Below are 266978 nucleotides of genomic sequence, written 5' to 3' on the forward strand. Positions count from 1 at the left end.
ACTTCCCACAGAAGGCAAAACTATTACACGACACAACCCTTACAAGGCAAGGTTTCAGGCAGTAGGCAAATATATATGCCTTAAAATACCCCACCACCCATTAGGGTCCCTGATGGAATAACAATGGTTCTGTTTCTTCTAAACTGAAAGAAAAATTCCACAACAGATCAGAGACAATAACAAATCTTCTGATATTCACTGCACAAATATGTACTTGGAATATTTATACTCCTTCAGCCTTTAAGGTGGTTCTCTGAAGTTTCTTTACTTTTCACTTCTCATCAGACTCAGAATTGTTCTGTAAGAACTGCACATGGAGAAATACTTTTGCAAGGCTTTTTGAACCTGCCTGTTCCTCAGACTGAAGATGAGTGGGTTAGGCAGAAGACATACCATTGTGTTGAGAATAGCTACCCCTTTGCTGATGTCAACCCCACCCTTGTGTATAGGTTTATCATAAAAATGCAACTCCTGTAAGACATGAAGACGATGATAAGGTGACATGCACAAGTGGAAAAGGCTTTCTGCCACCCTGAAGCAAATGAAATGTGCAATATAGTGGAAATTATATTGGCATAAGACAGGACTGTGATAATGAGAGTGCTTGGGAGAGAAAAAACAGCTATTGGGAAATTAACAAGATCTAGAACGGTGATTCTGTGAAGGAAAGTTTTAGCAAAGGTGCACTGTCACAGAAGAAATGGTTAACGTTTTGTTTACAAAAGGGTAACTGGAAGAAAACAATTGATGGGCCAATTAGAAGTGCAAAACTCAGCCCCATGAACCAAGCACTAATAAGCAACAAAGCCCATTGTTCATTATGGTGGCGTAAGACAAGGGGTAGCAGATGGTCACATACCTGTCAAATGACATTGCTGCCAAGGGAAGAACCTCTGTCATGCCAAAGATGAAATATAAAAAAAATTGAACAAAGCAACCAATCATAGAAATTGTTTTTTCTCCTGATGCTATGTTGAACAAGACCTTAGGAGTAACAGAGGAAGCGAAACCCATTTCCAAGAGTGAAAAGTTCCAAATAAAGTAATACATGGGCACATGGAGCCCACGGTCCATGATGCTGATGGTGACAATCACTAAGTTTCCAATTATAATTGAGATGTAGATGATGAGGAGAACCACAAACATAAAGATCTGCAACTTCCTGCCAGCTGTGAAACCCACAAGGATGAAATGTTTGACCATGGTTTGGTTTTCCATCGCAACATTTACTTATGTCTCCTGTGCTGTGAAAAACTGTGGGGGAGAGGGAGGAGTCAATGCTGTATTTTACATTTAAATGTATATGAAATATGAATCATCAGAGAATTGAAAGGGAAATGACATGAAGGCATACTATCAATGAACTAATTAATACTTTTCTTTTTGATCGGTACTAGCTTTTTGTTTATTCCCAATTTCAAAAGATGGAAAATTATACAGCTGCTGTAGTTCATAATACCACTGTACAGCTAAATCCAATCTTCAGAAAGAACGCTAGGAGGACTAAAATATGATTGCAAAAGAAAAACATGTCACTGAAGTCAGTTTTTACTAATCTCTTCCAATTTCTTTCCAATATAAGACAATCATGACGAAGTTTAAGGGACAAGAAGAGATCCTATTTTTGTTGAGGCTTCTAAACTCCATGATGTATTTGAAACTACATGTGTTGCAAGAAAATCAATCCACTTTCCTAGGAGTCTGTTTTCAAAAATTTTCACATGAATAGTGAGTTAGTTACCTTTATAACAAGATGAAAGTCAGGGTTTAAGTCTAAGATGTTTCATACTCGTGCCGTTCTAATGCACTAGTTAAGGTTGAGCTCTGTCTCTCTTCTCCAGGTATATTCTGTGGGAACTAAGAACTGGTGGTTAGCAAAATGTAAACTGACCTTGAGGTTAGAAGAATGATTGTGGGAAACTGAGGCAACCTTCGGAACACCGTGTTGGAGCGTCAGAAAGAGCAGGAACACCGGCTGCAGAATGCATGGTGAGCGTGTGAGCAGTAAACAGATAAAACCTGAAGGTCAGCAGGATGGAGAAGTAAAAACAAACCCATGTAAACTGTTGGGAATAAATTGGGAGCTGGCAGACAGTGCAGCGGCACCTGCTCTCGGCAATGTCCCCCCTTCAACAAACTGGTGTGAGTTTGTCTTTCTTCTGCGCGTCGCCCTGATCCCGGCCGGACCGAGACTGACAGATTCTCCAACACCAAATGACTAAAGCTTTTAAGTAACTGACAAAGAATAAGGGGGGGTGAAGATATCTACCCTGTGACAGCACAGTCTGGTAAATGTAAACACCACCACTGGATTAGCGTGTTAAATTCTCTACTGTTCTTTCTAGACTGTGATTACTGTCCATGTATTCATGCATGAGGATGAACAGCAGTCTTTCTAAAAGCATGGTTTCATTCTCTGGTGAATAGGAACATAGAAAAATTTGAGTTAGCAGACTGGTTCCCTTTCTTCAGAAACCAATACATGTGGGACCTTGTTACTCAGTGCTAGTTCACAGGCGCTAGCTAGCTAAATTCTGACTAGTTTTACTAACACCAATCTGAACCTCTTGATAGCAGCTAAATAAATATGTTATATGTTTTATTATCATCATTCTTGCAATATAATTCCTCATTAATTATTTAAAAGAGAAATAGGTGGTTTTGAGTTAAAGATGATAAAGAATAAAAATGAAAAAAAATATTGGAAAAGGAGGGAGGAGAAGACTTCTTGCAACAAACTTTACTGATAATGGTGACTCACTTTATCACATTGACTGAGTGAACAACAAACAGTGTGGAGCTTGCTCCCCAGATTGATCTCTTATCAAACTTAGTCACACTGTAAAAAATCTTTTCAGGCAACCATAGCTCTTTCAAATATCCAGGAACTCTTTCCTCCTCTGTTCTGTCCTCTGTAAAATATCTTTACAATCTTCACCATCTGTATTTTAATTGTTCTTCTCCCTGTTAAACCAGTTCCACAGAACATCATAAAAGTCAATACCAGACAATCCTAGTATTGCCCATTAAGTCTGTTCAGTGAAAGCAGTTGCCTGAGTCTTCAGAAACTCTGGTTTCTTCACTGCAAATCACAGGAGCAGATTACATTAGTGACACCATCTCTTATTACCTTCTAACAGGAAGACTTCCAGGACACCAGAAATCTGTCTCCATGTAGCAGTTCACAGGTAACGGAGCCCCTCCAGGTGGCAGCTCAGCCCAGATAGCTCAGACAGCTGCATTAAGAAGTTGCACCATTCTCAGGAGGTGCTGATTGACTGTACATATTGATTGTACAGTAGCTTACATCTAACATACAGAATTCTGCAAACAAGCCAAATCACTTTCCTGGATTACACAGGCAGTTCTGTGGAGCCTGATTAGGCACAAGTGGCAATGCAACTCATTCTTCAGCCCGGCTGAGATACACACAACTCAAGGCCTCTGGGCTCATTTCTACCTTTGGATACCAACAAACAGCAGGACTGGAGTGGCTGCTGTATTCATACATGTCTCACCTACTGCCCTTGGTGCACAGCGACAGGGAGCTGTGGCATTAGACCCATGTGTACTTCTGTCATGAGGCCTCCTCTAAAAGAAAGGTTAGGCATTGGTTCCCCAGAAACTCCAGGTGAGATGGTGGCTATATGATGCAAATTCAAACGAGTTGCACACTGATCTGGTTAGTCCCTTGAGCCCAGGTCTATGACATCAAAGACAGATTTTTTTCATATGGAATGAGGGCAAAGGAAAAACTTTTGGTTTTAGGCTGGAGACAAAAGTTTCTTCTTAAAAGAATTCATAAAGGAGTTAGGTCCCTGTGGCCCAGATCTACAAAAACATTAGAAATCTGCAACCCTCTGATTTCAAATGCCTTTGTTAATCTGGATCACTAAACTGTTGGCATATTGAGACCAACCAACCACTCTTTGTACTTCTCTATTCAAAGAAAAAGTTTGTTTGTCGCCATATATTTAGACTGTGAGTGTTTTGTGCAGTCAATTAAAAATGGGTTTGTTCTACATATATGCAGTGCCAAGCCCAATGAAACAGTAACTCCAAAGTTACTATTGATCATTAGTAATACACTATTACAGTATACTATTATTGTAGAGATGGACAGTTTACCATGAATCATTTACTTTTATGAAAGCAAACTCCCACATTTACAAGTGGACAATTTTTGCATCCAATTGCAGTTACACTGGAGTACGTGTCCAACTGATTGAAACTTTTATTTGTCTAAATTTCTAACTAGTCACAGATAAATAGCAATAATAATAATCTTGTAGATTTTTTTCCTGTTTTACAAGAAACAAACCAAAGCAAATATTGCTGTTCCACAAGTATATTTGAAGTTTCAAGAATTCCCCTTACATGAGAACAACATCAGGACCTCAAAAATAATAAAACAGAGTTACCAGGCCCACCTTCAGAGAGCTAGATGCCCAATGTTTACTGAACTCCTGTAAAGAGGTGCAAATCCTTTCCTGCCTAGTTGGAAACAATATCTTACAGCTGATTGCCATTCCATTCAAATAAACATTTGGGCTTTTGTATTGTTCTCAAACTTTCCTGCAAGAATCTTCCTACATTGTGTAAATTGGTAAACATTCAGAGAGATGGGAGGAGCGGAGAGACGAGTGTAATCTAGTGTAAACTTTCCTGAGATGCAGAACAGCAAGGCTCATGCTATCTCTCATCACACATGAATGCCACAATGATTGCTCAGTTAGTTATTCTATGGTATGTACTAAGTCTACAATTCTTTCTGGGTGGGCCCTTCATTGTTCCGAAACCACGATGCTCCTTCGGCGTGACTTGTGCGGCAAGGTCCTAAATGACAGCTAGTTTCAGCCACCAACAATACAGTTATCCTTCATAGTTAAAGGAGAGCGTGATCCACAGATGTCTTCTACTGCATAGAGGTGTAAGGCCTAGACTGATCCCTATTGATTTCTGGCAAAGTTAGAGAGAAACGTTACTGGACCTTGTAAAAAAGCACTTTGGTGCTGTAGTACTTAGCACTGCAGCATGCATATGTATCATTGTCTGAAACTGAAGTTCACCATGCTGATATGTTGCCCTTTATGTTGAGTATAAACCACATAAACCTACAATGCATGGTACATATGCACACTGAGGGGGTAAGGTCTAATGAAGCACAACACAGCTAACAGAAATCCTATAGAAATTTTCATTGAATGTAGATGTTGACAGCATTCCAGAGCTTTCCTCACTTCTGTACTTTATTGATCCTGAATGCCATGAAATGGCCTGTTAAATCCATTACTTCAATTTTAATGTGTCCACCTGGGGAGCACAAGACAAACCCTGTACTTTTTGTTTTACCATGGTCACTTGGGATGCTTTCTCTGGCATGTTCATAGATGGGTCTATGGGGTATTGTTAGCTGAAAGCACTAAGTTGGTTTCTCCAGCTCCTCCTCCTTTTGTTTCAAGGAATAAAAGTAAAGCCATTACCTACTGTTCTTAATAAATGCATTAATGATGCTTAAAGAGAGACTCCACCTCTTTCCTTCCTCCATACCATACTTTTATTCCACCTATTCATTCACCCATCGAGTAAGTCCTTTGCTTTGACTCCTCTGTTCTAGATTACAAGGAAATCATTAGACATATCCATCATTCCAGTGTTATTTGAAAACCACTAGACAGTCATAATAGCAGTCGCTATCCTAAATGAAATGAAGTATTCAACCAGCTGAGTTCTATTCTCTCTGCAAAACAGGCTAGAAGAAATTGCTCCAAAGGTATGTACAAGATTTGATTACAAAACTTTTTTCCTTGGGGTAATTTTTTTTCTTTCCTGGCTTCTCCCATCTCATCTCTCTTCTCAAAAGTAGAAGCTTACAGGTTGGACTCATCTGACTACATGGAGGTACCTGACATACACTCATCACTCCCAAATCTTAAAATATTCAGATAGAGGCAGTAGAGACCAGGGTGTAATTTATCTTTGCCTGGTCAACAAAAATACATTATGTAAACCACTTCTAGGACACTAATTTGTAGGCTTACAATTTGTGTAGTCTGTATTTACTGTAAAGAGAGGCAGAGGAAACTACATTGGATGTGAAGAATGTCTTCTCACGTGATGTTTCTCTGTATGAACACAGAGTTGTTTCTCAGAACTGTACATTTTTCACATACAGTTGATTCTGGCAGTTGTTTCTCTGTCATCATGTATGCTTATTATCACAAATGTGAGTCTACCTAAACAGCTACAGGAAAGGCAGTGGCAGCACAATGATCATTTCTTAATTCAGACGATAACCATTAAGGTTACCATAAAGATTGTAAACCTCTATTATTTGCACTCCTGGAACTCTGTTCTTTCTTGGTATTTTACTTGCCTGCTCCAGTGTCCATTCAAGCAGCATTTGTCAGGCACTGCGTACACAGTAATGGAGATGGTAAAGCATTCTGGGGGAGATTTGTGTATGCAAACTGGATTTGGGTAGTTTATGTACTGAAAAAATGGATGAGTAACAGTAGACTGGCTGACTAAGGAATAGCTGTCCAGAAAATGATGTGGGAGTCCTAGTAGACAGTAAGTTGATCAAGAGTCAGCACTGTGCTCTTGCATTGATGAAGGCTGGCAGCCCACCAGGCTGCATTAGCAAGAGTGTATCTAGTGGGTAAATGGAAATTGTTGTTCCCCTCTAACTGACAGTAGTGAGGACAGAAATGGGAAAACAATGTTTGATTTGCCCTCATGCTGCCCAATACAAGATTAATGTGGAGGAAATTGGAGGAACATCAGAAGAAACCACCAGAAAGTTATGGTGCTGAAAGACTGAGTATATAAGGAGAGAGACAGCGAGGCAATCTGACAAAATTGCAGCATGGGAAACTCTAACTGGATAGGAGGAAAATAAATTCCTCTGAGCATTGTTAAGACTGGACCAGGAACCCACAGAAGTTGTGGGATCTCCATCCTTTGACATGGTCACAAATTTAGTAGGCAAGACCCTAAATAATGTGATCTAATTTTGAAGTTATCCCTAATCACAGCAACAAGCAGGACAAGACCTCCAAAAGTTCCTTCCACACTAAGTTATGACAGTTTTTAGATTCCAGGTACAAGCTTCTACCCTGTATTAATGAGACAGTGCAAATCATCCTGTCAATAAAATCTACATTTAGGAGACATTCTGTGTTAGAAGCCCCCCCTCCCAGAGTTCAATTAATGATACCTACCAGGAATAAGAATTTGCATTGAAATACATTTTTCTGTTTGATTATTAAGACCCTCCTGCCAGGCTGAAGTCACAGACATCTGCCAAGCTGATGTTTAACCAGAGCTCCGTGGTGACTGAGTTCATACTTCTGGGTTTTCCCATGGTCTGGGAACTGGATGTCCTCTTCTTCATCGTGTTTCTCATAATCTATGTATTGACAGTCTCTGGGAATGTGACCATCATCTCAGTCACACTGGCTGATCGTCGACTCCACAGCCCCATGTATATCTTCCTTTGTAATCTCTCTTTCCTGGATATCATGGTGACAACAGCCATTGTCCCAAAAATGATGCAAGATTTCATCTCTTTGGAAAAGACTGTCTCTGTGCCTGCATGCATCTCACAATGTTATTTCTACTTTTTTTTTTTGGCACTACCGAAGTCATTCTCTTGGCTGTCATGTCACTTGATCGCTATGTCGCCATCTGCATCCCACTCAGATACTCCACCATCATGAGCACCCAGATGTCCTTCCAACTAGGGTTGGCATCTTGGGCTGGGGGCTTCTTCTCTGTCCTCTCTCCCATGATCATTATCTCCTGGCTCCCCTTCTGTGGGCCAAATGTTATTGATCACGTTTTTTGTGATATTGAGCCATTGATCAAGTTCTCTTGTGGAGATACCCATCTCCTGGAAGTGCTGAAGTTTGTATTGTCTACTGTGGTGCTCCTGTGCTCTCTGCTATGTACCATTCTATCATATCTGTACATCATCATCACTATTCTCCATATCCCTTCATCCTCTGGCTGGAAGAAGGCCTTCTCCACTTGTGCCTCCCACATCACCGTGGCTTCCATATTCTATGGCAGTGCCATCTTCATGTACATAGTGCCAAACAAAGAGTTTTCCTTCTCCCTCAAGAAGGCAGTCACCCTGCAGACGGCTGTTTTCTCTCATTTGCTTAATCCTTTCATCTACACCTTGAGAAACCAGCAGGTCAGGGATGCTCTGAAGGACACTGTCTCCCACATCCTAAGTAGTACAAAAGCTTTCAGAGTGAACTGTAAATTGAGTGAACAATAAGGGCATCCTCAAGCTCTCGACATTCCTGACTTTGTACATAAACTGCAGCTCATCTCAGACAGGCTCTGTAAGGAAGTTTGCAAGAAGCAGTATTCTTGTGTGCGTGATTTCTCTCCACATGTTCCATTCTTATAGTAAATTCCTTCCAGTGAATAAATAAATGTTTAAACTCAGATATTGTGCATGTTTCACACAGGATACTTTGTACATGCCAAAGACATAGTAAAATATTAGATCTGTTCAATTAAATTAGAACTGTTTAGTAGTATAAATGATTCTGCTATTAAAAAATATATTCATATGAGAGTCCTTGAAGACTTTTTTTACCTAGAAACAATCAAGTGGTAAAGTTTAGCGTTATTAAAATACAAAATTCCAAACCCAGTCTTCAGTAACTTCTTTCAGTGAGAAACTCATTATACCAGCTGTTTTCAATGTCCATGGATAAACAATGGTATGTTTTTTAAAAGACAAAGGACACAAAAGACTGATTATTTGCACATGTAGTGCTAGTGGTATAAAAGTACCTCAGAACTGAAAATACTATTCAAATGCAATCTAAGAAGAGGGACTGACAAAAATATGCAAGAAGTGACCCATCAGCACCTTATCTCCACACTGAGACTTGTAGTCATACTCCTTGCTCCCCTTTTCAAGTGCCAAAAAGAGCAGGCAACAAAGTTGATGTTCATATGCTATACACCACTGCTGGGATGAAGAGACATCCTCACCAGGGGATAGCTGCCTACACAGATCAGCAATTTAGAAATCTGGCATTTCACATTGTCTATAAACTGTTCTCAAGGCATGTAACAGTTAATTATTCTGCATTATAGAAAGGCTGGTCATATCTTTTTAAAACTCCAGGAGAGCAGATGGGTCCTTACAAGAAATAGAGAGAAGCAGGAGAGATGAAGGACAAGAAGAAAGATAAATAACTCTAAATAACTCTAAGTATTCAAAGAAGGTAGAAACAAGCCAAGTCACAGGGACACAAGGAATGTCTCTATTCACTCAATATATGAGACACCATAACTCGCAGAATTAAGAGAAAATTTGGTTTCAGTTAAAACTCTGCATCTTGTAGATCCAAATTAAAAAGACATATATATAAAAATAAAATGTCAGCTTTACTGACTACCTCTACACTGATTATGTTCCTTCTCTGATACAAATTTTATGACAATTAGTATACAAAATAAGAAACATAGAGGTTAATATCTCACTTTTGCCTAATAACCACTAAGGAGGGCACCTCAAATATTGCTGCAATAAGGAGAGGACTAGAAAGAAATCAAGGCAAATAATTGGTTGAATTGATCACCGAGGGCTAAAATGTCTCATACTTGGAGAGCTGGGTGGAAAGTAGACCTATATTGCTTGAGAGAATTTAACAGGCACCAATGCTGGCTATCCAAAATGATACATATATCTTCAGAAAAACAGATATGTGACCATCTGTAGGCCACCACACCACATAAGCCCAACAAACACGGAAGCATGCGCTCTGCTTATCTTGTCTTGGCCAGGGCACTTCCTCCTTACCTTTGGCCCAGGGACTGTACTTTTCCAGATGTCCTGCTGCAGCCCAAATGCCATAAACTTTTTCTAGCCATTAACCAATGATGAGAACTTGCTATTATTCAGACTTCCCTGCAGGGACACAGAGCTCCTGAACTACCTGAGTTTCTTGACACATGTGGTTTTTATTCTTCTGGATACACTCACCCTCACTTTTGTGGTTTACATTAACATCATCATTACTGTAACATATTCAGCTTCAGGAAAGGCAAAACACCTTCTGCATCTGCACTTCTTAGCTCACTGTGATCTCCATATCCTGTGATAGCTACCTCTTCATGTGACCTAAACCCGCCCACAGCAGAAGAGCACCTCAGCAAAGCAGTCTCTGTTTACAGCTTTGGTTTTTATCTCCTGTTCAACCATTTCATCTACAGCATTAAGGACAGGCTAAGAATACCCAGACGTTACTGGATGGAACAGAGGGAAAATGTCTGCTTAAAGAAGCACTTGACCCAGAGCTGAACCTTATACAGGGAAGTAAAAGTTCAGAGATTAGAATCTTTTTTATATGTTTGTTATAACCTTAAATGACCATGTTAAAGCCTTTTCATCCCCCTTTCTCCCAAGACTCCCCCTTCTTCTCATTAATCGCTCTGATAAGAAGACTGTCTGTTTCCTTATTCCAAGTGCTTCAACACCAAACCTCTTGAAGGACTGGAAACATGATAGGAGTGAGCAGGAACACCAGCAGGAGCTAACTCCACCACTTGTGCAGCCTGTGCTACCAGTCATCACAAGCACAGGCACCAGCCATGTGCCATCTCCTGCTCTATCAGCTGCTCAGGCTCCACCGACCTCACAAGCACCTGCACAAGCCATGGGCCTGCTCCTGCCCTGTCACTTAGCCACAAGCGATGTCACAAGCACTGACTCAAGTCACTGTCTATGTTTTAGTTTAGTTATTACTTTGGATTATTTTCTTTGGTTTTCTGTACCATGAACTGCAAACTGTAGTTTTTAAAGAAAGTATTTCCTAGCAGTCTGGCTCCTGTTTCATCACCTCTTGTTATGACAGGAATGTAATAATAAAGTTTGTTGAAAATAAATTTACTGCTGATCTAAATACATAAAGTCCAAAAGTGCTGCTGATCCAAATACAAATAAAGTTGCTATTGTAACTGAAAACTAGATGCAAGTGCTGACATTTGTCCTCTGCAATAAGAAGTTATATTCAAAGAAAAATAAGAGATATCAGAAGTGACTAAGCATGACCAAGTCCATTGAACAGGAAATGTAAAGACAATAAACAGGCTTTAAAGCAGAAAGTTGTATGTTACCAGTTCAAAGGGATCGGTGTCTTGTTGGGGCAACCATAAATCTGTCTTCTAACCCAACTGTATTTAAAGATCCAGAAAGGTAGAAAACCACAAAAACATTAAAAACCCATACAAGCCACACACTGTGCCAACTTGTATATACGTTACAGCACTGTGATATCATACTGCTGTGATCACCCCCAAAACTCCTTCCTAGTGGTGGGTTAGGAGCAGACATTGGGCCTTACACTTGCATGGCCCAAGTGCTGTTCCTTGTTTTCTGTGGTACCCCAAAAAAAAGCTCTTTTCCACAATTCAGTTTCTTAATCTACTAACCAACATTACTAGGGCAAAAACTATATCGGAATTAAAGGATCATCAGGTAATTTGCCTGAAGGCAATTTGGCTGCAGGTGTTGGTAGCTGGAAAAATTCGTTATGAAGGTTCCAATAAACCAAACTGGCCACATATAGTTAGTTTCTTCATTAGACCCTAGACAAGGAACAAGCAATGAAGTTAGTCAAAGTTAACGACATAGAGAGGGCAGGGCACTTCCTTTGCAGGGTCTCTTGCCAGGGGGTGAAACTGGGCAAACCTAACATAGCAGTTTTGATTATTTTGATCTTTTAATGATTGAGGTTATGCTCTTTTTCTAAAAATAAGAGGGTCTCAACACTTCATGACCTTGCAGGTTTCCTCGAAGAGCTCTGGGAACAGACAGAGATTGAACAAGGCTCAGTGCCGGGTCCTGCACTTGGGTCACAACAACCCCATGCAACTCTACAGGCTTGGGGCGGAGTGGCTGGACACCTGCCAGTCAGAGAGGGACCTGGGGGTGTTGATTGACAGCCGCCTGAACATGAGCCAGCAGTGTGCCCAGGTGGCCAAGAAGGCCAATGGCATCCTGGCTTGTATCAGCAATAGCGTGGCCAGCAGGGACAGGGAAGGGATCTTACCCCTGTGCTTGGCACTGGTGAGGCTACACCTCGATGAGTGGGTTCAGTTTTGGGCCCCTCACTCCAAAAAGGCCATTGAATGACTCGAGCGTGTCCAGAGAAGGGCAACGGAGCTGGTGCAGGGTCTGGAGCACAGGTCTGATGGGGAGCGGCTGAGGGAACTGGGGGGGTTTAGTCTGGAGAAGAGGAGGCTGAAGGGAGACCTCATGGCCCTCTACAACTCCCTGACAGGAGGGTGCAGAGAGGGGGGATGAGTCTCTTGAGCCAAGGAACAAGCACCAGGACAAGAGGGAATGGCCTCAAGCTGTGCCAGGGCAGGGTCAGACTGGCTCTTAGGAAGTATTTCTTTCCCGAAGGGGTTGGGCGTTGGAATGGGCTGCCCAGGGAGGTGGTGGAGTCCCCATCCCTGGGGGTGTTCAAGAGGCGGGTTGACATAGCGCTTAGGGATATGGTGTAGTTGGGAACTGTCAGTGCCAGGTTAACGGTTGGACTAGATGATCTTCAAGGTCCTTTCCAACCTAGATGATTCTGTGAAAACTGCCTGGTGTAAAAGGACCTGGGGGTGTTGGTCGACAACTGGCTGAATGTGAGCCAGCAGCGTGCCCAGGTGGCCAAGAAGGCAAATAGCACCCTAGCTTGCATCAGAAATAGTGTGGCCTGCAGCACAAAGGAAGTGATAATCCCTTTGTACTCAGCACGGGTGAGGCTATACCTTGAATACTGTGTTCAGTTTTGTGCCCTTCCTACAAGGAAGACACTGAGGTGCTGGAGCGTGTCCAAAGAAGGACAACGACGATGATGAAGGGTCTAGAGAACAAGTCTTAGGAGGAGCAGCTGAGGGAACTGGAGTTGCTCAGTGTGGAGAAAAGGAGGCTGAGGGGAGACCTTATTGCTCTCTACAACTACCGGAAAGGAGGTTGTACCCAGTTGGGTGTTGGTCTCTTTTCCCAAGTAACAAGTGATAGGAGAAAAGGAAATGGCCTCAAGTTGCATCAGTGGAGGTTAGATTGGATATTAGGAAAAATTTCTTCACCAACAGGGTTGTCAAAGCATTGGAACAGGCTGCCCAGGGAAGTGGTTGAGTCACCATCCCTGTAGGCATTTAAAAGATGTGTAGACATGGCACTTAGGGACATGGTTTAGTGGTGGACTTGGCAGTGTATTATGGTTGGACTTGATGATTTTAAGGGTCTTTTCCAGCTTAAAGGATTCTATGCCTCTGCTTTACCTTCATCCCTATTGTCAAGTGACAGTATTCAACAAGTATCAGTCCAATATTTTCTTTAGACCTCCTTTTGCTATTGATGTACTTACAGCTCTTCTTGTCAGATACGACACTGGCCAGTTTCAACTCTAATTGAGATTTGGCCTCTTGTGTGTTCTCCCTGCATATATGAATCATAGCTCTGTAATCTTCCTGTGAAGCCTGACCTTGCTTCCAGAGACTGTACAATTTCTTTTCCCTGTTCAGTCATTACCTGTGACAGTGACTGGTAAGTGATCTCCCTGTCTTTAACTCAATCCATGAGCTTTATCGTCTTATTTTGTCCTCCTGTCCTGTTGAGGAGGGGCAGTGAGAGAGCTGCTTGGTAGGCATCTGGCAGCCGGACAAGGTTAACCCATCACAGGTGTACATGGCAAGATTTCGGTAACAAGGCCTGCAGGTGTGGCCTCTGTGAGAACAGACAAGGGGCTGCTCCGTGCCAGACACAGCCACTTCCAGCCAGCTCCAAAATGGACCCATCACAGGCCAAAGCTGAGCCCATGAGTGAAGCTGGTGGCACCTCTGGGAAAACACCTTTAAGAAAGGGCAGAAACTGCCAGCTAGCTAGAGAAGGAGGGAACAAAAAAAAAGTGAGAAACAACAGAGGGAACATCAAGATCAGAGAAGGAGGAGGAAATGATTCGTGGTGGAGCAGATATCTACTGCAACCTGTGGAGAACCCACGCCAGAGCAGATGAAAAGTGTGAGAGGAAAGGAGAAGCAGAGGGAAATCACTGTGTATTGACCATAACCCTCCCCACCCGCCCTGCACTGCCTGAGGCAGCAGTAGAGGAGTTCGGAATGAATGAATAAAATTGAACACGGAAAAGGGGGAAGTAAAAGTGTTGGTTTAGTGTTTGACTTTGTTTCTCACAAACTAGAACTATTTTAATTTGCAATAAATTAAATTAATTTTCCCAAATCCAACCTGTTTAACTCCCAGCAACAATTGGTAAACCATCTCTCTGTCTTTAGCTCAACTGACAAGATTTCTTGTTTCTGTTTTTCCTGGTTTCTGCCTCTGCTCTGTCCCACTATGGGGGGGAAGGGGTGAGTGAGCAGCTGAGTGGGAATTTGGTTGGTTGGTTTTTAGCCAAGGCTAACCCACCACAGCAAGGGGGAAAAATACACAGGCAAAGCTGAGTCTAGGTACCGGAGGACTAGAAGATCCTTTCTGTGTTGGCATATTTTGGTTGCTAACAGAAGAAGGAATGACATAACATATAAAAAGCATAAACCCTTTGAAATCAGCATCTTTAATTCAGTTACACAATGATGATGTTGCATCTGGGAAACAATTCAGTCACTTGGATGGGTTACTCCAGCATTCACAGCTGCCTTAGGGAGCTACAAAATGCCTTCAGCATGCTCTCCTTTAAGGCCTGTTTGACTTGATTGTTCCTGAGTGAGTAGATGTATGGGTTAAGCATCTGAGTCACCACAGAGAAAAAGAAAGAAAGAACTTTGTCAGAGTCCCGCCCACCTCGCTGTGCTGGGCGGATATACCTGTAAATACATGTGCTGTAAAATATCATCACCACCATGAGGTGAGCAGAGCAAGTGGAAAATGCCTTCTTCCTACCTGTGGAAGATGGTATATGCAAGATGGTGATAATAATGCAGCCATAAGAAACAGCAGTTATCATTAAGGTACCAGGTATGATGATAATTAGTATGATAAGCATCAGTCCTTCGATGAAGCCTGTGTCTGTGCAGGACAACTGCAACAACAGGGAAGTATCACAGTAAAAGTGGTTCATGACATTGGGACCACAGAATGGCAACTGGACAATCATAAATGTGGGAGGAAACATCAGGAGGAAACTCACTGTCCAGCAAGCCAGGACCAGCTGTCGGCAAAATCTGTTGTTCATAATTGTTGTGTAATGCAAAGGGCGGCAAATGGCAACATACCGATCAAAGGACATTGTTGCCACATGGAAAAATGTGCAGGTACCCAAGTAAAAGAAAAGCAGCATCTGAAGGAAACAGCCCGGCACGGAAATCATCTTCCTCTCTGTCAGAAGGCTGTAGAGGGTGCTGGGAATGAATGTGGAGGTGAAAGTGATTTCCAAAAGGGCAAAATTTCTGAGAAAGTAGTACATCGGGGTCTGAAGGAAATGATTCACAGAAGTGATGCTGATGACGGTAATATTTCCAAGCAGGATCAAGAAGTAGGCAATCACAAGAAACAGAAAGAGGATGATCTCCAAATGGCGGCTGTCAGTCAGCCCCAAGAGCACAAATTCCACTACAGTTGTGTGGTTCATTGAGGCTTCATTGCTAGCAGAAAAAGAAAAAAGGGCCCATTTTGAGAACTGCTGGAAAACAACAGAGTACAAGTCAATTTGGCTTTGCTAACATTAAAGGACAATACCAGTAATGAACCCCTTGTAAAAGACTGGAACAGCCACAGTAACCACGTATCAACAATCTTATTCACATAAATGGAGACTCAAGCTCCATTTGTAACATCAGGTCCTTCCTCACAGAATCACAGAATCATCGCAGTCGGAAAAGACCTTGAAGATCCTCCAGTCCAACCATGAACCTCACCCTGACCGTTCCCAACTCCACCAGATCCCTCAGCGCTGGGTCAACCCGACTCTTCAACCCCTCCAGGGATGGGGACTCCCCCCCTGCCCTGGGCAGCCCATTCCAACACCCAACAACCCCTTCTGCAAAGAAATCCTTCCTAAGAGCCAGTCTGACCCTGCCCTGGCGCAGCTTGAGGCCATTCCCTCTTGTCCTGGCGCTTGTTCCTTGGCTCAAGAGACTCATCCCCCCTCTCTGCACCCTCCTTTCAGGGAGTTGGAGAGGGCTATGAGGTCTCCCCTCAGCCTCCTCTTCTCCAGACTAAACACCCCCAGTTCCCTCAGCCGCTCCCCATCAGACCTGTGCTCCAGACCCTGCACCAGCTCCGTTGCCCTTCTCTGGACACGCTCGAGTCATTCAATGGCCTTTTTGGAGTGAGGGGCCCAAAACTGAACCCACTCATCGAGGTGAGATGGGTTGCTGTACAGTAGGAATCAATGCATCAAACCCAGCCCAAGCAAACCCCACCCTGCACATCTTCAGGGCACCTCTGCTCTCTCCGCCCAACATTTATCCATTCTCTTCACCAGGTGGTTTCACTCCCACCCCAGCCTGCCCGAAGGAGCAAGGCGAGCAGTCCAGTTAAAATGATTCATACTTCCCTCTCAGTACAGCTGAGAGGTGCACACACAGAAACTGTTATAGACCCTCGGACAAATGAATCTCTGAACAGTCTGACAACATTCATCCTCCATCAAATATAGCAAAAAGCCAAATACACGCAGTCAGTACTTTGACTAAGTGCCCAAAGACCTACTAGTTGAAATTAATTCAAAAGCAGTACGGCAGAGGAATGCGATCACACTGTAGACTGACTGCAGCAGGTTGGACTAGTTGATGGATACATTAGAATTGCAAAAGAGAAACTGCAGTTAAAAGGAGAGAAAAAGAAAAGGACGGAGAGAGGGAGAAACTTTACAGAAGAAAGGCCAGGGAGAAATATAGCAATGCTACAAAGAGAAAGATGGCTGGTTACCACTGAGAGAAGGCAAAATGCACAGGGAAATGAACGGATGCTACATAAGCAGGAATATAAGAGGGGGAAGGGGGAAAAGTATGGGGAAATTTTCTGTTTATTTTTCATTTACCCTCAGCCCTACAGCTCCAGTGGATCAACTCTGATGCTGATGGTCATTCTTTCTTCTTCAGAGCACCTGTCTCCAAGTAGCCCTTCACCTTCCAACATCCTACCCCAAGCTCAGACACACATTGTCCAGTGCACTGTGTCTGCTGCACTACTTACTGTACGACACTACTACAACAGTCACCACTGTGGTTGCCACTACCTTGTGGAAGTGAAGTGGAACCTGAAAACTCCAGCTGATGCTCTTCAATCACATTCTTGGCTTGCAGGCTTGCAGGTCCCATCTATGGGGTTTCAACAGCATTCTTCCTCCTCCTTCTCCCAGACACCAGCCCTCCTTGCCCTAAAAAGAGACATACATCTCGTTTTGCATTAAGATCTCCCAGGTTTTATCTATTGTGTCTGGATCTCTGAATCTGGTTTCAGACATTTCTGAATGACTGAAATAAACACCAACACAATGAGTTTCCAGGGAAATCAAGCACATCTTAGCTCATAGCTCACACCAAACTTGCCACTCAGTTTTCCTTCTTAAAACGCTCCTTAAAAAAAGCTCAACAAAAGGGTAGATACAAGTAGGATGTTACAACCCTTCTTATTACACTATTTCCATCAAATCTTTCCCCTTTAGTGCCCTTTTTCCAGTAAAACATAGGGTTTTATTAGCATCATCTCATGGCTGTTTCTCAAAAAATACCAAAACAAAACAACTCCCTTCTCACAAAACATATACAATATAGAACATATTTTTAATTCCAGGTATTATCTGGAAGCTGAGAGCGGTCCCTTAAAACAAGAAACTCCCTCAGTAACAACTAAAAGCTTTTACTTTAGTCTGAAGACTAAAAGTTCAGTTTTCCAAGCCACTGCCCCTTTTATCTTCCCCTGTCTTTGAAAAATCACTCCCAAACTCTAAGATAGGGTACAAATAGTTACCAGTATATCCATAACAATCCAGGATGCTTCAAAAAAGGATTCTGAGTCTGATGTTTCTCCTTCATTTAGTTTGACATTTGATTTTTCTCAAATAAATTTCCTCTCTTTCAATCCCTTTTTATAATAGTGGTAGCATATTACATTCTTGTACTTCCTCACTGAGTCAAACCTCAGGGACCAATTAAGTATTGAAATCTGCCAAACACCTTCTGGGAAAACATTTGTGAAAGTTTGAAGAACAGCAAGTATATAATCAAACCATAGAGAAAATGAGATTGGAAAGGACCTCTGGAGGTCGAATCCCTTGTAAGGCTAACTTCACAGCTGGACAATTTTGCTCATAACCTTTTCTAGGTAAGTGTGGATATCTCCAAGCATGAGGATTCCACAACTTCCCTGGGCACCACCTGCTGCTTCACCATTTTCATTGTGAAGAGTTATTTCTTGTGTCCAGTGGAAATGTACTTGTTTAAGCCATGATCCATACCTCTTGTCCGTTCACTGTGCACTTCTGAGAAGTCTGGCTCTGACTTCTCCGTAAATCCCCTTCAATGGACACTACAGCTAGATCTCTCCTCTCAGCTTTGTCTTCTCCCTCTGCTTCTCTTCATGTGTCATGAGCCCCAGTTCTCTGAACAATTTTCTCATTCTCCATTGGACTCAAACCATTTTGATGACATCTTTGTTGATTTTTACTGGAGCTATACTGTACATAGTTCCCCAGATGCAGTCTCACAAGTGCCAAGCAACAAAAAATTCGCCCCTATCCTGAACGGCTGCCTAAACTCTGGCGAACATAGCCCAGCATGCAGTGAGCCGCCACTGTCAGAGACACACCGCTGACGTGTTCAGCGTGACATCCACCAGGAGCCCACAGGTCTGTCTGCAGAGCTGCTCCACAGCCAGCCAGCTTCCAGCCTACACCTATGGAGGGCGTTATCCAATCCCACGTGCAGGACAACTGAAGGGATCCCTCTCCAGCTCACTTACTATATGAACTAAGTAGTAGCTAGCTCTCTAGCTACTGTGGTTACTACCAGGAGCTAAGTTCAAAGTGCCAACATCAGACAGGAACCAGAGTATTAAACCACTCCTTGGCGCCACGTGTCTTTGTTTATTCACTACTAGGAGTAAAGTGACTAACATGGACTCCTAAAGCAGAAATTTAAAGCCAGTGGAGAAAACACACCCTTGTAAACCAAGTCAGTTTCTAAGTCCGTGAGAAGGAGTATCCCAGATCCTTTCTTAAATTAGGATTCACTCATCTCAGTCAGCCCGTTTTGTAGCTGTAGAGAGGAGGAAAGGACAAACAGACATTACTGCAGATCTCAGTTCTGTAGGAGTCAAAACTCTACTTGACTGTTAATGTTTTCCCTCTTCCTGATGGAGGCAATTCACAGCTTGGGTTGAAATTCTTCACCACATACAAAGAAGAAATAAACAAAATTACCATTAACCATTTAGTACAGGAGGAAAGAGGGGAACTCCGAGCTATAGCCCATCTGTTTATCTGTAACATTTTTCTCTACTTGGATGATGATCCTAGAGCTAGTAATAAATCATCAGCATAGGAAGTTTGGCAATGCAGACGTTCTGATTTAAGAGTGGGAACCATCCATGATGTAGTGATATATCCTTCCAGCAGGTTCAGGTATTGTTCTGCCACTTCTTAATCCATGGTCTGTACCAGTGCTCATCACACTCAGCTCATTTGCACTGTCCTGTCTGTCATGGCTCATTACACTCTGTTACTCAGCTCTTGATTGAGGTAAAGTTGTGCTACTCCCACTCTGTTCTACCCCTTTGCCTTATCGTCATCTGACAAATGCATGCAATGCAGTGTTGGGTTTGTGTGTTTGTGGTGGGGTTTTGGTAGCAGGGAAGGGCTACAGCCCCTTCTGGAAGCTCCCCCAGCTCCAAGTCAGACCCGTCTCTGGCCAAGGCCAAGCCAATTAGTGACGGTGACTGCACCTCTGTGATAACGTATTTAAGAAGGGAAACCTGGGAGGAGGAGTTGGAGTTGCGAGGAGGACACCTATGCAAACACCAGGGTCAGTGGAAGAGGAGGAGGATAAACAGAGGGAGGTGTGCTGGAGCGGAGCCCCCGCTGCAGCCCGTGGGGAGAGGGCAGGCTGTGCCCTGCACCCATGGAGGGCACCGGGGGAGCAGATGCCACCTGCCACCTGCAGCCCAGGGAGGACCCCATGCCGGAGCAGGGGCTGTGCCTGGAGAAGGCCGGGACTCTGTGGGAAGCCCCAACTGTTGTAGTCCACAGCTGCGAGGATCGCAACACGTGTGAGGGACCCACGTTGGAGCAGTTGGGAAGAGCTGCAGTCTGTGGGAGGGACTGACATGGGAGGAGTTCATGGAGGACTGTCTGCCGAGAGAGAGACCCCGCACCAGAGCAAGGGAGGAATGGGAGGAGTCCTTCCCCTGAGGAGGAAGGAGCGGCAGAGACAACAGGTGATGAACTGACCCCAACCCCCATCCCCTGCCCCCCTGAACCACTGCAGGGGAGGAGGAGGAGTAACTGGGAGCAAAGCTGGGCCTGGGAAGAAGGGAGGGGGTGGGGGATGGTGTTTTTAAGATGTGTTTGTATTTCTCACTGTCCTACTCTGATTGGAAAATTAATTGGTGGTGATGTTCAAATTAAATTGATGTTTTGGTTTTTTTTCTTCTGCAATCACGTATGTCTTTTGCCCATGACTATAATGGGTGAATCATCCATCCCTGTTCTTGTCTCAATCCCTGAGACTTTTGTTGTATTTTCTCTTCCCCATCCCTGAGGGAGAAGGAGTGAGCAAGTGGCTGCGTGGTGCTCAGTCGCCCTCTGGGCTCAGACCACATCAATATAGATCCAATTATACTTTAACTTGCATTACACATCATTAGTGACAAATAGCTTAAGTTTTCACAGGTGTATACACTTAGTACACAAAAAACATGGTAAGAACTAGTATGGTGCAAGCTAATCAATGGCCATCAGGACCTAGTAATCTTAACCCTTATGAAAGCAACTTTCTTTATTCACATTGTACTAACTGCAAAGTTGTTTTCTGTTTCTTCTATGCGGACACCAGCTGGGGAGTTTCAATATGTAATTCAAACTTTATAGGTATTTCCCACTTCTTGCAGTTACATCTTCCGCTGGTGTTGTGGCTCACTGAGCGTGCAGCAGTCATATCACAGATGCCCAGCATCCATCAGCCTAAGGCACACTGGAACGACGAACTCTGGAAGGGCCATGCTGTTGTGACAACTGCTCTTACTTCTTGCTTTTGGCTTTTGGGGTACTAACAGCTTGGCACCAACATGGAGCCTTTCCACCTCATGTTCTCTGTGTCTACAGTGTCTGCATACAAGTGTTCCCCCCATATCTCTATTAGTGGCGCTTTTACAGACAAACATCAGCACAAGTTGTCAATCCAGTCAGTCCCCAGAGACAACATGGTATACTTTTCGAGCAGTTTTAGGTATTGTTCTTCTGTCACTTGTTCATTGGTGGCCTCTGCGAAGGCTTATTTACATTGTCCTGCTGACCATGTCTCACTACACTCAGCTATTCAACTTGTGATCAAGGCAAGGGGGTGATACTCATGGGACATACACCCAACTACACCCACAGTGGGGTGACTGTCACCCCATCCAGAATTCTGAAACGACACAGACTACCAGCACAATCAAGTGTCTGTTGTAGTTCCCTGCAGAGGGAGACCTTTTTGAGTTGTGCATATTTCCTCACCCTCCCAGCATGGAGGACAAGAAAAGTTACAGTGGCAAAAATGCAGTAAGGGAAACACATTGATATTAGCAGGAGGACAGAGAGGTGTAAGGCTAGCATAACTCCAAGAGAAAATGGACTTAAGAAAATAAAACAGAATGACCCTACAGCTGATACTAACTTACAGTAGAGAGATGGGAGCAACTATACCTTCGACTGTAAACCATGGCACTTTCATGTGCTGCCTCTACAATCCAGATTTCCCCCAGAGTTTAGTGCAACACTGAACAGTGTCTCTACCAGACCTGCAACTTGCACTTTGCCTGGTGTCACAGATAACCAGGACACAACTGAGATCAGGTCAAGACAGAGAGCAGCAGTGACAGACTCTGCTGATGTGAACTCTGCCCAAATGGGGCAGTTACAGAGTTTATACACCTTTGGGTTATACGACTTATTCTTCAACAAGCCATGTCAGATAAGCAGGACATGGTAAATGACAACAGAGAGTGGATTACTTCAGATAAGGAATGTCTAGACAGTCCATCCTTTCACAAACAATTAATTCCTCCAACAGTTGGGTCATGCTGGCTTGGTGAAGCTATCAAGTCACACTGCAGATACCTCTTAACTAGAGAAGTCTGCAAACCTCCGCCTATGAGGTGTTAGCTGTTTTACTTCTACACTGGGGAAAGGATCAGCCCAAGTAAAATGTTTCACATGTTTTCAAATTAGCGTGGCTGCAGCAGATGAGATGGATTTTGGATAGCACTGGGTTAGCAAAAGCCTAAGAACTTTCACTTGTCAGTCCAAAAAGAAATCTCATACAACAAATAAACCTTAAGCATTCATCCCAGGTTTTTAGGTGGAGTAATGGCCATTGCTTTCTTCTCAAAGGCCATATGAACAGAATTCATTGTGGGGTGGTTTGGTTTTTTTTTTTTTTCAGCTGCCAGATTGGTTGACTCAGTCATGAGGAATTAAAAGTATATTAGATATTAAGTCTCAAGTTGGTTCTAGACAGAGAAGAACAATACAGGACAGAGGCAAAGACCAAGGAGATGTTTAAAGGAAGCAAAAGGAAGTGGTGCTACAGAAAAATGGGCAGACAATCTGTGTGGGAGTTGTGAGGGTGTTAGAAATGTAGAAAATGGGAATACCTGACTACAACCTCCTTGTAGGGTGTTTTTAAAATCATAATTTGTAGAATCATTAGATGAGCATAAATTACAGAGTTTGAGAGACCTCTGGAGATCTCTGGTTCAATTCCTACCCAAAGTGGGCCCAAACTGCAGCAGCTTCTCAAGGCCTTGTCCAGTTCAGTTCCCAAAATCTACAGGATATTCAAGAACTTTTCAGGGTCCCTGTTCCAGTATTTAACTACATCGTGAAAAATCTTTTCTGAATATCTTATAAATTTCTCATGTTGTGTCCATCGGTTCTCACCCTACCTCTGTGCACCTGCAAGAAGAACCCAGTTCCGCCTTTTATATGCCCCACCAAAAGGTAGCTGAATGTCACAGTAAGATCCCACCTGAGCCTTCTCTTCTCGAGACAGAACAAATCCGGTTGTCTCAGCACCATGTCTTGTGCTCCAGCCTCTACCTCTCCAGACTTGCTCCAGTATACCAAAGTCTACCATGTCCTGGGGAGTCCCAGACTAGACCCAGGACTGCAGGAGGGGTTTCACAAGTGTTGAACAGAGGGGAAGAATCACCTTCCTTGACCTGCTACTGATGTTATTTTTAAGAGAGCCCAGAACTTTACTGACTCATGTTCACTTGCTCACTGTAACTCCAGGCCTCTTTCTGCAAAGCTGCTTTCCAGCCAATCAGCCCCAAGACTCCTGTTCCGTGAGGTTATGCCACATTAGGATCAGGACTTTGCTCTAAACTTCATTGAAGTGGGTGGTGTTTCTTCTGATACATTACTTGGCCTGTCAAGGTCAGTCTCAATAGCAGTCTTGCCCTACTGATCGGCCGATTCCTCCTTCCAACTTGGCATCGTCCACAAACTAGCTGAGAGTGAACTGTCGCATCATCCAGGCTGTTAAAAAGATAGTGTTGATCCTTGAAGGATTCCACTAATAACCATCAGCCAGTTGGACTTTGCAGTATTGATCATGATCATCACCTTTTGAACTTGGAGGTCCACCACTTTATAATCACATCTCCATTCCACAGCTCACCAGTATTTTATGTCCAGCCTAGCTCTGAGGTAGCAATTGTTATCTCCCTTCCCAAACATTGTTCTTCAGGGCCATGGAGAGAACATCAAATGCAGGCATTCTCTGATGAAAGGAGGTGACTTCCAGCCTGTCTTTTTTCACTCACCAGCATGGCAAGTTCCCACAGGTCCCAGCCATCCTGAGCACCACCAACATTTTTGGAGTGCCCCAAGACTGCAGCCACCATCTTCACCCAGGACATGGTGTCATAGAGCTGTCTGGGTTTGGCAAGGTGAAGAGGAAACCCTACAGTTTCTGATGTTTCTCCGTAGATGTGAATATGCAGAGGACCTCTGCAGGAGCAGCAGTTGCTAGAATTTGGGGGAAGAAGCAAGGGACATGGCTGTGGAACCCATTCCCACACACGCCTTTGTTCCTGTGCTGGAGAAGAGGGGGACACAGGCAAATGATTATTCTCGGAGATACAACAAAAATGGACAATGACCATGAGAAAAAGTTCCCAGTCCCCTTATGGGCACTGCAGAGAAACCCTAGGGGAATATGCATGCTCAGATCCAAATTTCCTCCTCAGCTGGTGAGACTTTAACACATCAGGATACCAGAGGCTGTAGAAGGAGGACAGGTAACCTCCCAGACTGGGTCCTAGCACAATCATGCTGTTCATCCTGTCTCCTAGCCACGGAAACTGAGCTCAGAAATGCAGAAGATCTCTTCTACAGGACGAGGGTCCTTCAGGAGGCACTGGAGGCATGATCAGAGGATGGGACACCTGTAAATACCCCAGCTCAGCCCTACCACTTACAGACACGGACCTCAAAGGGGAAACTCTACACAAGTTGAAACCAAAGGAGGGACTGCGCACACACTTGCTCTGTCCAAGCCCCAGACAGGTACATTCCCTACGACGTAAATGCAAGTGGTGTTTCTTGGGGCTGTTTCTATCCCAAGCACAGGTGACGAGAGCACGAGGAGCGCACACAAGTTATGAGGGAGAAGGTCTCCAAAGATTCAGGCTACAGGACTGATGCCGTGATGTATTAAAAATCACACACAAAACATCACTTCTGCCAGACGGCCGGTGACAGGACAATGCCCCCCCTTCCTTTCAGAGCCTGTTCCGGAGTATCTGCTGTCCGCACCCAGAACGTCCCTGGTTTGGGAGATACAGGAAGGCTGGAATGATTTAAACAGAGGGAAGACTTGGGTAGAAAAGGAAAATCTCTGCTTCTGGTCTCTTGAAAAGTCTCCCCCCCCCCCCAAAAAAAAAAAAAAAAAAAAAACAACTAAAAGAAGCAGAGTCATTTTGCCCTCACTTCACGCTCACTGTCATGAGAGTTTTTAATCAAAAGCAAGAAAAACAACGGTTTGCCGTTAGCGCTGAGAAGGGGCCACAAAACTCAGGCTTCCGTCCCCCTCGGTGAAGAATCTGGAGTCTCCCTTGAGACACACGGGCCCGCCCGCACCCCCAGCCCCGCCCCGCCACTCAGCGGCGGCCACCCCAGCCCGCGGCCTGTCCCCGCCGGAATCAGCAGCGCTGCTTGTCCCCACACGGGCCCTTTGCGGGCGGCCCCGCGCCGGGCCCTGCCGCCCGCAGCCAGCGCTGCCCCGGCCCGCCCACGCTGTGCCCGCGGGGCGCGGTGAAACTCCGGGCCGGGGCCGCAGCCAACGCCGCGAGCACCGCCCCGGGCAGAGACCCCGCGCTGCGGCCGCGGCCACGCCTGTCCCGCGGGGGCCCCAGGCGGGAGCGCGGCGGGGTACGGGGACAGAGGCGCGGCCTCAAGGAGCCGCTCTCTAATCAGCCTAGCAACAGCGGCCGCCTGCCTTTCATTGGCTTTTGGAAGGTGCCGGCTCTCTAATCTGCCTAGCAACAGCGGTTGCCTGCCTTTCATTGGTTTTTGGAAGGCGCCGTCTCTCTAATCTGCCTAGCAACAGCGGCCGCCTGCCTTTCATTGGCTTTTGGAAGGTGCCGGCTCTCTAATCTGCCTAGCAACAGCGGCCGCCTGCCTTTCATTGGCTTTTGGAAGGCGCGGGCTCTCTAATCTGCCTAGCAACAGCCGCTTCTTGGCTCTTATTGGCTCTTGGAAAGCTTCGGGGGCGCAGACTCAATAAAGACTTTGGCGCGTGTCTGACAAGGCGTTCCGCCCCCACGACCCGTCCGCTCGCGTATGCGTATAGCGGCCGGCGGCGCCCCCCGATTCCGCCCTTTCGCGGACAGAGACCTGCGCCTGCGCAGTATCCGCTGCCCCGCGGTGCCCCGGAAGCGCTCGCTCGGCCCCGCGGTGCCCCGGAAGCGCTCGCTCGTCCCGGCCGCTTCCGGCCACCTCAGCCGGGCCGCGGGGACCATGTCGGGCGCGGCGGGCTCCGGCGCGGGGGCCGCGGGCTCGGTGGGCTCGGTGGTGCGGCGCTTCCTGGTGGAGTACGGCAGCGGCACGCCGAGCCGCCTCAAGGTGCTGGACGCCTACCTGCTGTACGTGCTGCTCACCGGGGCGCTGCAGTTCGGCTACTGCCTGGGCGTCGGCACCTTCCCTTTCAACTCCTTCCTCAGCGGCTTCATCTCCGCCGTCGGCAGCTTCATCCTCGGCGGTTAGTGCCCCGCCGCGGCTCCGCGCGGTTTTCCCTGGAATCCCCTTCGCAGCCGCGCACGCAGCGTAGCAAAGGCTGAGCCTCCCCTGGCGGCCCCCGGACATCCGAAAGTTGCCGTAGAAGTGCTCAGATCTCTTGTAGGAACCGCAGGATTCCCTCAGCAACCACAGGCGCTCCCCAACGGCCCAAGGGAGTCACCCCCAGCAGCTCTCAAACCTACCCCGGCAGCCAGGGAGTCCCCGTAGCATCATCCCACACCCCCGCTCTTCTCCCACAACTCCCGGTTCTGCTCCCAGAAACACCCCGGTGCGCAGCCCAGCCTGCCCTGCAGGATGCTCCACAGTGGCTGTGAACCTGCGGGGGTCCTGCCCGTGACCACCATAGAGCCTGGCTCCTTGTCAGCCCCAGGGTGTCCTTGCTTCTCTGGCTGGTATCGGTGTTCTTTAGCAGCCATGCCGGGGTGAAATCCAAACTGTAGCAATGACTGCTTCAGGCTGTTGCTCTCCCATAATACCCCCCAAAACCACCTTGTTCTTGTGCGTCCCTCCCCAACACACCTATGTGCTCTGCAGAACATAGAAACGTCCCCATTTCTATGCAAGTCACATTCTGTTATAAGCCTGTTCCCCTTAGGACTCACTTGGCTACCCCGACAGCGTAGTGCTGTGGAAGAGCTGATTGCATAAAAGTCCTGTGCAAATCACCTGCCAGCGCCCTGCTCATCTTCTAATAAAGACAGAGTTACCTTTTCTTATGGTACCCTGGTGGAACAGTGACCCAGACGGGTGGACTGCTTCCCACCAAGACTTCTTTTTGTGATCACTAATGTCTCATTCTTTCTCTGCCATGCAGTTTGCCTCCGGATCCAAATCAACCCCCAGAACAAAGGCGAGTTCCAAGGCATCTCACCGGAGCGGGCATTTGCCGATTTCCTTTTTGCCAACACCATCCTCCATCTTGTCGTCATCAATTTTGTTGGCTGAGCTTTAGAAGAGACTGTGAGGTACTGATCTGTGGGGTCACAAAAGGGGCAGTCAAAGCTCCTATGAATTCAGTACTTTTGTAGAGTTGGGAGAGAACTAGGAAGAGTGAATTCAGGAGTCCTAGCTCCCAGCTTCGTCTTGGCCGAGTGCAGTTAAGCTGTTGTCCTCTAGGTTGATACAGGGTTAGGATTTACGGCTTCCTGGTTTTGTGCATGTATTTTTTGGTTTTTATAATTTAAAAGGCACTTCAACTAGGAGTGTTACAGACACCTACCCATGTTTCTCTCTTTATGAGAGAAATACCTCTTTCTTCTTTGCAAGAGGGGCTTTGGGAGCTGGAACGCCTGGGCTCTGTTTGTGAGGCTGGTCCTCGTTGGAGGCTGTGGTATGGCAGATGGCCAAGTCTGGAGTTTCTCAGCAGCTGAGAGGAGGGAGTTTGGGACTGGGAGAGTTTCGTGCTGAAAAGTGGAGGACGTGCCCTGTTGTTGCTGTTGCAGGGGGACAGAAGATCATTGGAGCTTTCGGGGTATTTCCTCTCCCTTTGCAGAAACATTGCTAATGTTGCCTTCCTCTCTTTCTAGGTCTTGAGTTGCTCTCGAGCTGTGATGCCAAAGCCTGGCATTGGGAAGTGCTCTTCCCCAGCAGACTCTTACTTACTTCCTTGGTGGAGGAAGGGAATGCAGGACTCAAGATTTTTCACCACAGACAGTTCTATGGAGGGGTCTGCTGCCTCATTACAGTTACTGTAATCCTTTCCATCAATAAAATCCTTTATAATACTGCAGTCTTTTCCCTGAGCTGCTTCTGACACCCAAGTTCCCGCTCAGGCATGACTCCCTGTTTTACCACCCTCCCTCACTACCAGCAGGCTGTTTTTCCATGCCCCAGTTTCAGAGAGAAGCAGGAAGCAAGTCATGGAAACTGAGTTGTCATCCACCCTTTTCATCTTCCTGTTTCCTGCCTCTTTATCTCATGGAGAGTGTATCGCCAGCGTGCCCCCGGGCTTCAAAGCTGGGGAAGGTTTGGGTTAGGCTGTGGTTAGTGGTCGTGAACAGAAGGAAGCAGAGGGTGTCCTCCAGCACATCCCCAGGTGTACCCGGCTTCCCGCAGGCCCTCCTGTATCCCTCAGAGGCATGTGGGGCACAGCTGGATGTCCCAGCTGGTCTTAAGGCTCCCTAAGGCCTGGTAGTGTTAGCAGTTCAGTCTGGTGTGCTGATAAACCCAAGAATGCTGGAAGGGGCTGCAGTGCTGTGTCAGTGCCTCGGGCAGAGCTGCAGTTGAGCTGTTCTGGGTCCGTGGAGGAGGACACCCCTCAGACTTAACCTCACTGACAATCCTCCCCCCTCTAAAGCGCTGTGAAATGCTTAAACTCAATAACTTTGGCCCTTGGCCATTGCCTCCTCAAGCCCAAGCTAACCTCCTGCACTGAGGCCAAATGGTTCTTTGTCCTGGTGGAAAATCAGAGCCCTGTGGTAATCCAACTATGGGCACAGGTTGAGATATTAAGCCCAGCTAGCCCCTCCACACCTGTGGCTGCAGAAATTACGTGGGTTACCTTCAGGCACGAGGCTCCATCCTTGTCCTGATCCTGCTTCACACTTGTCTGGTTTATTCTGCAGATGAAACACTGAATGGGTGAAACGTGGGTTGAGGATACGTGACACAGAAATGCTTGTTTGCTGGTGCTCAGGAGATAAAACATGGGGTCTGGTAGCTTCAACCTCAGCACTGCATTATGGCTTCTGTTTACCACCTTTGTCTTTTTAGCATTTCCAGCTGTGCTGCAGCCATTAAACCCCTAAAAGTGTGAAACCTGGGGCTCCTAAGTCGCCTCACATAGCCTCTGAAGAGCGAGGTATGAGGGAGCAGGGGTTTTACTGTCTCAAAGGATGCTGCCTGGGTCTGTGGTAGGAACAGAGAATTCCTACCAGCTCTGATGCTACCACCCCCTCCAGCCCCGGGCATTGACTGGGTTTGTTTAAAATGGTACCAGGTTCGTCCTGCTGGAGGCAGAGGACTCGGCAGCATGCAGGGGTGGGAAATGAGCCACCGAGCTCTTCTTGCCCATAAGAAGGGCCCTCTCTGAGCCGGGCCCGTGGCTCAGCCAGCACGTTCACAGGAGGAGGAACAGCTCAGGGTCTCCCCTTTGCCGCTGCAGCTGCTGCTGTTTGCAAGCTGCGGGTGCCCCACTGCGGGTCTCTGTGACTCGGTCTCCCCCCGGTTTGGCTTTAGGGAGAACTCCAGGCTGGGACCCTCCTGTGGCCGCTTCTGAGAACTGCATGGGAGCCTGTGGAAAAGCAAGAGCCGTAGCTTTTCTATGGGGTTTCTTTTTTTTTTTTTTTTTTTTTCCCCCTGATTTTTACTGGCTTGCAATGCCTCTAGTTGCCATAAACTCAGCACTAGAATTCAGGTCCTATTGGAGTTAATCCCACATCTGAATAAGCTTCAACAAGTCTGTAGACAAGTTCTGCTCCTTATAAGGACCATGCTTGGGTCCCTGTTCACACCGTAGAAGGGGGCAAGAAGAGAGGTTGTGTTGTGTACAGGGTCATGTTTAATGAGAGATGACATATGCCGGGCAGGGTGTTTTCTCCAACAAACCCCTAGAAAAGATGCAAATTCATCTCCTCCCCATAGGTAGGTGTTAGGGGGCAGGAGCTGGCATAGGGGTGAGGGTGCTAGAACTGGACCATGGCAACATCTCCTTCCCTGCTGATGTGAGAGAACTCTCTGGCTTGCCCCGTCTTCCTCCCTTCTCTTTGGGTCAGGAGAAGTAGGATTTTTCTGCACAGATTCACTACCCGTGTAGCAGGGTGCAGAGGGCTATCAGCAAACTCAGAAATCTAACACGCTTCTAAGATTTCTCCCAGCCACCCATCACACTGTACAATGTATTTTCTCTCCTCCTTCCCCCTGCTCACACTGCATAGCTCAATCTTTCCTGCTGCACACAAAACAACTCCCCCCCCCCCCCAGACCCAAGAGGTGAGGAGGGGGCAGGAAGGGAGGGTGCCTTAACCTCATTCAACTTTGGCTTGTGGTCTAACGGCTGCTGTGCTTTTTCCACATGCTTCTCCTCCTCCCTGCCACGTGCCACACCAGCCCTGCTCCCCCCACCCCCTGTTTTGCACTCCACTTTCCAGAGGAAGCGGTTTCTGTGGTAGGGCGTAGAGGAGCATCAAAAGGTGACCCAGATCTCAACTGTGACGTCATGGAACTGGTGGTGCCGTCCTCTTCCTGCCCCACCTGGGCCGTGAGACCCCTTCCACATCCTGTCTTACTGTGTTGTTTCCTGCCTTTGCTTTGCACTGTGGTTTTTCTTTCTCGAAATAAACAAGAAAGTGCAAAGTGGTGATGGGGGGGCACATTGTGGTGGTGGGAGATTGAAAGCCTGATATCTTGAACTAGACCTAGAAATTTTTGCGGTGCTAAGAGTCACTTTAGTGAAAACATTTAACTTTATCTGTACACTCAGCCCCTCACTCAGCAAATCTTATCACTGGGGTCATTTAACCTGGAAGAGAAAAGACTGAGATGTGGAAACAGAGACAGCACACTGTCCTTCCTCCTTGACCATACAGCTAGGAGGGGGGTGAAGTGCAACACAAAAAAATTAAAAATTATATTAATTTTTAAAAGTCATACTAAAGGTAAATGAGCATGCAAACTTTTCTTCCAGTCCCTGAGGGTTTCTTGGGTGAGATTAATCAGCTGGAAATCTGTGAAATGCAATGACTTGCTTTGTAATTCAAATATGGGTTTAGGCAGCTTCATCAAGCTGTTTCCCTGTGACACCTCGTACGTCATCATGAGCAAAATGTAAGTGTCAAGAGCTGCCTGGAATCTAGCATTTAAAGAGCCATGGGCTCTTACGGCTGGAGAGAAATGAGAGTGACTGTTGTATCATGGGAGAGACAGGACAATGAGTCCCTGAACATCTGTACTATAAAATAATCAGGGTAACACACCCAGAAAGTTTAAAGTTGTTCCTTGGCAGAAAGAGCCACTAACTGTCACCCTGTGACAGGCCACTTGCTAAATGGTCAGGTGGCAGCACCATGGCAGGAGAGCGGGGAGACACTGTTGTGTCGCTGCTCAGCGCTGTGGGGTCAGATCCTCTGCAGGGATGCTGGCATGGTCTTCACGCAGGGACCCTCTCCCACATGCAGCACCGGGGCTTTTGGCTAAAAGCATCTCAAACATGAGCCTTTCCAAAATCCGAGTTCCTTGCAATGGCTGTGAATCCAGCAGGGTGGGAAACATCCCGAGAGGGGGAATCACCCCCACCAGCCTGTCGAGGCTTTCCCTGCCACCCAGTTTGGGCAGTAGTGTGAGGTAGAAGCAAAGTATAAGATTTGCAGGGAGAGTGTGTTTCTTTCTGAGCACCCTTCTCATTTCTCCCTCCAGAGGAGTCTCTAGTGCTCCAGAAGACGGAGAAATTGATGTCACAAAAGGAGAAAATTTCCAGTCTTGCCAGTGACAGACGGAACCTGGAGACACAGGCCAGGTGGTTGGTGTCATTAATTGAAAGCAGGTACCTTGTTCTCCAGTGACACTTGGGAGTGGGGGGCATTTAGACGTAGGACACTTCAGGTCCTGTGTTCCCCATAGCAGTAGACATCTGCCTTCAGGAACCTGGACCGCTTACTAGTCCTCCCACTGTGAGCAGGGCATATTTTACTGTCGTCTTCACGTAGCACAGAGTCTACTCTTGGAGGAGGGGTGCTCCCCTCCATTGCCCTCCCTCCAAGCCAGCCGTGCTATTCTCACCCAGACACAGCAAGGATGTCCTGGATTCTATTCCCCCCACCACTGTGGATCCAGCCAGTTATTGCAAACAGCTCATGGTGGCCAAGTCAGGCTGAGGAGGAGAGTCTGGATGCCCCTTCCCTCCTTCACCCCAAAGGCCAGGCTCATTTCTAGAGATGAGCTCATCTGAAGGGTAAAACAAGTTCCTCAAACTACAGATACAAAGGACAAACAAGTTTCTTACTTTTGATAAGAATTGTTTAATAGCAGCCAAAGACCCAAAGAAATGCCGAGATATCAGTGTGGTTGCCAGTACAATTCAAGAATTAGCAGCGTGCAAAGTTCACATGCATGCACTGTTTCTAAGGAGTGCACACACGGACAGGCAAATATTTCAGTGTAGTTTTATGCAGTGATTATAAAAAGAAATTGGGAAATCCAAGGTTGTTTTAGAACTAAACAAAAAGAACAAAAGTAGTTTGTATTTTTGGTAAATGCAAAGCCAAATCTTAAGCAGGTTTAAATTCAGAAAATGTTAAGGCCAGATAGACTTTAAAAAAATAATAAACATTCTTTTGTCCTGTGATAATGAAGTGAGAATTTTACTGAATTCAGGACTTCTGGGAGCCCTAGTAGCATATCTTTTAGGGAAAAAAAAAAAAAAAAAGATACCTTACTCTGATCTAGCAAAAGATAGCGGAACATGATGCATAGCACCCTGAATAAATCTCTCTGGTTTTCAGAATGTTTAATTTGCAACTGAAATGGTGTCTGTGGGGGTGCACTTTAAGGTGTGCATACTTGAAAGCTACCAAAGTATGAAAAATTCACATTCAAGTGCTATCTAGCTTGCAGTTTGCAACAAACAACACTGCCCCAAGCAGAAATTGTGTGTCATTTTAACACAAGTAATAGCGATGTTTGGCAATTTATAGTTACAGCAAACTATGCTTCATGCAAAAAGAGGCATTGTCGTGTTAAATGGATCAGGCATCTGGGGGAGCAGAATGCTGAAAATGTTAAGCTTATTTTTGAGTGGCTTTGTAACAACGCAAATAAAGCAATTTAGGCTATAACAGCTGGTGTGATACACAGAAACAAGTGATATCCCTTGCGACAGGAATGCCTGTGTTCCCTCTTGCACATGATGCTCTGGTAAAGATTCCTCAGCGGACTTTTTTGGAACTTCAAGACCACACCATCTGGTTACTTTAATTCCTGTAGCAAAAATAAAGTTATGTTAAATCATTATTTGGGATACAGTCGCAGCTACACAATTGTAGACCTGAAGTGTCTACGGCTTAGAAAGAAGAGAAAGAGACTCTTGGCCAAAACTAGTGTATGAGGTCTGAGGTCTTAAAGTCAATAAGCATCAAACTTTTCCAGCTGGAGACTGGTCAGAGGATGAATCTGATGGATAAATGCAGATAAGGAAAGGGAGGGATGTAAATAGAAGGGAGGGATGTCTAGAAAGAAGAAAAAAGTTAAATTTGCACATGGATAAGTAAAAGTAAGTAGACTTGAGGGGTGGGCGAAACAGTAATATGGCCAAAGGAGTGGAAGGATTTTACTGTTGGTAGACAAAAGGTGTGTGGACAGACCGCATAAGCAGTTATTACAGAGAGAGGCACATTCATAGCTAATGAGCTGATGCAGATGGGTTCTGTCAGAGGCCTTCCCACCCTCCCATGCATACTCACTTTTTTTTCCACATCAGCATTGTCATCAGCACATTAAAAATGATTCCTTTCATTAAAATTATTTTCAGGCCCAGCTGTGATAAAGACAGCATGTTCAGGTTTTCATCTGTAAAAGTAACAGAGAAGGAAAGTCACAAGAGCACTGAGACATCCGTGCTTCCAGACACTTAATGGAGCCGTTCCACTTCGTGTGACTGAGTCAGCTAGTAGGGCAGTAACGAGACAGTGAGCAAGGCTGTCTCACTGAGAGGCTTTCACTTCTTCCAGCTGGTGTTTCAAGGACTGTGTTTTCCTTCAATAACCACTTAATTATCCCGTATGCAAGTCTGCCAACCACCTAGCTGTTTTTAAATACGTGTTATGAACCCAGGATGCTGGAGGCATCCCTTCTTCCTCTCCCTAATTTTTTTTAAGATGGGCAGGAGGAAAACAAGTTAAATTTTATTGAAAGAACACAAAGTCTATTTGAATTTTCTATTAATCTTAAGTTACAAAGCCATTTTCATTTGAAATACATTGATCTATATTGGTGAAGCAGGGACCCTGTCATCAAAACCTTATGTTTATCTTTGAAAACCTCTCTCTGAAATGACTGATCAAATCAGCCCAGTTTACTGGTAAGTGTTTTTCTGAAGTGGTGTTTTGGAAACATTTGGCTAACTGGTTTCTTTTCAGCAAGGTTTCATGTTTGCGAAAGTACAGCTATTGTGCAACAGGGCAAGCGCAGAGGCAGGCTCAGCTCCTTTGAACCAGCAGGAGCAGCGATTGCCTGGGCTCCAGCACTGGCTGGTGTACTCCCACAGCCACGAGCCAAAGCAAAGCTTGCTCAGATGCACTGTATCTTCAGTGCAACCCTGCAGCTGAGCACACACTGCAGAAACCACTTGCTTATCTTTCGGTTTATTAGGTGTTTGTGCACCCAAAAATAAAAACAACTCTTTTGAAGTCTGCAATGCAGACAGACATCCAGTAAGGCTGACTCATACCAGTACCTTCAATCACTATGTGGTGGGGAGTAGTTGTTTGGATAGTCCTAGCAAGAGCATGTAGGCACTGGCTACACTGGTCACACAGAATTACCAGCTCAGATCTGGAAGGCTACCTTAACCCAGTGACTTCCAGCCTTGATGTTTAAAGCCTGTGGGGCCCTTTTGGAAATTTCCAGTCTGAGCTTTTTGCTCCAACAGGAATTCTGCAAACATGGAACATTAGCAAAAGCTTGGAAAGACATTTTCTTTAATCACGGCAAGCTTTACCCCTAAAATGCTGTGTACACACCTGTCTTGAAGTGTAGAGACATGCCTGTAACACAGATAGTGCTGGCACCTGCAGACAGTAACAATAAATTTAATTAATAACAGAAGTGTACTTCTTCAGAAGTTCATAAAGATATCTCTACTTGGAAGGGCTGGATTAGAGTTTCTGGCCAGTAAAACCTCCCATAAACACTCACTTCTGATATTTTCAGGGCAAGTTAATCAATCTAATTAAACTTTAGTATCCCATTGGACAAAGGAATTTCAAGCTTTATATCCCCCCCCCCCCCCCCCCCCCGGGTGATTTTAAGATCTCTCTGCTATGATTGTACCTGTCTACTGACCCTTAATCTTGTTTCCACCAAGGGGAAGGCAAAAGAATTATAGAATCATAGAATGCCTTGGGTTGGAAGGGACCTTAAAGATCATCTAGTCCCAAACCCCCTGCCACAGGCAGGGACACCTTCCACTAGCCCAGGTTGCCCAAAGCCCCGTCCAACCTGGCTTTGAACCCTTCCAGGGAGGGGGCAGCCACAGCTTCTCTGGGCAACCTGTGCCAGGGCCTCACCACCCTCACAGGGAAGAATTTCTTCCTTAGATCTAACCTAAATCTACCCTTTTTCAGTTTAAGGCCATTACCCCTGGTCCTATACCTACATGCCCTTGTAAAAAGTCCCTCCCCCCTTTCCTGCAGCCCCTTTCAGTCCTGGAAGGCTGCTGTAAGGTCTCCCTGGAGCCATCTCTTCTCCAGCTGAACCCCCCCAACTCTCTCAGCCTGTCCTCATAAGGGAGGTGCTCCAATCCCCTGGTCATCTTTGGGGTCCTCCTCTGGACCCGCTTGAGCAGGTCTATGTCCTTCTTATATTGGGAAAACAGAGTCAACAAGCCAACATTCCTCTGGAGTGAGGGAGCGTAATTCAGTTGCTTGCAGGGCTGGGAGATGTGAACAAGTCCTGCACATACCAATAGCACAGACACTAGAGTACCTCTAGCCCTGAACACACATCCAAAAATGCCATTACCACTTTCAGGATCCTCGCTCTCCAGTTTTCCAAAGCCCTCATGATCGGCACCACACTGCAGTTCATCTTTCTTGGCCCAGTAGGTTGACAGGTAGCTAGATTCCTGTTTGTTCTCAGATGTTGCCACCTCCACAATAGCACTTGTCTCCTTCTCAGGCGAGTTAAGAGTGAGCTTTTTAGGGGAGTAATCTGTGATCAGGCACATTTCCAAATCCTCATCATCTTTAGAGATCAGCCTGTAGACCGAAGGAGATGGAGTAACATCTGAAAACGGAAAGAGGAAGACATTAGATGAGAGTACACAGTCATAGTTCCTTCAATCTTAACATACAGATTCGTAAGTATGGAGGTTTTTCCATTTATGTTGACTTATGTTGTGTGGGAGACACAGAGAGTGGCCAGGCAGGATCCCTAGAGCATCTCCAATGATACTCATGTGGGCATCCACACCCTAGATATCCATATCCAGCCTAGACATTTCTCTCCATGACAACTCATTCAACTCTGCTCTGCAGCCTGGGCTTCCTTTTGGATCTTGGCCTGGGTGCATTCAGGAATGTGTATAACAGGCAGAGGAGAGAGCACTTGCTTCTTGCTTCACTGCTAGAGACGTCTTGTGTCTGGAGAGAACTGAGCAGCCCAGGGGCATTCTGCCTTTTCTGCAAATCCACCACTGACATCCAAAATCCCAGCTCCTCCACCTGTCCTGAGGGACAGTGGATAAACTACCAAGTCTTGAGGGTGTCCACATTTACAACCAGCCCTGCTAATTGTGTTCCTACAGGAGAAAGCTGGGAAAGCCACTGCGAAGTAGGAACACATGGTTGCATTCAGGGAAAGAAAGATGAAACAAATGTTTTGTTATGTTCCATCACCTGACAGTACAGTGCAAGATATTTTTACTAAATTTTACCCTGCAAACGAGGGGTTTGGAGAACTAAAGGCTGCAGATATAAGACACCTGGGTTTATTTCTGTTTTCTTGCTTCAAATTCTGCTAGCAAGTCAGTTAGAATAGGATTTTCCACTCATATCAAAACACTACCTGTGGTTAAACTCTTTTTTGCACATTTAACTTTGTAAACTTGTACTCTAAGCATATATTTCATCTTGTACTGCTCTTGAAGTCTGAATCTTTGAGAAGGTGCTTTCCTAAATCTTTGTTCATGCGTAATAGTGAAATGTTATGGGCACTGCAGTACTGTAATGATGAACAGTTGAAATATCATTACAGACATACTGTAGCCAAGATGCAGATTTGTGGCTCTCAGCAGCCCTCTGGCTGAATTTTCCATTGAACTTCACAATCACAGGTTTGAACCAGAGCTTCAGTTCACATTTATAACCTGACAAAGTGTTATCATGTAGGATTGAGAGTTTAGATTGATATTTGCTTCATCCCTGTTCACACACCACACTGATAAATATTGTAGAAGTACTAAAGACAGCTTAGCTCCCAGATGAAGAAGTTTTAATTTCTTCCCTTGAGGGAAGTTTGGACTAAACCTTGGTTTTTAGAAACTGTCTCAAAATCTTATGCAAGTGCAGACCCTAGTTGAATCACTGAGATAATCTATTCAATTCAGCACCTTAGAGAAATAATCATATTTCTTTATTAATACGATCTCAGAAAAAAAATAATCCACAAAGCCTAACGATTCATTCTCTGTCCCTTCTCCCGAATTGCAGTTCATCTATCTCTGGCTTTGAAAAACCTGATGAGACTTTCTTTTTCCCAGCTACACAGAATGTGGTCTAATACACGTTCTGACTCCCTCCACCCCACTCCCCACCTCCCATACTCCCAGTTATTGTTTTGGAAATAGATTTCAGTGATCATTTGTTAGGGAGAGGAAGACAGGAGCGGGTAAAAAGCTTGATGGTAGATCCCTGCATAAAATACAGATGAACCAGCATACATTATTGTCATGCATACAGAAGAGAAGAGGCGGAATTGATCAAGCTGTTCTGCTTCTCTCTCATAATGAATACCATGCTTTCTGAAGAGCTACATATCCACCTCTCACCAAATTAGGGTGTTTTTCTCCTTTTCAATCTGTGCTTTTATCTTGAGCAGATAAAAAAATAAGGTCTGTTTTTTGCAGGCAGCTTCAGCAGCACCTGTTTTGCAGAACACTTATTTCTCATTCTTGCTCAGAGTGCCTGCTGACTTTGTTCTGGTATAGAGTCTTTTTCCGATAAGTTCCTTTACGTATTTGCACACTGCTGTGAAAGTTTGCAGATAGTCTGGGTAAATATCAGCTATTATAACCACAGCACTGTGACCTATGTTTCCTGTTATTCTGTCTTAATGAGTTGGTGGATGTGTTGGAGGTGCTGTATTGATATTTATGACCTGTATTTGCAGGAAAGATTGAGAAATAAATGATGATACTCTGAGCTGTCCATCCTGCCAAATTTCATCTTTACTGAAGGATACCCTACAGGTGAAAGAACAGGAGCTGCTGGAATGCTATTCCCGACCAGCCTACCGAGAAAGCCAACGCCAGAGGCTGGTTTCAGGGAGAGAGCAGTAGAAGCCTGTTCCAACATCAGACCGAGACCTATGCCTTTTTTTCCAAACAAGCTGCCGTAGAAATCCTGAACTGGTTTAACACACAGCTTGTATTAGACAGTTACCTCATTCTCCATTCCCTCCAAAGCAAAGTCTCTGAATCTCTGGTCAGACTGGAATTGGTGTGAGAGAGGTTTTTGATCCTCTTGCCATTCCTCAGACTGAGAAATTATATTCCACAACTAGAGTCAACCTGGAGCTATTGCCAGACTCAGAGGAAATATATACCCCCTCACACCCTCACACAGGCTAATCTTGACCCCAGAGGAGCAACTCCAGTGACTTAACAAGCACTTTACTGATGTTTGCTGGCTGTCCTGCAGTGGAAGTTCCAAAAGGTCTATCAGAGGCCCTTTGTGAAATCTGCCAGCCCTGCATGGATGCTAGGATGTCTACAGCAGGACTAGGTGTCCACATTTAGTACCTGAACCCTTCTCTAGGCTTCCAGTGTCTGGAGGCACTCAGATAAAAGACGACAGGTCCTAGTCCAGCATCAGCCAAGTCATCCAAAGTACAAAGACTCTGTGCAAAGATTCAGTATTTTCAAATGTGAACATGCTGCTTCACTCACAGGGTTCAGGCATAATTCTGGTCTCCATCCCAAAAATATGTTTGTCGTTGCCTCTGTAGTTACACCAAAACCATCCAAGACCTTTCTCACAAACCTTTAAAGGGGAAGATTTCTAGCTGAACCAAAACTAAAGCTGAATTAATAGAGGAAGACACCCAGTATGTCAGGAGAAATCAGTGTTCAATGGACTAAATAGTTCTCTAGTACAAAATCTAGATAAATCCTGCGTTTATAGCATGTGTTCACATTAAGGAAAAGATGAGACAAAGATTTCTTAAATTTCATATTGGGAAGGAATACCCTACTTGTGTTCATGTATAGATTTATTCATGCATCACCTAAACTGTGGGAGAGATTTACTGTGATCTCCCCAGCTGCTCCTTTCGACAATGTTAAGGAAAGTTTTTTGGGGTCAGAAGAAGAAATTCTGCTTATCAAATCCACTCTTTAAAGCTCACAGGTGAATGAGATGGCTTAACCTGTCTGTGTAACAATTGTCTAGAAACAAAAGACTTGAACTGGCTGCTCGTGAACTCTCTGAGAACCTCAGTCATTTTCACAAAATACTTTTGCATGTTTTTTCTTCCAAAATCAGAGTGGGTTTAATTGCCAGAACAAGTTTTCAATTTTATATGCCAGAGATATAGTTTCTAGGAAAAAAAAAAAAAAAAAGAATCATGGAATGGTTTGGGTTGGAAGGGACCTTTAAAGGTCATCTAGTCCAACCCTCAATTCAAGTAATTTCAACCCAAAAAAGATAAACTTTCTGAATTAGAGAATAACTATTCATGTAGTGCCAGCCAAATAAATCACATTTGTTTAATGAGTAAGAAAAATATTTGAAAGAATCCACCTAAAATCCCTTTCTAAAAACAAGTGGAAGATCATTTTATGTTGATATCAAAAAGTCAGAAGAACTTTTGATCTTACACTTGTGGAATTGCCTCAGAGGTAGATCTCTATTTCACACCAAAATGATATCCTTTCCCGATCAGTCTATTTAGTGGGTACATTTAATTAGATAACTTATATGGGATCATAGCCTTGTGCCATTTCCAAAAATTACTCCCCTAGCTCCAGTATCCCATGCACCCCAGTTTGAATCATTGTAAATAACTGTAGTCTAAGTCACCTGGGAAATGTCTTCACAATATGGTGTGAAACCAAGACATGAACCCAGAGGTATCTCTGATTTTTTTCCCCTCAATTTAAGGCAAAACACTATTACTGTCTGACAGGATTCTGAAGTTAATGTTAATGATATGCCAATATCGTTAATCTAAGACATTGATGATGCTGTCTCATTTCCCACTATTCCCAGTCTCCCTGCTCCATCGTCACAAGCACCCTGTTGAGAAACAATCCTGGATTCATTTTCTTTCAGCCTTCACTCCTCCCTCCACTCCTCATCTAGAGTTTATGTTCATTATCCATGAAGGTAGACCTGTTCAGAAACACTAACCCGTGGACACTGCTCCTGCCTTCATACCTTCATAGCCTGTCCTTCTCCAAATCTTACTCACCAGGGTTGATTTTAAATCTAGTCTCTATTCCAAACACAAATTTACTGTATCTTTCAGTTTCCCACTCAACAAGAAGCCTTTGCAATGAATACCTGCCTACCAGCTACATATTCCAATGGCTCCTCATCCAAAACCTGTGGGAAAGCTGTCTACCAGAGGGTGACACACAAAGATATTTGAAATTTCATTCCATCTTCTCAGGTTTCTAAAGCATTTAAAAATATAACTGAGGAGAGGAAAGAGAGTTACCATGCATCACAACGAGTTTGGTTCCCCTTCCAAATACAGTTTTTCTTGATCCTGACTGCTCACACTGTAACATCGGGCTTTACAACTATGGAAGGGGACTTCTGCATTTTAAAACCAAAAAATCATGACATATTCTCTTAGGCTAAGAGTTAGAAAATCCAATGTCTAAGCCATTAGTCAGAATAACCTCCAGATATTATTTTAAAGATGAAAAAATCAAGTCGGAAAACTTTAATAGCCAGGAACTGCATAAAACTGCTAAACTTTTTATGTAGCTTTCAGCCATGTGTGAACAGCTTGCATCATTCTACGTGTGACTACACCATGCCATGACTATTAAACCTGTGTGAACATTACCATCTTCTCTAGCTGTTCTTTCCTGCAGAGGGTCACTGCCATACCAGAGCCAAGCACTCCTTAGATTCCAAGACAGCATCTCTATTGCAACTATTTTTGTCAAGGGAAGATGAAAAGAAGTCGGAACATGCTTCCACGTAAGTCCTAGTCCATCTACCCAATGAACAAATGATTTACCAATCCTGGGGTTAATATGAAACAGAAAGCTCAAACTTACTTGGGGTAACAAGAAGTTGAGTCCCAGTTCCAAATGTAAGTTTCACATATCCCTGATTGGCACATTGTTGTCAACCTCTACAAAAATGTAGACAGGTTTTTCCCACACATAGTAACAACCAGGTCAACAGACATTTCAGAGCAGAGAATAACTTAAGGGAGTAATGATGAAACACATTGATTTAAGTCACCATCAAAGTACCGAAGAAATCTACTAGAAAATTATCAGGATCAGAAACAAGGAGATAAAATTTAAAAATGTTAATTCATTGACTGGTTGCAATCAGCTTTCAGGACAATACTAGGAACAATCTGTTTTTCCATCTGTAATATCACCTAAAATTCCTGTTCACTGTGCCATGTAGTTAGAGCCACTGCCTTTCAGTCCAAGTTTTCTCCAGAAGGTTTCACCTTTTAGTACCCACCTGGCTTGATCACCACCAAGGTTCCTTTAGCTAGTGTCAGCTTGTATCCTTCTCCACCCCCATAATTCACATGACCCAGGAAACCTTTACAAGAACTCCTTTGACCTTGATTACAGTTATCTCCTTATGGGTTTCAGTGCCACATTGTGACCCTGTCTAGATCTCAGAACTTCACAGGCAGTTGCAAAGGCAATCTGAGCCTTCTAACTCTATTACTTCAGGATTCATATACTCTCACTTACACATGCGGTAGCAGGAGTAGGCATTAAGCACGGCCTTGTAGCTGCAACAGCCCAGCAAATCTGGATTCAAGTCCCAGTTGCAAACAGAATCCACTTGCAATATTTGTGGATAATACAGTATCTGTACATCAGACAAACAAGGTAAAAGGCAGTCCAATTCCCATTCCAACACTAATATGAAAAATGTTTTAAGTATGCTCTTCCTTGGTGGGATTCTGCTACAAGCTAAGACCCAGACCAACCTGACCTTGAATGTTCCCAGGGATGGGGCACCTACCACCTCTCTTGGAAACCTGTTTCAGTGTCTCACTACCTTCACTGAAACAATTTCTTATTTACATCTAGTCTGACTCTGCCCTCTTTTAATTTAAAATCATTACTGCTTGTCCTATCGCTACAGGCTCTCCTAAAAAGTCTGTCCCCATCTTTCTTATAAGCCCCCTTTAAATACTGAAAGGCCACAATAAGATCTTCCCACAGCTTTCTCCAGGCTAAACAACCCCAACTCTCTCAGCTTTTCCTCACAGGAGAGGTGTTCCATCCATCTGATCATTTTTGTGGCCCTCCTCTGGACCTACTCCAACAAATCCATGTCTTTTCCTGCTCTGAGGACTCCAGAGCTGGACACAGCACTGGAGGTGGGGTCTCAGCAGAGCAGAATAGAAGGGCAGAATCACCTCCCTCAACCTGCTGGCCACGCTTCTTTTGATGCAGCCCAGGATACGGTTGGCTTTCTGGGCTGCAAGTGCACATTGCTGGCTCATGTCCAGCAATACAGATGTTATAGCCATTCTTGCATTTCAGTGCACTTTCATGTGACTTATATCATCCATGACTTTGATTAAGGCCAATGGAAGTGGCATGGATTTACCCTTAGGAGAGAACAAATCCACATGGCTACTTGACAGAAGAGCAGAACCAGGCCTTGTCTCAGCTTATCACAGGAATGCAATTGATGGAAGAGCACTGAAAGCACATGCCTGCCTGCAGCTGCCTCAAGGAAGACTGCTTGGACAGCTGCTGTGGAATGAATTTCACTGCTTAAGGTGAGACCTCAGGCTACTGTGCCTTTGACAGCTACCATTTCCCAGATCTTGGTGTGCATCCACAGCAGGCTTGCAAATTAGACAAAAAATCAGAATAAATGTACCTGGTGAAACCAGAAGTCTTGTCCCAGATCCAAATGTGAGTTTGTAACTACTTCCATAGTCACACAATAGCACAGGCCTCTACAATATCCAGAGTGGTATTGAATGAAACCTTCAACAATTAAATACTCCACCAAAAGAAATCCCATTTACCTCTATGATTAGACAGATCCATCTACCTAGGGCTTTTCTACCTGCTGACTTTCTTTTCATGTGGTGTTTTGCGTCTTTCAAACTTGCAAATGTTCCTTAATATTCCCCTCCATCATATTTATTCTGTTGCTTCCAGAAAGTCACCTGCATCACAAGTTCTATTCATTATCTCATTCCTCATTTATTTAGTCTGCCAGTCAGATTCCTCTCTCAAAAATTAGTTACTTCACAGCTCACCCAGTGATGGATGGCACAGTACAAACTCCATCATCCCACCCTCTTGGATTTGCCATCTGAATTAGTCAAGCATAATTCCAGAGCAAATTTGCCATTTAGCTTTTAAGTAGAAAACAAACGTTTTGGTCTGCAGTTTCTTTGTGGCAGGGAGACTATTGCTTAGTGTGCCATTAAACACTGAGTTTTCAGTGCGCGTTTGGGAAGCTCTTAGGTTCTGCAGCATGATCAGAGCGAGATCTGGAGCAGTTGCATACAGACTTGACCATAATGGTAAATTTGGGGACATGAAATGAACTCAGGCAAAGCCTTGATTTATAGCTCCTTTAGCTTGCTGATAGCTCCATATAAACGTGAGATTTTTATTTTTCTCAGGTAATTTTGAACAGGGTCAGGAGGGTCATTTGAAATATGAGGAAATTCCTCAGAGGTTTTCAGAATGAATAGTTTCTTTGTATTACTGTGTTTTTTAACTTTCAGAACAAAGTTATTTTGAAATTATCTTAACAATCACTACCAATTTAAGAAACGGAAACATTACTTTTCAAGAGTAATCCCAAAGCATTTAGACAGCAAATGCTCTTAAAAGTATTGTTAAGAAATTTGGAAAAATTGATACATTTGCAAAAAAATATTGGTGTCTCAGCATCTGTTTTACTTTCTTTCCCTTTTCCAAAGAGTTTCAGACAAGAGAAGAAATATGGGATTTCTGAGGGATTTTTTTTTCAGCCACTTGTGGCAGCAACTGTCAAAGCACATTTTTTTTAATGCTTTTTTGTTCAGAGAAAATTATTTCCTGGTCAGGGAACATTTCCATTGTCCCACAACAGCCATTCAGTAATGAACTTTGCTTCTTGACCTCTTTCCCCTCTATCTGGGTATCTATTGCACCCCCAGATTTAAGACTTCTCACACTGTTCTCCAATGGTTTCAGAGCTTCACTTCTAATGTTCTCCAAGCTCACATGAATGTTGAAGGCTAAGGTAATTCCACAGTACGCAGCACTAGTTGGCTGTGATTACAAATTTGATATTTTCAAGGATAAGCTTGCTTCCTGAACTTCCAGTATTTATATAATGCTTCACAATATGGCGGAAACCCAACCCCTATCATTACATTTTTATTGAGGATCTCCAACCAAGGACCCAATGTACACTTGTATTTTGCATCCACAAAAAATTATGAATCTTAGAATTCACATATTAGAAAAGTCCTTTGTACCTGCTACAGCTTTCTGAGACTGGTCTCACCACTCTGCATTTTGCTGGCCCGTGCTGGCTTTCAGCATGTCCCTTTGCTTCTCCTCTACACGCGGATTTTTCATTTAGGAGCCCACTTCCTGTTGGCTTTCCAAGAAAAATCATCTTGCATGTGTAAAACTTCGGCTATGGCTAGTTCATCATGAGGAATAGGGAGGGGAAAATACACGTGCAGCCATGGAAATCTCTTATACCAGTTGCAAATTTATAGTCCTATTGCTAACGTGTTGTGGAGTGATGAAATAGGAACAATAAGGTGCAAAGTGAAAGAAGTACTTCCAAGAGGGATCACATCTGAGAATTCAGACATACCTGGAGAAACCGTGAGTTTGGTTCCAGCTCCAAATGTAAGTTGGCCATAACCCCCAGTATTACACTGTGACACTGTGCTTTGCAAAATGGTGTGCTGGTACGCACACATGCTGGATTACGACTTGAGGACATGACAGTGCAAGATTCTGATTGGAATAATCTGACCAATGTTATTGGCCATTTCCTCAGCACATGTAGTGAAATAAATAATTCCTTCAGCCACAGTCCTATGCCTGCTTAATCACTGAACAACTCAATGTCCCAAATCTCAGAAATCTTACTTGGCTTTACCACGAGCCTGGTTCCGTGTCCAAAGGTAACTTGGTAGGTATTCGTAGACACAGTGTTGTTTGCCATAGCAAAAACCTACCCTATCCACCCCAGCCCACCCGAATAACGTTCCTCAAGGAAATCCCCCAATCTCCCGCATACACGCTTGCAATGATTATATCTTACCTCCGTGTCCGTTGCTTCTCCGCCCCCACACCACAGTCTCATTAATACCACAAGGAAGAGCCACAAGGCAATTCCCTTTCCACCTCCACCCGTGACAAATCCAAACCGGCACCACTCACTAAAGACCATTAGACTTTTTTTCACATCTCTGTTCTTGTATTTCATTTACTTGCTTTCACTGTTCTCTTGCTTCCTTTCCCTGGGATGGATGCATTTGCTGTTGCTTCAATAGAAAGCCTAACACTTCTGTCCTGGGAATACTCAAACCACCCCAAATTGCTCCACAAAGCCACTACACTGTTATTTTTGAAGCTAGAGTACACTATGGTCTATTTTGAGTCCACCTTGACTCAGAGAAGAGACAGCTCACCTGGGGCAACGAGAAGTTTGGTTCCACTCCCCCATGTGAGTTTTCCCCATCCTCCAGTACTAACACCGTGAGGAAGATCTTTACAAAATGGGCCTCTTTGTTCAGCCACCTCGGCGGGTGTTGGAGGCCTTGGATACATTCAGTCATGGATCTGCCTCTGAGAGAAGCTGTAAATACCCACACAGATTTCCACAGACCTCCTCTAGCCTCTCTTTGACAAATGCCCTTTTCCACATTTCTAGTTATTCCACAGGGCAGTAACTAGATTTGATTACAGTCACCTCAGGTATCAGAGAGAGGAAGAACCTACTCCTCAGTTAGGTGGGAACACTTTATGTAGCTTGTGTTGTTGTGTCCAAAATATGGTGCCTACCATTAGCCACTGCAGGTGCTTTCGCAGCCCAAGGCTCTTCCCACTAATCCTCCTTTCCTTCCTCACTGTCTGATAGTTGGCTGCTGAAGAGCATTCAGTGATTTCATCACAGCATGATGATTACCCTGTTGTGAACAAGGGCTGAGACAAACTGAATCCCAGGTAGAAAGCCAAGAAAATATGTTTCTGCTGGGTCACTGACCACCTCAATAGTGCTCAGATGCATTTTCCAAACTTCCCTTTATAAGGAAGTTTCTCTCAGTACAAAATGGAATAACCCCTATTCCTCAGATGCCGCCTTCACCATTTTCCCACACAATGGCCTAAAGACTTACTGGAGTTTTACTGACCGATTTGTTCCTTTACCAGAGATGAACTTATTCACTGACCCACAATTCACACTGTGATGGAGAACTTACTAAAAAAAAAAATAAAAATCTTTGCTTTCCAAGCCAAAATATAAAGCTCGTTCTCCATCTCCAAGACAAAGACAATTTTGTCCCGGGTTTTCCTAAGTAAATGCAAATGCCTCCTAACACTGGTATTCTGAAGAAAAATACAGGGTGGGGGTGCAATCCACTAACCTTCTCAAACCTGGCCAGTTTTCACTGGCACCAGCTGAGTGAACGCTCCATTCACAGCAAATTTTCATGTTTAGGTGCTACTGATTAAAGACTACAGAGAATTTTCTGTTTTCCCCTCACCTTAGGTAGGATTGATAATGTCAGCTTTAATAAAGGTCTTCTGCAGCAAACCCGTGAGAATCTACCTTAGCCCGGAGAGTCACACACCCACTTAGTTTGTAAGGGATGTCCCTGGAGATGTTCAAAATCCAACTGGACAAAGTCCTGAGCAACTTGTTTGATTTGACACTGCTTTGGGCAAGCGGTTTGGACGACGTGATCTCTAAACATAGAAAAATCAAAGAATCTCACGTTGCTGGCTATGAGCATGTATAGGGGTGGTTATGCATGTTCGGGACTGTACTTGTTGAACTCTGCAAATGCACCCTTGGTAATGAAGCTGCTCAAAATTCTCATTAGAAAAAAAATGAGTCTATTGACTTTACAGTTAAACTTGGCGTGATGGGTCCTGCAGAGACGTTTGCAGACATGACCCCAAAGCCTTGTTGTGCTGCAGCGGCAAAAAGGGATGGGAATAACAACATACACATGGCTGAAGGTCAGAGTACCTGATCAAGTCCACCTTCCTATCGATCCAGATTTCCCTCTACAGGTGGGGTTGTTTTTTTTTTTTTTTTACAATGCAAAAAGTATTACAGAATTTGAATTGTTACTATGCATTTTGACTAGCCAAAGCTTTCCTTGCCAAGTCACAACACAGCCTTAGGACATAATGGTCAGGTGAGATGGCAACATGCAGACATTACCCCACACACTTTTGACAAAGGACACAGAGGAAAGCTGCACACTCACTGGGTTGGACGGACAGTCTGGTCCCGGAGCCAAAAGTCACCTTGCCAGAGCCAAAGCCACACAGCATTTCCTTCCATAACAAAAAGCCCAGCAAGCCATTTCAGAAGCAGCACCTCTCCCCAAGCCATTGCCCAGCCATGCCGAGGCTTGCAGCGGCAGCAGAAGGGTGACAGTGCTGCCCACTGCAACACAAACCCCAGTGGGATGCAGTGGCATAGGACAGCCTCCCCACGGGGCAGCTGGAATATCTGGGAGTAGGCGTGTGGCCACTTTGTCCATCCCAGACAAACTGAAATCACGAAGGACCAAGCTGGCACAATCCTTTAAAGCAAAGTCCCTCACTAGCTGATCTCACCCATGAGTGACCAAACACCCAGCCATGCTGCTGCTCTCAACCACCCCACCAAAGGCCTCACAGAAAACAGAAAACATAGGAGCAGCGTTGGACTTACGTGGCCTAACAGTGAGTCTCGTTCCAGAGGCAAAGACAGTTTTATACGAACCAGCTCCACTGGTCACACAGCATTTCCTCTCTCAACAAAAACCTTCCCCACCCCTTGGCAAAGCTGGGCATCCACAGCCCAACTAGACATGGCTGAATGTCACTAGGAGTCAGCTACATCGTGAGGTGAAGACCCCCCACGAACTGTCTGGAGGGTCAAGAGCACCAATTGACCTGTGGGTACAAACCCTGTTTTGATAGAATGATGCTTCTGCCCTGGGACACACGAGTGGGGATTTCATGCAAGTTCACCATCTCAGAGACTCCTCTTCATCATCTGCCTTAAATGAAATAGTGCCTATGTTCTCCTTCCCCTATGAAAAGTGACCTAGATAGAACAGGTACATCTACAAGGCACTCCTGTGGGCACTCAAGGATTTTTGACAAAGGACAGAGGAAAGCTGCACACTCACTGGGTTGGATGGAGAGTCTGGTACCAGAGCCAAAGGTCAGCTTGTTGAAGCCAGAGCCATAATCCCACAGCATTTCCTTCCATGACAAAAAGCCCAGCAAGCCATGGCAGAAGTGACACCTCTCCACAAGGTTTTTCCCAGCCATGCCAAGGCTAGGAGAGGGGCAGCAGAAGAGCAACATGAGGCAGGAGGATCCCAGGGCAGGAGGGGAGGTTGACTGTCCGTCTGTGTGGGATGAGGCCAGGGCTGGGGACAGAACAATGGGACACCCCTCAAACCTTCTCCACCTCCTCCTGTCCCCACAGTGCCTCCAGGGTCTCCCTTGGATTGCTGTTTGAATGCAAAATCTCCACCAAGGTGAGAGCAAACCAGTCTGCTGGAGCATGTTCCCTGGAGCTCAGAGAGATTTAAGAGTATCAGGCACTTGTGCCTTGGTCAGCAAGTACTTAGTGGCCATCACAAGGAGCCTTGTCCCACGCCCAAAGGTGCCTTTGTGATAAGCACCTTTGCTCACACACTGCTTCCCACTGCAACACAAACCCCACTGGGATACAGTGACATCGGAGAGCCAAAGGACCATCGGAACAGCGTTGTTATGGATGGCACCAGTTCTCCAAAGTTCTCTGGACTGTCAGTTCTCTCTGACACACACATCCATCTCTGCTCAGGGTGAAGGGAGGAACAGGAACAGGCATGTAAAGAAGCTTTGACACCGTAACAGACCACACAGGAGCACAAGGCAATGGGACATGCAGGAAAACCAAGTCCAAGAGACACCTGGAGAGTTGCAGGTGTCCCAAAACTGCAGTTCTCAAAATTGTTCCCCTCAAAACAACTAAGAGTGAGACAAAAATGAAGCAATTCCATTTTCCAGGACAAACTCCTGCTTACCTGGTATGACCGAAAGCACCGTTCCCTTTCCAAAACTGACTTTGCCTGCAACACTCACACTCTGACACATTTCATTACAAAAATGTCCCTGTCAGCCCTGGAAATGACCTTGTGCAAAAAGCTATTGCAAAGCTCTCTGATGCATCACGTTCAAAGAGCTGCTACACAGAACATGTTCTGTGTTCACACAGAACAATCTGTTCCTGAATCTATTTTCAGGTAAAGTTGCTCATCCAAGTGGGAGTTTTTGTGCATGTCCACTATGTCAGAGACTCCCCTGATGGCTTACATTCTCTGCCTTAAATGAAATTGTGCCCATGTTCTCCTTCCAATCTGTAATGTGGCTCAGATATAAGAACTATTTGCCCGCAAGGCAGCTGGGACATCTGGGAGCAGGTGTGTGGCCACTTTGTCCATCCCAGGCAAACTGAGAGCACGAAGGGTCATTTTGGACCAAGCTGGCACGATCACCATTGCACCTATGGGTGCAAACCCCATTTGTGAGGACTGCTGCTTCTTCCGTGAGCCAAAGCCTCTCCTGCAGGAGAGCAGGCTGCAGGTAACCCCACAGCTGAAGAGATGCAATCCCAAGAAGAGAGGTGTTGGAAAATCTGCTGCCCACTGGGTCAGGAGGAAACCTGATGTGATCAGATAGAGGTAAAGCGATCAGGGAGGTGGAAAGGGAGGACTGGGATAACAGAGCACAAGAAATACCCCCAGCTGGGCAGCAGTTGTACTCACTGGGCTTCACAACCAGACGTGTCCCACTCCCCAGTGTCAGTTTGTAGTTCCCTGTGTTCACACAGTCCTTCACACCCCAGCAAAAACCATCAGCTCTCATGCCAGTTACTCTGCCACTAGTCCTTGGGAGATCAGCTCCCTCCCATCAACACCAGGCTTTTGAAGCCAGGAATTACTCTAGCCTTGGCAAGGAGGGATCTGCAAGAGAACAAGCAACACCTGGGTTCCCACCCTGTGTCCTATGGAGAAGCGTGTCACTTCTGGACACCTGTTCCCTGGTCACCCAAACAACCTGAGCTGTTGCCAGCACCAAGGATGTTCTGTTTGTGTCCCCTGAGCTGGAGAGTTTTCTGGACATCTGCCAACCTGGACTTGAACTAAACTTCGGGTTACTTCAGCTGCTAAGCTGAAGGAATAAATTCACGGCCTTGTTGAATCTGCTACCAGAGAAATCAGAACGATAGCTCCACAGGTTGAACCAGTCTCCCTCCATTGTAGTTTTGCTAGTTCATGACCACAGATTTCTGATCACAACTCTCCTTCCAGCCATAGATCAGCATGAAAAGGACCCTTCTACACACCAGGCACACCTTCAAAATATTTGTCTTGGTTCTGTCTGCTATCTCTTTCTCCGCGCCTCCCCCCCGCCTCTCTCTCTCTGACACACACAGACGCATGCACAAACACACACATGCACACACGCATGCACGCCATCCCTGTGCAAATCAGTTTCCATTACAGCTCAGCAGGATTTATCAGAGTAGGGGATGTGACTTTCCTATCTTTACTCCTTGAGGCTGGGTTTATACCTACCAGGATGCACAGTCAGTTGTGTCCCGCTTCCAAAGGCAACTTTCTGGTTGTATGCTGAAGTCACACTGTGACACATCCACTTACAAAAACCACACACATCTCTACCACATACGCCTCTGTTCCTGCTCATTGATGGACTATCAGTAGCCAGGAGCATTGTATTCACTAAATAGCAGAAGTCCTCCAACCTTTCTAAGCACAACATCATCTTTCAGCAGTGATCGCTCACTTGTGTGGGGATTTTATGGAAGTTTACCACTTCAGAGACTCCTCTGATGGCTTACGCTGTCTACATTAAATGAAACTATGCAAATGAACCCTTTAGTATTGAAGCTGCTTAAGGTCCTCATTAGAAGAAAAATTACTCTGTTGATTTTTCAGTTATACCTGGCACAACAGGTCCTGCAAAGCCATTTGCAGGTGTGATACCTGCCCCAAAACCTTATTGTGCTGGAATGGCAAAAAGGGAGGGGAACAACAACATGAACATGGTCTAGGGTCAGATGAAGTCCAACTGCCAGCTGGCCCGGTTTTCCATCTACAGGTGGGGTTTTTTTCCACTATATGCCAGATGGGCAGACAATCCAAGAACAATTACAGTAATTTCAATCAGTACTATGCATTTCAACTAGCCAAGTCCTTCTATTACCAAGTCATGGTGCTAAAAGCCCCTCTGCCGTTCAAATCTATATCCACAATAAATGAGGCAAATACATATGTTTCTTACTCGGTGTCACAAGAAGCTTTGTCCCTTTTCCAAGGAAGACTTTATACGCAGCGTTCACACAGTGAGAAACAAGGCAACAAAAACCATCCTTGAAGCCATCACTTACACATCCACAAATAGAGGTTGTCCAATCACTGAAAGTTTAACAAAAAATACATCTCTTTCTTCATGGAAAGATGGGGCTATAGGAACTTAAATACCTAAACCAGCTTCCACTCTTCCATGGGATGCTCTGCAGCCTGAGATTTTCAAAGGAAGCTAAGAGAAGTAAGGCAATGTTTCAAACCTATCTACAAGTCTTTACACCACAACACCACTCTCATGTAATAATGACCTAAAGTCATTAAAGGATTAAAAAGAAAAGAAAAAAAAAAAAAAAAAGGGAGGTGGGGGGTGAGTAAATTACCCAGCTTTTAAAGCACAGAAACTACGTTCAGTTTCCTCTAGGCTTGCCCAATCATGGGCATACGTTTAAAGCATAAAGCACACGTATGCTACTTCTGAGATTTCATCCCATTTTAAATGTCTTTAGCTAACATCATCTTTTGTTTGAATCTCCAAGTCTAAACTTCTGGTCCTTGATGCTTTCAATTTACTGCTGCATATCATGTAAAAAATTATGCCCATTTTTTCAATACAGTTAAGATATTTTATCAAATCAGCTGTTTGTTTCATGGATTGATATGTGGACCTACCTCCTCCTTACTCCCTCCTATCCTTCCCCACTCCATGTTTGAATAATTTATCTGTTTCTGCATCTGTAAATTTATGTTGATCACCAACAAAATTCAGCAATAATTTGACAACTTTCTTTGGACTTCTTTTTACACAGACATTTTGATTTTTCCCAACTGGATGGGTCACACGCAATGTGAGTGCGATCCAGGATAAACTGAAACTGAAGCTACTTAATTCATTGCCAAAGTATACTGTTTCCTGGTCATTTCAGACTCATACAGGGTCCAATTAAAGGTTTGTGTCTACTTACTAGACCAACTTTCAGTTTAGCTCCACTTACAAAGAACATGTTGGCACCAGAACCTCGTACGTCATGCAGTGACTGGCCATGTCACCAAAATGTCCTATTTGAATAACCTGGGAGATCTTACACAAAATACGGGCAAAATAATACATTTAAGGACAGGGAGATTGCTGGCTTTTACAAGTATAGGCTAGATTAGGATAGTGAAAACTCATACTGGCCTTTTAAAATCTGGGCTTTATTTCTACTTTCCCCTACTCAAAAGAAAACAGACCCTTGACTTTTCTCCAGGTTGATCAGTAGGAGACCTCCTGAAAACAGAAACTAAAAGTACATTGACAAGAAAGCATGAAAAGGATGTTGATACACACCCAAATTTTACAGGACTGTTGGGTTTACCAGAACACGTTTGGATATAAGAAGAGTATAGGCTAAGCTTAAAGATGGAACTCACGGTCATACATTTTACATATCATGACAAAGAACATTTCATATACCAAGCAGAAACTATCTGCATCCCTATACTTCAATTAATTAGCGCATTTTGTCCTTCAGGTTCATTCATGACCCTCTTCCCCAAAGACAGCATTGTGTACTTACAGGGTAGAACTGACAACCTTGTTCCAGTCCCAAAGAGAACCTTTTGTCCAGCATCATACACCCAGTGCAACAAACCCTGTCAAAAACTCACTAAGCACAGATGCAGTCGTCCCCTCTACAACTCCTGAGATTCATCCACAGAGAGGGAGGAAAGACTCCCCTCAATCCTTGACCATTTGGGATCTGGTTAAATGTATTTTGCCCCTGAAATGCTCCTACTTGCACCCTGAGACCTAAGCATGATGCCTCATCTACCTTCAGCTCTGACCTACACTAGTACCATGAACATCTCTCAGAAAAAGTGCACTCATGCAGTCAAACAGCCAGATCATCTGGAGACTCAGGATACCTACACACCGAAGGGCTTGGCTACCAGCTTTGTTTAGGTGCCTTACAGGCTCCTGGAGTGTTGTGGTGGAGTTGAGGCCCTTCGACATTTCCAAACACTTCAGCATTCTCAGTCATGTTGGTCCACAGAAGTGAGTGCCCAGCTCAGGACTGCAGATGTTGACTACCAGTCACGCTCATCTTAAATATGCCATGCCACTCATCAGGTCTCACAGTTAAAATGGTCCCCTGCCAAACATCTCCTTCCCTACACCAGCATCTGCACAGGGATCTAGGAGGCAGCAAAGCTAGCAGCCCTTCCTCCCTTTCCCAGTAACTCGCTGGACTCTGGGACAGCAGCCACCGTGTTGGTGACCCTGGAATGTGAGGGGTCAGTACTGGTAAGGCGTTTATCCAGAGAGATGGGCAGCAGTGGCTGCAGCAAGGCCTGCAGAAGTGGCACCAAGGATACTAAGGAAGACACATTGTCTCCAAAGAAATGGAGTGCTTTTGAGCCTTTGGAAAATGATGTTTAAAATATTTAGGCATCTAAAACACCAGAGGTATCAAGAGAAGGAAAAGAATTGCAGATTGCAACCATTGAATTTGAATGCAAGAAGCCTATTCACTACTTAACAGAAGGCAGATAGTGAAGAATTTTTGAGAAGTTGCAGATGTAGGCACCTAGCTATCCCAGACCCATTTTGAGTATGTCAACCCATAGCATCACTGCAGCTTCCACAGATGCTTAAACAGAGACAAAAGGAGGTTTGTAAATTGGTCTGGATTGTCATTGCCTGCAGCACACCACCGCATCTAAGTGTAGAATGGAGGGAGAATCCCTCATTTAGATTAATCTAGGCACTGTAAAATATGTCAGAGGAAGCCAAAGCAAGGGGACACACCTAAGACAACACCTTGGGGGTTCTGGAGAATTTCATCATTCAGTTCCCAAGCTTTTCACTACTAAACAATAAGGGAAAAGAGAAAAATTAATCCATTCCGATTTCCAGTGCAATTGGCTACCTACGGACTCCAACTGAAAGCACAGTTCCCTCTCGAAAAGTGGCTTCCTCTGCACCATGCACATTCTGACACACTTAATTACAAAAATGTCCCTGTCAGCCCTGGAAATGACCTTGTGCAAAAAACTATTGCAAAGCTCTCTGATGTCTCAGGCTCAAAGACAGAGCTGCCACACAGAACATGGGGAAATCTGTTCCGGAAGCTAATTACAGGTAAAGTTGCTCATCCAAGTGGGAGATTTTGTGCATGTCCACTATGTCAGAGACTCCCCTGATGACTTACATTCTCTGCCTTAAATGAAATCGTGCCCATGTTCTCCTTCCCATCTGTAATGTGGCTCAGATACAGCAAGTATGTCTAAGAGGGGATTATGGTGGATGTTCAAGGACTTTGGGCAAAGGAGACACAGGAAATCTACACACTCACTGGGTTGGATGGACAGTCTGGTCCCTGAGCCAGGTCTTTGGTCTCTGCTGCTACCAAAGAAAGCAGAGTGAAAAGCCCCACGACTTGAACCAGTCTCCCTCTGTTTTGATTATGCTAGCTCAGACTACAAAACTGTTCCACCAAGTGGAGCAGGAAAAGGCTTTAAAACTTACTTGGATTTATTCTTAGGCGCGTTCCACCTCCAAAGGTAACTTGGTTGACATAATTAGTCACACAGTGTTTCCCTTCACAACAAAAACTCTGGGGCACACTGAAAGCCAGGTAACACAGAGCTACTTACTGGGTTTCACAGAAAGTCTGCTTCCATGCCCAAAGGTGAGCTTGCCAAGACCTGCCCCTGCAGATTGCCACAGACACAGCCAGCTTTACAACAACCCCACAGCTGGCAGAAAAGAAACACCGTCACCTGCAGAAGAGGCTGACTGTTGTCTTTCCTGGTGGAGTATGGGAAAAATGGTGAAAAACAAGGGAAACCACTAATTCCTGAGCTACAACAGCACCCTTCCCTGCACAGCAAGCTAAGACACAGCTGCTCTTCCTCCAACAGTTCGCTTGCCCACAAAGGTCGCGGTGCTGCCTTTGAGCCCCTTCAGGAGCGGCCAGCACTGCTCAGGACATGTCTGTTGAGACATAAGCATTTCTCTCTCTCTCACACAGCACTTACACACCTTTGTAAAGAGCTTTCTGCCCTGCCCAAAGACAAACCTTCTGCCCTGCCCTGCCTCCTGCCACAGCAGCTGTCAGCTTTTCCATTCCCAGAGAGAGAGCACAGGGTTGTGGGTGCTTACAGGGAAGCTTCCCAAAATTTGCAGCCTGACGTTATTGCCTTGGCCATTTCCGCATTGCCCTGCAGGTCTAAAATGTAGCTTTGTCTGTACTCACAAGGCTTCACACTTAGCTCTCTCCCAGCTCTAAAGTTGTACCTGTTCCCACCGGCACTCAGAGCAACAAACACCATTCCGCAAACGCTCTCATCTCCCCATAGCAAGGAAGCCGTTAGTGTGGCTGACAAAGACGTGCCCAGAAAGGCACAGGAGACACTTTTCCAAAACTCATGCAAGGCTTTCTCAGAGCCTGTGATGGGAGAGAAGGCACTTCAGGCGTGCAAAGGTAAACCAAAAGGACTAATATAAAACCACCCCGAGTACAAGAGAGGATTGTGTCAGACTACTGTCAAACTGCACACTCACTGGGTTGGACGGACAGTCTGGTCCCGGAGCCAAAGGTCACCTTGTCATAGCCGGAGCCAATATCACACAGCATTTCCTTCCATGACAAAAAGCCCAGCAAGCCACTTCAGAAGCAGCACCTCTCCCCAAGCCTTTGCCCTGCCATGCCAAGGATAAGGAAACACAAATCCTCCGTGTCCTTCAGCTGCACCTCTGGCTTCTCTTTTTGGCCTTAGGCTGGCTAAAAGTGCAGATGCAGCAAGAAGAGGGAACATAAAGTGGAGAAGCAGGAGAAGAAAACGTACTTGGCAGAACATGTAGCTTCGTCCCTGACCCAAACTGGAGTTTTCGTGTGTTGCCGTTCACACAGTGCTACATATTCTAACAAGAACCACAAGGCTCAGCATGCTCTGTTATCCCTCTTCTCTGTTTTTGCAAGGGGAGGGACGAGCCCCTTGGACAGGAGATGCCACTTGCCTTGGGAAGTGCAACACAGAGGGTAGGGTAAGACAAAAACTCAAGTGTGAATAACAGTCATTCACTGGCACCAGACCTTTTTGGACCTAAGTGCTAAAATGCCTTGGTGTTCGTTTGCTGTGCAAAAGAAATAAAGCCCGAAAAATATCAAATATCAAAACCTGAATTCAGGCCATCTGTGCATTCACAGAAGTTTGCATCCAAGCTAGTAAATGGAAAAACTGCAACAACAACAGCCACAAAACCCGCACCACAAAACCCCCACCAGCAAACTGCATTCACACAACAATGGGTATCAGGGCACAGTGCATCAAAACCTCACTCACTGGCTACTGTCAGGGCCAGAGTCCTTCATTTAAGACGACCCTGAAGAGTTGTAAGTTAAACAGAGAATGATATCATAGTTAATTCATTAGCTAGTGAGCAAGCAAAATCCAAGCACCATTGTCACCTCTCTGTCGTTCTTCCTACAAAACCAGGACTGCGATTCAGTTTGCTCTCTGTCCCAAAGAGAAAAGGAGATCTAAGTTCTGAGAAAGCAGAGGTAACATCTAAGACTCCTTTCACTCTCTTCCAATGGGAAAAAAAAATGTTCTGGCAGTCTTCGAAGAGACTTTTACTTTTCTTTGCTATTTTTTCTTCTTTTTGAAAGAAGAAAATTTCTTCTTCACAATTTTATGCCAGATGAAGGGCAGAAATAGACTACAGATTTTTCTGTCAGTATTTTCAAACCTGAGGGTACCTAAGCTATAGTTAGGCATTTACCTAACTTGCAAAGTTCACATAGCTGGAGAAATAAGAAGGATAGTTCCGACCACCAACAGGAGTTTTTTAAAGCTTCTGGAAGGAAAACCACCACACAGAGCTTGCTTAGACAATGTTGGAAGGGTGAAACCACTCACAGTGGGAGAATGCATAACATGCACCCACAGAAGTTGCCAGTTTTTAAGTGTTCTCTCACCGGAAAGCTGCACAGCTTGTGGAGTTTGCATCGTTGCTCTGCACACCACCTCTCCTGTTCTACAGTATCCAGCAGATACTCTAGTAACCAAGAGATCAGTGTTCCTATTTTATGGCAGGAGGCTGCTTCTGAACTGCCTTTTGCTACGCTCTTAGCAAACATTAACCTTGGGTTTGGTGGACTGAATTTTTCCACTGAAAAACTAGCATTCACATCCTAGAAAGTCCTTTGTACCTGCTACAGCTTTCTGAGACTGGTCTCACCACTCTGCATTTTGCTGGCCCGTGCTGGCTTTCAGCATGTCCCTTTGCTTCTCCTCTACACGCGGATTTTTCATTTAGGAGCCCACTTCCTGTTGGCTTTCCAAGAAAAATCATCTTGCATGTGTAAAACTTCGGCTATGGCTAGTTCATCATGAGGAATAGGGAGGGGAAAATACACGTGCAGCCATGGAAATCTCTTATACCGGTTGCAAATTTATAGTCCTATTGCTAACGTGTTGTGGAGTGATGAAATAGGAACAATAAGGTGCAAAGTGAAAGAAGTACTTCCAAGAGGGATCACATCTGAGAATTCAGACATACCTGGAGAAACCGTGAGTTTGGTTCCAGCTCCAAATGTAAGTTGGCCATAACCCCCAGTATTACACTGTGACACTGTGCTTTGCAAAATGGTGTGCTGGTACGCACACATGCTGGATTACGACTTGAGAACATGACAGTGCAAGATTCTGATTGGAATAATCTGACCAATGTTATTGGCCATTTCCTCAGCACATGTAGTGAAATAAATAATTCCTTCAGCCACAGTCCTATGCCTGCTTAATCACTGAACAACTCAATGTCCCAAATCTCAGAAATCTTACTTGGCTTTACCACGAGCCTGGTTCCGTGTCCAAAGGTAACTTGGTAGGTATTCGTAGACACAGTGTTGTTTGCCATAGCAAAAACCTACCCTATCCACCCCAGCCCACCCGAATAACGTTCCTCAAGGAAATCCCCCAATCTCCCGCATACACGCTTGCAATGATTATATCTTACCTCCGTGTCCGTTGCTTCTCCGCCCCCACACCACAGTCTCATTAATACCACAAGGAAGAGCCACAAGGCAATTCCCTTTCCACCTCCACCCGTGACAAATCCAAACCGGCACCACTCACTAAAGACCATTAGACTTTTTTTCACATCTCTGTTCTTGTATTTCACTTACTTGCTTTCACTGTTCTCTTGCTTCCTTTCCCTGGGATGGATGCATTTGCTGTTGCTTCAATAGAAAGCCTAACACTTCTGTCCTGGGAATACTCAAACCACCCCAAATTGCTCCACAAAGCCACTACACTGTTATTTTTGAATCTAGAGTACACTATGGTCTATTTTGGGTCCACCTTGACTCAGAGAAGAGACAGCTCACCTGGGGCAACGAGAAGTTTGGTTCCACTCCCCCATGTGAGTTTTCCCCATCCTCCAGTACTAACACCGTGAGGAAGATCTTTACAAAATGGGCCTCTTTGTTCAGCCACCTCGGCGGGTGTTGGAGGCCTTGGATACATTCAGTCATGGATCTGCCTCTGAGAGAAGCTGTAAATACCCACACAGATTTCCACAGACCTCCGCTAGCCTCTCTTTGACAAATGCCCTTTTCCACATTTCTAGTTATTCCACAGGGCAGTAACTAGATTTGATTACAGTCACCTCAGGTATCAGAGAGAGGAAGAACCTACTCCTCAGTTAGGTGGGAACACTTTATGTAGCTTGTGTTGTTGTGTCCAAAATATGGTGCCTACCATTAGCCACTGCAGGTGCTTTCGCAGCCCAAGGCTCTTCCCACTAATGCTCCTTTCCTTCCTCACTGTCTGATAGTTGGCTGCTGAAGAGCATTCAGTGATTTCATCACAGCATGATGATTACCCTGTTGTGAACAAGGGCTGAGACAAACTGAATCCCAGGTCAAAAGCCAAGAAAACATGTTTCTGCTGGGTCACTGACCACCTCAATAGTGCTCAGATGCATTTTCCAAACTTCCCTTTATAAGGAAGTTTCTCTCAGTACAAAATGGAATAACCCCTATTCCTCAGATGCCGCCTTCACCATTTTCCCACACAATGGCCTAAAGACTTACTGGAGTTTTACTGACCGATTTGTTCCTTTACCAGAGATGAACTTATTCACTGACCCACAATTCACACTGTGATGGAGAACTTACTAAGAAAAAAATAAAAATCTTTGCTTTCCAAGCCAAAATATAAAGCTCGTTCTCCATCTCCAAGACAAAGACAATTTTGTCCCGGGTTTTCCTAAGTAAATGCAAATGCCTCCTAACACTGGTATTCTGAAGAAAAATACAGGGTGGGGGTGCAATCCACTAACCTTCTCAAACCTGGCCAGTTTTCACTGGCACCAGCTGAGTGAACGCTCCATTCACAGCAAATTTTCATGTTTAGGTGCTACTGATTAAAGACTACAGAGAATTTTCTGTTTTCCCCTCACCTTAGGTAGGATTGATAATGTCAGCTTTAATAAAGGTCTTCTGCAGCAAACCCGTGAGAATCTACCTTAGCCCGGAGAGTCACACACCCACTTAGTTTGTAAGGGATGTCCCTGGAGATGTTCAAAATCCAACTGGACAAAGTCCTGAGCAACTTGTTTGAGTTGACACTGCTTTGGGCAAGGGGTGTGGACAAGGAGATCTCCAAACATGGAAAAATCAAAGAATCTCACGTTGCTGGCTATGAGCATGTATAGGGGTGGTTATGCATGTTCGGGACTGTACTTGTTGAACTCTGCAAATGCACCCTTGGTAATGAAGCTGCTCAAAATTCTCATTAGGAAAAAAATGAGTCTATTGACTTTACAGTTAAACTTGGCGTGATGGGTCCTGCAGAGACGTTTGCAGACATGACCCCAAAGCCTTGTTGTGCTGCAACGGCAAAAAGGGATGGGAATAACAACATACACATGGCTGAAGGTCAGAGTACCTGATCAAGTCCACCTTCCTATCGATCCAGATTTCCCTCTACAGGTGGGGTTTTCTATAACACAAACACTATTACAGAATTTCAATCGTTACTATGCATTTCAACTAGCCAATTATTTCCTCATCAAGTCACAGCACAGCCTTAGGACATAATCATTAGGAGACACCGCAAGAAACACTTTTGACAAAGGGCACAGAGGAATGCTGCACACTCACTGGGTTGGACGGACAGTCTGGTCCCGGAGCCAAAGGTCACCTTGTTGGAGCCAAAATCACACAGCATTTCCTTCCATAACAAAAAGCCCAGCAAGCCAATTCAGAAGCAGCACCTCTCCCCAAGCCATTGCCCAGCCATGCCGAGGCTTGCAGCGGCAGCAGAAGGGTGACAGTGCTGCCCACTGCAACACAAACCCCAGTGGGATGCAGTGGCATAGGACAGCCTCCCCACGGGGCAGCTGGAATATCTGGGAGCAGGCGTGTGGCCACTTTGTCCATCCCAGCCAAACTGAGAGCACGAAGAACCAAGATGGCACAATCCTTTAAAGCAAAGTCCCTCACTAGCTGTGCTCACCCATGAGTGACCAAACACCCAGCCATGCTACTGCTCTCAACCACCCCACCAAAGGCCTCACAGAAAACAGAAAACATAGGAGCAGTGTTGGACTTACGTGGCCTAACAGTGAGTCTCGTTCCAGAGCCAAAGTTAAGGTTATACGAACCAGCTCCCATGGTCACACAGCATTTCCTCTCTCAACAAAAACCTTCCCCACCCCTTGGCAAAGCTGGGCATCCACAGCCCAACTAGACATGGCTGAATGTCACTAGGAGTCAGCTACATCCTGAAGTGAAGACCCCCCACGATCTGTCTGGGGGATCAAGAGCACCAATTGACCTGTGGGTACAAACCCTGTTTTGAGGGACTGCTGCTTCTGCCCTGGGACACACGAGTGGGGATTTCATGCAAGTTCACCATCTCAGAGACTCCTCTTCATCGTCTGCCTTAAATGAAATAGTGCCTATGTTCTCTCTCCCCTATGAAAAGCGACCTAGATAGAACAGGTACATCTACAAGGCACTCCTGTGGGCACTCAAGGACTTTTGACAAAGGACAGAGGAAAGCTGCACACTCACTGGGTTGGATGGAGAGTCTGGTCCCAGAGCCAAAGATCAGCTTGTTGAAGCCAGAGCCATAATCCCACAGCATTTCCTTCCATGACAAAAAGCCCAGCAAGCCATGGCAGAAGTGACACCTCTCCACAAGGTTTTTCCCAGCCATGCCAAGGCTAGGAGAGGGGCAGCAGAAGAGCAACATGAGGCAGGAGGATCCCAGGGCAGGAGGGGAGGTTGACTGTCCGTCTGTGTGGGATGAGGCCAGGGCTGGGAACAGAACAATGGGACACCCCTCAAACCTTCTCCACCTCCTCCTGTCCCCACAGTGCCTCCAGGGTCTCCCTTGGATTGCTGTTTGAATGCAAAATCTCCACCAAGGTGAGAGCAAACCAGTCTGCTGGAGCATGTTCCCTGGAGCTCAGAGAGATTTAAGAGCATCAGGCACTTGTGCCTTGGTCAGCAAGTACTTAGTGGCCATCACAAGGAGCCTTGTCCCACGCCCAAAGGTGCCTTTGTGATAAGCACCTTTGCTCACACACTGCTTCCCACTGCAACACAAACCCCACTGGGATACAGTGACATCGGAGAGCCAAAGGACCATGGGAACAGCGTTGTTATGGATGGCACCAGTTCTCCAAAGTTCTCTGGACTGTCAGTTCTCTCTGACACACACATCCGTCTCTGCTCAGGGTGAAGGGAGGAACAGGAACAGGCATGTAAAGAAGCTTTGACACCGTAACAGACCACACAGGAGCACAAGGCAATGGGACATGCAGGAAAACCAAGTCCAAGAGACACCTGGAGAGTTGCAGGTGTCCCAAAACTGCAGTTCTCAAAATTGTTCCCCTCAAAACAACTAAGAGTGAGACAAAAATGAAGCAATTCCATTTTCCAGGACAAACTCCTGCTTACCTGGTATGACCGAAAGCACCGTTCCCTTTCCAAAAGTGACTTTGCCTGCAACACTCACACTCTGACACATTTCATTACAAAAATGTCCCTGTCAGCCCTGGAAATGACCTTGTGCAAAAAGCTATTGCAAAGCTCTCTGATGCATCACGTTCAAAGAGCTGCTACACAGAACATGTTCTGTGTTCACACAGAACAATCTGTTCCTGAATCTATTTTCAGGTAAAGTTGCTCATCCAAGTGGGAGTTTTTGTGCATGTCCACTATGTCAGAGACTCCCCTGATGGCTTACATTCTCTGCCTTAAATGAAATTGTGCCCATGTTCTCCTTCCCATCTGTAATGTGGCTCAGATATAAGAACTATTTGCCCGCAAGGCAGCTGGGACATCTGGGAGCAGGTGTGTGGCCACTTTGTCCATCCCAGGCAAACTGAGAGCACGAAGGGTCATTTTGGACCAAGCTGGCACGATCACCATTGCACCTATGGGTGCAAACCCCATTTGTGAGGACTGCTGCTTCTTCCATGAGCCAAAGCCTCTCCTGCAGGAGAGCAGGCTGCAGGTAACCCCACAGCTGAAGGGATGCAATCCCAAGAAGAGAGGTGTTGGAAAATCTGCTGCCCACTGGGTCAGGAGGAAACCTGATGTGATCAGATAGAGGTAAAGCGATCAGGGAGGTGGAAAGGGAGGACTGGGATAACAGAGCACAAGAAATACCCCCAGCTGGGCAGCAGTTGTACTCACTGGGCTTCACAACCAGACGTGTCCCACTCCCCAGTGTCAGTTTGTAGTTCCCTGTGTTCACACAGTCCTTCACACCCCAGCAAAAACCATCAGCTCTCATGCCAGTTACTCTGCCACTAGTCCTTGGGAGATCAGTTCCCTCCCATCAACACCAGGCTTTTGAAGCCAGGAATTACTCTAGCCTTGGCAAGGAGGGATCTGCAAGAGAACAAGCAACACCTGGGTTCCCACCCTGTGTCCTATGGAGAAGTGTGTCACTTCTGGACACCTGTTCCCTGGTCACCCAAACAACCTGAGCTGTTGCCAGCACCAAGGATGTTCTGTTTGTGTCCCCTGAGCTGGAGAGTTTTCTGGACATCTGCCAACCTGGACTTGAACTAAACTTCGGGTTACTTCAGCTGCTAAGCTGAAGGAATAAATTCACGGCCTTGTTGAATCTGCTACCAGAGAAATCAGAACGATAGCTCCACAGGTTGAACCAGTCTCCCTCCATTGTAGTTTTGCTAGTTCATGACCACAGATTTCTGATCACAACTCTCCTTCCAGCCATAGATCAGCATGAAAAGGACCCTTCTACACACCAGGCACACCTTCAAAATATTTGTCTTGGTTCTGTCTGCTATCTCTTTCTCCGCGCCTCCCCCCCGCCTCTCTCTCTCTGACACACACAGACGCATGCACAAACACACACATGCACACACGCATGCACGCCATCCCTGTGCAAATCAGTTTCCATTACAGCTCAGCAGGATTTATCAGAGTAGGGGATGTGACTTTCCTATCTTTACTCCTTGAGGCTGGGTTTATACCTACCAGGATGCACAGTCAGTTGTGTCCCGCTTCCAAAGGCAACTTTCTGGTTGTATGCTGAAGTCACACTGTGACACATCCACTTACAAAAACCACACACATCTCTACCACATACGCCTCTGTTCCTGCTCATTGATGGACTATCAGTAGCCAGGAGCATTGTATTCACTAAATAGCAGAAGTCCTCCAACCTTTCTAAGCACAACATCATCTTTCAGCAGTGATCGCTCACTTGTGTGGGGATTTTATGGAAGTTTACCACTTCAGAGACTCCTCTGATGGCTTACGCTGTCTACATTAAATGAAACTATGCAAATGAACCCTTTAGTATTGAAGCTGCTTAAGGTCCTCATTAGAAGAAAAATTACTCTGTTGATTTTTCAGTTATACCTGGCACAACAGGTCCTGCAAAGCCATTTGCAGGTGTGATACCTGCCCCAAAACCTTATTGTGCTGGAATGGCAAAAAGGCAGGGGAACAACAACATGAACATGGTCTAGGGTCAGATGAAGTCCAACTGCCAGCTGGCCCGGTTTTCCATCTACAGGTGGGGTTTTTTTCCACTATATGCCAGATGGGCAGACAATCCAAGAACAATTACAGTAATTTCAATCAGTACTATGCATTTCAACTAGCCAAGTCCTTCTATTACCAAGTCATGGTGCTAAAAGCCCCTCTGCCGTTCAAATCTATATCCACAATAAATGAGGCAAATACATATGTTTCTTACTCGGTGTCACAAGAAGCTTTGTCCCTTTTCCAAGGAAGACTTTATACGCAGCGTTCACACAGTGAGAAACAAGGCAACAAAAACCATCCTTGAAGCCATCACTTACACATCCACAAATAGAGGTTGTCCAATCACTGAAAGTTTAACAAAAAATACATCTCTTTCTTCATGGAAAGATGGGGCTATAGGAACTTAAATACCTAAACCAGCTTCCACTCTTCCATGGGATGCTCTGCAGCCTGAGATTTTCAAAGGAAGCTAAGAGAAGTAAGGCAATGTTTCAAACCTATCTACAAGTCTTTACACCACAACACCACTCTCATGTAATAATGACCTAAAGTCATTAAAGGATTAAAAAGAAAAGAAAAAAAAAAAAAAAAGGGAGGTGGGGGGTGAGTAAATTACCCAGCTTTTAAAGCACAGAAACTACGTTCAGTTTCCTCTAGGCTTGCCCAATCATGGGCATACGTTTAAAGCATAAAGCACACGTATGCTACTTCTGAGATTTCATCCCATTTTAAATGTCTTTAGCTAACATCATCTTTTGTTTGAATCTCCAAGTCTAAACTTCTGGTCCTTGATGCTTTCAATTTACTGCTGCATATCATGTAAAAAATTATGCCCATTTTTTCAATACAGTTAAGATATTTTATCAAATCAGCTGTTTGTTTCATGGATTGATATGTGGACCTACCTCCTCCTTACTCCCTCCTATCCTTCCCCACTCCATGTTTGAATAATTTATCTGTTTCTGCATCTGTAAATTTATGTTGATCACCAACAAAATTCAGCAATAATTTGACAACTTTCTTTGGACTTCTTTTTACACAGACATTTTGATTTTTCCCAACTGGATGGGTCACACGCAATGTGAGTGCGATCCAGGATAAACTGAAACTGAAGCTACTTAATTCATTGCCAAAGTATACTGTTTCCTGGTCATTTCAGACTCATACAGGGTCCAATTAAAGGTTTGTGTCTACTTACTAGACCAACTTTCAGTTTAGCTCCACTTACAAAGAACATGTTGGCACCAGAACCTCGTACGTCATGCAGTGACTGGCCATGTCACCAAAATGTCCTATTTGAATAACCTGGGAGATCTTACACAAAATACGGGCAAAATAATACATTTAAGGACAGGGAGATTGCTGGCTTTTACAAGTATAGGCTAGATTAGGATAGTGAAAACTCATACTGGCCTTTTAAAATCTGGGCTTTATTTCTACTTTCCCCTACTCAAAAGAAAACAGACCCTTGACTTTTCTCCAGGTTGATCAGTAGGAGACCTCCTGAAAACAGAAACTAAAAGTACATTGACAAGAAAGCATGAAAAGGATGTTGATACACACCCAAATTTTACAGGACTGTTGGGTTTACCAGAACACGTTTGGATATAAGAAGAGTATAGGCTAAGCTTAAAGATGGAACTCACGGTCATACATTTTACATATCATGACAAAGAACATTTCATATACCAAGCAGAAACTATCTGCATCCCTATACTTCAATTAATTAGCGCATTTTGTCCTTCAGGTTCATTCATGACCCTCTTCCCCAAAGACAGCATTGTGTACTTACAGGGTAGAACTGACAACCTTGTTCCAGTCCCAAAGAGAACCTTTTGTCCAGCATCATACACCCAGTGCAACAAACCCTGTCAAAAACTCACTAAGCACAGATGCAGTCGTCCCCTCTACAACTCCTGAGATTCATCCACAGAGAGGGAGGAAAGACTCCCCTCAATCCTTGACCATTTGGGATCTGGTTAAATGTATTTTGCCCCTGAAATGCTCCTACTTGCACCCTGAGACCTAAGCATGATGCCTCATCTACCTTCAGCTCTGACCTACACTAGTACCATGAACATCTCTCAGAAAAAGTGCACTCATGCAGTCAAACAGCCAGATCATCTGGAGACTCAGGATACCTACACACCGAAGGGCTTGGCTACCAGCTTTGTTTAGGTGCCTTACAGGCTCCTGGAGTGTTGTGGTGGAGTTGAGGCCCTTCGACATTTCCAAACACTTCAGCATTCTCAGTCATGTTGGTCCACAGAAGTGAGTGCCCAGCTCAGGACTGCAGATGTTGACTACCAGTCACGCTCATCTTAAATATGCCATGCCACTCATCAGGTCTCACAGTTAAAATGGTCCCCTGCCAAACATCTCCTTCCCTACACCAGCATCTGCACAGGGATCTAGGAGGCAGCAAAGCTAGCAGCCCTTCCTCCCTTTCCCAGTAACTCGCTGGACTCTGGGACAGCAGCCACCGTGTTGGTGACCCTGGAATGTGAGGGGTCAGTACTGGTAAGGCGTTTATCCAGAGAGATGGGCAGCAGTGGCTGCAGCAAGGCCTGCAGAAGTGGCACCAAGGATACTAAGGAAGACACATTGTCTCCAAAGAAATGGAGTGCTTTTGAGCCTTTGGAAAATGATGTTTAAAATATTTAGGCATCTAAAACACCAGAGGTATCAAGAGAAGGAAAAGAATTGCAGATTGCAACCATTGAATTTGAATGCAAGAAGCCTATTCACTACTTAACAGAAGGCAGATAGTGAAGAATTTTTGAGAAGCTGCAGATGTAGGCACCTAGCTATCCCAGACCCATTTTGAGTATGTCAACCCATAGCATCACTGCAGCTTCCACAGATGCTTAAACAGAGACAAAAGGAGGTTTGTAAATTGGTCTGGATTGTCATTGCCTGCAGCACACCACCGCATCTAAGTGTAGAATGGAGGGAGAATCCCTCATTTAGATTAATCTAGGCACTGTAAAATATGTCAGAGGAAGCCAAAGCAAGGGGACACACCTAAGACAACACCTTGGGGGTTCTGGAGAATTTCATCATTCAGTTCCCAAGCTTTTCACTACTAAACAATAAGGGAAAAGAGAAAAATTAATCCATTCCGATTTCCAGTGCAATTGGCTACCTACGGACTCCAACTGAAAGCACAGTTCCCTCTCGAAAAGTGGCTTCCTCTGCACCATGCACATTCTGACACACTTAATTACAAAAATGTCCCTGTCAGCCCTGGAAATGACCTTGTGCAAAAAACTATTGCAAAGCTCTCTGATGTCTCAGGCTCAAAGACAGAGCTGCCACACAGAACATGGGGAAATCTGTTCCGGAAGCTAATTACAGGTAAAGTTGCTCATCCAAGTGGGAGATTTTGTGCATGTCCACTATGTCAGAGACTCCCCTGATGACTTACATTCTCTGCCTTAAATGAAATCGTGCCCATGTTCTCCTTCCCATCTGTAATGTGGCTCAGATACAGCAAGTATGTCTAAGAGGGGATTATGGTGGATGTTCAAGGACTTTGGGCAAAGGAGACACAGGAAATCTACACACTCACTGGGTTGGATGGACAGTCTGGTCCCTGAGCCAGGTCTTTGGTCTCTGCTGCTACCAAAGAAAGCAGAGTGAAAAGCCCCACGACTTGAACCAGTCTCCCTCTGTTTTGATTATGCTAGCTCAGACTACAAAACTGTTCCACCAAGTGGAGCAGGAAAAGGCTTTAAAACTTACTTGGATTTATTCTTAGGCGCGTTCCACCTCCAAAGGTAACTTGGTTGACATAATTAGTCACACAGTGTTTCCCTTCACAACAAAAACTCTGGGGCACACTGAAAGCCAGGTAACACAGAGCTACTTACTGGGTTTCACAGAAAGTCTGCTTCCATGCCCAAAGGTGAGCTTGCCAAGACCTGCCCCTGCAGATTGCCAGAGACACAGCCAGCTTTACAACAACCCCACAGCTGGCAGAAAAGAAACACCGTCACCTGCAGAAGAGGCTGACTGTTGTCTTTCCTGGTGGAGTATGGGAAAAATGGTGAAAAACAAGGGAAACCACTAATTCCTGAGCTACAACAGCACCCTTCCCTGCACAGCAAGCTAAGACACAGCTGCTCTTCCTCCAACAGTTCGCTTGCCCACAAAGGTCGCGGTGCTGCCTTTGAGCCCCTTCAGGAGCGGCCAGCACTGCTCAGGACATGTCTGTTGAGACATAAGCATTTCTCTCTCTCTCACACAGCACTTACACACCTTTGTAAAGAGCTTTCTGCCCTGCCCAAAGACAAACCTTCTGCCCTGCCCTGCCTCCTGCCACAGCAGCTGTCAGCTTTTCCATTCCCAGAGAGAGAGCACAGGGTTGTGGGTGCTTACAGGGAAGCTTCCCAAAATTTGCAGCCTGACGTTATTGCCTTGGCCATTTCCGCATTGCCCTGCAGGTCTAAAATGTAGCTTTGTCTGTACTCACAAGGCTTCACACTTAGCTCTGTCCCAGCTCTAAAGTTGTACCTGTTCCCACCGGCACTCAGAGCAACAAACACCATTCCGCAAACGCTCTCATCTCCCCATAGCAAGGAAGCCGTTAGTGTGGCTGACAAAGACGTGCCCAGAAAGGCACAGGAGACACTTTTCCAAAACTCATGCAAGGCTTTCTCAGAGCCTGTGATGGGAGAGAAGGCACTTCAGGTGTGCAAAGGTAAACCAAAAGGACTAATATAAAACCACCCCGAGTACAAGAGAGGATTGTGTCAGACTACTGTCAAACTGCACACTCACTGGGTTGGATGGACAGTCTGGTCCCGGAGCCAAAGGTCACCTTGTCATAGCCGGAGCCAATATCACACAGCATTTCCTTCCATGACAAAAAGCCCAGCAAGCCACTTCAGAAGCAGCACCTCTCCCCAAGCCTTTGCCCTGCCATGCCAAGGATAAGGAAACACAAATCCTCCGTGTCCTTCAGCTGCACCTCTGGCTTCTCTTTTTGGCCTTAGGCTGGCTAAAAGTGCAGATGCAGCAAGAAGAGGGAACATAAAGTGGAGAAGCAGGAGAAGAAAACGTACTTGGCAGAACATGTAGCTTCGTCCCTGACCCAAACTGGAGTTTTCGTGTGTTGCCGTTCACACAGTGCTACATATTCTAACAAGAACCGCAAGGCTCAGCATGCTCTGTTATCCCTCTTCTCTGTTTTTGCAAGGGGAGGGACGAGCCCCTTGGACAGGAGATGCCACTTGCCTTGGGAAGTGCAACACAGAGGGTAGGGTAAGACAAAAACTCAAGTGTGAATAACAGTCATTCACTGGCACCAGACCTTTTTGGACCTAAGTGCTAAAATGCCTTGGTGTTCGTTTGCTGTGCAAAAGAAATAAAGCCCGAAAAATATCAAATATCAAAACCTGAATTCAGGCCATCTGTGCATTCACAGAAGTTTGCATCCAAGCTAGTAAATGGAAAAACTGCAACAACAACAGCCACAAAACCCGCACCACAAAACCCCCACCAGCAAACTGCATTCACACAACAATGGGTATCAGGGCACAGTGCATCAAAACCTCACTCACTGGCTACTGTCAGGGCCAGAGTCCTTCATTTAAGACGACCCTGAAGAGTTGTAAGTTAAACAGAGAATGATATCATAGTTAATTCATTAGCTAGTGAGCAAGCAAAATCCAAGCACCATTGTCACCTCTCTGTCGTTCTTCCTACAAAACCAGGACTGCGATTCAGTTTGCTCTCTGTCCCAAAGAGAAAAGGAGATCTAAGTTCTGAGAAAGCAGAGGTAACATCTAAGACTCCTTTCACTCTCTTCCAATGGGAAAAAAAAATGTTCTGGCAGTCTTCGAAGAGACTTTTACTTTTCTTTGCTATTTTTTCTTCTTTTTGAAAGAAGAAAATTTCTTCTTCACAATTTTATGCCAGATGAAGGGCAGAAATAGACTACAGATTTTTCTGTCAGTATTTTCAAACCTGAGGGTACCTAAGCTATAGTTAGGCATTTACCTAACTTGCAAAGTTCACATAGCTGGAGAAATAAGAAGGATAGTTCCGACCACCAACAGGAGTTTTTTAAAGCTTCTGGAAGGAAAACCACCACACAGAGCTTGCTTAGACAATGTTGGAAGGGTGAAACCACTCACAGTGGGAGAATGCATAACATGCACCCACAGAAGTTGCCAGTTTTTAAGTGTTCTCTCACCGGAAAGCTGCACAGCTTGTGGAGTTTGCATCGTTGCTCTGCACACCACCTCTCCTGTTCTACAGTATCCAGCAGATACTCTAGTAACCAAGAGATCAGTGTTCCTATTTTATGGCAGGAGGCTGCTTCTGAACTGCCTTTTGCTACGCTCTTAGCAAACATTAACCTTGGGTTTGGTGGACTGAATTTTTCCACTGAAAAACTAGCATTCACATCCTAGAAAGTCCTTTGTACCTGCTACAGCTTTCTGAGACTGGTCTCACCACTCTGCATTTTGCTGGCCCGTGCTGGCTTTCAGCATGTCCCTTTGCTTCTCCTCTACACGCGGATTTTTCATTTAGGAGCCCACTTCCTGTTGGCTTTCCAAGAAAAATCATCTTGCATGTGTAAAACTTCGGCTATGGCTAGTTCATCATGAGGAATAGGGAGGGGAAAATACACGTGCAGCCATGGAAATCTCTTATACCAGTTGCAAATTTATAGTCCTATTGCTAACGTGTTGTGGAGTGATGAAATAGGAACAATAAGGTGCAAAGTGAAAGAAGTACTTCCAAGAGGGATCACATCTGAGAATTCAGACATACCTGGAGAAACCGTGAGTTTGGTTCCAGCTCCAAATGTAAGTTGGCCATAACCCCCAGTATTACACTGTGACACTGTGCTTTGCAAAATGGTGTGCTGGTACGCACACATGCTGGATTACGACTTGAGAACATGACAGTGCAAGATTCTGATTGGAATAATCTGACCAATGTTATTGGCCATTTCCTCAGCACATGTAGTGAAATAAATAATTCCTTCAGCCACAGTCCTATGCCTGCTTAATCACTGAACAACTCAATGTCCCAAATCTCAGAAATCTTACTTGGCTTTACCACGAGCCTGGTTCCGTGTCCAAAGGTAACTTGGTAGGTATTCGTAGACACAGTGTTGTTTGCCATAGCAAAAACCTACCCTATCCACCCCAGCCCACCCGAATAACGTTCCTCAAGGAAATCCCCCAATCTCCCACATACACGCTTGCAATGATTATATCTTACCTCCGTGTCCGTTGCTTCTCCGCCCCCACACCACAGTCTCATTAATACCACAAGGAAGAGCCACAAGGCAATTCCCTTTCCACCTCCACCCGTGACAAATCCAAACCGGCACCACTCACTAAAGACCATTAGACTTTTTTTCACATCTCTGTTCTTGTATTTCATTTACTTGCTTTCACTGTTCTCTTGCTTCCTTTCCCTGGGATGGATGCATTTGCTGTTGCTTCAATAGAAAGCCTAACACTTCTGTCCTGGGAATACTCAAACCACCCCAAATTGCTCCACAAAGCCACTACACTGTTATTTTTGAATCTAGAGTACACTATGGTCTATTTTGGGTCCACCTTGACTCAGAGAAGAGACAGCTCACCTGGGGCAACGAGAAGTTTGGTTCCACTCCCCCATGTGAGTTTTCCCCATCCTCCAGTACTAACACCGTGAGGAAGATCTTTACAAAATGGGCCTCTTTGTTCAGCCACCTCGGCGGGTGTTGGAGGCCTTGGATACATTCAGTCATGGATCTGCCTCTGAGAGAAGCTGTAAATACCCACACAGATTTCCACAGACCTCCGCTAGCCTCTCTTTGACAAATGCCCTTTTCCACATTTCTAGTTATTCCACAGGGCAGTAACTAGATTTGATTACAGTCACCTCAGGTATCAGAGAGAGGAAGAACCTACTCCTCAGTTAGGTGGGAACACTTTATGTAGCTTGTGTTGTTGTGTCCAAAATATGGTGCCTACCATTAGCCACTGCAGGTGCTTTCGCAGCCCAAGGCTCTTCCCACTAATGCTCCTTTCCTTCCTCACTGTCTGATAGTTGGCTGCTGAAGAGCATTCAGTGATTTCATCACAGCATGATGATTACCCTGTTGTGAACAAGGGCTGAGACAAACTGAATCCCAGGTAGAAAGCCAAGAAAATATGTTTCTGCTGGGTCACTGACCACCTCAATAGTGCTCAGATGCATTTTCAAAACTTCCCCTTATAAGGAAGTTTCTCTCAGTACAAAATGGAATAACCCCTATTCCTCAGATGCCGCCTTCACCATTTTCCCACACAATGGCCTAAAGACTTACTGGAGTTTTACTGACCGATTTGTTCCTTTACCAGAGATGAACTTATTCACTGACCCACAATTCACACTGTGATGGAGAACTTACTAAAAAAAAAATAAAAATCTTTGCTTTCCAAGCCAAAATATAAAGCTCGTTCTCCATCTCCAAGACAAAGACAACTTTGTCCCGGGTTTTCCTAAGTAAATGCAAATGCCTCCTAACACTGGTATTCTGAAGAAAAATACAGGGTGGGGGTGCAATCCACTAACCTTCTCAAACCTGGCCAGTTTTCACTGGCACCAGCTGAGTGAACGCTCCATTCACAGCAAATTTTCATGTTTAGGTGCTACTGATTAAAGACTACAGAGAATTTTCTGTTTTCCCCTCACCTTAGGTAGGATTGATAATGTCAGCTTTAATAAAGGTCTTCTGCAGCAAACCCGTGAGAATCTACCTTAGCCCGGAGAGTCACACACCCACTTAGTTTGTAAGGGATGTCCCTGGAGATGTTCAAAATCCAACTGGACAAAGTCCTGAGCAACTTGTTTGAGTTGACACTGCTTTGGGCAAGGGGTGTGGACAAGGAGATCTCCAAACATGGAAAAATCAAAGAATCTCACGTTGCTGGCTATGAGCATGTATAGGGGTGGTTATGCATGTTCGGGACTGTACTTGTTGAACTCTGCAAATGCACCCTTGGTAATGAAGCTGCTCAAAATTCTCATTAGGAAAAAAATGAGTCTATTGACTTTACAGTTAAACTTGGCGTGATGGGTCCTGCAGAGACGTTTGCAGACATGACCCCAAAGCCTTGTTGTGCTGCAACGGCAAAAAGGGATGGGAATAACAACATACACATGGCTGAAGGTCAGAGTACCTGATCAAGTCCACCTTCCTATCGATCCAGATTTCCCTCTACAGGTGGGGTTTTCTATAACACAAACACTATTACAGAATTTCAATCGTTACTATGCATTTCAACTAGCCAATTATTTCCTCATCAAGTCACAGCACAGCCTTAGGACATAATCATTAGGAGACACCGCAAGAAACACTTTTGACAAAGGGCACAGAGGAATGCTGCACACTCACTGGGTTGGACGGACAGTCTGGTCCCGGAGCCAAAGGTCACCTTGTTGGAGCCAAAATCACACAGCATTTCCTTCCATAACAAAAAGCCCAGCAAGCCAATTCAGAAGCAGCACCTCTCCCCAAGCCATTGCCCAGCCATGCCGAGGCTTGCAGCGGCAGCAGAAGGGTGACAGTGCTGCCCACTGCAACACAAACCCCAGTGGGATGCAGTGGCATAGGACAGCCTCCCCACGGGGCAGCTGGAATATCTGGGAGCAGGCGTGTGCCCACTTTGTCCATCCCAGCCAAACTGAGAGCACGAAGAACCAAGATGGCACAATCCTTTAAAGCAAAGTCCCTCACTAGCTGTGCTCACCCATGAGTGACCAAACACCCAGCCATGCTACTGCTCTCAACCACCCCACCAAAGGCCTCACAGAAAACAGAAAACATAGGAGCAGTGTTGGACTTACGTGGCCTAACAGTGAGTCTCGTTCCAGAGCCAAAGTTAAGGTTATACGAACCAGCTCCCATGGTCACACAGCATTTCCTCTCTCAACAAAAACCTTCCCCACCCCTTGGCAAAGCTGGGCATCCACAGCCCAACTAGACATGGCTGAATGTCACTAGGAGTCAGCTACATCCTGAAGTGAAGACCCCCCACGATCTGTCTGGGGGATCAAGAGCACCAATTGACCTGTGGGTACAAACCCTGTTTTGAGGGACTGCTGCTTCTGCCCTGGGACACACGAGTGGGGATTTCATGCAAGTTCACCATCTCAGAGACTCCTCTTCATCGTCTGCCTTAAATGAAATAGTGCCTATGTTCTCTCTCCCCTATGAAAAGCGACCTAGATAGAACAGGTACATCTACAAGGCACTCCTGTGGGCACTCAAGGACTTTTGACAAAGGACAGAGGAAAGCTGCACACTCACTGGGTTGGATGGAGAGTCTGGTCCCAGAGCCAAAGATCAGCTTGTTGAAGCCAGAGCCATAATCCCACAGCATTTCCTTCCATGACAAAAAGCCCAGCAAGCCATGGCAGAAGTGACACCTCTCCACAAGGTTTTTCCCAGCCATGCCAAGGCTAGGAGAGGGGCAGCAGAAGAGCGACATGAGGCAGGAGGATCCCAGGGCAGGAGGGGAGGTTGACTGTCTATCTGTGTGGGATGAGGCCAGGGCTGGGGACAGAACAATGGGACACCCCTCAAACCTCCTCCACCTCCTCCTGTCCCCACAGTGCCTCCAGGGTCTCCCTTGGATTGCTGTTTGAATGCAAAATCTCCACCAAGGTGAGAGCAAACCAGTCTGCTGGAGCATGTTCCCTGGAGCTCAGAGAGATTTAAGAGCATCAGGCACTTGTGCCTTGGTCAGCAAGTACTTAGTGGCCATCACAAGGAGCCTTGTCCCACGCCCAAAGGTGCCTTTGTGATAAGCACCTTTGCTCACACACTGCTTCCCACAGCAACACAAACCCCACTTGGATACAGTGACATCGGAGAGCCAAAGGACCATGGGAACAGCGTTGTTATGGATGGCACCAGTTCTCCAAAGTTCTCTGGACTGTCAGTTCTCTCTGACACACACATCCATCTCTGCTCAGGGTGAAGGGAGGAACAGGAACAGGCATGTAAAGAAGCTTTGACACCGTAACAGACCACACAGGAGCACAAGGCAATGGGACATGCAGGAAAACCAAGTCCAAGAGACACCTGGAGAGTTGCAGGTGTCCCAAAACTGCAGTTCTCAAAATTGTTCCCCTCAAAACAACTAAGAGTGAGACAAAAAAGAAACAATTCCATTTTCCAGGACAAGCTCCTGCTTACCTGGTATGACCGAAAGCACCGTTCCCTTTCCAAAAGTGACTTTGTCTGCAACACTCACACTGTGACCCATTTCATTACAAAAATGTCTCTGTCAGCCCTGCACATGATCTCAGACAGAAAGCACCAGCATCCAGCCTCAGCAAAGCTCCCTGACACAACAGGCTCGAGTCCAGTGTCATTCCCTGGAACAAGGAAAAACTATTCCCCGGCTCACTTGCACGTTTCAGAAAAGTGTTTCCCTTTGCCTTTCCTACTTTTCAAGACCCACGAGTGACAACTCCTACCCATGGTAGCACTTGCCCAGAACCAGGGAGACCAAGCATCTGAAAAACCTCTTTATGTACAGGGAACCCACGGAATCCATCAGGTTTGGGTGTCTGTGGGTTTCAAAGGCTGCTGTGAGGCAACTGGTCAGTGACCACTGAAGTGTACACACCTCAATGCTGTATGAGCAACTGTTTAAAGACAGAATAACCGGAACCTTGACATGGAGGTGTCTGGAAGAAGACAAGGAACACCTGTGTTTCACTGTTTAGTTCCTAACCTTTTCACAGCTAAGAGAGAAGTAGGAGGGAAAAATGAATCCATTCCAGTTTCCAGTGCACTTGGCTACCTACGGGCTCCAACTGAAAGCACAGTTCACTTTCCAAATGTGGCTTCCTCTGCACCATGCACATTCTGACACATTTCATTACAAAAATGTCCCTGTCAGCCCTAGAAATGACCTTGTGCAAAAAGCTATTGCAAAGCCCTCTGATGCCTCAGGGTCAAAGACAGAGCTGCCACACAGAACATGGGGAAATCTGTTTCTGAATCTATTTTCAGGTAAAGTTGCTCATCCAAGTGGGAGTTTTTGTGCATGTCCACTATGTCAGAGACTCCCCTGATGGCTTACATTCTCTGCCTTAAATGAAATTGTGCCCATGTTCTCCTTCCCATCTGTAATGTGGCTCAGATATAAGAAGTATTTGCCCGCAAGGCAGCTGGGACATCTGGGAGCAGGCGTGTGGCCACTTTGTCCCTCCCAGGCAAACTGAGAGCACGAAGGGTCATTTTGGACCAAGCTGGCACGATCACCATTGCACCTACGGGTACAAACCCCATTTGTGAGGACTGCCGCTTCTTCCCTGAGCCAAAGCCTCTCCTGCAGGACAGCAGGCTGCAGGTAACCCCACAGCTGAAGAGATGCAATCCCAAGAAGAGAGGTGTTGGAAAATCTGCTGCCCACTGGGTCAGGAGCAAGCCTGATGTGATCAGATAGAGGTAAAGTGATCAGGGAGGTGGAAAGGGAGGACTGGGATAACAGAGGACAAGAAATAGCCCCAGCTGGGCAGCAGTTGTACTCACTGGGCTTCACAACCAGACGTGTCCCACTCCCCAGTGTCAGTTTGTAGTTCCCTGTGTTCACACAGTCCTTCACACCCCAGCAAAAACCATCAGCTCTCATGCCAGTTATTCTGCCACTAGTCCTTGGGAGATCAGCTCCCTCCCATCAACACCAGGCTTTTGAAGCCAGGAATTACTCTAGCCTTGGCAAGGAGGGATCTGCAAGAGAACAAGCAACACCTGGGTTCCCACCCTGTGTCCTATGGAGAAGTGTGTCACTTCTGGACACCTGTTCCCTGGTCACCCAAACAACCTGAGCTGTTGCCAGCACCAAGGACATTCTGTTTGTGTCCCCTGAGCTGGAGAGTTTTCTGGACATCTGCCAACCTGGACTTGAACTAAACTTCGGGTTACTTCATCTAGAACCCATTGATTGAATCAAACGTGCTGTCTAAATTTAGAGCAGCAGAACACCTGGCTCTGCCCTATGAATAGCAGGAAAGCCATCACCCACTTCAGCTGCAACAGTTACAGCCTGTGCACTTTCTACTCTTACCACCACAGTAATGCAACATGACTTGGGAATCTCATTTAGAGGAGGGATGACAAATGATATTCTTGTGCAAACAAGAGCATTATTAATTCAGCCGTTCTTCAGCAGAGCAAAGGAGAACCCCTCAGGGCTGTGCTAGGCAGAGCCATCAGCAATGCACCCCAATTTTCACAAGCACGCATGGCCATGGTCCAAAATGTTTATCTCTGAGCAAGACGGTTCAGGACCCTGGTCTGCTTATGTGAAAGGTGGGGAGCTGGAGCTGACAGGAGTAAACAGAAGAGGGAAATTCACAGCCTTGTTGAATCAAGGTCTCTGCTGCTACCAGAGAAAGCAAAGAGAAAAGCCCCACGAGTTGAACCAGTCTCCCTCCATTTCAATTATGAAAGGAAAAGGTTTTAAAACTTACTGGGATTTATTCTTAGGTGTGTTCCACCGCCAAAGATCACTTGGTTGCCATAATTAGTCACACAGTATTTGCCTTCACAACAAAAACCCTGTGAGTCACGTGTGCCCTGCACTAGCTCACTCCTTCCAAAGCTGTGTGTTGCTGGCTGGGCACATCTTTTACAACAGTCGCAGGCCATACCTTTCAGCTCTGGGAGAGATCGACCACTGAGTGCATCCTTGTGCCATGTAGAGAAAAGATGCAGCATTATGATCAGAACTCCTCTCTCAGCCCTAAGAGCTGAGATCTTCCCCTGGGCCCCCCTGCACACTCTGTACATATCCAAAATGTCTTTCTTGGTTCTGGATGCTATCTTTCTCTCTCTGACACACACACACTCCCTCCATCCCTGTGCAGACCAGTTTCCAACAGAGCTCAGTGGACTTTTTTCCAAGTAAGGGATGAAACTTTCCTATCCTTACTCCTTCAGGCCTGGTTTCTACCTACAAGGTTTCACCTTCAGTTATGTCCTGCTCCCAAAGGAAAATTTCCATGTGGATGCTAAAATCACACAGTGACACATGCACTAAGAAAAAAACACACACAACTGTTATGCCAGAACACAGTACGAGATTGCCCATAGAGATGGAGAGAAACCAAGATGCTCCTTTGGGCACACTGCAAACCAGATAACACAGAGCTACTTACTGGGTTTCACAGAAAGTCTGCTTCCATGCCCAAAAGTGAACTTGCCAAGACCTGCCCCTGCAGACTGCCACAGACACAGCCAGCTTTACAACAACCCCACAGCTGGCAGAAAAGAAACACCGTCACCTGCAGAAGAGGCTGACTGTTGTCTTTCCTGGTGGAGTATGGGAAAAATGGTGAAAAACAAGGGAAACCACTAATTCCTGAGCTACAACAGCACCCTTCCCTGCACAGCAAGCTAAGACACAGCTGCTCTTCCTCCAACAGTTCGCTTGCCCACAAAGGTCACGGTGCTGCCTTTGAGCCCCTTCAGGAGCGGCCAGCACTGCTCAGGACATGTCTGTTGAGACATAAGCATTTCTCTCTCTCTCACACAGCACTTACACACCTTTGTAAAGAGCTTTCTGCCCTGCCCAAAGACAAACCTTCTGCCCTGCCCTGCCTCCTGCCACAGCAGCTGTCAGCTTTTCCATTCCCAGAGAGAGAGCACAGGGTTGTGGGTGCTTACAGGGAAGCTTCCCAAAATTTGCAGCCTGACATTATTGCCTTGGCCATTTCTGCATTGCCCTGCAGGTCTAAAATGTAGCTTTGTCTGTACTCACAAGGCTTCACACTTAGCTCTCTCCCAGCTCTAAAGTTGTACCTGTTCCCACCAGCACTCAGAGCAACAAACACCATTCTGCAAACGCTCTCATCTCCCCATAGCAAGGAAGCCATTAGTGTGGCTGACAAGTGCTTTCCCAGTAAAGGCACAAGAGACACTTTTCCAAAACTCATGCAGACCTCAAGTTGAGATTTACTCTGTCCAACCACAACCTCATTGAAGACTACACCCAAGGCATTCTCAGAGCCTGTGGTGGGAGAGAAGGCACTTCAGGCGTGCAAAGGCAAAACAAAAGGATTAATATAAAACCACCCCGAATGCAAGAGAGGCGTGTGTAGGACTACTGGCAAGCTGCTCACTCACTGGGTTGGATGGACAGTCTGGTCCCGGAGCCAAAGGTCAGCTTGTCATAGCTGGAGCCAATATCACACAGCATTTCCTTCCATAACAAAAAGCCCAGCAAGCCATTTCAGAAGCAGCACCTCTCCCCAAGCCTTTGCTCAGCCTTGCAAGGCTTGAAGTGGCAGCAGAAGGGTGACAGTGCTGCCCACTGCAGCACAAACCCCAGTGCGATGCAGTGGCATAGGACAGCCTCCCCACGGGGCAGCTGGGACATCTGGGAGCAGGCGTGTGCCCACTTTGTCCATCCCAGCCAAACTGAGAGCATGAAGGACCAAGATGGCACAATCCTTTAAAGCAAAGTCCCTCACTAGCGGTGCTCACCCATGAGTGACCAAACACCCAGCCGTGCTACTGCTCTGAACCACCCCACCAAAGGCCTCACAGAAAACAGAAAACATAGGAGCAGTGTTGGACTTACGTGGCCTAACAGTGAGTCTCATTCCAGAGCCAAAGAGAAGTTTATACAAAGCAGCTCCCGTGGTCACACAGCATTTCCTCTCTCAACAAAAACCTTCCCCACCCCTTGGCAAAGCTGGGCATCCACAGCCCAACTAGACATGGCTGAATGTCACTAGGAGTCAGCTACATCCTGAAGCGAAGACTCCCCATGACCTGTCTGGGGGATCAAGAGCACCAATTGACCTGTGGGTACAAACCCTGTTTTGAGGGACTGCTGCTTCTGCCCTGAGCCAAAGCCTTTCTAGGAGGAGAGCAGGCGGCAGGTAACTCCACAGCTGCAGATCCAGAAGCCCAGGAAGAGAGATGCTGGAAAGCTCACTGGGCAGCTTTGCCCTACATGGAAGGAGACTATAAGAAGGTGACGACACTTACTAGGCAAAACTGAAGTCATCCTTTTGCCGAGTGTGGGCAGTGTGATTTTCAGCTCAACAAGAACACAAGTTTGGATGTGGGCATCCTTAGAGAGAAAGGGAATCCATGCTCGCATGGCACATCTGTCCCCAAGCAAATGGGTTGAGGACCCCACACTGCTTATCTGGAAGGAAGTAGATTTCTAACAGAGTTAAACAATTTACTGAGTTGAATAATTTAGGGCATACTTAGTAGGCCTTTCTTCAACTCATAAAATACATCACTAGTACGATTTTTTGTGTGTCTTTTTTTTTTTTTTTTTATAAAATATAGAACAGAAAAAAGTTTAAAACTTACTTGATTTAGCTTCTCTCCACTTCCAAAGGTGGATTTGTTTCCATAGCCATTCACACAGTACTTGTCTTCAAAAAACCCCCTTTTTTTTCTCCTCCAGTAGCTTATTAGTTCCTGCTTGGCATTTCTTTTAACTTAGTCAACCCAAGTAAATTCCTTGGTAACTTTAACTTAGATTTCCTTCAAAGATTTTCCTAGCTGTTGGTCTGTTTCAATTTTGACAGAGATGATCACTGACTGCAAGATTTGTCTTTCATTCATGAGAAGAAATGCTACAAGGATTAACAGCAAAATTCCTCTTTCAGCATTAGATCTACATTAAAAGCAGAGATCTTTTCCTGGACCTTCCTGCACATAGTGTAAATCTTCAAAATACCTTTCTTGATTCCCCAAACAACACTCTGCTTGTTCAAATCTCTTTCCAAGACAGCCCAGGTTTTTTTGCCGAGGATTGAAAAACTGGATGAAAACCTGTCTGTAGCCAGAAGCAGGAGAAACAGAGCAAAAGGTAAGACAGTTTTCCCAGCAGAAACAAGAACCACAACTTTTGAAAATGAATGGGGACAAGGTTCTGGGCAATGGAAATAAAAGGGCAGTGAATGTCCCTGCAGGTCTAGGAGATTTCTGGGAACATGTAGCAGTGAAGAAAAGGAGTATTTGTGTAGGACTCCTCTCTCCAGGTGTAGAAAGTGATTTGCTTATTCTTTTTGGAGAAAAAGAAACATCCATCATACAGTCCATTGGGATGGATGCTTCTCTCTGTCCTCTCATGAGGACAATTGATATCAAAAAAGGCTGCCCAGAAAAATGTTATTACAGCCATTGCTCTAGAACCTGCATTAAACTAATTTTGAACATTCACAAATGTTATAGCTCTCAGTGACACGTACAGGAGAGTCCAGTCCTCCAAACAGGCATTTAGCTTTATAATGATTTTTTTTTCATTGACGCAAGGTCAACCTTGAGCTTCAATTGCCCAGGAAAGAACAACGGAATTTTAATGGCTGTTTCACAGAAAGGGGAATTAGGCTTTCCTATCTTCACTCCTTCAGGGTTTCTACCTACCTGGTTTCACCATCAGTTGTGTACCACTTCCAAAGGTGACTTTCCAGTCATATGCTGAATTCGCACAATGACACACCCATTAACAAAAAACACACACAACTTTTGGTCCAGACAAGTATATGCATGTTTCAGAAGAGATCAAGGGGAAATAGGTACCATCCTTGTCACATACCTTTGACTCCAAATTAGTACATCTTTTTAGTTGCATGACTCTGATCTTTCTATACAAATGCAGATAAAAACAATTCTGAAATTCATGAAGCAGAAAATCAAGCCCATTACCCTGTTAGCATAACACAGTTGAAGCTACTTGAACAGTTTTTAAGTAGAACAATTTTTTGCTGTAGTTAGGACAGGAGAATCTCAGCCTGATATTTATAATGCAAAACAACTCTTTGTTTTAAGATGTACCTGATTTCATAAATAGTTTTGTGCCTCTCCCAAAGGTGAGTTTCCATGAAGACTCAGTTGTCCCACAGTAATAAGCCTCTATACAAAAATTGTAAAGGGAGAAGCTTCTGCCTTTAAAAGCCAGAACACACTGTTAGACATATCGAAGCTTGATGAAATTTCCACCATTTTTTTTAAACAACTAACATAATTGTTTCTAAAACTTCTCATGGTCTAAAGGAAGAGTTTAGACAGATCAGCCAGCTAGTCAATCTCAGAAGCTAAGCAAAGGACCAGATCCGTAAGAGAAAAAAGCCAAGAAAGAATAAACAGAAGGAAACTCCCAGAGAAAACCAATTTAAGGTCCTAATTTTTCTTGTTTATTCAGTTGGCAATGAACCCAGTAAGGGATCCAAACCTAAGTCCCAGAAACCAGTTTCATCTAATCTTTTGAGCAAACAAAGGTTATTCATGAACACTAATCTCAGATATATTCCCCTGTAGGGTTCATCCTGACTAATGTGGTGCTTGCACAACACAGAGGTCATTCATTTATTTTAGCAGAACAATAGCAATTCCTGACCTGTTCCACTCATATCAACATGACACAGAAGTTAAAAGTGAATTGTTTAGAATGTGCTCTTCTTCCCCTTCCCCTCTTTCTTTCATATTTTAAAGAAGCTCTTCCCTCTGTATTTTAAGGAAGGTCTGACAAGAGACCTAGAGTACTCTGTCTTTCCTAATCATACTGGTGAACAGATACCTACTGGGCTTTATCAGGAGCCTGGTTCCTCTTCCGAAGATGACTCTGGCTGCATTTCCTGAATACACACTGTCAAAAGCTCCCTTACAAAAAACCACATGTTTTTCTGCGCATTTCAGATTCTATGAGAGGAGGCTCTAGTCATCAAAATAAAATTATACATGTAAAATGCCTGTTAGATATCCCCACAAAATGAAGGCTGGGTTGTCTCTTCTTTATCTCCTATTAGGTTTCATGTCAATACTTTTTACAGGTCAAGAAAGATGAAGTGCCTGAACATGGGGTGCTTTGGCATAGCCAGAAATAAATTAAGACCCTTTCTACAGAAATCATACAATTAACATTTTCAAAGCTGTGCCTTGGTAAAGAGACAGAAACATTACCAGAACCACTTCATTCCCCAGTCCTGAACAGTTCTGCAGAGGAAGATGTAACTGAGCAGTGAGAATGTCTGGCTAGGACATCTAGTCCAGTATTTGACAGGAACAGAACTTCTGCAGGCTCTTTTATCTCTGTTAATGCATATTAAATCACTTTCTTTTATAGAGCAGAGACTTCCTAATTCTCTGAAAAAACATCTTCTTCTCTCTCTGTTTCTTGCTCATGCAATTCCACACGTGATTAGCCCATGAGGTGATCTTCAAAAGGGATAGATGTGAAAAGCACAAGGAAAATGCATTCTTTTATACTGTTGACAATGGCTCTTTCTACCGAGGAATACCATGAAGCTCAAACAGCTTGAGAAATGAGACAGTTCTGTAGTCTGGGGAAAGATTTGTCAGCTCTCTGCCACTCCCCAGGATGATTTACACTGTTTTAATTTTGCTGGGAATCTAGTCCTTGTTTCCTTTGTGTGAGTAGAAACTTTCCACTGTAATTACTGTAAGAAGGACTCCTCTCATAACAGCTACTCTCCATAAGCTATTACTACCAGACCTTACAAAGAACCCCAGACTTTTTCTTGCTGCTGCCTTTACAATGAATGTTCCAGCCACACAATCATTTCAGCCCTAGAAGCAGTAGATATGGAAGGAGATTCCTTTCCCATGATCATTAAGTACTACCAATTCCAAGCATCAGGTTCCCCAATACTTCTCAAGATACTTTTTTTCAGATCATGCACTTACTTGGTTTAACACTGAGCCTTGTTCCTTTGCCAAACTGCAACTTGTTATAACTGTTTCCTGAATTCACACATCATTTAATTCCTTTGCAAAAACTTCCTGCTCTGCAATTGGACACAAAACAGGGAAACGCCTGATCTGTGATGACTTCTGGACAGGAATGAACTAAGATGGTCCCATCCCAGACTTAACCCAACAAAGAAAATCTAGGCATATATTTGAAACCTCATTAAAACCTTTCCATTGTGTAAGCTACTTGGACCGGAAAATTCTTGCACCCTAAATACAAACCTTTGTTCTTTCTTCCTCACTAAGAGTTTGGATCTTATCTGCAGACTAAAATATAAGGGAGAGAGAGAAAGAGAATTTCCCCTTGAAGTCAAATAATTAATCAAACTCCTAATTAATTTCTGTGGTGGATATGCACATTTCAGCTATTCATTGCATAGACTGTGTGGCCCCACATATATTTGAGTGGATGACTTGTTTCTGTACGGTTTTTAGAAATGCAGTAAAGGAGACTTCATGAATGCAACCCCACATAGTTCTCCATTTTGCACCTCATCAGGGCATAAATCATTCACTGTGTTTTGAATAGGATCTTCATCAAATCGAGTCTGTAGCTGAATTAACGTACACATTGAGGTGCCCACTTACTAACAAACCTTGGGTTTCCTCCTATGATTTTCTACATACCACTTTTCATTGCCAGCATTCCCTCTCACCCCCAGTATTTTCTGCACTTTGAAAAAGAGAAATGCTTGTCACAGAATTCATCAGAATGACAATTTCTCACCTACGAATCTAAGGCAAAATCTGACAGAAATATAATTCTGATCACAAATCAAGAATCAGGACTTACTAAGATTGTTTAGTCTGACCCCTACATAACACAGACGGGATAACTGAGTGCAAGATTCCCGCAGTATTTGAAATTGTCACAACAGAAGCAGCATGACACTCTACGTGTTGGCACTATGGACCAATAACTTGAGCTGGGTACATTTCCAAAATAGCTTTGGAATTTCAGGTATATTTCACTTTAATTCAGAGCAAGTGAAACTGGCGCTTCAAACTGAATTTTCACGTCCTTCAGTAAACTTGGTCACTTACTGATCACTTACTAATCTATGCCCCCCGGCCTTTGACCACCTTCTAGAAGAATACCATAGGAATTTTTATGTCTTATGTGAAGACATACACTCATTAGAATAAACTGCTTAATACCACTGGGTATTTGTCTTATGATTTACATTCAGTTTTCAATTTCTCTCCCCCACCACTTTACCTTCAAAGCCAGATAGATCTCCATATCTTCAAGAGTGTGAAGAGAAACAGGTAAAAAGTTGAGTGTTGTTAACTAGACTACACTTACTTGGTGTCACAACTAACTGTGTCTCCTGTTCAAATATCCACTTTCTCCCTCCTACAGTTGCACTGCCTGAGAGTCTTCTACAAAAATCCACTCTGAAGTTTGAACTTAAGTATTTCTTGGCTAAAAGCATCCTGGTGAGTCCCAGGACCTGACTATAAAGAAAAAGTTGTGCCTTTCATAATGCAAAATGGAAAAAACCCAGTCATATATAGATAAATATTTTATGGGAAATGCTGTCTGGACTGTTTTCCTTCCTTTCCTCCTCAGAGATTTTCTTTAAACTAAAACTGCAACCTGGAAATTTCTTTCTCATTAACAAAAGTTTGTTCTGAGTTCTTTCTAGTAAGTGAAAAGAAAGTTCATTTTACTTTGCTGGTTTCCATTTCTGCGGGCTATCTTTCTCTCAACAGCAGCACAAATGACCATTTTATCATGGGTTTTCAATAGACAATGAAGTCAATCAACTTCAGTAGAACAAGATAACATTTTAAGTAGCTCGAATATCTAAGTCTAAAAGGGAGGACCATTAAACTTCCAATTACTTCTTTATTGCTTAACTTTCAATGACAATGCAGCAGTTTTGAACTTGCATTGCTGAAGTCTCAAAAATTAGAAAAATTAGTAGCTACTTGTCTCATAGCCCCTGAAAAAGCCAATGCACTTTATCAGATATTAGCTTGGAAATGAAAACCTGGCTCTGAAGGGCTTGAATACAAACTCCTTTATAAAAGTACCTCACTGGAATTGCAAGGGCAGGAAAGAATTTAAAAGAAACTTGAAGTTAGCCTGTCTGATTTATACTGCTGCACACTTCTAAGATGAACATGAATTCATCATTCAAGTTGAATCCCTGGGAGAAGATATCTATGACCAAAGCACAAGAACATTTCTGCATCCGGCTCTGCTGAGGACACAGGAGTCGCGCTGACTGGACTGTCACTGGATTGGGATGTGCTGAAACACTATGATCTGAGATAAGTATTTTTACTGGAAGACTTACTTGGAAGCACGAACAGGGGAGTTCCTCCACCAAAAGTGATCTTTCCATAACCATCAGTCACACTGTGACAAGGCGCTTTATGTAAACTACTACAGGAAGAATTTAACAGACTTCCAATCACTGAATGATAAACATTGCCTTTCCAAAATCTTTAGAAGCCAGTATAAAGCAAAATGTCTTGCTGTGTTGATGACTGTATCCACAGAAATTTACCTTTGTTAGTTAAAATTTTGCTAAACCAAACCTTATCACAAATGGCCTCAGTTAATACTTTACTGTCCACATCTGTATATATTTTGGGTCTGTAAGAGCAGACAAGTTTTACATTTCCCTGTTTTTTCTATGTAAGATATTTCAGATGAAGCATGAATACAAAAAGAGGGCAGTATTTAGCATTGCAACATTTCTCTGCAACCATTATTGTGCCAACATATTAATTTTAAAAGAATTAAAAAGATTTGCCTGAATCATTCCACACCACTGCCCTTGTAACACAGTATATTTGGGAAGGCCATATGTTGGCATAAGAAAGATAAATATTGAAAGGTTTTTCAGTCTTATGGATATTTGCCAGAACAAACTTTCCTAAACCTTCAAACAACTTAAATGCTTTTAAAAAAAGCACATGAATGTGTAATTAGTAAAATTGGGTTGATATGAGAAGCTGAACCTTGGGAACAGAAGTTAGGTTGTTAGTCTTTATGTATTAAATTCTTCACTTGTCACTTACTTGGTATTACAACAATTTTTGTTCCTTGTCCAAATGTTAATTTCTCAACGTTTCCTGTATTCACACAGCCAGCAAGTGCTTTACAAAAACTACCCAGAGAAATATATTTGTCTTCTTAATTCCTCATTTCCGGGAAGAGAAGTTAACTAAATGCAATTGTGAATGTTAAATGATGATATCCATATTTTATTACTGAATGAGATTTGTGGCTCAACTAAAGACATTACCCTCAACCTGTTACATATAATTGTATGTGTCCCTTTCTTTTATTTCCTCTTTAAACTGGAAACTGATTTCTTTCACCAAGGAGTAATTATCACTCCATCTTATCTACACATCTACTTTCAACCATGAAAACATTTACAAGGCAATTCTTCACTAGGAAGAAATACCTGGTTTTATCACCAGTTTATTTCCATTCCTGAAGGTGAATTACCAGTTGCAGGGAGAACTCAGTATACGCAGTAACTTTAATGAACTTACTATTGCACATCTGTGGCCCACATCTGTATGCACGTAATCCTCAGAAACAGGCACTTGCTTTCTAAAGCCTTTCACATTTCTTTTAGGCTTACATGGCTTTACTTTTAAGTGCATTCCTATTCCACATGTAAGCTCTTGATTGCCACCTCCAAAGTTACATCACAGCAGAGCTTTACAAAATCCTGGCATGGAGAGTTTTGATCCATGACAGACTTTTCCCCCACTTATTAAATAATCTTTCAATTTCTAACTGTAAAACTCATAAAAGCCTTCATTTGAAAAGTCTTTAAAAAAAGAACTTAACCTTTACATGTTGCAAAGAAACTGACACTCTGAACTACATGTTCAAGGAAATTCGACGTCTTGAGACAGACCAGAAACATTTCCTACACATGTGAGTTATCTAAACTTAGTACAGATGTCCTAGTGTCCCTCTATAATCGGTAGAAAAGCACAGACATTTTTCAAGCACACTTCTTATCTTGAAGATGTTAACTCTAAAAAACCACCTCAAAAACCAGTGATGAAAATAAAAGCAAAATCACCTTGGGCTAGCAGACTGATCTTGAATGCTTTGTATTAAACAGAGTAAACCTGGGCTCACAAATCCAACAATTTCAAGATGAACATTCACTTATTCTTTATCAGAAAGGTGACACATCCACCAACTGTGGAAACACAGGTAGTTGGAAAGTTTCTCATTAAGGGAAGAAATTATCTTTAAATCCCTAAACGTCAAAGCTCATCACAGCATCATCAAGCTCAGTTTTTGAGATCTTTATTTCTGGCACTTACTTGGATGAACAGCCAGCCTTGTCCCCTTTCCAAAAGTCAGCTTTTCATAGGCACCTATGGAGTTTCACTGTGACAAAGAGCTTTACCAAAAATGGTGGCAGTAGCTTTTGACTTTTTGATGTGTATACATAGATTTCCTGGGGTGTTGAAGAAACCCTAGTAAAAATTCTCATGACAATTTGCTGCTGTGAATCCCACTCCTGTGAGAGCCTCTCTCACCAGCGCAGCTCACATCTATCGCAGAGGAGATTGCAGTTGCATCATTCTATGATAACAGCAACTGCAGAAGTCAGAATAATTAATTGTAGCCATGAAGATGGATAAGAAAATGCAAGACAGGAGTGGAAATTTTTCTGTATTGCTTCGACCACCTCAGTTAGTGATTATCTTATCCCAGCTTATACCAACTTGCAACATTGAAACATCTCACATCAAAACTATCTAAACTTCATATCCAATAGAGTCTAAACACAATAGTGATATTTCTTCACTTTGGGTTTTTTTTTCAAATGCCTCCCATCCCCCAAACAGCACAAAAATTATAACCAAGCCTTAAGGATTTATTCCTCTGTAAGATATGAATTTGTCTCTGCTCTCACATTTCAAGTTTCAGGAGAAAAAAAAAGCAAACCACAAACGCTTCCATAATCTTCCTTTACAAATAAAACTATAGACAGACACTCTACAGAGCAACTCAGACCCACTTTCTGCCTCTATTTACATTCCAGTATATGAACAGAGATTCCTAGAAACTGGCATTGCAGCCCCAAAATTCAATACTATCTCTTCTTGTCTGCACATGTCTAGCTACAAATCAGTAAGCCTGAAAACTTAATGCGAACACAGTGGTGGAATATACTCAGATAATTCTTTATTCCAACATGTGGGATTTTTTTTCTTCTTCCATTATACTTGCTTGAATTTACCTTCAGAAGAGTCCTTGTCCCAAAGCTGAAAGCATTGCCACTACCAGCATTCTCACTGACATGGAAATTATAACACACACCACCTCAAAATGCCACTCAGAACTCAGATTTAAAAACCTGTGGAAGCCACCCAATTCCAGGCAACCTTGTACTGCTGCTCAGTAGTTGCTCTGGAATGATCAGGTTCTTTAGTGTTCTTCAGACTTACTTGAATTTATTGTTAAGCTGTTCCTTGACCAAAGACGATTTTCTCAAAACCGGTATATCACAACTGTAAGAAACTTTACAAGAACCTAAGAAGCTTTACAAAAACCTGAACTTGAAGCTTGCTGAGTTCTCACAACTTAAGCAGAATCACATGCTTCAGCCTTGTGCTGAATGTGGCCTTTTCTTTAAGCAAGTTCAGAGTAATACTTCCAAGATCTCAATCTAGAAAAGTTGTTTGAGACAACTACATGCTTCTCTCCCTACCACTTTCTTTCTCAGAATACTCTATTAGGCTTGCACTGTAAAACTAGAAAAGCACATAATTTTCTACTGCAGTGGGCACCCTACAGAGCTGTACAGTCAGCTATAGTGGTGTTGAGAATTAAAACACTATGTTAAAAATGGTCTTAAGTGCTCACTTTGAATTAATAGGATACAGAATCAGAGCTGCTGAGTTACTGAGAACAAGTACTGATTTGATCCTGTTTGTCTAGTTCAGCTGTAAACAACAGATTCCGTGGGGATGTTTTCCCCAATTTGGACTTACTTGAAATCATATGCAAATCTATCCACTTCCAAATATGTGTCTTGATATGAACTGTTCAATGTTGTGCCACCATGAAAATATTTACAGAACAGCCAGTTTGCACCTGATACACTATTTTAACTATTCAGTACTAAAGAAGGTTCCAGGACATGGTCTAAAATTCTCCTCCGTTACTTGTGGGATACTATAGCACTAAGGATACTATTCCCAAACCTCATTTTTGCTGAAGCATCTTCAGGTCCACCAGAGGCTTATTGCAATCCTATGCTAAGTATTTCAGCTTAATACCTTGAAAGCATTACACTTTGACTGAAGTTTGGTGTACCCTTTTTTTTTCTTTCCTATACAGCTGTGTCTTATTAATAATTCTAATGAAATGGCTCAGGTCCCAGATTGGTTGACCTCCAAGCCAGATTCTGTGCATGGCTTCTCCATCCTACAGAGTGAAAACCCTTTTCTACAGACACAGATGGAGTCAGTTATCACAGGTCCACTCCTGATATATGGACAGTTGTATGATCCCCGCTACAACAGGGTTTCTTCCCTGTATCATGAGTTCAGCACGGGTGACCCTAGGTACACAGCAGGATTCATTCAAACCTCTTCCATCCCTGAAAGGGGAATTCAGCTCTCCCACACACTAGACAAGGTTATGGAAGTGAGAGGAAACTGCTACAAATTCTTGTTATGGTTCCTTTCAACTTTTGTCTTCATCTGTAGAACAGAGAAGCTGAAATAAATCTGCACTGATTCTACAGAATCGTGCCCTTTACAGGGTTTAATTACAGTAATTGTGCATGCTCCTAAAGCCAGACACTGTGTGACAGAACCTGCACAGCTTTCATACTGTTGTCAGCAACATATGGTCTCTGTTAGGTATTGACCAAGGAGCTTGACCTACTCTAAAATACGTGAGTTTTTACTGAGGGAAACTGATCTTGCACTCCCAGTTTCATTCTTTTCAAGCCCTCCCTTCGTAACTGTTAGAATGGCCTTTCACATCCACCTCTACCCCTACGTTTTCTGTTCTTACCAGAATTTGCTTTCAGACTAGTTCCAGTCCCAAGCGTTATTATCCAGCTGTCCTTGTCCACACACTAGCTAATGTCATGTCTATACAAAATAACATATCTTATTTGTTAAGTTAATCTTTCCAATTAATATTATAATGCAATTTCTTTTTAATGTTTTTGAACCCAAATCTATAGCACCTGAGAAAAGCCTCTCCAAAGGAAAGTCTGTTTCAATTTACAGACTAAGGTTAAAAAATTCAGACTACATTACCATATCTTTCAGAAAGGAGACAACGCAGCCACACAGTCACAGAATGGCTGAGGTTGGAAGGCACCTCTGGAGGTCACCTGGTCCAACCCCCTTGCTCAAGTAGGGCCGTCTGGAGCCAGATGCCCAAGAACATGTCCAGACAGCTTTTTCATATCTCCAACAAGGGACATTTCACAAACTCTCTGGGCAACCTGCCAGTGCCCAGTCACCCTCACAGTGAAAAGTGTTTCCTGATGTTCAGACGGAGCCTCCTGTGTTTCAGTTTGTGCCTGTTGCTTCTCATCCTGTCACTGGGCGCTACTTTGCTCACGTTTGTGATTTCTAATGGCAGGCTCCAAACTGCTTGAAAGCTAGTATTATAGTGCAGAGATTTCTAAAACAATTTAGTTTGGGACATTGCATACATTTATGCAAATAACCATTTCTGCTTTCAGACCTACTTGCATTGAATTTCAGACATATCCCCTTCTGAAAGACGCGCTTTGAGCTGGCACACCAGCACTACGCAGCAGCTGAGAACTTTACATGAAGTTACTGGGACCGTGTCCCATCACAAAACTATTGAGGGCTCTTTTCAAGTAGGTTAAATGACAGGCCTTACTTAGCTTCACTGGAGTCATTCTTCTTGACTGTGTACACATCTCTAACTATAGTTTCTCAAGATTCAGCTCTCAATCTAATTCTGCTTAACTCACAAATAATTAATTTAAGCAGGTAGACTTAGTGCATGAAGAAATAATCTTTCAGGCAAAAAATATAAAAACAGAAAAAAAATGTCAGAAATTCTTACACTGAGTGGGATTTAGTGTCAGATATACCCCCTTGACAAGAATTAAGCTGGTATTTGCCACAAGTGTTTTCACTACTATGGAAAGGTTTGGAAAAACTCATCTGAGTTAAAAAAAAAAAAAAAAAGCAGCATCTAATAATTTTTTAATTTCATGCACTAGTTTTCAAATTGCTGATGTACAGAAAATAATCATTGTAGGATTTTAATCCTAATTTTTCCTTTCTCAAATATAGTTTCAAATCCTTCCCCAGAGGACGAACCATCCTACACTGCGTTCCTGTCTATAAACAGGCAGTAGCTTTCAAACCTTTTCTAATGTGAGACTGGACTGGCAACCACAATCAGTTTGTAGTGTCAGAAAGCAGGCTTGAATTTATAGAATGACATCAAACGGATAACACATGATTCAGTAGCAAAGATCTCAGCTCATGTTGGCCTTGAAAAATAATACACACAGCTGGCTAATGTAATTTTATTTTAATTTAAGTTCATTTAAATGCACAGGGAATAGTATGATCTATTTTGCACATATCCATCTATTTGCAGTGTTTTTTCCCAATTTTTCTTACCTGGCTGCAATTTCTGTTCTGAATGTCACCTCTTGGAAGCTGCTTCATTGTTATATTAGACAATGCTTTGAAAGAACCTCCTGTGAGCAGGATTTTACTGATTATCTTCCTTTTATTTCACAAAACTGGCTGCTGTAGATGGCAGGGAAATTATTTGTGCTCCTGTCGACTTTTTCATGTTTGGGAATTTTAAATGGAAGCAAGGGCCTTGGAAATACCATCTCATATTTCACTAGATAAAAAGAGCAGCTTACCTGAAAGCACTGTCAGGCGTATTCCACGTATGAATACGAACTTCTCAATGATCGCGCCCACAGCAGCTCAGTCCTTTACAAAAACATGATTTCCATCCTCTCCTGAAATTTAAGATGTTTTCATTGCACATTATGAATCTTAGCTATCCCATATCACAGAGAAGTATTGATGCTTTCTATCTGAAAACAACTTGAGTATTATATGCAGGGATTAAATATTCAAAGCCATGAAAAATCCATTAAAATGAACAACTTTTCAAAAAACAGCCATACTTTTGCTAAGAAAAGGTAACTGATGTAATTGTGATGAAATAAATAATTCTGCAGTAACTCTTCTGAAATAATTGAATATACGCAGATTTTCTTTAGAGCAAAAAGAACATATATTCTACATCTTTTACTTTTCTCATGAATACAATCCTTCTTTCTGAGTCACACCCCATAGAGAAGAAAAATATTTTGAATGGATATTCAGGATCAGCTGAACAAAACTCTGGGCATTTCTTCCAGAATAGCTTAGCCAATCGGTTCCACTCCAGTGAAGCATTCTCAAGCATATTTACTTCCAGTAAATGAAAGAATAAAAAAATTAGAACCAGCAGCTGATCAGAGTTTTTCTTGGGTAGCAAACACAGCAGGGATTATGTTTTTACTCAGAGTTCTAGTGGTAATATTGAAAAGTATATGTAGTTCCTTTGCAGCAGTAAGTTCCCTTCCAACTCCTGGCATCACAGTGTAACACCACCAAAAAAATCCCTTCTTACCACGTCCAGATAAATTTTTACCTGTAAGTCAGCCATAGCCCAATCTGCATTTGGAATTTTTCTTTGAGTGCCATTCCCAGGTTCCAGAAGTACTGTACAACATAGTGAGGAAGGACAAAAGGAAGTAAAGAAGGGATAAAGGAAGGGAGGGAGGAAGGAATTACTATTGTTCAAATGATAATTTTCACAGTGGGAAACCTTTGTGTCTGGCATGCAAAAACAATTTATATACAAAACTGTTAGCTTTCCAAGCTGCTATGGGCAATCCCTACTAAAGTCAAAGATTTTCAACTGAAAGCTGGCTGAGATGTGGGGAGGAAAAACTGCCTTGTTCATTATAAGATGAAAATCAAATCACTCAACAGTTTTAAACATCTCAGCCAGAGTTCCAAATACACAAACTTGTTCAACAAATGGAAATTCTCCCACTGATGCTACTGTAGCACATGTAAACAGAACAGAATTGAAAGCAATAACAGACCAATTCTGTCTTTCTAAGTCATTCTGTCCTCCTCCGAGTCCCTGCAGCATTTGGGTACATAAGAATTTTTAAAGAATTTTATTTCTCTCTCCTATTTCACACATAGTGGACATCAAAGGATAAATCATTTTACTGGAGTCCTCTAGCAAGTGACCATCTCTAAGGCCAGTCCTTTAACATCCGCCCTCCCCCGACTGACTGTATCGCTAAGCCCGATTACAACTGTCCAAGAGCACACCCCTCAGTGTAGTCACTATTGTCACTGCAGTACACAAGGAAGAGAATGATTCCAATGTAAGGCATCCTGACTTCCCAGTTTGATGAAATCAAAGAAGTATTATATACACAGGTTTGTGGCATGTATAATTCCTGCCCAACAGCAAACACACTTACCTGTTTCCAGAACCAGACAGGTCTGTAGGCAGAAATTGGTGGGACTGATGTGACTTGGTCCTTCCACAGTGAGAAACTCCTCTGTAGAAAACCTCACAATTCAAAGGAGCAGAGAACCTCACCAGAAGAACACAGCTCCTGAGTGCATCTCATCTGTAGCCTTCCTAGATGCAACAACTCACCCTAGAATTTCTTTATCACAGGGCACCAGACACTTTAGCACTTGTATTCATCCAATTTTTTATCAGCCTCTTCATTGTCCGAAGCCAGAAAGTTGGTACCGCATTCTTCAACGTTTCAGACTTCCTCCTTGTTTAACAAGGTATCTATACCTTTGGATGACCCTAGCCTGCTTTTCAGGGACCAAACTTCTCTCTTAATCCCAGTAAGACATCTTTCCTCCAGCCTAGGGCATTCTGACCACCGAGGTTTCTTGAATCACTTACAGTTTAAAGCCCCTTTAGAAATACTGATGAAGCAGTGCTTCATTTCCCATATTCTACTCCATTTCTTCTGTTACAAATCATTTACAACTCTACAGCTGTCTTAGCTTGTATCTTTGAATAAAGTTTGTTTGAATCTCAGTTCAGCTATTCATCTTCTTTCAGCAGTGCATTTCTGTCGCTGGACTTTCTAAAGACTTTATATCACATAGCAAGGGTTTTCATCTGCACCTGCTGGTAAGGCAAGAACGCAAACAAAGAGCAAAGATGTTTAATTTGTGGCACATGCAAAGACAACACTTATTATGGGGTTTGGATATTTGATTTGGTTTTTTGTTTGTGGGTTTTGGGTTTTTTTTTTCCCATTTGACCTATTTACTGGATTTCATTAGATTGAAAATGTTCATAGAATCATAGAATCACAGACTGGTTTGGGTTGGACAGGACCTTAAAGACCATTCAGTTCCAACCCCCCTGCCACAGGCAGGGACACCTTCCACTAGCCCAGGTTGCCCAAAGCCCCGTCCAACCTGGCTCTGAACCCTTGCAAGGAGGGGGCAGCCACAGCTTCTCTGGGCAACCTGTGCCAGTGTCTCACCACCTTCATAGTGAAGAACATCTTCCTTACATCTAATCTATATCTACCCTCTTTCAGTTTAAAGCCATTACACCTCATCCTGTCACTATATTCCCTAATAAAGAGTCTCTCCCCAGCTTTTCCATAGCCCCCTTTAAGTACTGGAAGGCCGCTCTAAGGTCTCCCTGGAGCCTTCTCTTCTCCAGCTGAACACCCCCAACTCTCTCAGCTTGTCCTCACAGGGGAGGTGCTCCAGCCCCCTGATCATCTTTGTGGCCTCCTCTGGAGCTGCTTGAGCAGGTCCATGTCTTTCTTATGCTGAGGCCCCAGAGCTGGACACTGCAGGAGGGGGTCTCACAAGACTGGAGTAGAGGGGGAGAATCCCTTCTCTTGACCTGCTGGCCACACTGCTCTGGATGCAGCCCAGGATACAGTTGGCTTTCTGGGCTGCAAGTGCACATTACTGGGTCATGCTGAGCTTCTCATCACTCAACACCCCCAAGTCCTTCTCCCCAGGGCTGCTCTCAAGTCACTCATCACCCAGCCTGTATTTGTGCTTGAGATTGCCCTGACTCATGTGCAGAACCTTGTACTTGGCCTTGTTGAACTTCATGAAGTTCACATGGGCCCACCTCTCCAGCCTGTCAAGATACTGTGAGAACAATAAACACTTTGACCAGCAGGTTGCAGGAGAGATCAAGGAAAGAGATTGCATTTACATAAATATATCTAATTTTATCAGGAACTTTTTAATATTTGGGGGAAACAGAACAGACAGGTTCTTTCTATTCCAGCAGAATACAGGAATATCTTTACTGTATTATATTTGTAATGGTGTACATGATAACAGAAGGATTCAGCTGTACAAAACGTTATTTAATATTTACCATTTTTATGCAGTTTGGTTTTGCTTAAAGTATAACAAGAAACAATCAGTTTATCTTCCTAAAAGTATCTATAAAAGGTTATATGACCAGAAAGTGAAATAAAGTCTGGTTTACCAGATATAATTGAGATCAATTATAAAGTTTAAATTGAAAAGAATATACTGATGGAATTCAATTAAAAAAAAAGGAAGATTTTTTTTCACCTCATTTCATGTAGTTTAATTACTTTTACCAAGTAAAAACTCCTAGAAAGTTTGGGGTTTGCTTTGAGTATCTTTTTGCATATATATATATATGCTCTTCATTCCCAATGCAACCCTTGCACAAGAAGATATAAGCACATGCAATAATAATCACAGACGTAGCTCTTACACCCAAATGTGTTTTACAGTAGTTAAAAATAAGCATTATTAACCACATTACATCCAGATCCATTTTAAGAGCAATTTGCAGCAAACTTCCCCACTCTCCTTTAGCAAGAAAGTATTAAATAATCCCCAGGTCAGGCTGATGTGCTGTGCACATAAGCATCTTAAAGGCTCGAGGTTGAGAAATTATTCTAGCTCTAGGAGACAGTAGGGTATCACATGAAAAAAAGGAAGAAACAAGGTTTTCTGCAAGGGTAAGACTGAGGCTTTGATATGTGCTTGTTCATGGGGCTGAGTTGGAAAGGGGTTCAGATAGGTGTTCCTTTTTTTTTTTTTCCACATATGGTTGGACTAAGTATTTGTTTGTGTTGTAACAGTTTGCCAGAGGAAAATCCTGTGAATCCTTTGAGGCTGATGTAGTCACTTTTCTCTAGCAGTCTACATAAAGAGATGTTGATACCGTCCCTGAATTTCTCCCTTTCTGTGACATTCTTATTGGCTCTGAGGAAGCCAAGACACTAAATAAATGAGACTGGGAGTCCTGCCTTGTGCTGCCAGAGCTTTTCTAGCTATGAAGATTTACCATCCTTTGTGTCTTGTGGGAGGCTGAGCACTGAAACCTTAGAGATATTTAATCTTGATTGGGGTGTTCCCATATATTCTGCAAAAGCAAGAAATGTATGGGCTGGAAGCATAAACACTCCACTCCCCATATATAAATATGAGAGAAAAAGCAAAATATTCTCCATGATACTCAGTGTTCCTTGTTCTTCATGACACTTTTCCATTTAACCTCTTGGAAAGGTGTTTATTCACTTAGGGTGTTTTAATGTCCTCTGCCACACGAGAGAGCTACCACCCTTTTGACTTGCTTGGCAAGAAGCGACACACAGGTGTTAGACAGCATACTGTATCTCTGAGGCCCACCAAGGGGGAATAACTTGAAGTACCAGGGGTGAATATTTGCCTGAAAGTACTTAAAAAGTTTTATTTAAGTTCACATTGTGAGTGGCATGTGTCCTTATATAATGAGAAGCCACAAAACGTACTGTGCTATGACCTGCTGGCAGCAGAAGGGCTGAGAAGCTGATTGGAGATGAAATCTTTTAACAGTCAGGTCTCAAAGTTCCTGGTTGCAACAGCAGTTTCACCCTCTGTAAAACCAGAAGAATCTGAAAAAAATGCATGGCACCTTACTTTTATCAGGCAGAGGTCTGCTTTCTACCAGTGATGAGTGAAGCCCTTGTATCTGAATGGCTGCAGGTATCACTAGTCAGTAGAAATGGCGATGTTGCACCTTCTGAGTCCTATTGGGCTCTGTGAACGTCTCTGCATTCCCATTCTGCCTACAGCATGCCCTTAAAGGTAACTGCCTTCTCAGAAGCATTTGCAACTTGGAGGAGCAGCTGTCAAAATGACAAGCAGCAGATGCCCAATAGAAAGGTGAAGATGTACCTTTTGCATACAACGATCTGTGAACTTTTGCCAAAGAATGCCCCTGAGGCTCAGCAGCAGTCAGAAAAGAATTACAGACTTAAACTGGGACAAGACATTGTTAGCAATAGGGATTGAATGTTTCATACAGTTCAAAAAGATCTGAAGCCTCCCTGACCCAGGATGTGAGCCAAGGGCTACCAATGGGTAAAACGATGGCTAAGAATGCCATATGCATATTACTAAGTTAAAATAATTTTTAAAAAATAATAATTAAAATAGATTAGAGCAGAACAGCCATAAAATTACACCAAGCAGAAACTCAATTCTAAAATTTCCTAATGTTGACAAAATTGAAGTACTATTGGGAAAGGAATGTAAACCAGCTATCTTAGCTAAAACATGACACTCGCTCTAAGTATCATCCAGGTGAAGAGATTTTCAGGAGTTAGTAAAGTAGTTTAGATTTTCACTTGAAATCTAGACATCAGCATCATTTTAATGAACTCTTCCACAGAAAAGCAAAGTAGCTTTCTGAACAGCTAGGCTGTAGAAGTTATTCTACAGTTAAAATAATCTAACAGAGAAATGCCCAGGATGATGCCTAGACAAAAATGAAAGTCCCTGAAATATAATAAAAAATAAATATAAGCCTATAAAACCATTCGAAACCTGCAACCAAATGGCTTAAATTTACAGAAAGCTGCCATATGACATATTTTGATTAAGTGTCATAAATATTGCCAGCTTGTGTAAATAAAAGTGTTGATAGTAAATTGGTTCCTGAAGCTCTTTATTCAAAATGGGATTGTGTTGCAGCAGATGCAGTAAAACTTAAAAATACTCAGAAAAACTAAAGCAATAAAATTTAGTGTTAGTAAAGAAGGCCATATTTTCTTCCACATACTTAGCAGGGAACGGTGCGTTATACGCTCTCCTCCCTGAACCACCTGACTTACTTGTTGGAGTCCTCTAAAGAAAAGAGCTACATTAGTCAACATGTTGACCCAAGTATTTGCAAAAGTTTTTGCACTGATTCTGATGCAGGACTCCCTGAGGATGCAAACGATCTTGAACTTAAAAGCTACCAAGAACTTTAGGTGCCCCATTATATCAGATCTCAGGGGCATTTTAAGCTCTTCACGCCTTTCCACATCTTATGAATGAACATGGAGGATCAACAAGGGAGAATGTTTTTCTTCAGGTGAGTCTTCTTCCAAGATGCCAAATTAGACACAGACATTGTATGTCTTCCATCATTGTAGGCCACTCTAGACATCTGCAGCGGTCCTGCAGCACCAGCTGCAATGCTAAAAGGGCACAGTCCCGCAGAGGTGCTGTGACTCATCTGCTCTGTTTTCTCTTTGCAGCTGGTTTGGACTCCTGGGGACGTTCTATGCTGACAGTTCAGCTGTTCTCTCAAAGTGCCATCCTGTCTCTTGGTATTGGAAGTTAGGAGGCAGAGGGAGAAGTGCAGGTAACCAGCTTGCTTTGAATAAGAATAATAAGCACATGGATATCAGACTTTTCCCTACCTTTTGCTAGTGAAAAAAAGCTGCAACTTGTTCTGCAGGTGGCAGGCAGAATGTTTCATAAAGAAACATTACAGAGAGGGGAAGAAAAAATGCCTTGCTAACACATGGCAGGGAAGGAGGGAAGACACCTTTAAGCAGTCATTCTGAGCAAATCATGCAGAATTTCACTAGTGAAGGACTTGTCTTGTTGATTCTCATTGCTTGGGTGATCATTTTTGATGGCATATTAATGGGTTCCTTCCCAAGTACTTTTACACTTATCTAGGAAGTCATGCTCTTTGTCGTTTTCACTGCAATAAATGTCTGTAACTTCTAGCAGACTTCAGTTATAGCTTTAGGGGTTATGGGCATGCTGCTGACTGGCATGCACCAGAACATTTCTTTTATGACTTGAGTTTCTCAGGTCTGCATTAAAAGGAGAAATGGTGTGAATCAGAAACTTAAACAAACAAATGAAAATTGCACAACACAACAGCAATTGCACAGAAGATGCAGAGATTCTCACAATGAGCAGCTTCAACACATTCAGACCCCTAGTCTGACACACGCATGAACTTTATCTACAAAGATGAAAATTTCCTAGCTCCCTGAGGCAGGTACATTTGTTGTGTGACTTAGCATGACCCAGACCTGCTTCATAGATCCTTAGGACCAGAGGTGAGAATGGAGAGGAATGCATCTTTGTGAAGAGCCATGAGCATTAATGTCAAGGAAAGAAAGATAGAAGACCAAAGAATCTGCAGCTTGGATACATGCATTTGCATATACAGGTGTTCACATCAGCTGTTTCCAGGCTCTGACACTGGGTGGAGAGAGAACACTGTTTGGAGGGACTTAAGAGCCAGCTGCTTCTTTGGGTGAATGGATCTCTGGATGATGTTCTTATTCTGAAAACAGTAACAGTGTTGGGAGCAGTTTCTTAACCCTAGACCAGACTTAAGTTTGAAGAATACTGCCTTAGACAAAACCGGTGTAGTCATATGGGCAGGAGGGAAAGGTCAAACCACGGTAATTACTAGTGATTTTAGAATAATTTTCTGTGCTATAGAAGTGCTCATTTATACCTTTGAACAAGTACTAGCCCTAAACTGGGCAGATCTTATCTTCCCATATGCACATCACTGAGAAGATGAAGTTGATAGATAACAGAGGTGAAATGGTGTCATACAGTGCCCTTGGTGTAGTAGTGACCATACTGCTTTTTGTAATCATGTTAAGACACCTTGAAGCCTGAATATTTTTGTATGCTTCAAAGGTACCCCACCTATGTGTCTGCCTAATAAGACATTGCTGACCTGACATTGTCTTCAAGAAATTTCAGACTGTGTTCAGGCCCTGTAAGCTTGAATTACCACATTAGCTGAGTTTCTGCCGGCCGTCTGCAACATCTCCCCTGGACTTGTTCAGAACAGACTTTACTCATGAGCTGTGGGCTTCATCGCCCTGCAGCCTGCCTCACACCAGCAATATTGAAACTGTTTGAGGTTCAGTTCTCCTCCATCTTGCATTGTGAGAGATGGCAAAGTATTCAAGCCCTTGTGCTGTTACTGCTATCACTGTCTTCTCAAGTCCTATACTGTATTTTTGTCCTTTGTTAAGTATCTCATGACTTATCTTCTTGTGTTTTATTTGGCTGTGACAGTGCTCCTGACCACTCTATCTACAGCTATAAGGCCAGATAATCTCCTTTTCTTTTCCTTACTGAATTGCACTGTTAATGTGCAAAATATTTCTCCCATCCAAATGATTATACTCTTACCCTGGGCTTTCTTCTTTGACATTTCTAGACAAACATTCTGTGTATGACAAAACTATCACAGAAATAAGAATGATTGAGGTTGGAAGAAACCTCTGGAGGTCATCTGGTCTCCCCTGCTCAAGCAGGACTATCTAGAGCTGTTTGCTGAGGACCATGTCCAGATGGCTTTTGAATATACCTCCAGGGATAGTAACTCCACCCGTGGAGATATTCAAAGGCCATCTGAACACAATCAAATATGGACACAATTAAATTTGTAGGAGAATACGGATGGTACTATTAAAATGTTTGGTACTAAAGACTTCTGCTTATCATCACCTTCATTTTTTCTGGTATCATTGGATCTCTTCCAGGACAACGTGTTTTTTCCTGTTTAGGGATAATTCCAAATCCCAAGGTGCTGATTTTAACAAAGGATATTTTACTGTGTAGCACAATTTCTCTACAGAAACTTGCCCTTCACTCATATCAGCTGGGAGAGCTGCAGACTACCCTCTTCTGTGGAATTAGCCACACCCACACAATCTGACTATTGGGCTGTACAAAAGCTCCCTGTTATGGATTTTCTTCTGCAAATAATGATATCCTCCTGTTTTATTAAGCTGCATGTTCTGCATTGACTCTAAATTATAGATTTGCAACTGTAAAGTGAAAAGCTACTGCTAGTGGGAGGCAGTCAGGAAGTCACAACAACAGAAAATAAGACACAGAGGCTACAGGCTCTTTCCGAACTCAAACTAAAATAAATAGACCTATACAGCTCCTCACAGGGGAAATGATTGAAATAAAAAATCCAGACAATCTGTCTAGAAGTTCAAGAGCTGGAAAGGGGTTGTGTATCTGCACAGGTATCTGCTTCTTCCAGCTGGATCTTGTGGTCCAACATGGCATTGGCTTTCCCATTAACCTCCCTTCTCTAGATATCAGCTGCCTCGGTGCCAAAATTCCTCACTGGGTACAGATACCTCTCTTCTCCCCCAGAGTGCATTTATGCAGTTTGTTCCCTCTTCCCCTCTCATTCCCAGTTAATTTAAGCCAGTGTAGGCTACTTCTTGACACATGAAGCTAATCCTTTGCTTCCAGAAGGTGGCCAGACACAGCCAAACAAATAGTTTTCTCCAGATAAAGAAAACAGCCTGCACCCACTTTGGCTACAGTATGAGGATGCCTGGTCTATCTTCAGTAGTCATCCTTGGCATCATGTCTCTGAAACATAATTTTGACCAGCTGTGACACAGCCCTTGTATTTCACGTATTCTACCTGAAATAAAGTCTTAGGGAAGCCACAGGCCTGGCCACCAAGCTAGCCCATGCCAGTGGGGACTAATTCTCTTCTCTGTGGGTGGGTGATAAACTGTGGTAAGAGGCTGATGGATGCATATTCCCTGCTTCTCATGATTCACAGAGCTGAAACACTTCAAACTATCTTCTCAAAAACATCAGTTTCTGGGGTTTTGACCAAGACCTAGACAGAGACTTGGGTGACTGACATTTTAGGATGACTGAGGGCATAGATACTCCCACACTGACCAGTTTCCCAGTGGTACACAGGGAGGTCTGAAAAACCTGACCATGGAGGTATCACCGAGCTCATGAATCAATTTTGTGATGTAAATGAGGGCTCTGGTGTCCTAGCCAACATGGATGGGTGTTTGAAACAATAGAGACTGATGTCTCTATCTGGCTGATAAATTTATGTATGAGTCAGTGCTATCCTTCAGTAGTCACACATTTGTAGATCCCTCTTTTTGCTTGTGCAGTGTTACAGGATTTTAATTCTGCTAAAGCTCTCAGGCACAACCAAGGACTATTCAGGAAAGTGTCTTTCCTTGACTGGCAGAGAGGCACAGAAATGGTGCTCCCAGTCTGAGTCTTGCCTGAGAGATTAGGAAAAGGTGTGGAGTGCAAGATAAAAAGGTTCAGAGTGTCATCAGAAAATCAGGATAAAAATACTAGTGAACAGCTCCCCCTCATTTACATTATGGTGGTAGAATGCACCAAATAAGCATTTTAGTGGTTTTGGATTTGCCATGCAAATTTCACTTGTCTTCTGCATGGGATGAGGCTCTTCCTCCAAGTGTCTGCAGGGTCTGAAGGACTAGCCTGACAAAGCTTAATTAAACAGACCTTACTGTGCACTCTGTAGAGGCTGTCTTAAAGCCAGCAGTAACTCAGTCAGTATGTGAAAAACCTTATTTCCCCTTCAGGATGTGGTTAACTTGTTTTTCAAAACAAGGGGGAGTTAATATTTCATGGTGTAACTTAGTCATAAACATTGACCACAACATCCTGCCTGTTGCTTGTGAGAGAAAGATAAGTTGGGGACTCTGTGTGTTGGGGTCTTTTTGACTAATAACCAAGTTGCTATGGAAACTATCACTCCATCAAACCACCACACATTATGTCCTGTTGGCCTCTTCCTGGTATTAATGAGTGGAAAAAAACAGCATGTTTTTTTCTCCTCTGATACATGTATTTTCCTTCCTCACGCTGTCAAGCAGTCTCTTAACTGATTGTTCCTTAGACGTGTATTTCTTGTTACTATGATGCAAAATATCTGCTGAGGTCTCTTCAAAGTGATCTGAAAGACCAGACCTCATTCAAATGCCCTAAATTGAGAATTCATGGCCCTACTGAAGCTTTTTAATGTGCCAGAGAGAATCTCCACTTCCCTGTACAAAGTCCAGAAAAGACAAATTCAGCCTTCATCTAGGTTATCAAAGTTGGATTTCTAATCTTACTGGTCATTAGACAGTTGGATTTCAGCAATCTCCATCCCAAATTCAGAATAAAAAGCAGAGAACAAACCACAGCATTTTGGCTTAGTAAAACTTTATTTTGGTCACTACAGTAACCTAAAACGCATGTGCCGTGCACTTGGCAGAAGAGATACAGGTTTAATAAAGAAATGCTCCTATGGTTCAACATTATCTGGTTGGACCGAATCACTTTGGATCCAACACAAGTCTTCTCATCTGCACTAGAAAATTCATGTTATTAAAGCTTTCTAAAAAACATTAAACCTATAAATAGCATCTACTGTGCCTGAATTTTTTCAGCAGTAATACATCAGTTCTACAGGCAGTAATGCTGATGCCTCTAAAAGGTGTTTTTAGAGGGTTGTGTATCTATAGTGAGGATTGGCTTTTTCAAAACTATTGAAGCAGACTGGATCCTTGCATGCAAAAGCTAGAAAAGTGGGGAGAACAATTTCTACGTAGCAGGGGGATGAGGAAAAATACACTCTCTGTTCACAGGGAAAAAGAAATAGCAAAAGCAGTTACAACTCTTAAAGCTAAATAAACTAGTTAGGCAAGATTCAACAGTATAAAATGTCTTATGGGGAAGGTGCTGTGTTGTGTTCTGGATGGTTGTTGTCAGCAGGTTCCACATTGGCTGTTCAATCTGTTGTGCTGCTGGTGCACACTCTCTGCTGCTGTTCTTCAGATTGCTGTTGCTGTTGCCTTGCTTCCCCGCTGTCTGCAAGAGCAAAGTGTGTTTTAAACTATGTTTAATGTAACTGGGCCTACATGCCACTGTGTGATAGCTGTCAGATCAAGACAGGTAGACTCACGAAACTTAGGCTGGTCTATCTCTTGTACTTCTTTGCATACATTAATTTAAAAACCCTCCTCCCCCTCCTCTCTGTCCTCCCACTACTTCACATATTTGTGTTTTGGGACCCTTGCTTTTGACTCCTTATTTGTCTTGATTTTTCTCCACGCTTTGTGCTCTGGCACTTGAAATAGCCAATGAGATATCTCTTGGGCACTTTCGGTAATGCCTGAGTTGCTCAGGCAAAACAAGTTTGCTGCAAAGAATATTTGGGGACCAGTCACCAAGAACTAAGCTTTGGAGACAGAAAGGGGCTGTTTTCTTTGAGGTTTGGAAGGGAAGGTGGGGGGGTTTTGGTTGATTTTTTGGGTTTTCTCATTTTTGTTGTTGTCATCATTGGTTTTTTTTTACTCAAAAACCTACTAGAGTTATTTAAAAGAACCAGGAGCAGATGAACAGGTGTTATTGCTTCTGGGGTTAGAGAAGCACACAAAGACGGGTGATTGTTCCTGGCACGTGCTTCCAGTATTTCTATAGATCAATCTATGTGCTTCCTTACCTCAGAAAAGAAACAATTTGACACTCATAAGTGTATTGAAGGCGATACTTTTTGCCAGCAGGACTCTCAAACCCAACACAGTCATAGACAGCATGTTCGTTTTCTCCACTTCGGTATCTGCTTAGTGACAGAGAAATGGGAGAGACCATGGTTGAGATCTGGATATTGTGATATTGGCAGAAAGTAGAAAAAAGCACAGGTAATGGTTTCAGGAAAACAGCAGCAAAGGAAAAGATGTTAGTGAAACATGGCAACAACGGGGAGGAAGATGTCTGTTTAGATTAGATTTTGCTTCCTGTTGCTTATCTGTTACTAAACTAGCTACCTTGAAAAAGCAGATTGTGTTTGGTGAGTATGTTGTATTCTGATTTCTCTGCCCCTGAGAAAATAAATTTCCATGCATTTAACCCCAACATAGTGACGTAACTTCACAATCTATTTAGGTAACTAACCTTGTGCAGAGGTGTCTGTGGTGTTGCAAGACCTCTCTGTTACTGGTTCTTCAGCCTTTTCTGTAGCATGGTAAAGAAAAAGCATTATAAACTATACCCAAATTTTAAAAAAGATTAAACAAAATGTTCATATGACCCTTCCCATAGGAACATGTGAGCAGTGCAGTCTGAGGCTCAGAGGACCAGCCACTATTTTTAACATTAATTTGAGGAGAAAATTTCTCCATGAAATTGCAGGAAACAAAAGAATTCCTGAGTTGTTTTGTTCTTACCATTTGAATGAGCTTCATGACGACAAAAACAATCCCCTTCAAATATAAAAAGTGGTTTAGGAAAAAAAACCACAGCACCACTTTTTGTTGTTTTTAGAAAGGCTATTTCAGGCTGTGCTCCAGAGCTGCTGTGTAGTGAAGTATTTAGTTGTAAGTAAATGTACATTTTAAAAAAAGATTCTGTCTTTCCCCCCCCCCCCAAAAAAAGTAACGTCAAGTTGTTAAGACCATTTATTTTACATATTTTTAAATATCTTTCAGCTCTACCTGCTTAAGTACCAGATGTCTTTCCCATATCTGCTGGTTACCCAGGGCAATGCTTACTAGCAGGAGCAATAGCAAGCGATAGAAGACTCTGCCTCCAGAAATAAGTTGCAGCTGTACAACAAAAATGTACCTGGTGATGTTGTGTTGGCTGTAATAGTTTTGCCGTTGAACTTGGCCGTGCAGGTCACCTCTGTGTCTTTTGTCACACTGACGACCTTAAAAGTATTGTACAACCTCTCTGATGTGAAAATGGATGTACTCTGTTCATAGATGACCTCGTTGGAGGACATCTCCAAGCTGATGTTCTTTGTGTAGAAATTCCTTGCCAAACAAGCTGCTTTCCCAGTGTTGTCATCTTCTTTCTGTTTCTTTGATTTCACCACAATGACTTCTGGGACAGAAATATTTTGACTGGCTGTAAAAAAAAACATTGTTTGGGCATGATTTGATTTTATGGCAAGCTTGCCTTAGCGCTAAGTCACCTAAAGTTCATATATACTCATAACATTATCAATTACTAACTGCCTTTTTTTTTTTGTCATTATTCCTTACTGCTGCTTCCAAAAGATCAGATCAAAGACAGAAAGGGTGTGTGAAAGTAGATTTTTTTATAGAAGCTTTAATTACTCAGGATTGTAAACTTCCTTTTGCCAAATCTCATGCCTATATGTGAATTCTTTGTCTTATAAGGCACCTGCAAATGAGAAGATAATTTTTACGCCTGTCACTCCAAGAATCAAATTATTCTGCTTTCCCAATGATTTAATTCCGAAAAATAACACTTCTATCAAGGACTGTCTTGCATATTTATGAGACATGAGGGAATAACTGTTTTTCCTTCACTCTCCCTCTCCTCCCCCAAATCTTCTGATGTGGCTAAAAGGTCTAACCATAGCAAGAGTGGTAGGGCAAAGAGAAGTCAGTTTGTTGCTTCGCTGTTGTGCAAGTTACTCCAATGAATGACATTACTTGCAGAAATTAAGAACTGCTGCTGGAGTGGGGGACAACAACATGCTCAGATGCAAGAAGGATTTCTGTCTCTAAGATGGGAAAGTAGGAAAGAAACAATTGAATTACATATCTCCACTTCTCCAGGAGGTGAAGAATTTTCAGTTGTGGGGGAGGGTTTCCCCACTAGACATTGCACATGGTGTAAGACATTCCAACCCAGTCTGGAGACAATGAAAAGGGAATAGGATTGGTACTTGGTTCAACAAAATTCCTGTGCCTTTTCCAAAAAGTGTGATCTTCCTCATGTGCTGTGCCATATTGTTAGTCCCACAGCTCCAGGGGCAGTCAGAAGTATAATGCAGAACTTGTATAATAAACTGATTTGAAGGGAAGAACACTCCGAGGCCTATGAACTTGATGTCCATGGACATGGACAAATCTTCTTACAATCTTAAAAACTTACAAGTGTAATAAACTTCAGCGGTAGTCCTTTAGTCTAAAGGTACCAACAGACACCAAGCATGGAAAACGTGCCCTAGAACAGGAGTTTTGAAAGAACCTAAAAGATGCTGACAAGTTTTCGCAGGATTTGGGATCCTTGATCTCTCATGCATCTTTCAGGACAGTTACTCTGGAACTTTTAGATATATTTTTTCAGTTTTTGAAAGAATTTTAGAGTTGAATACACAATTCCAAACAACATACATGAAGGACAAAAGCTTGACAACTGCAAAAGCCTGAATTTCAAATATATAGCAGCAACATTCTCTGGGAATTTCTTGTAAGACATACAGTAATGAAATAAGATTGATTAAACATGAAGTGGATGTCTTTTAAGGAAACAGTTGGTCTCAAAATAATTTAGTATACAACAAATCATTATGATATCATGATTTTTTTAAAAAATAAAGTATCTTTGCCCTTAGGTCATAGGTGGAGAAACTAGGGTGATTCCACATACCGATGTCAGGACAAGGTTAGCAACATGAATTACAATAAAACCATGAAACTGAAGGGAATCACCTAGCATGCTTCCTTGTCAAAAAGGGCTCAGCTTCTGAAAGGCCATCAGACATATCATAAAAGATTGACATGTCCAATTTGACAGGAGCATTCTGATAGGTTTCTTTCCTAAAGAGAGGTGCATTAGGCTTTCAAGAGATCCCTAAGGTCTAATATTTTGTTCATCATGGGGTGTTTTCTCAAGGTTTGATCAAGGGGCACTGATTTTACTCTCTTTCCCCATGAACCATGTCCCAGTACTGAGGAACTGAGGTGAAAGCCAAGTAGTACTCTGCCATAATTTCATGGGTTGGCTCTACTAACAGGCACAACTCCATGCTTGTCAACACCTACAGCAAACATATACCCAACAGGAATCAAACATTCATTGACTTCATTTGACCTATTCAGTTTAACCCAAACTCTGAATAATTTAGTAAGATTAAACTAGTACAGAAATGTTGTATAAGATTCCATTTATTGTTTTTGTACATTATCCTTCTTTCCTCTCAGTGCTGCCTTTCTAACTCTGACAGAATAGAAAGTCTTAGGAACTTAAACGTCAACCTCCACAGAAACTTTATTTCCCTTTAGACTGCCCAAGCATGACTTTAAAACCTAACAAGCACTATGAAAAGTTTATTAAGATGCCTGAGTGAGTGGATCAATGTTAGGTCCCAAAGAAATTCAGCATGATAGCAGACAGGACTTGCCCTTGTGGAGCCCAAATTCTTTGGCAACTCCTGAGAAGTGGGATCAGCATGCTTTTTATACTTAAATTGTCTAATTGCACATAGAAATATTATACATAGAAAGCCTGAAGTCTAATTAGCAACTTTAAAGCATGGGGGAGTGGCTGCCTGAATTTTAGGAGGAAGAAAAGGAAAAAAAGTGAAAATGCAAACAATAACAACTCAGAAAAAGTTAGCACATAAAGAATACCTACCTGGCTCCACGGTCAGTTGAGTCCCCTTCCCAAAGACAAGAGCAGCAGTTACGCACAGTTAAAACGCGTAAATCAAAAAAGGCTCATTTTGCTACTCATCCTACATTCATTTCCTTTCTGGGTGCTGTAACATACTTTTGCCAGAGCCTGTTAGCTATGTGCATGCTTTGCTATCTGAGAAGATCTTTAAAGGCTTTTCATGTTTTCTGCTCTCCAGTATTTCCAAACAGCCAGTGTACCAGTAAGCTGCTTCTCTGGCATAACTCACTGCGTAAGATATTCAGCAAGAACAAATGTAGACAATGCAATTGTAGTTAATAAAGCAGAATTTTCTTTATCAGACTCCAGAAGCCTCAACTAAGTCCCACTGTTTTACATTACCTGAAAATACAGCCCTGAATTCCTGCCACTGCTTGCTTTTTGGAGGGATTTGTGTATTACATTCTGTTAGTGGCATTTTATTAGCACAAAAAAGTTGTACTTATTTTTCCCTTTAATCTTACAAAGTCATGTTAAGAGCTATATATTCCATAATGTTATGGGCCTTAGTATTCTTAATGAAAGTTCTATCTAGAATAAACAAAACCAAAACAAAACCCTTATCTGTCCTTAACTGAGCCTTCAAGAGAATATGCCTTGAGTATCCCTTAGTGACTATATAGACCACTAATGCACGTTTTCCATGTCATTTTGGTTTGGGGGATTCTCAGAAGATTCAGGTAATAAAGTATGCCTGTTCTTAGCATCTTAAAATGCATATTAGTATCTCCCAAAGAAATCCAAATTTAACAACAAAAGGGTCAGGTTGCCCAAATTCTGGAAATTTTGGCTTCAATTTATTAAGTGTGTCAACAGACACTGAATGACTTAGATGTTTCAGGCCCACTATCTTTTACTGTGAAACATAATCCTAAAGACTTTGTGCAGCTTTGAAAATGTCATCCTACCCTTAGCTAGAAAACCAGAAATCATTGAACAGCATGGAAATTTCACTCAACTGAAGTTTCATGTAATTTTGTACCAGGATGGCAGAGAGGATAGACAGAGGAAAAACAGAGAAAGAAGGATTTAAAACATTTCAGAGTAGAGGAGAAGACAAGGCTAACATTCTTCTTTTGTGAAATGAATTCTTCTCTAACCCAAGTTGTGGGAAACTCATTGAAGATGTTTTAGAAATTTGAGTAATGTACTGCAAAAGTTTCCTTAAACTAAGAACACCTTGTTGCAGTCAATGAGCCACATGCTACCTTCAGCTGATGAGAAACAAAGCTTTTCTTGTCAGCAGAAAAAACAACATACTAAACTTTTTTTTTAAAAAAGACATAAAAGACCTTTTATGGGAGAAACAAGAGTATTATATCAGCATTTCTGTAAATGTCTGAAATGGCAATACTCAATATTCCACCTGCCAGTTACTCAGTATTCCACCTGCCAGCTGTGTTTTGTTGGTTGTTTTTTCTTGCCAAAATTTATTATTTTCTATGGGACACTTTTTTTTTTTTTTTTTTTTTTTGACAAATATAAGCTTCAAATCAATGTAGACTGATGTTAAAATAATGGAATCTGTCAGTTTCTTCTGGTTCTACATTTATAACTGAGGATTCACTGGTTGGAAAGAACAGATCTTTCTTCAGAATGATAACTTTGTATTCTTTTATCCCTTTGGAATTGGAAGTGGACTTAAATTGTTCCAAAATAGACATTTATTCCCATGCAAGATATCCTACAGACCTGGACAGATATTAAACAGCACCTAAAGGAGTCCCATGCCCTTCTGGATGGGCAGGATGTTTTAGGTATGTAAAATTACATGAGACATTTTTGCAGCAGTTTAAAAACATGCAGACCTCTGAAAGTATCGTAACAAGTGTTAAGGTATGCACCTGGATGTTTAGGATAACAAAGATCAACCTAACAAACTCCCCTGCTGACCCAACATTCACATTCCCACAGAAAAGCTTGGGATGACGTCCACCTTTTTTGTACATCATGAAATTCTAAATAAATATAGGAGGAACTAAGGCTTGTTATAATCCTTACTCACCACATCTGTGTTTTCAAAGCCTAGGCAACTTGGCAGCCAATTCTGGTTCATTCTAAGTGATCTTGGATATGAGGCGGTTGTGAAAAGCCCAAGGATATTTAACCTACTTCCTCCCCTGCCTCCATGCCAGTGGAATTACTTACCTGGTGACACTACGAGCATGGTGCCAGTGTCAAGAATTAACTTCTCATACCAGAGAGCTAAAGACAAAACATCTCTCCACTCTCAGCTCTTCACTGAGCTGTGCATTCCTGCTCAAAATGAGGCCGTGAAAATCCGCTGAAGAATAGGAGACTTTATAGTAAATTGGGGCCAGAGTGCTATCCAGACTGGGAATAAATTATAACATGTTAAATTTAAGTGGTGCACACAAGGTCTTTGGGGATTATGGAGCAATGATAATATACAGAGGTAGCCCAGTTGTTCCTGTGAAGCCTTCCTAAGCAGATCAAGCTGAGGTTTCAGCCTGAACCCTGGTTCTCTAGGGATTATTGTAGCAGAAAATTCTTACAGTGAACATAAACCATTAGACTTCTTTGTCCTCCACCACCCCAATTTTAACATAATTTTTAGAAATAAAATAATGGTACTTACTTGGTTCAACTGTGAGAGTGGTCCCACTTCCAAAGGTAAGCTTATCTGTCCTCACACTGCTAATACTTATTCCAATAAATAACTCTTTCCTCGTGGTATTCAAAAATGTTGTAAAAACAGGAGAGGAAAAGCCAGATATTCGTCCTAATTATCCATGTGTACAAGCCCATGATGATATCTAGAGCCACATTTTCTTCTAAAACTGGAAAGAGAAAAACAATAATTGAATAGTTCAATGATCTCAAATAGCTTGAGTGAGTACAGAATTTCCAAATTCTCCCTCTCTTCCATCTTTTAGAAATCCTGTGAGCTCTATATTTCCAGGATAAATAGAAATACAAAAAGAATGTTGTATTCGTCTCATTAATTATTTCAGACATCCATCTCCTTTCTTCCCCAAATTATATTTCCTTTTTTTTCCTTCTTGGGGTTTTTGTACAGGACCCTATGTTGTTTATATCATCGTGCTACTCCAGCCCCCAAACACAGTGATATATTTCATTACAAAAACTGTCTCTTCCTTCTTTTTCACTACACAGAATTTTGGATTATACAGGCAGTCACATGACTTCTCGAGTGGTTTCTGACCCAAGATACCACATGAAGAAACATGATATGGCTTTCAAAGAAAGGTCTAAAATAATACCAAAAAGGTTGAATTATAGGTGAAAATTTAGGGATTGCAGGAAAACTCTGAAAAGTCTTATGGAGTTAAGCTGGATGAAAAGTAGGAAAAAAAAAATCAGTACTTCTAGTTCTATTTCAAAGCATATATGAAAATTCTTCTGGGCTGCAGGAAGCTGTCTACTTTTTCACCTTGAATATAGTCCAGTGCTCAGGATCATGAGAAATTATCTCATTTGGGGTCTTAGAGTTGGAGTCTGGGGGTCATTTGGTGTCTTAGAAAGTCTTTATGCTGTTTTAAATAAAATGAGAAAGTAGGAAAAGTTATTGTTCTTTGTTAGGTAGAGGCACTGTACCCCTGAAAGTGACTGTTAAAATGTAAAGGTGTTGTTGCAGATTGATCAAATCCTTCATGGTGATCAATTTCTGCATCATTAGCACTATCTTGAGCCTGATGGCAAGAGATGGACTCAGTCTCTGAGACTCTGCAGCTTCAAGAGCCCACTGCTCCCTTTTCTAACACAGGAGAGGCAGGCTGAGTCTGTGCCCATCAGGATGGGGAATAGAGGTTCCCACAATGACAAAGGCTGGGAGCTTGTGACTGTTGGCACCAAAAGGAAGGCTCTTGCTTCACCTGGGGTTTTGCAACTACAGAATAGATTCAGTGCTCTCATAGAAAATGAGGAGCTGGGAGCTCTGTCAAATGAGGTGTTGGAGCCCAAGCTCTTTAGAAGGGACAGACAAGGAAGGAGAGGTGGTGGGGTGGCGCTGTATGTTAGGGACTGTTATGATTGCCTTGAGCATAAGTGTAGCGAAGACAGGGTGGAGTGTCTTTGCATTAGAATCAGGGGGAAGGCCAACAGGGCAGATGTTGTAGTAGGAGTCTACTATAGGCCACCCAACCAGGACAGAGAGGTGGATGAAATATTCTATAGGTATTTAGGAGAAATCTCACGATCACTTGTCCTTGTTCTTGTGGGAGACTTTAACTTCCCAGACATCTGCTGGAAATACAACAGCAGAGCAAGGCCAGTCCCAGAGATTCCTGGAATGTGTGGGAGATAACTTCCTGACACAGCTGGTGAGAGAACCAACCAGAGAAGGTGCCCTGTTGGATCTCCTCTTTGTGAACAAAGAAGGACTGGTGGATGATGTGGCAGTCAGAGGACGACTAGGGCACAACGATCATGAAATAATAGAGTTCTCTATTCTTAGAGAGGCCAGGAGAGGGCTAAGCAGAACTGACATCCTGGACTTCAAAAGGGCTGACTTTGTCTTGTGTAGGCACCTGCTTGAAAGGATCCCTTGGGAGATGGTCCTGAAGGGTATAGGGGTCCAGGAAGGCTGGGCACTCTTTAAGAAGGAAGTCTTAATGGCACAGGAGCAGGCTGTCCCCAGGTGCTGTAAGAGAAGCCAGCGACAGAGAAGACCACCCTGGCTGAACAGGGAGCTTTAGTTGCAACTCAGGGAGAAAAGGAAAGTTTACAGCCTTTGGAAGAAGGGACTAACCACTCACAGTGATTACAAAGACGCTGTGAGTCTGTGCAGAGCAGAAATCAGGAGGTCTAAAGCCCAGCTGGAAATTACCCTGGCTTCAGCAATCAAGGACAACAAGAAATGTTTCTATAAGTATGTCAACAGCAAAAGAAAGACCAGGGAGAGACTCCATCCCCTGCTAGATGCAGGAGGAAACATGGTAACAAATGATGAGGAGAAGGCTGAGGTGCTTAATGCCTTCTTTGCCTCAGTCTTTAGTAACAAGACGAGTTGTACTGAGGGAATCCAGCCTCCTCAGCCAGAGGACAGAGACTGGGAGAACGACCCACCCACAATCGAGGAGACAGTCAGTGACCTACTGCATCACATAGACACACACAAGTCTAGGGGACCTGATGGATACACCTGAGGGTGCTGAAGGAGCTGGCTGGGGTGCTCGCCAAGCCGCTTTCCATCATTTCCCAGCAGTCCTGGCTGACCGGGGAGGTCCCGACAGATTGGAAACTGGCCAATGTGACGCCCATCTATAAGAAGGGTCGGAAGGATGATCTGGGAAATTACAGGCCTGTCAGCTTGATTTTGGTGCCCGGGAAGCTGATGGAGCAGCTCATCCAGAGTACCATCTTACAACACATGTGGGACAACCAGATGATCAGGCCCAGTCAGCGGGTTTATGAAAGGCAGGTCCTGCTTGACAAACCTGATCTCCTTCTACAACAGGGTGACCTGCTTATTGGATGAGGGAAAGGCTGTGCATGTTGTCTACCTTGACTTTAGTAAGGCCTTTGACACCGTTTCCCACATCATTCTCCTGGCAAAACTGGCTGCTCACAGCTTGGATGGGCACACGCTTCACTAGGTAGAAAACTGTCTGGATGGCCAGGCCCGAAGTGTTGTGGTGAATGGAGTTAAATCCAGTTGACGGCCGGTCACGAGTGGTGTCCCCCAGGGCTCGGTTTTGGGGCCACTCCTGTTTAACACCTTTATCGATGATCTAGATGAGGGTATCGAGTGCACCCTCAGTCAGTTTGCAGATGACACCCAGTTGGGTGGGAGTGTTGATCTGCTCGAGGGTAGGGAGGCTCTGCAGAGAGACCTGGCCAGGCTGGAGCGATGGGCTGAGGCCAACAGGAGGAGCTTCAACAAGGCCAAATGCCGGGTGCTGCACTTGGGCCACAACAACCCCCAGCAGCGTTACAGGCTTGGGGAGGTGTGGCTGGAGAGCTGCCAGTCAGAGAGGGACCTGGGGGTGTTGATTGACAGGTGGCTGAACAGGAGCCAGCAGTGTGCCCAGATGGCCAAGAAGGCCAATGGTATCCTGGCTTGAATGAGCAATAGTGTGGCCAGCAGGGACAGGGAAGGGATCTTACCCCTGGGCTAGGCACTGGTAAGGCCGCACCTCAATTACTGTGTTCAGTTTTGGGCCCCTCACTCCAAAAAGGCCATTGAATGGCTCGAGCGTGTCCAGAGAAGGGCAACGAAGCTGGTGCAGGGTCTGGAGCACAGGTCTGATGGGGAGCGGCTGAGGGAACTGGAGCCGTTTAGTTTGGAGAAGAGGAGGCTGAGGGGAGACCTCATTGCCCTCTACAGCTACCTGAAAGGAGGTTGCAGAGAGCTGGGGATGAGCCTCTTTAACCAAGTAATGAGTGATAAGACAAGAGGGAATGGCCTCAAGTTGCGCCAGGGAAGGTTTAGACTGGATATTAGGAAGTTTTTCATTACAGAACAGGTTGTTAGGCAGTGGAATGGGCTGCCCAGGGAGGTGGTGGAGCCCCATCCCTGGAGGTGTTTAAGAGTCGGGTCGACATAGCACTGAGGGATCTGGTGTAGTTGGAAACTGCCAATGCTAGGTTAACGGTTGGACTAGATGATCTTCAAGGTCCTTTCCAACCTAGATGATTCTGTGATTCTGTGATTCTGTGACCATGAGCCACACAGGAGCACCAGAAAAAGTGATGAGTGTTAATGATGGAAGGCTCCTTGCTGCAGGGAACAGAAGCCCCCTCTGAGAGATGGACCTGTCACCTAAGGCGGTTTACTCCTCACCATGGACTAGGAATGGGGATATTGTTAAAAGACTTGCAGAACTTATTACAGCTACAGACTATTATGCCCTGCTCCTTTTCCATGTGGGTGTTCATTAATACTGCCAGAGGAATCCTGGAAAGTAGCAAGCAGACTCTGTGGGTGATGGTCAAAGGCATGGGGGCCCACATGGGTTTTTCTTTGATCCTGCTGATGAGGCAGAGGGTGGTGAGAAGGAGGAGTGGATGGATCCTGCTGGTCAACAGTTGGTTGCACAGCTGGTATTGGCAAAAGGGACTTGGTTTCTATAACCATGGGACTCTTTTTGAGGATTGAGGACTGTTTGGGAGAGAGGGGATACACCTGACTAAGTGAGATAAAAACATATTTGCCAACAGGCTGGCCAACCTAGCTTTAACCTAGGAACAACAGGGGAGGAAGAGGATGTTCAATAATCAAGTGAGAAAGTGGTGGGAAGGGTTGGTACAAAATGTATGAGGAGTGATATGAATAGGACAAACTTCATAATTTAAAAAAAAAAATGTTGAAAGGGGTGCACTTCAACTGTGTGTATATACATAAGGAAGCATCTATGGGGAAAAAGAAAGCCCTCAGACAGTTTCTGGGAAATCAGCATGGTTGAATGCCTCTTTAAAGTGCCTGTGCACAAACACATGCAGTATGGGGAACAAACAAGGGAAATCAGAGCTCGGCTAGTAGTTGCAGGACTCTGATTCATTGACAACATAGAGACGTGGTGGAATCACTCATATGACCCAAGAACTGAAATGCATGGTGAAGTGCAGCTTAGGGCACATGGCCTGGGTTCCTCTCCAACATGGCCCATTTTTAACTCTGTGACCTTGTTGCTGAGCTGTGGGATCATGGAGATGTGGTGGGGCAGATTACAGAAGTACTGCAGGGAATGAAGGCAGGCTGGGAAGGCGAGGAGGGCGGATTGCCCTTTCTGGGAGGGAGCAGCTGGAATGCATGTTTTTGTATCAGCCAGCCGATAATGTATGGGTCAGGATTAGAAAGCAGATCAGCATGGGTGACACTGTGGTGGGTAGCTACTACAGATCACCTGATCAGGAAGAAGAAGTAGATAAGGCCTTCTTCAGACAAGTTGAAGAAGCCTTACGTTCACTGGCCCTGGTCCTCATGGAGGACTTGAAGTATGTCAAATGTCTGTTGGTGGGACAGCACAGCAGAGCACAAGCAGTTTTCTGGAGTGTACTGATGGAAACTTCCTGACACAAGTGACTGAGGAGCTGGACATCTTACTTGCAAATGAGGAAGAATTGGTGGTGTATGTGAAGGTCAGGGGCAGCCTTGGCTGCAGTGATCATGCAGTGTTTGAGCTCAGGATCCAGAGAGGAGGAAGCAATGCAAAAAGCAGGACCGCAACCCTGGGCTTCAGGAGAGCAGAATCTGGGCTCTTCAGGGATCTGTTTGTAAGAATCCCATGGGTTACAGTCCTGGACAGAGGAGGGATCTAGGAGAGCTGCTTGATTTTCAGAGATTAGCTCCTTCAAGCTCAATGCATCTTGACAAAGCAGTAAGTCAAAGCAAAGGTGGTAGAAGGCCAAGATGATGAACAAGGGGCTCCTGAATAAACTCATAAATGGTAAATACAAAGGGACCACATGTGATTCAAAGTCCTTGTTGTGATGTCTAGTACCTGGTAGATTACTAGTGGGAAGTATCCTTTCTAGTCTCCTGTTCTTGTTCTTCATACATCTGCTCTGGACACTGTTGGATATGAAGTTAAAAGGATCTTTGTTCTTACCAAAGATGTGTGAACAAATCTTACCTCCTCTGTGCTCTGAGGCAAAGAGAAGAACATAATGCGAAGCTTAAACTGAAACATCTAAATACAGTAGGTTAATCCCCACTTGTTCAACCTGAGCTGACAATCAGATATCTAAAATGATGTGCTTGCAAGATCCAAGATCTGATGCTGAATGTTGAGGAAACAGGTCTTGCACAGAAAGGTCTTTCTGCTGTCTCAGTCATTCTGGGAATCAAATTTGTGTATGTTCATACAGTTGTCTGAGGAAAAAGAGACCACCTAGGGCACCATGTTTCCACCTTCAAGAGCAGCCAGTGAGTGAGAGAATTTGTGTATAGTGGTTCAGTCTTTTTCAATCACTGTGGTACGTAGTCCACACCGTGATAGACAGTTCTACAAAAACGTTGCTTTTTTCAGTGCCAGGTGGTGTTTCCTCTTTCATGTTGTTTGAAGAGCTGGATTTTATTTTCCTCTTCCTCTACACTGTTCTATTTCTGAACAATCTAATACTGTTCCAGGGAGGTTTCTATACACTAAAAATAACATCATCAACATTGGGGGGGTTTTGGCAGATAGGGTAGTATTAATCTCTCACTAAAATATTGCCTGTGTGTGTCAAAAAGGAATATTGTTCCTTTTGAGTTGTTAGAGCTGTTCTGACCTAAAGGATCCAATTAATGATTTGTCTTTTAACAAACATCAAGAGAGTTAAGGTGAAATACTTTAAAGGATATCTGAGGACCAGATGCCCCAGTCTTATCAATTTTCATCTTAGCTTCATTCTGCATTTCCTAACTATTTCTCAACCTTCAATTATTTATGTTCTCAAAGCCTATTTTCATGCCAAATAAAAAATCAGTCCATGTTTATGAATTGTTCAAAACTTATTTCGGTTTAGCTGCTGGTGGTTTAATGGACTCTGTTTGCTTTGGTGTGCTAAAGTTGCTTATTTACTCAGGTATTTCATTTCTAATATTTCTTGTTTGAGGGCCATTTTTCTAAGGATCTTGTGAGTTTTTTCCTGATTATATGCATCATTTTTTTTCTCAGTTTCTTTGATCTTGTGAACTAGATTATTTGATCACTGACTTGGCTATGCTTCAGACTTTTGATTTATTTATATGTGCCTTTAGCTGAGTTTGAAGGGGAGGAATATCTAGCTATGGGTGACTAAAGTTGGCTTTTAACTAGATTTTTATCTTACTTTAATGATTTTGATTAATGGTTATCTGGAATTGTGGAGCAGTTTCTGAATCCTCAAACCCAGTTCTAAGACACAAAATGAAATAGCATTATTTCATCCTGTTCACAAATCTGCGTGGTTCCATGCTGTATTACTCAACAGGTTTATTTGCATTATTGTTGTTACCAAGGTGTATTTGTCATTTTTAATCACTGTTTTTAATAACCAGTGCTGCTATATTTTCCATTGTTAACATGGGCATGTTCATGGGCTATTCCCTTTATTGTGTCAAATTGTTTTCTCTTCCTTATTGCCTCACTCCTCCAGGAAAGCTGTTGAGTTGGCTGATGTGATACTTTCAGTCTCTTGAACTGTTGGTGGGACAAAGAGAACAAGCTCTAAATATCTCCTGCAACAGGCCTGGGTACATACAGGTGCCTCTCCCACATCCTTTGCTTTCTGCCAAATCTTCCCAGAGCAGGGCGACTGCATCCTGCTTGTCACTGAGATCTCAGATGTAGTTAAACAGAATTTTTCCATTTGGGTAGCCACAGAAACACACCTGTCTTCACAGCCTCCCGCAAGCCACATGCTTGGATGTGTTTGGTTTAAAAACCGAGTTCTGCCTTTGTGTTTCTTTCCTCTGTTCTGGTGTATCCCCTTCAAAAAATTGTAGGAGGCGCTCCAATACCACCAGGGATGTGTGTTAGAAAGAATGTTTAGGCTATCTGTGTTCCACGAGGTGATACTGAAGACCTCTCCTTGAGTTATTCTTCAGAGGAAATGAGAAGAGAGGGAGCCCCCCTTTCCTCTAGAAGAGTGTCCTAGGCAGATGAAGATCTGTTTTGGAGGGGACCTAGCAGGTGGTTTGTTCATGCATGGTTGTCTGAATTCCTTCAGCCCTTGCTGAAAGGTCTATCCTGCTTCTTTCCAGAAGAAATTATGCTGGCCCTTCCAGCATAATTCTTCTTGACCCCTCAAAAATCTCCATTTGTATTTTAACACAATGTCCTTTTTTGGGAACAGCGTGCTCTGAGCCTAGCTCCCAGCATGTCCACCTGATTTCATTGTACATTTATAAGAGGCTGTGTTCATGGCTTTTATTGGCAAGGAGAGCTGCTTGGATTTAACCCTCCTCCTTCCAGTTCTGCCCTGGCCATGCCTGTGTGTCGAGCACTGGGCCCTTTTCCAGCTCTCTGGTGATGCAGAAATAGGCCACCATGACCACAGCTGCTGGCGAGGGCACTTCCAGGGAGAGCTGGTTCCTGGAGGGGTCTGCAGAGCTGGTGACTTGTGTCTGGAAGGATGAAGTGATGTGCTGGAGTCACGGAAAAGGATACTGCAACACCACAGGCTGCAGGTCTCTGCCAGGAGTCTGACGGATCCAGGCCCAGCTGCAGCTGCTGTCGGTGATGCGTACACCAGAAATGTGGTGGGTAAGTGTGAGAGACTCTGAGACCTTCCCCATTGTGGGACCAGAGGCCTCTGTCTGCACCTGAGAAAGGGCACCTGTGGCCCCAGGAGACAAGGATGAACAGGCAGGAACAGCTCAAGTAATTCATTCATCAATTCCACCACCTCCCTGAGCTCCACCTGCCTGTGATCTCCAGGAGCCAGCAGATGCAAACACACATGCTAACAAGCTCTTGCTCCCATTATAGTCTCAGATCTGGGAGAGAAGCACAGACTTCCCCTTTCTCCAGTGAGCTCTCACTGTACTCTCTGTACTTTCCCTGTTTCCTCTGCTCGCTTCTCAGAGAGCAAATTCTCTGGAACTGAGTCAACCTGAGCCATGGCCAAGACCAGAGCAGGGCAATTCACATACCTCACCAGCTGGGCCATGACTGGGAAGCTGTCCTCGTGGGAACCGAAGGAAACAGCAAAACCTGTTTCCAAAGGTGAAGCGGTTTCAGAGTGTGAGAGGAGTGAGGGTTGGCATGAGACATAGGAAGAAGGTAAGCAGAAGAGGTAGAGCAGAAGGGGAAGAACCAATTAAAACATCCGTGTTAGAATCAGACATTTGAAAACTGTATGCTGTAACTCCAGAACTCTCTGGGAGTGGCACTGAACAGCTGTGGGAATAGGCTCCTTTCTGGCTCCAAGGCCAAAAACTGGGACCCTGGCAGGAAGTTTGTGTTAATGCTCAGCTATATTTCCTGTCCTCATGGGAATGGCACTGAAGTAGCAGGTAGAGTCCCAGGGGCACAGGGCATGCAGAGAAAGAGGTGTCTCAGACCAGGAATTGTTCTGGGACACCATGACTCGACCTTGAAATGCTGCTGGATACTTCTTTGTAGTACCTGAGTAGCTGCTGATGGACATCCACTCGAGTTTGCCACCAGGTGCCTGACAGTGGCCACCAAATATCCAAATGCCTGGTGAAGCCGGATCCACAGCAGGAGAGGAACATGGAGTCCCTGGGCACTCGCAGCCCTCCACAACCCTCCACCAGCCTCAGCTGTGGTGCTCAGTGACAGGTCAAGAGGCAATGTGCAGCCTAATATGACACTTTTTCACTCAGGATGATCAAGCACTGTCACGGGTTATCCAGAGAGCTTGTTGGGTGTCCATGTTTAGAGCTATTTGCAAGCTGTCTGGAGATGGTCCTGGGCAACCAGCTCTAGATGACCATGCTGGCTTTGCGTGGCAGAGTTTTTCATAGTGGCAGAGGGGGCTACAGCAGTGGCCTTCTATCAGAAGTTTCTTGAAATCTCCCCTGGCTCCAAGTTGGACCTGCCTCTGGCCAGGGCCAAGCCAGTTAGAGATGGTGGCCATGCCTCTGTGATAGCATATTTAAGAAAGGAAACCTGAGCAGGGGTTGGGGACTTTGAGGATGAGTTACAAGAAGGACACCTATGCAAACACCGAGGTTAGTGGAAGGAAGGAGGAAGAAGGAGAGAAGGTGTGCAGGAGCAGAGACCCCCCTGTATCCTGTGGCGAAACGGCAGGGCCGACCCCCCTGTCACCTGTGGAGGTCACCAGAGGAGCAGAGATCTGCCTGTGACCTGTGGAGGACCCCGGACTCTGTGGGAAGAAGCAGCCCCCGCTGTTGGAGTTCGGCACTGGGAGGACTGCAACACGTGGGCATGACTCATACTGGAGCATCCCGTGGGGAGGACTCACATGAGAGAGTTTGTGGAAAACTGTCTCCTGTGAAAGGGACACCACGTGGAGCAGGGGGGAGAATGCAGAAAAGTGTTTCCCCACCATCTTGAAGAAAGAAGGGACAGACTGACTGAACTCCCTATCCCCTGCCCCTGCACCGCTGGGGGAGGAAGTAGAAATATCCAGAACAAAACTGAGCCCGTGAAGAAGGGAGGGGTAGGTAGAGGTGTTTTAAGATATGGTGACACTTCTCACTATCCCATTCTGTCTGTTAAGTGTTGTCCTTGTTTTCTTCCCCTAACGAGCCTGTCTTTTCCCTGTGATGCTTAAAAGGGTGAGCAACACCTCTCTGTCCTTATCTCGATTCCTGAGCCTTTTGATTAATTTTTCTCCTTCCCAGTGCTGGTGGGGAAGGGGTGAGCAAATGGCTGCATAGTGCTCAGTTGCCCTCCAGGCTCAAATAACGACAGTGTACCGGCTTGAGCAGGGGGCTTGGACCAGTTACCTCCTGAGGTGGCTTCCAACCTCCACCTTTCTGTGATTCTGGGAAAGACTCACAGGCACATTCAGGGCTTTGTGGGTGATATGGGCCAGGGCAAAGGGGAGGACTGAAACTCGGACTTTGCTCCTCCCCTGATGACTTCCAGAAACAGCTTTTTATGAGAGTGTTGAGGAAAACTCAGTGTCCTCTTCTGGCTACAAGTTTCAGTGCTGGAACTCAAGAGAGAAATGCACAAGTGATACAAATGTAACATGGGTGGGTAAAAAAGTAGCACCCAGAGGACTCAGGAGACCTCTTCAGCTTGGGCATGTTTGCTGTATTTCTGGTGTTTAGTCTTCTGTTCGGTCTTAGAGTTGTTCTCTGAAGGTGCAGACCCAGGTCCCTGCACATGTGACAGGGTTGTACAACCCCGTAGCCAAACCCAGAGCCTGGCTTTGGAAGGATGAGCAAGAACATGCAGCCCCATTGGCCCAGGTGACTGGCTGCTTCCTGGAGACAGAGAGGCCAACTGCTGGCCACAGCCTGGTGCTGGGGGCAGGGCTCCTGGAGACAGTGCAGGGGATGGGATGCAATTCCATTGGGAAATGAGTGGCAGAGGCCCTCCCTTTGTCCCTCACAGCCACCCAAAGGCCCCTGCCAGGGAATTGCAGGGGTACATGGCAACACATTGGCAGTGCATGAGGTGAGGAGGAGAGACTAGAGGTCTTCCCACTAAGCAGGACACAAGAGGACGCCCAAAGCATTTCCAGCCCCCAAAGCTGCCTCTTCAAAGCTCTGGCTGCCCATCAGACCTGATGCTGTCCTACAGGCTGCCCAGAAAGGGCATAAGAAAGGGGAGCACATGAGGAGCCAGTGTTGCTCCTAGGATGGTAGAAGAGTTGAGACTAATGGACCTCTGAAAAATGTCTATCCTAACCCTCCTGCTCCAAGCAGGATCAACAAGACCAGGTTTAATGGTCTCTTTGGGATGGAGTTAATTTCATTCATAACAGCCTGTATGAGCAGCTGCAGTTCTTTTCTGACCAAAACCATGTTGACAAGACACCACTGTTCTAGCTATGGCTGAACAGCACTTACGCAGCGTGAGGGCCTTCTCTGTTACTCACATTCCCCACCAGCTGTACAGATGACCCCAACCACACAAAGAGATATTCCGTACTGTATGAAGTAGTGTGAAGCAGTAAATCCAGGGAAAGAAGGAGGAAGGGTGATACTTGGTGTTATGACATTTCTCTTTCCCAAGTAACTGTTATGCCTCATGAAGGCCTGGAAATGTCTAAACATCTGCCTGCCAATGGGAAGTAGAGAATGAATTCCTTTGTTTGCTCGGTTTGTGCGTGCAGCTTTGACTTTACCTATTAAAGTCTCTTTATCTCAACACACAAGTCTTCTCACTTTTACCCTTCTGATTCCCTCCCCCATCTCATTGTGGGTGACTACGCAGGCAGCTGTGTGGGGCTCAGCTGCCTACTGGGGTTAGGGACCGTAGGCTGCCCACAACCTTGTCCAGTTCAGTTTTGAAGATCTTCAGGAATGGAGACTGCACAGCACATTGACAAATCCCCCATGGCATTTTCTTCTCTGTGCTGAACCAACACAGTTCCCTCATTCTCTCCTTGTATGTCAGACACTTCCCTCTTCATCTTCATGGCCCTTCATTTCATGTCCATGTCTTTGCTGTACTGAGGAGCCCAGGAGTGGACACAGTCATCTACAGTCTCACCAGTGCTGAGATTAACAGTAGTCCAGCCCAACAAGCAAGGAGTAAGGGGAAGGTGGTTATAGATTTGTTCTTGTTTCTCATTTTCTTACACTGATTTGATTGGCAATAAATTAATTAATTTCCCCAAGTAGGGTCTGTTTTGCCTGTGGCAGTAATTGCTGGCTGATTTCCCTGTCCTTATCTCGACCCACAAGATGCCACAAGTTCCCCTGTACCTGCCATTGTGTGACACCAGCTTCTGCTTAGCAGCTGCCAGGAAGAAATGCTGAGAGATCTGTATTCCCTGGCAGGGGGTTCTCTGAGCACTGTGCTGCAGAGCTGCTCCATGGTGCACCAGGCACCACAGTAATACACTGCTTCATCCCCCTGCTTGGCTGCCTGCACCTGCAGTGTGAGTCTGTTCTGGGAGCTCAACACTCTTCCCTTAAAGCCACCCTGGAGACCTTCTCCATAGGCATCACCCTCCCTGTAAATGCAGTCCAGAGAGCCACGTGGCCCCTGCTGGTACCAGAACATGATGTAGCTGCTCATACAGTCTCCCCTCGTGCTGCACTGGAAGGTGACTCCATCTCCCTCTTGCACGGCCACTTCCCTGATGTGTTGCTCCAAGGCCACCTGGCCAGTGACTGCTGCAGTGAGGAAGAACAAGCCATGATCACGCCAAGATTCAGCAAGGGTCAGGGCAACGCTGGTGGGGGCATTGTGATGGCACTGGAGCTGGAGGGGGACTAAATCATTCTCTGTGAACCCAGCTGACAAAGATGGGCAGAGGAATAGAGCTGGTACCATCAGTCAGGGGTGACGAGGAAGGAGACACCACGTTTCCCTCCCTCCTTTTCATTGTCACACAAGGAACTCTTTCTGATTTTCCCATTCAAAGCAGGAAAGTTTTGCACCATGGCAGAGAAATCCCTTTGGCTTTGCCAAGCTGGGATGGTGAGAAACCCACTCTCCTGTCCCTGAACCTGCTCTGAATGAGCACAGGAGGGACAAGCACCTCTCCCAGGCAAGTGGGGCCTGGGCCCTGTGCTGCCATGCTAAAACCTGGCCTTGGCAAGATGGGCTGCAGTGCCCCATGAGCAGAGTGTCCAGCCCAAGGGCAAAGCATTAGGCCCCCCGAGGTGGGAGCAGCAGGTGGGTGCCCTGCCTGTCCCCACCCTGCAGAGGAGGCAGGCTGGGCTGAGGGGCCGAACTCAGAGGGAGAAGAAGAGGAGGCCTCTTCCCACTGTGCCCCACTGGGATGGGTGAGGAGGTGGAGCCCCAGGCACTCAGGCTGCCAGCGCTCAGCACAGCTCCACAGAGCCGTGCAGAGCACAGGGGCCTGCTCAGTTCCTGGGGGGAGCAGCACCCCTCCTTTCACTTCCCTACGAGGGGCAATAACCCCACGCCCAGGGCAGGCCACAGGGCCAGGCCCGCTCTGCCTCGCCTCTCTGCAGCTTCTCTCTGCCTGCAGAACAGCTCTGCCCACATCTTCCCTGCCTCTGCCTCTGTCACTGCAGTCACTCCTAGTCCCTGCGAGTCCCTCCCTCGCTCTGTGACAACACTGAAGGCGAGAGGCAGGGGCTGGAGGAGCAGAAGAAGCTGAAGCTGTGGGCGCACTCCCGGCTGTCTCTGACCATGCTGGCCCTCAGTGTACACACATGAGCAACACCAAGCACACAGCAGAGACTATTCATCATGCCCAGTGGAAAAGCTGCTCTCTAGTGAAGCTTCTGCACTTACACTACTCTGGGGCTCCCTGAACAATACGATGTCTCAAAATCTAACTTAAATCTGGCTTTCCATGTCCAAATCTTAGTTCTTTCATGCTTAATACTCTTCTTGCTAGAAAAACCTCTTTCCCAGATGCTTCCTGCCTGTGGGAGAGCCTGAGAAGGAAGGAAGAAGGTTAACATGTTCATGGGTTTGTGTGTGCTTGTGGGAGACTCTGCTGCTGCTGCTGCTGCTGCACATCTGTGCCTGTTTCTGGGAAAAGCCAGACCAGACCAGGCTTGAGAAACGTGGGAAGAGACTTGCCTTGCAGCGATCACAAAAGACCTGGCTGGATTTAACTCCCTTACTTCCAGTTCTAGCCTGGCCCCTCCCTGTGTGTCAAGCACTGGGCCCTTTTCCAGCTCTCTGGTGATGCAGAAATAGGCCACCATGACCACAACTGCTGGCGAGGGCACTTCCAGGGAGAGCTGGTTCCTGGAGGGGTCTGCAGAGCTGGTGACTCGTGTCTGGAAGGATGAAGCGATGTGCTGGAGTCACAGGAAAGGATACTGCAACACCACAGGCTGCAGGTCTCTGCCAGGACTCCGACGGATCCAAGCCCAGATGCGGCTGCTGTCAGTGATGTGTTGTCACAGATGGAGTGATGCTCCTCAGCCATAAGAGAGAAATAACAATATGCTTATTGATATAAACAAGACATTGAACAAAGGTTGACAATAAATGTGACAGTGTTTTAATAAGATTCAATGGCAAGGTTCACTCGATTTTTACTGCGTAGAGGACAGGGTCAGACAGAACTGTCAGCGAGACCCACCCATCGAGTCATGACATTCAGACAGGACCCACTTGCTTTCTAAACTCCTTCTCAGAGAGGAGTCCAGGTGGGGCTGGATCCAATCCTAGTCCCAGACTTGATCAATGGTTTATTTCTAAAGGATTGTATGTGTGCACTCCATCCTTGATATCCCTTAGCTAAGATCTCAAACTTCCAGCACGCTCATTCCCAATGCACTTACCGAGTATCTGACGTGAGAAGGATTCTCTCAGCCTCGAGGAGTTACCCTGAGCGGTGTCCCTCCCTCTGAGCCCAGGCACAGTCCACTCACTGACTCGGCACTGAGATGGGCCCTGACCCCTGTGAAGACGCCGCAGGGGACAGCAGGGGAGGAGGAAGCTGATGTTGTTCAGTCACAGCCCAAGAATGGCCAGGAAGGCCCAGAAAGGCCAGAACCAGCTGCGGTGCCCAGTGATGGCCCCTCTCTGCTTGGGAAGACTCCTTACCCACCTCAGCACTCGTCGGCTGCAAACCTTGTGCAGCCTGTGCTGGGCCCAGCAGGTTTGTGTCAGAGGTTTGTCCCCATCTACCCCGAGCCACAAGGTGGGCAAGGACCGTGCCGTGAGCACGGCTCTGCCGTCCACTCCTCCCTTCTCTCTTGCAATGCCACGCTCGGAGCAGGCGAGTGGCTCTGGCAGCAGGTTTGTGTTAAAGTTCCGCTGGATTTCCTGTCCCCGTGCGAACGGCACAGAAGTAGCGGGCAGAGTCCCGGGGGCCCAGGGCACGCAGCGACAGCGACGACTCGGACCGGGAATTGTCCCGGGATGCCCTCGCTCGACCCTGCACTGCTGCCCCGTACTGCTTTGTAGTACCCGAGGTGCTGATGTAGGACACCCACTCGAGTCTGTCACCGGGTCTCTGACGGTACCACCGAATACCATAACTCCCGAAGGCGAAGCCGGCCCCGCGGCAGGAGAGGAGCACGGAGTCCCCGGGCGCTCGCAGCCCTCCGCCGGCCTCCAGCAGCCTCAGCTGCGCCCACACCCCTGCGGACGGAGAGCGCAGGCAGCCGGGCAGGGCGCGCCCACGGCCCGAGGCCGTTCCCCCGCCGCCCCGGCAAAGCCCCCCGGGCCGGCACAGCGCCAGCCGCCACCCGCCTCTGTCCCGGCCAAGCCCCGCGCCCGGGCCAACGCCCGCCTGCCCTCCCCGGGGCTGAGCCGCGCCTGCTGCCGCCCGTCCGGCCCGAGCCGCGGCCCCAAAGCCGCCCTGGCCTCCGCCTCGGCCTCCGCCTCCTTCCGCAGCCCCGGGCTCGCTGCCCTCCCCGCCCGGCGCTCACCTGCCGGCCCCGCGGCCAAGGCCAAGGCCAGGAGCCACGGCCCCAGCCCGGGCGCCATCATGCCCTGCCGCGCCGGGGCCGGCCGGGGCCGCCGAGGAGCCGAGCGGAGCCGCGCTCGGGCCCGCTCCTGCCCGCCCCGCCGCCTCGGCCCCTCGCCGGGGCAGCGCCGACGCCTGTGGCCGCCCACAACAGCCCCGCCCCGGCGCCCCGGGGCCGCGGCCCCTTCGCGGCAGGAGCAGGGGGGGCGCGGGGAGGGCCGCGGGGCAGGGCCGGCGGCACAGCAGGAGCGCGGCGCCCCGGCACACGAAGGCTCCTGGCCCTTGGCTCCCAGCGCGGCTCCGGCGCTGGCCCGCCTGCTCGCCCTGCCGAGCCCTGCCCAAGGGGGTCGGCGCCTCGGCCGGGCGCAGCTGGGACCCTTGTGGCCCCGGCGCCGGCTCCGGCCCCAGCGCCAGGGACGGGCTGTCGGCCCGCACATCCCCTCGCAGGCCCCTCCCCGTGCCCCCAGCCCGCCCTGGCCTCACCCCCGGCCCTGCCCGCGGGCACCGGGGCACACCGGGGCTGTGCTGCCATCCAGAGGGACCGCGACAGCCGCAGAAGTGCCTGACAGGAGCCTCCTGCGCTTCAGCCAGGGGAAGAGCAACGTCCCGCCGCCGGCCAGGAACAAGCCCGTGCTCCAGGGCGGGCTGGGCGCTGCCCACATGCAAAACACATTCGCAGCAAAGGCCCCGAGGCTTCTGCTGGACAACAACTTGTCCAGGAGGCAGCGATGTGCCCCTGCGGCACAGAAGGTTCATGGTGGCCTGGCCTGCATCAGGCAAAGTCTGGCCAGCGGCTCAGGGAGCTGATCCTTCCCCTCTGCTCAGCACTGCTGAGCTCACCCCGGGACTACCGCCTCCACTTCTTGGCTCCCCACTACACGAGAGACTTGGGCAAAGAGGAGAGAGGCCAGCGAAGGCCACGAAGGGGCTCATGGGCTGGAGCACCTCTTCCAGGAGAGAGCTGCGACTGTTTACCCTGCAGAAGAGAAGGCTCAGGGCACATCCCAGCAGGAGCTGAAACATAGGAAGGGCGGGTGCAGGGAAGGCCGGGCCAAGCTCTTTTCAGTGGTGCCCAGTGACAGGGCAAGGGACAATGTGCAGCCTGATGTGACCCTACTTCACTCTCAGGGTGACCAAGCACTGGCACAGGTTGCCCAGAGAGCTTGTTGGGTGGCCATGCTTGGAGGGGTTGACAAGCTGTCTGGAGATGGGCCTGGGCAACGGGCTGTAGGTGGCCCGGCTTGAGCAGGGTCTTGGGCCAGATGAATTCCTGAGGTGGCTTCCAACCTCCACCTTTCTGTGATTCTGGGAAAGACTCACAGGCACATTCAGGGCTTTGTGGGTGATATGGGCCAGGGCAAAGGGGAAGACTTAAGTTCAGACTTTGCTCCTCCCCTGATGACTTCCAGAAACAGCTTTTTATGAGAGTGTTGAGAAAAACTCGGTGTCCTCTTCTGGCTACAAGTTTCAATGCTGGAACTCAAGAGAGAAATGCACAAGTGATACAAATGTAACATGGGTGGGTAAAAAAGTAGCACCCAGAGGACTCAGGAGAGCTCTTCAGCTTGGGCATGTTTGCTGTATTTCTGGTGTTTGGTCTTGTGTTAGGTCTTACAGATCTTCTCTGAAGGTGCAGACCGAGGTCCCTGCACATGTGACAGGGTTGTACAACCGCGTAGCCAAACCCAGAGCCTGGCTTTGGAAGGATGAGCAAGAACATGCAGCCCCATTGGCCCAGGTGACTGGCTGCTTCCTGGAGACAGAGAGGCCAACTGCTGGCCACAGCCTGGTGCTGGGGGCAGGGCTCCTGGAGACAGTGCAGGGGATGGGATGCAATTCCATTGGGAAATGAGTGGCAGAGGCCCTCCCTTTGTCCCTCACGGCCACCCAAAGGCCCCTGCCAGGGAATTGCAGGGGGTACATGGAACACTTTGGCAGTGCATGAGGTGAGGAGGAGAGACTAGAGATCTTCCCCCTAAGCAGGACACAAGGGCACTCCCAAAGCATTTCCAGCCCCCTAAGCTGCCTCTTCAAAGCTCTGGCTGCCCATCAGGCCTGATGCTGTCCTTCAGGCTCCCCAGAATGAGCATAAGAAAGGGGAGCACAAGAGGAGCCCATGTTGTTCCTAGAATGGTAGAAGAGTTGAGGCTGTAATGGACCTGTGCAAGAGGTCTGGCTTAAATCTCCTGCTCCAAGCAGCATCGACAAGAGCAGGTTCAATGGTCTCTTTGGGATGGATTTAATTTCCTTCATAGTAGCCTGTATGGGCAGCCGCAAATTTGCTGACGAAAGCCATGTTGATAACACCCCAATATTTTATGTATTGCTGAATTTCAGTCTCGGTGCAGCCGGGATCTGGGCGATGTGCAGAACAATGACAAACTCACACCAGTTTGTTGAAGGGGGGGCATTGCCAAGAGCAAATGCCACTGCACTGTCTGCCAGCTCCCAATTTATTCCCACCTGTTTACATGGGTTTGTTTTTACTTTTACATCCTAGTGTCCTTCAGGTTCTGCCTGTTTATTGCTCACATGCTCACCACACTCTGCAGGGGGTGTTTTTTACTGCTGTTTTTCTCCCAACATGGTGTTATATGGTGCTGCCTCAGTTTCCCACGATCATTCTTCTAACCTCAAGGCCAGTTTAAATTTTGCTAACCACCAATTCTTAATTCCACATCTGTCCCTCTTTTGTTTTGTAGCTTCGTTTCCATGACGATCATTGCAATCAGTCTCAGTTGGGCCTTTTTCACTGTGGACAGGAGGCGTCATACGTGTCGCAGGATTGCAAATTCTGTAAAAAAAATCAAACATCCCAGGCCTGCTAAAACCCACATCCGTAGGTTCAGACCTGCAAATTAATGCCAAGGGTTGAGCCATGATAAACTTTTGCCTGACTCTCTCATGATGTCACCATGCACTAATTTCGAGGATGCCAGTTAAACTCAGACCCCTGAGTGAAAAGAGTAGGCTGATTTCACTACCAATAGTCAAAGGATATAACTAAGGACTACAAAAATAAGCAGTAAGAAAAGTACAGAATAGGTCACTTGCTTATTACTATGTATAATAAAACAAGGCCAATGCACCTAATCTTTACTACACAATGGGGTATTAATATCCAGATCCGCAGGCGCTGGGCAGCCCCGGTTGCAGCGAGGATTTGTTGAGCCTTTCCCTGCACGTGGGAAATCCCACGCGGTGCGTCCATGCGTAGGTGAGGCAGCCAAAGTCGCTGCAAGCGGGTCCAGCCTCATCTATCCAAATCAGCAAGCCAAAATAACTTGCACTTTTCTTTGAGCAGAAACATCTGGTTTCCTCCTCCTGTTGGATTCAACCCAGAGCCTGCCCAGGCCTCGGGGAGGAAAATCAAGGGAGTTTCTAACAAGGTCAAACACTTGGATTCATCTTTAACATTGCTGAACAGAGAAAGTTGGATATCCATTCTCACAACATTTCATCCTTATTAATAACTGCATTTTGTCCAAGCTACATCTTTCAGTAGACACTACTAAGCCTATATATTTTGTTAATGATCAAATACTAATAATTAATGCTAATGGTAATACAGATTTTACTAATTAACAAAAACTAATAATGGGTAATGTTTAGTTATAAAGTTCATCTGTAAGTCAACTTGTTTCAGGCCTGTTATTCAGGCCTTAACACTACAAATTCAGATCTACATCTCAAAGGAAAAAATTCCTGTAAGCTTGTGGCTAGATACATTGGCTGTGGATAGACAACTAAAATATTGAGGCTCTGTGATGAAGATCTGATATCGGCCAGTACTATTGCTTCCGTTGGAGCTGATGGAGTGCAGTTTTACTTAGCAATGAAGTACCCAGTGGTGGAAAATTGGCACAGAACCTACAAGCATTTCATCCTATTCCTGCCTCTTTTCCAGCCAACAAAGTATACGGATGAGTTGCACAACGGTCCAAACTGCAGGTGCTGTTGTGGCTGCACACACGCACCCCCTCCTCCTGTGGACACGCACACAGGGGGGGCATCCGCATACAACGTTATATTGGCCACATTCAGATGATATGACTGATTCTCTGTGTCTCGAGGAGGAAGCCAAGCTCCTCCAGTTCATCGTGTGTTGTTATTGCTACTGGTACATCAGGATCCCACCGCTGCCACTGTGCCTTCTGCCTTCTGTTGTAGCTGTTTCAGACTCCCCCAAGTGAGAGCTGCAGTCGCCGGGTTCCCAGGGGAACGTAGCCTGCGTGTCGATTCCTGCACCGTCAGTCGAGGGGTCTGTGGCATCGGGTTGGAGGGTTGCTCCTTCCAGCTCACGGTATGGCTTGACTTTCCTTGCCGGTATCCACCGAGGACCTGTGGGCGATAAAACACAAGCATTGTGTCCCCACCCCAGCAGATCCACTGGCCCTCTCCAGGTCGGGTCTCCTTCGGGATCCTTATACAAGACCCGTGGTTTATTATAGAGTCTGTTGTGGTGCTAAAATGACGTTCTGCTGCGGCCGAGGCAAAACGATTTCTGGTTAAGAAATGAAGAGTGTATAAAGCCATCGCCAGTTGATTACGTGGTGTGTCCAGAGAATTCCCCCTTCTCTGTTTTAAAATGAAGGCTTTTAGTGTAGCATGTGCACGTCTGACTGTTGCCTGTCCTGTGGGGTTATGAGCAATACCTGTCTTATGCCGAATCCCCCATTGCTGCAAAATAAATCTGCCGCCTTCCGTCTCTAAAATCCACCGTCATTCCCCGGGATCCGTCACTTTCCTTGACAGGCCGTATCGGATTGTTCCAAGCTGTGGTGGTTGGCTTTAAAACTCCTACATCTCATAAATCGTTAATTGTCTGTGATATCTCTTCATCTCTTCATCTCCCAGAATTCTGTATTGCTCCTGTGCTGGAATCTGCACAGGAGACATTTTTACTCTCCCGACTGTAACAGGTCTGGCACTAATGGAGGGTTTAACTCCAAACTGAGACTGACCATCAGAATGATTTAAAGTTAGTCCTTTTAGAATGTCTATAACTTTTGTGTATTCAGGAACGGGGACAATCATGACTGATATAATCGTCTTGGGAGATTTCTTATTTTCATTTCTATTTATGTTTGTACAGCTTCAATTTATTTTCCTTCCAAACCTGTGATAATCACAGGTTGTCCTTTAAATTTCCTGGGATTCCCATATATTAAGGAAACTTCCGCTCCAGCATCAATCAGGGCATTTACAGTTTGTGGGGACCATAATATTGATTCCCCTCCCTTGCCTCCTGCAAAGGGTACAAGTCAGAAAACGGTGCCCAATCCTCTCTCACCCCCGGAACCATTGATCCCCCCACGGGGGCCCTCCGTGGGCAGATGGAGGGGCCCGCTGAGGTTCGAGAAGGGGCGCCATGGGCTGACCTGTCCCTGGATCCTTGGTTTTAGAACTCTGCACTCTCTTGCGAGGTTTATTCAGCCCTCTCTGTGTATATATTCGCCACAGCTGGTCACTTGGAACACCATCAATTTTTTTCACGAGACATGTCATCTTTTCACAAAGCCATAAGCATTTCCTTCGGACAACTCCTGTTTTCACTGCCTTGAGGGCTGTCTCCAGTGTCTCGATTCCCTGCACTCCCTCGGGGGCCCCACTCTCCAAGGTCACCCAGCTGCTGTATTTTTTCTACCACATTACAAAGGGGATTTCCTGTCTTATTAATCAAAAGAGTCATGATTACATTTTTATATGCCAGTGGGGCAGCCTTAATCAGTTTATTTCTCCTGGTGACAGACAAGGGACGCCGCATCACAGTGTCAGCATCTTCTATAAAAACTGCTGCTTTTGGTGTTCGGGGGAGGCGGGTGGGCGCGGGCCGGGGGCGCGGTGCTGGGCTCGGCCGCAGGCAGTTGCCCTGCAGTGGGGGGGGCGCGGGGAGGCCTGAGGCCGCTGCTGCCAACGCCGCGCTGGCAGGTGGGGGGGCGCGAATGCTCAGTACAGAGATCTACACACTCGGTTTTCCTGATGGAATATGCTGTGCTGGCGTTAATACCGGATTTATAAGAGCCAGCCAATCCCATGGGACCAATTGATACCCATGAGCGATCGCCTCCAGTCTGCCTGTTGTAAATGAGTTTTGAAGCCCGTCCTCATTAACGCTTTTACGCAGTTCTTCAAAAACCTGGGATGGCCGTGGCTCATGCCGCGGCTGCTGGCTGGATCTTAAAATTACCAGAAACACCACAGGGTCCCCATTTTTTAGTGTCTGCCCAAAAAATGTCTCTAGCCTAGATCCTCCTCCCTGAATCTGTACTGGGAATGCCTCCAGTGGGGGAGGTGGAAAATCAGAAGGTACAGATTGTAATTCCTCATCTTTAACCTTTTCATCCCCGCTTGCTTCTGCCGGCGTGGGTAGTAGGAGTTAGTTCTTTCCCCTGTCGGGATGAGGTACTGACAGGTTCTGGCATTTCTGCTGTCAGTGGGTGTAAAGCCATGTAAATCACTGGCCGTGTAAGGACGACAGAGCTCAGAAATGCACTCCCCAGGTCTTCATCAGTTTTAAACTCTTGTCCAACCTTCCACTGTTGTGCTAAATGAAAAGTTCTGTGACCGGGAACCATTTACAATACTACATAATACAACTAGATACAGTGCAGTAACTCATGCACTTGATCATCTGTCACTGAATATTGGCCAGTCTTCAATAACTGCTTTAGAACTTGTATATAGTGCTTTTGTTCCTTAGCAATCCCTGACCCCATGATTTATGAGAAACAGAGAAAAAGAGAAAGAAAGGAAAAACCCCTTATGATTTAAGAGAAAGAGAAGAAAAACCGTATGCTAGCAGCTTCCCCCAGCCAGGCGCTGCTGTCCGGTAGTTAAAGAAGAAAACCCCTTCTGTACTTTCGTGTGCCGGCAGCTTTCCCAAAGCCGGGCACTGCACCCTGGTACTTACCAGCGGAATGAATATTGGAGTCTGGACACCACCTTCCTCCTTCGCATATGAGCACGCCACCGTCTTCTTCAATTTTCTGTACAGCTCACGCGGGGCAGCAATTGTCAGTCTCGGTGCAGCCGGGATCTGGGCGACGTGCAGAACAATGACAAACTCACACCAGTTTGTTGAAGGGGGGGCATTGCCAAGAGCAGATGCCACTGCACTGTCTGCCAGCTCCCAATTTATTCCCACCTGGTTACATGGGTTTGTTTTTACTTTTACATCCTAGTGTCCTTCAGGTTCTGCCTGTTTATTGCTCACATGCTCACCACACTCTGCAGGGGGTGTTTTTTACTGCTGTTTTTCTCCCAACATGGTGTTATATGGTGCTGCCTCAGTTTCCCACAATCATTCTTCTAACCTTAAGATCAGTTTACATTTTATTAACCACTAATTCTTAATTCCCACAGCTGAATAGCACCTATGCAGCATCAGGGCCATCTCTGTTTCTCATGTTGCCCACCAGCTGTACAGCTGACCCCAACCACACAAAGAGATATTCCGTACTGCATGAAGTCATGTGAAGCAATAAAATCTGGGGGAAAGGGCGATATTTGGTGTTATGACATTTGTCTTTCCCAAGTAACTGTTACGCCTCAGGAAGGCCTGGAAATGTCTAAACATCTGCCTGCCAATGGGAAGTAGAGAATGAATTCCTTTGTTTGCTCGGTTTGTGCGTGCAGCTTTGACTTTACCTATTAAAGTCTCTTTATCTCAACACACAAGTCTTCTCACTTTTACCCTTCTGATTCCCTCCCCCATCTCATTGTGGGTGACTACGCAGGCAGCTGTGTGGGGCTCAGCTGCCTACTGGGGTTAGGGACCGTAGGCTGCCCACAACCTTGTCCAGTTCAGTTTTGAAGATCTTCAGGAATGGAGACTGCACAGCACATTGACAAATCCCCCATGGCATTTTCTTCTCTGTGCTGAACCAACCCAGTTCCCTCATTCTCTCCTTCTCTGTCACAGAATCACAGAATCATCAAGGTTGGAAAAGCCCTTGAAGATCCTCCAGTCCAACCATTAACCTCACCCTGACCATTCTCAACTCCACCAGATCCCTCAGCGCTTTGTCAACCCAACTCTTAAACCCCTCCAGGGATGGGGACTGCACCACTGCCCTGGGCAGCCCATTCCAACACCCAACAACCCCTTCTGCAAAGAAATCCTTCCAAATATCCAGTCTAGCCCTGCCCTGGTGCAGCTTGAGGCCATTCCCTCTTCATCTGGCACTTGTTACTTCATTAGAGACTCATCCCCACCTTTCTGCACCCTTCTTTCAGGGAGTTGGAGAGGGCCATGAGGTCTCCCGTCAGCCTCCTCTTCTCCACACTAAACCCCCCAGTTCCCTCAGCCGCTCCCCATCAGACCTGTGCTCCAGACCCTGCACCAACTCCGTTGCCCTTCTCTGGACATGCTCAGTCATTCAATGGCCTTTTTGGAAAGAGGGACCCAAAGCGGCCTCACCAGTGCCAAGTACAGGGGTAAGATCCCTTCCCTGTCCCTGCTGGCCACACTATTGCTGATACAAGCCAGGATACCATTGGCCTTCTTGGCCATCTGGGCACACTGCTGGCTCCTGTTCAGCCGGCTGTCAATCATCACCCCCAGGTCCCTCTCTCACTGGCAGCTCTCCAGCCACTCCTCCCCAAGCCTGTAGCACTGCTGGGGGTTGTTGTGGGCAAAGTGCAGAACCCAGCATTTGACCTTATTGAAACTCCTCCAGTTGGCCTCAGCCCATCGCTCCAGCCTGGCCAGGTCTCTCTGCAGAGCCTCCCTACCCTCGAGCAGATCAACACTCCCACCCAACTTGGTGTCATCTGCAAACTGCCTGAGGGTGCACTCGATCCCCTCATCTAGATCACCAATAAAGATGTTCAACAGGAGTGGCCCCAAAACCGAGCCCTGGGGGACACCACTCGTGACCGGCTGCCAACTGGATTTAAATCCATTCACCACAAGTCTTTGGGCCCGGCCATCCAGCCAGGTTTTTACCCAGCAAAGCGTGTTGGATCCCTCACTACTGAAAGGCCTTTGAATGACTCGAGCGTGTCCAGAGAAGGGCAATGAAGCTGGTGCAGGATCTGGAGCACAGGTCTGATGGGGAGCGGCTGAGGGAACTGGGGGGGTTTAGTGTGGAGAAGGGGAGGCTGACGGGAGACCTCATCGCCTTCTACAACTCCCTGAAAGGAGGGTGCAAAGAGGTGGGGATGAGTCTCTTGAACCAAGTAACAAGTGAATGGCATCAAGTAGCTCCAGGGAAGGTTTAGGCTGGATATTTGGAAGTATTTCTTTCCCGAAGGGGTTGCTGGGTGTTGGAATTGGCTGCCTAGGGTAGTGGTGGAATCCCCATCCCTGGAGGTGTTTAAGAGTTGGGTTGAAAAATTGCTGAAGGATCTGGTGGAGTTGAGATCTGTGGGAGTGTCAGCTCTGTGCAGCTGTGGGACATTCAATATGTTAAGAGTCAAATCATGTGTTACTGGTAAATAATGAAGAGGTGAGCTGGCATTGGCCTGTCAGCCCTGCACAGCTGTGGGAGATTCAATACTTAAGAGCCAAATGGACATGAGCTGGTCAGCTCAGCCAGAGAGCTCTGTTTGGGGAGCTTGGTAAAGGTGCAGAGCTCTCCTTGAGAGAACTGTGCTTGGTGAGCCAGGCAGGAGCTCTGTCCTGTGCTGGCTTGGAGAAGCACCAGCTCTGCTCTGTGCTGGCCCAGAGAAGCAGCAAGGTTTGGAGGAGAAGCAGACCTTGGAAGAAAGATAAGTCAGCTTGGAGAAAGTATGGCACTGTTTTTGGGAGAGAGGGTTGATGATAGTCTATTTGCTGATTGGCTTATCATGAAGTGAGAGCTAAGGGAGCGAGAGCATAGTGAGAGCATGAGTATGTACCATTGTAATAATAAAGGATTTTCCTTCTGCACTTCAAAGGAGAGTCTGTGCCTCAGTTCCCACAGAGAATGGTCAGTGTGAGGTTAATGGTTGCACTGGAGACTTCAAGGTCTCTTCCAACCAAGATGATTCGGTGATACTGTGATTCTGTGTACCTGAATATCAAATTGTATTCTCACATGAATCTCTATAGTATGGCTGGATTGAGATGTTCTATCAGTTTTACAACAAGGTGCCCTTCAAGATTTTATTTACCTACACCATTACCTCACACCAAAAACAAAGAGGGCTTGAGGGCCCTAGTGATGTCAGGCACATAATCAGTGGGGTGTGATATCCACATTACTATACCTGGCAACAACAGTTGGCCCTGGACTTAGAAGGTGCCATGTTACCTGCTCATGTGATTGTGTAACCTCAGATAGTTTTGGAAAATTTAACTCAGCAATTGCATGTACCAGGGAATTGAACAAGATGTGCCTTTGTGGAAACAAGTGTGGAGACCCAACAGGCATCTAAGATGGTGTTGCTGAAGGAACACGCAGTGTGCAGTAGGCCGAGTCTAACTGAGGGAGAGTGCTGCATGGCCATCCACAATGCCACCACCTCTCTAGAGGAGACCCGTGCCAAGATGAAGGAGATGGCCAACAGGACCAGAGAACTGTTTCAAGCAATGAGACCGACGGATTGGTTTGATGGATGGAACCCCAGGTCATGGGTCACATCACTGGGATCCTCGGGACTCAGGGGGTGGGAAAATGGATTGTAAATATGGTCTTTGGATATTATGCGGATTCTTGCTTTTAATGCAAAGCCTTGCAGCAGTTAGATGTATGCTCTCTCACCTTCTGTCTTCTTTTTCCCCTGTACCTATTCCCGATGTACAGATCACAGTGGTCAAAGAAGAACTTGGAGGGTTTGAGCCATGGGGCGGAGGGTGGTGGAGGGGTGGGATGTGAGAGAGGATTTGTAAAAATAGGACCTGAAAGAAAGAGGCCTGTGAGAAACAAAGATTGAGAAAAACAGCCTGAGAAAGAGACAAATGATGGGGGGGGAGTAGAGGCCCTCTGAGCTGAGGAATGTGTCCAACACTCGTAGTTGCAGGGTGGATAGTGTGGAGGTCGAATCTCATAAGGCTGCCCCAGTACCACAGGATGCAGCTGGAGGGGGGAGCCCTGTGGAGACAGGATGGTTCTGCTCTGGGGCACCTGGTCAAGTTCCAAGGGCATCTGTCTGGTGAATGACCTTTGCTTCATTATCCACAACATGAATAGTAAAGTTAAGACCCCTCAATATGCTAATGAGACTAACAAGATCGTGCTAATTACATCATCCCATGAAACACCTTATCCCTCCCCATCCATGGGGTACGTAGGTATGTGGGTTGACCTAGGGGACTGATCCAAGGCAAAGGTGTATAAATTGATGTGGGGGCGACACACAGAGTGAAGTGAAGAGAAGAAGACAGATGCCTCCTGGAACCCTCCCTGGTGGGATCGATGCAGGAACCCAGACTGGAGATCTCTATTTCTCTATTCCCTCCACCTCCCTCCTTCCCTTTTCCCCCTTTTCTTCACTACTAGGAAGTAATACAAGGCATGCTGTATTGCTTGCCACAACTCGTTACATACGTAGCCAATTATCATGTATCCAATAAGTCCATTGAGGGAAGTTAATAAATATCTGGACTTTGAGACTTGTCTCACCATTGTCAACTGGGGATTTACGAATGTGAGCCACTAGTCTCCCTTGCCTGATTCGGGATGTGACACCTGCACGTGCCATTGTGTGACACCAAACTGTGGTGACCAGCTGCTGGGAAGAAATGCTGAGAGATCTGTATTCCCTGGCAGGGGGTTCTCTGAGCACTGTGCTGCAGAGCTGCTCCACGGTGCACCAGGCACCACAGTAATACACTGCTTCATCCCCCTGCTTGGCTGCCTGCACCTGCAGTGTGAGTCTGTTCTGGGAGCTCAACACTGTTCCCTTAAAGCCACCCTGGAGACCTTCTCCATAGGCATCACCATCCCTGTAAATGCAGTCCAGAGAGCCACGTGGCCCCTGCTGGTACCAGAACATGATGTAGCTGCTCATACAGTCTCCCCTCGTGTTGCACTGGAAGGTGACTCCATCTCCCTCTTGCACGGCCACTTCCCTGATGTGTTGCTCCAAGGCCACCTGGCCAGTGACTGCTGCAGTGAGGAAGAACAAGCCATGATCACGCCAAGATTCAGCAAGGGTCAGGGCAACGCTGGTGGGGGCATTGTGATGGCACTGGAGCTGGAGGGGGACTAAATCGTTCTCTGTGAACCCAGCTGACAAAGATGGGCAGAGGAATAGAGCTGGTACCATCAGTCAGGGCTCACAAGGAAGGAGACACCACATTTCCCTCCCTCCTTTTCATTGTCACACAAGGAACTCTTTCTGATTTTCCCATTCAAAGCAGGAAGGTTTTGCACCATGGTGGACAAATCCCTTTGGCTTTGCCAAGCTGGGATGGTGAGAAACCCACTCTCCTGTCCCTGAACCTGCTCTGAATGAGCACAGGAGGGACAAGCACCTCTCCCAGGCAAGTGGGGCCTGGGCCCTGTGCTGCCATGCTAAAACCTGGCCTTGGCAAGATGGGCTGCAGTGCCCCATGAGCAGAGTGTCCAGCCCAAGGGCAAAGCATTAGGCCCCCCGAGGTGGGAGCAGCAGGTGGGTGCCCTGCCTGTCCCCACCCTGCAGAGGAGGCAGGCTGGGCTGAGGGGCCGAACTCAGAGGGAGAAGAGGAGGAGGCCTCTTCCCACTGTGCCCCACTGGGATGGGTGAGGAGGTCGAGCCCCAGGCACTCAGGCTGCCAGCGCTCAGCACAGCTCCACAGAGCCGTGCAGAGCACAGGGGCCTGCTCAGTTCCTGGGGGGAGCAGCACCCCTCCTTTCACTTCCCTACGAGGGGCAATAACCCCACGCCCAGGGCAGGCCACAGGGCCAGGCCCGCTCTGCCTCGCCTCTCTGCAGCTTCTCGCTGCCTGCAGAACAGCTCTGCCCACATCTTCCCTGCCTCTGCCTCTGTCACTGCAGTCACTCCTAGTCCCTGCGAGTCCCTCCCTCGCTCTGTGACAACACTGAAGGCGAGAGGCAGGGGCTGGAGGAGCAGAAGAAGCTGAAGCTGTGGGCGCACTCCCGGCTGTCTCTGGCCATGCTGGCCCTCAGTGTACACACATGAGCAACACCAAGCACACAGCAGAGACTATTCATCATGCCCAGTGGAAAAGCTGCTCTCTAGTGAAGCTTCTGCACTTGCACTACTCTGGGGCTCCCTGAACAATATGAGGTCTCAAAATCTAACTCAAATCTGGCTTTCCATGTCCAAATCTTAGTTCTTTCATGCTTAATATGCTTCTTGCTAGAAAAACCTCTTTCCCAGATGCTTCCTCCCTGTGGGAGAGCCTGAGAAGGAAGGAAGAAGGTGAACATGTTCATGGGTTTGTGTGTGCTTGTGGGAGACTCTTCTGATGCTGCTGCTGCTGCACATCTGTGCCTGTTTCTGGGAAAAGCCAGACCAGACTAGTCTTGGAAGCCCTCTTGTAGTAAACCACAAAAGACCTGGCTGGATTTAACACCCCTCATTCCAGTTCTGCCCTGGCCTTGCCTGTGTGTCAAGCACTGGGCCCTTTTCCAGCTCTTTGGTTCTGCAGAAATAGGCTGCCGTGTCCACAGCTGCTGGCGAGGGCACTTCCAGGGAGAGCTGGTTCCTGGAGGGGTCTGTAGAGCTGGTGACTCGTGTCTGGAAGGATGAAGCGATGTGCTGGAGTCACGGGAAAGGATACTGCAACACCACAGGCTGCAGGTCTCTGCCAGGAGTCTGACAGATGCAGTCCCAAGGGCAGCTGCTGTCAGTGATGTGTTGTCGCAGATGGAGTGATGCTCCTCCCTCGTAAGAGAGAAGTTGCAATATGTTTATTGATATAAAACTGAGATTGAACAAAGTTTGACAGTAAATGTGACAGTGGTTTAATAAGATTCAATGACAAGATTCACCTGATTCTTACTACATAGAGGACAGGGTCAGACAGAACTGTCAGCGAGACCCACCCATCGAGTCATGACATTCCGACAGGACCCACTTGCTTTCTAAACTCCTTCTCAGAGAGGAGTCCAGGTGGGGCTGGATCCAACCCTAGTCCCAGACTTGATCAATGGTTTATTTCTAAAGGATTGTATGTGTGCACTCCATCCTTTATACCCCTTAGCTAAGATCTCAAACTTCCAGCACGCTCATTCCCAATGCACTTACCGAGTATCTGACGTGAGAAGGATTCTCTCAGCCTCGAGGAGTAACCCTGAGCGGTGTCCCTCCCTCTGAGCCCAGGCACAGTCCACTCACTGACTCGGCACTGAGATGGGCCCTGACCCCTGTGAAGATGCCGCAGGGGACAGCAGGGGAGGAGGAAGCTGATGTTGTTCAGGCACAGCCCAAGTCTCTCTCACTGTGGCCCCTGCAGGGCACAGTAATAGACCGCACTGTCCCCCAGCTCCAGCCCCGTGATGAACAGCATCCCGGAGCTCTGGTCAGCCTGGCAGGAAAATCTCTGGCGGGCAAAAGGGGCTGTGTGGCTGTAGGAGCCTCCCCGGCCCTTGCTCTGCAGCAAGTACTGCAGGGCTCCACCGGCACGCTGCCGATACCAGGCCACGTAGAGATAGGAGGCCTTGGAGCTGTAAGTGCATCGTAAGCTCCCACTATTCCCTGCTCGCCACCACACTGCAGACCTCGTCGCTTGGATCTCATCACCCTGAAGTGCACCTGAAACAAAAGCAGGGCTCTTCCATCACTGCTTTGCCTTCACTGGTGCAAGAAACTGGCCCTGAAAAGGGCCAGTGGAAGCTGGTAATGGTGTTGCTAAAGCCAAGGGCTTTGGGTGCCCCAGGGAAGAAGGGGACCAAGAGAAGGCAGAGAAGAGATACAGGCAGGCAGAGTGGCCAGCCTGGTTGGGTGACAGAAACGCATGGAACCACCACCTCAGCATAAAGCACTGCATTTGGGTCTGAGGAGATGGGAATCGGCCGTGCTGGGAAAGGAGCTCCTGCAGAAAGGCCAGGACCAGCTGCGGTGTCCAGTGATGGCCCCTCTCTGCTTGGGAAGACTCCTTACCCACCTCAGCACTCGTCGGCTGCAAACCTTGTGCAGCCTGTGCTGGGCCCAGCAGGTTTGTGTCAGAGGTTTGTCCCCATCTACCCCGAGCCACAAGGTGGGCAAGGACCGTGCCGTGAGCACGGCTCTGCCGTCCACTCCTCCCTTCTCTCTTGCAATGCCACGCTCGGAGCAGGAGAGTGGCTCTGGCAGCAGGTTTGTGTTAAAGCTCCGCTGGATTTCCTGTCCCCGTGCGAACGGCACAGAAGTAGCGGGCAGAGTCCCGGGGGCCCAGGGCACGCAGCGACAGCGACGACTCGGACCGGGAATTGTCCCGGGACACTGCGGCTCGACCCTGCACTGCTGCCCCGTACTGCTTTGTAGTACCCGAGGAGCTGCTGATGAAGGACACCCACTCGAGTCTGTCACCGGGTCTCTGACGGTACCACCAGAGATCGCGAGTCTGCAAGGCGAAGCCGGCCCCGCGGCAGGAGAGGAGCACGGAGTCCCCGGGCGCTCGCAGCCCTCCGCCGGCCTCCAGCAGCCTCAGCTGCGCCCACACCCCTGCGGACGGAGAGCGCAGGCAGCCGGGCAGGGCGCGCCCACGGCCCGAGGCCGTTCCCCCGCCGCCCCGGCAAAGCCCCCCGGGCCGGCACAGCGCCAGCCGCCACCCGCCTCTGTCCCGGCCAAGCCCCGCGCCCGGGCCAACGCCCGCCTGCCCTCCCCGGGGCTGAGCCGCGCCTGCTGCCGCCCGTCCGGCCCGAGCCGCGGCCCCAAAGCCGCCCTGGCCTCCGCCTCGGCCTCCGCCTCCTTCCGCAGCCCCGGGCTCGCTGCCCTCCCCGCCCGGCGCTCACCTGCCGGCCCCGCGGCCAAGGCCAAGGCCAGGAGCCACGGCCCCAGCCCGGGCGCCATCATGCCCTGCCGCGCCGGGGCCGGCCGGGGCCGCCGAGGAGCCGAGCGGAGCCGCGCTCGGGCCCGCTCCTGCCCGCCCCGCCGCCTCGGCCCCTCGCCGGGGCAGCGCCGACGCCTGTGGCCGCCCACAACAGCCCCGCCCCGGCGCCCCGGGGCCGCGGCCCCTTCGCGGCAGGAGCAGGGGGGGCGCGGGGAGGGCCGCGGGGCAGGGCCGGCGGCACAGCAGGAGCGCGGCGCCCCGGCACACGAAGGCTCCTGGCCCTTGGCTCCCAGCGCGGCTCCGGCGCTGGCCCGCCTGCTCGCCCTGCCGAGCCCTGCCCAAGGGGGTCGGCGCCTCGGCCGGGCGCAGCTGGGACCCTTGTGGCCCCGGCGCCGGCTCCGGCCCCAGCGCCAGGGACGGGCTGTCGGCCCGCACATCCCCTCGCAGGCCCCTCCCCGTGCCCCCAGCCCGCCCTGGCCTCACCCCCGGCCCTGCCCGCGGGCACCGGGGCACACCGGGGCTGTGCTGCCATCCAGAGGGACCGCGACAGCCGCAGAAGTGCCTGACAGGAGCCTCCTGCGCTTCAGCCAGGGGAAGAGCAACGTCCCGCCGCCGGCCAGGAACAAGCCCGTGCTCCAGGGCGGGCTGGGCGCTGCCCACATGCAAAACACATTCGCAGCAAAGGCCCCGAGGCTTCTGCTGGACAACAACTTGTCCAGGAGGCAGCGATGTGCCCCTGCGGCACAGAAGGTTCATGGTGGCCTGGCCTGCATCAGGCAAAGTCTGGCCAGCGGCTCAGGGAGCTGATCCTTCCCCTCTGCTCAGCACTGCTGAGCTCACCCCGGGACTACCGCCTCCACTTCTTGGCTCCCCACTACACGAGAGACTTGGGCAAAGAGGAGAGAGGCCAGCGAAGGCCACGAAGGGGCTCATGGGCTGGAGCACCTCTTCCAGGAGAGAGCTGCGACTGTTTACCCTGCAGAAGAGAAGGCTCAGGGCACATCCCAGCAGGAGCTGAAACATAGGAAGGGCGGGTGCAGGGAAGGCCGGGCCAAGCTCTTTTCAGTGGTGCCCAGTGACAGGGCAAGGGACAATGTGCAGCCTGATGTGACCCTACTTCACTCTCAGGGTGACCAAGCACTGGCACAGGTTGCCCAGAGAGCTTGTTGGGTGGCCATGCTTGGAGGGGTTGACAAGCTGTCTGGAGATGGGCCTGGGCAACGGGCTGTAGGTGGCCCGGCTTGAGCAGGGTCTTGGGCCAGATGAATTCCTGAGGTGGCTTCCAACCTCCACCTTTCTGTGATTCTGGGAAAGACTCACAGGCACATTCAGGGCTTTGTGGGTGATATGGGCCAGGGCAAAGGGGAAGACTTAAGTTCAGACTTTGCTCCTCCCCTGATGACTTCCAGAAACAGCTTTTTATGAGAGTGTTGAGAAAAACTCGGTGTCCTCTTCTGGCTACAAGTTTCAATGCTGGAACTCAAGAGAGAAATGCACAAGTGATACAAATGTAACATGGGTGGGTAAAAAAGTAGCACCCAGAGGACTCAGGAGAGCTCTTCAGCTTGGGCATGTTTGCTGTATTTCTGGTGTTTAGTCTTCAGTTCGGTCTTAGAGTTGTTCTCTGAAAGTGCAGACCCAGGTCCCTGCACATGTGACAGCGTTGTACAACCGCGTAGCCAAACCCAGAGCCTGGCTTTGGAAGGACGAGCAAGAACATGCAGCCCCATTGGCCCAGGTGACTGGCTGCTTCCTGGAGACAGAGAGGCCAACTGCTGGCCACAGCCTGGTGCTGGGGGCAGGGCTCCTGGAGACAGTGCAGGGGATGGGATGCAATTCCATTGGGAAATGAGTGGCAGAGGCCCTCCCTTTGTCCCTCACAGCCACCCAAAGGCCCCTGCCAGGGAATTGCAGGGGGTACATGGCAACATGTTGGCAGTGCATGGGGTGAGGAGGAGAGACTAGAGGTCTTCCCACTAAGCAGGACACAAGGGCACTCCCAAAGCATTTCCAGCCCCCTAAGCTGCCTCTTCAAAGCTCTGGCTGCCCATCAGGCCTGATGTTGTCCTTTGAGGCTCCCCAGAAAGCTGATTTGAGGCTGTAATGGACCTCTGGAGAAGGTCTAGCCTAACCCTCCTGCTCCAAGCAGCATCAACAATTGTAGGTGTTAATTTACTTCAGAGCAGCCTCTATGGGCAGGTGTGATTTTTGCTGACCAAAGCTATGTGGATAACACACCAATATTTTATCTATTGCTGAACAGCGCCTATGCAGTGTCAGCCTTTTCTCTGTTTCTCATGTTGTACAGCTGACCCCAACCACACAAAGAGATATTCCGTACTGCCTGAAGTCATGTGAAGCAATAAAATCTGGGGGACAGTAGGGGGAAAGGGTGATATTTGGTGTTATGACATTTCTGTTTCTCAAGTAACTGTTATGCTTCATGAAGGCCTGGAAATGTCTAAACATCTGCCTGCCAATGGGAAGTAGAGAATGAATTCCTTTGTTTGCTCGGTTTGTGCGTGCAGCTTTGACTTTACCTATTAAAGTCTCTTTATCTCAACACACAAGTCTTCTCACTTTTACCCTTCTGATTCCCTCTCCCATCTCATTGTGGGTGACTACGCAGGCAGCTGTGTGGGGCTCAGCTGCCTACTGGGGTTAGGGACCGTAGGCTGCCCACAACCTTGTCCAGTTCAGTTTTGAAGATCTTCAGGAATGGAGACTGCACAGCACATTGACAAATCCCCCATTGTGGGAGTGTCAGCCCTGCACAGCTGTGGGACATTCAATATGTTAAGAGTCAAATCATGTGTTACTGGTAAATAATGAAGAGGTGAGCTGACATTGGCCTGTCAGCCCTGCACAGCTGTGGGAGATTCAATACTTAAGAGCCAAATGGACATGAGCTGGTCAGCTCAGCCAGAGAGCTCTGTTTGGGGAGCTCGGTGAAGGTGCAGAGCTCTGCTTGAGAGAACTGTGCTTGGTGAGCCAGGCAGGAGCTCTGTCCTGTGCTGGCTTGGATAAGCGTCACCTCTGCTCTGCACAGGCCTGGAGGAGCAGCAAGGTTTGGAGGAGAAACAGGCCTTGGAAGAGAGATCCTAAGCTGTGCTAGTGTGGTGAAGAAAATGGCAGTACGGAGACTGCCTGTGTGGTATGGAACTGTTTGTGGGATAAGGGTGTTGATGACCGTTTAGCTGCTGATTTGCTTATCATGAAGGAAGAGCTAAGGTAGAGAGAGCCTGAGTATATACTATTGTATTACTAAAGGCTTTTCCTTCTGCACTTCAATGCAGAGTCCATGTTTCACTTGCCACACCCCCATGGCATTTTCTTCTCTGTGCTGAATCAACCCAGTTCCCTCATTCTCTCCTGGTATGTCAGACACTCCCTTGCTCATCTTCATGGCCCTTCATTGCATTTGCTCTGGTATGACCATGTCTTTGCTGGACTGAGGAGCCCACGAGTGGACACAGTAGTCCCCAGTCTCACCAGTGCTGAGCTCGAGAGCAGTCCAGCCCAACGAGCAAAGAGTCAGGTAAAAATGCCAGGAGGCCTGTATGGACAAACAAGGCCAGGGAAAATGCAGGCCCACTGCTGAATGGGGTGGGGGACCCGGTGACACAGGCCGTGGAAAAGGGCGGAGGTACTGAATGCCTTATTCACCTCGGTCTTTACCAGCAAGCCCGTCCTTCAGGAATCCCAGGTCTGAGAGTCCAGGGGGAAAGGCTGGAGCAAGGAAGATGCACCCTTCACAGTTCATGTCACTGAGCACTTCTCCAGTCCACAGTGAGTAGCTTTGTCTCTGCCCTTTCTGGGGAAGTCAGTGCAGAAAGCGTAACTGAATTCAGAATGCACAGCGTCCCCTCTCTCCTCATCCACCCAGACCCTTTGGCTTACTGTAGAAGGCTTTAAACTTGGTGAAGCAGGATTTCCACTTCTCAAACCCATGCTGAGTGTCAGTGAGGAAGGAGGGGAGGAGGTGCTCCAGGTGCCAGAGCAGAGATTCCCCTGCAGCCCGTGGTGAAGACCATGGTGACACAGGTTGTCCCCGTGCAGCCCATGGAGGTCCGTGGTGGAGCAGATATCCACCCTGCAGCCCGTGGAGACCCCACGCCAGAGCAGGTGGATGTGCCCTGAAGGAAGCTGTGACCATGTGAGAGTCCGCATTGGAGTAGGCTCCTGGCAGGACCTGTGGTCCCGTGGACAGGAGCCCAAGCTGGAGCAGGTTTTCTGGGAGAACCTGTGGCTCCATGGAGAGAAGCCCACACAGGAGCACCAGGGGAAAAGCACGAGGAGGAAGGAGCGGCAGTCAAACTGTGTTATGGACTGACCACAGCCCCCATTCCCCATCCCCCTGTGCTGCTCAGGGGAGAAGGTAGAGAAGTCGGGAGTGAAGGTGACTCCAGGAAGAAGAAAGGGTTGAGGGGAAATCAGTTTTGGACTTCTCCTTATTTTGCATTATCCTACTCTGATGTGATTGGCAATACATTAAATTAATTTCCCCAAGACGAGTCTGTTTGGCCTGTGACGGTAATTGCTGGCTCATGTCCCTGTCCTTACCTCGACCCACAAGCCTTTCAGTGTATTTCTTCTCGCTGTCCAGCTGAGGAGGGGCACTGACAGAGTGGCTTGGTGGGCACCTGGTGGCCAGCTAAGCTCAGCCCATCACACTGGTCTGCTGCTTCTTCCTCATCAGGTGATCTGTAGCAGGCACCCATCACAATGTCCCCCATGCTGATCTCTCTTTCCTAAAAGCCTGGCTCCATCCCCCACAGCACTGCTGTGAGCTACCGCACCGCCTCTCCCTGACCCCATAGCTCTGCAACCAGTCCTTGGTGGAGAAACTGGGCCGGGCAGCACAGGAGCCCAGGCAATGTCCACTAACCTGCACTTCACCACACACCTCTGAAGTTCCCAGAATAGACCCTCCTGCAGCATAAATGGTCTCAGCCCTTCAACCACACCTCCCTTCACTGCCTCTTCCTTCAAGCATACCCAAGGTCTGTTTCTGCTGTGAGAGAGGACTTACAGAAATAGGTCCTGAAAGAAAGAGGCCTGTGAGAAACAAAGATTGAGAAAAACAGCCTGAGAAAGAGATAAAGGATAGTCGAGGGGAGTGGAGGCCCTCTGAGCTGAGGAATGTCTGCAACACTCGTAGTCATGGGGTGGATAGTGTGGAGGTCGAAGCTGATAAGGCTGCCCCAATACCACAGGATGCAGCTGGAGGGGGGAACCCTGTGGAGACAGGATGGTTCTGCTCTGGGGCACCTGGTCAAGTTCCAAGGGCATCTGTCTGGTGAATGACCTTTGCTTCATTATCTAAGAAATGCATGTTAAAGTTAACATCCTGATTATGCTAATGAAGGCTAACAAGATCATGCTAATTACATCATCCCATGAAATGGGAAATCTTACCCCTCCCCATCCATGGGATACGTAGGTATGGGGGGTCGACCTAGGGGATGGACCCAAGGAAAGTGTATAAATTGAGGCGGGGTAAGGGGCGGGGATGCCCGGAGAGTGAAGGGAAGCCAAGAAGACAGATGCCTCCTGGAACCCTCCCTGTCAGGATCGATGCAGGAACCCAGACTGGAGATCTTTATTTCTCTATTCCCTCCACCTCCCTCCTTTCCTTTTCACCCTTTTCTTCACTACTATAAAGTAATACAAGCCATGCTGTATTGCTTGCCACAACTCGTTACATACGTAGCCAATTATCATGTATCCAATAAGTTCATCGAGGGAAGTTAATAAATACCTGGACTTTGAGACTTGTTTCACTATTGTTTACTCCGTTGGTGATTTATGAATCTGAGCCCCTTGTCTCCCTCGTCTGAGCAGGATGTGACACCTTCACCCTCCATTGTGTGACACCAAACTGTGGTGACCAGCTGCCAGGAAGAAATGCTGAGAGATCTGTATTCCCTGGCAGGGGGTTCTCTGAGCACTGTGCTGCAGAGCTGCTCCACGGTGCACCAGGCACCACAGTAATACACTGCTTCATCCCCCTGCTTGGCTGCCTGCACCTGCAGTGTGAGTCTGTTCTGGGAGCTCAACACTGTTCCCTTAAAGCCACCCTGGAGACCTTCTGCATAGGCATCACCGTCCCTGTAAATGCAGTCCAGAGCGCCACGTGGCCCCTGCTGGTACCAGAACATGATGTAGCTGCTCATATGGTCTCAGAATCACAAAATCATTCAGGTTGGAAAAGACCCTTGGGATCATCAAGTCCAACCATCAGCCCTACTCTACAAAGTTCTCCCTTACACCACATCCCCCAACATCTCATCTAAATGACCCTTAAAGACATCCAGGGATGGTGACTCCACCTTCTCCCTGGGCAGCCTATTCCATTGTCTGACCACTCTTTTTGTGAAAAATTTTTTCCTAATGTCCAGTCTGAACCTCCCCTGTTGCAGTTTAAAGCCATTCCCTCTTGTTCTGTCACTAATCACCTGTGAGAAGAGACCAGCACCAACCTCTCTACAACGTCCTTTCAGGGAGCTGTAGAGAGTGATGAGGTCTCCCCTCAGCCTTCTCCTCCTCAAACTGAACAGTCCCAGCTCCTTCAATCGCTCCTCACAGGATTTATTCTCCAGGCCCTTCACCAGCCTCGTTGCCCTCCTCTGCACTCGCTGCAGCACCTTGAGATCTCTCTTGTATTGAGGTGCCCAAAACTGGACACAACACTCCAGGTGTGGCCTCACCCGTGCAGAGTACAGGGGGACTATCACCTCCCTGCTTCTGCTGGTCACACTATTTCTAAGACAAGTCAGGATGCCGTTGGCTTTCTTGGCCACCTGGGCACACTGCTGGCTCATGTTCAGATGCTTATCAGTTAGAACCCCCAGATCCTTCTCTTCCAGACAGCTCCAGCCACACCTCCCCAAGCCTGTAGCCATGCACGGGAATGTTGTGGCCCAAGTGCAGGACCTGACACTTGGCCTTGTTGAAGCTCATCCCGTTAACATTGGCCCACCAATCCAATCTATCCAGGTCTCTCTGTAGAGCCTCCCTATCCTCATGCAGATCGACACTCCCACTTAACTTAGTGTCATCTGTGAACTTACTGATGATACACTCTGTGTCCTTATCAAGATCGTCAGTAAAGATGTTGAACAGAAATGGTCCCAACACCGAGCCCTGAGGAACACCACTTGTGACCGGCCGCCAGCTGGATTTAGCTCCATTGACCACCACTCTCTGGGACCATCCATCCAGCCAGTGCTTGATCCAGCAGGCCCTTCGCTCATCCAGGCCATGGGCAGCCAGTTGTTCTATGAGGATTCTATGGGGAACTGTGTTGAATGCTTTTTGAAAATCCAGGTAGACAATATCCACAGCTTTTCCCTCGTTCAATAGTCAGGTCATCTTGTCATAAAGGAGATCAGGTTTGTCATGCAGGACCTGCCTTTCATAAACCCATGTTGACTAGGCCTGATCCCCTGGTTGTCCCTTATATGACTTCTAAAGGCACTCAAGATGACCTGCTCCATGACCTTCCCTGGCACCGAGGTCAGACTGACAGGTCTGTAGTTTCCCGGATCCTCCTTTCTGCCTCTCTTATAGATGCGTGTCACATTTGCCACCCTCCAGTTCAGTGGGACCTCCCCAGTTAGCCATGACTTCAGGTAAATCATGGAAAGCAGCTTAGCGAGCACATCTGCCAACTCTTTCAGCACCCTTGGGTGTAACCCATCCGGTCCCACAGACTTGTGTGCAGCCAAGTGGTGTAGCAGGTCTCTGACCACTTCCTCTTTAATTGTGCTGGCCTTGTTCTGCTTCTCCTCCCCATCTCCCAGCTCATGAGGCTGGGTGTCCAGGGAACAGCCGGTTCCACTGCTAAAGACTGAGGCAAAGTAGGCGTTGAGCACCTCAGCCTTTTCCTCATCCTTTGTTACTCTGTTTCCCTCTGCATCCAACAAAGGAGGGAGATTTTCCCTTGTTGGTGTGCATGCTGGTTTACTGAACTTTCTGCCCACACTGACAATGGAAAAGTACAACCAGCACTCCGGTCAGAAGATTAACGACGTCTGAAAACAAGAAATAGTTACAAGAAGGCCAGAAGAAAAGAATGTGCTCGTTAAGGAAGAAACTGATAAAGAAGGGACCTTTTGGAATTGCAAAAGCAGGAACTTATCTACTGGCTGTGTGCGGGTAGCAATGTTTGTGGAAAGTACCGAGGGGAGCTAATTTCAGAATGCACAACAATATAGAAAGGCTTGCTGCTATTTTTAGAAGGCACAAGAGTATATAAGGGCTTGTTTGCTAATAAAGCTTTGACCTTGACTTCCAATCATATTGATTGTCTGTGGTCTTGTCTCCTGTGGCCTGCACGGGATTTCGTCCCCACAAACGGTGACCCCGACGTGATCTGCTATCAATGTGATCGACGTGATATACGACCGACGTGATCGCTATCAGCGTGATCTAAGTGATATACTACCGAGTCAGTCAATGGTGGGGACAACACCCTTCTTAATGAAGGTGAACACAGGGCAGGGGAGAAATGGCTGTGGGGTGAAGAAACAAAGAAAAAGAGACGAAAGCGCGCACAAGGTGAGCAGCCAGGGGAAGCGCGGTATCCGCGGAAGAAAAGTCGGTCCAGGGGTTTTTAATGAGATTAGCGGACCGGCAGGGTTTATCAATAAACCCAGAAGCGCTGTCCAGATTATTGAAATGGGGACAGTGGACGGGACTTTTTTTTTTCAGACCATGAAATATGTTTGGCCTAGGACTTTGGGACTCTTTGGGGGGAGAGCTATGACAAGCGATCACTATAAGAAATTCTCAAACACCAAAGGCAGCTCAGACTTGGGGAATAGTTAAAAAGATGTTAGAAACTATGAAAGCTGACACTGCTTCTGATGCTGCTGTAGCTCAAATTTTTCATGCGGCTGCCGAAATGAAGGACTTGGGGAACAGAGAGTTAGGTACTACTCGGACAGAATCGCCTCCACCCGTTGCTTTACCAGTTGGGGCCGCTGAATATGCTGAGTCTGTAGACTGTGATAACCTTTTAGACCCTGACACTGTAAATCCTAAAGGAGACTCTGGCCTGTGTCCTCCCTTAGCTGGGGATGATCCGTGGGTGAAAGTGAGGCAAGAAGCCTTGGCGCAAGGGGATATGGACATGGCGAGAAAGGTTGTTGCTCCTGTAAATTATGAGCCAGGACATCAGCCACGTTGGGAAGGACTGCATTTTCCTGTTATTAAAGAACTACTTAAAACGTTAATGAGGACAGGCCTCAACACTCTTTTATAACAGGTGTACTGGAGGCAATCTCTCCTGGATGTCAATTGGTCCTGTGGGATTGGCTGGCAATTTTTAAAAACGATATTAACGCCGGCACAGTATTCCATCTTCAAAACCAAGTGTGTGGATCTCTGTACTGAGCATTCGCGCCCCCCCCCACCTGCAGGTGCGGAGTTGGTGGCGGCGGCCCCGGGCCTCCCCAAGCCCCCCCCGCCACGGGGCGACTGCCTGCAGCCGAGACCAGCACCGCGCTCTTGGCCTGCCCCCCCCCCCCCAACGCCAAAAGTGGCAGATTCGCAGTTTTTACAGAAGGTGCTGACACTGGGATGCGGCGTCCCTTGTCTGCCAACACCACATAACCAACAAGCAATGGCTTTATATATTCTTAGTGGTGTTTTGATGTTTGTAGTATTTGTCATTTGATGTTGTGTCAGTAATAAGTGTGAGGGCCCCTTTGGGTGGGTGTGGGACTGTTCTGCGGGTGTGAGGCGCAGCCCGGCTGCAGCTGCGGAGTGCGGAGTTCTCTGACCCGCAGTTCCGTTATCCCGCGAGGGAAGCGGCCGGGGAGGAACGAAGCGCAGGGCAGACTCTGTACCAGTGGGGGGGTAGTGCAGGACGAGGGAACAGAACACCAGAACCCGCTGGGTCACTGGTGCTGCCTGTTTGTTTGGGCTCAGTGATTTAAGTGTCACAGGTGAAATATCTCCTCTAGCAGGAGGCAGTAATTCTGTGTTAATTGTTGTCTGGAATTTAGGTGCATACTCTGTGGGGAGAGTGCACCCTTGTACCATCTATCTGAGAAGGGTATTGTCATAAATATCATCTACAACCTTACAGGGGTTGTTCGTTTTACCAGGGGTCATAGATGCCGATTATGAAGGGGAAATCAGAATCATGGCCTGGACCCCTGGACCCCGTGTTCAGTAACAAAAGGGTCAAAAATTACTCAGCTTGTTTATATTACTGCGGCTCCCCCTAATAGTGTGCCGAGAAGCCGGGGTGACTCAGGATTTGGATCAGCAGGTACTCCTCAAATATTTGGGGCTCAGAGAGTGACTCAAGGTCGACCTCTGGTAAAATGTGCCCTCACTAAAGGAGAAGAATCTGTTGCACTGACAGGCATTTTACATACTGGTGTGGATGTGACCGTAATATCTGTGAGCAGATTGGCCGTTAGCTCGGGTAACGCGAGTGCTTTTCGGGGTTGGTGGTCATGCTGTAACGTTTCAAAGCAAAGATCTCATCCATGTAAGGGGCCCAGAACACTGGGTAGCAAATATTCCTCCATTTATATTGGAAACCCCTATTACATCATGGGGTCGTGACTGTACGGCTCGATGGGGAACTGAAATCGGATCAAATTTGTCTTAATCGCCACTGAGCACAACCCACCCCTAAACCCACCCTGAGACTAACCTGGAAAACAGAATCACCCGTGTGGGTGGGTCAGTGGCCCTCACCAATGGAAAAGGTGTGTCATCTTAATGATTTAATTCAGGAACAATTAAGTGCAGGACATCTCGTACCTACCACCAGTCCTTGGAACTCGCTGGTGTTTGTTATTTTAAAGAAAAGTGGTAAATGGTGACTTTTACATGATCTCTGACACATTAGTGACGCCATGGAGGAAATGGTTGCTTTACAGCCAGGAATGCCCTCCCCAACAACGATTCCCCCAAACTGGCATCTTGTAATAATTGATCTAAAGGATTGGTTTTTTACCATTCCCTTGCATCCGGACGATGCACCTAAATTTGCCTTTTCTGTTCCCAGTATCAATGTCAGTGAACCTGCAAGACAGTAGCACTGGGTTGTTTTGCCACAAGGCATGAAAAATAGTCCCACGATGTGTCAGTGGTTTGTTGCAAAGGCTTTGAGCCCTGTTAGAACGCAGGTCCCCCAGGCTGTTATAGATCATTATATGGCTGACATCCTTATGGCAGCAGAAACACAGGAGATCATGGAAAAGGCTCTTGCTTTACCCAAAGACTCAGTATCTCAAATGGGGTGACAAATAGCACCTGAAAAGGTACAGAGATCATCACCATGGCAGTACCTGGGGTGGAGAATTTGTGAACAGACCATTGTCCTGCAATAGGTTAAACTTAAAACTGGTGTTAAGTCTTTAAATGATTTACAGAAACTGTTGACAGCCATAAATTGGATAAGGCTGTTTTTGGGCCTAACCAATGATGATCTGCATAGCTTGTTTGATATTTTGCAAGGAGATCCTTCACTCACATCACCCAGAGCACTTACAGAGAAAGCGGAACAAGATCTCCACCGGGTAGCTAACGCCATCTCAGAAAGACAAGCATCGCGATGTGTGCCCGGCCATCCGTATCAACTGGTATTATTTAACCCTCCAGGGCAGCCCTATGCTCTGCTGTTTCAGTAGGATAAAACACTTTGTGACCCTCTTGTTATTCTTGAATGGATCATTTTTTGTTTTGTTTTTTGTTTTGTCACACCAAATGCACAATACGGTCACTACTCGACCAGAAATGTTTGCCCAACTGACCATGAAGGGTAGGCAGCGCCTACTATTACTTGCTGGTCAGGAGCCTGTGTGTATCCTTGTTCTGGTTACTGTGCACATGTTACATGGCTAATACAAATGTCTTTGAGCAAGCTCGGCTTTCACATGCATTTTTCCACCAAAATGCCAGGGCAATACAGAACCAGTTTTCTTTACCAAGGCGTCAGGCTAAAGACATCATTGCCACTTGCCCTGAGTGCCAGAGGACTCCCTCTCTTCAACAGCCAGTGGTGTCAACCCTCGGGGACTCACCTCCTCAGAATTATGGCAATCTGACGTCACTCACTTCACTGCATTTGGAACGTTAAAATATGTACATGTGTCTGTTGATACCTTTTCTGGAGCAGTGTTTGCATCCTGCCATACAGTGGGCAGTCAAGCATCTGCCCGCCATTCCCCATCACCAACTGGACAGGCCATTGTGGAGCGTACGCATGGCACGCTAAAGCGTCTATTGCAACAACAAAAAGGGGGAGATGGAGGGGATCAATCTACACCTCACGAAACGCTAAATAAGGCATTATATGCCATGAACTTTTTAAACATTTCCCCTGTCTCACAGGTGCCACCAATATTGCGTCACTTCTCGTCACAGATACCAGATCAACAAGAAGTGCAGGGCAAGGCTCAAGTGTTAGCAAAAAACCTGGAAAGTGTAACTGGGAAGGACCAGATCCTTTAATAACCCGTGGAAGAGGTTATGCTTGTGTCTCCACAGGTCACGGTCCCCGGTGGTTACCGGCAAGGTGTGTGCGACCACACCTGAGGCGTGAGAGGCAGCTTTTGGTGGACACTCAGGAGCCGGCTGTGGGTGCTGTGGATGCCCCTGTGCCGACAGTTCGTGATCTCTTCAACTGATCATTTAAGCAGAATGGATGGGTAATGCTTGCTGCTGCAACGGGAGCAAATACACTGTCTCTGTCCTTAATCACACTACGGTTGCCAACTCTTTGAAGAGAAAAATGCTGACAGTAATTACAACTCCTTGATGACATATACAGGCTTACTAGTCACTAGTGAAAGATGTAGCTTAGACAAAAATGTCGTTATTAATAAGGATGAAATGCTGTAAGAATGTGTGTATTCGACTTCCTTTGTTTAGCAATATTAAGAATTAGAAACTCAAGTGTTTAACCTTATTAGAAACTCCCTTGGTTTTCCCCTTGAGTGGTGGCCAGGCTCTGGGTGGAACCCAACAGGAGGATGAGATCAGATGTTTCCACTCAAAGAAAAGTGCCAGTTATTTTGGCCTCTTGATTTGGAGGCTGGACCTGCCTGCAGCGATGTTGGATGCCTCACCTACGGATGGACGCGTCGCATAGGATTTCCGCTTTGCGAGGACGGGCACTCTAAATTCTCGCTGCATCCAGGGTTCCCCAGCAACTGCAGATCTGAATGTTAGTACCCCGTTAGGTAAGTGTGCTATTTCGTATTTTCCTTACTGTTTATTTTTGTAGTATTTAGTCATATCCCTTAGTTATGGGTACTGAAACTAGCCTACTCTTTTTTAACTCGTAACTGTAACTGCTGTATTGTTTCTAGCCTTCTGTGGAACTATTTTGAGTATGCTGTGTTTTTTGAAGTTTGCCTAACCCTTAATTGATAAAGCCTTGAAACAAGTCTTGCAGGTGCAGCTGCAAAACAAAGAGAGGGGAGATGTGGGGGCATTGGCCTGTCAGCCTTGCACAGCCTCTGAGCAATAGCTGGGGTTTGATGAAAAACAGGCCTTGGAAGAAAGATGAGAGGCTGCTGAGTTGTGCCAAAGTGGCAGGGAAAACCAGCGGCCAGCTGCAACACTGAGCTGGGGAAAAGTGCTGACCTGTGAGAAGTTACTGCCACAAGAACAGCGCATGAATAAGAAGGTGATTGGTCGGCACAGCACGTGTTAGAGTGGTCTGATGGTGATAGGAGCAAAGGTTGATAGCTGTCTAATTGCTGAATTGTTAACTATGAAGTAAGAGCTTTACCGACAGCATCCGAGAGCATAAGTACGTACCACTGTAACAATTAACTCTCTTTCTCTCTGAATTTCATTGAGAGTCCGTGTCTCAGTTGCCACAGCACCCTTCACAGTTCATGTCACTGAGCACTTCTCCAGTCCACAGTGAGTAGCTTTGTCTCTGCCCTTTCTGGGGAAGTCAGTGCAGAAAGCGTAACTGAATTCAGAATGCACAGCGTCCCCTCTCTCCTCATCCACCCAGACCCTTTGGCTTACTGTAGAAGGCTTTAAACATGGTGAAGCAGGATTTCCACTTCTCCAACCCATGCTGAGTGTCAGTGAGGAAGGAGGGGAGGAGGTGCTCCAGGTGCCAGAGCAGAGATTCCCCTGCAGCCCGTGGTGAAGACCGTGGTGACACAGGTTGTCCCCGTGCAGCCCATGGAGGTCCATGGTGGAGCAGATATCCACCCTGCAGCCCGTGGAGACCCCACGCCAGAGCAGGTGGATGTGCCCTGAAGGAAGCTGTGACCCCGTGGAGAGCTCATGCTGGAGCAGGTTTTCTGGGAGAATCTGTGGCCCCATGTAGAGGAGCCGAGTGCAGCAGCAGGGGAAAAGCACGAGGAGGAAGGAGCGGCAGTCAAACTGTGTTATGGACTGACCACAACCCCCATTCCCCATCGCCCTGTGCTGCTCAGGGGAGAAGGTAGAGAAGTTGGGAGTGAAGGTGACCCTAGGAAGAAGAAAGTGTTGAGGGGAAGTTGTTTTTAGCTTTGTCCTTATTTCCCATTATCCTACTCTGATGTGATTGGCAATACATTAAATTAATTTCCCCAAGACGAGTCTGTTTGGCCTGTGATGGTAATTGCTGGCTCATCTCCCTGTCCTTACCTCGACCCACAAGCCTTTCAGTGTATTTCTTCTCGCTGTCCAGCTGAGGAGGGGCACTGACAGAATGGCTTGATGGGCACCTGGTGGCCAGCTAAGCTCAGCCCATCACAGTGGTCTGCTGCTTCTTCCTCATCAGGTGATCTGTAGCAGGCACCCACCACAATGTCCCCCATGCTGATCTCTCTTTCCTAAAAGCCTGGCTCCATCCCCCACAGCACTGCTGTGAGCTACCACACCGCCTCTCCCTGACCCCATAGCTCTGCAACCAGGCCTCGGAGGAGAAACTGGGCCGTGCAGGACAGGAGCCCAGGCAATGTCCACTAACCTGCACTTCACCACACACCTCTGAAGTTCCCAGAATAGACCCTCCTGCAGCATAAATGGTCTCAGCCCTTCAACCACACCTCCCTTCACTGCCTCTTCCTTCAAGCGATAGCCTGAGTAAGACATAAATGAAGGAATCCAGTGGATTTTCCATATTCCATACTATCCCCAAGTGAATGGGATTGTGGAATGCACCAAGGGGCTTCTAAAGCAGGGCCTAAAACCCCACGAACTGGGATGGTCACAACAGGTGCCAGATGCAGCAATGAGGGTAAACAGCCTGTGGGGAATTAATGGATGCCCACGACTTACCGCGTTCTGTCCTAAGCCTCCGTCCATACTCGCTGGGAAAAAGGAGACTAAAGACCCTGCAAACCTGCTCCATTCTCCTGGACAACCTGTTCTAGTAGACTTGCTCACCGTGGGGCAAGTACCCCTAACCCTAAAAGCTCCCATCAATATTTGTTCGTGGGTGGCTACTGATGCCCATGGGAAAGAATTCCTCATCAACTGCAGGGGATTGTCCCTTCTTTCTAAGCATCATTGGTTTGTTATGTACACATTTGTGTGACAGGGCGCTGATCCCAGACAACGGGGCACCTGTGTTACTCTTGGAGCTTTCAATGGTTCTAGGCATTATCGGCTAGTTATTATTTGTAATTTGCTTACATTATTATATGGGAAAGTTGTTTTGGGAGACCTGGTGTTCAGTCTTTGTCCTTGCAGTGACAGGACCATGGGTGGACTCCCCCAATCTACGCTGGGACCTACTATGAGGATTCATGCCCATTTGGAACCCCACTTACCTGGGCGTATGTATAACATCCCTGCCCTCTGCCAGAGATGGCTTTAAGTTTAAATGGAATCATAGCTGCTGGGTGTGAAATAAATCCTTGTCAATCAATTACAATCAGCAATGGTATCCATATCCAGGACTTCTAATGCGTCCACTTCTCGGAAGGCTAACCCGGAGCTGTGCCTTAAGTTACCTTCTTGGGAATCGCCTCCCAAATTAGAAAAGCCTCTGAGTCACCCATATAATAGTGCATGGGCTGCACACTGGTGCTTGCAAACACCAAGGAGGTTGGGGGATGTAACCAGTTCCAGTGCTGGCTCATAGAGCTGGATGTGGTCCTGCCAGCACCACACCCACTGACAGCAGGACGAAGTAATAAAAGACTGGCTGGAGGGGTCTGATTCCACAAATCAAGCGTTAATGTATTGTACTACCCTGCTAGATGGGGGAGGTATCATGGTAACAAGTGATGAGGAAAAGGCTGAGGTGCTTAATGGCTTCTTTGCCTCAGTCTTTAATAACAAGACTAGTTGTACTGAGGGAATCCAGCCTCCTCAGCCACAAGACAGAGACTGGGAGAACGACCCCCCGGCAATCCAGGAGGAGACAGTCAGTGACCTGCTGCATCACATAGACACACACAAGTCTATGGGACTGGATGGGATACACCCGAGGGTGCTGAAGGAGCTGGCTGGGTGCTCGCCAAGCCGCTTTCCATCATTTCCCAGCAGTCCTGGCTGACCGGGGAGGTCCTGACAGATTGGAAATTGGCCAATGTGACGCCCATCTATAAGAAGGCTCAGAAGGATGATCAGGGAAATTATAGGCCTGTCAGCTTGACTTTGGTGCCCGGGAAGCTGATGGAGCAGCTTATCCTGAGCACTATCACACAACACGTGTGGGACAACCAGATGATCAGGTGCAGTCAGCATGGGTTTAGGAAAGGCAGGTCCTGCTTGACAAACCTGATCTCCTTCTAGGACAGGGCGACCCGTGTATTGGATGAGGGAAAGGCTGTGCATGTTGTCTACCCTGACTTTAGTAAGGCCTTTGACACCGTTTCCCACATCATTCTCCTGGCAAAACTGGCTGCCCGTGGCTTGGATGGGCACACGCTTCACTGGGTAAAAAACTGTCTGGATGGCCGGGCCCAAAGAGTTGTGGTGAATGGAGTTAAATCCCGTTGGTGGTCAGTCACGAGTGGTGTCCCCCAGGGCTGGGTTTTGGCGCCACTCCTGTTGAACATCTTTATTGATGATCTAGACGAGGGGATCAAGTGCACCCTCAGTCAGTTTGCAGATGACACCAAGTTGGGTGGGAGTGTTGATCTGCTCGAGGGTAGGGAGGCTCTGCAGAGAGACCTGGCCAGGCTGGAGCGATGGGCGGAGGCCAGCTGAAGGAGCTTCAATAAGGCCAAATGCTGGATTCTGCACTTGGGCTACAACAACCCCCAGCAGCGCTACAGGCTTGGGGAGGAGTGGCTGGAGAGCTGCCAGTGAGAGGCGGACTGGGGGTGTTGATTGACAGCCGGCTGAACATGAGCCAGCAGTGTACCCAGGTGGCCAAGAAAGCCAATGGTATCCTGGCTTGTATCAGCATTAGCGTGGCCAGCAGGGACAGGGAAGGGATCTTACCCCTGTACTCGGAACTGGTGAGGCCATTTTGGGTCCGTCACTACAAAAAGGCCATTGAATGACTCGAGCGTGTCCAGAGAAGGGCAGCGGAGCTGGTGCAGGGTCTGGGGTACAGGTCTGATGGGGAGCGGCTGAGGGAACTGGAGGGGTTTAGTGTGGAGAAGAGGAGGCTGAGGGGAGACCTCCTGGCCCTCTACAACTCCCTGACAGGAGGGTGCAGAGAGGGGGGATGAGTCTCTTGAACCAAGTAACAAGTGATACGACAAGAGCAAATGCCCTAAGCTGCACCAGGGCAGGATTAGACTCGCTCTTAAGAAGTATTTCTTTGCAGAAGGGGTTGTTGGACATTGGAATGGGCTGCCCAGGGCAGTGGTGGAGACCCCATGCCTGGAGGTTTTTAACACTTGGGATGACAAATCACTGAAGCATCTGCTGGAGTTGAGAACTGTGGGAGTGTCAGCTCTGTGCAGCTCTGGCAGATTCAATATGTTAAGAGTCCAATCATGTGTTACTGGTAAATAATGAAGAGGTGAGCTGGCATTGGCCTGTCAGCCCTGCACAGCTGTGGGAGATTCAATACTTAAGAGCCCAATGGACATCAGCTGGTCAGCTCAGCTAGAGAGCTCTGTTTGGGGAGCTCAGTGAAGGTGCAGAGCTCTCCTTGAGAGAACTGTGCTTGGTGAGCCAGGCAGGAGCTCTGTCCTGTGCTGGCTTGGAGAAGTGCCAGCTCTGCTCTGTGCTGGCCCAGAGAAGCAGCAAGGTTTGGAGGAGAAACAGGCCTTGGAAGAAAGATAAGTCAGCTTGGAGAAAGTATGGCACTGTTTTTGGGAGAGAGGGTTGATGATAGTCTACTTGCTGATTGGCTTATCATGAAGTGAGAGCTAAGGGAGCGAGAGCATAGTGAGAGCATGAGTATGTACCATTGTAATAATAAAGGATTTTCCTTCTGCACTTCAAAGGAGAGTCTGTGCCTCAGTTCCCACAGAGAACGGTCAGTGTGAGGTTAATGGTTGGACTGGATGATCTTCAAGGTCTCTTCCAACCAAGATGATTCGGTGATACTGTGATTCTGTGTACCTGAATATCAAATTGTATTCTCACTTGAATCTCTATAGTATGGCTGGATTGAGATGTTCTATCAGTTTTACAACAAGGTGCCCTTCAAGATTTTATTTACCTACACCATTACCTCACACTGAAAACGAAGAGGGCTTGAGGGCCCTAGTGATGTCAGGCACATAATCAGTGGGGTGTGATATCCACATTACTATACCTGGCAACAACAGTTGGCCCTGGGCTTAGAAGATGCCATGTTACCTGCTGATGTGATTGTGTAACCTCAGATAGTTTTGGAAAATTGAACTCAGCAATTGCATGTACCAGGGAATTGAACAAGGTGTGCCTTTGTGGAAACAAGTGTGCAGACCCAACAAGCATCTAAGATGGTGTTGCTGAAGGAACACGCAGTGTGCAGTAGGCCGAGTCTAACTGAGGGAGAGTGCTGCATGGCCATCCACAATGCCACCACCTCTCTAGAGGAGACCCGTGCCAAGATGAAGGAGATGGCCAACAGGACCGGAGAACTGTTTCAAGCAATGAGACCGATGGATTGGTTTGACCAGGTCATGGGTCACATCACTGGGATACTCGGGGTGGGAAAATGGATTGTAAATATGGTCTTTGGATATTATGTGGATTCTTGCTTTTAATGCAAAGCCTTGCAGCAGTTAGATGTATGCTCTCTCACCTTCTGTCTTCTTTTTCCCCTGTACCTATTCCTGATGTACAGATCACAGTGGTCAGAGAACTTGGAGGGTTTGAGGGTTTGAGCCACAGGGAGGAGGGCAGGATGTGAGAGAGGACTTGTAAAAATAGGACCTGAAAGAAAGAGGCCTGTGAGAAACAAAGATTGAGAAAAACAGCCTGAGAAAGAGACAAATGATAGTGGGGGGAGTGGAGACCCTCTGTGCTGAGGAATGTCTCCAACACTTGTAGTCACAGGTGGATGGTCTGGAGGTTGAAGCTGATAAGGGTGCCCCAATACCACAGGATGCAGCTGGAGGGGGGAGCCCTGTGGAGACAGGATGGTTCTGCTCTGGGGCACCTGCTCAAGTTCTAAGGGCATCTGTCTGGTGAATGACCTTTGCTTCATTATCTACAAAATGAATATTAAAGTTAAAACCTCTCAATATGCTAATGAGACTAACAAGATCATGTTAATTACATCATCCCACGAAACACCTTACCCCTCCCCATCCATGGGGTACGTAGGTATGTGGGTTGACCTAGGGGATGGACCCAAGGCAAATGTGTATAAATTGATGTGGGGGCAAAGGTGGGGGTGACCCAGAGAGTGAAGTGGAGAAGACAGGTGCCTTCGGGAACCCTCGCTTGTGGGATCGATGCAGGAACCCAGACTGGAGATCTCTATTTCTCTATTCCCTCCACCTCCCTCCTTTCCTTTTTCCCCTTTGCCTTCACTACTATGAAGTGATACAAGTCATGCTGTATTGCTTGCCACAACTTCTTACATATGAAGACAATTAGCATGTATTCAATTAGTCCATCATGGGAAGTTAATAAATACCTGGACTTTGAGACTTGTCTCACCATTGTCGAATCCGTGGGGGATTTATGGATCTGAGTCACTTGTCTCCCTTGTCTGAGTGGGACGTGACTTGGGCATGTTACCATTGTGTGACACCAAACTGTGGTGACCAGCTGCCAGGAAGAAATGCTGAGAGATCTGTATTCCCTGGCAGGGGGTTCTCTGAGCACTGTGCTGCAGAGCTGCTCCACGGTGCACCAGGCACCACAGTAATACACTGCTTCATCCCCCTGCTTGGCTGCCTGCACCTGCAGTGTGAGTCTGTTCTGGGAGCTCAACAATCTTCCCTTAAAGCCACCCTGGAGACCTTCTCCATAGGCGTCACTGTCCCTGTAAATCCAGTCCAGAGAGCCACGTGGCCCCTGCTGGTACCAGAACATGATGTAGCTGCTCATACAGTCTCCCCTCGTGCTGCACTGGAAGGTGACTCCATCTCCCTCTTGCACGGCCACTTCCCTGATGTGTTGCTCCAAGGCCACCTGGCCAGTGACTGCTGCAGTGAGGAAGAACAAGCCATGATCACGCCAAGATTCAGCAAGGGTCAGGGCAACGCTGGTGGGGGCATTGTGATGGCACTGGAGCTGGAGGGGGACTAAATCATTCTCTGTGAACCCAGCTGACAAAGATGGGCAGAGGAATAGAGCTGGTACCATCAGTCAGGGCTCACAAGGAAGGAGACACCATGTTTCCCTCCCTCCTTTTCATTGTCACACAAGAAACTTTTTCTGATTTTCCCATTCAAAGCAGGAAGGTTTTGCACCATGGCAGACAAATCCCTTTGGCTTTGCCAAGCGGGGATGGTGAGAAACCCACTCTCCTGTCCCTGAACCTGCTCTGAATGAGCACAGGAGGGACAAGCACCTGTCCCAGGCAAGTGGGGCCTGGGCCCTGTGCTGCCATGCTAAAACCTGGCCTTGGCAAGATGGGCTGCAGTGCCCCATGAGCAGAGTGTCCAGCCCAAGGGCAAAGCATTAGGCCCCCCGAGGTGGGAGCAGCAGGTGGGTGCCCTGCCTGTCCCCACCCTGCAGAGGAGGCAGGCTGGGCTGAGGGGCCGAACTCAGAGGGAGAAGAGGAGGAGGCCTCTTCCCACTGTGCCCCGCTGGGATGGGTGAGGAGGTCGAGCCCCAGGCACTCAGGCTGCCAGCGCTCAGCACAGCTCCACAGAGCCGTGCAGAGCACAGGGGCCTGCTCAGTTCCTGGGGGGGAGCAGCACCCCTCCTTTCACTTCCCTACGAGGGGCAATAACCCCACGCCCAGGGCAGGCCACAGGGCCAGGCCCGCTCTGCCTCGCCTCTCTGCAGCTTCTCTCTGCCTGCAGAACAGCTCTGCCCACATCTTCCCTGCCTCTGCCTCTGTCACTGCAGTCACTCCTAGTCCCTGCGAGTCCCTCCCTCGCTCTGTGACAACACTGAAGGTGAGAGGCAGGGCCTGGAGGAGCAGAAGAAGCTGAAGCTGTGGGCGCACTCCCGGCTGTCTCTGACCATGCTGGCCCTCAGTGTACACACATGAGCAACACCAACCACACAGCAGAGACTATTGTCACGTCCCGCTCAGACAAGGGAGACAAGTGACTCAGATTCGCAAATCTCCAATGGAGCAGACAACGAGTCTCCAAGTCCAAACATTTATTAACTACCCACAATGTGCTAATTGAACACACAATAATTGGCTAAGTATATAGCAATTTGTGGCAAGCAATACAATATGCCTTGCATTGCTTAATGGGAGAGGGGAAAGAGGGAGATAGAGGGAATGGGGAATACAGATCACCGGTCTGGGTTTCTGCGCTGATCCCGCCAGCGAGGATTCCAGCAGGCAGCCGTCTTTTTCTCTTGCTTCCATCTTCTTCCCTTCACTGCACTCTCCAGGGCCGCCCCTTTCCCCCCCCCGCCCCCTTGATTTATACCCACTTTCCTTGGGTCCGTCCCCTGGGTTGACCCCCATACCTACGTATCCCATGTACGGGGAGGGGTGAGGTGTTTCATGGGATGATGTAATTAGCATGATCATGTTAGCCCTCATTAGCATATTGAGGGGTGTTAACTTTAACATGCATTTCGTGGATAATGAAGCAAAGGTCATTCACCAGACAGATGGCCCTTGAAATTTGTCCCGGTGCCCCAGAGCAGAGCTGACCTGTCTCCACAGGGCTCCCTCCTCCAGCTGCACCTTGTGTTATCAGGGCAGCCTTATCAGCTTCGACCTCCACACCATCCACCTGTGACTCATAGTTTTGTCTTGTGAGTGTTTGAGGCATTTCTTCGATCAGCCTCAACTTTTTCTTTCTCAGCCTGTTTTTCTTAGTTTCTTGCAGGCCTGGTTTCTTGTCTCTCACAACTCTTCATCATGCCCAGTGGAAAAGCTGCTCTCTAGTGAAGCTTCTGCACTTGCACCACTCTGGGGCTCCCTGAACAATACAATGTCTCAAAACCTAACTCAAACCTGGCTTTCCATGTTCAAATTTTAATTCTTTCATGCTTAATACTCTTCTTGCTAGAAAAACCACTTTCCCAGATGCTTCCTGCCTGTGGGAGAGCCTGAGAAGGAAGGAAGAAGGTTAACATGTTCATGGGTTTGTGTGTGCTTGTGGGAGACTCTGCTGATGCTGCTGCTGCAGCACATCTGTGCCTGTTTCTGGGAAAAGCCAGACCAGACTAGACTTGAGAAACGTGGGGAGAGACTTGCCTTGCAGCGATCACAAAAGACCTGGCTGGATTTAACTCCCTTACGTCCAGTTCTGCCCTGGCCATGCCTGTGTGTCGAGCACTGGGCCCTTTTCCAGCTCTCTGGTGCTGCAGAAATAGGCCGCCATGACCACAGCTGCTGGCGAGAGCACTTCCAGGGAGAGCTGGTTCCTGGAGGGGTCTGCAGAGCTGGTGACTCGTGTCTGGAAGGATGAAGCGATGTGCTGGAGTCACAGGAAAGGATACTGCAACACCACAGGCTGCAGGTCTCTGCCAGATGGGCCCTGACCCCCGTGAAGATGCCTCAGGGGACAGCAGGGGAGGAGGAAGCTGATGTTGTTCAGTCACAGCCCAAGAATGGCCAGGAAGGCCCAGAAAGGCCAGGACCAGCTGCGGTGCCCAGTGATGGCCCCTCTCTGCTTGGGAAGACTCCTTACCCACCTCAGCACTCGTCGGCTGCAAACCTTGTGCAGCCTGTGCTGGGCCCAGCAGGTTTGTGTCAGAGGTTTGTCCCCATCTACCCCGAGCCACAAGGTGGGCAAGGACCGTGCCGTGAGCACGGCTCTGCCGTCCACTCCTCCCTTCTCTCTTGCAATGCCACGCTCGGAGCAGGCGAGTGGCTCTGGCAGCAGGTTTGTGTTAAAGCTCCGCTGGATTTCCTGTCCCCGTGCGAACGGCACAGAAGTAGCGGGCAGAGTCCCGGGGGCCCAGGGCACGCAGCGACAGCGACGACTCGGACCGGGAATTGTCTCGGAACACCGTTGCTCGACCCTGCACTGCTGCCCCGTACTGCTTTGTAGAACCCGAGGGGCTGCTGATGTAGGACACCCACTCGAGTCTGTCACCGGGTCTCTGACGGTACCACCAAATGTAGTAACTCCCGAAGTCGAAGCCGGCCCCGCGGCAGGAGAGGAGCACGGAGTCCCCGGGCGCTCGCAGCCCTCCGCCGGCCTCCAGCAGCCTCAGCTGCGCCCACACCCCTGCGGACGGAGAGCGCAGGCAGCCGGGCAGGGCGCGCCCACGGCCCGAGGCCGTTCCCCCGCCGCCCCGGCAAAGCCCCCCGGGCCGGCACAGCGCCAGCCGCCACCCGCCTCTGTCCCGGCCAAGCCCCGCGCCCGGGCCAACGCCCGCCTGCCCTCCCCGGGGCTGAGCCGCGCCTGCTGCCGCCCGTCCGGCCCGAGCCGCGGCCCCAAAGCCGCCCTGGCCTCCGCCTCGGCCTCCGCCTCCTTCCGCAGCCCCGGGCTCGCTGCCCTCCCCGCCCGGCGCTCACCTGCCGGCCCCGCGGCCAAGGCCAAGGCCAGGAGCCACGGCCCCAGCCCGGGCGCCATCATGCCCTGCCGCGCCGGGGCCGGCCGGGGCCGCCGAGGAGCCGAGCGGAGCCGCGCTCGGGCCCGCTCCTGCCCGCCCCGCCGCCTCGGCCCCTCGCCGGGGCAGCGCCGACGCCTGTGCCCGCCCACAACAGCCCCGCCCCGGCGCCCCGGGGCCGCGGCCCCTTCGCGGCAGGAGCAGGGGGGGCGCGGGGAGGGCCGCGGGGCAGGGCCGGCGGCACAGCAGGAGCGCGGCGCCCCGGCACACGAAGGCTCCTGGCCCTTGGCTCCCAGCGCGGCTCCGGCGCTGGCCCGCCTGCTCGCCCTGCCGAGCCCTGCCCAAGGGGGTCGGCGCCTCGGCCGGGCGCAGCTGGGACCCTTGTGGCCCCGGGGCACTCCCGGCCCGGCAGTCGCAGCCCAGGGCAGTGGAGCGCAGATGGACCTGCGAGGACACGGCACAGTCAGTCCATCTGCTCGTCCCTGCACCGCAGAGCTCCGCGCTTGGGCCTTCTCAGCCGGAATCGGGCCTGGAAACCATCAGGGCTCTTCCACCAGCACATTGCTCCCACTGCCTCCTTGCCACGGGCCAGCGGAAGGGATGGAAATGGGAAACACGGACACCCCCCCCGGGGGCTTTGGGTGCGTGTCGTATCCCAACCACAGACTCTTCTGCAGGGAGCACTTGGTGACCCCGTAGGAAGCTGACCTGAGGAGGCACAGGCTTAGATGGGGCTGTGCACAGCTCAGGACACTCTGCAGGGCGCTGTGCTGCTCGTTTCCCTGTCGCAGGGTGAACTCAGATGCCAAAGCACAGTGAAGAGCCTGGGGTGGCTACTCGTGTCGCGTCAGCCCCGATGCCTGTTCCTACCTCCCGCTACAGCTCCAGGCACACAGTAACTGTTACGCTGCTGCGTTGGGCAGCTGATCAAAGTGTCCCTGTTCCACCTCTCACTCTGACTAGAAGGGGGGTAGCTTGAAACTGGGTGTGGAGAAAGGACGAGGCACTTCTGTGTGACTGCTCAGGACAGAGGTACCTGAAAGATGCCATGGGGTAGCAATGAGTTTTTCTAGCTGCTGCTTAAATTTGCATACAATTGGGCATGTGGGCGAGTGCACATAGTCCCCAGAGCGAGAGCGCTCGTATGCCATCTGTCTGCCTGCTCGTGCTGTGGCTGCCTCGTTCACGTGGAAAAGTCCTGGCAAGGAAATGAATATCAGCTCCCTTGGGATTGCAGTGTAGGAGCCCGTAATTCCTCCTCTACTCCAACCAGCTAAGAATGACAGCTGGCACTTCACTGCGAGTATGTGAAACACTGCATCAAGTGTGAGCTGACTGGAGTGCCAGGAGTAGGAGGGACAGTCCAAGACTGCCTGGACAGTCAGACTCTGACAGACCACTCACAACTGGTTGGGCAGTGGGTGGCACAGTAAATCCACGCCTTGGCATCTGCAGCTGTCAGACTGCAAACAGCTGCCTTGGCAGCTCATTCCACAGCACTTGGCCTAGAGAATAGGACACAGCCTCCTTCTTATGTCAAAGTAGGCAACTGGCACCTCTGAAAGAATGGCCGAGTTGAGAACAGCCCAGTATCTCCAGGATTTGGAAAATGGTGGCCACATCTGTAGGCCAAGTCCTGCTAAGCCAAATCTCTCCACCAACACAACTGCAACATGGGTGGCCCAAGGGATGACTGATAAGCCTGCATGGACACACAGTACGTGTGAGCAATTGTCCTCCAGGTGACATTGGCAAGGCTACTTTGGGCACATACATAATTATTCCACGGGCAGCCCTCTCTACATCCGCTCCTACCGCTGCACTAGACGTTCAAGGCTCTCCGCAATGGGCTGTGGCTCCAAGGTGTCTAAATGGTGCCACAGAAGAGCCAGGTACACCCTGAGCCAGTCAGCAGGCACGTACCTTAAGAGTCCTACGGGATGAAGTAACATCCCTCAAAATGGGAAAATAACTTGCAGGATTCCACTGGTAGCCGTGAGAGTGGGACTTCACCCATCTTACACACCATGACCTGCTGTGACCACAAGAGAACCGTGGCTTATAAAGAGAAGAGTAGTAACAAGAGAAAGATAGAAGCATCACTATTAATAAAAATAGAATAACAGCCATTAAATATAAACAGAACCAAAAAGACATGATATTGTGTGTTGGGTTTCTGTGTGGTGGGGTATTTGGTAGCAGGGGAGGGGGTTACCGCTGTGTCTCCTGTGAGAAGCTTCTTGAAGCTCCCCCGGCTCAAAGACCCATCTGTGGCCAAGGCCAAGCCACTTAGCAATGGTGGCTGTGCCTCTGTGATAAGGTATTTAAGATGGGGAACCTGAGAGGAGGAGGGGGAGATGTGAGGAGGAGTTGGGAGGGAAATACCAAAGCAAACCCCGAGGTCACTGGAAGAAAGAAGGAGGAGGAGGGGAGGAAGCTGTGCTGGAGCAGAGACCCCGCTGCAGCCCATGGGGAGAGGGCAGGCTGTGCCCTGCAGCCATGGAGGGCACCGGGGGATGAAATGCCACCTGCAGCCTGGAGAGGACCCCACGCCAGAGCAGGGGCTGTGCCTGGAGAAGGTCGGGACTGTGAGGGCAGCCGGCGCTGGGACAGTCTGTTGCTGGGATGCGGGAGAATAATGGACTATGAGAGTTATATCAAGCAAAGCCGTTTATTTTTCCAATAATACATACTTATGCTCTCACCAATGCTCTTACTTCATAATTAGCAAATGATCAATTAGACAGCTATCAATCTTTGCTCCTACCAGCATCAGACCACTCTAACACGCGCTGTGCAGACCAATCACCCTCTCGTTCACGCGCTGTTCACGTGGCGGTAACTTCTCACAGGTCAGTAGTTTTCCACAGCTCAGTGTTGCAGCTGTCCGGTGTTTTTCCCTGACACCTTGGCACAACTCAGCAGTTTCTTACCTTTCTCCCAAGGCCTGTTTCTCATCAAAGCCTTGCTGCTCCTCAGGGGCTGTGCGAGCTGACAGGCCAATGTCAACTTGCCTCTCTCCCACACTGGGAGGGCTGCACCCCACGGCAGGGACACACTCTGGAGCCGTTTGGGAAGAGCTGCAGCCCTGGGAAGGATGCATGTGAGAAAAGTTCATGGAGGACTGTCACCCATGGGATGGACCCCACGTTGGAGCAAAAGAAGAATAGGAGGAGTCCTTCCCCTGAGGAGGAAGGAGCGGCAGAAACAACGGGGGATGAACTGACCCCAACCCCCATCCCATGTCCCCCTACACTGCTGCGGGACAGGAGGAGGGAGAGAAATCAGGATCAAAGTTGAGCTGAGGAAGAAGGGAGGGGTGGGGGAAGGTGTGTTGAAGATGTAGTTGTATTTCTCACTATCCACTCTGATTCGATTGGTGGGATTCAAATATATTTATATGCGTTTTTTTCAAAATCGAATCTTTATGCCCATGACCACAATGGGTGAGTCATCCCTCCCTGTGCTTGTTTTGACTCCCGAGCCTTTTGTTATATTTTGCCCTCCTTATTTTCCCAGATGGGGGAAGGAATGATTGAGCAGCTGTGTGGTGCTCAGTTGCCCCCTGGGCTTAAGCCACAACAGCAGAGCACTGGCTATTGGCTACTATGACTACAGAAACTCTTCCAGGACTGTCTTCTGTAAGATCCTCATAGAGAAGTTTATAAAGTCTGGCCTGGGGGATCAAAGTGTGAGGCACATCCAAAACTGTCTGCAGGCCTGGGACCAGATGGTGGTGCTCAGTGACACGCAGGCTAGTTGGAGTCCAGCAATTAACGGTGTCCCCCAGGGGTCAATGCCAGCTCCGATACTGTTTGACATCTCCCTTAATGATCTGGAGGATGGGAGAGCGCGCACCCTCGCCAGATGTGCAGGTGACGCCAAGCTGGGAGGATTGGCTGATGTAGCAGAGGGTTGCGCTGCCATGCAGAGGGACCTCAACAGGCTGTTGAAATGGGCTGACAGGAACCTCGTGCAGTTCAAAGAGAGGAAGGACAAAGTCCTTCACCTGAGAAGGAACATCTCAAGGCACTGAGGAAGCTTGGGGGCTACTCAACTGGTAAGCACATTGTCAAGAAAGGAGCTGAAGGTTCTGGTGGACAAGAGCTTGAGCATGACCCAGGAATGTGCCCTTGGGACAAAGGTGGTTAATGGTGTCCTGGGTGCATCAGGAGGGGTGTTGCCAGCAGGCGGAGGGAGGTGACCCTTCCCTTCCTGTTCAGCACTGGAGGGCTCATACCTGGAGTACTGGCTCCACGTCCTGTCCCCCCAGCACACGGGAGACAGGGACAGACTGAGGAGAGGCCAGTGAAGGGCCACAGAGATGATTATGGGACTGCAGAGAGAAGAGTTGGATGGTTTACCACAGAAAAGTGAAGGCTTGGGGGTTTCTCATCAATGTAGAGAAATACCTGAAGAGAGGGTGCAAAGAAGACGGGGCCAGGCTCTTTTTAGTTGTGCCCAGTAACGCGTGAAGAGGCAACAGACTCAAACTGAAGCACAGGAGGCTCCTGCTGAAAACCAGGAATCATTTTTGACTCCAAGGGTGTCCAAGCACTGGCACAGGTTGCCCAGAGAGGTTACGGAGTCTTCATGCTTGGAAATATTCAGAAGCTGCCTGGAAATAGTGCTGGGCAATGAGCTCCAGGTGGCCCAGTTTGAGCAGGGGGCTTGGGCCAGATACCTCCTGAGATGGCTTTCAACCACAACCTTCTTATGATTTGGAGAAAGGCTCAGAGGCACATTCAGGGCTTTGTGGGTGATATGTGTCAGGGCAAAGAGGAAAAATGAAACTTGGATATTAGTCCTCCTGATGACATCCAGGCAAAGCTTCTTACAGGAGCATTGAAGAAAAACTCACTGTCGTCTTCTGGCTACAAGTTTCAGTGCTGGAACTCAAGAGAGAAATGCACAAGTGATACAAATGTAACATGGGTGGGTAAAAAAGTAGCACACAGAGGACTCAGGAGAGCTCTTCAGCTTGGGCATGTTTGCTGTATTTCTGGTGTTTAGTCTTCTGTTCGGTCTTAGAGTTGTTCTCTGAAGGTGCAGACCCAGGTCCCTGCACATGTGACAGGGTTGTACAACCCCGTAGCCAAACCCAGAGCCTGGCTTTGGAAGGATGAGCAAGAACATGCAGCCCCATTGGCCCAGGTGACTGGCTGCTTCCTGGAGACAGAGAGGCCAACTGCTGGCCACAGCCTGGTGCTGGGGGCAGGGCTCCTGGAGACAGTGCAGGGGATCGGATGCAATTCCATTGGGAAATGAGTGGCAGAGGCCCTCCCTTTGTCCCTCACAGCCACCCAAAGGCCCCTGCCAGGGAATTGCAGGGGTACATGGCAACACGTTGGCAGTGCATGAGGTGAGGAGGAGAGACTAGAGGTCTTCCCCCTAAGCAGGACACAAGGGCACTCCCAAAGCATTTCCAGGCCCCTAAGCTGCCTCTTAAAAGCTCTGGCTGCCCATCAGGCCTGATGCTGTCCTTTGAGGCTCCCCAGAAAGGTGAGTTGAGGCTGTAATGGACCTCTGGAGAAGGTCTAGTTTATCCCTCCTGCTGCAAGCAGGATCAACGAGAGTAGTTGTTAATTTTCTTCATAGCAGCCTCTATGGGCAGGTGTGATTTTTGCTGACCAAAGCCATGTGGATAACACACCGATATTTTATCTATTGTTGAACAGCGTTTACACAGTGTCAGGGCCTTCTCTGTTTCTCATGTTCTACAGCTGACCCCAACTAGACAAAGAGATATTCTGTACTGCATGAAGTCATGTGAAGCAATAAAATCCAGGGGAAAGAAGGAGGAAAGGGTGATATTTGGAGTTATGACATTTGTCTTTCCCAAGTAACTTTTACGCCTCAAGAAGGCCTGGAAATGTCTAAACATCTGCCTGCCAATGGGAAGTAGAGAATGAATTCCTTTGTTTGCTCGGTTTGTGCGTGCAGCTTTGACTTTACCTATTAAAGTCTCTTTATCTCAACACACAAGTCTTCTCACTTTTACCCTTCTGATTCCCTCCCCCATCTCATTGTGGGTGACTACGCAGGCAGCTGTGTGGGGCTCAGCTGCCTACTGGGGTTAGGGACCGTAGGCTGCCCACAACCTTGTCCAGTTCAGTTTTGAAGATCTTCAGGAATGGAGACTGCACAGCACATTGACAAATCCCCCATTGTGGGAGTGTCAGCTCTGTGCAGCTGTGGGACATTCAATATGTTAAGAGTCCAATCATGTGTTACTGGTAAATAATGAAGAGGTGAGCTGGCATTGGCCTGTCAGCCCTGCACAGCTGTGGGAGATTCAATACTTAAGAGCCAAATGGACATGAGCTGGTCAGCTCAGCCAGAGAGCTCTGTTTGGGGAGCTCGGTGAAGGTGCAGAGCTCTGCTTGAGAGAACTGTGCTTGGTGAGCCAGGCAGGAGCTCTGTCCTGTGCTGGCTTGGATAAGCGTCACCTCTGCTCTGCACAGGCCTGGAGGAGCAGCAAGGTTTGGAGGAGAAACAGGCCTTGGAAGAGAGATCCTAAGCTGTGCTAGTGTGGTCAAGAAAATGGCAGCACGGAGACTGCCTGTGTGGTATGGAACTGTTTGTGGGATAAGGGTGTTGATGACCGTTTAGCTGCTGATTTGCTTATCATGAAGGAAGAGCTAAGGTAGAGAGAGCATGAGTATATACTATTGTATTACTAAAGGATTTTCCTTCTGCACTTCAATGCAGAGTCTGTGCCTCAGTTGCCACACCCCCGTGGCATTTTCTTCTCTGTGCTGAACCAACCCAGTTCTCTGATGCTCACATTGTATATCAGACACTCCCTTGCTCATCTTCGTGGCCCTTCATTGCATTTGCTCTGGTATGACCATGTCTTCGCTGTACTGAGGAGCCCAGGAGTGGACACAGTAGTCCCCAGTCTTGTGGCATCGCTGGAGAACAACAGACATGTTGTGAGTGATCCAGACCAAGGGGCCTCACTGTACCAGCAAGTGCAGCTGTGTTCAAGGACATAAACAAGGCTGAGACGGCCTGAGAAACTACATTCCTGCCCAAGAGATAAAGATGTTGGAATGTCGAAAACAGGGGGTCTACCTGGGGGGAGAGCAGCACATGGACACCACACTGGGACCAATCATAGGGGGCAGAAGGGCGCGTGAACAAGTAGCTTTAGCCTATTAGCAATAAGATAGCGGCGCGTGAAGCTTGAGATAGAGTATAAATTGCTGTGTAGCCTTTAATAAAGTGGCATCAACTTGATCACATTGGTCGTCTAAGTTGTGTCCGAGACTTCCGCGTCGGCAACTGTCACCTGAACAGGGACCCGAGGGAGCCTCATCGAAGATACGCGGGACTCAAGCCCTGGGGAATCGGGACCCTCCCGTCGGTGCTCGCCCGAGCAAGAGAAGACGGTCCGGAGGGGGCAGAAGCCAACCGTAGCAGGCGCTGCCCCGGCGCCTGGGAAGACGCGCGCGCAATCGTCGGGAATCTCGCCCTGATCAGGTGAGCGGCTGGGGAGGAGATGGGGTCCGCGCTGGGTAAAGAAGAAGCGGCAGTGGTTAAGCTCCTCCAACATATACTCTCTAAGAGAGGAGTATCTTATCAGTGGAACCTGAGGAGGGTGCTGTTGTGGGCTCGGCAGCACGGACTAATCCCCTCAGTGACCGCAGCCTTTGAAGCAGCTACTTGGGAAAAGATCGGCGCGGCACTGTGGAACAACGTTAGCTCAGGCTCTAAAGACAGTGGGAAACTCTCCACCGTGTGGAGATTGGTCCTAGACACTCTGACAGAACTGAAAGCAGAACGGCAGACCCCCGCCTCCGCTTTCGCTGCCTGGTCAGCAGAGGCCGAACGCGCTGGCGCTCAGGATTCCGTCACTGCTGGGACGTTCGCGGGATCCCTGTTCCCCAAGGCGGCTCCTGAAAGGAGGGACGGGGACGCTGCACGCGCAGCACCCGTGCGGCAGGAAAGTCAAGAGCAAAAAATCAACACATTTACTCCAGCTCGACTCCCCTCCCTCAAGCCCAAAAGATCAATCACCGGAGCGCACGGCCCAGCCCCGCTCCCGCCGCCACCCCCCGCCCGACCCCCCCCCCGCCGCCGCCGCCGCTTCCTCCTTAGAGGACGGCGCCGACCCAGCCCTGCCCCCGTCCTCGCCCCCGACACCCCGGTCGGTGCAGGAGCAATCTCGTTATGATTTACAAGATCAGCACCTGCAAGAACTAACGAGAAAATTAGAGCAACTTGAACAGCACCGCCGCCTCCCCCTCTTCCTTTGAACCCCTTCTTCCGCGACCCGGGGGGAGGGGGGGGGTGGTCAGAGGGAAACGGTGGCTCTCGGGTCGCTGCCATCGTCGGCTCAACTGGGAGGGGGGGCACTGGGACGCGCGGGTGGTAATGGTAATCCAGCACAGCGATGGCGGGGAGTTATTCGGGTGCTATAATTGAGGGGCAGTTTAACGAATTTAGACCAATGACGTTTCCGGTAACAGTAACCTCACAAGGCAACGAGTGGGAAGCCTGAGATTGGAAAATGATGGGGATGTGCTGGGTTACGGAATTAGTATATGGGGAACGTGAGCTAAAATCACCGTGTACTGGTTCAGTAATTCAACCTCCCAACAATTGCAATTTTCCCAACGTTGGCAAGTGGCCTGCGAGGCTGTGGCAGCCACACCCCGTCAGCAAGGAGATCCTCTATATGGGGGCAAGCTCAAATGCTGATGGGTGCAGGCCCTTTTGCTAGCCCAGACTGGCAAGTGGGATTCCCACCAGAAGTGTTACGGTTAACCCAAGAATCGGCTTCGAAAACGCTTCTAGCCGTACATGATGAAAAAGCAGCGCCAGCATTTACAGGAGTAAGACAGGGGCCCACGGAGCCCTATCCAAGATTTATTGCTAGACTACATGCCGCTATTGATGTTAATCCTGAGGCTTGGGGGGTTTGGGACTCTCTTAGTTTCTCATTAGCATTATTTATGATGGTGCTGATGGGTGGGCTGAGAAAGACTTCAGTCTCTTACCCGCCTGCGGCCGAGACCGGCACCGCGCTGTCACCGCCCACCGCCCCAAAAGCAGCAGAAGTTTTTACAGAAGCTGCTGACACACCACGTAATCATTAAGCAATGGCTTTATATATTCTTAACAGTGTTTTGATGTTTGTAGCGTTTGTCATTTTATGTTGTGTGAGTAATAAGGGTAAGAGGCCTCTTTGTGTGATTGTTTTGCGTGTGCGAGACGCGGCAGCTGCAGACTGCGGACTTCTTTGCCAGAGTGCCATAGTACCCACTGGGTCACTGGTGCTGCCTGTTTGTTTGGGCTCAGTGATTTAAGTGTCACAGGTGAAATATCTCCTCTAGCAGGAGGCAGTAATTCTGTGTTAATTGTTGTCTGGAATTTAGGTGCATACTCTGCAGGGAGAGTGCACCTTTGTACCATCTATCTGAGAAGGGTATTGTCATAAAAATCATCAACAACCTTACAGAGGTTGTTCGTTTTACCAGAGGTCAGACTTACTCAGCTTCTTTATTTTACTACAGCTGGGGTGACTCAGGATTTGGATGAGCACGTACCCCTCAAACATTTTGAGCTCAGACAGGGAGACAAAGTCGACCTCTGGTAAAATGTGCCCTCACTAAAGCAGAAGAATCTGTTGCACTGACAGGCATTTTACATACTGGTGCGGATGTGACCGTAATATCTGTGAGCAGATTGGCCGTTAGCTCGGGTAACGCGAGTGCTTTTCAGGGTTAGTGGTCATGCTGTAACGTTTCAAAGCAAAGATCTCATTCATGTAAGGGGCCCAGAACACTGGGTAGCAAATATTCATCCATTTATATTGGAAACCCCTATTACATCATGGGGTCATGACTGTACGGCTCAATGGGGAACTGAAATCGGATCAAATTTGTCTTAATCGCCACTGAGCACAACCCACCCCTAAACCCACCCTGAGACTAACCTGGAAAACAGAATCACCCGTGTGGGTGGGTCAGTGGCCCTTGCCAATGGAACAGTTGTGTCACCTTAATGATTTAATTCAGGAACAATTAAGTGCAGGACATCTCGTACCTACCACCAGTCCTTGGAACCCCCTGGTGTCTGTTATTTTAAAGAAAAGTGGTAAATGGTGACTTTTACATGATCTCTGACACATTGATTCCCCTAAACTGCCATCTTGTAATAATTGATCTGGAAGATTGATTTTTTCTCCATTCCCTTGCATCCAGATGATGCATCTAAATTTCCTTTTTTTGTTCCCAGTATCAATGTCAGTGAACCTGCAAGACAGTACCACTGGGTTGTTTTACCATAAGGCATAAAAAATAGTCCCACGATGTGTCAGTGGTTTGTTGCAAAGGCTTTGAGCCCTGTTAGAACGCAGGTCCCCCAGGCTGTTATAGATCATTATATGGCTGACATCCTTATGGCAGCAGAAACACAGGAGATCATGGAAAAGGCTCCTGCTTTGACCAAAGACTCAGTATCTCAAATGGGGTGACAAATAGCACCTGAAAAGGTACAGAGATCATCACCATGGCAGTACCTGGGGTGGAGAATTTGTGAACAGACCATTGTCCCCCAACAACTTAAACTTGAAACTGATGTTAAGACTTTAAATGATTTACAGAAACTGTTACGAACCGTAAATTGGATACAGCTGTTGTTGGGCCTAACCAATGATGATCTGCATAGCTTGTTTGATATTTTGCGAGGAGATCCTTCACTGACATCACCCAGAGCACTTACAGAGAAAGCGGAACAAGAGCTCCACCGTGTAGCTAACGCCATCTCAGAAACACAGCAAGCTCGGCTTTCACATGCAATTTTCCCACCAAAATGCCAGGGCAATACAGAACCAGTTTTCTTTATCAAGGCCTCAGGCTAAAGACATCATTGAGACTTGCCCTAAGTGCCAGAAGGACTCTCTCTCTTCAACAGCCAGTGGTGTCAACCCTCGGGGACTCACTCCTCAGAATTATGGCAATCTGACGTCACTCCCTTTGCTGCATTTGGATCGTTAAAATAGGTGCCGTCAATATTGCACCACTTCTCATCACAGACACCAGATCAACAAGAAGTCCAGGGCAAGGCTCAACTGTTAACAAAAACCTAGGAAGTGCTACTTTGGAAGTACCAGATCCTTTAATAACCCATGGAAGAGGTTATGCTTGTGTCTCCACAGGTCACAGTCCCCGGTGGTTACCAGCAAGGTGTGTGTGACCACACCTGAGGCGTGAGAGGCAGCTTTTGGTGGACACTCAGGAGCCGGCTGTGGGTGCTGTGGATGCCCCTGTGCCGACAGTTCGTGATCTCTTCAACTGATCATTTAAGCAGAATGGATGGGTAATGCTTGCTGCTGCAACGGGAGCAAATACACTGTCTCTGTCCTTAATCACACTACGGTTGCCAACTCTTTGAAGAGAACATGCTGACAGTAATTACAACTCCTTGATGACATATACAGGCTTACTAGTCACTTGTCAAAGATGTAGCTTAGACAAAATGTCGTTATTAATAAGGATGAAATGCTGTAAGAATGTGTGTATTTGACTTCCTTTGTTTAGCAATATTAAGAATTAGGAACTCAAGTGTTTAACCTTATTAGAAACTCCCTTGGTTTTCCCCCTTGAGTGGTGGCCAGGCTCTGGGTGGAACCCAACAGGAGGATGAGATCAGATGTTTCCGCTCAAAGAAAAGTGCCAGTTATTTTGGCCTCTTGATTTGGAGGCTGGACCTGCCTGCAGCGATGTTGGATGCCTCACCTACGGATGGACGCGTCGCGTAGGATTTCCGCTTTGCGAGGACGGGCACTCTAAATTCTCGCTGCATCCAGGGTTCCCCAGCAACTGCGGATCTGAATGTTAGTACCCCGTTAGGTAAGTGTGCTATTTCATGTTTTACTTACTGTTTATTTTTGTAGTATTTAGTCATATCCCTTAGTTATGGGTACTGAAACTAGCCTACTCTTTTTTAACTCGTAACTGTAACTGCTGTATTGTTTCTAGCCTTCTGTGGAACTATTTTGAGTATGCTGTGTTTTTTGAAGTTTGCCTAACCCTTAATTGATAAAGCCTTGAAACAAGTCTTGCAGGTGCAGCTGCAAAACAAAGAAAGGGGAGATGTGGGGGCATTGGCCTGTCAGCCTTGTTATTGATTAATTGTAATTTAGTGGGAAATAACCACTTCTCAATTTTTAGTGATCAATAAAATTTTATTAGCAAGCAAAACAGCGCTGGGTGTGCCGGGAGTCTCTGCTCTACCAGGACACACACCTGACCCGGCAGAACCGAGTCCCTTTACAGTGTAGGCTTCATCCATATTCATGCTGGGCGTACCCTGAGGGGTCTGCAAAGGTGTAAACAAGTTTCAAGGGCTTTTCTCCGGTTTCCATCAGAGAAGGGGGGGATGACTCAGCACAGGGGTTTTTGTAGGGGCTTGAAGATGGGGACCATTTTAGCTCCCTTCTAACAACTGATTTTAACAATAGAAACTATACACATATATCTTATTTCTTATTTACATAAGAGAATTACAAAACTGTTCGGCCACAAAACACAGTTTAGGTACAACGCAATTTGGTATTAAGAGAACGTGGTTACAAGTATGAGCGGGTTAGAAGCGGGGGGGCTCAGCACAGAGCCCCCTCGAGACAGTTGACTGCCGCCTGTCTCTGAGCAGAAACCTAAACGCTAATTTGGCATTACGGAGCCTCACTAGGGCCGCTCGGTGTCCCCTGCCCCAGCCCCAACCCCCCTCCGGGGCAGCTGGGTGCTCGGGACAGGCCCTCATGGCTGGGGAGGGGGCAACTCTCCCCCCCCCCCCCGCCCCATGCTGGGCCAGGCTCCGTGACACTGCTCCAGGGCTCGGCTTGGGCACGCTGCTCGGGTCGGGCCGGTGGCGCCCCGGGAACAAGCCCTGTCCCAGCTGGAGCCAGCAGCAGGAGTTCAGCTGCCCCCACCCCGAAGGCAACGGTGCCCCGGGCGGGGGGAGCTCCCCAGCCCCGGGGAGTTGGGGGGGAGGTGGATGTCCTGACTACAACTTCTTTTTCCCTTTGAGAGTTGAATAACAAATACCATATATGTTTTATTACAAGCCTTGCACAGCCTCTGAGCCATAGCTGGGGTTTGATGAAGTACAGGCCTTGGAAGAAAGATGAGAGGCTGCTGAGTTGTGCCAAGGTGACAGGGAAAACCAGCGGCCAGCTGCAACACTGAGCTGGGGAAAAGTGCTGACCTGTGAGAAGTTACTACCATCGCGGTAGGGCGGAATGCGCCAGGGAATATGGGAAATTAGTTCAATTGACCCGTGAAACTGATAATGGACCAGCCTATACCTCTCAAAAACTTTGCTCTTTTTTGTCAACTCTGGGGTATACGTCACATCACAGCTATACCACATCCCCCCACGGGGCAAGCCATAGTGGAGAGAGCACATCAAAGCTGTAAAAGCGCTTTTGCAAAAACAAAAAGGGGGAGAGGTCTTGGCTGCTGCAGAACCACTTGCAAAAGCGGTGTATGTGTTAAATTACTGACGGCTCACAGGTGACAGGGAGGAACCCCCAGTAGTAATACATAGTCTGGGTCTGAAATCCGGTATAAGCCGGTGTGGAGATGGTGCTTTTGCTCAGTACAAGGATGTTGCTATAGGAGAGTGGAAAGGACCTGTGGAACTAACAATGACGGGTCGAGGCTGTGCCTGCGTTATTACCGACACCGGCACTAGATGGGTTCTGAGAAGATGGGTGCGACCCTGGGAAAAGGAAGTTAAGAAAGATGAAACAGAAACCGAATGAGATATTAACTTGGAGCAGGGGTTACGTTTGTGTTTTCACAGATGCCGGCTCCCTCTGGGTTACTGCTCGGTGTGTTCAGCCTGTATGGGAACGTGCCTCAGGGTGAAGGATGGGTGGTCTCACAACCAAACACCACCGCAAGCCCTGAAAATCCGTTCTCTACATGCTTGGGAGAAATACCTGTGGATACATGGCCGAACCCACTGCGGTTTTGGCTTAGCAAACAAACTAATGCTACTTCTTTGGCTTTAAGTGGTCTTTTAACTGATGCCGATAGTGTCAGACATGTTACCTTATAAAATAGAGCTGCGATTGGCTTTTGCTTCTAGCGCAAGGACACGGTTGTGCTGAATTTGGAGGAATGTGTGGTATGAATCTATCCGATCGTTCAGAATCTATCTTTAAAAGCATTTGGCAATTGAAGGATGGAGTCAAACGCTTAACAGAAGATGATGGCTTGGACTGGCTGACAAGGATGGTTAAAGGTTGGGGATTATCTGGTTGGTTGATAACATTAGTCAGAACTGTCAGAGTAGTCCTTTTGATTGTAGTGACTGTGCTCTTAACGTTGCCTTGCCTTATCGGCCTTCTGCAAAGGGCCCTGCAGAGGACTGTCGGTGCAATGTTTTTAGCACAGGACCACAGGGGGGTCTGGATTGCTCAAAAACAAAAAGGGGGATTTGTGGCATCGCTGGAGAACAACGGACATGTTGTGAGTGATCCAGACCAAGGGGCCTCACTGTACCAGCAAGTGCAGCTGTGTTCAAGGACAAAAACAAGGCTGAGATGGCCTGAGAAACTACATTCCTGCCCAAGAGATAAAGATGTTGGAATGTCAAAAACAGGGGGTCTACCTGGGGGGAGAGCAGCGCATGGACACCACACCGGGACCAATCATAGAGGGCAGAAGGGCGCGTGAACAAGTAGCTTTAGCCTATTAGCAATAAGATAGCGGCGCGTGAATCTTGAGATAGAGTATAAATTGCTGTGTAGCCTTTAATACAGTGGCATCAAGTTGATCAAATTGGTCGTCTAAGTTGTGGCCGAGACTTCCGTGTCGGCATTGACGTATAGATGACTCCTGTATATTTTATAACTGAGAGCCATTGTGCTAGTAGGTGTTGTACCAGGTTATAACAAACCACCTGTGCTGATGTAAAAAGTGCTAAAGTGTTGAAGTATTGAAGCCTGAACAACAGGCCCCGAGCCGAAGCTGCTAACTTCGTATGTAGTCATTAGTGCCATATGTCTGTTCATTATTAAAAGATGTAGCTGAGGTATCATAAAACATGTCTATCCTGAATATATCTTCATCCTTCTTTGTGCAGGGGCAAGTTACCAAGGGCATGGAGCCAGCTGTCTGGCCTTGGGAGCAGATGTGTGACCTTGCTCATCAATAAATTAGATAAGCAGGGAAACTCCCTTGGCTTCCTCCTTGAGCCCTGGCCAGGCCCTGGGGGAATCTAATTGGAGGGTGAAAGCAGATGATTCTGCTCAAAGCAAAGGTGCCAGTTATTCTGGCTTGCTGATTTTTGGTATATAATGCTGGACCCGCTCTCAGTGACTTTGGCTGCCTCACCTACGGGTGGACACACCACGTAGGATTTCCCACTTGCTAGGAAAGGCTCAACAAATCCCCGCTCTAACTGGGGCTGCCCAGCGACTGAGGATCTGGGTGATGGTAACGGGTGCAAGTGGTGATGGATCTATCTTAATCACTATTCTCTCTCTCTCTTGTGGTAATGATTTCACCCTGTATTTTCCTATTTGTTTGCTTTAAGTGTATTATTCATCTTTTCCTACTGTATGTTTTCTGCATTACTCTGTTACATTATTTAGTCATCCCCAGTAACATACCCCTACTCTTTCCACTCTGGTGTCTGACTTTCATTGGGATCCTTAATCAGCAAAACACCATGCGCTTTGCTCAGAGCTCGTCCTGGGAGCGTGGGATCTGCTCCATCAAAGGGCCCTCCTCTGCCTCCCTGCTCACCTGTACACGGAAAGAAGGTTGAGCTCTGCAGCTCTGCCCTCTCCATTGGGGTGGGAGTGCACAGGGTGAAGGGGATGGTCCCTGGCAGGAAGTTTGTGCTGCTGCAGCCGCATGTCCTGGCCCTGTGAGAATGGCACAGAAGCAGCAGGCAGCTTCCTGAAGGTGCAGGGCAGGAGGGCCAGAGACATCTTGCTCGAGTTGTTCTCCCAGAAGGAGCTGCCTCACTCAGCCACTACCACCCCATAGTTCTTTGCAGTGTCCCAGGAGCTGCTGATAAAGGAGACCCACTTGATTGTGCACCCAGGTGCCTGCCAGAAACACACGATGTCACAGGCCTTGACTCTGAAAGCAGAGGCTTGGCAGGAGAGCTGTGTGTTGCCACAGGCTGCTTTCAGCCCTGCCCAGCCTCCAGAAGCTGTACCTGGGCCTGCCTCTCTGGAAAGACACATGGACACAGTCCCAGTGGACTGAGGATGGCAGCAGGGAACCTGTGGCCTCCCTCCAGGTGCTCTCCACCTCACCTGACCTCTCACATTAGGCTGCTGCTCACTGGCAAAGAACTGTGAGCTGCCCCATGGGAAACAAGCACCTTCACTGAAGGATCACACTGTGGGGCTTCCCTTCTCTCCCACCTCCACCGCTGCCCCGGACTGCACCAGGACCCTTGTACAGGACAGGAGACATCAGGTCAAAGTCAGCTCTCTTGAAGTGCAGGGGGGTGAGCTTACTGCACACTCTCCTTGATGCCCTGAGCATCATGAATTCTAACATTTCATGGTCGCTGCAGCCAAGGCTTTCTTCAGCTTCACATTATCCACCAGCCCCTCCTGGTTGGTGAGAACAAGGTCCAGCATGGCACCCCTTCTTGTTGGCTCCTCTACCACCTGCAGAAGGAATTTGTCATCAATGCATTCCAGGAACCTCCTGGATTTCTGGTGCCCTGCTGTCCCATCCTTCCAAGAGACACCCGGGTGATTGAAGTCTCCCATAAGGACCAGGGCTTGTGAATGTGAAGCCTCCCCTGTCTGTCTATAGAGGGCCTCATCTACTCGGACATCCTGGTCGGCTGGCCTCTAGCAGATCCCCACTATGATATCCCCTTCCCCTGCCTTTCCTTTAACCTTCACCCATAAGCTCTCAGTTTGTTCCTCAGTCATCCCCAGGTCAAGCTCCAAGGATTCCAGCTGGTCATTAACATAAAGAGCAACACTCCCTCCTCTTCTTCCCTGTCTATCTTTCCTTAAGAGCCTATACCCATCTAGACCTCCACTCCAGTCATAGGAGCCATCCCACCACGTCCCAGTGATACCTATAACATCATAACCTGTAGATGTGCACACATCTCTAACTCCTCTCGCTTGGTCCCCATGGTCCGTGCATTTGCATAGAGGCATTTAAGTGGGGCCCCCATTGAAGCCAACTTGCCGGCTGAAATACATTCTACCTGGAATCCATTATCTCTCACTTCATGTGCTCTCTCACTGGCCTGTGAACGACCCCTGGAGCCAGGGTATCTATTTCCAGTACTGGACTCAAAATGGGATGGAATGAGGATCCCCTCCCCTGACCAATCTAGTATCTGTACTCTCCATAGCTGGGGCAAAGCCAGGGATGCCCAAGTGTGCCCTTGGGGATCACCAGGCAGACGGCAATACGCAGAGGGAAGGCAGAGCTCTGCCTGCCTGGCTCACCCCTGAGCAGAGCAACCAAAGCCTCCCAAGGGGCTCCGAAGCACAGCTCTTGCCCTGGGGCTCTCTGGCAGCGCACCCCATGGCTGGAGGGTATCCCAGCCCGGGGCCAGGCTGGCCTGTTTGCTGTGCTGTGGGAGTGAGCATGGAGAGGGTGTTGAGCCCCACCACGGCATTTGTGTCCCCATGGGGACTGCAAAGAAGTGCCAATGGTGGAGTCCTGGGGATGTGGGACACGTAGAGCAATAGATGCCACAGAGTGGCTCTGGCAGCAGGTTTGTGTTAAAGCTCCGCTGGATTTCCTGTCCCCGTGCGAACGGCACAGAAGTAGTGGGCAGAGTCCCGGGGGCCCAGGGCACGCAGCGACAGCGACGACTCGGACTGGAAATTGTCCCGGGACACCGTCGCTCGACCCTGCACTGCTGCCCCGTACTGCTTTGTAGAACCCGAGGGGCTGCTGATGTAGGACACCCACTCGAGTCTGTCACCGGGTCTCTGACGGTACCACCAAATGTAGTAACTCCCGATGGTGAAGCCGGCCCCGCGGCAGGAGAGGAGCACGGAGTCCCCGGGCGCTCGCAGCCCTCCGCCGGCCTCCAGCAGCCTCAGCTGCGCCCACACCCCTGCGGACGGAGAGCGCAGGCAGCCGGGCAGGGCGCGCCCACGGCCCGAGGCCGTTCCCCCGCCGCCCCGGCAAAGCCCCCCGGGCCGGCACAGCGCCAGCCGCCACCCGCCTCTGTCCCGGCCAAGCCCCGCGCCCGGGCCAACGCCCGCCTGCCCTCCCCGGGGCTGAGCCGCGCCTGCTGCCGCCCGTCCGGCCCGAGCCGCGGCCCCAAAGCCGCCCTGGCCTCCGCCTCGGCCTCCGCCTCCTTCCGCAGCCCCGGGCTCGCTGCCCTCCCCGCCCGGCGCTCACCTGCCGGCCCCGCGGCCAAGGCCAAGGCCAGGAGCCACGGCCCCAGCCCGGGCGCCATCATGCCCTGCCGCGCCGGGGCCGGCCGGGGCCGCCGAGGAGCCGAGCGGAGCCGCGCTCGGGCCCGCTCCTGCCCGCCCCGCCGCCTCGGCCCCTCGCCGGGGCAGCGCCGACGCCTGTGCCCGCCCACAACAGCCCCGCCCCGGCGCCCCGGGGCCGCGGCCCCTTCGCGGCAGGAGCAGGGGGGGCGCGGGGAGGGCCGCGGGGCAGGGCCGGCGGCACAGCAGGAGCGCGGCGCCCCGGCACACGAAGGCTCCTGGCCCTTGGCTCCCAGCGCGGCTCCGGCGCTGGCCCGCCTGCTCGCCCTGCCGAGCCCTGCCCAAGGGGGTCGGCGCCTCGGCCGGGCGCAGCTGGGACCCTTGTGGCCCCGGCGCCGGCTCCGGCCCCAGCGCCAGGGACGGGCTGTCGGCCCGCACATCCCCTCGCAGGCCCCTCCCCGTGCCCCCAGCCCGCCCTGGCCTCACCCCCGGCCCTGCCCGCGGGCACCGGCGCACACCGGGGCTGTGCTGCCATCCAGAGGGACCGCGACAGCCGCAGAAGTGCCTGACAGGAGCCTCCTGCGCTTCAGCCAGGGGAAGAGCAACGTCCCGCCGCCGGCCAGGAACAAGCCCGTGCTCCAGGGCGGGCTGGGCGCTGCCCACATGCAAAACACATTCGCAGCAAAGGCCCCGAGGCTTCTGCTGGACAACAACAACTTGTCCAGGAGGCAGCGATGTGCCCCTGCGGCACAGAAGGTTCATGGTGGCCTGGCCTGCATCAGGCAAAGTCTTGCCAGCGGCTCAGGGAGCTGATCCTTCCCCTCTGCTCAGCACTGCTGAGCTCACCCCGGGACTACCGCCTCCACTTCTTGGCTCCCCACTACACGAGAGACTTGGGCAAAGAGGAGAGAGGCCAGCGAAGGCCACGAAGGGGCTCATGGGCTGGAGCACCTCTTCCAGGAGAGAGCTGCGACTGTTTACCCTGCAGAAGAGAAGGCTCAGGGCACATCCCAGCAGGAGCTGAAACACAGGAAGGGCGGGTGCAGGGAAGGCCGGGCCAAGCTCTTTTCAGTGGTGCCCAGTGACAGGGCAAGGGACAATGTGCAGCCTGATGTGACCCTACTTCACTCTCAGGGTGACCAAGCACTGGCACAGGTTGCCCAGAGAGCTTGTTGGGTGGCCATGCTTGGAGGGGTTGACAAGCTGTCTGGAGATGGGCCTGGGCAACGGGCTGTAGGTGGCCCAGCTTGAGCAGGGTCTTGGGCCAGATGAATTCCTGAGGTGGCTTCCAACCTCCACCTTTCTGTGATTCTGGGAAAGACTCACAGGCACATTCAGGGCTTTGTGGGTGATATGGGCCAGGGCAAAGGGGAAGACTGAAACTCGGACTTTGCTCCTCCCCTGATGACTTCCAGAAACAGCTTTTTATGAGAGTGTTGAAGAAAACTCAGTGTCCTCTTCTGGCTACAAGTTTCAATGCTGGAACTCAAGAGAGAAATGCACAAGTGATACAAATGTAACATGGGTGGGTAAAAAAGTAGCACCGAGAGGACTCAGGAGAGCTCTTCAGCTTGGGCATGTTTGCTGTATTTCTGGTGTTTAGTCTTCAGTTCGGTCTTAGAGTTGTTCTCTGAAGGTGCAGACCCAGGTCCCTGCACATGTGACAGGGTTGTACAACCCCGTAGCCAAACCCAGAGCCTGGCTTTGGAAGGATGAGCAAGAACATGCAGCCCCATTGGCCCAGGTGACTGGCTGCTTCCTGGAGACAGAGAGGCCAACTGCTGGCCACAGCCTGGTGCTGGGGGCAGGGCTCCTGGAGACAGTGCAGGGGATGGGATGCAATTCCATTGGGAAATGAGTGGCAGAGGCCCTCCCTTTGTCCCTCACAGCCACCCAAAGGCCCCTGACAGGGAATTGCAGGGGATATATGGAACACATTGGCAGTGCATGGGGTGAGGAGGAGAGACTAGAGGTCTTCCCACTAAGCAGGACACAAGAGGACTCCCAAAGCATTTCCAGGCCCCAAAGCTGCCTCTTCAAAGCTCTGGCTGCCCATCAGGCCTGATGCTGTCCTTTGAGGCTCCCCAGAAAGGTGAGTTGAAGCTGTAATAGACCTCTGGATGTGGTCAAGCTTAATCCTCCTGTTCCAAGCAGCATCAACAATTGTAAGTGTTAATTTACTTCATAGCAGCCTCTATGGGCAGCTGTGGTTTTTGCTGACCAAAAACATGTTGATAACACACCGATATTTTATCTATTGCTGAACAGCATTTAGAGAGCGCCAGGGCCTTCTCTGTTTCTCATGTTGTACAGCTGACCCCAACCACACAAAGAGATATTCCGTACTGCCTGAAGTCATGTGAAGCAATAAAATCTGGGGGAAAGTAGGGGGAAAGGGCGATATTTGGAGTTATGATATTTGTCTTTCCCAAGTAACTGTTACGCCTCATGAAGGCCTGGAAATGTCTAAACATCTGCCTGCCAATGGGAAGTAGAGAATGAATTCCTTTGTTTGCTCGGTTTGTGCGTGCAGCTTTGACTTTACCTATTAAAGTCTCTTTATCTCAACACACAAGTCTTCTCACTTTTACCCTTCTGATTCCCTCCCCCATCTCATTGTGGGTGACTACGCAGGCAGCTGTGTGGGGCTCAGCTGCCTACTGGGGTTAGGGACCGTAGGCTGCCCACAACCTTGTCCAGTTCAGTTTTGAAGATCTTCAGGAATGGAGACTGCACAGCACATTGACAAATCCCCCATTGTGGCAGTGTCAGCCCTGCACAGCTGTGGGACATTCAATATGTTAAGAGTCAAATCATGTGTTACTGGTAAATAATGAAGAGGTGAGTTGGCATTGGCCTGTGTATTGGGTCTGGCTGAGCCAGAATTGGTTTTCCCCTGTAGCAGCCCTCATGGTGCTGTGTTTGATGTTGGGACCTGGCAGGGTGTTGATAGCACCCTGGTGGTGTGGCTACTGCTGAGTAGTGCTTACACAGCACCAAGGCTCTTTCTGACATTTCCCCCCCACAGTGGGACGGGGTGGGCAAGGTCTTGGGAGGGGACACAGCCAGGACAGCTGACCCCAACTGACCAAAGGGATATTCCAGACCATATGACGTCTGCTCAGTATAAAGCTGGGAGAAAGGAGGAAGGGGGGGGGGTCACCCTTGGTCCTCCGAGGCAACCACTACATGTATCGGAGCCCTGCTTCCTGAGAAGGCCCGACATCGCCTGTTAATGGGAAGTAGAGAATAAATCTGTTTTCTTTTTTTGCTTCCGCGCGCGGACCTTTGCTTTGCTTTGCTTATATTAAAACTGCTGTTGTTTTACCCACAAGGGTTGTTTTGTTTTCCTATCTTATTTTCTTTCCCTTCTTTGCCCTATTGAGAAAAAAAGGGGAAAGGGGGGGGAAGTGATAGAGCGACTTGGTGGGTACCTGGCATTTAGCCAAGGTCAAACCACCACAGCCTGTCAGCCCTGCACAGCTGTGGGAGATTCAATACTTAAGAGCCAAATGGACATCAGCTGGTCAGCTCAGCCAGAGAGCTCTGTTTGGGGAGCTTGGTGAAGGTGCAGAGCTCTGCTTGAGAGAACTGTGCTTGGTGAGCCAGGCAGGAGCTCTGTCCTGTGCTGGCTTGGATAAGCGTCACCTCTGCTCTGCACAGGCCTGGAGGAGCAGCAAGGTTTGGAGGAGAAACAGGCCTTGGAAGAGAGATCCTAAGCTGTGCTAGTGTGGTCAAGAAAATGGCAGCACGGAGACTGCCTGTGTGGTATGGAACTGTTTGTGGAATGAGGGTGTTGATGACTGTTTAGCTGCTGATGTGCTTATCATGAAGGAAGAGCTAAGGTAGAGAGAGCATGAGTATATACTATTGTATTACTAAAGGCTTTTCCTTCTGCACTTCAATGGAGAGTCCATTTTTCAGTTGCCACACCCCCATGGCATTTTCTTCTCTGTGCTGAACCAACCCAGTTCCCTCATTCTCTCCTGGTATGTCAGACACTCCCTTGCTCATCTTCATGGCCCTTCATTGCATTTGCTCTGGTATGACCATGTCTTTGCTGTACTGAGGAGCCCACGAGTGGACACAGTAGTCCCCAGTCTCACCAGTGCTGAGCTCGAGAGCAGTCCAGCCCAACGAGCAAAGAGTCAGGTAAAAATGCCAGGAGGCCTGTATGGACAAACAAGGCCAGGGAAAATGCAGGCCCACTGCTGAATGGGGTGGGGGACCCGGTGACACAGGCCGTGGAAAAGGGCGGAGGTACTGAATGCCTTATTCACCTCGGTCTTTACCAGCAAGCCCGTCCTTCAGGAATCCCAGGTCTGAGAGTCCAGGGGGAAAGGCTGGAGCAAGGAAGATGCACCCTTCACAGTTCATGTCACTGAGCACTTCTCCAGTCCACAGTGAGTAGCTTTGTCTCTGCCCTTTCTGGGGAAGTCAGTGCAGAAAGCGTAACTGAATTCAGAATGCACAGCGTCCCCTCTCTCCTCATCCACCCAGACCCTTTGGCTTACTGTAGAAGGCTTTAAACATGGTGAAGCAGGATTTCCCCTTCTCAAACCCATGCTGAGTGTCAGTGAGGAAGGAGGGGAGGAGGTGCTCCAGGTGCCAGAGCAGAGATTCCCCTGCAGCCCGTGGTGAAGACCATGGTGACACAGGTTGTCCCCGTGCAGCCCATGGAGGTCCATGGTGGAGCAGATATCCACCCTGCAGCCCGTGGAGACCCCACACCAGAGCAGGTGGATGTGCCCTGAAGGAAGCTGTGACCATGTGAGAGTCCGCATTGGAGTAGCCTCCTGGCAGGACCTGTGGTCCCGTGGACAGGAGCCCAAGCTGGAGCAGGTTTTCTGGGAGAACCTGTGGCCCCATGGAGAGGAGCCCACACAGGAGCACCAGGGGAAAAGCACGAGGAGGAAGGAGCGGCAGTCAAACTGTGTTATGGACTGACCACAGCCCCCATTCCCCATCCCCCTGTGCTGCTCAGGGGAGAAGGTAGAGAAGTTGGGAGTGAAGGTGACTCCAGGAAGAAGAAAGGGTTGGGGGGAAGTTGTTTTTAGCTTTGTCCTTATTTCCCATTATCCTACTCTGATGTGATTGGCAATACATTAAATTAATTTCCCCAAGACAAGTCTGTTTGGCCTGTGACGGTAATTGCTGGCTCATCTCCCTGTCCTTACCTCAACCCACAAGCCTTTCAGTGTATTTCTTCTCGCTGTCCAGCTGAGGAGGGGCACTGACAGAGTGGCTTGGTGGGCACCTGGTGGCCAGCTAAGCTCAGCCCATCACACTGGTCTGCTGCTTCTTCCTCATCAGGTGATCTGTAGCAGGCACCCACCACAATGTCCCCCATGCTGATCTCTCTTTCCTAAAAGCCTGGCTCCATCCCCCACAGCACTGCTGTGAGCTACCGCACCGCCTCTCCCTGACCCCATAGCTCTGCAACCAGTCCTTGGTGGAGAAACTGGGCCGTGCAGGACAGCAGCCCAGGCAATGTCCACTAACCTGCACTTCACCACACACCTCTGAAGTTCCCAGAATAGAACCTCCTGCAGCATAAATGGTCTCAGCCCTTCAACCACACCTCCCTTCACTGCCTCTTCCTTCAAGCATACCCAAGGTCTGTTTCTGCTGTGAGAGAGGACTTACAGAAATAGGTCCTGAAAGAAAGAGGCCTGTGAGAAACAAAGATTGAGAAAAACAGCCTGAGAAAGAGATAAAGGATAGTCGAGGGGAGTGGAGGCCCTCTGAGCTGAGGAATGTCTGCAACACTCGTAGTCATGGGGTGGATAGTGTGGAGGTCGAAGCTGATAAGGCTGCCCCAGTACCACAGGATGCAGCTGGAGGGGGGAGCCCTGTGGAGACAGGATGGTTCTGCTCTGGGGCACCTGGTCAAGTTCCAAGGGCATCTGTCTGGTGAATGACCTTTGCTTCATTATCTAAGAAATGCATGTTAAAGTTAACATCCTGATTATGCTAATGAAGGCTAACAAGATCATGCTAATTACATCATCCCATGAAATGGGAAATCTTACCCCTCCCCATCCATGGGATACGTAGGTATGGGGGGTCGACCTAGGGGATGGACCCAAGGAAAGTGTATAAATTGAGGCGGGGTAAGGGGCGGGGATGCCCGGAGAGTGAAGGGAAGCCAAGAAGACGGATGCCTCCTTGAACCCTCCCTGGCAGGATCGATGCAGGAACCCAGACTGGAGATCTTTATTTCTCTATTCCCTCCACCTCCCTCCTTTCCTTTTCACCCTTTTCTTCTCTACTATGAAGTAATACAAGGCATGCTGTATTGCTTGCCACAACTCGTTACATACGTAGCCAATTATCATGTATCCAATAAGTTCATCGAGGGAAGTTAATAAATACCTGGACTTTGAGACTTGTTTCACTATTGTTTACTCCGTTGGTGATTTATGAATCTGAGCCACTTGTCTCCCTCGTCTGAGCAGGATGTGACACCTTCACCCTCCATTTTGTGACACCAAACTGTGGTGACCAGCTGCCAGGAAGAAATGCTGAGAGATCTGTATTCCCTGGCAGGGGGTTCTCTGAGCACTGTGCTGCAGAGCTGCTCCATGGTGCACCAGGCACCACAGTAATACACTGCTTCATCCCCCTGCTTGGCTGCCTGCACCTGCAGTGTGAGTCTGTTCTGGGAGCTCAACACTCTTCCCTTAAAGCCACCCTGGAAACCTTCTCCATAGGCATCACCCTCCCTGTAAATGCAGTCCAGAGAGCCACGTGGCCCCTGCTGGTACCAGAACATGATGTAGCTGCTCATATGGTCTCAGAATCACAAAATCATTCAGGTTGGAAAAGACCCTTGGGATCATCAAGTCCAACCATCAGCCCTACTCTACAAAGTTCTCCCTTACACCACATCCCCCAACATCTCATCTAAATGACCCTTAAAGACATCCAGGGATGGTGACTCCACCTTTTCCCTGGGCAGCCTATTCCATTGTCTGACCACTCTTTTTGTGAAAAATTTTTTCCTAATGTCCAGTCTGAACCTTCCCTGTTGCAGTTTAAAGCCATTCCCTCTTGTTCTGTCACTAATCACCTGTGAGAAGAGACCAGCACCAACCTCTCTACAACGTCCTTTCAGGGAGCTGTAGAGAGTGATGAGGTCTCCCCTCAGCCTTCTCCTCCTCACACTGAACAGTCCCAGCTCCTTCAATCTCTCCTCACAGGATTTATTCTCCAGGCCCTTCACCAGTCTCGTTGCCCTCCTCTGCACTCGCTGCAGCACCTTGAGATCTCTCTTGTATTGAGGTGCCCAAAACTGGACACAACACTCCAGGTGTGGCCTCACCCGTGCAGAGTACAGGGGGACTATCACCTCCCTGCTTCTGCTGGTCACACTATTTCTAAGACAAGTCAGGATGCCGTTGGCTTTCTTGGCCACCTGGGCACACTGCTGGCTCATGTTCAGATGCTTGTCAATTAGAACCTCCAGATCCTTCTCTTCCAGACAGCTCCAGCCACACCTCCCCAAGCCTGTAGCCATGCACGGGAATGTTGTGGCCCAAGTGCAGGACCTGACACTTGGCCTTGTTGAAGCTCATCCCGTTAACATTGGCCCACCAATCCAATCTATCCAGGTCTCTCTGTAGAGCCTCCCTATCCTCATGCAGATCGACACTCCCACTTAACTTAGTGTCATCTGTGAACTTACTGATGATACACTCTGTGTCCTTATCAAGATCGTCAATAAAGATGTTGAACAGAAATGGTCCCAACACCGAGCCCTGAGGAACACCACTTGTGACCGGCCGCCAGCTGGATTTAGCTCCATTGACCACCACTCTCTGGGACCATCCATCCAGCCAGTGCTTGATCCAGCAGGCCCTTCGCTCATCCAGGCCATGGGCAGCCAGTTGTTCTATGAGGATTCTATGGGGAACTGTGTCGAATGCTTTTTGAAAATCCAGGTAGACAATATCCACAGCTTTTCCCTCGTTCAATAGTCAGGTCATCTTGTCATAAAGGAGATCAGGTTTGTCATGCAGGACCTGCCTTTCATAAACCCATGTTGACTAGGCCTGATCCCCTGGTTGTCCCTTATATGACTTCTAAAGGCACTCAAGATGACCTGCTCCATGACCTTCCCTGGCACCGAGGTCACACTGACAGGTCTGCAGTTTCCTGGATCCTCCTTTCTGCCTCTCTTATAGATGGGTGTCACATTTGCCACCCTCCAGTTCAGTGGGACCTCCCCAGTTAGCCATGACTTCAGGTAAATCATGGAAAGCAGCTTAGCGAGCACATCTGCCAACTCTTTCAGCACCCTTGGGTGTAACCCATCCGGTCCCACAGACTTGTGTGCAGCCAAGTGGTGTAGCAGGTCTCTGACCACTTCCTCTTTAATTGTGCTGGCCTTGTTCTGCTTCTCCTCCCCATCTCCCAGCTCATGAGGCTGGGTGTCCAGGGAACAGCCGGTTCCACTGCTAAAGACTGAGGCAAAGTAGGCGTTGAGCACCTCAGCCTTTTCCTCATCCTTTGTTACTCTGTTTCCCTCTGCATCCAACAAAGGAGGGAGATTTTCCCTTGTTGGTGTGCATGCTGGTTTACTGAACTTGCTGCCCACACTGACAATGGAAAAGTACAACCAGCACTCCGGTCAGAAGATTAACGACGTCTGAAAACAAGAAATAGTTACAAGAAGGCCAGAAGAAAAGAATGTGCTCGTTAAGGAAGAAACTGATAAAGAAGGGACCTTTTGGAATTGCAAAAGCAGGAACTTATCTACTGGCTGTGTGCGGGTAGCAATGTTTGTGGAAAGTACCGAGGGGAGCTAATTTCAGAATGCACAACAATATAGAAAGGCTTGCTGCTATTTTTAGAAGGCACAAGAGTATATAAGGGCTTGTTTGCTAATAAAGCTTTGACCTTGACTTCCAATCATATTGATTGTCTGTGGTCTTGTCTCCTGTGGCCTGCACGGGATTTCGTCCCCACAAACGGTGACCCCGACGTGATCTGCTATCAATGTGATCGACGTGATATACGACCGACGTGATCGCTATCAGCGTGATCTAAGTGATATACTACCGAGTCAGTCAATGGTGGGGACAACACCCTTCTTAATGAAGGTGAACACAGGGCAGGGGAGAAATGGCTGTGGGGTGAAGAAACAAAGAAAAAGAGACGAAAGCGCGCACAAGGTGAGCAGCCAGGGGAAGCGCGGTATCCGCGGAAGAAAAGTCGGTCCAGGGGTTTTTAATGAGATTAGCGGACCGGCAGGGTTTATCAATAAACCCAGAAGCGCTGTCCAGATTATTGAAATGGGGACAGCGGACAGGACTTTTTTTTTCAGACCATGAAATATGTTTGGCCTAGGACTTTGGGACTCTTTGGGGGGAGAGCTATGACAAGTGATCACTATAAGAAATTCTCAAACACCAAAGGCAGCTCAGACTTGGGGAATAGTTAAAAAGATGTTAGAAACTATGAAAGCTGACACTGCTTCTGATGCTGCTGTAGCTCAAATTTTTCATGCGGCTGCCGAAATGAAGGACTTGGGGAACAGAGAGTTAGGTACTACTCGGACAGAATCGCCTCCACCCGTTGCTTTACCAGTTGGGGCCGCTGAATATGCTGAGTCTGTAGACTGTGATAACCTTTTAGACCCTGACACTGTAAATCCTAAAGGAGACTCTGGCCTGTGTCCTCCCTTAGCTGGGGATGATCCGTGGGTGAAAGTGAGGCAAGAAGCCTTGGCGCAAGGGGATATGGACATGGCGAGAAAGGTTGTTGCTCCTGTAATTTATGAGCCAGGACATCAGCCACGTTGGGAAGGACTGCATTTTCCTGTTATTAAAGAACTACTTAAAACGTTAATGAGGACGGGCCTCAACACTCTTTTACAACAGGTGTACTGGAGGCAATCGCTCATGGGTATCAATTGGTCCTGTGGGATTGGTTGGCAATTTTTAAAAAGGATATTAACGCCGGCACAGTATTCTATCTTCAAAACCAAGTGTGTGGATCTCTGTACTGAGCATTCGCGCCCCCCCCACACCTGCAGGTGCGGAGTTGGTGGCGGCGGCCCCGGGCCTCCCCGAGCCCCCCCCGCCACGGGGCGACTGCCTGCAGCCGAGACCAGCACCGCGCTCTTGGCCTGCCCCCCCCCCCCCCCCCCCCAACGCCAAAAGTGGCAGATTTGCAGTTTTTACAGAAGGTGCTGACACTGGGATGCGGCGTCCCTTGTCTGCCAACACCACGTAACCAACAAGCAATGGCTTTATATATTCTTAATTGTGTTTTGATGTTTGTAGTATTTGTCATTTGATGTTGTGTCAGTAATAAGTGTGAGGGCCCCTTTGGGTGGGTGTGGGACTGTTCTGCGGGTGTGAGGCGCAGCCCGGCTGCAGCTGCGGAGTGCGGAGTTCTCTGACCCGCAGTTCCGTTATCCCGCGAGGGAAGCGGCCGGGGAGGAACGAAGCGCAGGGCAGACTCTGTACCAGTGGGGGGTAGTGCAGGACGAGGGAACAGAACACCAGAACCCGCTGGGTCACTGGTGCTGCCTGTTTGTTTGGGCTCAGTGATTTAAGTGTCACAGGTGAAATATCTCCTCTAGCAGGAGGCAGTAATTCTGTGTTCATTGTTGTCTGGAATTTAGGTGCATACTCTGTGGGGAGAGTGCACCCTTGTACCATCTATCTGAGAAGGGTATTGTCATAAATATCATCTACAACCTTACAGGGGTTGTTCCTTTTACCAGGGGTCATAGATGCCGATTATGAAGGGGAAATCAGAATCATGGCCTGGACCCCTGGACCCCGTGTTCAGTAACAAAAGGGTCAAAAATTGCTCAGCTGGTTTATTTTACTGCGGCTCCCCCTAATAGTGTGCCGAGAAGCCGGGGTGACTCAGGATTTGGATCAGCAGGTTCTCCTCAAACATTTTGAGCTCAGACAGTGACTCAAGGTCGACCTCTGATAAAATGTGCCCTCACTAAAGCAGAAGAATCTGTTGCACTGACAGGCATTTTACATACTGGTGCGGATGTGACCGTAATATCTGTGAGCAGATTGGCCGTTAGCTCGGGTAACGCGAGTGCTTTTCGGGGTTGGTGGTCATGCTGTAACGTTTCAAAGCAAAGATCTCATTCATGTAAGGGGCCCAGAACACTGGGTAGCAAATATTCCTCCATTTATATTGGAAACCCCTATTACATCATGGGGTCGTGACTGTACGGCTCGATGGGGAACTGAAATCGGATCAAATTTGTCTTAATCGCCACTGAGCACAACCCACCCCTAAACCCACCCTGAGACTAACCTGGAAAACAGAATCACCCGTGTGGGTGGGTCAGTGGCCCTCACCAATGGAAAAGGTGTGTCATCTTAATGATTTAATTCAGGAACAATTAAGTGCAGGACATCTCGTACCTACCACCAGTCCTTGGAACTCGCTGGTGTTTGTTATTTTAAAGAAAAGTGGTAAATGGTGACTTTTACATGATCTCTGACACATTAGTGACGCCATGGAGGAAATGGTTGCTTTACAGCCAGGCCTGCCCTCCCCAACAATGATTCCCCCAAACTGGCATCTTGTAATAATTGATCTAAAGGATTGGTATTTACCATTCCCTTGCATCCGGATGATGCACCTAAATTTGCCTTTTCTGTTCCCAGTATCAATGTCAGTGAACCTGCAAGACAGTAGCACTGGGTTGTTTTGCCACAAGGCATGAAAAATAGTCCCACGATGTGTCAGTGGTTTGTTACAAAGGCTTTGAGCCCTGTTAGAACGCAGGTCCCCCAGGCTGTTATAGATCATTATATGGCTGACATCCTTATGGCAGCAGAAACACAGGAGATCATGGAAAAGGCTCTTGCTTTACCCAAAGACTCAGTATCTCAAATGGGGTGACAAATAGCACCTGAAAAGGTACAGAGATCATCACCATGGCAGTACCTGGGGTGGAGAATTTGTGAACAGACCATTGTCCTGCAATAGGTTAAACTTAAAACTGGTGTTAAGTCTTTAAATGATTTACAGAAACTGTTGACAGCCATAAATTGGATAAGGCTGTTTTTGGGCCTAACCAATGATGATCTGCATAGCTTGTTTGATATTTTGCAAGGAGATCCTTCACTCACATCACCCAGAGCACTTACAGAGAAAGCGGAACAAGATCTCCACCGGGTAGCTAACGCCATCTCAGAAAGACAAGCATCGTGAGGTGTGCCCGGCCATCCATATCAACTGGTATTATTTAACCCTCCAGGGCAGCCCTATGCTCTGCTGTTTCAGTAGGATAAAACACTTTGTGACCCTCTTGTTATTCTTGAATGGATCATTTTTTGTTTTGTTTTTTGTTTTGTCACACCAAATGCACAATACGGTCACTACTCGTCCAGAAATGTTTGCCCAACTGACCATGAAGGGTAGGCAGCGCCTACTATTACTTGCTGGTCAGGAGCCTGTGTGTATCCTTGTTCTGGTTACTGTGCACATGTTACATGGCTAATACAAATGTCTTTGAGCAAGCTCGGCTTTCACATGCATTTTTCCACCAAAATGCCAGGGCAATACAGAACCAGTTTTCTTTACCAAGGCCTCAGGCTAAAGACATCATTGCCACTTGCCCTGAGTGCCAGAGGACTCCCTCTCTTCAACAGCCAGTGGTGTCAACCCTCGGGGACTCACCTCCTCAGAATTATGGCAATCTGACGTCACTCACTTCAATGCATTTGGAACGTTAAAATATATACATGTGTCTGTTGATACCTTTTCTGGAGCAGTGTCTGCGTCCTGCCATACAGTGGGCAGTCAAGCATCTGCCCGGCATTCCCCATCACCAACTGGACAGGCCATGGTGGAGCGTACGCATGGCACGCTAAAGCGTCTATTGCAACAACAAAAAGGGGGAGATGGAGGGGATCAATCTACACCTCACGAAACGCTAAATAAGGCATTATATGCCATGAACTTTTTAAACATTTCCCCTGTCTCACAGGTGCCACCAATATTGCGTCACTTCTCGTCACAGATACCAGATCAACAAGAAGTGCAGGGCAAGGCTCAAGTGTTAGCAAAAAACCTGGAAAGTGTAACTGGGAAGGACCAGATCCTTTAATAACCCGTGGAAGAGGTTATGCTTGTGTCTCCACAGGTCACGGTCCCCGGTGGTTACCGGCAAGGTGTGTGCGACCACACCTGAGGCGTGAGAGGCAGCTTTTGGTGGACACTCAGGAGCCGGCTGTGGGTGCTGTGGATGCCCCTGTGCCGACAGTTCGTGATCTCTTCAACTGATCATTTAAGCAGAATGGATGGGTAATGCTTGCTGCTGCAACGGGAGCAAATACACTGTCTCTGTCCTTAATCACACTACGGTTGCCAACTCTTTGAAGAGAAAAATGCCAACAGTAATTCCAACTCCTTGATGACATATACAGGCTTACTAGTCACTAGTGAAAGATGTAGCTTAGACAAAATGTCGTTATTAATAAGGATGAAATGCTGTAAGAATGTGTGTATTCGACTTTCCTTGTTTAGCAATATTAAGAATTAGAAACTCAAGTGTTTAACCTTATTAGAAACTCCCTTGGTTTTCCCCTTGAGTGGTGGCCAGGCTCTGGGTGGAACCCAACAGGAGGATGAGATCAGATGTTTCCACTCAAAGAAAAGTGCCAGTTATTTTGGCCTCTTGATTTGGAGACTGGACCTGCCTGCAGCGATGTTGGATGCCTCACCTACGGATGGACGCGTCGCGTAGGATTTCCGCTTTGCGAGGACGGGCACTCTAAATTCTCGCTGCATCCAGGGTTCCCCAGCAACTGCAGATCTGAATGTTAGTACCCCGTTAGGTAAGTGTGCTATTTCATGTTTTCCTTACTGTTTATTTTTGTAGTATTTAGTCATATCCCTTAGTTATGGGTACTGAAACTAGCCTACTCTTTTTTAACTCGTAACTGTAACTGCTGTATTGTTTCTAGCCTTCTGTGGAACTATTTTGAGTATGCTGTGTTTTTTGAAGTTTGCCTAACCCTTAATTGATAAAGCCTTGAAACAAGTCTTGCAGGTGCAGCTGCAAAACAAAGAAAGGGGAGATGTGGGGGCATTGGCCTGTCAGCCTTGAACAGCCTCTGAGCAATAGCTGGGGTTTGATGAAAAACAGGCCTTGGAAGAAAGATGAGAGGCTGCTGAGTTGTGCCAAAGTGGCAGGGAAAACCAGCGGCCAGCTGCAACACTGAGCTGGGGAAAAGTGCTGACCTGTGAGAAGTTACTGCCACAAGAACAGTGCATGAATAAGAAGGTGATTGGTCTGCACAGCACGTGTTAGAGTGGTCTGATGGTGATAGGAGCAAAGGTTGATAGCTGTCTAATTGCTGAATTGTTAACTATGAAGTAAGAGCTTTATCCACAGCATCCGAGAGCATAAGTACGTACCACTGTAACAATTAACTCTCTTTCTCTCTGAATTTCATTGAGAGTCCGTGTCTCAGTTGCCACAGCACCCTTCACAGTTCATGTCACTGAGCACTTCTCCAGTCCACAGTGAGTAGCTTTGTCTCTGCCCTTTCTGGGGAAGTCAGTGCAGAAAGCGTAACTGAATTCAGAATGCACAGCGTCCCCTCTCTCCTCATCCACCCAGACCCTTTGGCTTACTGTAGAAGGCTTTAAACTTGGTGAAGCAGGATTTCCCCTTCTCCAACCCATGCTGAGTGTCAGTGAGGAAGGAGGGGAGGCGGTGCTCCAGGTGCCAGAGCAGAGATTCCCCTGCAGCCCGTGGTGAAGACCATGGTGACACAGGTTGTCCCCGTGCAGCCCATGGAGGTCCATGGTGGAGCAGATATCCACCCTGCAGCCCGTGGAGACCCCACGCCAGAGCAGGTGGATGTGCCCTGAAGGAAGCTGTGACCCCGTGGAGAGCTCATGCTGGAGCAGGTTTTCTGGGAGAATCTGTGGCCCCATGTAGAGGAGCCGAGTGCAGCAGCAGGGGAAAAGCACGAGGAGGAAGGAGCGGCAGTCAAACTGTGTTATGGACTGACCACAACCCCCATTCCCCATCGCCCTGTGCTGCTCAGGGGAGAAGGTAGAGAAGTTGGGAGTGAAGGTGACTCCAGGAAGAAGAAAGGGTTGAGGGGAAGTTGTTTTTAGCTTTGTCCTTATTTCCCATTATCCTACTCTGATGTGATTGGCAATACATTAAATTAATTTCCCCAAGACGAGTCTGTTTGGCCTGTGACGGTAATTGCTGGCTCATCTCCCTGTCCTTACCTCGACCCACAAGCCTTTCAGTGTATTTCTTCTCGCTGTCCAGCTGAGGAGGGGCACTGACAGAGTGGCTTGGTGGGCACCTGGTGGCCAGCTAAGCTCAGCCCATCACACTGGTCTGCTGCTTCTTCCTCATCAGGTGATCTGTAGCAGGCACCCACCACAATGTCCCCCATGCTGATCTCTCTTTCCTAAAAGCCTGGCTCCATCCCCCACAGCACTGCTGTGAGCTACGGCACCGCCTCTCCCTGACCCCATAGCTCTGCAACCAGGCCTCGGAGGAGAAACTGGGCCGTGCAGGACAGGAGCCCAGGCAATGTCCACTAACCTGCACTTCACCACACACCTCTGAAGTTCCCAGAATAGACCCTCCTGCAGCATAAATGGTCTCAGCCCTTCAACCACACCTCCCTTCACTGCCTCTTCCTTCAAGCAATAGCCTGAGTAAGACATAAATGAAGGAATCCAGTGGATTTTCCATATTCCATACTATCCCCAAGTGAATGGGATTGTGGAATGCACCAAGGGGCTTCTAAAGCAGGGCCTAAAACCCCACAAACTGGGATGGTCACAACAGGTGCCAGATGCAGCAATGAGGGTAAACAGCCTGTGGGGAATTAATGGATGCCCACGACTTACCGCGTTCAGTCCTAAGCCTCCGTCCATACTCGCTGGGAAAAAGGAGACTAAAGACCCTGCAAACCTGCTCCATTCTCCTGGACAACCTGTTCTAGTAGACTTGCTCACCGTGGGGCAAGTACCCCTAACCCTAAAAGCTCCCATCAATATTTGTTCGTGGGTGGCTACTGATGCCCATGGGAAAGAATTCCTCATCAACTGCAGGGGATTGTCCCTTCTTTCTAAGCATCATTGGTTTGTTATGTACACATTTGTCTGACAGGGCGCTGATCCCAGACAACGGGGGACCTGTGTTACTCTTGGAGCTTTCAATGGTTCTAGGCATTATCGGCTAGTTATTATTTGTAATTTGCTTACATTATTATATGGGAAAGTTGTTTTGGGAGACCTGGTGTTCAGTCTTTGTCCTTGCAGTGACAGGACCATGGGGGGACTCCCCCAAACTACGCTGGGACCTACTATGAGGATTCATGCCCATTTGGAACCCCACTTACCCGGGCGTATGTATAACATCCCTGCCCTCTGCCAGAGATGGCTTTAAGTTTAAATGGAATCATAGCTGCTGGGTGTGAAATAAATCCTTGTCAATCAATTACAATCAGCAATGGTATCCATATCCAGGACTTCTAATGCGTCCACTTCTCGGAAGGCTAACCCGGAGCTGTGCCTTAAGTTACCTTCTTGGGAATCGCCTCCCAAATTAGAAAAGCCTCTGAGTCACCCATATAATAGTGCATGGGCTGCACACTGGTGCTTGCAAACACCAAGGAGGTTGGGGGATGTAACCAGTTCCAGTGCTGGCTCATAGAGCTGGATGTGGTCCTGCCAGCACCACACCCACCGACAGCAGGACGAAGGAATAAAAGACTGGCTGGAGGGGTCTGATTCCACAAATCAAGTGTTAATGTATTGTACTACCCTGCTAGATGGGGGAGGTATCATGGTAACAAGTGATGAGGAAAAGGCTGAGGTGCTTAATGCCTTCTTTGCCTCAAGCTTTAATAACAAGACTAGTTGTACTGAGGGAATCCAGCCTCCTCAACCACAAGACAGAGACTGGGAGAACGACCCCCCGGCAATCCAGGAGGAGACAGTCACTGACCTGCTGCATCACATAGACACACACAAGTCTATGGGACTGGATGGGATACACCCAAGGGTGCTGAAGGAGCTGGCTGGGTGCTCGCCAAGCCGCTTTCCATCATTTCCCAGCAGTCCTGGCTGACCGGGGAGGTCCCGACAGATTGGAAATTGGCCAATGTGACGCCCATCTATAAGAAGGATCGGAAGGATGATCAGGGAAATTATAGGCCTGTCAGCTTGAGTTTGGTGCCCGGGAAGCTGATGGAGCAGCTTATCCTGAGCACTATCACACAACACGTGTGGGACAACCAGATGATCAGGTGCAGTCAGCATGGGTTTAGGAAAGGCAGGTCCTGCTTGACAAACCTGATCTCCTTCTAGGACAGGGCGACCCGTGTATTGGATGAGGGAAAGGCTGTGCATGTTGTCTACCCTGACTTTAGTAAGGCCTTTGACACCGTTTCCCACATCATTCTCCTGGCAAAACTGGCTGCCCGTGGCTTGGATGGGCACACGCTTCACTGGGTAAAAAACTGTCTGGATGGCCGGGCCCAGAGAGTTGTGGTGAGTGGAGTTAAATCCCGTTGGTGGTCAGTCACGAGTGGTGTCCCCCAGGGCTGGGTTTTGGGGCCACTCCTGTTTCACATCTTTATTGATGATCTAGACGAGGGGATCAAGTGCACCCTCAGTCAGTTTGCAGATGACACCAAGTTGGGTGGGAGTGTTGATCTGCTCGAGGGTAGGGAGGCTCTGCAGAGAGACCTGGCCAGGCTGGAGCGATGGGCGGAGGCCAGCTGAAGGAGCTTCAATAAGGCCAAATGCTGGATTCTGCACTTGGGCTACAACAACCCCCAGCAGTGCTACAGGCTTGGGGAGGAGTGGCTGGAGAGCTGCCAGTGAGAGGTGGACTGGGGGTGTTGATTGACAGCCGGCTGAACATGAGCCAGCAGTGTGCCCAGGTGGCCAAGAAAGCCAATGGTATCCTGGCTTGTATCAGCATTAGCGTGGCCAGCAGGGACAGGGAAGGGATCTTACCCCTGTACTCGGAACTGGTGAGGCCATTTTGGGTCCGTCACTACAAAAAGGACATTAAATTACTCGAGCGTGTCCAGAGAAGGGCCATGAAGCTGGTGCAGGGTCTGGGGTACAGGTCTGATGGGGAGCGGCTGAGGGAACTGGAGGGGTTTAGTCTGGAGAAGAGGAGGCTGAGGGGAGACCTCCTGGCCCTCTACAACTCCCTGAAAGGAGGGTGCAGAGAGGGGGGATGAGTCTCTTGAACCAAGTAAAAAGTGATACGACAAGAGCAAATGCCCTAAGCTGCACCAGGGCAGGATTAGACTCGCTCTTAAGAAGTATTTCTTTGCAGAAGGGGTTGTTGGGCATTGGAATGGGCTGCCCAGGGCAGTGGTGGAGTCCCCATGCCTGGAGGTGTTTAACACTTGGGATGACAAATCACTGAAGCATCTGCTGGAGTTGAGAACTGTGAGAGTGTCAGCTCTGTGCAGCTGTGGGACATTCAATATGTTAAGAGTCAAATCATGTGTTACTGGTAAATAATGAAGAGGTGAGCTGGCATTGGCCTGTCAGCCCTGCACAGCTGTGGGAGATTCAATACTTAAGAGCCAAATGGACATCAGCTGGTCAGCTCAGCCAGAGAGCTCTGTTTGGGGAGCTCAGTGAAGGTGCAGAGCTCTCCTTGAGAGAACTCTGCTTGGTGAGCCAGGCAGGAGATCTGTCCTGTGCTGGCTTGGAGAAGTGTCAGCTCTGCTCTGTGCTGGCCCAGAGAAGCAGCAAGGTTTGGAGGAGAAACAGGCCTTGGAAGAAAGATAAGTCAGCTTGGAGAAAGTATGGCACTGTTTTTGGGAGAGAGGGTTGATGATTGTCTATTTGCTGATTGGCTTATCATGAAGTGAGAGCTAAGGGAGCGAGAGCATAGTAAGAGCATGAGTATGTACCATTGTAATAATAAAGGATTTTCCTTCTGCACTTCAAAGGAGAGTCTGTGCCTCAGTTCCCACAGAGAACAGTCAGTGTGAGGTTCATGGTTGGACTGGATGATCTTCAAGGTCTCTTCCAACCAAGATGATTTGGTGATACTGTGATTCTGTGTACCTGAATATCAAATTGTATTCTCACTTGAATCTCTATAGTATGGCTGGATTGAGATGTTCTATCAGTTTTACAACAAGGTGCCCTTCAAGATTTTATTTACCTACACTATTACCTCACACTGAAAACGAAGAGGGCTTGAGGGCCCTAGTGATGTCAGGCACATAATCAGTGGGGTGTGATATCCACATTACTATACCTGGCAACAACAGTTGGCCCTGGGCTTAGAAGCTGCCATGTTACCTGCTCATGTGATTGTGTAACCTCAGATAGTTTTGGAAAATTGAACTCAGCAATTGCTTGTACCAGGGAATTGAACAAGGTGTGCCTTTGTGGAAACAAGTGTGCAGACCCAACAGGCATCTAAGATGGTGTTGCTGAAGGAACATGGAGTGTGCAGTAGGCCGAGTCTAACTGAGGCAGAGTGCTGCATGGCCATCCACAATGCCACCACCTCTCTAGAGGAGACCCGTGCCAAGATGAAGGAGATGGCCAACAGGACAGGAGAACTGTTTCAAGCAATGAGACCGACGGATTGGCTTGATGGATGGAACCCCAGGTCATGGGTCACATCACTGGGATCCTCGGGACTCACGGGGTGGGAAAATGGATTGTAAATATGGTCTTTGGATATTATGTGGATTCTTGCTTTTAATGCAAAGCCTTGCAGCAGTTAGATGTATGCTCTCTCACCTTCTGTCTTCTTTTTCCCCTGTACCTATTCCTGATGTACAGATCACAGTGGTCATAGAACTTGGAGGGTTTGAGGGTTTGAGCCACAGGGAGGAGGGCAGGATGTGAGAGAGGACTTGTAAAAATAGGACCTGAAAGAAAGAGGCCTGTGAGAAACAAAGATTGAGAAAAACAGCCTGAGAAAGAGACAAATGATAGTGGGGGGAGTGGAGACCCTCTGTGCTGAGGAATGTCTCCAACACTTGTAGTCACAGGTGGATGGTCTGGAGGTTGAAGCTGATAAGGGTGCCCCAATACCACAGGATGCAGCTGGAGGGGGGAGCCCTGTGGAGACAGGATGGTTCTGCTCTGGGGCACCTGCTCAAGTTCCAAGGGCATCTGTCTGGTGAATGACCTTTGCTTCATTATCTACAAAATGAATATTAAAGTTAAAACCTCTCAATATGCTAATGAGACTAACAAGATCATGTTAATTACATCATCCCACGAAACACCTTACCCCTCCCCATCCATGGGGTACGTAGTTATGTGGGTTGACCTAGGGGATGGACCCAAGGCAAATGTGTATAAATTGATGTGGGGGCAAAGGTGGGGGTGACCCAGATAGTGAAGTGGAGAAGACAGGTGCCTTCGGGAACCCTCGCTTGTGGGATCGATGCAGGAACCCAGACTGGAGATCTCTATTTCTCTATTCCCTCCACCTCCCTCCTTTCCTTTTTCCCCTTTGCCTTCACTACTATGAAGTAATACAAGGCATGCTGTATTGCTTGCCACAACTTCTTACATATGAAGACAATTAGCATGTATTCAATTAGTCCATCATGGGAAGTTAATAAATACCTGGACTTTGAGACTTGTCTCACCATTTTCGAATCCGTGGGGGATTTATGGATCTGAGTCACTTGTCTCCCTTGTCTGAGTGGGACGTGACTTGGGCATGTTACCATTGTGTGACACCAAACTGTGGTGACCAGCTGCTGGGAAGAAATGCTGAGAGATCTGTATTCCCTGGCAGGGGGTTCTCTGAGCACTGTGCTGCAGAGCTGCTCCACGGTGCACCAGGCACCACAGTAATACACTGCTTCATCCCCCTGCTTGGCTGCCTGCACCTGCAGTGTGAGTCTGTTCTGGGAGCTCAACACTCTTCCCTTAAAGCCACCCTGGAGACCTTCTCCATAGGCGTCACTGTCCCTGTAAATCCAGTCCAGAGAGCCACGTGGCCCCTGCTGGTACCAGAACATGATGTAGCTGCTCATACAGTCTCCCCTCGTGCTGCACTGGAAGGTGACTCCATCTCCCTCTTGCACGGCCACTTCCCTGATGTGTTGCTCCAAGGCCACCTGGCCAGTGACTGCTGCAGTGAGGAAGAACAAGCCATGATCACGCCAAGATTCAGCAAGGGTCAGGGCAACGCTGGTGGGGGCATTGTGATGGCACTGGAGCTGGAGGGGGACTAAATCATTCTCTGTGAACCCAGCTGACAAAGATGGGCAGAGGAATAGAGCTGGTACCATCAGGCAGGGCTCACAAGGAAGGAGACACCATGTTTCCCTCCCTCCTTTTCATTGTCACACAAGAAACTTTTTCTGATTTTCACATTCAAAGCAGGAAGGTTTTGCACCATGGCGGACAAATCCCTTTGGCTTTGCCAAGCGGGGATGGTGAGAAACCCACTCTCCTGTCCCTGAACCTGCTCTGAATGAGCACAGGAGGGACAAGCACCTGTCCCAGGCAAGTGGGGCCTGGGCCCTGTGCTGCCATGCTAAAACCTGGCCTTGGCAAGATGGGCTGCAGTGCCCCATGAGCAGAGTGTCCAGCCCAAGGGCAAAGCATTAGGCCCCCCGAGGTGGGAGCAGCAGGTGGGTGCCCTGCCTGTCCCCACCCTGCAGAGGAGGCAGGCTGGGCTGAGGGGCCGAACTCAGAGGGAGAAGAGGAGGAGGCCTCTTCCCACTGTGCCCCGCTGGGATGGGTGAGGAGGTCGAGCCCCAGGCACTCAGGCTGCCAGCGCTCAGCACAGCTCCACAGAGCCGTGCAGAGCACAGGGGCCTGCTCAGTTCCTGGGGGGAGCAGCACCCCTCCTTTCACTTCCCTACGAGGGGCAATAACCCCACGCCCAGGGCAGGCCACAGGGCCAGGCCCGCTCTGCCTCGCCTCTCTGCAGCTTCTCTCTGCCTGCAGAACAGCTCTGCCCACATCTTCCCTGCCTCTGCCTCTGTCACTGCAGTCACTCCTAGTCCCTGCGAGTCCCTCCCTCGCTCTGTGACAACACTGAAGGCGAGAGGCAGGGGCTGGAGGAGCAGAAGAAGCTGAAGCTGTGGGCGCACTCCCGGCTGTCTCTGACCCTGCAGGGTGCCAGAACAGAGCGCTCGCTTGGCAGGAAACCACTGCTGGGCAAAAGAGGAGGTGTTGTTGTGGGCCCACCCCCGACCTTCCTCTCTCCAAGGAAGGCCAGCAGGGTGCTGCTGGGAACTCACAGCTGGCCCTGGGGCTGCCAGCTTCTCCTTCCAGGGGGACCCTGTCCCTCTCTGCTGCTGTGCTGTTCCCGCATGGAGCCCCGCTGAGCCCAGCTCCGTTTGGACAGGGCACCCCTAGGCAGACAGGTTCTGCTTTCTTCTCCCTCCACTCTGGCCCTGCACCCTACTCCTCCGCTCGCTCCTTCGTGCTGACACTTCTCCTGCTGCCTCTTCCGACCAAAGCCCTCCCAGACTCCACCAGCAGCAAAGGCAGCAAAGGGCAGGTGAGATCCAGGACGTGCCTGGTGCTGAAGCTCTGGGGTCCATGTGTAGGCTCAAGCCCCCCAGCTCATTCCCCAAAACTCACGTGCACAGGACTCAGCGGGGACCAGGCTGTTGGGGCTGCTCAGGAGAGCAGGGACACTCCCGCCTCTGTGTTCCCCCTCCCCAGCAGCAACCCAGGGCTCCCCCTTGACCACAGGATGGGGCACCTACTGTGCCCTGACACAGTGTCACCGTCTTGACTGCTACCACCATTTTGGGGAGCATTGCTCTCTCCACAGCGGCCCTTCACAGACCGTCTGAACCCTTCCTATCCCCTCTCTTTTCATGGGTGCTCCAACATGGCCCCTTGGGGAGGGGATCCCCAGCACACAGGTGGCAAAAGGGAGTTGGAGAGGGTAGAGGAACCCATTGAAACTGGAGGCTTGAGGCTGGGAGAAGAAGCAGGGGGATGCAGGGCCAGGGGGACCTGTGGTGCACTGGGACATGTGGAGCTGCCCCAGCGTGGGAGGACATGTCGGGTTCCCCACGGCATCCAAACCCATGGAGGGATGGAATGTTGTTCTGGCACAGGGCACCCTCCATAGCCTCCTTGTTGGCATTCCCTCACAAAATTCCATGCTGGCCCTCACTGGACACACATGAGCAACACCAACAACAGAGCGGAGAGACTATTCCTCATAGCCATGGTAAAAGATGCTCTGCAGCTCAGCTTCTGCTCTTGCACTACTCTGGGACTCCCTAAACAAGATGAGGTTTAAAAATTTCACTCAACTATGGCTTTCCATACTCAAATTTCAGCTCTTTAATGATCACCGTGCTTTGTCCTAGAAAAAATTTTTTTCCCTGTTGCTTTTGCCTGTGGGAGAGAAGGAAGAATGTAGGTTAAGGACATGTTCATGGGTTTGTGTGTGCTTGTGGGAGACTCTGCTGCTGCAGCACATCTGTGCCTGTTTCTGGGAAAAGCCAGACCAGACCAGACTTGAGAAACATAGGAAGAGACTTGCCTTGCAGCAATCACAAAAGACCTGGCTGGATTTAACTCCCTTACGTCCAGTTCTGCCCTGGCCATGCCTGTGTGTCGAGCACTGGGCCCTTTTCCAGCTCTCTGGTGCTGCAGAAATAGGCCGCCATGACCACAGCTGCTGGCGAGAGCACTTCCAGGGAGAGCTGGTTCCTGGAGGGGTCTGCAGAGCTGGTGACTCGTGTCTGGAAGGATGAAGCGATGTGCTGGAGTCACAGGAAAGGATACTGCAACACCACAGGCTGCAGGTCTCTGCCTGATGGGCCCCGAACCCCGTGAAGATGCCTCAGGAGACAGCAGGGGAGGAGGAATTTCCCATTCAAAGCAGGAAGGTTTTGCACCATGGTGGACAAATCCCTTTGGCTTTGCCAAGCGGGGATGGTGAGAAACCCACTCTCCTGTCCCTGAACCTGCACTGAATGCGCACACAAGGGACAAGCACCTCTCCCAGGTAAGTGGGGCCTGGGCCCTGTGCTGCCATGCTAAAACCTGGCCTTGGCAAGATGGGCTGCAGTGCCCCATGAGCAGAGTGTCCAGCCCAAGGGCAAAGCATTAGGCCCCCCGAGGTGGGAGCAGCAGGTGGGTGCCCTGCCTGTCCCCACCCTGCAGAGGAGGCAGGCTGGGCTGAGGGGCCGAACTCAGAGGGAGAAGAGGAGGAGGCCTCTTCCCACTGTGCCCCGCTGGGATGGGTGAGGAGGTCGAGCCCCAGGCACTCAGGCTGCCAGCGCTCAGCACAGCTCCACAGAGCCGTGCAGAGCACAGGGGCCTGCTCAGTTCCTGGGGGGAGCAGCACCCCTCCTTTCACTTCCCTACGAGGGGCAATAACCCCACGCCCAGGGCAGGCCACAGGGCCAGGCCCGCTCTGCCTCGCCTCTCTGCAGCTTCTCTCTGCCTGCAGAACAGCTCTGCCCACATCTTCCCTGCCTCTGCCTCTGTCACTGCAGTCACTCCTAGTCCCTGCGAGTCCCTCCCTCGCTCTGTGACAACACTGAAGGCGAGAGGCAGGGGCTGGAGGAGCAGAAGAAGCTGAAGCTGTGGGCGCACTCCCGGCTGTCTCTGACCATGCTGGCCCTCAGTGTACACACATGAGCAACACCAACCACACAGCAGAGACTATTCATCATGCCCAGTGGAAAAGCTGCTCTCTAGTGAAGCTTCTGCACTTGCACCACTCTGGGGCTCCCTGAAAAATATGAGGTCTCAAAATCTAACTCAAATCTGGATTCCATGTCCAAATTTTACTTCTTTCATGCTTAATATGCTTCTTGCTAGAAAAACCTCTTTCCCAGATGCTTCCTGCCTGTGGGAGAGCCTGAGAAGGAAGGAAGAAGGTGAACATATTCATGGGTTTGTGTGTGCTTGTGGGAGACTCTGCTGCTGCTGCTGCACATCTGTGCCTGTTTCTGGGAAAAGCCAGACCAGACTAGTCTTGGAAGCCCTCTTGTATTAAACCACAAAAGACCTGGCTGGATTTAACTCCCCTCATTCCAGTTCTGCCCTGGCCTTGCCTGTGTGTCAAGCACCGGGCCCTTTTCCAGCGCTCTGGTGATGCAGAAATAGGTCGCCGTGTCTGCAGCTGCTGGCGAGGGCACTTCCAGGGAGGGCTGGTTCCTGGAGGGGTCAGCAGAGGTGGTGACTCGTGTCTGGAAGGATGAAGTGCTGTGCTGGAGTCACGGGAAAGGATACTGCAACACCACAGGCTGCAGGTCTCTGCCTGGAGTCTGACAGATGCAGTCCCAAGGGCAGCTGCTGTCAGTGATGTGTTGTCGCAGATGGAGTGATGCTCCTCCCTCGTAAGAGAGAAGTTGCAATATGTTTATTGATATAAAACTGAGATTGAACAAAGTTTGACAGTAAATGTGACAGTGGTTTAATAAGATTCAATGACAAGATTCACCTGATTCTTACTACATAGAGGACAGGGTCAGACAGAACTGTCAGCGAGACCCACCCATCGAGTGATGACATTCCGACAGGACCCACTTGCTTTCTAAACTCCTCTCAGAGAGGAGTTCAGGTGGGGCTGGATCCAATCCTAGTCCCAGACTGGGTCAACGGTTTATTTCTAAAGGATTGTATGTGTGCACTCCATCCTTGATATCCCTTAGCTAAGATCTCAAACTTCCAGCACGCTCATTCCCAATGCACTTACCGAGTATCTGACATGAGAAGGATTCTCTCAGCCTCGAGGAGTTACCCTGAGCGGTGTCCCTCCCTCTGAGCCCAGGCACAGTCCACTCACTGACTCGGCACTGAGATGGGCCCTGACCCCTGTGAAGATGCTGCAGGGGACAGCAGGGGAGGAGGAAGCTGATGTTGTTCAGGCACAGCCCAAGTCTCTCTCACTGTGGTCCCTGCAGGGCACAGTAATAGACCGCACTGTCCCCCAGCTCCAGCCCCGTGACGATCAGCGTCCCAGAGCTCTGGTCAGCCTGGCAGGAAAATCTCTGGCGGGCAAAAGGGGCTGTGTGGCTGTAGGAGCCTCCCCGGCCCTTGCTCTGCAGCAAGTACTGCAGGGCTCCACCGGCACGCTGCCGATACCAGGCCACGTAGAGATAGGAGGCCTTGGAGCTGTAAGTGCATCGTAAGCTCCCACTATTCCCTGCTCGCCACCACACTGCAGACCTCGTCGCTTGGATCTCATCACCCTGAAGTGCACCTGAAACAAAAGCAGGGCTCTTCCATCACTGCTTTGCCTTCACTGGTGCAAGAAACTGGCCCTGAAAAGGGCCAGTGGAAGCTGGTAATGGTGTTGCTAAAGCCAAGGGCTTTGGGTGCCCCAGGGAAGAAGGGGACCAAGAGAAGGCAGAGAAGAGATACAGGCAGGCAGAGTGGCCAGCCTGGTTGGGTGACAGAAACGCATGGAACCACCACCTCAGCATAAAGCACTGCATTTGGGTCTGAGGAGATGGGAATCGGCCGTGCTGGGAAAGGAGCTCCTGCAGAAAGGCCAGGACCAGCTGCGGTGCCCAGTGATGGCCCCTCTCTGCTTGGGAAGACTCCTTACCCACCTCAGCACTCGTCGGCTGCAAACCTTGTGCAGCCTGTGCTGGGCCCAGCAGGTTTGTGTCAGAGGTTTGTCCCCATCTACCCCGAGCCACAAGGTGGGCAAGGACCGTGCCGTGAGCACGGCTCTGCCGTCCACTCCTCCCTTCTCTCTTGCAATGCCACGCTCGGAGCAGGCGAGTGGCTCTGGCAGCAGGTTTGTGTTAAAGCTCCGCTGGATTTCCTGTCCCCGTGCGAACGGCACAGAAGTAGCGGGCAGAGTCCCGGGGGCCCAGGGCACGCAGCGACAGCGACGACTCGGACCGGGAATTGTCCCGGAACACCGTTGCTCGACCCTGCACTGCTGCCCCGTACTGCTTTGTAGTACCCGAGGGGCTGCTGATGAAGGACACCCACTCGAGTCTGTCACCGGGTCTCTGACGGTACCAGAAAACGTGGTAATTGCCGAAGTCGAAGCCGGCCCCGCGGCAGGAGAGGAGCACGGAGTCCCCGGGCGCTCGCAGCCCTCCGCCGGCCTCCAGCAGCCTCAGCTGCGCCCACACCCCTGCGGACGGAGAGCGCAGGCAGCCGGGCAGGGCGCGCCCACGGCCCGAGGCCGTTCCCCCGCCGCCCCGGCAAAGCCCCCCGGGCCGGCACAGCGCCAGCCGCCACCCGCCTCTGTCCCGGCCAAGCCCCGCGCCCGGGCCAACGCCCGCCTGCCCTCCCCGGGGCTGAGCCGCGCCTGCTGCCGCCCGTCCGGCCCGAGCCGCGGCCCCAAAGCCGCCCTGGCCTCCGCCTCGGCCTCCGCCTCCTTCCGCAGCCCCGGGCTCGCTGCCCTCCCCGCCCGGCGCTCACCTGCCGGCCCCGCGGCCAAGGCCAAGGCCAGGAGCCACGGCCCCAGCCCGGGCGCCATCATGCCCTGCCGCGCCGGGGCCGGCCGGGGCCGCCGAGGAGCCGAGCGGAGCCGCGCTCGGGCCCGCTCCTGCCCGCCCCGCCGCCTCGGCCCCTCGCCGGGGCAGCGCCGACGCCTGTGCCCGCCCACAACAGCCCCGCCCCGGCGCCCCGGGGCCGCGGCCCCTTCGCGGCAGGAGCAGGGGGGGCGCGGGGAGGGCCGCGGGGCAGGGCCGGCGGCACAGCAGGAGCGCGGCGCCCCGGCACACGAAGGCTCCTGGCCCTTGGCTCCCAGCGCGGCTCCGGCGCTGGCCCGCCTGCTCGCCCTGCCGAGCCCTGCCCAAGGGGGTCGGCGCCTCGGCCGGGCGCAGCTGGGACCCTTGTGGCCCCGGCGCCGGCTCCGGCCCCAGCGCCAGGGACGGGCTGTCGGCCCGCACATCCCCTCGCAGGCCCCTCCCCGTGCCCCCAGCCCGCCCTGGCCTCACCCCCGGCCCTGCCCGCGGGCACCGGCGCACACCGGGGCTGTGCTGCCATCCAGAGGGACCGCGACAGCCGCAGAAGTGCCTGACAGGAGCCTCCTGCGCTTCAGCCAGGGGAAGAGCAACGTCCCGCCGCCGGCCAGGAACAAGCCCGTGCTCCAGGGCGGGCTGGGCGCTGCCCACATGCAAAACACATTCGCAGCAAAGGCCCCGAGGCTTCTGCTGGACAACAACTTGTCCAGGAGGCAGCGATGTGCCCCTGCGGCACAGAAGGTTCATGGTGGCCTGGCCTGCATCAGGCAAAGTCTGGCCAGCGGCTCAGGGAGCTGATCCTTCCCCTCTGCTCAGCACTGCTGAGCTCACCCCGGGACTACCGCCTCCACTTCTTGGCTCCCCACTACACGAGAGACTTGGGCAAAGAGGAGAGAGGCCAGCGAAGGCCACGAAGGGGCTCATGGGCTGGAGCACCTCTTCCAGGAGAGAGCTGCGACTGTTTACCCTGCAGAAGAGAAGGCTCAGGGCACATCCCAGCAGGAGCTGAAACACAGGAAGGGCGGGTGCAGGGTGTTGCTGTTAGCTCTGCCTCTTTGAACCTGCCTCTCCACGTGTCAGTGGCGCTCAGGTCGCAGAGACTAATACTGCAACACCGCAATTAGCCTGCCTCATTAAACCTGCCAATCCACATGTCAGTGGCGCTCAGATCGCAGACTAATGCTGCAGGAGGTTAAGACCTTCACGGGGACATCAGTACAAACACCAATATGATGGATACAAAATGTCCGTTTATTAAACTGTGTGTCTTACCTATATACATTCACTAAGTACCTCCTTCGTGGGTGTGCCCTTAACATTACAAGCCTATCCATCACCTTACCTCGTAACAAGGGGGACTACAGCTATTCCTTCTGTACATCGCGAGATCTTCCGAACACCACTCCCTACACTTCCCCCTCCCCATGCTTTATAACTTCATTATTCCTGATTGATTGTCATTATTGCGCTGTTCCAAGCGGTGATGAGCAAGACCCATATGTCAATCTAAGAACAAAACATTAACCTTCTTAAACAATCTACAAACTACAGCACTAATGCATGTAAAGGTGATACAAGTAGCAAGAAGCACACCACATATTCCAATAATTCCCCAAACGAGCCAATCCCAACTAAGCTAATTAGTAATCTAAATCCACACGTTGTCAAGCCACCCAAACCATTGTGGTTTTACAAAGGTGGCTGTGATGAAGACATAGCAAGATTCTGCCCCTGTATCCAGAGGAAAACAGATGCTTTCGCGGTGATGTTCTCGTGCCCGCTCTGTCCAATATCCTGCGTGAGTTGGCAACACGCAACCAAGGAGGGTGATCCACCACCAACGCTGTAACACAAAACTCCATCTTATGTTAGATCAGGTTTTACACACCGTGCGGGTATCCATTTGATTAGGCCGTCCTTTTCCACTGCTGTGTACCCACACCCAAACACCCTCAGTGACCACCCCGACTCCCAAGCTATCGCGCCTGGTTCCCTGATCTGGACCAAAGGATAGTTCTTCGTCGCCTGGGCTGGTATAAAATGTTTCCACAGGGGAGGTGTAGACTCATCGCCTCGAACAAAATGATTTAAGGTATACAAAGTGTGTCACAAAAGAGCCTGTTGGCAGTCTATGGGTATTGTCCCTCTATGACCTTCCCCCTCCCCAAGCTGTTGGAGCTTTGCTTTCAGGGTGTGATGTGCACGTTCCACTATCGCTTGTCCTTGGCTGTTATAAGGAAGGCCGTGTACTAATTTGATGTCCCACAATGCACACCATTCTTTTGTGCATCTAGCAATAAAACAAGGGCCGTTATGTGTTTTGATCTCTTGTGGCTTCCCTAACAAGGCGATAACGCCTTCCCAATGAACAATAACGTGTCTGGCTGTTTATTATGGTTACTATGAGATACTTATTTGGTTTTAACAATTCACATGTTGTTACATCAGTTTGCCATATCTGATTGGAAGAGAGACCCCGTGGATTGACACCTGCCTCCCACAGTGGGCCTTTTTGACAGTAGGGACAAAGTGCCACTATGTTTTTTGCTTGCGACAGAGAAATATGACATGTTTTCGCTAAGGCTTTTGCTCCAAGGTGTAAAAAGGCATGTAAACTCTTTGCGGCGTCCAATGACGACACACCCCGTGCCGCTTGGTCAGCCTTATGATTGGCTTCTACAATCGGACCTGGTAGGGATTGGTGACTATTCACATGTGTAATAAAGGCCTGCCCTATGCGCTGTTGTAGAGCTTCATAAAGTAAGGTCGACACTTCCATCTGCACAAATCCTACTGTTGCCATTTTGTGTACAAGTTTATAAACATATAAAGAGTCTGTAACAATATTAACAGGATTCTCTTCCTCTTGCTGGAGTGCCATTTGGACTGCTTTGGCCTCTAACCATTGTACAGATTTGTTAGTCTGAGTCCACATCCTCTTTTCTTTGTTTTGCAGCAGCACCTGCAACACTTATTTCAAGACTTTATGAATTAAGGGTTAGGGAAACTTCAAAAAATGCAGCATATTCAAAATAGTTCCACAGAAGGCTAGAAACAATACAGCAGTTACAGTTACGAGTTAAAAGAGTAGGCTAATTTCACTACTTTGAGGGATATGACTAAATACTACAGAAATAAACAATAAGGAAAATACGAAATAGCACACTTACCTAACGGGGTACTAACATTCAGATCTGCAGTTGCTGGGGAACCCTGGATGCAGCAAGAATTTAGAGTGCCCGTCCTCGCAAAGCGGAAATCCTACGCGACGCATCCATCCGTAGGTGAGGCATCCAACATCGCTGCAGGCAGGTCCAGCCTCCAAATCAAGAGGCCAAAATAACTGGCACTTTTCTTTGAGTGGAAAAATCTGATTTCATCCTCCTGTTGGGTTCCACCCAGAGCCTGGCCACCACTCAAGGGGGAAAACCAAGGGAGTTTCTAATAAGGTTAAACACTTGGGGTCCTGCTTCTTGATACTGCTAAACAAGGAACTTAAATACACACATCCTTATAGCATTTCATCCTTATTAATAACTACATTTTATCTAAGCTATATCTTTTACTGGTAACTAATAAGCCTATATATTTCATCAAGGAGTTACAATTACTGTTAGCATTTTTTCTTAAAAAGGTTGGCAACCATAGTGTGATTAAGGACAGAGATATTTTGTCCTATTGCAGTTGCAAGCATTACCCATACATTCTGCTTAAATGATCAGTTGAAGAGATCGTGAACTGTCGGCACAGGGGCATCCACAGCACCCACAGCCGGCTCCTGAGTGTCCACCAAAAGCTGCCTCTCACACCTCGGGTGTGGTCACACACAGCTTGCTGGTAACCACCGGGACTGTGACCTGTGAAAATACAAGCATAACCTCTTCCACGGGTTATTAAAGGATCTGGTCTTTCCCAATTACCACTTTCCAGGAGTTGAACCCTGCCCTGCACTTCTTGTTGATCTGGTATCTGCGACGAGAAGTGACACAATATTGGTGGCACCTTTCATGATCGGTTTGGCAAACATTTCTGGATGAGTAGTGACCATCTTGTGCATTTGGTGTGACAAAAAAAAATTCCATTCAATAATAACAAGAGGGTCACTAAGTGTTTCATCCCATTGAAACAGCAGAGCATAGGACTGCCCTGAAGGATTAAATAATATCAGTTGATACGAATGGCTGGGCACACCTCACGATGCTTGTCTTTCTGAGATGGCGTTAGCTACATGGTGGAGATCTTGTTTTGCTTTCTCTGTAAGTGCTCTGGGTGATGTCAGTGAAGGATCTCCTTGCAAAATCAAACAAGCTATGCAGATCATCATTGGTTAGGCCCAACAATGGCTGTATCCAATTTATAGCTCGTAACAGTTTCTGTAAATCATTTAAAGTCTTAACATCAGTTTTAAGTTCAACCTGTTGTGGGACAAGAGTCTGTTCACAAATTCTCCACTCCAGGTACTGCCATGGTGATGATCGCTGTACCTTTTCAGGTGCTAATTGTCACCTCATTTGAGATACTGAGTCTTTGGGTAAAGCAAGAGCCTTTTCCATGATCTCCTGTGTTTCTGCTGCTATAAGGATGTCATCCATATAATGATATATAACAGTCTGGGAGACCTGCATTGTGGGAGTATTCTTTATGCCTTATGGTAAAACAACCCAGTGGTACCATCTTGCAGGTTCACTGACATTGATACTGGGAACAGAAAAGGTAAATTTAGCTGCATCATCTGGATGCAAGGGAATGGTAAATACCAATCCTTTAGATCAATTATTACAAGATGCCAGTTTCAGGGACTCATTGTTGGGGAGGGCATTCCCGGCTGTAATGTACCCATATCCTCCATGGCATCATTAATGTGTCAGAGATCATGTAAAAGTCACCATTTACCACTTTTGTTTCAAATAATTAACACCAGTGAGTTCTAAGGTCTGGTGGTAGGTACGAGATGTCCTGCACTTAATTGTTCCTGAACTAAATCATCAAGGTGACACAACTGTTCCATTGGTGAGGGCCGCTGACCCACCCACATGGGTGATTCTGTTTTCCAGGTTAGTCTCAGGGTGGGTTTAGGGGTGGGTTGTGCTGCAGTGGCAATTAGGACAAATTTGATCCGATTTCAGTTCCCCATTGAGCCATATAGTCATGACCCCATGATGTAATAGGGGTTTCCAATATAAATGGAGGAATATTTGCTACCCAGTTTACTGGGCTCCTTACATGAATGAGATCTTTGCTTTGAAATGTTACAGCATGAGCACCAACCCTGAAAAGCACTCGCGTTACCGAAGCTCACAGATATTACAGTCACATCCGCACCAGTATGTAAAATGCCTGTCAGTTCAACAGATTCTTTGGCTTTAGTGAGGTTACTTTTTATCAGAGGTCGTCTTTGTCTCCCTGTCTGAGCTCAAAATGTTTGAGGAGTACGTGCTGATCCAAATCCTGAGTCACCCCAGCTGTAGTTAAATAAAGAAGCTGAGTAAGTCTGACCTCTGGTAAAACGAACAACCCCTGTAAGGTTGTAGATAATTTTTATGACAATACCCTTCTTGGACAGATGGTATAAAGGTGCGCTCTCCCTGCAGAGTATGCACCTAAATTCAAGACAATACAGAATTACTGCCTCCTGCTAGAGGAGATATTTCACCTGTGACACTTAAAACACTCAGCCCAAACAAACAGGCAGCACCAGTGACCCAGCAGGCGGGCACTAAGGTGCTCTGTCAGAGAACTCCACACTCCGCAGCTGCAGCTGGGCTGCGTCTCATGCACGCAAAACAATCACACAAGGAGGTCTCTTACACTTATTACTCACACAACATAAAATGATAAACACTGCAAACATCAAAACACTGTTAAGAATATATAAAGCCATTGCTTATTGATTATGTGGTCTTGGCAGACAAGGGACGTCGCATTCCAGCATCAGCACCTTCTGTATAAACTGCCGCTTCTGGCGTTGGAGGGGGGGGCTTGGGAAGGCCCAGGGCCGCCGCCGTCAACTCTGCACTTGCAGGCCAATCACCCTCTTGATCACGCGCTGTTCTCGCGGTAGCATCGTCTCGCGGTTCAGTACTTTTCCACAGTTTAGTGTTGCAGCTGTCTGTTGTTTTTCCCTGCCACCTTGGCATAACTCAACAGCCTCTTATCTTTCTTCCAAGGCCTGTTTTTCATCAAAGCCTAGCACTTTCTCACAGGCTGTGCAAGGTTGACAGGCCAATGCCTCCCACATCTCCGCCCCCCAACGCTGCATGTCTGCCTTCCATTTTTCTGCTAGTTCTCCCCTACGCACCTCGGTTTCCCCCTCCCCATCGTCGGAGCTCACTGAGTGCTCCTCCAGGGGTCCGCCCCATCGTCAGAGCTTGCTGAGTGCTCTTCCGGGGTAGCTTTCATCATCACATTTGCCTGCTCCCAAGCCATTAAATGCTCCGGCTTTCCTAATTTCGCCTGCTCTGCTAACTCCACCTCTATTCGCAGCCAGAGCTCTGGCTTCATACAGTCTATCGGCTCTGCTAAAACGCCGAGCCTTATCAATCTTTGTAGCATTGCTTTTAATGTTCTCGACTTCATAGAAGTCTTATTTTGTTTACCCCATCTTTTCAGTACCTTAACTGTGACATCTATGGCACGCCGCGGAGTCTCTCGTCCTGCATAGAGCTCCTCACCTCCTGCTGTGCACCGCCGACTGCCACAGCTTATCTTTTCCCAAAATCATGTCGTAAATCACGTCGGGGTCACCATTTGTTGCTGTTAGCTCTGCCTCTTTGAACCTGCCTCTCCACGTGTCAGTGGCGCTCAGGTTGCAGAGACTAATACTGCAACACCGCAATTAGCCTGCCTCATTAAACCTGCCAATCCACATGTCAGTGGCGCTCAGATCACAGACTAATGCTGCAGGAGGTTAAGACCTTCACGGGGACATCAGTACAAACACCAATATGATGGATACAAAATGTCCGTTTATTGAACTGTGTATCTTACCTATATACACTCACCAAGTACCTCCTTCGTGGGTGTGTCCTTAACATTACAAGCCTATCCATCACCTTACCTCGTAACAAGGGAGGGCTACAGCTATTCCTTCCGTACATCGCGAGATCTTCCGAACGCCACTCCCTACACAGGGAAGGCCAGGCCAAGCTCTTTTCAGTGGTGCCCAGTGACAGGGCAAGGGACAATGTGCAGCCTGATGTGACCCTACTTCACTCTCAGGGTGACCAAGCACTGGCACAGGTTGCCCAGAGAGCTTGGTGGGTGGCCATGCTTGGAGGGGTTGACAAGCTGTCTGGAGATGGGCCTGGGCAACGGGCTGTAGGTGGCCCGGCTTGAGCAGGGTCTTGGGCCAGATGAATTCCTGAGGTGGCTTCCAACCTCCACCTTTCTGTGATTCTGGGAAAGACTCACAGGCACATTCAGGGCTTTGTGGGTCATATGGGCCAGGGCAAAGGGGAAGACTGAAATTCAGACTTTGCTCCTCCCCTGATGACTTCCAGAAACAGCTTTTTATGAGAATGTTCAGGAAAACTCAGTGTCCTCTTCTGGCTACAAGTATCAGTGCTGGAACTGAAGAGAGAAATGCACAAGTGATACAAATGTAACATGGGTGGGTAAAAAAGTAGCACACAGAGGACTCAGGAGAGCTCTTCAGCTTGGGCATGTTTGCTGTATTTCTGGTGTTTAGTCTTCTGTTGGGTCTTAGAGTTGTTCTCTGAAGGTGCAGACCCAGGTCCCTGCACATGTGACAGGGTTGTACAACCCCGTAGCCAAACCCAGAGCCTGGCTTTGGAAGGATGAGCAAGAACATGCAGCCCCATTGGCCCAGGTGACTGGCTGCTTCCTGGAGACAGAGAGGCCAACTGCTGGCCACAGCCTGGTGCTGGGGGCAGGGCTCCTGGAGACAGTGCAGGGGATGGGATGCAATTCCATTGGGAAATGAGTGGCAGAGGCCCTCCCTTTGTCCCTCACGGCCACCCAAAGGCCCCTGACAGGGAATTGCAGGGGTACATGGAACACGTTGGCAGTGCATGGGGTGAGGAGGAGAGACTAGAGGTCTTCCCCCTAAGCAGGAAACAAGAGGACTCCCAAAGCTTTTCCAGCCCCCTAAGCTGCCTCTTAAAAGCTCTGGCTGCCCATCAGGCCTGATGCTGTCCTTTGAGGCTCCCCAGAAAGGGCATAAGAAAGGGGAGCACATGAGGAGCCAGTGTTGCTCCTAGCATGGTAGAGGAGTTGAGACTGTAATGGACCACTAGAAGAGTTCTAGCTTGACCCTCCTGCTCCAAGTAGCATGAGCTAGGTTAAGTTTAATGGTCTCTTTGGCATGGAGTTAATCTCCTTCATAATAGCCTCTATGGGCTGCTGTGGTTTTTGCTGACAAAAACCATGTGGATAACACACCAATATTTTATCTATTGCTGAACAGCACCTATGCAGCATCAGGGCCTTCTCTGTCTCTCATGTTGCCCACCAGCTGTACAGCTGACCCCAACCACACAAAGAGATATTCCGTACTGCATGAAGTCATGTGAAGAAATAAAATCTGGGGGAAAGGGCGATATTTGGTGTTATGACATTTGTCTTTCCCAAGTAACTGTTATGCCTCATGAAGGCCTGGAAAAGTCTACTTTGAATGGGAAGTAGAGAATGAATTCCTTTGTTTGCTCGGTTTGTGCGTGCAGCTTTGACTTTACCTATTAAAGTCTCTTTATCTCAACACACAAGTCTTCTCACTTTTACCCTTCTGATTCCCTCCCCCATCTCATTGTGGGTGACTACGCAGGCAGCTGTGTGGGGCTCAGCTGCCTACTGGGGTTAGGGACCGTAGGCTGCCCGCAACCTTGTCCAGTTCAGTTTTGAAGATCTTCAGGAATGGAGACTGCACAGCACATTGACAAATCCCCCATGGCATTTTCTTCTCTGTGCTGAACCAACCCAGTTCCCTCATTCTCTCCTGGTATGTCAGACACTCCCTTGCTCATCTTCATGGCCCTTCATTGCATTTGCTCTGGTATGACCATGTCTTTGCTGTACTGAGGAGCCCACGAGTGGACACAGTAGTCCCCAGTCTCACCAGTGCTGAGCTCAAGAGCAGTCCAGCCCAACGAGCAAAGAGTCAGGTAAAAATGCCAGGAGGCCTGTATGGACAAACAAGGCCAGGGAAAATGCAGGCCCACTGCTGAATGGGGTGGGGGACCCCGTGACACAGGCCGTGGAAAAGGGCGGAGGTACTGAATGCCTTATTCACCTCGGTCTTTACCAGCAAGCCCGTCCTTCAGGAATCCCAGGTCTGAGAGTCCAGGGGGAAAGGCTGGAGCAAGGAAGATGCACCCTTCACAGTTCATGTCACTGAGCACTTCTCCAGTCCACAGTGAGTAGCTTTGTCTCTGCCCTTTCTGGGGAAGTCAGTGCAGAAAGCGTAACTGAATTCAGAATGCACAGCGTCCCCTCTCTCCTCATCCACCCAGACCCTTTGGCTTACTGTAGAAGGCTTTAAACTTGGTGAAGCAGGATTTCCACTTCTCAAACCCATGCTGAGTGTCAGTGAGGAAGGAGGGGGAGGAGGTGCTCCAGGTGCCAGAGCAGAGATTCCCCTGCAGCCCGTGGTGAAGACCATGGTGACACAGGTTGTCCCCGTGCAGCCCATGGAGGTCCATGGTGGAGCAGATATCCACCCTGCAGCCCGTGGAGACCCCACGCCACAGCAGGTGGATGTGCCCTGAAGGAAGCTCTGACGCTGTAGGGAGGTGACACTGGAGCAGGCTCCTGGCAGGACCTGTGGCCCCATGGAGAGGAGCCGAGTGCAGCAGCAGGGGAAAAGCATGAGGAGGAAGGAGCGGCAGTCAAACTGTGTTATGGACTGACCACAGCCCCCATTCCCCATCCCCCTGTGCTGCTCATGGGAGAAGGTAGAGAAGTTGGGAGTGAAGGTGACCCTAGGAAGAAGAAAGGGTTGGGGGGAAGTTGTTTTTAGCTTTGTCCTTATTTCCCATTGTCCTGGTTTAACCAGGATAGGGTTAAGTTTCCCCAGCAGTGGGGGGGGAGCTCTAGCCGGGTTATTCAGATACCATGTGGACGTCACATCCTGGCAGGTCACATTTTTCCAGGCGCAGGAGCGCGGTGCACTCGTGGTTTTGTACATCGTGCTTCCCTCTGCTGTATTTGGTAGCTATTTTGCACTGTTCATTGCTATCACTATTACTGTTATTGTTATTGTTGTTATTTGTTGTGTTGCTGTTGCACTGTTGTATTAAACCTCTCCTTATTTCAGTCTTGGGGCTTTGTATTTTCACTCCCTTTGTGGGGGAGGGGCAGCGGCCGCGTGGTCTCAGACCCCGGCAGGAGCTAAACCACCACACCCATTATCCTACTCTGATTTGATTGGCAATAAATGAAATTAATTTCCCCAAGACGAGTCTGTTTGGCCTGTGATGGTAATTGCTGGCTCATGTCCCTGTCCTTACCTCGACCCACAAGCCTTTCAGTGTATTTCTTCTCGCTGTCCAGCTGAGGAGGGGCACTGACAGAGTGGCTTGGTGGGCACCTGGTGGCCAGCTAAGCTCAGCCCATCACACTGGTCTGCTTCTTCTTCCTCATCAGGTGATCTGTAGCAGGCACCCACCACAATGTCCCCCATGCTGATCTCTCTTTCCTAAAAGCCTGGCTCCATCCCCCACAGCACTGCTGTGAGCTACGGCACCGCCTCTCCCTGACCCCATAGCTCTGCAACCAGTCCTTGGTGGAGAAACTGGGCCGTGCAGGACAGGAGCCCAGGCAATGTCCACTAACCTGCACTTCACCACACACCTCTGAAGTTCCCAGAATAGACCCTCCTGCAGCATAAATGGTCTCAGCCCTTCAACCACACCTCCCTTCACTGCCTCTTCCTTCAAGCAATAGCCTGAGTAAGAGATAGATGAAGGAATCCAGTGGATTTTCCATATTCCATACTATCCCCAAGTGAATGGGATTGTGGAATGCACCAAGGGGCTTCTAAAGCAGGGCCTAAAACCCCACAAACTGGGATGGTCCCAACAGGTGCCAGATGCAGCAATGAGGGTAAAGAGCCTGTGGGGAATTAATGGATGCCCACGACTTACCGCGTTCTGTCCTAAGCCTCCGTCCATACTCGCTGGGAAACAGGAGACTAAAGACCCTGCAAACCTGCTCCATTCTCCTGGACAACCTGTTCTAGTAGACTTGCTCACCGTGGGGCAAGTACCCCTAACCCTAAAAGCTCCCATCAATATTTGTTCGTGGGTGGCTACTGACGCCCATGGGAAAGAATTCCACATCAACTGCAGGGGATTGTCCCTTCTTTCTAACCATCATTGGTTTGTTATGTACACATTTGTGTGACAGGGCGCTGATCCCAGACAACGGGGGACCTGTGTTACTCTTGGAGCTTTCAATGGTTCTAGGCATTATCGGCTAGTTATTATTTGTAATTTGCTTATATTCTTATATGGGAAAGTTGTTTTGGGAGACCTGGTGTTCAATCTTTGTCCTTGCAGTGACAGGACCATGGGGGGACTCCCCCAATGTAGCCTGGGACCTAATATGAGGATTCATGCCCATTTGGAACCCCACTTACCCAGGCGTATGTATAACATCCCTGCCCTCTGCCAGAGATGGCTTTAAATTCACCATGAGACCAGTCAATCTCTCTGCACTGGAGCTGCAATTTTAACCCAGGTGTTCCAAAACATCTCGGGAATTGATGAGGCTGCAGAAATCAACACTGTCAAAGGAATATGGCAAGGCCCGAACATCTTCTATTGGACTGGATGATCTTCAAGATCTCTTCCAACCGAGATGATTCGGTGATACTGTGATTCTGTGTACCTGAATATCAAATTGTATTCTCACTTGAATCTCTATAGTATGGCTGGATTGAGATGTTCTATCAGTTTTACAACAAGGTGCCCTTCAAGATTTTATTTACCTACACCATTACCTCACACTGAAAACGAAGAGGGCTTGAGGGCCCTAGTGATGTCAGGCACATAATCAGTGGGGTGTGATATCCACATTACTATACCTGGCAACAACAGTTGGCCCTGGGCTTAGAAGCTGCCATGTTACCTGCTGATGTGATTGTGTAACCTCAGATAGTTTTGGAAAATTGAACTCAGCAATTGCATGTACCAGGGAATTGAACAAGGTGTGCCTTTGTGGAAACAAGTGTGCAGACCCAACAGGCATCTAAGATGGTGTTGCTGAAGGAACACGCAGTGTGCAGTAGGCCGAGTCTAACTGAGGCAGAGTGCTGCATGGCCATCCACAATGCCACCACCTCTCTAGAGGAGACCCGTGCCAAGATGAAGGAGATGGCCAACAGGACCGGAGAACTGTTTCAAGCAATGAGACCGACGGATTGGTTTGATGGATGGAACCCCAGGTCATGGGTCACATCACTGGGATCCTTGGGACTCACGGGGTGGGAAAATGCGGATTCTTGCTTTTAATGCAAAGCCTTGCAGCAGTTAGATGTATGCTCTCTCACCTTCTGTCTTCTTTTTCCCCTGTACCTATTCCTGATGTACAGATCACAGTGGTCAAAGAAGAACTTGGAGGGTTTGAGGCACAGGGAGGGGGGGCGGGATGTGATAGAGGACTTGTAAAAATAGGTCCTGAAAGAAAGAGATCTGTGAGAAACAAAGAACAAAAACTGAGAAAAACAGCCTGAGAAAGAGATAAAGGATAACGGAGGGGAGTGAAGGCCCTCTGAGCTGATGAATATCTCAAACACTCGCAAGTAACCAAATTATAGACCTGGGGTAGATGGGGTGGAGGTTGAAGCTGATAAGGCTGCCCCAGTACCACAGGATGCAGCTGGAGGGGGGAGCCCTGTGGAGACAGGATGGTTCTGCTCTGGGGCACCTGGTCAAGTTCCAAGGGCATCTGTCCAGTGAATGACCTTTGTTTCATTATCCACAACATGAATATTAATGTTAATACCCCTCAATATGCTAATGAGACTAACAAGATCATGTTAGTTACATCATCCCTTGAAACACCTTACCCCTCCCCATCCATGGGGTACGTAGGTATGTGGGTTGACCTAGGGGACTGACCCAAGGCAAATGTGTATAAATTAATGTGGGGGCAAAGGTGGGGGGGACCCAGAGAGTGAAGTGGAAAGAAGACAGATGCCTTCTGGAACCCTCACTGGCAGGATTGATGCTGCGCTCCAGCTGACCTGGCTGTTTGCCCTTAACAGCACTGCTGCTGCGAGGCCTTGACCCCAAGTCCCCATCTACCCCGAGCCACAAGGTGGGCAAGGACCGTGCCGTGAGCACGGCTCTGCCGTCCACTCCTCCCTTCTCTCTTGCAATGCCACGCTCGGAGCAGGCGAGTGGCTCTGGCAGCAGGTTTGTGTTAAAGCTCCGCTGGATTTCCTGTCCCCGTGCGAACGGCACAGAAGTAGCGGGCAGAGTCCCGGGGGCCCAGGGCACGCAGCGACAGCGACGACTCGGACCGGGAATTGTCCCGGAACACCGTTGCTCGACCCTGCACTGCTGCCCCGTACTGCTTTGTAGTACCCGAGCTTCTGATGAAGGACACCCACTCGAGTCTGTCACCGGGTCTCTGACGGTACCAGAAAACGTGGTAATTGCCGAAGTCGAAGCCGGCCCCGCGGCAGGAGAGGAGCACGGAGTCCCCGGGCGCTCGCAGCCCTCCGCCGGCCTCCAGCAGCCTCAGCTGCGCCCACACCCCTGCGGACGGAGAGCGCAGGCAGCCGGGCAGGGCGCGCCCACGGCCCGAGGCCGTTCCCCCGCCGCCCCGGCAAAGCCCCCCGGGCCGGCACAGCGCCAGCCGCCACCCGCCTCTGTCCCGGCCAAGCCCCGCGCCCGGGCCAACGCCCGCCTGCCCTCCCCGGGGCTGAGCCGCGCCTGCTGCCGCCCGTCCGGCCCGAGCCGCGGCCCCAAAGCCGCCCTGGCCTCCGCCTCGGCCTCCGCCTCCTTCCGCAGCCCCGGGCTCGCTGCCCTCCCCGCCCGGCGCTCACCTGCCGGCCCCGCGGCCAAGGCCAAGGCCAGGAGCCACGGCCCCAGCCCGGGCGCCATCATGCCCTGCCGCGCCGGGGCCGGCCGGGGCCGCCGAGGAGCCGAGCGGAGCCGCGCTCGGGCCCGCTCCTGCCCGCCCCGCCGCCTCGGCCCCTCGCCGGGGCAGCGCCGACGCCTGTGCCCGCCCACAACAGCCCCGCCCCGGCGCCCCGGGGCCGCGGCCCCTTCGCGGCAGGAGCAGGGGGGGCGCGGGGAGGGCCGCGGGGCAGGGCCGGCGGCACAGCAGGAGCGCGGCGCCCCGGCACACGAAGGCTCCTGGCCCTTGGCTCCCAGCGCGGCTCCGGCGCTGGCCCGCCTGCTCGCCCTGCCGAGCCCTGCCCAAGGGGGTCGGCGCCTCGGCCGGGCGCAGCTGGGACCCTTGTGGCCCCGGGGCACTCCCGGCCCGGCAGTCGCAGCCCAGGGCAGTGGAGCGCAGATGGACCTGCGAGGACACGGCACAGTCAGTCCATCTGCTCGTCCCTGCACCGCAGAGCTCCGCGCTTGGGCCTTCTCAGCCGGAATCGGGCCTGGAAACCATCAGGGCACTTCCACCAGCACATTGCTCCCACTGCCTCCTTGCCACGGGCCAGGGGAAGGGATGGAAATGGGAAACACGGACACCCCCCCCGGGGGCTTTGGGTGCGTGTCGTATCCCAACCACAGACTCTTCTGCAGGGAGCACTTGGTGACCCCATAGGAAGCTGACCTGAGGAGGCACAGGCTTAGATGGGGCTGTGCACAGCTCAGGACACTCTGCAGGGCGCTGTGCTGCTCGTTTCCCTGTCGCAGGGTGAACTCAGATGCCAAAACACAGTGAAGAGCCTGGGGTGGCTACTCGTGTCGCGTCAGCCCCGATGCCTGTTCCTACCTCCCGCTACAGCTCCAGGCACACAGTAACTGTTACGCTGCTGCGTTGGGCAGCTGATCAAAGTGTCCCTGTTCCACCTCTCACTCTGACTAGAAGGGGGGTAGCTTGAAACTGGGTGTGGAGAAAGGACGAGGCACTTCTGTGTGACTGCTCAGGACAGAGGTACCTGAAAGATGCCATGGAGTAGCAATGAGTTTTTCTAGCTGCTGCTTAAATTTGCATACAATTGGGCATGTGGGCGAGTGCACATAGTCCCCAGAGCGAGAGCGCTCGTATGCCATCTGTCTGCCTGCTCGTGCTGTGGCTGCCTCGTTCACGTGGAAAAGTCCTGGCAAGGAAATGAATATCAGCTCCCTTGGGATTGCAGTGTAGGAGCCCGTAATTCCTCCTCTACTCCAACCAGCTAAGAATGACAGCTGGCACTTCACTGCGAGTATGTGAAACATTGCATCAAGTGTGAGCTGACCGGAGTGCCAGGAGTAGGAGGGACAGTCCAAGACTGCCTGGACAGTCAGACTCTGACAGACCACTCACAACTGGTTGGGCAGCGGGTGGCACAGTAAATCCACGCCTTGGCATCTGCAGCTGTCAGACTGCAAACAGCTGCCTTGGCAGCTCATTCCACAGCACTTGGCCTAGAGAATAGGACACAGCCTCCTTCTTATGTCAAAGTAGGCAACTGGCACCTCTGAAAGAATGGCCGAGTTGAGAACAGCCCAGTATCTCCAGGATTTGGAAAATGGTGGCCACATCTGTAGGCCAAGTCCTGCTAAGCCAAATCTCTCCATCAACACAACTGCAATACGGGTGGCCCAAGGGATGACTGATAAGCCTGCATGGACACACAGTACGTGTGAGCAATTGTCCTCCAGGTGACATTGGCAAGGCTACTTTGGGCACATACATAATTATTCCACGGGCAGCCCTCTCTACATCCGCTCCTACCGCTGCACTAGACGTTCAAGGCTCTCCGCAATGGGCTGTGGCTCCAAGGTGTCTAAATGGTGCCACAGAAGAGCCAGGTACACCCTGAGCCAGTCAGCAGGCACGTACCTTAAGAGTCCTACGGGATGAAGTATCATCCCTCAAAATGGGAAAATAATTTGCAGGATTCCACTGGTAGCCGTGAGAGTGGGACTTCACCCATCTTACACACCATGACCTGCTGTGACCACAAGAGAACCGTGGCTTATAAAGAGAAGAGTAGTAACAAGAGAAAGATAGAAGCGTCACTATTAATAAAAATAGAATAACAGCCATTAAAATAAACAGAACCAGAAAGACATGATATTGTGTGTTGGGTTTCTGTGTGGTGGGGTATTTGGTAGCAGGGGAGGGGGTTACCGCTGTGTCTCCTGTGAGAAGCTTCTTGAAGCTCCCCCAGCTCAAAGACCCATCTGTGGCCAAGGCCGAGCCACTTAGCAATGGTGGCTGTGCCTCTGTGATAAGGTATTTAAGATGGGGAACCTGAGAGGAGGAGGGGGAGATGTGAGGAGGAGTTGGGAGGGAAATACCAAAGCAAACCCCGAGGTCACTGGAAGAAAGAAGGAGGAGGAGGGGAGGAAGCTGTGCTGGAGCAGAGACCCCGCTGCAGCCCATGGGGAGAGGGCAGGCTGTGCCCTGCACCCATGGAGGGCACCGGGGGATGAAATGCCACCTGCAGCCTGGAGAGGACCCCACGCCAGAGCAGGGGCTGTGCCTGGAGAAGGTCGGGACTGTGAGGGCAGCCGGCGCTGGGACAGTCTGTTGCTGGGATGCGGGAGAATAATGGACTATGAGAGTTATATCAAGCAAAGCCGTTTATTCTTCCAATAGTACATACTTATGCTCTCGCCAATGCTCTTACTTCATAATTAGCAAATCACCAATTAGACAGCTATCAATCTTTGCTCCTACCAGCATCAGACCACTCTAACACGCGCTGTGCAGACCAATCACCCTCTCGTTCACGCGCTGTTCACGCGGCGGTAACTTCTCACAGGTCAGTACTTTTCCACAGCTCAGTGTTGCAGCTGTCTGTTGTTTTTCCCTGACACCTTGGCACAACTCAGCAGTTTCTTACATTTCTCCCAAGGACTGTTTCTCATCAAAGCCTTGCTGCTCCTCAGGGGCTGTGCGAGCTGACAGGCCAATGTCAACTTGCCTCTCTCCCACACTGGGAGGGCTGCACCCCATGGTAGGGACCCACTCTGGAGCCGTTTGGGAAGAGCTGCAGCCCATGCAAGGATGCATGTGAGAAAAGTTGTGGCAGGTGCATCCGCCCAGTGAAAACAGAGCTTCCTGGTTGTTGAAACGTGGCAGCTTTTGGCTGTCTTTGTTTTCAGGGTCTCGCGGTAGTTGAGACCTTTGACCAATGGGAGCCGCTATTGACTACAGGTCAGATTCGGTCTGGGTATAAACGGAGTCCCTTGGGGGAGCCATTTTGAGCTCATCCCCTGGAGCTGCACGCTGCGGTCAGGACTCTCCCCTTGGGTCAGGACGCTGCCCAAGGAAACTCCTCGAGGTACTTTGGGTCGGGACGCTGCCCTGAGCAGGTCCTCGAGGTTGAGAGCCCTCACTTTCTAGGTGAGTGATAGAGCGTTTTGGGTTGTCGTTAAACCCTAGGTAGTGAAGTTTTGTTTTCGTTTGGGGTTGTCGTTAAACCCCTGGGGTGTGAGGCTTTGTTTTACGTTTTGGGTTCCCGTTAAACCCCAGGAAGTGAAGTTTTCGTTTGGGGTTGTCATTAAACCCCCCAGGGAGTGGCACTTTGTAAAGTATTTTAGGTTATTGTTAAACCCCAGAAAGTTATTCTGTTCTCCTCTTGTGGACATCCGGATCTGTAATCTACGGAGAGCTGACTGGTGGTTTTATGGAAAAAATAAATCTATTTATTTTTTTAAATTGGTGGTGGGTTGCTTATTTGGAAGCCTCCATAACAAAAGTTCATGGAGGACAGTCACCCATGGGATGGACCCCACGTGGGAGCAGAAGAAGAATAGGAGGAGTCCTTCCCCTGAGGAGGAAGGAGCGGCAGAAACAACGGGGGATGAACTGACCCCAACCCCCATCCCATGTCCCCCTACACTGCTGCGGGGCAGGAGGAGGGAGAGAAATCAGGATCAAAGTTGAGCTGAGGAAGAAGGGAGGGGTGGGGGAAGGTGTGTTGAAGATGTAGTTGTATTTCTCACTATCCACTCTGATTCGATTGGTGGGGTTCAAATATATTTATTTGGTTTTGTTTTCCAAATCAAATCTTTTTGCCCTTGACCACAATGGGTGAGTCATCCCTCCCTGTCCTTGTTTTGATTCCCAAGGCTTTTATTTTATTTTATTCTCCCCATTTTCCCTGGGTGGGGGAAGGAGTGATTGAGCAGCTGTGTGGTGCTCAGTTGCCCCCTGGGCTTAAACCACGACAGCAGAGCACTGGATATTGGCTACTATGACTACAGAAACTCTTCCAGGACTGTCTTCTGTAAGATCCTCATAGAGAAGTTTATAAAGTCTGGCCTGGGGGATCAAAGAGTGAGGCACATCCAAAACTGTCTGCAGGCCTGGGACCAGATGGTGGTGCTCAGTGGCACGCAGGCTAGTTGGAGGCCAGCAACTACTGGTGTGCTCCAGGGGTCAATGCCAGCTCCAATACTGTTTGACATCTCCCTTAATGATCTGGAGGATGGGAGAGCGCGCACCCTCGCCAGATGTGCAGGTGATGCCAAGCTGGGAGGATTGGCTGATATAGCAGAGGGTTGCGCTGCCATGCAGAGGGACCTCAACAGGCTGTTGAAATGGGCTGACAGGAACCTCGTGCAGTTCAAAGAGAGGAAGGACAAAGTCTTTCACCTGAGAAGGAACATCTCAAGGCACCGAGGAAGCTTGGGGGCTATTCAACTGGTAAGCACATTGTCAAGAAAGGAGCTGAAGGTTCTGGTGGACAAGAGCTTGAGCATGACCCAGGAATGTGCCCTTGGGACAAAGGTGGTTAATGGTGTCCTGGGTGCATCAGGAGGGGTGTTGCCAGCAGGCGGAGGGAGGTGACCCTTCCCTCCCTGTTCAGCACTGGAGGGCTCATACCTGGAGTACTGGTTCCGTATCCTGTCTCCCCAGCACACAGGAGACAGGGACAGACTGAGGAGAGGCCAGTGAAGGGCCACAGAGATGATTATGGGACTGCAGAGAGAAGAGTTGGATGGTTTACCATGGAAAAGTGAAGGCTTGGGGGGTTCTCATCAATGTAGAGAAATACCTGAAGAGAGGGTACAAAGAAGACGGGGCCAGGCACTTTTTAGTTGTGCCCAGTGACAGGTGAAGAGGCAACGGACTCAAACTGAAACACAGGAGGCTCCTGCTGAAAACCAGGAACCATTTTAGACTCTGAGGGTGTCCAAGCACTGGCACAGGTTGTCCAGAGAGGTTACGGAGTCTTCATGCTTGGAAATATTCAGAAGCTGCCTGGAAATAGTGCTGGGCAACGAGCTCCAGGTGGCCCAGTTTGAGCAGGGGGCTTGGACCAGATACCTCCTGAGATGGCTTTCAACCACAACCTTCCTGTGATTTGGAGACAGGCTCAGAGGCACATTCAGGGCTTTGTGGGTGATATGTGTCAGGGCAAAGGGGAAAAGTGAAACTTGGACTTTAGTCCTCCCCTGATGACATCCAGAAACAGCTTCTTACAGGAGCATTGAAGAAAAACTCAGTGTCCTCTTCTGGCTACAAGTTTCAGTGCTGGAACTCAAGAGAGAAATGCACAAGTGATACAAATGTAACATGGGTGGGTAAAAAAGTAGCACACAGAGGACTCAGGAGAGCTCTTCAGCTTGGGCATGTTTGCTGTATTTCTGGTGTTTAGTCTTCTGTTCGGTCTTAGAGTTGTTCTCTGAAGGTGCAGACCCAGGTCCCTGCACATGTGACAGGGTTGTACAACCCCGTAGCCAAACCCAGAGCCTGGCTTTGGAAGGATGAGCAAGAACATGCAGCCCCATTGGCCCAGGTGACTGGCTGCTTCCTGGAGACAGAGAGGCCAACTGCTGGCCACAGCCTGGTGCTGGGGGCAGGGCTCCTGGAGACAGTGCAGGGGAAAGGATTCAGTTAGGAAAAGATTGGTAGAGGCTCTCCCTTTCTCACTCACAGGGCTGGTAGCTTCTGCATGCAACCTGCAAATTACAGGATTGTGAGAAAAGGTCAGTGGTGTGTGGGTCAAGGGAAGGAGTGTAGTGGTGCTATCAGGAGGAGTCTTGCCCATCAGAGATGTAGGGATCCACACCACAAGTGCTCTGGAGCCGTGTAGGCATGTTTTGTGCCCCACGGCACTGGCCATATCTCCTGACCTTCATGCCTGTGCTGGGCTGCCCACATCCCTTGTTGCAGGATGAACTCAGCCAGCTAATCCTAACAAAGGAGCCTGGAGGCAGCAAGCAGTTGTGGGCAGCGCATGGAGAATACTGGGGGGAAGCAGGCTGTCTCTGTGCAGCCCAGAGACAAGCCTGCTGCAGGAGATACCCACCCTGCAGCCCGGGGCCGTCCCAGTGCTGCAGCAGGTGGAGATGACCTGAAGGAACCTGCAGCCCCTGCAGATCCCACGCTGGAGCAGGCGCCTGGCAGGAGCTGCGGCCCGTGGAGAGAAGCCCAGACAGGAGCAAGTTTCCTGGCAGGAGCTCTTGCACCCACACTAGAGCAGTCTTCTCCTGAAGGACTCTCCCCCGAAGAGAGGCCCCACACTGGAGCAGAGGGAAAGGGTCAGGAGCAAGGAATCGCAGAGACAGAGTGTTATGATCTGACCACAATCCCTCTTCCTCATCTCCCTGCACTGCTTGGGGCAGGGAGCAGGCAGAACACTCAGGAAGGAAGGAGGAAAGTTGAGCCTGGGAAGAGGAGGGAGGCCCAGGGTGGTGGGTGGTGGTGTGTGTTGTTAATTTCGTTGTCATTTCTCACTATTTTACTATATTTTTAATTGGCAATGCAGTAAATCAGCCCCCCATCCACCCTCCCCCCCCCCCCCCATTGTTCTTTGCCTGTGATTGGAAGCAATCTACCTGCCTTTATTCTGACACAGGAGCTTTTTCATGTCATTTTCTCCCCTCGTCCCACTGCAGAAGGGGGTGAGAGAGCAGGTTGATGGGCCTCTGGCAGCCCCCCAAGGTTACCTCACCAGCATGGCAGAGGCACCTCATGGTCTCCTGGCTGGCACCGGGATGAGTGTTGCAAGCAGTTTGAGGTAGGTGATCCTTCCCACCTACTCAGCACTGCTGAGGTCACACCTGCAGGACTGAGTCCAGTCCTGGGCTCCCCACTACAAGAGAGACAGGAACATACTGGGGAGAATCCAGCAAAGGCCCACAAAGATGATTGAGGGTTTAGAGCATCTCTGCCATTAGGAAAGGCTGAGAGAGCTGGGACTGTTCACCTTGGGCAAAAGAATCTCATCAATGCCTAGAAATAGATGAAGAGAGGGTGCAGAGAAGACGGGTCCAGGCTCTTTTCAGTGGTGCCCAGTGACAGTACAAGAGGCAATGGCAACAGGCTGAGACACAGGAGGCTCCACCTGAACATCAGAAAACACTTTTTCACTGTGAGGGTGACTGAGCGCTGGCACAGGTTTCCCAGAGAGGTTATGGAGTCTCCATGCTTGTGTTACTGATTTGTTATTAATTTCAGCTGATTTTAATGATTTTGATGATTTGGATTCGAATAAGGAATACTTTAGAGTAACTGTACAACCAGTTATGCTGCTACAACGTTCTTTTAAAAGTCCCAGGCTGAGGCCATGCAGACTAGTGATAATCATTAACCAGATTTCTACACAAAGAATAAGACTGGTGATGAGGTACCATTGTGAGACTGTTCAGTCAGGACAATTTATTGCCCTGTAGACGAGGTATTGTAAAATTTACATTGTGAAAGGGCCTTGAAGCATATTAAAATTGCTGTGTGAGCCAAAATCCTTGGGTCAAGGGCATTGGAGGGTCTTTCTTTTAGGTCACTAGTCCGTGGTGGTCGCAAAAGCAGCCCCTCAACTCATTTCAGGACTCAAGTGCCCATGACTGGAAGGAGGTGGGAATAAGAATATGAGTTATGGGAATGATCATGTTTATGTATGAGAACTTGATTACTATGTATTACTGTATCCTATATAATCAGCGTGCTACACGAGTTAGGTGTGCGTTGTTGGTGAGACGACTCCCCTACGCACCCGGAGGTTAATAAAGGAGTGTCTGATATCTACATCCCATTGGTGTTGATAAGTTCTTTTATCCCATTTTGGTGACACTTGGAGATATTCAGAAGCCACCTGGACATGCTCCAAGGCAACTGGCTGTAGGTGGCCCTCCTTGAGTGGGGTAGTTGGACCAGATGAGCTCCAGAGCTGCCTTCCAGCCTCAACCATTCTGTGGAAACAGGGCTGCATGGGCATGGTAAGTTCTCCCGTGTGGAGCCCTCCAGCACCTCCACTGCCCCTATCCACATAGGTGGGACGGGCAATGACCCCATGCACACGTGATCCCACATCTCTGGAGCTGTGACACTGCCCAGCACGACTGGCCTGGGCATAGCGGGGTAAATGGAAGCTGGCAACTCCCACCACCTGCCCACACAGACAGGGCACAAAGTGCGGAAACGACCCTTCTCGTACCGCCTTCCCCTACTTTCTGCACCGCACAGCTCCCTGTCCCGACCACCCCCAAGCCCAGGTTGAGGGAAGAGCAGAGCTGGGCAGAGGTAAGAATTACAGCTGGCAGCTCACTGCCAGTATGTGGAACATTGCGTGAAGTGAGAGTTGTCTGGAGTGCTGGGGCTGGCAGGGGGAACCCTACATCCTCGGCACAGTCAGACTCTGAAAGCCCCGCTCACAACTGGTCGCTCTGCTGCTGGCAAAGCAAATCCACACCTTGGCACCTGCAGCTGCCAGACTGCAAACAGCTGCCTTAGCAGCACTGCCCAGTGTGTAGACGTGGGATGCTGGGCTGGCAGGGGCACACGCCACAGCACGTGGCCGAAATAACAGCACACAGCCTCCTTATGTCAACGTATGCACCTGGCTGCTCTGAAACAAGCATTGCCAGGTCTGGCTCAGGAATAGCCCTGGCACCAGAATCCAGGGCTCAGAGGAAAGAGAAACCCCATTTCCCTCCCTCCATCCCCAGGAATATTCAGCTTTTATCACCTCCCCATGGGAGGAGGGTAGATCTTGCATGGGGGACAGTGTCCCTTTGTCCCTGCCAAGCTGGGAGGGGTGAGAGCCCATTTCTGCCCCTCGCAGAGCCCTGCCCGACTCCAGGAAACATGGGCACCTCTCACAGAGCACCGTCCCTTTGCACTTCTCCTTGTCTTTGTCCTTGCTGGTGTGTTGTACCCTTGGTACCAAACTGGCCTGTGACACTCGTGTCCATGACAAGGAGGAGGGGGAGGAGTGGGAGAAGCAGAGAAACCCCTGAAACAGGACTGAAAGCAGAGCAGGGCTGCTCCCACAGGGCTTCACTGCAGCCAGCACAGCAACCCGTGAGGGCTTGTGTGGAACCAGGAAATCTTACAGGAAACAGCCCCATTAGAGGTGAAGCCTGTACATGGGCCTGCTAAGGAGGGGAGGAGGGGTGGGCGGCAGGACCTGTCTGCAGCACTGCTGGGATCAGCCCGTGGTGGGGAGTGATGGCTGCACTCTCCCAAGGCCTGCCAACACTCCCCACCAGCTCCTGCACCCTGGGCCGTGGGCCAGCCGCAGGGGCTCGCATGCCTGCAGCTGCTCATGGACAGTCACAGGGGCCTGGAGAAGGCAGGAGGGATCCTGTGAGCCCGGCCCCACAAACCTCCATCTGACTGTGCCCTTCGCTCAGAGCTCCTCCTGGGAGCATGGGATCTGCTCCATCAAAGGGCCCTCCTCTGCCTCCCTGCTCACCTGTACACGGAAAGAAGGTTGAGCTCTGCAGCTCTGCCCTCTCCATTGGGGTGGGAGTGCACAGGGTGAAGGGGACGGTCCCCGACAGGAGGTTGTGCTGCTGCAACCACGGGTCCCGGCCCAGGGAGAATGGCATAGAAGAAGCAGGCAGCTTCCTGAAGGTGCAGGGCAGGAGGGCCAGAGACATCTTGCTTGAGTTGTTCTCCCAGGAGGAGCTGCCTCACTCAGCCACTACCACCCCATAGTTCTTTGCAGTGTCCCAGGAGCTGCTGATAAAGGAGACCCACTTGATTGTGCACCCAGGAGCCTGCCAGAAACACAGGATGTCACAGGCCTTGACTCTGAAAGCAGAGGCTTGGCAGGAGAGCTGTGTGTTGCCACAGTCTGCTTTCAGCCCTGCCCAGACTCCAAAAGCTGTACCTGGGCCTGCCTCTCTGGAAAGACACACGGACACAGTCCCAGTGGACTGAGGATGGCAGCAGGGAACCTGTGGCCTCCCTCCAGGTGCTCTCCACCTCACCTGACCTCTCGCATTAGGCTGCTGCTCACTGGCAAAGAACTGTGAGCTGCCCCATGGGAAACAAGCACCTTCACTGAAGGATCACACTGTGGGGCTTCCCTTCTCTCCCACCTCCACCGCTGCTCCCGGACTGCACCAGGACCCTTATACAAGAGAGGACACATCAGGTCAAAGTCTGCTCTCTTGAAGTGCAGGGGGGTGAGCTTACTGCACACTCTCCTTGATGCCCTGAGCATCATGAATTCTAACATTTCATGGTCGCTGCAGCCAAGGCTTTCTTCAGCTTCACATTATCCACCAGCCCCTCCTGGTTGGTGAGAACAAGGTCCAGCATGGCACCCCTTCTTGTTGGCTCCTCTACCACCTGCAGAAGGAATTTGTCATCAATGCATTCCAGGAACCTCCTGGATTGCTGGCGCCCTGCTGTCCCATCCTTCCAACAGATATCCGGGTGATTGAAGTCTCCCATAAGGACCAGGGCTTGTGAATGTGAAGCCTCCCCTGTCTGTCTATAGAGGGCCTCATCTACTCGGACATCCTGGTCGGCTGGCCTCTAGCAGATCCCCACTATGATATCGCCTTCCCCTGCCTTTCCTTTAACCTTCACCCATAAGCTCTCAGTTTGTTCCTCAGTCATCCCCAGGTCAAGCTCCAAGGATTCCAGCTGGTCATTAACATAAAGAGCAACACTCCCTCCTCTTCTTCCCTGTCTATCTTTCTTTAAGAGCCTATACCCATCTAGACCTCCACTCCAGTCATAGGAGCCATCCCACCACGTCCCAGTGATACCTATAACATCATAACCTGTAGATGTGCACACATCTCTAACTCCTCTCGCTTGGTCCCCATGCTCCGTGCATTTGCATAGAGGCATTTAAGTGGGGCCCCCACTGAAGCCAACTTGCCGGCTGAAATACATTCTACCTGGAATCCATTATCTCTCACTTCATGTGCTCTCTCACTGGCCTGTGAATGACCCTGGGAGTCAGGGTATCTATTTCCAGCACTGGCCTCAAATGGGGTGGAATGAGGATCACCTCCCCTGACCAATCTAGTATCTGTACTCTCCATAACTGGGGCAAAGCCAGGGATGCCCAAGTGTGCCCTTGGGGATCACCAGGCAGACGGCAATACGCAGAGGGAAGGCAGAGCTCTGCCTGCCTGGCTCACCCCTGAGCCGAGCAACCAAAGCCTCCCAAGGGGCTCCGAAGCACAGGTCTTGCCCTGGGGCTCTCTGGCAGTGCACCCCATGGCTGGAGGGTATCCCAGCCCGGGGCCAGGCTGGCCTGTTTGCTGTGCTGTGGGAGTGAGCATGGAGAGGGCATCGGGCCCCACCACGGCATTTGTGTCCCCATGGGGACCGCAAAGAAGTGCCAGTGGTGGAGTCCTGGGGATGTGGGACACGTAGAGCAACAGATGCCACCACCCAGGACCTGTCCCAGCAGGTACTGCCTCATCCAGCCACCGTGGCATTGCAGAAGAGATGGGAAGAATTATTGTTCCTGAAGGTGACCCATTTGAACGTGGAGCTGTGTGTATGCCGGTATGACGAGATCTTACAATAACTGACCATCGGTCTGGATCCTCAGCAGGAGAGGTACATGGAGTCCCCCAGGGCCCCTCAGCCCAGCCTGCGCTGGGCCGCCAGCCCTCCAAGGACACACAGCTACACCCACAGAAGTGTGGGGACTCCCCCTCAGCAGGGAGCCTGCACACCCCGTCCAGCTGCGCTCCAGCTGACCTGGCTGTTTGCCCTTAACAGCGCTGCTGCTGCAAGGCCTTGACCCCAAGTCCCCATCTACCCCGAGCCACAAGGTGGGCAAGGACCGTGCCGTGAGCACGGCTCTGCCGTCCACTCCTCCCTTCTCTCTTGCAATGCCACGCTCGGAGCAGGCGAGTGGCTCTGGCAGCAGGTTTGTGTTAAAGCTCCGCTGGATTTCCTGTCCCCGTGCGAACGGCACAGAAGTAGCGGGCAGAGTCCCGGGGGCCCAGGGCACGCAGCGACAGCGACGACTCGGACCGGGAATTGTCCCGGGATGCCCTCGCTCGACCCTGAACTGACTGACCGTACCTACTGAGTGACGAATCGTATCTGATGTAGGACACCCACTCGAGTCTGTCACCGCGTCTCTGACGGTACCACCGAATACCATAACTCCCGAAGAGGAAGCCGGCCCCGCGGCAGGAGAGGAGCACGGAGTCCCCGGGCGCTCGCAGCCCTCCGCCGGCCTCCAGCAGCCTCAGCTGCGCCCACACCCCTGCGGACGGAGAGCGCAGGCAGCCGGGCAGGGCGCGCCCACGGCCCGAGGCCGTTCCCCCGCCGCCCCGGCAAAGCCCCCCGGGCCGGCACAGCGCCAGCCGCCACCCGCCTCTGTCCCGGCCAAGCCCCGCGCCCGGGCCAACGCCCGCCTGCCCTCCCCGGGGCTGAGCCGCGCCTGCTGCCGCCCGTCCGGCCCGAGCCGCGGCCCCAAAGCCGCCCTGGCCTCCGCCTCGGCCTCCGCCTCCTTCCGCAGCCCCGGGCTCGCTGCCCTCCCCGCCCGGCGCTCACCTGCCGGCCCCGCGGCCAAGGCCAAGGCCAGGAGCCACGGCCCCAGCCCGGGCGCCATCATGCCCTGCCGCGCCGGGGCCGGCCGGGGCCGCCGAGGAGCCGAGCGGAGCCGCGCTCGGGCCCGCTCCTGCCCGCCCCGCCGCCTCGGCCCCTCGCCGGGGCAGCGCCGACGCCTGTGCCCGCCCACAACAGCCCCGCCCCGGCGCCCCGGGGCCGCGGCCCCTTCGCGGCAGGAGCAGGGGGGGCGCGGGGAGGGCCGCGGGGCAGGGCCGGCGGCACAGCAGGAGCGCGGCGCCCCGGCACACGAAGGCTCCTGGCCCTTGGCTCCCAGCGCGGCTCCGGCGCTGGCCCGCCTGCTCGCCCTGCCGAGCCCTGCCCAAGGGGGTCGGCGCCTCGGCCGGGCGCAGCTGGGACCCTTGTGGCCCCGGCGCCGGCTCCGGCCCCAGCGCCAGGGACGGGCTGTCGGCCCGCACATCCCCTCGCAGGCCCCTCCCCGTGCCCCCAGCCCGCCCTGGCCTCACCCCCGGCCCTGCCCGCGGGCCCCGCAGACGCCCGGCAGTCACGACCCCCTCAGTACTCCTTGCCCCACGCTCCCCCTCTCAGCTCCGCACACGCTCTCTCCGATGCCCCCAGACCCTGCCTGTGGGACACAGCTTTGCTGAAGAACGGCTTCTCCCACCTCAGACTCTCGCAGCTCTCCCAGTGCCCCCTTTGTGCCGAGCTCACACCAGCAGAGCCTGGCACTGCTGCTCTCTGCTCTCCCCTCAAGCCGCAGCAATAACCTGCTGCTGCCCCGGCCTGGGCACAATTGTGTCCCGGGGTTTCTGTGACGTTATTGCTGAATTGTACCGGTTATGGCTGGCATGGAGTTAGTTTTCCTCCCAGGAGCCTGCCTGCTGCTCTGTACTGGATTTGGGACCAAAACAGGCTTTGTAACACCCCAGTGTACTGGGTGTCGTAGAAGACACGGCCTTCTGGGGTTCTTCCACTGTGATGGCAGCGAGTGGGCTGGGGTGGGCAAGGAGCTGGGCGGGGGCACAGCCAGGAGAGCTGAACCCAGCTGAGCAAATTCCAGAGCACATGGGGTGGTGCCCAGCAATAAGGACTCGTGGGGAAAAGGAAGGAGAGGGCTCCGTTCGGAGTTATGGCATTTGTCTCCTGAGAAACCACTCTGTGATGAAGCCCTGCTTTCCTGGAAAGGGCTGAATATCTGCTTGCCTTTGGGCAATAGGGAATTAATTCTTTGCTCAATTCGGCTTGCACACGCAGGTTTTGCTTCCCCTATTAAACTGTCTTTATCTTGACACACATGTTCTCTTCCTTCTGCCCTTCTGATTCTCTCCCCATCCTGCTGAGGGGGCAGTGAGCCAGCAGCTCTGTGGGGCTCAGCTTCCTGCAAGGGTTAACCCACAACCATCCTTTGGTGGTGCCCAAGTGGAGTGGGAGCAGTTGGACCTAAGGCCAGGTTTGCGGGGAGTGTCCTAGAGCAGATTTACAGCTCTCAGGGGGTTTAGCTATGAATTGGCAGGCTCCTGTGCCTGCCACGGGGCTTGCTTGCTGGGCTTCAGTGTAGAGTCTGGCGCTTGTTGGTGGCTGCTTTTTGCTTTTGCTGTACTGGAGCTGCTGTTATGCCAGTGTGAGATGGAGTGTCAGGGCTTGTGAGCTGTGGATAAGGCCATGCCAGAACAGGGGCAGCCTGAAGGCCCTGTGGCTCGTGTTTAAGGCTGTGCCAGAGGAGCTGCTGCCCTGGATGGACTGTGGCCCCTTGATAAGTCCACAGTGAAGCAGAACATCACGATCCCTTCAGATCCCTCAAATTTACAGGACTACATATGTCCTAGTAACTCCTGACGGGTAACTTGTAGCTCACAAATCGTAACTTCTGACTCACAACTCATAACATGCAGGCCTATGGGCAAAAGGGTTCCCTAGGAAAGGGGGAGGGTGCTCATTCTTCCTCCTCTGCCACGGTGTGGGCGTCCCCTGTATCTCAGGAGGAAGCAGGAAAGCCTCAGCACTCCACCTGCGGTTGGATCCAATCCAGAAGCTTTTATGGCCAGCTCCAAAGGGTCAACACGTGCAGGCTGCAATGGATATGAATGAACTGGATGCACATTTTATGCACATTTTACTCTTGGAGCAGTTCAGGGAGGACTCTCTCCCATGGGAGGGACCTCGTGCTGGAGTAAGGAAAGAGTGTGAGGAGTTCTCTCCCTGAGGAGGAAGGAGCGGCAGATGAACTGACCACAACCCCCATCCCCTGCCCCCCTGTGCAGCTGAGAGGGAGGAAGCAGAGAATTTGGGAGTAAAGCTGAGCCCAGGAAGAAGGGAGGGGTGGGGGAAGGTGGTTTAAATGTGCGGTTGTGTTTCTCACTCTCCTACTCTGGTTGCTAATTGAGTGGTGGTGGTGGTGTTCAAATTGCATTGATGTTCCTTTGTTTTCCTTCCCCAGTCCAGCCTGTCTTTTGCCCGTGACCATAACGGGTGAGCCATCCCCCCCTCTCCTTGTCTTGAACCCTGAGCCTTCTGTTTTATTTTCTCCTTGCCATCCCTGAGGGAGAAGGAGTGAGTGAGGGGCTGCGTGGTGCTCAGTTGCCTTCTGGGCTTAAATCATGACACTGTGGAAATAACAAAAGATGGGAAGGGGGGTGTGTGTGTTTATGGAGGATGGATTCCATGCTGTGGGACCTGGGCATGTGGAATGGCTGGAAAATAACGGACATATTATGAGCGATCCAAACCGAGGGGCCTCACTGTAACAACAAGCTGCAGCTGTGTTCAAGGACAAAAACAAGGCTGAGACGGCCTGAGAAACTACATTCCTGCCCAAGAGATAAAGATGTTGGAATGTCGAAAACAGGGGGTCTACCTGGGGGGAGAGCATCGCGTGGACACCACACCGGGACCAATCATAGGGGGCAAAAGGGCGCGTGAACAAGTAGCTTTAGCCTATTAGCAATAAGATAGCGGCGCGTGAAGTTTGAGATAGAGTATAAATTGCTGTGTAACCTTTAATAAAGTGGCATCAACTTGATCACATTGGTCGTCTAAGTTGTGTCCGAGACTTCCGTGTCGGCAACTGGCGCCCGAACAGGGACCCGAGGGAGCCTCATCGAATACGCGGGACTCAAGCCCTGGGGAATCGGGACCCTCCCGTCGGTGCTCGCCCGAGCAAGAGAAGACGGTCCGGAGGGGGCAGAAGCCAACCGTAGCAGGCGCTGCCCCGGCGCCTGGGAAGACGCGCGCGCAATCGTCGGGAATCTCGCCCTGATCAGGTGAGCGGCTGGGGAGGAGATGGGGTCCGCGCTGGGTAAAGAAGAAGCGGCAGTGGTTAAGCTCCTCCAACACATACTCTCTAAGCGAGGAGTTTCTTATGATGAGGGGAACCTGAGGAGGGTGCTGTTGTGGGCTCGGCAGCACGAACTAATTGCTTCAGAGACCGCAGCCTTCGAGTTAACTACTTGGGAAAAGATCGGCGCGGCACTGTGGGATGACATTAGTTCAGGTTCCAAAGACAGTAGGAAACTTTCCACCGTGTGGAGAGTGGTCCTAGACACTCTGAAAGAAATGAAAGCGGAACGGCAGACCACCGCCTCCGCTTTCGCTGCCTTGTCAGCAGAGGCAGAAAGTGCTGGTGCCAAGGATTCCGCTACCGCTATGACGTTCGCGGGATCCCTGTTCCCTAAGGTGGCTCCAAAAAGGAGGGACGGGGACGCTGCACGCGCGGCACCCGTACGGCGCGAGCAAAAATCAGCCGATTTGCTCCAGCTCGACTCCCCTCCCTCAAGCCCAAAAGATCAATCACCGGAGCGCACGGGCCGGCCCCGCTCTCGCCGGCCCCCGCCCGACCCCCGCGCCGCCGCCGCCGCCGCCGCCGCAGCCGCCGCAGCTGCTTCCTCTTTAGAGGACGGCGCCTACCCACCCCTGCCCCCGTCCTCGCCCCCGACACCTCAGTCGCCGCAAGAACAATCTCGTTACGGTTTACAAGATCAGCACTTGCAAGAGTTAACGAGAAAGTTAGAGCAACTTGAAATCCGAATGCAGCAAGCGGCTCAGCCCACCCCCACAGCACCGCCGCCTCTTCCTTTTAACCCCTTCTTCCGCGACACGGGGGGGGGCGTTGGTCAGAGGGAAACGGTGGCTATCGGGTCTCCGCCACCACTGGCCCAAATGGGAGGGGGGGCACTGGCTCAAAGGGGAGGGGGGGCACTGGGACGCGCGAGTGGTAATAATAATCCGGCAAACCGTTGGCAGGGAGTTATTCGGGATGCTATAATAGAGGGGCAGTTTAACGAACTTGGCCCAATGACGTTCCCGGTAATAGTGACCCCACAGGGCAATGAGTGGGAAGCCTTAGATTGGAAAATGATTAAAGAAGCAAAATTAGCCGTAACACAATATGGGTTGAAATCACCATATACAAATTCGGTAATTCAGCATATCTTTACAGCACATTTATTGACTCCGTATGATGTGCGCATGATTGTACAAACCTTACTAACAGCTTCACAACAATTGCAGTTTTTCCAGCGCTGGCAAGTGGCCTGCGAGGCTGCGGCAGCCACACCCCGTCAGCAAGGAGACCCTCTATATGGGGTGCAAGCTCAGATGCTGATGGGGGCAGGTCCTTTTGCTAGCCCAGATTGGCAAGTGGGATTTCAACCAGAAGTGTTACGGTTAACCCAGGAATTGGCTCTCAAAATCATTCTAGCCGTACATGATGAAAAAGCGGCGCCAGCGTTTACAGGAGTGAGACAGGGGCCCACAGAGCCCTACCCAAAATTCATTGACAGATTGCATGCCGCCATTAATAGCAATCCTGATTTAAGTGATGAAATGAAAGTTAAATTCCTTGATATGCTTGCTTATGACAATGCTAACGACAAAACTAAGAAAGCTTTAAGCCTTCTCCCACGACAATCTACTGCAGGTCAGCTGTTGGAGGCAGCAGAGCGAATGCTTGATCAGGAGAAAGCTGCCTTTATGGCTGCTGCGGTAGGAGCTGCAGTAACACCAATTGTCAGAGGCAAACACATCAAAGGCAAGTGAGATAAGAAGTGCTTTAACTGTGGACAAATGGGTCATTTTAAATCAGAATGTCGTGCTCACGTGTCTCGTAAGAGGGGAAACGGGAGGCAGAGCGCGCCCCGCCCTCGCGCGACGACACAAGTCCAGGGTGCTTGGACCGCTGCTCCGCTGCCACCTCAGGAAGCGCAGGAGTGGACTTGGCAACAGCAGTAGCTGTTACACTTACAGACACTACAATACATCTGGTTGATTCTAATCTGGTGGGACCTCTGGGACATGGTTTAAGTGCCTTATTAATTGGACGTTCCTCAGCATCTAAAAAAGGTATTTTTGTCATCCCAGGACTTATTGATGCTGACTTTGAGGGAACAATTAAAATCATGGTATACACACTTACTCCTCCTTTGACTATCATGGAGGGATCGAAAATTGCTCAGCTAATTCCATTTGAATCAGAAGTGCCTAATGCAGAACAAAAGAAGAGAGGTGAAAAAGGCTTTGGGTCCACCGGACAACCAGATGTTTTGTTAGCCCTGGACATTAGTCGGGGGAAGCCAGAGGAGCAGATGGAGATGAGACACCCTAATGGACAGACGAGTAAATTACGAATGCTCATTGACACTGGAGCAGATGTCACAATTGTACCACTTTATCTATGGCCTAGTCAGTGGCCTTTACTGCCTGCTAATACAGGAATTCTAGGGGTTGGAGGAACTCAAGTCACATCCATCAGCAGAGACACAATAGCATTTATGTTTCCGGATGGCAGGCTAGTAACCACACGTCCCTATGTGATGCACTCACCTGTGGCGCTGGTGGGCAGAGATCTGCTCAGTCAAATGGGAGCTCGATTGATTACTTCGCCTTTTTAGGCGCGGCCACGGTAGAGCAGCCAATCCTAAAATTAACCTGGAAAACTGATGATCCCATATGGATCGACCAGTGGCCGCTAAAACTGGACCGGCTGCAAATTATTAAGGATTTGGTACAGGAACAGCTAGATGCCGGACATATCCTGCCTTCAACTAGCCCATGGAACACTCCAATTTTTACAATCCAGAAAAAGTCTGGGAAATGGCGTCTGTTACATGATTTGAGAGCGATTAATGCGGTTATCTGTGACATGGGCACCTTACAACCTGGTTTGCCTTCCCCAGTAATGTTACCTGAAGGCTGGGATCTGGTAGTTATCGATCTAAAAGATTGCTTCTTTACAATCCCCTTACATCCAGAGGATGCTGAAAGGTTTGCCTTTACAGTGCCATCGATTAATAAGGCCGAACCAGCAAAGAGGTATCACTGGGTGGTGCTACCGCAAGGGATGAAAAATTCACCCACGATCTGTCAGTCTTTCGTCGCGTGGGCTCTGGAACCCATCCAAAAACAGTATCCTCATTTACTCATTTATCATTACATGGATGATATCTTAGTAGCAGGAAAACAACTAGACTGCGAGACAATATTGGGCCAGCTAACGTGGAGTCTCAGGGAGAGGGGATTAGAGATAGCACCAGAGAAAATTCAGAAACAGGGACCATGGCTGTATCTGGGCTGGATTATTACAAACGCAGTGATTCGCCCTCAAAAGGTTAAAATCAACACAAAAATAGAAACATTGTCTGATGCGCAGAGATTAATTGGGGATATCCAGTGGGTTCGTAATATCTGTGGAATTACGAACGATGATCTGAAACCTTTGATGCCACTCCTGGGCACGTCTGTACAAGCTCAGGAGCGCCGTCAACTGGATGAGGATCAACAGCAAGCTTTACAAGTAATTAGCAACAAAATCATGACAACTTATACTCACAGGCGACTGGATGATAAAGCTCTTTCTTTTATGATAGTTAACTCTGGGGGTAAACGTGAACACCCATTGGGGCTTATTATTCAGTTGACTGAAACAAAACCAAATTTACGAATTTTGGAATGGATTTTTCTCCCTTTTCAGCCCAGAAACACAGTAGTTACACGTCCTGAATTATTTTCACAGCTTGTCATAAAAGGGAGGCAGCGAATTTCAGATATTTCAGGCATCGAACCAGAAGTCATCTACATACCTGTATCTCAGTTTTATTTAGATTGGTTATTATCTGCTTCAACTGTCTTTCAAATAGCAATTGCTGATTTCTTAGGTACTATCACCAATAGTTATCCATCGGATAAGCTTTTGTCATTATTATGCCATCAGCGGTTTGTACATTTACCCTTGCGATCAGAGGTTCCAGTAGAAGGGATAACTGTCTTCACTGATGCTGGACGAAAATCTCGAAGGGCTGCAGTCACCTGGAAGGAAGGGGACACCTGGGAACATCAATTACTCCCTGGAGTGCCTGGTGACTCTTTACAGACTTTAGAACTTCGAGCTGTTATCTGGACATTTCAACGCTGGTCTCAAGAACCTCTTAATATAGTATCAGACTCATTGTATGTGGTAGGTACAGTACAACGTCTGGAAAACAGCATGGTGAAACCTGTGTGAAATCCTGTATTACATACTTTGTTGTTACAATTGCTGACACTTTTGAACCAACGTCAGGATGAATATTTTATTATGCACATCCGCAGTCATCAACAATGTGGAGGCCTTGCGTTGGGAAACGCTCGAGCCGATCAACTTGTCGCTCCAGCCTGGACGGGCCCTGCCGTTAACACCTTTGAACAGGCCAGGCTGTCACACCAGTTTTTTCACCAATCAGCAAAAATGTTAGCCAGACAATTTCACATTCCTGTGGCTGATGCTAGAGGAATTGTGCAATCCTGTCCCGATTGCCAGAAGGTGGGAGTAGGCCTCGGTTTGGGAGTAAACCCCCGAGGACTCCAACCTTTACAACTCTGGCAAATGGATGTGACCCATATCCCAGAATTTGGCAGGCTTAAATATGTGCATGTTTCTATTGATACCTTTTCTCTAGCCCTTTGGGCAACAGCGCAATCAGGTGAAACAGCACGGCATGTCATCAAACATATGCATGCTGCAATTATGGCACTGGGCGTGCCTGCAGAGATCAAAACTGACAATGGTCCGGCCTACACTTCCCGGAAATTTACTCATTTTTGCCAACTCTGGGGTATACGTCACATCACAGGAATACCGCATTCCCCCACGGGACAAGCCATCGTGGAGAGAGCGCATCAAAGCTGTAAAAGCGCTTTTGCAAAAACAAAAAGGGGGAGAGGTCTTGGCTGCTGCAGAGCGACTTGCAAAAGCGGTGTATGTGTTAAATTTTTTGCGGTTCACAGGTGATAGAAATGAACCACCAGTAATAATACATAGTTTGGGTTTGAAATCTGGTACAAACCAATGTGACAGTAATGTTTTTGTTCAATACAGGGATGTCGTTACAGGAGAATGGAGAGGACCTGCAGAACTAAGAATGACCGGTCGGGGATATGCTTGTGTTGTTACAGATACCGGCGTCAGATGGGTACCGAGTCGATGGGTGCGGCCCTGGAAAGGGGAAGTCAGGAAGAACGACGCAGAGCACTAGGCTCACTCACAGGTCCTAGGCAGGGGTTCCTGCGTGTGTTTTTACAGGTAATAATTCATCTACGTAGGCCTCTGCAAACTGGACGGAGGACCCTGTGTTTTGAGGCACTTCAGAGACATGAACATCGACTGCACCTGGTTCTGACCTCGTTGCTAACAGCACTACATCCAGCAAACAGAGAAGCCTTTTGTCTTTTCCTGGGCTTGCAGTCATTTTGCACGGCTGTTCGAATACAGCCGCTTATCACAGTTCAGAAGTTTATACTGAAGCAAGCTGGTTGTCTGAAGTTGCCAACGAGCCAACATATCAGCAATCCACTTTTAGTTACAGAAAGGCAGGCTTAATTTTTTAGAAAACAGCAGTAGTTTGTTAAAGTTATAGGCTTAATTGAAAACCTTAGATAAAGGATTCTAGCAGAAATTGAGTTTGAAGCTTTGTAGACGTTTGGCTTTGCAGTGTGTTAATTAGAACAATAAGATAGTAGATAAGAGTTGTGGTGTTGGGAAAGAGTGGCTCTCGAAGCTGGCAGGTGTACCAGGACACCTGAGAAAGGAAGGTGAAATGATGACTACACGTCAAATGTGGGCCACATTTGTTCTGGTTTGGCTCACATTAAGCCATGAAGGGATTCTTGACATCGAACCCAGAGCAACCATTTGGGTAACCTGGGCAAACGCATCTGGGATAAAGGATTTCTGTTTGAGTCTACAACAAGCAGATGATCCTTTTAGGACCTGTTTAATTGGCATTCCGTTGCAGGAAAATGAAACTGATTTTGAAGGATATTGGAAACAACAGAGAGTGGACCTGATTGGCAGACCAGATGATGATAGTTGTTTCATTTTAAATTGGCCCTCCATGCGTAATGCAGCTTGGCAAAAGACAGTCATTGAGAATCTAAACCAGTTAACTTCTTTACCCTTGCAAGAATTGGATTTGTTGGCTAGTGTTACACCTGTTAAGTATGTTGATGTTACGGAGATGCCAAATTGCCATAATGTGGTTCCTCAGCTGCAGCCAGTGAATGGCACAGGAGTGGTTTGGTTTGGTGACCCATGACATATTTGGTTAACTCAGAATGGTCATCGAGATTTATTTGTAGGTTGTCAAAATGTGACAGGGCATTCTTCTTGGAATAATTTGAAAACAGGAGGATTCTCCGTAGAAACCACCGGAGGCTTTAAACTTCCACCTGCAGTGTTTCTGATTTGTGGGGATAGAGCATGGCCTGGTATTCCTGTACGACCTGTCAGTGGTCCTTGTTATCTTGGACGACTAGACTCGGGATGAGGGGCTAGTTGCAGACCTTGGTCAAAAGAGTATTGATAGTGCTAGTAGGTTTACTAATCTTGATGTTGCTTCTTCCCTGTCTGTTTCAGTGTTTGTGACGGATGTTGAATAGTCTGGGTGAACAAATGTTTAAGAAAAGAGAAGTCTGGATCGCTCAAAAACAAAAAGGGGGATTTGTGGAATGGTTGGAAAATAACGGACATATTATGAGCGATCCAAACCGAGGGGCCTCACTGTAACAACAAGCTGCAGCTGTGTTCAAGGACAAAAACAAGGCCGAGACGGCCTGAGAAACTACATTCCTGCCCAAGAGATAAAGATGTTGGAATGTCGAAAACAGGGGGTCTACCTGGGGGGAGAGCATCGCGTGGACGCCACACCGGGACCAATCATAGGGGGCAAAAGGGCGCGTGAACAAGTAGCTTTAGCCTATTAGCAATAAGATAGCGGCGCGTGAAGTTTGAGATAGAGTATAAATTGCTGTGTAACCTTTAATAAAGTGGCATCAACTTGATCACATTGGTCGTCTAAGTTGTGTCCGAGACTTCCGCGTCGGCATGGGCATGATGTAAATGGTATGGCATAAGGGGTGGAGACTCTGTTCGGTCTGGCTGGGATGGACTTAATTTTCTTCATAGCCCTTCATATGATGCTGCCTTTTGGATTTGTGACCAAAACACAGAGGTGTTTTAGCTCTTGCCGGATGGTGCTTGCACAGGGTCTGTGTTCACCATCTTCTGTGTTTCTCACGTTACTTTGCCAGTGAGTACCCCCTGGGTTGTGGGCAAGAAGCTGGGAGGGGGCACTGCCAGGACAGCTGACCCCAGCTGACCTAAGGGATATTCTGTAGCACATGGCATCATGCTGAGCCCCAAAAGCTGGGGCAAGAAAGCAGGAGGAGAGGAAGAGTGGAGGGTGTTTGGAGCTACGGCGTTTGTCTTCTCAAGTAACCACTGTGGGTGAGGAAGCCTTGCTTCCCTGGAAAGGGCTAAAAACCTGTCTGCTCCTCGGGAACAGCAAATTAATTCCTTGTGTTGTGAGGCTTGTACATGCAGCTTCTTCTTAAACTGTTAAATTGTGTTTACCTCCACCCATGATTTCTCTTGGTTTTGCCCTTCTGATTGTCTCTGCCATCCTGCCAAGAGGCTAGTGACTGAGCAACTCTGTGGTGCTGAGCTGCCTGCCAGGCTTAATCCACCGCAAGGACGAACTTAGCCAGCTGGGCATAACAGAAGAGACTGGAGGGGCAACCACCTGGCAGCAGCAATGATGTCATGGGAATAGCCTTGGCAAGAACTTGTCCAGGAGGCAGCGATGTGCCCCTGCGGCACAGAAGGTTCATGGTGGCCTGGCCTGCATCAGGCAAAGTCTTGCCAGCGGCTCAGGGAGCTGATCCTTCCCCTCTGCTCAGCACTGCTGAGCTCACCCCGGGACTACCGCCTCCACTTCTTGGCTCCCCACTACACGAGAGACTTGGGCAAAGAGGAGAGAGGCCAGCGAAGGCCACGAAGGGGCTCATGGGCTGGAGCACCTCTTCCAGGAGAGAGCTGCGACTGTTTACCCTGCAGAAGAGAAGGCTCAGGGCACATCCCAGCAGGAGCTGAAACACAGGAAGGGCGGGTGCAGGGAAGGCCGGGCCAAGCTCTTTTCAGTGGTGCCCAGTGACAGGGCAAGGGACAATGTGCAGCCTGATGTGACCCTACTTCACTCTCAGGGTGACCAAGTGTAGGGAGTGGCGTTCGGAAGATCTCGCGATGTACGGAAGGAATAGCTGTAGCCCTCCCTTGTTACGAGGTAAGGTGATGGATAGGCTTGTAATGTTAAGGACACACCCACGAAGGAGGTACTTGGTGAATGTATATAGGTAAGATACACAGTTTAATAAACGGACATTTTGTATCCATCATATTGGTGTTTGTACTGATGTCCCTGTGAAGGTCTTAACCTCCTGCAGCATTAGTCTGTGATCTGAGCGCCACTGACATGTGGATTGGCAGGTTTAATGAGGCAGAGCTAACTGCAACAACCAAGCACTGGCACAGGTTGCCCAGAGAGCTTGTTGGGTGGCCATGCTTGGAGGGGTTGACAAGCTGTCTGGAGATGGTCCTGGGCAACGGGCTGTAGGTGGCCCGGCTTGAGCAGGGTCTTGGGCCAGATGAATTCCTGAGATGGCTTCCAACCTCCACCTTTCTGTGATTCTGGGAAAGACTCACAGGCACATTCAGGGCTTTGTGGGTGATATGGGCCAGGGCAAAGGGGAAGACTGAAATTTAGACTTTGCTCCTCCCCTGATGACTTCCAGAAACAGCTTTTTATGAGAGTGTTGAGGAAAACTCAGTGTCCTCTTCTGGCTACAAGTTTCAATGCTGGAACTCAAGAGAGAAATGCACAAGTGATACAAATGTAACATGGGTGGGTAAAAAAGTAGCACCCAGAGGACTCAGGAGAGCTCTTCAGCTTGGGCATGTTTGCTGTATTTCTGGTGTTTAGTCTTCAGTTCGGTCTTAGAGTTGTTCTCTGAAGGTGCAGACCCAGGTCCCTGCACATGTGACAGGGTTGTACAACCCCGTAGCCAAACCCAGAGCCTGGCTTTGGAAGGATGAGCAAGAACATGCAGCCCCATTGGCCCAGGTGACTGGCTGCTTCCTGGAGACAGAGAGGCCAACTGCTGGCCACAGCCTGGTGCTGGGGGCAGGGCTCCTGGAGACAGTGCAGGGGATCGGATGCAATTCCATTGGGAAATGAGTGGCAGAGGCCCTCCCTTTGTCCCTCACAGCCACCCAAAGGCCCCTGCTAGGGAATTGCAGGGGGTACATGGCAACACGTTGGCAGTGCATGGGGTGAGGAGGAGAGACTAGAGGTCTTCCCCCTAAGCAGGACACAAGGGCACTCCCAAAGCATTTCCAGGCCCCTAAGCTGCCTCTTAAAAGCTCTGGCTGCCCATCAGGCCTGATGCTGTCCTTTCAGGCTCCCCAGAAAGGTGAGTTGAGGCTGTAATAGACCTCTGGATGTGGTCAAGCTTAACCCTCCTGCTCCAAGCAGCATCAACAATTGTAGGTGTTAATTTACTTCAGAGCAGCCTCTATGGGCAGGTTTGATTTTTGCTGACCAAAACCATGTGGATGACACACCAATATTTTATCTATTGCTGAACAGCGCCTATGCAGTGTCAGCCTTTTCTCTGTTTCTCATGTTGTACAGCTGACCCCAACCACACAAAGAGATATTCCGTACTGCCTGAAGTCATGTGAAGCAATAAAATCTGGGGGAAAGGGCGATATTTGGTGTTATGACATTTCTCTTTCCCAAGTAACTGTTATGCCTCATGAAGTCCTGGAAATGTCTAAACATCTGCCTGCCAATGGGAAGTAGAGAATGAATTCCTTTGTTTGCTCGGTTTGTGCGTGCAGCTTTGACTTTACCTATTAAAGTCTCTTTATCTCAACACACAAGTCTTCTCACTTTTACCCTTCTGATTCCCTCTCCCATCTCATTGTGGGTGACTACGCAGGCAGCTGTGTGGGGCTCAGCTGCCTACTGGGGTTAGGGACTGTAGGCTGCCCACAACCTTGTCCAGTTCAGTTTTGAAGATCTTCAGGAATGGAGACTGCACAGCACATTGACAAATCCCCCATGGCATTTTCTTCTCTGTGCTGAATCAACCCAGTTCCCTCATTCTCTCCTGGTATGTCAGACACTCCCTTGCTCATCTTCATGGCCCTTCATTGCATTTGCTCTGGTATGACCATGTCTTTGCTGTACTGAGGAGCCCACGAGTGGACACAGTAGTCCCCAGTCTCACCAGTGCTGAGCTCAAGAGCAGTCCAGCCCAATGAGCAAAGAGTCAGGTAAAAATGCCAGGAGGCCTGTATGGACAAACAAGGCCAGGGAAAATGCAGGCCCACTGCTGAATGGGGTGGGGGACCCGGTGACACAGGCCGTGGAAAAGGGTGGAGGTACTGAATGCCTTATTCACCTCGGTCTTTACCAGCAAGCCCGTCCTTCAGGAATCCCAGGTCTGAGAGTCCAGGGGGAAAGGCTGGAGCAAGGAAGATGCACCCTTCACAGTTCATGTCACTGAGCACTTCTCCAGTCCACAGTGAGTAGCTTTGTCTCTGCCCTTTCTGGGGAAGTCAGTGCAGAAAGCGTAACTGAATTCAGAATGCACAGCGTCCCCTCTCTCCTCATCCACCCAGACCCTTTGGCTTACTGTAGAAGGCTTTAAACTTGGTGAAGCAGGATTTCCACTTCTCCAACCCATGCTGAGTGTCAGTGAGGAAGGAGGGGAGGAGGTGCTCCAGGTGCCAGAGCAGAGATTCCCCTGCAGCCCGTGGTGAAGACCATGGTGACACAGGTTGTCCCCGTGCAGCCCATGGAGGTCCATGGTGGAGCAGATATCCACCCTGCAGCCCGTGGAGACCCCACGCCACAGCAGGTGGATGTGCCCTGAAGGAAGCTGTGACCATGTGAGATTCCGCATAGGAGTAGGCTCCTGGCAGGACCTGTGATCCCGTGGACAGGAGCCCAAGCTGGAGCAGGTTTTCTGGGAGAATCTGTGGCCCCATGTAGAGGAGCCGAGTGCAGCAGCAGGGGAAAAGCACGAGGAGGAAGGAGCGGCAGTCAAACTGTGTTATGGACTGACCACAACCCCCATTCCCCATCGCCCTGTGCTGCTCAGGGGAGAAGGTAGAGAAGTTGGGAGTGAAGGTGACCCTAGGAAGAAGGAAGAGTTGGGGGGAAGTTGGTTTTAGCTTTGTCCTTATTTCCCATTATCCTACTCTGATGTGATTGGCAATACTTTAAATTAATTTCCCCAAGACGAGTCTGTTTGGCCTGTGACGGTAATTGCTGGCTCATCTCCCTGTCCTTACCTCGACCCACAAGCCTTTCAGTGTATTTCTCCTCGCTGTCCAGCTGAGGAGGGGCACTGACAGAGTGGCTTGGTGGGCACCTGGTGGCCAGCTAAGCTCAGCCCATCACAGTGGTCTGCTGCTTCTTCCTCATCAGGTGATCTGGAGCAGGCACCCACCACAATGTCCCCCATGCTGATCTCTCTTTTCTAAAAGCCTGGCTCCATCCCCCACAGCACTGCTGTGAGCTACGGCACCGCCTCTCCCTGACCCCATAGCTCTGCAACCAGGCCTCGGAGGAGAAACTGGGCCGGGCAGGACAGGAGCTCAGGCAATGTCCACTAACCTGCACTTCACCACACACCTCTGAAGTTCCCAGAATAGACCCTCCTGCAGCATAAATGGTCTCAGCCCTTCAACCACACCTCCCTTCACTGCCTCTTCCTTCAAGCGATAGCCTGAGTAAGACATAAATGAAGGAATCCAGTGGATTTTCCATATTCCATACTATCCCCAAGTGAATGGGATTGTGGAATGCACCAAGGGGCTTCTAAAGCAGGGCCTAAAACCCCACGAACTGGGATGGTCACAACAGGTGCCAGATGCAGCAATGAGGGTAAACAGCCTGTGGGGAATTAATGGATGCCCACGACTTACCGCGTTCAGTCCTAAGCCTCCGTCCATACTCGCTGGGAAAAAGGAGACTAAAGACCCTGCAAACCCGCTCCATTCTCCTGGACAACCTGTTCTAGTAGACTTGCTCACCGTGGGGCAAGTACCCCTAACCCTAAAAGCTCCCATCAGTATTTGTTCGTGGGTGGCTACTGATGCCCATGGGAAAGAATTCCGCATCAACTGCAGGGGATTGTCCCTTCTTTCTAAGCATCATTGGTTTGTTATGTACACATTTGTCTGACAGGGCGCTGATCCCAGACAATGGGGGACCTGTGTTACTCTTGGAGCTTTCAATGGTTCTAGGCATTATCGGCTAGTTATTATTTGTAATTTGCTTACATTATTATATGGGAAAGATGTTTTGGGAGACCTGGTGTTCAGTCTTTGTCCTTGCAGTGACAGGACCATGGGTGGACTCCCCCAAACTACGCTGGGACCTACTATGAGGATTCATGCCCATTTGGAACCCCACTTACCCGGGCGTATGTATAACATCACTGCCCTCTGCCAGAGATGGCTTTAAGTTTAAATGGAATCATAGCTGCTGGGTGTGAAATAAATCCTTGTCAATTAATTACAATCAGCAATGGTATCCATATCCAGGACTTCTAATGCGTCCACTTCTCGGAAGGCTAACCCGGAGCTGTGCCTTAAGTTACCTTCTTGGGAATCGCCTCCCAAATTAGAAAAGCCTCTGAGTCACCCATATAATAGTGCATGGGCTGCACACTGGTGCTTGCAAACACCAAGGAGGTTGGGGGATGTAACCAGTTCCAGTGCTGGCTCATAGAGCTGGATGTGGTCCTGCCAGCACCACACCCACTGACAGCAGGACGAAGTAATAAAAGACTGGCTGGAGGGGTCTGATTCCACAAATCAAGTGTTAATGTATTGTACTACCCTGCTAGATGGGGGAGGTATCATGGTAACAAGTGATGAGGAAAAGGCTGAGGTGCTTAATGCCTTCTTTGCCTCAAGCTTTAATAACAAGACTAGTTGTACTGAGGGAATCCAGCCTCCTCAACCACAAGACAGAGACTGGGAGAACGACCCCCCGGCAATCCAGGAGGAGACAGTCACTGACCTGCTGCATCACATAGACACACACAAGTCTATGGGACCTGATGGGATACACCCGAGGGTGCTGAAGGAGCTAGCTGGGGTGCTTACCAAGATGCTTTCCATCATTTCCCAGCAGTCCTGGCTGACCGGGGAGGTCCTGACAGATTGGAAATTGGCCAATGTGACGCCCATCTATAAGAAGGCTCAGAAGGATGATCTGGGAAATGACAGGCCTGTCAGCTTGACTTTGGTGCCTGGGAAGCTGATGGAGCAGCTTATCCTGAGCACCATCACACAACACGTGTGGGACAACCAGATGATCAGACCCAGTCAGCAGGGGTTTAGGAAAGGCAGGTCCTGCTTGACAAACCTGATCTCCTTCTAGGACAGGGCGACCTGCTGATTGGGTGACGGAAAGGCTGTGGATGTTGTCTACCCTGACTTTAGTAAGGCCTTTGACACCGTTTCCCACATCATTCTCCTGGCAAAACTGGCTGCTCGTGGCTTGGATGGACACACGCTTTGCTGGGTAAAAAAACTGTCTGGATGGCCGGGCCCAGAGAGTTGTGGTGAGTGGAGTTAAATCCATTTGGCAGCCAGTCACGAATGGTGTCCCCCAAGGCTCGGTTTTGGGGCCACTCCTGTTGAACATCTTTATTGATGATCTAGACGAGGGGATCGAGTGCACCCTCAGTCAGTTTGCAGATGACACCAAGTTGGGTGGGAGTGTTGATCTGCTCGAGGGTAGGGAGGCTCTGCAGAGAGACCTGGCCAGGCTGGAGCGATGGGCTGAGGCCAACTGGGGGAGTGTGAATCAGGCCAAATGCCGGGTGCTGCACTTGGGCCACAACAACCCCCAGCAGTGCTACAGGCTTGGGGAGGAGTGGCTGGAGAGCTGCCAGTCAGAGATGGACCTGGGGGTGTTGATTGACAGCTGGCTGAACAGGAGCCAGCAGTGTACCCAGGTGGCCAAGAAAGCCAATGGTATCCTGGCTTGTATCAGCATTAGCGTGGCCAGCAGGGACAGGGAAGGGATCTTACCACTGGTGAGGCCATTTTGGGTCCCTCACTACAGAAAGGACATTAAATTACTTGAGTGTGTCCAGAGAAGGGCCATGAAGCTGGTGCAGGGTCTGGAGCACAGGTCTGATGGGGAGTGGCTGAGGGATCTCGGGGAGTTTAGTCTGGAGAAGAGGAGGCTGAGGGGAGACCTCATCGCCCTCTACAACTCCCTGAAAGGAGGGTGCAGAGAGGGGGGATGAGTCTCTTGAACCAAGTAACAAGTGATACGACAAGAGGGAATGGCCTAAAACTGCACCAGGATAGGGTTAGACTGGCTTTGAGGAAGTATTTCTTTCCCGAAGGTGTTGTTGGGTGTTGGAATGGGCTGCCCAGGGCAGTGGTGGAGTCCCCATCCCTGGAGGTGTTTAAGACTTGGGATGACAAATCACTGAAGCATCTGCTGGAGTTGAGAACTGTGGGAGTGTCAGCTCTGTGCAGCTCTGGCAGATTCAATATGTTAAGAGTCAAATCATGTGTTACTGGTAAATAATGAAGAGGTGAGCTGGCATTGGCCTGTCAGCCCTGCACAGCTGTGGGAGATTCAATACTTAAGAGCCAAATGGACATCAGCTGGTCAGCTCAGCCAGAGAGCTCTGTTTGGGGAGCTTGGTGAAGGTGCAGAGCTCTCCTTGAGAGAACTCTGCTTGGTGAGCCAGGCAGGAGATCTGTCCTGTGCTGGCTTGGAGAAGTGTCAGCTCTGCTCTGTGCTGGCCCAGAGAAGCAGCAAGGTTTGGAGGAGAAACAGGTCATGGAAGAAAGATAAGTCAGCTTGGAGAAAGTATGGCACTGTTTTTGGGAGAGAGGGTTGATGATTGTCTACTTGCTGATTGGCTTATCATGAAGTGAGAGCTAAGGGAGCGAGAGCATAGTGAGAGCATGAGTATGTACCATTGTAATAATAAAGGATTTTCCTTCTGCACTTCAAAGGAGAGTCTGTGCCTCAGTTGCCACAGAGAATGGTCAGTGTGAGGTTCATGGTTGGACTGGATGATCTTCAAGGTCTCTTCCAACCGAGATGATTTGGTGATACTGTGATTCTGTGTACCTGAATATCAAATTGTATTCTCACTTGAATCTCTATAGTATGGCTGGATTGAGATGTTCTATCAGTTTTACAACAAGGTGCCCTTCAAGATTTTATTTACCTACACCATTACCTCACACCAAAAACAAAGAGGGCTTGAGGGCCCTAGTGATGTCAGGCACATAATCAGTGGGGTGTGATATCCACATTACTATACCTGGCAACAACAGTTGGCCCTGGGCTTAGAAGGTGCCATGTTACCTGCTCATGTGATTGTGTAACCTCAGATAGTTTTGGAAAATTGAACTCAGCAATTGCTTGTACCAGGGAATTGAACAAGGTGTGCCTTTGTGGAAACAAGTGTGCAGACCCAACAAGCATCTAAGATGGTGTTGCTGAAGGAACATGGAGTGTGCAGTAGGCCGAGTCTAACTGAGGCAGAGTGCTGCATGGCCATCCACAATGCCACCACCTCTCTAGAGGAGACCCGTGCCAAGATGAAGGAGATGGCCAACAGGACAGGAGAACTGTTTCAAGCAATGAGACCGACGTTTTGGTTTGATGGATGGAACCCCAGGTCATGGGTCACATCACTGGGATCCTCGGGACTCGGGGTGGGAAAATGGTTTGTAAATATGGTCTTTGGATATTATGTGGATTCTTGCTTTTATTGCAAAGCCTTGCAGCAGTTAGATGTATGCTCTCTCACCTTCTGTCTTCTTTTTCCCCTGTACCTATTCCTGATGTACAGATCACAGTGGTCAAAGAAGAACTTGGAGGGTTTGAGCCATGGGGCGGGCAGGATGTGAGAGAGGACTTAAAACAACAGGTCCTGAAAGAAAGAGGCCTGTGAGAAACAAAGACTGAGAAAAACAGCCTGAGAAAGAGATAAAGGATAGTGCGGGGAAATGGAGGCCCTTGGAGCTGAGGAATGTCTCAAACACTCACAAGTAACCAAATTATTGACCTGGGGTAGATGGGGTGGAGGTCGAAGCTGATAAGGCTGCCCCAACACCACAGGATGCAGCTGGAGGGGGGAGCCCTGTGGAGACAGGATAGTTCTGCTCTGGGGCACCTGCTCAAGTTCCAAGGGCATCTGTCTGGTGATTGACATTTGCTTCATTATCACAAAATGAATATTAAAGTTAACACCCCTCAACATGCTAATGAGACTAGATCATGCTAATTACATCATCCCTTGAAACACCTTACCCCTCCCCATCCATGGGGTACGTAGGTATGTGGGTTGACCTAGGGGACTGACCCAAGGCAAAGGTGTATAAATTGATGTGGGGGCAAAGGTGGGGGCGACACACAGAGTGAAGTGAAGAGAAGAAGAAAGATGCTTTCTGGAACCCTCACTGGCAGGATTGATGCAGGAACCCAGACTGGAGATCTCTATTTCTCTATTCCCTCCACCTCCCTCCTTTCCTTTTTCCCCTTTGCCTTCACTACTATGAAGTAATACAAGGCATGCTGTATTGCTTGCCACAACTCGTTACATACGTAGCCAATTATCAGGTGTTCAATAAGTCCATCGAGGGAAGTTAATAAATACCTGGATTTTGAGACTTGTTTCACCATTGTTTACTCCGTTGGTGATTTACGAATCTGAGCCACTAGTCTCCCTTGCCTGATTCGGGATGTGACACCTTCACCCTCCATTTTGTGACACCAAACTGTGGTGACCAGCTGCCAGGAAGAAATGCTGAGAGATCTGTATTCCCTGGCAGGGGGTTCTCTGAGCACTGTGCTGCAGAGCTGCTCCACGGTGCACCAGGCACCACAGTAATACACTGCTTCATCCCCCTGCTTGGCTGCCTGCACCTGCAGTGTGAGTCTGTTCTGGGAGCTCAACACTGTTCCCTTAAAGCCACCCTGGAGACCTTCTCCATAGGCGTCACTGTCCCTGTAAATCCAGTCCAGAGAGCCACGTGGCCCCTGCTGGTACCAGAACATGATGTAGCTGCTCATACAGTCTCCCCTCGTGCTGCACTGGAAGGTGACTCCATCTCCCTCTTGCACGGCCACTTCCCTGATGTGTTGCTCCAAGGCCACCTGGCCAGTGACTGCTGCAGTGAGGAAGAACAAGCCATGATCACGCCAAGATTCAGCAAGGGTCAGGGCAATGCTGGTGGGGGCATTGTGATGGCACTGGAGCTGGAGGGGGACTAAATCATTCTCTGTGAACCCAGCTGACAAAGATGGGCAGAGGAATAGAGCTGGTACCATCAGGCAGGGCTCACAAGGAAGGAGACACCACGTTTCCCTCCCTCCTTTTCATTGTCACACAAGAAACTTTTTCTGATTTTCCCATTCAAAGCAGGAAGGTTTTGCACCATGGCGGACAAATCCCTTTGGCTTTGCCAAGCGGGGATGGTGAGAAACCCACTCTCCTGTCCCTGAACCTGCTCTGAATGAGCACAGGAGGGACAAGCACCTGTCCCAGGCAAGTGGGGCCTGGGCCCTGTGCTGCCATGCTAAAACCTGGCCTTGGCAAGATGGGCTGCAGTGCCCCATGAGCAGAGTGTCCAGCCCAAGGGCAAAGCATTAGGCCCCCTCGAGGTGGGAGCAGCAGGTGGGTGCCCTGCCTGTCCCCACCCTGCAGAGGAGGCAGGCTGGGCTGAGGGGCCGAACTCAGAGGGAGAAGAGGAGGAGGCCTCTTCCCACTGTGCCCCGCTGGGATGGGTGAGGAGGTCGAGCCCCAGGCACTCAGGCTGCCAGCGCTCAGCACAGCTCCACAGAGCCGTGCAGAGCACAGGGGCCTGCTCAGTTCCTGGGGGGGAGCAGCACCCCTCCTTTCACTTCCCTACGAGGGGCAATAACCCCACGCCCAGGGCAGGCCACAGGGCCAGGCCCGCTCTGCCTCGCCTCTCTGCAGCTTCTCGCTGCCTGCAGAACAGCTCTGCCCACATCTTCCCTGCCTCTGCCTCTGTCACTGCAGTCACTCCTAGTCCCTGCGAGTCCCTCCCTCGCTCTGTGACAACACTGAAGGTGACAGGCAGGGGCTGGAGGAGCAGAAGAAGCTGAAGCTGTGGGCGCACTCCTGGCTGTCTCTGACCATGCTGGCCCTCAGTGTACACACGAGCAACACCAAGCACACAGCAGAGACTATTCATCATGCCCAGTGGAAAAGCTGCTCTCTAGTGAAGCTTCTGCACTTGCACCACTCTGGGGCTCCCTGAAAAATATGAGGTCTCAAAATCTAACTCAAATCTGGCTTTCCATGTCCAAATTTTACTTCTTTCATGCTTAATATGCTTCTTGCTAGAAAAACCTCTTTCCCAGATGCTTCCTGCCTGTGGGAGAGCCTGAGAAGGAAGGAAGAAGGTGAACATATTCATGGGTTTGTGTGTGCTTGTGGGAGACTCTGCTGATGCTGCTGCTGCAGCACATTTGTGCCTGTTTCTGGGAAAAGCCAGACCAGACTAGTCTTGGAAGCCCTCTTGTAGTAAACCACAAAAGACCTGGTTGGATTTAACCCCCCTCATTCCAGTTCTGCCCTGGCCTTGCCTGTGTGTCAAGCACCGGGCCCTTTTCCAGCTCTCTGGTGCTGCAGAAATAGGTCGCCGTGTCTGCAGCTGCTGGCGAGGGCACTTCCAGGGAGAGCTGCTTCCTGGAGGGGTCAGCAGAGGTGGTGACTCGTGTCTGGAAGGATGAAGTGCTGTGCTGGAGTCACGGGAAAGGATACTGCAACACCACAGGCTGCAGGTCTCTGCCTGGAGTCTGACAGATGCAGTCCCAAGGGCAGCTGCTGTCAGTGATGTGTTGGCACAGATGGAGTGATGCTCCTCCCTCGTAAGAGAGAAGTTGCAATATGTTTATTGATATAAAAGTGAGATTGAACAAAGTTTGACAGTAAATGTGACAGTGGTTTAATAAGATTCAATGACAAGATTCACCTGATTCTTACTACATAGAGGACAGGGTCAGACAGAACTGTCAGGGAGACCCACCCATCGAGTGATGACATTCCGACAGGACCCACTTGCTTTCTAAACTCCTCTCAGAGAGGAGTTCAGGTGGGGCTGGATCCAATCCTAGTCCCAGACTGGGTCAACGGTTTATTTCTAAAGGATTGTATGTGTGCACTCCATCCTTGATATCCCTTAGCTAAGATCTCAAACTTCCAGCACGCTCATTCCCAATGCACTTACCGAGTATCTGACATGAGAAGGATTCTCTCAGCCTCGAGGAGTAACCCTGAGCGGTGTCCCTCCCTCTGAGCCCAGGCACAGTCCACTCACTGACTCGGCACTGAGATGGGCCCTGACCCCTGTGAAGATGCCTCAGGAGACAGCAGGGGAGGAGGAAGCTGATGTTGTTGAGGCACAGCCCAAGTCTCTCTCACTGTGGTCCCTGCAGGGCGCAGGAATAGACCGCACTGTCCCCCAGCTCCAGCCCCGTGATGATCAGCATCCCGGAGCTCTGGTCAGCCTGGCAGGAAAATCTCTGGCGGGCAAAAGGGGCTGTGTGGCTGTAGGAGCCTCCCCGGCCCTTGCTCTGCAGCAAGTACTGCAGGGCTCCACCGGCACGCTGCCGATACCAGGCCACGTAGAGATAGGAGGCCTTGGAGCTGTAAGTGCATCGTAAGCTCCCACTATTCCCTGCTCGCCACCACACTGCAGACCTCGTCGCTTGGATCTCATCACCCTGAAGCGCACCTGAAACAAAAGCAGGGCTCTTCCATCACTGCTTTGCCTTCACTGGTGCAAGAAACTGGCCCTGAAAAGGGCCAGTGGAAGCTGGTAATGGTGTTGCTAAAGCCAAGTGCTTTGGGTGCCCCAGGGAAGAAGGGGACCAAGAGAAGGCAGAGAAGAGATACAGGCAGGCAGAGTGGCCAGCCTGGTTGGGTGACAGAAACGCATGGAACCACCACCTCAGCATAAAGCACTGCATTTGGGTCTGAGGAGATGGAAATTGGCCGTGCTGGGAAAGGAGCTCCTGCAGAAAGGCCAGGACCAGCTGCGGTGCCCAGTGATGGCCCCTCTCTGCTTGGGAAGACTCCTTACCCACCTCAGCACTCGTCGGCTGCAAACCTTGTGCAGCCTGTGCTGGGCCCAGCAGGTTTGTGTCAGAGGTTTGTCCCCATCTACCCCGAGCCACAAGGTGGGCAAGGACCGTGCCGTGAGCACGGCTCTGCCGTCCACTCCTCCCTTCTCTCTTGCAATGCCACGCTCGGAGCAGACGAGTGGCTCTGGCAGCAGGTTTGTGTTAAAGCTCCGCTGGATTTCCTGTCCCCGTGCGAACGGCACAGAAGTAGCGGGCAGAGTCCCGGGGGCCCAGGGCACGCAGCGACAGCGACGACTCGGACCGGGAATTGTCCCGGGACACTGTCGCTCGACCCTGCACTGACTGCTCATACTTAATGAATGATGAATCAAAGCTGATAGCGGACACCCACTCGAGTCTGTCACCGGGTCTCTGACGGTACCACCAAATGTTGTAACTGCCGAAGTCGAAGCCCTGACACTGTAAATCCTAAAGGAGACTCTGGCCTTTGTCCTCCTGTAATTTATGAGCCAGGACGTCAGCCACGTTGGGAAGGACTGCATTTTCCTGTTATTAAAGAACTACGTAAAAGCGTTAATGAGGACGGGCCTCAAAACTCTTTTACAACAGGTGTACTGGAGGCAATCTCTCCTGGATGTCAATTGGTCCTGTGGGATTGGCTGGCAATTTTTAAAATGATATTAAGACCGGCACAGTATTCTATCTGGAAACCAAGTGTGTGGATCTCTGTACTGAGCATTCGCACCCCCCCACACCTGCAGGTGCGGAGTTGGTGGCGGCGGCCCCAGCCCTTCCCGAGCCCCACCCCGCTGCGGGGCGACTGCCTGCGGCCGAGCCCGGCACTGCGCTCTCGGCCCGCCCCCCCCAACGCCAAAAGCAGCAGATTCGCAGTTTTTACAGAAGGTGCTGACACTGGGATGCGGCGTCCCTTGTCTGCCAACACCACATAACCAACAAGCAATGGCTTTATATATTCTTAGTGGTGTTTTGATGTTTGTAGTATTTGTCATTTGATGTTGTGTCAGTAATAAGTGTGAGGGCCCCTTTGGGTGGGTGTGGGACTGTTCTGCGGGTGTGAGGCGCAGCCCGGCTGCAGCTGCGGAGTGCGGAGTTCTCTGACCCGCAGTTCCGTTATCCCGCGAGGGAAGCGGCCGGGGAGGAACGAAGCGCAGGGCAGACTCTGTACCAGTGGGGGGGTAGTGCAGGATGAGGGAACAGACCATCAGAACCCGCTGGGTCACTGGTGCTGCCTGTTTGTTCGGGCTCAGTGATTTAAGTGTCACAGGTGAAATATCTCCTCTAGCAGGAGGCAGTAATTCTGTGTTCATTGTTGTCTGGAATTTAGGTGCATACTCTGTGGGGAGAGTGCACCCTTGTACCATCTATCTGAGAAGGGTATTGTCATAAAAATCATCTACAACCTTACAGGGGTTGTTCCTTTTACCAGGGGTCACAGATGCCGATTATGAAGGGGAAATCAGAATCATGGCCTGGACCCCTGGACCCCGTGTTCAGTAACAAAGGGGTCAAAAATTGCTCAGCTTGTTTATTTTACTG

General features: G+C 48.8%; 5 protein-coding genes, 2 long non-coding RNA genes and 3 gene segments (V, D, J or C); 3 read left to right on the forward strand and 7 right to left on the reverse strand.

The window, feature by feature from the left end:
* The first annotated feature begins 7313 nt into the window (after positions 1-7313).
* On the forward strand, positions 7314-8322 carry LOC141953401 (olfactory receptor 6M1-like). Its single transcript, XM_074891940.1, is given in 2 exon segments — positions 7314-7622; positions 7625-8322. Coding segments are annotated over 2 exon segments (972 nt in total). The 3' UTR covers positions 8288-8322.
* Positions 8323-13614: 5292 nt separating this feature from the next.
* LOC141953259 (olfactory receptor 6E1-like) lies at positions 13615-15617 on the reverse strand. The gene is made up of 3 exons (XM_074891729.1): positions 14831-15617; positions 14276-14381; positions 13615-13756 (listed from the first exon to the last, which is right to left on the reverse strand). Exons 1-3 carry the CDS (start codon positions 15615-15617, stop codon positions 13615-13617), a joined length of 1035 nt encoding a protein of 344 aa, XP_074747830.1.
* A 10552-nt stretch (positions 15618-26169) lies between these two features.
* Positions 26170-28221, forward strand: DAD1 (defender against cell death 1). Its single transcript, XM_074892301.1, has 3 exons — positions 26170-26454; positions 27307-27457; positions 28019-28221. Exons 1-2 carry the CDS (start codon positions 26214-26216, stop codon positions 27435-27437), a joined length of 372 nt encoding a protein of 123 aa, XP_074748402.1. The 5' UTR covers positions 26170-26213; the 3' UTR covers positions 27438-27457; positions 28019-28221.
* A 4201-nt stretch (positions 28222-32422) lies between these two features.
* LOC141953260 (uncharacterized) lies at positions 32423-133453 on the reverse strand. Its single transcript, XM_074891730.1, has 8 exons — positions 133441-133453; positions 132100-132192; positions 130003-130207; positions 129403-129575; positions 36165-36428; positions 35165-35212; positions 33887-33992; positions 32423-33404 (listed from the first exon to the last, which is right to left on the reverse strand). The coding sequence occupies exons 1-8, from the start codon at positions 133451-133453 to the stop codon at positions 33398-33400; spliced, it is 909 nt and encodes a 302-aa protein (XP_074747831.1). The 3' UTR covers positions 32423-33397.
* LOC141953235 (Ig heavy chain Mem5-like) lies at positions 105301-129185 on the reverse strand (the record flags this gene model as incomplete). Its single annotated transcript, XM_074891714.1, has 6 exons — positions 105301-105965; positions 106600-106716; positions 107052-107111; positions 107721-108005; positions 110490-110546; positions 128792-129185. Coding segments are annotated over 5 exons (912 nt in total), but the record flags the coding sequence as incomplete, so codon positions are not given.
* Positions 133454-168044: 34591 nt separating the features above from the next.
* LOC141953706 (Ig heavy chain V region 914-like) lies at positions 168045-169286 on the reverse strand. The segment is given in 2 exon segments: positions 168045-168938; positions 169229-169286. Coding segments are annotated over 2 exon segments (399 nt in total).
* A 17717-nt stretch (positions 169287-187003) lies between these two features.
* LOC141953236 (Ig heavy chain V region C3-like) lies at positions 187004-187692 on the reverse strand. The segment is given in 2 exon segments: positions 187004-187344; positions 187635-187692. Coding segments are annotated over 2 exon segments (399 nt in total).
* Positions 187693-213631: 25939 nt separating this feature from the next.
* On the reverse strand, positions 213632-215090 carry LOC141953705 (Ig heavy chain V region C3-like). The segment is given in 2 exon segments: positions 213632-214742; positions 215033-215090. Coding segments are annotated over 2 exon segments (399 nt in total).
* Positions 215091-216311: 1221 nt separating this feature from the next.
* LOC141953722 (uncharacterized) lies at positions 216312-222438 on the reverse strand. Its single transcript, XR_012631975.1, has 2 exons — positions 221692-222438; positions 216312-220679 (listed from the first exon to the last, which is right to left on the reverse strand). It is a non-coding gene; the product is annotated as an uncharacterized LOC141953722 (long non-coding RNA).
* Positions 222439-244627: 22189 nt separating this feature from the next.
* On the forward strand, positions 244628-252249 carry LOC141953727 (uncharacterized). Its single transcript, XR_012631981.1, has 2 exons — positions 244628-245201; positions 251825-252249. It is a non-coding gene; the product is annotated as an uncharacterized LOC141953727 (long non-coding RNA).
* Positions 252250-266978: the final 14729 nt, after the last annotated feature.

Source organism: Strix uralensis, chromosome 22 (genome assembly GCF_047716275.1).
Source record: "Strix uralensis isolate ZFMK-TIS-50842 chromosome 22, bStrUra1, whole genome shotgun sequence".
NCBI lineage: Eukaryota > Metazoa > Chordata > Aves > Strigiformes > Strigidae > Strix > Strix uralensis.

Bases quoted from the DNA above. Each gene is read 5' to 3' on its own strand.
- LOC141953259 (XM_074891729.1), bottom strand. From the start codon at position 15,617: ATGAACCACACAACTGTAGTGGAATTTGTGCTCTTGGGGCTGACTGAC. The intron at 14,382-14,830 runs GTGGGCGGGACT...TCCCCCCCATAG, and splicing joins TATCCGCCCAGCACAGCGAG to TGGGACAGAGCAGAGGCAGA. The intron at 13,757-14,275 runs GTTGGATTTGGG...CTGTTCTCACAG, and splicing joins TGTTGCTGGGAGTTAAACAG to AGGCCACACCTGCAGGCCTT.
- DAD1 (XM_074892301.1), top strand. From the start codon at position 26,214: ATGTCGGGCGCGGCGGGCTCCGGCGCGGGGGCCGCGGGCTCGGTGGGC. The intron at 26,455-27,306 runs GTTAGTGCCCCG...TCTGCCATGCAG, and splicing joins CGGCAGCTTCATCCTCGGCG to TTTGCCTCCGGATCCAAATC.
- LOC141953260 (XM_074891730.1), bottom strand. The intron at 130,208-132,099 runs GTTAGCAAAATT...TGCCTGATGCAG, and splicing joins TGTGGAATTAAGAATTGGTG to GCCAGGCCACCATGAACCTT. The intron at 33,993-35,164 runs GTGTGTACACAG...TTACTTTTACAG, and splicing joins GTCTCTACACTTCAAGACAG to ATGAAAACCTGAACATGCTG.